Source organism: Electrona antarctica (assembly GCF_951216825.1).
Source record: "Electrona antarctica genome assembly, chromosome: 19".
In the NCBI taxonomy this organism is placed as follows: domain Eukaryota; kingdom Metazoa; phylum Chordata; class Actinopteri; order Myctophiformes; family Myctophidae; genus Electrona; species Electrona antarctica.
In genome coordinates, this window is record NC_136800.1 from 35,602,832 (window position 1) to 35,846,624 (window position 243,793).

At 42.0% G+C, this 243,793-nt stretch overlaps 11 protein-coding genes and 2 long non-coding RNA genes across 22 annotated transcripts in view; 6 read left to right on the forward strand and 7 right to left on the reverse strand.

Moving 5' to 3' along the window:
* LOC306943555 (epidermal growth factor receptor substrate 15-like 1) overlaps positions 1-33,323 on the reverse strand; it is a 35,014-nt gene extending 1,691 nt beyond the window's left edge. Inside the window, exons 1-23 of one of the 3 annotated variants that reach the window (XM_079529952.1) lie at positions 33,218-33,323; positions 31,081-31,122; positions 27,985-28,074; positions 27,841-27,888; positions 27,650-27,745; positions 26,682-26,753; positions 26,418-26,543; positions 26,270-26,329; positions 25,673-25,942; positions 23,525-23,688; positions 20,538-20,703; positions 18,696-18,758; positions 16,819-16,904; positions 14,937-15,009; positions 13,199-13,360; positions 11,698-11,895; positions 11,467-11,511; positions 10,551-10,715; positions 10,248-10,362; positions 9,764-9,903; positions 5,877-5,937; positions 3,420-3,502; positions 3,165-3,228 (exon numbers count right to left, since the gene is read on the reverse strand). In XM_079529952.1, coding sequence (XP_079386078.1) covers positions 3,165-3,228; positions 3,420-3,502; positions 5,877-5,937; positions 9,764-9,903; positions 10,248-10,362; positions 10,551-10,715; positions 11,467-11,511; positions 11,698-11,895; positions 13,199-13,360; positions 14,937-15,009; positions 16,819-16,904; positions 18,696-18,758; positions 20,538-20,703; positions 23,525-23,688; positions 25,673-25,942; positions 26,270-26,329; positions 26,418-26,543; positions 26,682-26,753; positions 27,650-27,745; positions 27,841-27,888; positions 27,985-28,074; positions 31,081-31,122; positions 33,218-33,244 — 2,416 coding nt within the window. In that variant the 5' untranslated portion in view covers positions 33,245-33,323. Of the gene's footprint in view, positions 1-3,164; positions 3,229-3,419; positions 3,503-5,876; positions 5,938-9,763; positions 9,904-10,247; positions 10,363-10,550; positions 10,716-11,466; positions 11,512-11,697; positions 11,896-13,198; positions 13,361-14,936; positions 15,010-16,818; positions 16,905-18,695; positions 18,759-20,537; positions 20,704-23,524; positions 23,689-25,672; positions 25,943-26,269; positions 26,330-26,417; positions 26,544-26,681; positions 26,754-27,649; positions 27,746-27,840; positions 27,889-27,984; positions 28,075-31,080; positions 31,123-31,575; positions 31,640-33,217 lie in introns of those variants that run through there. The other 2 variants (XM_079529954.1, XM_079529953.1) reach the window with 2 other exon arrangements.
* Positions 33,324-35,547: 2,224 nt separating this feature from the next.
* Positions 35,548-39,996, reverse strand: LOC306942942 (calreticulin-like). Its single transcript, XM_079529136.1, has 9 exons — positions 39,812-39,996; positions 39,198-39,299; positions 38,589-38,792; positions 38,216-38,310; positions 37,884-38,093; positions 37,517-37,630; positions 37,009-37,152; positions 36,816-36,908; positions 35,548-36,660 (listed from the first exon to the last, which is right to left on the reverse strand). Exons 1-9 carry the CDS (start codon positions 39,897-39,899, stop codon positions 36,436-36,438), a joined length of 1,275 nt encoding a protein of 424 aa, XP_079385262.1. The 5' UTR covers positions 39,900-39,996; the 3' UTR covers positions 35,548-36,435.
* A 4,838-nt stretch (positions 39,997-44,834) lies between these two features.
* Positions 44,835-54,481, reverse strand: LOC306943178 (retinal homeobox protein Rx2-like). The gene is made up of 4 exons (XM_079529384.1): positions 54,435-54,481; positions 53,359-53,831; positions 49,002-49,264; positions 44,835-47,763 (listed from the first exon to the last, which is right to left on the reverse strand). Exons 2-4 carry the CDS (start codon positions 53,630-53,632, stop codon positions 47,254-47,256), a joined length of 1,047 nt encoding a protein of 348 aa, XP_079385510.1. The 5' UTR covers positions 53,633-53,831; positions 54,435-54,481; the 3' UTR covers positions 44,835-47,253.
* A 9,721-nt stretch (positions 54,482-64,202) lies between these two features.
* Positions 64,203-72,806, reverse strand: cplx4c (complexin 4c). The gene is made up of 3 exons (XM_079529703.1): positions 72,441-72,806; positions 65,547-65,634; positions 64,203-64,915 (listed from the first exon to the last, which is right to left on the reverse strand). The coding sequence occupies exons 1-3, from the start codon at positions 72,599-72,601 to the stop codon at positions 64,661-64,663; spliced, it is 504 nt and encodes a 167-aa protein (XP_079385829.1). The 5' UTR covers positions 72,602-72,806; the 3' UTR covers positions 64,203-64,660.
* A 914-nt stretch (positions 72,807-73,720) lies between these two features.
* Positions 73,721-82,392, forward strand: LOC306943405. Of its 4 annotated transcripts, none has more exons than XR_013792396.1 (15): positions 73,721-73,779; positions 75,899-76,055; positions 76,205-76,352; positions 76,840-76,973; positions 77,322-77,431; positions 77,630-77,777; positions 78,264-78,396; positions 78,749-78,862; positions 79,064-79,203; positions 79,839-79,973; positions 80,685-80,817; positions 81,101-81,210; positions 81,478-81,552; positions 81,793-81,968; positions 82,189-82,391. It is a non-coding gene; the product is annotated as an uncharacterized lncRNA (long non-coding RNA). The 4 variants fall into 4 exon arrangements; XR_013792397.1 differs by having other exon boundaries at positions 75,899-76,009; positions 82,189-82,388; XR_013792398.1 differs by having other exon boundaries at positions 75,899-76,009; positions 76,840-76,916; positions 82,189-82,388.
* Positions 82,393-84,963: 2,571 nt separating this feature from the next.
* Positions 84,964-103,415, forward strand: LOC306943936 (caytaxin-like). Its single transcript, XM_079530491.1, has 13 exons — positions 84,964-85,776; positions 89,176-89,278; positions 94,602-94,657; positions 95,008-95,250; positions 95,862-96,020; positions 96,599-96,701; positions 97,268-97,399; positions 97,868-97,954; positions 99,800-99,898; positions 100,286-100,321; positions 100,573-100,614; positions 100,841-100,898; positions 102,236-103,415. The coding sequence occupies exons 2-12, from the start codon at positions 89,202-89,204 to the stop codon at positions 100,860-100,862; spliced, it is 1,056 nt and encodes a 351-aa protein (XP_079386617.1). The 5' UTR covers positions 84,964-85,776; positions 89,176-89,201; the 3' UTR covers positions 100,863-100,898; positions 102,236-103,415.
* Positions 95,108-114,620, reverse strand: LOC306943937. Its single transcript, XR_013792468.1, has 5 exons — positions 114,208-114,620; positions 97,905-98,047; positions 96,566-96,699; positions 95,797-95,998; positions 95,108-95,237 (listed from the first exon to the last, which is right to left on the reverse strand). It is a non-coding gene; the product is annotated as an uncharacterized lncRNA (long non-coding RNA).
* On the forward strand, positions 107,991-110,554 carry LOC306943601 (nicotinamide riboside kinase 2-like). Its single transcript, XM_079530029.1, has 8 exons — positions 107,991-108,156; positions 108,270-108,360; positions 109,050-109,098; positions 109,264-109,432; positions 109,614-109,685; positions 109,770-109,876; positions 109,988-110,070; positions 110,208-110,554. The coding sequence occupies exons 1-7, from the start codon at positions 108,125-108,127 to the stop codon at positions 110,068-110,070; spliced, it is 603 nt and encodes a 200-aa protein (XP_079386155.1). The 5' UTR covers positions 107,991-108,124; the 3' UTR covers positions 110,208-110,554.
* A 4,108-nt stretch (positions 114,621-118,728) lies between the features above and the next one.
* LOC306943638 (protein-lysine 6-oxidase-like) lies at positions 118,729-123,398 on the forward strand. The gene is made up of 7 exons (XM_079530072.1): positions 118,729-118,995; positions 119,486-119,594; positions 121,328-121,465; positions 121,785-121,941; positions 122,310-122,405; positions 122,533-122,648; positions 122,809-123,398. Exons 1-7 carry the CDS (start codon positions 118,839-118,841, stop codon positions 122,813-122,815), a joined length of 780 nt encoding a protein of 259 aa, XP_079386198.1. The 5' UTR covers positions 118,729-118,838; the 3' UTR covers positions 122,816-123,398.
* Positions 123,399-130,237: 6,839 nt separating this feature from the next.
* On the reverse strand, positions 130,238-142,881 carry LOC306943368 (uncharacterized protein). 2 transcript variants are annotated; one of them, XM_079529656.1, is made up of 3 exons: positions 141,475-142,881; positions 140,197-140,867; positions 130,238-131,473 (listed from the first exon to the last, which is right to left on the reverse strand). In XM_079529656.1, exons 1-2 carry the CDS (start codon positions 142,453-142,455, stop codon positions 140,298-140,300), a joined length of 1,551 nt encoding a protein of 516 aa, XP_079385782.1. In that variant the 5' UTR covers positions 142,456-142,881; the 3' UTR covers positions 130,238-131,473; positions 140,197-140,297. The 2 variants fall into 2 exon arrangements, with proteins under 2 accessions (XP_079385782.1, XP_079385781.1); XM_079529655.1 differs by having other exon boundaries at positions 130,238-131,476.
* Positions 136,421-137,326, reverse strand: LOC306943366 (mitochondrial ornithine transporter 1-like; the record flags this gene model as incomplete). The annotated part of the gene is made up of 1 exon (XM_079529653.1): positions 136,421-137,326. One exon carries the CDS (start codon positions 137,324-137,326, stop codon positions 136,421-136,423), a length of 906 nt encoding a protein of 301 aa, XP_079385779.1.
* Positions 142,882-164,286: 21,405 nt separating the features above from the next.
* On the forward strand, positions 164,287-204,798 carry LOC306943451 (myosin IXb). Of its 3 annotated transcripts, none has more exons than XM_079529807.1 (41): positions 164,287-164,812; positions 165,408-166,209; positions 175,065-175,159; positions 175,712-175,774; positions 176,924-177,023; positions 177,739-177,839; positions 178,852-178,975; positions 179,790-179,879; positions 180,001-180,117; positions 180,750-180,884; positions 181,663-181,784; positions 183,392-183,533; positions 185,244-185,433; positions 186,001-186,079; positions 187,341-187,433; positions 187,571-187,610; positions 187,830-187,940; positions 188,184-188,264; positions 188,443-188,553; positions 188,675-188,797; positions 188,936-189,085; positions 189,327-189,475; positions 191,526-191,792; positions 192,015-192,096; positions 193,817-193,917; positions 194,012-194,082; positions 194,757-194,941; positions 195,681-195,788; positions 196,073-196,117; positions 196,221-196,391; positions 196,966-197,007; positions 197,112-197,223; positions 197,435-197,508; positions 198,011-198,203; positions 199,247-199,375; positions 199,691-199,796; positions 200,365-200,496; positions 201,306-201,429; positions 202,060-202,169; positions 202,374-202,519; positions 203,659-203,796. In XM_079529807.1, the coding sequence occupies exons 2-40, from the start codon at positions 165,457-165,459 to the stop codon at positions 202,513-202,515; spliced, it is 5,163 nt and encodes a 1,720-aa protein (XP_079385933.1). In that variant the 5' UTR covers positions 164,287-164,812; positions 165,408-165,456; the 3' UTR covers positions 202,516-202,519; positions 203,659-203,796. The 3 variants fall into 3 exon arrangements, with proteins under 3 accessions (XP_079385933.1, XP_079385931.1, XP_079385932.1); XM_079529805.1 differs by having other exon boundaries at positions 164,294-164,812; positions 202,374-202,507; positions 203,659-204,798; XM_079529806.1 differs by lacking the exon at positions 196,073-196,117 and having other exon boundaries at positions 164,301-164,812; positions 202,374-202,507; positions 203,659-204,798.
* Positions 204,799-207,211: 2,413 nt separating this feature from the next.
* Positions 207,212-230,877, forward strand: mfsd14a2 (major facilitator superfamily domain containing 14A2). 2 transcript variants are annotated; one of them, XR_013788377.1, is made up of 13 exons: positions 207,212-207,439; positions 212,093-212,188; positions 215,430-215,492; positions 216,037-216,164; positions 217,686-217,800; positions 217,903-218,121; positions 218,719-218,832; positions 220,526-220,597; positions 222,746-222,858; positions 225,592-225,689; positions 227,222-227,379; positions 227,751-229,711; positions 229,750-230,877. XR_013788377.1 is itself a non-coding variant. In XM_079488627.1 (12 exons), the coding sequence occupies exons 1-12, from the start codon at positions 207,356-207,358 to the stop codon at positions 227,961-227,963; spliced, it is 1,473 nt and encodes a 490-aa protein (XP_079344753.1). In that variant the 5' UTR covers positions 207,212-207,355; the 3' UTR covers positions 227,964-230,877. The 2 variants fall into 2 exon arrangements, 1 of the variants encoding a protein (XP_079344753.1); XM_079488627.1 differs by having other exon boundaries at positions 227,751-230,877.
* Positions 230,878-243,793: the final 12,916 nt, after the last annotated feature.

Sequence of the window (243,793 nt, forward strand, 5' to 3'; positions counted from 1 at the left end):
GCAACTCTTCATATCCCTGTAGGCCAGGACCCCCACAAGCAACTCTTCATATCCCTGCAGGCCAAGACCCCCACAAGCAACTCTTCATATCCCTGCAGGCTAGGACCCCCACAAGCAACTCTTCATATCCCTGCAGGCCAAGACCCCCACAAGCAACTCTTCATATCCCTGTAGGCCAGGTCCCCCACAAGCAACTCTTCATATCCCTGCAGGCTAGGACCCCCACAAGCAACTCTTCATATCCCTGCAGGCTAGGACCCCCACAAGCAACTCTTCATATCCCTGTAGGCCAGGTCCCCCACAAGCAACTCTTCATATCCCTGCAGGCTAGGACCCCCACAAGCAACTCTTCATATCCCTGCAGGCTAGGACCCCCACAAGCAACTCTTCATATCCCTGTAGGCCAGGACCCCCACAAGCAACTCTTCATATCCCTGCAGGCTAGGACCCCCACAAGCAACTCTTCATATCCCTGCAGGCTAGGACCCCCACAAGCAACTCTTCATATCCCTGCAGGCCAAGACCCCCACAAGCAACTCTTCATATCCCTGTAGGCCAGGTCCCCCACAAGCAACTCTTCATATCCCTGCAGGCTAGGACCCCCACAAGCAACTCTTCATATCCCTGTAGGCCAAGACCCCCACAAGCAACTCTTCATATCCCTGCAGGCTAGGACCCCCACAAGCAACTCTTCATATCCCTGTAGGCCAAGACCCCCACAAGCAACTCTTCATATCCCTGCAGGCTAGGACCCCCACAAGCAACTCTTCATATCCCTGCAGGCCAAGACCCCCACAAGCAACTCTTCATATCCCTGCAGGCTAGGACCCCCACAAGCAACTCTTCATATCCCTGCAGGCTAGGACCCCCACAAGCAACTCTTCATATCCCTGCAGGCTAGGACCCCCACAAGCAACTCTTCATATCCCTGCAGGCCAAGACCCCCACAAGCAACTCTTCATATCCCTGCAGGCCAAGACCCCCACAAGCACTGGAAATTGGTTTTTATTTAGAATTCATTCAAGTCATTAGTTGCAGAAAATGCAACAGCGAGTAAACATTGCGATCCTGTGACTGTCATGTAAAATCTAGGTTACTGGCATGAAAGAAAGCTGATAGAACATGGCCCCAGAACAAACAAGCTGAAACCGGCAGTGAGCCTTGCTGTGGCATTCAGCACCATGAGATGACTCGAAGGAGGGGGCCGCTCAAGCAGTCAGCAAACGTAGGCTGAACACAAGAGTATAACTACACTTACTGAGCTGAAATCAGCGAAACCCACAGAAGAGTCCTTAGGCGCAACAAAGGAGTCTTTACAGATATCTGTGCTCCCAAACTCCTTTATATTCTGAGACGAATCAGTGTCCTGAATTGCCTCTCTTGGATTTTCCACTGCCCCCAAACCAAGTTTACCAATGGGAGAAGTTTTACCTGAAAGGTTTAGAGGACATCTTAACAGCATTTCAAATGCATGTCTCAAAGTCATCTGTTCTGAAGTATATCGACTTCAGAGACCGCTAGTAATCAGAGGCTTCACCACTGACCTCCACTGTCTAGTGTCACGGATATGGGACTAAATCAAATCAGTCAAGTATAATGCCTATTATGGAGAAGAATACTCTGTGAAAGTAACAGTAAAAAAAAGAAGGAAAAAAAAGGTGTTGACCGCATTGTTAGTGAAACTCACAAAAGCAGTTTGACTTTACAAACACACATATGTCCCTTTTTTCCCTCAATACTGACACACAAAAACAACAGCCCCACCCACGTGTCCTGTAAAGTTTTTATACAATTTCCATGACGGTGCCATAATTTAGCTTTAATGATCCGTCTCAACTGAACTGAACTCTGTACCTAAATGAGATATACAGTACACAGTATATATACACCCAGATTTCGCAGGGCCTCTGAAAGAGTTTAATTGTCTGTGTCCGACAATGTAATGGTAGCTATAGCAATCACCAATATATTGATATCCACTAGTCATTTACTCTATTTGGCCATGAACCATTTTTGGTTTGTATCAGTGGTGCTAGCTTCGTACAACTGTTTCACCAATAGGTGAAAACAACCAACAAACTTTCTCACACCATGTCTTCTATTGGAGGAAGGACCTGGGGAGATGGTAGATGCACACAAAATGGTCACGGGGAGGCGGTGGCTCAGGGGTAGAGTGGCCGCATGGTAGCCGCAAGGTTGCCAGTTAGAACCCGGGCTCCCCCAAAGTCGAAGTGTGCTTGAGCAAGACACTGAACCCCTAATTGCTCCTGATGTGCTGGTTGGTGCCTTGCATGGTTTCTGCCGCCATCGGTGTATGAATGTGTGTGTGTGAATGGGTGAATATAATGCACAATCTATGTAAAGCGCCTTGGATAAAGGGCAAAGGCGCTATATAAATGCACCATTTACCACGTGCACACAAAGAAATTCAAGCGTACATCAGATGAGGGGTAGAGGTGCACAAAGCGTCTTCTCTATGGCATGAACCCAAACTCCGCCTTGCCTATAACAACAGCCTTCCTGTTTAATTTCTCTTCAAAAAGAGAAATTAAAGTCTTACCCTAAACCCCCCACCCCCAGCACTAGCTGAGCACAGAAAACACAAGTTTAATAAGACAATATTCAACCACAAATGGGTACGCAGAAAGAAAATGCTGACACCACTGACTGGTTCATGACAATTCCCTGGTGTTTGCAACCATGCAAAAGTGCCATGGACCTCTAATAAATGACGTGCAATGTGTCTATAAATGTCAAGTCCACGTTCAAGTTTGACCATTCAACATTTGCCTCGAGCACTGGTTACGTTTTTTTCGGCTGGGTCCAAGACGAGCCGTTGCTATGAGCAACTTATTTTAATAGATATTTTGGGAGGTTTTCTGCCTTTATTGTAGCAAACAGGGAGGGAGAGACGAGGAGTGACACGCAGCAAAGGTTGTCGGGCTCTGGAATCGAACCTGCGACTCGCTGTCAGGATTAGATCTTATGTGTGGAATGTGCCTTAACCGCCAGGCCAGTGGCGCCCCCCTGAACCAGAAATCTTAACACACTGGGGTAATTTAGACCGTCTTGTTTCTATCAAAGCAAATCTCTGTACTTAATGAGCGAGCACAGTTCAAGCACACGCACACACACACAGACACACACACATCGCAAGGCCTTACCATAGGGAGGTGCAGGCCGGTTAGGCACATTCTTCTTCGGTGGTAGCACAGGATTGTCCGGCTTCTGTTCAAAAGCAGAAAAGCCCACTCATTCACGGTGACAACTTAGACAGGCATGCCAAGCAAAATATAGTCACTGGACTGACCCGCTATTCATATGTGATAGATTTGTTCAGTTAAGATGAGAGCTAAATTAAAACTGTAGCCTGTGGAAAAAAGTTTCATCAACTGACTGGATGAGTCCCTTGAGCTTACCTTTCCCATTTGACTAAAGTCCGCAAATCCACCCTTACTTCCAAACGAGTTGCTACCAAAGGGATCCATTGTTCCGAAGACATCTATGACAGGACACAGTTGAAATACAGTTGGAACATTTTAATACGTTTGTGGAAAAGGCCCACAAAGTATAATGAAGTTCAGCCCCGACCACAAAAAAATCATTTCTGCATCTAGCTTATTCTGAAAAGGGCCCTGCATGCTATTTTCAGAGCAAAAAGGGTATGTGCATGACTGTTTAATTTTCCATGACATTTTGCAAAAAACCTGAAAAGCAGAGGTTGTGTTTAACCTGACGTATGCATCAGATTAGCTAATTACAGGAGTAAGTTGGTCTACTGTTAACCAGCACTGTGGCTGGGTTGTTTTGAAACGTCCTGGTATGCCTTTTTCTTCTTAATGTATAAATTGCAAAGTGCAGAGGGGTTACAGCAGAAAAAACAAACCATTGTAATAGAATCTGTTTGTTGTGAGTGTGCGACCATAAAAGAGCGCATTCATGTGCGTTTTCTTTGACGTGAAATAACTGCTGGGGTCCACAGTCGGTCCTGTGTTCCTCTGAAGGTGTGTACCATGGTAGTGCGCAAGGCCAGCGGTTGCCCCCCAAACTTAAAACAACTTCCTTCGCTGAATGAGGCGCGGTGGTTCAATAGCAGTGGATACAGAGTAGAGACAGGCAGCAGTGGACTGGTTACAGAAGCGGTGGCTGTGTATTCTAGTAGAGCAAGGATCCACAGTCACAGAGTTTCTGTTATGCTTGGCCCCAGCACTGCCTCCTGTTTTTCCAGGGTAAGGGGGAGTATTTTTAGTTGGGCAGCAGTTAAATGCGTAGGTACTAGACTAAAAATAGACCTCAACTACAGGAAAATATGAAGCCACTGTGAGTAAAAATTGGTTGCCCTTAATGCCCTCAAAAATAAAATCTAAATGCAACACGTCACCCAAGGTGCCAAAGAATGACTGCTTTTGAGCAGTCTTGCACAACTTCGCTTTCTCACGCTCAGTTATTAGACCATAGGGTGGATGTTACACTCTCTGAAATGTACAACTACTGTTAAGTTTAAGGATGACATTGAATAGGATCTTTCACTTGAAAAAAGTGACTTGGAAAGAAGAAAAAAAAAAAACTATTTTTCTTTCATTCAAATTGTATTCATTATCGTTCACCGTGTTTTTATTGTTAACACGGATCCACTGGCAACAATCCTACCATAATTGTAGCTCTCCCCCCCTCCCCTCAGTCTATAATTACAACCCAGTATAAAGAATACACCTAACATAGAAAACATATTGTATGTCGGTCACTCCACTTTAGTTTGTATATATGTATCAAAGGAGTGGTTTTCAAACAGGGGGAAGATGAAAGCATACAACACGTCACTATGGGTAAGCTGATATTGGTGACGGACAGGTCAAGAACCAACACAGGGAAAAGTGTGCTAAAGTGGTTTTGAGCTTTGATACGGTAGAATATTTGGTTATAAAGGCCATGACATAAGCCCCAATATTTTCACTCATCTTTGTAGCGATTGATTTCTTTCTCCATTAACTCTCAAACAGGTCCCAAAACACTTACAGACAGACACACAAACACACAGAAATACAACCACAGCAGATTCTGACTATCTACCTACCTACCTACCAGTATGTACACTACAGTATACACCTATATATCGTTGCTGTCCGGCAGAAACCAGCCAACGCCATTTTGGGGGTTTTGTATTATTATTTTTGTATTATTATTATTTTCATAAATCAATAAATCAACCCTTTATGTCAGAGTTAAAAAATATTGAACCAATGAAAATAAAAAGTGCTTCTGACAAAACCAGCTAACACCAAGGGTCCCTCAAACTGTCTGCTAAAGCAGCTAACTCCATCCCCTCTCCCCCTCTCATGCAAGTATGTGACAATATAAATATATAAAGTCATAATGCCAACTTTGATGAGGCAGTATTGCTTTAAAAAAAATATATATATACACACACACACACACACCGGTGTATATATAGATTTCCATTTCCTGAAATATGAAAATTTTGGAGTTAGCTAGTTTCTGCCCAACAGCAGAGATATATAAGTTGATCTATTTCCCCTACTGGTAAATGTATGTCATCACTCGTGCTAAGCCTAGTCCGGCAGCCAATGATTCGCAAAGCAACAAGTTGCGACTGGCAATTAGTTGTAGGGGTCTGAATTGACCTGTTGCAGGTCGGTTGGGTAAAGTTGTGGCAGTTGCAACTTGTTGCGTTGGGAACTTGTGAATCATTGGAGTGGACACCCAGTTACACAGATGTTCATGACTAAAGTGGCATTAGAGATCTTGCTTAATATCGGTAAAATCAGCTATTTTCACCAGACTAACGATAGAAATCACAGTATATCATGACAGTATAGCTACTGTCTTGACAGTAGCTATAACTGATAATACAGTACCTGAATCTTTTGGTTTTGGGCTGTTCGATCTGAAGGGGTCAGTACTGCCAAATGCGCCAGGCTGAGGGAAAGAAAGAAGAGAAGCGCAATTAAGCCTAATTCAAGGCTGAAAATCAGATTTTCATGTGAAACACATTTCAGGCACATTTCACCTGTAAATCCTTTATTTTCAGAAAGTGAGATGGTCGTATGCCAAAGTATAAATTACGCTTCACAAAAAAAAACCCTTGGCTATGATCTAATATTACATAAGTGATGTACATGGCAGCTTTGCCACCAGAATTTTCTTTTTTACAGCACTGGCTTATTTTCCTCATGGTGTTTATCCTGTAAAAAGGTTCATTGTTGCATGTTCCTGGCAGCAAGGAGAGCTTGTTTTTAGCTCTCAGCGTCTTAAACTAATTTAGCAAAAAGAACACAGTGGTTAAAATGTCCCAGAGGAACATTACATTACATTACATTACAGTCATTTAGCAGACGCTTTTATCCAAAGCGACTTACAATAAGTGTATTCAACATAGGTAGGGAACAAAAACTACTAATCACCAGAAGTCTTTAGTGCATTTTCTGCAAAAACAAGCAACCAAGAGTATACCTAGCGCTAAGGTAAAAGTGCAATATATCAGCTACCTATTTCCTTAAACAGATGAGACAAAATAGCTAAATCAAATGAGCATGAGCTAAAACAATTAAGTGTATCGACTAAACAAGATCCAATAAACAATACAACAGTAGAAAACAAGCGTTCGTACAACTAGTTAACAACAAGTAGGTCAGGCAGAGAGGAAGGGTAGTGTTTCCTGAAGAGGTGGGTTTTCAACCTGCGGCGAAATATGGGCAGTGACTCTGCTGTCCTAACATCAGCAGATGCTGTGGCCAGTACTACTGTAGAGGTATTCGCAGGCACTGCTAACCAATAGCTAAAGAGGCATTTACAGGTACTGTCAATCAACAGCTAAAGAGGTGTAGGAAGGGCTTGCCCAAAATGGCATAGTCCCGGTCGCCATGTTTGTTGCCATTTACGACAGTTGTAAATAAGGAAGCATGGTGTCAGTAATATGATCAGAAAACCACCCTCCCGCAAGTGTAATATTGCAATTATACAACAGAATAAAACATAAAAATGTATTCATATTGCGGGACATTTCTATCTCAAAATAACAACCTCTCTGGGAGTGTCCTCTCTTCTCCTGAGGTCTGTCTGACAGAGGCAGATAAACAAACCAAGCCCGTTTACTCAGCCACCGTGAGCCATATTAGACAACATTTCTCAGACTGGACACAGAAACAAAACTTAACTTTTAGCTTAATCTCATTGTATTTATTCAATAGAAATTTGTGTTTCTTTAATGCCAGATTTAACTATTACTGCTGCAAACGTCCTGTGCAAAGTGCTCGTCTAATCAGTAGCCACTAGCCACTTAGCCAGGGCTCTGCTCCGATATATTTTTATTGTGTGCCGGTCATGCTCATTTGAGCACAGGTAGAGAGCCTACATGTTTGGGAATGTTGTTGAAGGTTATCTAGTCTTACAGCTGACACCCAAGCCATAAGATTTGTGTCAAGGATTAAAGCCCAAAGACGGAAAATGATTTTCAAACCATGACCCAATATCTGATTCGTGAAACGTTGTGAGAGGGGAAACCCCCATTTTCAGATTTTTATCAGCGTTTTTCCATACATTGATACTAATAGCATGGCACGCACAGCACACAATTAGTTTTGAGGTGTATTGGTAAAACTGTGTCTCCCTCTAAACTTATGATTGCACACAATCGTCATTGATTCACGTGCATCCTCGCTTGTTGTTGATGCACCGGTAGCACTGCAGGGTGTTGCAGAGCACCCGACATCCGAGCCTGTTCTTTCACTACCAACTACCATGATTATCGCTCGACTGCCTTGAAAACGCCGGTGAATTCCATTGTTTAAACCCCCATAATCATGGACGCGTTGGTAGTGAAAGAAGGCTCGGATGTGACTGCCATTGACAGCAGTCAAGAATAAATGGAGATTGGCTTGTTGGGACCAAACACCGCCCAAAGTATTGGCACGCCTGTATGGGTAACAGGCGTGCCAATACTAGCAAGTGTTCCGCTGTCAAACATAGCAAGTGTTCCGCTGTCTATTTTAATGCAAGAGAACCGAATGTAAGCACGTTTGTTAGTGACTGCTGCCTTCCCTGTCAACAAATAATTTGATCCTGTTGTGTGGTGTAATTCAATTTCGATATAGAACTCCAGTGACTTCCATTATTCCTTTGATTTCATCTTTTGGACACTCACTGCCATGAACCATACGGAGCTTGAGGTGCACTCTGAGCAGCTGATCGATGTAACATTTATTTGGCTGGGGATGGATGCTTGGTAGTTTGGAGAGGGATGGATGCTTGGTAGTTTGGAGAGATCACTTGACAAGCAAGTATATGCTGCGTTTTGACGACTTCATGTCAGTCACACCACGGCCATGGCTATGATACACCCCTCCTTATTTATTTTTTCGTGGATGTGCAGTGATATCATTCATAAATAGCCCATATGAAATCCTCAAGGCTGAAATCCGTCCCCACGACGTAGAACTTTAATCCATGACTAACTGCAACGTCTGAGCACTTGCTATTGCATCGGACAACAACACAGCAAGCAAGCAGTGGTGGTGGAAAAAGTACTCACATTTTGTACATGAGTGAAAGTATCAATACTGCAATATAGAAATGCTCTGTTAGAAGTAAAAGTCTGGAATTCAAAATTTAGTTGAGTAAAAGTACAAAAGTATTGGTATCAAAATGTACTTAAAGTACCAAAAGTAGAAAGTACTCTTTATGCAGAATGTCTCTTTTCAAGTTTTCAAATGTATAACAATCTTTTGAAAATCTACAAGCTCACAATGCGTGGCATCGTGATGCATTGTGAGCTTGAAGATTGGCTAATTTCGAATGGCCAAAATGTATATTGGGCTGAAGTGGGTAATGTATGTTTTGTGATAATTATCCAAATCTACAAAGTAACTACCGGTAGTAACTATAGCTGTCAAATAAATGTAGTGGAGTAAAAGTACAATATTTGGATCTGAGATGTAGTGAAGTAGTAAAAGTAATGAATATTGTAAATACTCAACTAAAGTACAAATACCTCAAATATGTACTTAAGTAAATGTACTTAGTTACTTTCCACCACTGCAGGAAAGTTAGAGATAGAAGAGAGATAATGTACACAGCCTACATACAGTACCACTGTCATGAGTAGTTGCTTGCTTGACAAGAACTATGGACAAGAATCATAGACCTATAGCTTGAGGTTTACTATGCTACTAGTACTAAGGAGTCAGCAAACATAATGGCGCTGAAAGCAGGCCGAGTAATCCCCCTGAATCCTTTTTTTTTTAATGTTTTTTGTGTGTGGCTTTCGCCTTTATTTTATATATTTTATGGAGGGACAGACAGTAGGCTGACAGGAAATGGGGAGAGAGATGGGGGGGAAGACATGCAGTAAAGGCCGTCGGGATCTGAAGTCGAACCCGCGGCACACTGCCAGACTGGATTGCCAGCCAAGGTGCCTGGACCACTGAGCCATGGCCCAGGCCAATCCCCCTGAATCTTAACTCAGTCTCTGACGTCACTGCGCTCGTTCCATATACTACCTAAACCTTTTAGCCCAAGACCCAAAAGAGAAATTAGATGTTTGCCCGGAACCCAAACTAGTTTTGAATTGATTAAAAGTTGTGATAATAGACGTTTTTTGTTTTGCTTTATGTAGAAAACACATAGAAATTGGTCCACAGACGGGTCCAGACTCCCGACCCACTGTTTGGGAAACAGTGTACTAATCAACAGCTAAAGAGTTATCACAGGTTCCAGAATACTGCACCTATCATGTGGACTACTGTACCTTGACTGGTGGAGGGGGTTTCTTACTAAAGGGGTCCGAGGAGCCAAACAGGTCAGACTTGTCTGTCTTTTTGAAGAAGTCATCAGAGGAGGTCCCTTTGAAGGGGTCGCTCTCTTTGAACGGATCTACTCCAAATGGATCTAGAAAAGGAGAAGGGAGTATTGCTCACAGAGTCATGCATCTGGCTTGGCAAGGTCTGAGGAGCAATCATTTGCTGTTCATCTTTATCGTAGCTTCATTATGAATCATCATTTGAATGGCAATGGTGAAATGCAGTAGGTAGTTTGGGCTGTTGCAATTAATTTGAAGAACTCCACTTTCAAGTAACCAGTCAAGCAATGTGGGTAATATTTTCTATTCTTAATAATAACTACATTGACCATTCAAACTGAAAAAAATGAGTTTCAGAAGACTGCCTTCACTGCCTGGTCAAAGCCGTAGCATCCAGAGATGTAATACAATGATAGAAACAAAGCCTTCAAACCTTTGAAGGGGTCTGATTTGAAGGGGTCTTCTGTCTGGAAGGGGTCTACTGAGTCTACGGGGGTCTCCTGAGGATTTCTGTTGAACATGGCTATCCTTGATTTGAAAGTATCATCCTGAAGAATATATGAATCGATTACAATTAATGAATCGGTGCATGTGTCTGAAACAACTTTTAGAAATGTTTATCATCATTGTGCACTCTTATATGAATGGAAAGAAATAAAAACGGCACTTCGCACAATATATTCACTATAATTGTCCCAACCCTGCTCACGTGAGCGTGTCTCTCCCATCTCCTCACCTTGCTTCTGTAGCCTCCATTCTCCCTCTCTGTGAAGCCTTCATTTATATCTGCCAGGTTGGTCAGGCTTCCTCCATTGGTGCCATTCAGAGCGGTGTTGTATTGCTCGATGGCCTTGGTCACCTCCTGTTGGCTGTCCTGGATTTGGGACAGCTTGCTACGAGCCTGAAAGAGCACAGTGTGCCGATATGAAATGATGTGGAATTGTCTACAAGTTCAGGTTTTAGTGAACTGAACTTGTGCATCATATTCTATATTAACACTTTTTTGCCGGGGAATTCATCAAAATAAAGGCAGATTTTATTCTGAAAAGCCCCTCCCTTCCGTTCAACAACAGAACATTGTCCCTTTGGTCAAAACCATGGTTACGAGCCATTCTTTTGGAGCCGTAAACATAGAAGTGAACGGCAGCGCGCATGCACAAAACACAAGGAGTATGGTGCAGAAGGAGAGGCCAACCCAAAAAAAAGGAAAAAAAGAAAATCCTTTATTTTATTATCAATAAAAAAGCCCTAAAAAACGTGTTGTTGTGGCTCTTTGTTGGTTCCAAATATTTCCACCTTAGCCAACAAACCCACTGATGCACCCAGAGACTTTGGATGTACGCAGAATAAAATAATCAATGTCCACAGTCGTTTTTGGTTGCATTTACTTCCATTAAAGTGCAGTGATAGTACATTACAAATAGCTCATTCTGGCATTGTATCTTCTGTGTTGTCTATCTGGTAAAAACCATTTGTCCACCAGGTGCATGCCGCTCCCCAATCACCCAGGCCTACTTATACCCCTCTGTCAAGCAATTAGGCCTGGGGAGGCGTGCCCCTGTTATCCAAACAATAATTCATTACAACCCATCAAACCAGTGCCCAATAATGCCAAATAGCTACAACATTGTGATAATAATAAATAGACATACAAAACAGTCAGGATGGCTTCTACACGTGTGTAAGTCCAAGGCCACCTGCGATTTGATTAGAAAGGACATGTATACACGTCCAAGGCTTAATTAGTTAGTGTTAAAACGGGCAGGTGGGCAGACCACATTGTCACGCTCATGTCAAAGGCCTTATTAAAATAAAATGTGTGTTTTCACACACACAATGGGACCCTAACTAAGTAATTTGTTATTTATCCGTGCTGTGCTGACCTGGTTGATCTCGTCCTGGGTGGCTTTTAGGGACTTGATGATGCTGTCCAGCTGGACCTGGCCAGCCAGCAGGCTTTGCTCCAGCTGGGACTCCTCTTCCTGCAGCCGGCCGAAGTCCAGCTTGGTCCGGGTTAGCTCGTCCTCTTGGCTCTGGAGGTCCGACTCCCTGGAGTGGATCTGGGTATGCAAGGACGAGATCTGTAGAGGGGGGGGGGATACCGAAACAGACATATACACATATGTACGTATTATATTATACAGTATATACATCGTGTATACATATCAAATCAGTGTGTTCAGGTTTCAGTACCCAGTATCCTATGGGGAGACACAGAGGCCCTCAGGTACCCCAAGGTACTAAGGGTGCCTGGTGGCATCTGGGGTAGATGCTCAAAACGAGAGTCCATAGCAACAGCAGAATAAACCGTTTGGCAATGGCAGAAATTTCACATTTTTCATGAGCACAAACCAGACACTCACACATTTAAATGAGAATCTTTTTAACGGTATAAAAGTGCCTGTTAAGAAGCAAGACCTTATATGTGCCACAAAGCAGTGGATAGGTAACAGGTAAGGAGCATTATTCAAACAGAACTAACTTACCAAAAACAAATTTCAGAACTTTGTGTTTAAGGTCCTTGTTGTTTATATAGACACTATGTAGTAGCTGTACTGTTACAACAATCTGTTATCATTATTATTGTTTTACAAGACATTATAAACCAGTGCAGAGGTGACTTGTGTGTGCAGGTTTTTTTCAGGTTTCATGGATTTAGTTGAATTATGAACATTATTAGTGGTGTTCAGAGCGAAAAACAGATCATTACCAATACAGTTACAGAAGTTATTTGAGTTTAGCTCAGAGGATGAGGACCATAGAAGAAGACATGATTTTAAACATCCGTTCGCTCGAACAACACTAAACAAAACCGGGAGTTGAAGAGCTGTACAACAGTGTTTCAGCTTAAGACAATGTTTAAAAAGGGAAAAAAGGGAAATTATGAATTAGGTTAGATTTCATTTTTCTTTCGTTCTCTCATCTTTGTTTTGTTCTCTTGTGCTCTGTTTTTTTTGTCTGTCTGTTTTCTCTCCTTTTTATTTGATATGTAATCATGGTGAAGTAAAATTAATGGTTGGTAGCAGCATCCATTTTTTTTAATGATAGATAGGGGCAGGTAACAATAAGATTTATCTTCTTCCTGCTCCTTTTCTTTTCTTTTATGGAATATGTAAAAAGAAAAAAGTACAAGGTAAAATGAATATAATCATATAATCATGAATGTGGGAAGTGAGGACGCTGGCGTCGACTGTTCACCGCTTCACCTCCCAATGTGTGAATGAATGAACCATTGTAAAGCGATTTGAGCACTTGGAAAAGCGCAATGCAATTCATTAAAAATGCAATTCATTAAAACCATAACTGAAATGAAATAAATAAATATGAAATGAAAAGGTTTCTATGATGCTGTAATGTAGGACTGTGACAGGCCAGGATTCTAACCATGTGGGACTCTTCTTGACACTTCTGCTTGACGTCGTTGAGCATGCCCTCCAGTTTGGAGCGCTGCTGGTCCATCTCCTCCAGCCGGTCTTGGGCATCCTGCTTCTGGGTCTCCAGGTCCTGCAGACTGCTGCTCTCCCTGTCCAACTCACTCTGCATGTCCTGTATGCCAAACATGGACAAACGCGCTTTACCTTTAACCCATTTTGGGCAGGAACCCCTTTTGATGTTAGCATTATGTTATGCTTTAGCTATTGAAAAATAGCAGACCTACAAGCTCATAGCGCGCCACCGAGTGGCGCGCTATGAGCTTGTAGGTCTGCTATTTTTGAAAAATTTAAGAACGACTGACATAGAAACATAGCTTTTTCAGAAAACTCAGGTCAAAATGGGTTAAGAGAATTAACAGTCCGCTCAATTTAAGTTAAATGTAGAGTATGGTGTATATAAAATTTAAAATCTTTCAAATTGAAAATAAATTATAAAAAAAATAATGTGTTGATGCTTTGATTTCTTTTAAATAAATAAAGCATTCATAGTTTTTTTCCCCCTCCTTCAGACAGTGGAAAAGCTGAGAGGGATGCTTAGTATGAGAGGCACATGGGAGAGGATTGTGAGGGGGTTTTATTCAAGATGATCAAAGTCAAGTGTGATTCTAGAAGCAGGCGTGTGTGTGTGTGTGTGTGTGTGTGTGTGTGTGTGTGTGTGAGCAGGTGTGTGTGTGTGTGTGTGTGAGCAGGTGTGTGTGTGTGTATGTGCGTGAGAGAAGGTCTAAATCGTTAAACAGTCATTGGACAAAGCCTGCATCTACATTACAGACACCATCATGATGTCAAGATGAGTGCAAACGCAGGTGCACATTCAATCTGGGAATGTATATTAATGTATAAAATGTACATTAATATAACACAACTATCACATCTGCAGTGGATGAATGTGGTCTCTCCACTTCCACTACTCTTGCATTGAGAAATTCTGACCATGGTGACAGGTAGAATACCCACTGGTTGACCATATAAATAGTTAATTTAAGGAGGAGGTGCACTGGATTGGACACTAGATGCACCGCCATTCATCATTGTGATTTGGACACTTGCAATTACCTTTCTTCATTCATTGGGAGAGAGAGAGCGACAACTGACATAAAACATACGTATTGTAGCTTTAATGATGCTGCCAGTCTGTCATTTTGTCTCATAGCATCACTCTTTCCTTTTCCATTGACAAGGAGTTGGGACAGAAATATGGAAAGGCTGACACGGCCAAATATCATAACAGGCAAACAAAAACGCTCAGAATAGAGTTAATAGTTCCTGTTTAGCCCGGCCCATCGGGGTCAAAATACAGGCAGCGACACCACCTTGATGGGATAAATGGTAAATGGTGCATTTATATAGGGCCTTTATCCAAGGCGCTTTACATAGATTGTGCATTACATTCACCCATTCACACACACATTCATACACCGATTACGGCGGAAGCCATGCAAGGTACCAACCAGCACATCGGGAGCAATTTGGGGTTCAGTGTCTTGCCCAAGGACACTTCGACATGTAGCCAGGAGGAGCCGGGATTCGAACCGCCGACCCATGGATCATTGGACGACCTGCTCTACCTCTTGAGCCACAGTCGCCCGGGATGAATCGATCGAGCGCGACCGTGCCCCCACACACACACACACACACTCACATCGCTGATCTGAAAAATAATAACGTGAAACTTATCATGACAGTCTCACCTGTACTTCACTGTTCTGCTGTCGGATGGCATCCTCTCTTTCCCTGATCTCCTGTTCCAGGATGAATTTCTCTCTATACGTCCATCACGTGGGAAGGAAGAAAAGAAGCAAGGGCAGCTGTATAACAAACCGTGGTGTTATTGCTCCCTAACCAAGCCATTGTCCACAAGAATAACATCTAACGCCTAAGCGGCTGCCCCATGTTTATCCCACTGTGGTGGTGCAACACGGTTTGTTGACAACAGTCAAAATGACATAGAACTAACATCAAAGACAGATCAACAAACAGGGGAACAGTTGTGTCGTGAGTGAAAGTGATGATGAGTTATCGTTGTCCCAACATTTCTTACAGCTGTTCGGGAGCAGTGCTACAGTATATTCCATTTCTCTGTATGTAAACAAAGAAGAAATATCTGTGGGAGACAAAAGTGGATGCGTTTGGCGAAATCAATGAGAATATATGTTTCATCCCACATACTTGTTCCAGGCAGCATGAGTTCAGTTTGGCAGAGAACTAAATTTGGACAATTAACCACATGAACTGGAACTGGAATGACATGAAAAGTCACATCTCATCTGCCCGGGCGTCTGGGCACCTAGGCAAGTAATCCATCCTGACAACGTGTCACGGGTTCGAGTCCCGACAACCGTTGCTGCGTGTTACCCCCCAATCTCTCTCTCCATTTCCTGTCAGTCTACTGTTCACCTATCAATAGAGCACCGAAGTCTGACGTCACTTTCAGTAGAGGGCGTCAGTCCCCAGGTTCATGTATTTTTGTATTTGCATTGTAATCTCCATAGGGGGATTTTAGGTCGCTTCATATAAGAACTGTGACCACCCCGGCCTTTCTGTCAGGGGAGTGGCTGTGCGTCGTTAATGATTTCCATTCATATTTGATACAGCCAGTTTCTGGAGAAAATTGAATTAATATGGCCGCAAAAGCCTTGAAACTACATATGAAGGCAATATCGCTGCTAATATACGTCATGCCCAGCTGTCAACACATTGCGTTCCTGAGATTCCTCGTTGACGTAAGCTCAGCTGGTGGTGACTCGACTCGTACTAACCACGAAACATTAAATATCAATAAAATTTAAATAAACGTAATTACCATTCAGTTTCTGTTGTGCGACAGGCAGATGCAGCCACCTACCTACCCGGAAATGTAGTCTCTGGGTTGTTTGGCTCGTTTCTAACGCTTATTTTGTTACTCTTTGGGTATATTTGTACATTTCCGTCATATCCATATGAGTGAAAAGGCCGGGGTGATCGGTTTATTTTTCAAACAGTTCTTATATGAGGCGATCTAAAATCCCCCTATGGAGATTACAATGCAAATAAAAAGTACACAAACCTGGGGACTGACGCCCTCTACTGACAGTGACGTCAGGACTTCGGTGCTCTATAAAGGCAGAAAAAAATAGATCTGCCCAGGCTCGGCCACTGATCCCGCTCCCACTGGCATCATACTGGACTTTTGATAAGGCGGTTTTTGACTTTGTGTCAACCTTTCATGTGATTTAAAACAAAATGTTTGTTTACTTTCACACAGTGTTGTGTGCTCTTTGGTCTACTAGTATTGTGTTTGCCACGTGCTTCTTTCTTGGCCAAGTCTCTCTGAGAGAAAAACCCCAAACTGATTTACAACCTCAATGGGAATACCTGGTTAAATGAAGGTTGAATTCATAGCTGAAATAACATAGCTGAGACTGCAAAAAGAAAAAGAAAAAAAGAAAGAAGGGGGGGCTTTGATCTGAACATCAATTCCAGTGCGCTCAACCTCCCCCCTTTCATTACACCACCCCCCCCCCCCCCCCCTCCTCCACCTCCCCTTCAGAGGAAGAGCAAACAAAGCTGTCCTCCTGCTAGTCTGGGGCTCACCTCTGCAGCTGAGCTATTTCCTGACTCAGGTCATCCAGCTCTTTGAAACCCGTCAGCTCTGCTGACCCCGTCGAGCTGCCGCTGTCCTGAAAGGAGGGACATACAGACACAGAGAGAAAGACCATGAGATACGCAGAGAGGAGAAGAATAGGGAGAGAGGGGGAAACGGAGAGGGGGTGAGGGAAATGATAAGTACACAATACACATACTGCATCATCGTGCTATGATAGAGAAGCCAACAGGCCAGAGGTGACAGACGTATGTGTGTTTATATTTGAGAAAGCAGGAGAAAGATATGAGCGATAAGGAAAGGAGGGGAAAGGGGGATAAGGTTGGAAAGACAGATGAAGAAGGAGGAAGGAGAAAGAAGGGAGGGAGGGAAGGTGAGATGGGGTGAAGGAGGAAGGATGAAGAGAGCAGATGGGATGCCAACCATTTTGGGGGTAGGGTGGAGTGGGGGGGGGGGTTCAGCGCCCCCGCTGCTAAATCTTCACAACATAACTCAGGAAGGAAGCACAGGAACAGTGCAAATGTATAGAAGTGGACACAATGAAGGAATGCACCTTCAAAATGACCAGGAGCTTGGTGTAAGGCTGTAAGCAACCCTTATGCTTTTGAACTAGGAATGAAACTAGAAAATGCCTACCGTTACGCCGATACCTGGATTTGGTATTGTTAGAAGAAAAGGTGGCCGAGTGAGTGATAAAGGTGATAGTACATGCACATCCACTCTAGCCCAGGTGCTGGACAAATGACAATACAGGAGGAAAGAATAGACTCCGCAACACTGGTAAAGATACTCAGCTCCACTGGTTTATTAACCTTGGTTGAGTGCGGGTGTACAAGCTCACAACTTGTAGATTGTCTATTTTCAGAGTGCAACACTGGCACACAATTAAGTATAAATTCGGCGTGAGTGAGTGCGCAAAGTCGTAAATGGGCTGTTACTGGCTTTCGTCAGCTGAGCTAGCAGGAATATTATAGCAGACCAAAATGATTGTCCCAACATACTTGCACTATATTGACGATACGCTATACTTTTATTTTCTACCCACATTTAGCCACCGCAACATAAGAACCAATGACTAGCAAATCAAAACATGCAGTTGTTTAACCCATTTTGGGCGGGAACCCCTTTTGGTGTTTTAAACATTATGTTATAATTTAGCTATTGAAAAATAGCAGATCTACAAGCTCATAGCGCGCCACCGAGTGGCACGCTACAAGCGGCGCGCTACAAGCTTGTAGGTCTGCTATTTTTGAAAAATCGTGAAAATATTTATTTCAGAAAACTGGAGGATTTAGAAGATTTTTTTTTAATTTTGAAGTCAGGCCTGAATTGTTTAATATTAATCGGTGCGACTTTGATGGTTCTGAATGTATAACTGCGGCTGTAAAGAAACAAACAGCTGTTGTTTTGTCAGTATTCACTGTTTAAAAGTTCAAACTAAACAAAAAAGCACCAGCAGGTGGCAGTGTTTGTTTAGTTCTTTAGACCAGGTGAGCTGAGGAGACTGGGAATAGGATTTAGTATTATAATTGATAGTTTAGCAGTATAGCACAAAAGACAAGTTATGAACCCAGAGATGGTTCAGATCCCCATCTGAACCTGCCTACTTAGCTTTCCTACCCACCTGTCTCAATATAATAAAAGGAACATGTACAGTACTTGCCGCTTACTTTTTAGGAAAAAAGTGAATATTCTTTGTTGCCCATTTCACAATAACGTTTCTTTTTTCATAATAAACAGCAGAAAAGAACAATAGAAGGATCATGTCTCCATAATCCATATACATGTGATGCAGCTACATACACATTATGAAAAACACAAGGTGGGGCAACAGCGCCACACACAGACAGACACGTGAACTACTCACTCTGCGCATACTGGTCAAATTAGCAAGTTCAGGTCCCACACCAGACATTAGACCTGCATAGCTCTGAGAGGCAGATAGAGAAAAGAGATAGAAAACAACACAATTCATTTTATAGATAGCTTGAAAGGCCAGAAAGCAGTTACAGTGATGTAAATAGGTTTTAAATGTAATGAGTCCCGGGATGCAGGGGTGGTCTTTTAGATGAGTCCCAGGGACATTTTATGAGTCCCACTTCAACAACATTAGGAGTCATATTTTGCCATTTTTACAAATTGCAGCATTTAACTCCCATTTCATTTTATATGGTTATAATGTAGTTATATTCATGTAGAAAACAGAAGAAGAAATTATTATTATAACTAAAGCTAGCAAAATAAACTAGAATAAAAAACAGTACAGTAGTACAGTAGTGCATCCCGTGGATGCAGAGGTCATTGTTTTATTGCGTCCCTTAACTATAAACTGCATTTGGGATGCAAAATGCACCCTATTTTAATCTCTGAGTTAAAACGGCATGTTTGGAAAAGTACCAAAAATGCATGTTTTACAGTAAATGTAGGAAACAGGAAATGTCTATATATATCCCGGCCCGGGCAGTGTAAACATCTAGATTTCCCAGCAGACCGGGAGAGGTGAAAAAAATGCATTAGTTGAAACGGTACATAAAGACCTTTGAACAATGGCTAACTGAAGGGCCTACCGCTGTTCCTCACTTATATTTAAGCCATATGTAGCCCATTCATGCTCACGCTGGGCAAGACCTACGCTGTAGTGTAGACCCTATCATTTGTTTTGGGCGGAAGTTGCAGGATTTTTGCGGAAGTTCCGCTCAAGGAAATTACTTTGATGCTTTACAAATGAGTTTACATTCTCCTTGAATGAAACAATTGTGATAGGTCGGAAAGATATCATATCCGGGGGAAATAAATCTGACGGATGTTCCGGACCGACACTTCCGCCGATAGAGTCTCTGCCTTAGGTTGTGACCAGGCTTTTCTCTTGGCAGATGAGTAAGGCTGGGACCGAGGCTAATTCATGCTATGACCTGACAAAGATCTATTGACATCGAAACATTTGCCTGCACCCTGTGAATAAAAAGGCTTTAAGTGTCTGAGTTTGCTCCAGTGCCTTCCTTCTACAGTACATGAAGACCTGTTGCTGCCGCTGCCACATCTGTCATCCACCTCACACGACACAGTACATACACACAACAGGCGTATAAGCTATCCCACTGTTAGGTCTACAAGGAATGGCCACTGTGTTTTCACTTTTGCCAAAAAGAGAAATGTCTAAATTCTCGTTCTTGTTTTGAATCCAGTTTAAATCAAAATTTCTAATTTTTTTTTTGTAGGGAAGAATCTGGTCGTAGAGGACAAATCCAATCCAGCACTAATCATCTCAGTGCATTCTGACTGGTGTCTCTGGTGGGTGTCAGTGTTTGACAGCAACAGGCCTTGATGTACTTGTTTCAACTGATGCGTGTTTCACACATTTCCAGGTCAACAGTTCCAGTTTTTACCTGGACAGAATTGTCCATTGGTCGTTTCATCTATTTGGTCTCTTCTTCATGTGACAGTATCGCTCACCAGAAATGATTCTCAAGCAAAAAAACGCAAATCAGCTATATTCGGCAAGTGACACTGTCGTACAAGGAAGAATGCATTATGCCAAAGGATGGTACACAGTAAAATGATATCCCTTGTTTAACTCTGAGAGTGTACAAATGGCCATATGGTTCCATTCCATTAACCCATTTGTATACTCTCAAGAGTTAAAGTCAACACCTTACAGTGTATGTTGCATTATGTTCCATTGACATTGTGGGCCAAATCCTGGACTTACTGGTCCTGCTGCGGAAGCTGCGGTCCTCTCTGAGGGGGGGATCATTTCTGGGAGGAGGGTCTGGGGGGGGTCGGTGCCCTTGGTGACTTTCTGCTGGATTATGTACATGGCCAGAGAGAACTGTTCCCTGGTCAGCTTGCCGACCTGTTTGGTGTCAGCCAGGCCCCTGAACAGAAGAGGAGATACTGTAACAACTGACTCACACATGCGCATCAGCTCCCACCGCTCACTTCCATTCTATGGGAGAAACGGGGAGCGTCCAGTTGCAGCGCGTTGTAGGAGCTGCAACGTGTGACGTCCGACACATGTATTGTAAAACATCGGATTCAACCACCAACCTATAAAGGGTATGTGCATGCATAAAGGGAATGGTAAATCAAGTGGCAAATTGAGTGGCAAAGTGAGTGGAACAGTGAGTTAAACATTGTTTAACGTCGTTTAATACTTTTCTGTTTGGATGTATGGGCTGTCAAGGCCAGAAAGTAGTTAATTTAACGCAAGTCAAATGAACTACACGCCAGGAAACAAGCAGCACTGCCCACAGCCCCTCAAGTCATCATGGAAATGCATGCGTCTAAAGTCTTGGCTTGCGTTGAGATGCGTGGTCTGAAGCGAATGTCTGTGTCTAGCCTTATTTGTAGTTGTGCACAGGTGCCGTGCACCGAAAATAGCTGATCTATAAGCTCACAACAAGTTGCAGCTTGGCACATTGGGAGCTTGTAGATCTGCTATTTTTGGTGCATGACACCAGCATGCAACAAAGTATAAATCAGGCTTGACTCTTGCTAAAGACCTCTTTAAAACACTAGCGCGTCGGAGCGGTCAGGCTGACCGATTTTGAAATTTTGAAGTGGATTTTCTTTGCCCATGAAGTCCTGAGAAAGTTCCCCTTGCATGACTTTTTCTAAATGTTCGATTCAAACCATCTCTGTTTTTTTTTTCATCTGAAACGTTTTGGAAATATGATTTTAGACATAATTCTACTAAAATGTCTGCTCTTTTGCGGTCCGTGGGACCGCTCTTAGAGCCCTCACCCTTTCTCCCCCACAAGCCGTGCTGTTCACACCTTCCTCCCGGCTGGAGACGGGCATTGTTCAAGCTAATGTGTCATTTGCATTCCAACCTACATGTGGAAGTCCACATGTAGGCAAACTTACATTACAAACTTACATAAACTAAATGTTGTTTTAGATGTTATATTTCTTATATGCGGTTTGCAGAAATAACGATGTCTGACTTTATTTCTCGAAACGGAAAAAGAAATATGTTGACTATACACACCATCTTTAGCATAATTATGTTGGAATAATAAAGTTTATAGCATTGTGACTATGTCGCGCATATTCATTTCATATATCAGCGCATCAAAAATATTTTTACTTTATTTTTCGGAGGGCACGCTAAACGAACAGTGTAAAAATGACATGAATCAATGACATGAATCATTCCAACGCGATAGACCTCCTTCCCTATAATGTATCCCCTCTATATAAAAATGAAAATATATAACGCTAATGTCGTATTTATTTTATTGTCTCAATACAAACTGAAATGAAAAAGAAAATAACTTTTCTGCACGCGACCAGTGGAACTGATTTCCACGCATCACGGCTCTCTTTTTTCTCTCTCCCTCCCTCTCTCGTGGAGAGGGAGAAAATATCCAAGTAACTGACGGTGAGGTATGCGGAAGTGCATTTTAGATAACGCTGTAGCACTATTTGTGGCGGTGATGCGTCACATGACTTGATCTATCCTATGGTGTATATATAAACCGTGCTGCTGCTACGGATTTCTCTGCTGGCACAATAAATCAAATATATATAAATGACATCGATCATAGGCGGCGGCTAGGCCAGGCTTAGCCTTCCCAACAATTATGCTGGGTATTTTTAAAATATATATAGGCTAATATGTGGCTAGCCGGCCGCTCCCAAACTCCCAACTCCTTTGTCTGTAGCCTAAACTTTTCTGATTTGCACGCACGCACGCACAGCTGTCGCGCATATTCATTTCATATATCAGCGCATCAAAAATATGGTGAAATATGGTGTGTTGACTGACTGGCGTATTGTTTCCACCTATCTATTGAGCATAGCTAAATAAATACATGTTGAAAAATAACTTTGAGTTGTCCTGTCGAGTTGAAACGCTGCCTTGAATTAGTTGGAATGTGACATTTAGAAGACAATGGCAAGTCGTCAACCCCCCGCCACGGGGGGAGAGGTGTGAAGAGATGCAGGGAGAGAGTGGCCAATGGAATTGCACGAAAAACACCGGTCAGCCTGACCGTTAGCCGTCATAGTAGTAGTGATTTTAATTCAGACATGCTAGTGTTAACTCCAGGATACTTTGTGTGTGTGTGTGTGTGTGTGTGTGTGTGTGTGTGTGTGTGTGTGTGTGTGTGTGTGTGTTTCAATGACCTGTATTTAACCACTATACTTCATCATACATAAAAATAGCTGATATACAAGTTCACAAAGCATCACGATGCAATCATGCAACACGTGAGCTTATCTGCTATTTTTGAAATATTTCACCAACAATGACATGCCCAAAATAGGAAGGCCAGGTTGAAAGTGGTTAATTATGTATTGGGTGACACAAAAGGAGAACAATGTAGCACAAATAATATTATGCTATTTTTCTGACCTGCGTGGTGCTACAAGCCATTTCATCATAATCAACAGTCAACACCAAACACACGTGTACATACGGGTGCTGGGTATCATGTGTGTGACTGGGTTCATACGGTTAGGCATTGTGTTCCGTTGTCTATCCTGTATTGTGCTTGTATAATTTTTATTATCATGTGTTCTATTATGGTTTCATGATTATTACTACTTTAACCATATTTGCCTACTTTTTCTTATTAGTTATTACTTTCACAGAATGTCAGAGAAGAGAAGTAAAATGCATGATTTGCGATGACAAAATAACAAGACGCATTCAGAAACCGTGTTAGGATTTAATTTGGGTCATGTTCTCACCATATCTGTGCCAGCATGGTCTGAGGGAGGCTAGACTGCATGAAGATCTCAATGACCTCCGACCCAGAGACAAGGCCGTCCATATCCGTGTCCGTCTTCATGAAGATGTCATCGTAGCGACCCCTGTCGGCCACAGGGACGACCCAGTTGGCAGGCAGCTGGCACTATAGACACAGGACAACATGGCCATATGAGAAGGGAATGCAATCCATCAGCACCTCTCAGTGTGCTTGAATAAAAGAAGAGGGAACCATGGAGAGAATTCACCGGTTCTTTAATGAGTGAACCATCAGCTCTATTTCAGGACACAACTGCTCCCCAGGTACTGTACTAATGGCACTGCTCCTAATAGTTTGGAAGGTCAGAGATGGTCAGAGCAGAGGACAAATTTGATTTGATTTTTGACTCAATTATGTGAATTGTATAGTGACAAATAATACCCCAAAAACTAAAGGGGACTACATTATTATTATCATCATTATCATAATTTCCGTTATTATCATTACTGGCATCCCAATTTTGGGCATATCATAATTGAATATTAAAATCCTAACATACGACAATTTCGATTGGCCATTTTCTGTAGGGAAAAACTTTCGCACACCTAGAAGTCAGGCGTCTGCACAGGTGCGTAGGCCAGTGGACATCAATGAAGGGAGTAGAATGCACCCGCACACTGTATATTTGCTCAGTACAAGAGTATTTTTCTTTTTAATGCAACGTTTCGGTCCCTCCGGACCTTCTTCATGCCTGAAGAAGGTCCGGAAGGACCGAAACGTTGCATTAAAAAGAAAAATACTCTTGTACTGAGCAAATATACAGTGATTGGCTATTTTCTAAATATTATTTTTTTGTGGGAAGTGAGGTTGTTTGCACAATGTTTGTATTTACACAAACACTCAAAGCTTTTTGATGTATGATAACCCCATCAAACATCATCTCATTCTGGCCAATCACAATTTCCATCCTCACTTTTGACTTCAATGTTTGGGTTTACACACTTTTGTCTTCAATGTTTGTGTTTACACAGACCCTCAAAGCTGGACATAGGATGGGCTAGCGCCCTTCAATAAAATATTTTGAAATAAAAAATTAAAAAAAGGGTTTCAGGCCTAGCTAATAGCTACTGTAAGTTAAAATGGGGTCGTGTGAGGAAAAAGGTGAAAGACTAAAGACAGACAAAAACAAAAAGGGAGAGGGAGGGGTAGAATAAAAGCAGAAAAGAAGATGTCATGGTATGGCAGCGAGGCCCAGAAATGATCCCACAGATCAGTTTGTCAATAGTAGTGTTCCTTTCCTTCCTATTCAAAAGAAACCTGTTTCCTTGAACACACAGATTCCCTGCAGCAATAAGGAAGAGAGTGGGCCATGGACAATGCTCACAATGTGGCAGAACAAGTACGGACATTATCAACAGAATAGGGGTGAAGTACGGGAAAAACTGGTTTGTAAAAACAATGTTTTACAAACATACCCTCATTGTACATCAATCTGCAATCACTCAGGAACATTGTACATTATACAGGAAGTGTATCAAATTCAAAGTAATGACTGTAAATTATAACCATTCATGAAGGAAGTGACCAAGGAAGGACCAAGAGGGCAGTAAGCGGTATCAGGGGTGACGCTTAGCTATGATTTGGCTATCTGACCAATCAGCTATCAACAAGTTAAAGTGCCAACGTGCGCTGAGCTGACACTACCTTGGCATATGTCTACAAACACCATTGATATGATTCTTATCTCTGGGACCGCAATCTATAGTGCAAAATCCTCAGTGCTCTGCCAGTGTGCGAATGGGTCCACTTGGTTCCATTTGTACACCCTCTGAGTTACATACATGTAAGGGGGCTGGGGACCACCTAGAACCGCCTCAAGGACCCCTGGGTGAAAACAATGCTGTAAGGTGTGGCTATAGATGCGCATACATAAAGTGAGTGGCAAATCGAGTGGCAAAGTGAGTTTAACGTTGTTTAATACAATCAGATAGGACTTGTGTTTGCATGTATGGGCTGTAAAGGCCAGAAAGTAGTTTTTCCCCCGCATAACTTCTGGGTATGATGACGATGTCATTCGCATTCCATTGGTACAAGTCAAAAGTACTGGCCTCCCATCATTCAAATGACACATGCTGAAATGCGGTCGTACCTGTGTGCTGGATTTGAAGGAGTGTTTGGGAGAGAGGCTCCCTGTGCCGGTGCCACCACTGAGGGAGGGAACACTGCTTAAGGAAAGAGTGGAGCGCAGGCTCTCTTTAAGTGGGGCAGAACCGAGACCAGACAGGGCAGGCAAGACAGCCACGGCACCTGGCAATGCCCCCGCAGACTTCTTCCTCCTCCTGGAAAGAGGAATGAGGTTGGCGGGCAACACAGTGGGGGTGGCCTCATTCTCCATGGCACGGTACACCAGATGCATAGCCTAGAGAGAGAGAAAATAATAAAAACAGGTCATCTTTTTTAGACCTTAGCATTACCATTTACTACTAAAAATAATTATTTCCCAGGAGAGCGCCATCTGTCATACGCAGGCAGGCGTAACGGTGCCACACAGCTTTATGCAACAGAGCAATAAAACCACAGCATCATTCTGGGTAAACTTTTGCTGAAAATAGCCAATCAACAAGCTCACAACGCACTGCGATGAGTATTTTCAGTGAAGATATGTAGAATTCTGAGGGACTCAGTTCAACCATGTAGCATGTATAGGGTTTAAGTGGTTAAGTGTAAAGGATAAATGCTGCCTTACCACACAGAACTCCTCTTTGTCCAAGTGTCCATCCTTGTCTATGTCACTAAGGTCCCAAATCTAAACAAACACATGAAAAAATTATGATCCTACAAGAAAGATTCAATAGCCCTGCATATTTAATCGAACTCTAGTGTGACACCGATACCTTTCCTAACACGTCCATGGGTAGCTTGGAGTTGATCAGCACCGGCTTCACTTTGTCACCAGAGAGGACACCATTGGCTGGTGTCATACTCTCAAAGATACCCTCAAATTTCCCTTTTTCATCAGGCTATAAAAGGAAACATAGAACCAGATTTCTGAAAACCACACTTAAACAAGTCATGCAACATACAATCATTCACACATAAATCAGTGGTATACTGTAGGTGAATAAAAGGATAATTATGGCAATACTCAGATTACTCACCCTTATAGCCCAGAGGGCTGGTGCTGGTGCTGGTGCTGCCAATACACCTAACGATGGGCTGCTTGTGTCTTTCTGCAATTTAAAGGTGAGCATAAACAGTATTTTGAGGTGGCTAACTTACTGTGTAGAGTAGACCAAGCAATTATAACAATCTGTATATATCAGCGCTTCTCAACCTCTATCTATGAATGCGCCAAGTCTCTGTATGTCTGTCTTTCACGTAAATCAAGAACCAGTCGCCCCGCCGACTTCAAATTCGACAGTGACACACGCATTCCACACAACCACAGTGCAGTGCCTGGTGTCGAGTCGGTCGGACCCACGGTGACCAGAACCAGCACAAACGCCTCTGCCCGGGCTCTGGACAGGGACCCTGCCCAGGCTCCATATATGGAGCTGGCCTGTTCCGACATCACAAATATGTTCCGACATCTGCATAGACTCCATATTTAAGCATGCCTGACAAAGAACTCCATATATGTGCATAAAAGGGACACTCTTCACAGACCAATCCGACACACGCGTTCAACACCACCGCAGGGAGTGCAGTGCCCGGTGTCGAGTCGGTCGGACCCAAGGTTGTCCAGAACCGCCACAAAAGGCCCCTGCCCAGGCTCTAGACAGGGCCCCTGACCAGGCTCCATATATGGAGCTGGCCTATTCTGACATCACAATGATGTACTTCTGACTACAGTCGCAAACTCCTCAGTGTTAATTTAATTCTGAAAGTGTACAAATGCGGTTCCATTTTTACACTCTCATTGGTTCCTAATGATCCATCATTTAGCTGGGGACCACCTGGAATGGATCCCACAATGAGAACCACTAGAAGATCTTTCTTTTTTGAGGGGCGCTACCCCCACCAATATTCAGCTATAGTGTTGATTTTCGTCTTACACAAACATTAGATTCCCCTTGACAATGTCTAAACATCCCATTTCAATTCACTGTAGGTGTGTGACACTCACAAACTTGGGTGGAGCCAAGGTCTGGCTGAGGTTGTTGAGGCTTATATCATTTCCACCCTGTGCTGAGGCCACCAATCTCAGAGCTACAAAGAAACCCTGAGGACGAGAAACATGGTAGAAACTATTCCTTTTTAAATGTTTACATCAACATTACAGGCAAACATCCAAGTTCGAAATAAATGTGACGTTACCCGCTTATCCAAATAGCCCTTGTGTTCTGAATCAGCCAAGTCCCAAATCTGAACATGGAAACAACAACAACAGTGAATGTGATGTAACATTCATGAGTACATACATATTTGTGTACACATTTCTGTTTGTGTGTTTTATCTCACCTTCCCCAACGTGCTGTCTGAGAGACCTGACTTCTTAAGGAATTGGGCAGCATCGCCAGCAGCAACTCTTCCAGTATTTACTGGATCCACCTACAGTGAAAAGACGACACGTCACGCTATGGGGAAGCGCAGCAGAACACTGAGAACATGAAATGGCTGGGATTAAAAATATAAATAACTAGAACTGCACTCTGTCGAGTGCCTACTTGCGTGTTGCACACAAGTAGGCCATACTAGTGCGCAAGCAGAGCAGTACTGTCAACCGCTACGAACTTTCAAATCTCTGGCTCGCAATGGTGACATAATAAAGATAGGTTTCAGATTACATACATACATGTATGTATATGTAAATTGTATATGTATATGTAATTTGTAAGTTGATTAGCAGTATACTGTGGTTACTTGGGTCGTTTGATGCGTATGTCCGTAGCTGCGTATGACGTAATGAAGATATGTACCAATGCCAGGGTATAACTGGCTCTCAATGGTGACGTAATAATGATATGTTTCAGTTTCGGGTGGATTAAAGGAAATGCCTCTATGTATATATGTATAATTTGTAAATTGATTAGCAGTATACTGTGGTGACTTGGGTCGTTTGATGTGTATGTCCGTAGCTGCGTATGACGTAATGAAGATATGTATCAATGCCAGCGTATAACTGGCTCTCGATGGTGACGTAATAATGATGTGTTTCAGTGTCGGGTGGATTCAAGGAAATGCCTCTATGTATATATAATTTGTAAGTTGATTAGCAGTATACTGTGGTGACTTGGGTCGTTTGATGCGTATGTCCCGTAGCAGCATATGACGTGATGAAGATATGTACCAATGCCAGGGTATAACTGGCTCTCGATGGTGACGTAATAATATGTTTCAGTGTCGGGTGGATTAAAGGTAATGCCCCTATGTATACATGTATGTAATCTGACACCAATGCCATATCAAGCACAAATTCATCATTACGTCATACGCTGCCACGGGACATACGCATCGGAGCACGGGACAAAAAACATTACTTGCACGCTCTGCTTGCGCAAGTAACTAGAACTGCACTCTGTCGAGTGCCTACTAGCTTGTGCAATGATGTAATTAATACGGGTGAGTGACGGGATATAACTGGCTCTCGATGGTGACGTAATAAAGATATGTTTCAGTGTCGGGTGGATTAAAGGTAATGCCTCTATGTATACATGTATGTAATCTGAAACCTACCTTTATTACATCACCATCAAGAGCCAGTTATACCCTGGCATTGGTACATATCTTCATTACGTCACTCTCAAATCATGCAGCCACGGCATACGAATCGGAGCACCGGACAAACAACTTTACTTTGCTTGCGCAAGTAATAAATAATCACACCCGTGTGAAGTGAGGGGCGCTCTTGTCGTCGTACGAATTTACGTCATATTTGGCGGACATTTGACCGAATTTCTCCTTTCATCGTCAATGGCAAATATGAGACTTGTGGGGACAAGATTTACATCATATTTGGCGGACATTTGACCCAATTTCGCCTTTCATTGTCAATGGCAAATATTGAGAAGTGTGGGGACAAGATTTACGTCATATTTGGCGGACATTTGACCCAATTTCTCCTTTCATTGTCAATGGCAAATATGAGACGTGTGGGGACAATTTACGTCATATTTGGCGGACATTTGACCCAATTTCTCATTTCATTGTCAATGGCAAATATGAGACGTGTGGGGACAATTTACGTCATATTTGGCGGACATTTGACCCAATTTCTCCTTTTATTGTCAATGGCAAATATGAGACGTGTGGGGACAATTTACGTCATATTTGGCGGACATTTGACCCAATTTCTCATTTCATTGTCAATGGCAAATATGAGACGTGTGGGGACAAAAGCTGTATAGAGGAGGGGCTAGCGCAGCGCCCCTCAAAAATAAATCACACCTGTGTAAAGTGAGGGGCGCTCTTATCATCGTACATCATCATACATCATCTCATTCCGGCCAATCAGAATTTGCGTCCTGACCTTCATCTTCAATGTTTGTGTTTACGCAAACACTCAAATATTCATTGTCAATGGCACTTAATGTTTGTGTTGGGACAATGACGTAAAACTGGCCATTCATTATCAAATGGCATTTAATGCTTGTGTTAAGACAATGTTTGTGTTTACACACACTCTCAAAGCTGGACATAGGAGGGCCTGGCGCCCATCAAAAAAGAAAAAAAAGGGGTCTACTATGAGAGCACCTTGGGCGATTTTCAAGCTTGCTGAGATCGCCCCTATAGACTCTTTTGGATTATGACATTTGGTAGGTGTTGTGCTAGTATATAAGTAAACTAAACAGACAACGTTGCATGTAACAATTGCAGAAGAATATATTATATTTTACCATCACTTATAGTACTAATCTAATATAATACATTATGCATGATATTTGGTAGCTTGGATTCCTTGCAAGCGCCTAGATGTCTCCACTAGGCCTGATAGTTATTGTTTTGGTACAACCTTCCTATCTTGTTATGGTTCAGCTTGTCCTTAAAGCAGCTAGTATAGCTATTGTCTGATCCCTGTACTTCTTGGCAGAACTACCGTACCATACTGAGTGTTATTGTACTTCTCCCCATGATATCATGTACACATTAAAGCATCACCACCTAGAATATTGTCTCGACTCCTATGGCCTCATCTATTGCCGATTGATCCAGAATTCCACGACACTCCCTATAATGGCCAAGCACTGCTTTTAGAGTAACAGTGGTAGAAATTAAATGTTATCCCTTCCTCCCATTGGAGGGGTGGGGACCACAACAACTATAATGGTCCCTGAGCACATAACTGTTAGACCAGCATGGTCCGTAGTATTGCTCATCAACTTGTTTCTTGTGACAACAGATGCTCTACACACACACACACACACACACACACACACACACACACACACACACACACACACACACACACACACACACACACACACACACACACACACACACACACACACACACACACACACACACACACACACACACACACACACACACACACACACACACACACACACACACACACACAGAGCAAAGCCTGGAGAGAAAGCATTAGGTAGACATTACCTGTCTGTAATAGTAGTCATAGGCTGGGTTTCCATTCGACAACTGAAAAATAGAGAGAAGATGAAAATGAGTTCAAGATTGCACTTGAAGTCCATTCTGGGTCTCCTGCAATTGTTTTTTCCTACCCAGATGGAATCCCTGCTTGGCCAGGGGAGATATTGTGCTCATGAGCTTCCGGCAGAATTACTTGATTGATTGATTGAAGAATTTATTAACAGTTTGCAGAATTACAGTACATTTCAAGCACAAACTCAATACAAAGGCTGTTAACTGTGAGTGGACGACCCAATTAAGCATTACACTTGTTTCCAATAGGGTCCACCAGTCGACCACTTGTCGACCAGTGGGTGTCCTTACTGTCCTATGAGACACCAGGGTCTAGCCGCAAGCAACTCAGAAATCATAATGCCATCTGGCATCTGAGTTGGCATACCAACCCTGTCTATTCATCATCCAAACAGAACTATCCGATTATATTACACGACGCTAACTCACCAAGACTGCAGCTGTATGGAAAGCTTGGGTTATCCTCTGTGTATCCACTATCCGTTTCATAAAAATCCACATGCTGTAGGCTACATTCTGTCAATACATTCTCTGCAGGTGATTATTGATTAAGTGTTGGGAGTTTAGAAGCACTTCTAGGAAATCACTCAGCGGTCCTGCATACCACCTGTTTTTGCACATAATGGAGGAAGCAGCAGGACGTTGTGTTATCTTGCCACACTAATTGAAAGCCGTGCGCCCGTTATACGTCCGCCTTTGTTCGCATTCTCCTACCAAACCACACCGTTTGCACACATCTCCCCATGCACAACACCGACAGCATGCCTGTCCAGACATAACGCACTACCTTGCATCCATGCAACTGTCATATTTACTGTACAGTTTGCATTTGCATGAAATACCATGTTATTGTGCAATATTTCATGGTGATGCAAATTACCACACACACACACACACACACACACACACACACACACACACACACACACACACTTTATGGATAGATGAATATAAACAAAGCAAATTCTGCCAATAACAAGTCCTGATAATGTTGTTTCACGCCAGTTTCAGTGGTGGCACTGGTACTGATATAGTGATATTGTTGACCTACAGTACACTGTACTGATTGTGGATAAGGCCAAGCTTGAGATTTGCACTGACTGACAACCAGACAAATTGAACGTGTCGTGTCAGTATGTGCTATTTTGTATGTTCAAGCCAAGGTTTCTTTATTATTATTATTCTCTGCAGCAGCCTCCTGCTGCACAGAATGTATTGAGAGAAAGAAGCTCATAACATGCCTACGGTCAGTCAAGTCAGGGAATATTATCTGAAGAAATTCCAATCTGTGAATAAAATCCTTACCAAGAAATGTCTTCAGCATTGTGTTTGTAAAGGTCTATAGTAATCAAAGACTGAAATTCAAATTTCCTAGGGGAATCTGTGACAGCTGCTGAAAGGTGGGGTATGCGATTGTATTGTAGCCTATTATACCTTATGCAATTGATTGATGTGGGCTGTCAGGTTTGGCAACTCAAATAAAATACCAGATACTGTAGCATTATAGCATAGCATTTCACAATGGAGGAGTAGGGAGACCACATCCAACCCCTACAGGTGTGCTGGTTATATTATATTAACATACGCCAACATACAGATGTTTTATTCATTCAAATAAATTCCGGATTGAAGCTTTAAGAGCAAGTCAACTTGCACAGCTGGGGCAAGTACATTAGCTACACGACACGGCTAATATAGACAAGGACAACACAATAAACTCAGCCATTGACAGCTTTTTCAAATAAAAGCAGTACTTACATAAGTCTAGCCCGGTAGCAAATAGATAATGTATTGTGATCTAACCTCATCTGCTTACATTACCGACACAACAATCTTCCACCACCCATCAACATGGATTTGATTCACTGGCTTCCTGCCTTTTAACATTGCTAACGCTATAAGCTAAGCAAGTAAATTGACAACAATGGTTCTCGAAACCACTCCAGAGTAATCGCACACGGGCTAAACAACACCCATGTGTTACCGGCATATACATAATGTCGCTGTCATTAAAATAAGTCAAAAGGACACGCCGACAGGAGACATTTAATAAAGTATTGGAAGTTCTTACCTGGCTGAGAGTCATGAGCGCCGCCATGTTTTCTGGCTGCTGTCGCGGGAGTGCGCACACCCCTAAGCGGTCACGCGCTTCGCTGCTGTCAAAAATGCCATTGTCGGTCGTGGTCATTTGACATTTAGTCATCATTATGCAATGCATATCTGATATAATTTGTATATTTAAATGAAGAATGTTCACTTTACTGTCAGCTAAAACATTATTATTTTCCCACGCAGAACACAGGCAGTCGAAGACGCAGTGCAATTACAGAAGGTCACCAAGTAGTGTTGTTGCCCATTTGTAAATGCATTTGTCGCCATCATGTGGACACAGGGGATATTTCCAATTCATTGTTTGATACTTTCAAATTGTATATGGCTCATGGCTGTCATGTGAATTAAGACTATTCTATATTAGAGCATAAATGTAGTAATAGCAATATACTGACATTATGTATTATGTTTGTCACATGGTTTTGTAGTATGTTTATGGTTGCCACCTTTGAGATCTTGAAATAAGGGACACTCTTTATGCCTGCCACGGCCTTGCGGCGCAGGCGTGTGCGGCAAGGCCGGCAATAGGTTGAAGCAATAAGTTGAAGCAATAGGTTGAAGCAATAAGTTGAAGCAATAAGTTGAAGCAATAAGTTGAAGCAATAAGTTGAAGCAATAGGTTGAAGCAATAAGTTGAAGCAATAGGTTGAAGCAATAGGTTGAAGCAATAGGTTGAAGCAATAAGTTGAAGCAATAAGTTGAAGCAATACGTTGAAGTTTCCCTTCAACTTATTGTTAATGCTATCCACAACTTTTGAAGTAGAATTTTGTTTTCCAAATGAGCATAACAACATAAAGAGTTCTGATTGTGAATCTTTAAATGGGCACAATATTTAATTATATTGATTTATATTTATATTAGACTCAACATTATTAAACAATCAACTATAATAGTCTACTGAAATAGCAGGCTAACCTATCCCCACATCAGCAGCCAAGATGCGGGCCATTGGGCAGGTATTAGAAATACTACTGACATGACATCTTGTAAAAACACGGATAAATAAGATGATAAATAATATAAGGTCCCATACCGATTCGATCTCAGGAGATGTTTGTCAAATGTCAAATGGATTTCGCCCTTACTGGATGTTTGGGTCATGAAGAACTGAAAATGAACTGAACATGAAGAACACGAAAAGATGAAATGACCTACCTAGATTCCATCATGGAGTCAAATCTTTCCGGTGATAAAATGGCCACCAACGCAATCAAAAAAGTCAACCAAAGAACAAGATTCCTATACAGGATCTCCTCACTGGTCAACAAAAACACCTTGAAGACCCTAACAGGAGCCCTCGTACAAGGTTTCCTCGACTATGCATGCACCTCCTGGACGGTACCACAGCACCTCAAAGGCCCTTAAAACAAGGCTCCAGTCTTCCCAAAACAAACTGGTCAGGCTACTACTTGGCCTCACTCCCCGAACCCACCTGGCTGGAATGGCTACAGGACTCTATACTAGGAGCCCGCGGACCCCCATTAGAAAATATATGCCAGCGACCCCCATAAGAGAGGATTTTTACGCAGTGATTCTCAACCCATTTAATTTCAAGTACCAGTTTGACATGCATTAGTCTACGGACCCCCATTTAATGGCATTTCTATCTCTGGGCCCCCAATTCATATTGTAAAATCAATGTTAATTTAACTCTGAGGGTCCATTTGGTTCCATTTGTACACTCAGAGTTACAGACCCATAAAGGTCCATTTGGTTCCAAACTATCATTTAGCTGGGGACCCCCTGGAACTCCCTCAAAGACCCCTGGGGGTCCCCGGACCCCACTTTGGGAACCACTGGTTTAGGCTACTGTGTGCCTCCTGCTAGAACAATTGTGCTGACTTTAATATTTCCTGTGTTTTGTTTTGTTCATTATTGTTAAATTCAGTGTTGACGTGTAGAGGCTATTTAGGAAAATAAGGAACAAACTGTGTTCCTTATTGGTTCAATAAGGGACGCATCATTTAATTCTCCAATAAGGGATGATTCTGTATTATAAGGGACAGGTGGCAACCCTAAGTATGTTTGGAATATGGGAATGTATTTTTATATTATTTATCAAGTCTGCACAAGACCCTTGAACTCAGTGTCACAATAGCATCAACTCTTCTTAAAACTCATTTTAAGAAGAGCTTTTGGGTGCATATTATCTGTTCAATTTCACACGTTTATTTCTTGACCCAGCACTCTTTAGGATTTGGATTTTATGATAGGATGTTTGTCATGCCAATTCAGTTCAAACTTCATGGAACAAAACAATATGACATCAAGTAAAACAATCACATGAGTTGGTTTTTTAGACCTTTTTAATAAAAACTTTGGTATCAATACATTCTGCTCATAACAAAATAAGCCAATATTGTGATAATGTGTCATGTACCACACTAGTAGGAACATTGTGAATTTATCCATTTTCTGAACAGCAACAATATTATTAACAAAGCACATGTTGAGTCCCACAAGACACTTTCATAGTATAATCAATTGTCATTTACACCTTGAGGGGGATTCAATTGCGCTAAAAACATTGCAACATCCATGTCATGAAACTCTTTTAAATGTAAGATCAGTCACAGACAGTAGGAAGAACCTACAGGAAAGCTTGTAGGGGAAATAAAATCAGTGCCAAAACATGATGATCAATGAGTTACAGTACATTAACAGTACGGTACCTAATCCACTTTATCAGTACATATTTCAATTCAAATTACTATTTTTTGCTACTTGTTTTTTAACAGTAGTGTTCTGCCAAACTACTCAATATCAAGTACAGGTCACATTGTGGCATATAGTAGTAACCTTATAAAACTATTCTCTCCCGAAATGTGCACGAGACTGGCACTGCAAGTAGTTTGAATTAAGAAAATATCAGATGCCAATGGTTACAGATTTATTGTCAGATCAAGATAATGCCAACAGGGAGCAAAACAAATGGATCAATGCAAGTAAACACTGATATCATTCAATTCAAACGTCACGGGGAGAAGTGTCATTGCTCAAACTGCTCTTGGAGGAATCACAAGTCTGCCCACTCACCCAACCCCCCTAATAAGTTTATCACCCAAGTCGGGCCATGTCCTGGTCTTAAGGAATGAATGCATAGCACTCACAATACTCCTTGGACAGTATAGGACAAGTGTTTGACGTGGACAGATACGCTTTCTGTCCAGGCTCCCTTATAGCTCAATTTTAAGGTTATGATTAGCAGCATCATCTTCTTCCCCCGTTTCTGCAGGCTCCTCCTCTTCATCTTCCTCCTCCTCATCTTCATCCTCTTCCTCCTCGCCCTCTTCAGCGTCGGCGTCGGTGTCTTGTTCCTCGTTTTTCTCTAGGTTGTTTTTCTCGTCCTCCTCTTTTCGCTTCAAGTCATCTTGTTCCTGCTTCATCTTCTTCTCTGGTTCCTGTATGGGAGACAGCAAGACGGCACATGAGACATGATATTTCCTCTTTGTGTCGTAAAGGTCAGCAAAGACGACACGTGATATATGATATTTCCTCTTTGTGTCGTAAAGGTCTGCAAATACGGTGTATATATATATATGTCAAAGAGACAAACCTTTGTGGCACCCCACGTCTCCTTTCCAAAGTCTTCAGCCTCCTTCACGTCATCTGTGATAATGAAGTTGTCGAAGATGGTGCCAGATTTTACCTGATAGGGCACAAGAATGTGATAAGCATCAAAGTCCTGCGCACCTCAACACGAAGACAAAAAAACAAACAAAAAAACAGGGCCTCAAAGGAATGCTCACCTGCCACAGATCCAGGCCCAACACACCGACGTTGTCAAATTTGTATATGGTTGAATCAGCACTGTATTCAGGATTGTCAATCTCAGGGTGAATCCAGGATCCTTTGTAGTTAGGGTTGTCAATCTGCTTGGGTTGCCATTCTCCCTGCAGCCAATTATTTTTAAAATATATATATATATATATATATATATATATATATATATATATATATATAATAAACACTAAATTAGTTTGTGCACATATTTGCAACATACAACTTGTCATTGGAACAAATGTGTCAGATGCGACAAACGTGTCAGTTGCAACCCACAATGTGTTTTTTGCAACACAATGGGTGAAGACACCTTCCTTTTGAGAAAAGCCACAATTAACCAGAGGCCAAAGGGTAGGCAGCCGATAATGTAATAACTGCAAATAATGTAATACTGGCAATAATGTAGCATTTATAATTAAATAATTCATTATGCATAATGCTGTAACACCAATTAGTCATCTCTAAAAGGCCTACCTTGTATTCAGGGTTTGGGATCATGGGTGGCTCCCACTCTCCATCCATATCCACATCCCAGTCATCAGGCTTCTTGGCATCGGGATCTGGAATGTTTTCTGGCTTGTCCCATTCCTGGAGAGGCAGAATCAACAAAATAGAATCTATTTTAGTGAGCAAGTACTACAAATAGTAAATGGTCTTAAGCTGGGCTCACACCACAAGATCAATCTGGGAGATTTGGGACCTTTAAACAATCGGGAAGAGCGTACCATCTTCTAATCATTGTATCAGCTTTTTGACCTGCTTCCTGCTAAAAACTTGTACGACTAGAAGGAGGAACACTAGTGAATGCAGTGACCACACCCATTACAATACAATGACTTACCTCTGGCTTTGTGTCATCAGCATCATCAATCCTAGCACGCTCATCCCAATCCGCTGGCTTCTTGGCCTCAGGATCCTTGATTGTCTTCGCGGGCAGAAGGTCCCAGTCATCCTCAAAGCTGCCGGACTCCACCTTCTCATTGTCTATCTTGACCTCATAGGTCTGATCAGGATTCACGATTAGTGTGTACAAGTGAGTCAGCTCATCATCCTGAAGGTAAAACATGAAAACGTTAGTTAGTGGCGGGGTTGAGTAGTTACCGTGCACATGTCTTTAGATAGGGCTGGTGTTTTATAGTTATGATTGACAAATTAAATTGGGCTCAAAATTACCTTGCACTTTATGTCTTTCTTGATGAGATGATTCTGACCCTTGTAGTTGAAGATGACATGGACCTTCTTGGTGCTGTAGCCACAGATATCAGGGCCTAAACAAGATTAAAAAAGAAATAAATCAGCATTACAAAAATTCATGCATGGCACACCATGCTACCATTTAGTGGCCGATTTGAGAAAGCTGATGGATCCCAAGCTTGTGGTGTGCAGGAGACATCCATGCTGGCACACAGTTAACATTATGTAACACTGCAAATTCATGATATTAGCTACCGCCAAATGTGTTGTACCCCATCAAATTGACCGCTGTAATGACCACATAACGATAATATAATGATCATCGCTGCCATGAGTATTCATATTCACTTACCAAACATGATATAGTACTGGGAGTCTCCATGCATATCAGTCTGGTCCTGGTCAGCAGGGAAGACCTTCACATAGCCACCTCCACAGTCGATCTTTTGCTCGTGTTTAACTGTAAACTGGACGACCAAAGTCTTTCCCTCGTTGCTGAAGGGCTCAAATCGGGCAGAGCTGGCATAAAATCGGGCATCCTGGCTTGTCTGCAGACCTGTGGTGTGAATGCACGTTTTAGTGATCAAATGAGGAAACACTTTTCTAGGAATCACGTTAAACTCCTTTTAGAAAAAAAGGTTGCATCATGGGCAACTGACTACACAGATATTCACTGAAGCAACGGGCTTGTGGTGCACCACCTGAACAAAGCCTGTGTGGGTTGCAAAATGTAGGCTGTGTGCTTCAACAATTGACTGTCTTATATGCAAACAGTGGTATTATCTTTAATCATTCTCAAGATTGACTTAGACGTTGTTATAATCTTAGAGCAACTGATTTGCCGCAATTTAAAACAAACTGAAATGATCACATATTTGTTAAAACACTACTGGCCATTTACCCTAAAGCACAAAGCTCAATTTTCTCTAGACTCTACATGAGTGTGATTAACAAAACAAACCTTTGTCTTTCTCCTCATCTCCATAGAAGCTGCCGGCCGTCAGTTTCCACTGGCCGTAGTCAGAATTGTGTTTGGAAGCCACCCAGCGAGTGTTCCATTCATCTGAACACAGAACACAAAACAAAGTTTAAGACAAGACTTGCCTTAAGAAAAACTGCTTCCTCAAAGTCAATGACACTGGTCAATAGTACAGGGTTGTTAAAGCTAGTATTTAGGTTAAGTAATTTTAGTATTAGACTGTCAGTGCTATAGTTAGGACACATCACATCATAGTCAGATCAAGCTGTCAGTTGCTCGGGTATAAAAACAGGTTACACTTTTCTTAATGGCAAATGTCTATGGCCAGTTGCTTGGCCTCTTGGGCATCGTCAAAGTTAGCCACTACCAGTCAATTATCAAACCAACAGGCAAGCAATATAAATTATAAATCATCCATGTACAGAGCTGTATTTAAGGGTTTATGGAGTTTGATGATGCATTTTGCTAGTGTTAAGTGCGAACCACTTGAATTTGACTGGGAAGGTCGGTATGGTAAGTTAACCTAGCATGGAATGAATTACGCGTGTGTGAAGACAGGGCAGTCTAGGGTAGACTTAAAAATGAAGATTCCTTACCCCCATCGAGGAACTGTTCTTGAAAGTGCACGGTTGCACGGACACAGTACGCTGTGAAAAGCAGCACAAACACCCCCAGGGCTCTCATCTCTGCTGCTCAGAAGCTGTCCTGTTTAGCAGAGAGATAGACAGTGTTGTTGATTTTGTCCTTGCTCACGGGGAGAGAGAAGGAAGAAGCAGGAAGTGAGCAGGACTTTTGGAGTTGCTTGAGCGAACAGATGTCTAACGGTGATTGGACGAGAGCACGTTCGCCCCTAGGCCAATCACAGTGGACCACGAAACACATCACCCTTCTAGACTACTGATCCTGGATCAGAATGTTATGTGTCCGAACATGTAAAACCATAAATGTCCAGTAGAGGGAGCAAAATTACACGGCTTGCATTGGTGGCCTACTCTGATATTTAAACTAGATTTTCAAATCTACGTTCTATATTGTGCTGAGAGGCTGGCTGAGAGCAATGGTTACAGGCTCAGCGTTATGGCCATTTCAAGAGGTAAACACTGCTGTAATAGTAACACTGCACCTGTGTGGCCCATGTTTGATTAATTGTCAAACATTTCGATGAGTTGAGTAAGTATGGGACCCTAATGCAAACAAGCCATAGGCTTTTGGGGTTTTCTTCCCCCCCAAAAAACAGTTAATTGAGTAGCCTATTCAATCAATCAATCAATCACTCAATCAATCAATCAATCAAGTCATCATTCATGCATGGCAGAGCCTTGAACATTGAGCCAAATTTTGAACGGATTAATTCGAGCAACAGTGCAGTCTGCCATGAGAATGGTCACACACCAGGCAGAGGTCACAGCTGTGACCCCTGGTGCGTGACCACCCTCCTGGCAGACCCCCCCCCCTCCCCGCGGGCAGACCCCTGAACAGTGGTTGTGCCAAATTGCCAATACAAGTTTGGTCTCACACACGTCGCCTTGTGATGATGTGAGTGACTGCATGTCCATCGGTGCCCAGGACCATAATGGTCGACCGACTCACCAGGTAGGCCTACTCACGGTAATTTTAATATTGTTAAGTGTTGTGCGGATCCGATTGGAGGATGCTGAGCAACGCAACCAACGGTGCACATATAGGCGCAAGTATGCATCTCTTTATTCTTCCGACGTGTCCGTTGCGCAACCGATAACGACGTATTGTGTCGACACGTGAATGTCGACATGCAACATGTCACTTTGAAACCAACGACGATGCGTTTTGCAACACAGTGAACACACTGTGAAGACATCTTCCTTTCTTTTGAGAAAAGACACAATTAACCAAGGCTGGGTTGTAGCAGCTGTAATAACCGCAAATTGTGTAATAACTGGCGTCTGGCAATGTATATCGTATATGTATATGTTTCTTTTCCCTTTTTACCTCCATTATGATGAATTCCTGTTCTGTTCTTTGTCTATATAGAAGTGTCTATTTGTACGTCTCTAAATGTTTTGATGAATTGAACATGGTGGACCCTATTGTAAACAAGTGTAATGCTTAATTGGGTCGTCCACTCACAGTTAACAGCCTTTGTATTGAGTTTGTCCTTGAAATGTACTGTAATTCTGCAAACTGTTAATAAATATTTCAATCAATCAAAAAAAAAACCTACCTAGGTTCCATCCTGGAGGCTAATCTTTCCGGTGATAAAATGGCCACCAACGTAATCAAAAAAGTCAACCAAAGAACAAGATTCCTTTACAGGATCTCCTCACTGGTCAACAAAAACACCTTGAAGACCTTAACAGGAGCCCTCATACAAGGCTTCTTTGACTATGCATGCACCTCCTGGTACCACAGCACCTCAAAGGCCCTTAAAACTAGGCTCCAGACTTCCCAAAACAAACTGGTCAGGCTCCTACTTGGCCTCACCCCCCGAACCCACCTCACCCCTGCCCACTTTGACAGACTGGAATGGCTTAGGGTCGACGACAGAGTATAGCATCTTGCAATGGGTCTGGTCCACAAGATTCGATACTCCACCAAGATACCCATGTACCTGTCTAGATACTTCCTTAATGTTAACGAAGTCCACACCCACAACACCAGAGGGAGTGCAACGAACCATGTACAACCCAGATTCGGCACAAACAAGGGACTAAATTATTTTCGCTCCTATGCCACCAAAATGTGGAACGCCCTACCAACAGTCATTAAGACATGCGAATCCCTTGACTCCTTCAAAACCGCTCTCAAAGGGCACCTACGGACGGCTGCAATTCGAAACTGGCCCCCGTAAAAATCTGAATTATGTGATTGTTCCGAAATGAGCAATATGCTGTGACACAGTAGTGGCTAAAGGTGTATCAGGGTTTGGGTGGGTCCCACTCTCATCCATATTTTCATTCCAATCATCAGGCTTCTTGGCATGGCTTATTATGACCCACCAATTTGAATATCAAAGTAGCAATTCTAATTACTCTGTTACAAGTATAAGAGTCCTGAGAATGGCCATCATTTTATTGGCAGCTGCACAGGTGGGGCTAATCTTATTAAGCCTGTTGCAGCCAACCTATAATAGCCTATAATATATCATAATTGATCCGTTAACGTAGGCTTTTTGTATTTTTTTTTAAACCTTTCTGCCTTTATTGATAGTATCAAGTGAAGAGAGACAGGAAAGCGAGAAGGGGAGAGACATGCAGCAAAGGTCGTCATGAACGGGTCTCGAACACACGACACGCTGTCAGGCCAAAGCCTATATGTGGCATACGCCTGGACCACTTGGCCAGCGGGCGCCCTGGCTTTTTTTATTATTAATGTCTAAATCTAAATCTGCATAATTAACTAAGCTGTCAAATAATTGTAGTGGAGTAAAAAGTAAAATGTTGCCTCAAGTATAAGTAGCCTATAGGCGGGTGTATAGGTGCTGTGTGTGTGTGTGTGTGTGTGTGTGTGTGTGTGTGTGTGTGTGTGTGTGTGTGTGTGTGTGTGTGTGTGTGTGTGTGTGTGTGTGTGTGTGTGTGTGTGTGTGTGTGTGTGTGTGTGTGTGTGTGTGTGTGTGTGTGTGTGTGCGTGTGTGTGTGTGTGTGTGTGTGTGACGTGTGTGACATACATTCTTTTGCATTCATTGTGGTGTGTCTTGTGTGCACCATGGTGGTGAACATGACATTGTGTTCATGTACCGAATGATGTACCAGTATTTATTTAACTGTTATTTTTGTCCAGTCAACGGGTGTGAGTAAGTGGTGCATGGTGGGGGGTCTGTGTGACTGACATGTCCTTTTTCTGCTAGTGAATATTGGAGAAGAAGACAAGCAACCGGCGCCAGCCATCAAACCACCCCACCCCCACTAATCCCCAATTATGTCAAGAGGGGCAAACAGTGTCCCTTTGAAAAGTGTTCTTAATCAAACCCAATCAATTCCGCTCCTTTCCCTTATTATTTCCACCATGGACTACGTCCCGCTAGTCAGCCTGTTAACTGGAGCCTGGGCCCCAATGAGGCCATGCTTGACCAAGCAAAATAACAGATAACGTATAGTACCAAAAGTGTTTCCTTTCCAATTTCTGTGTAGTCAGCTACTCTGTATGCCATAGTGCTTCTGACACAGCAGTCAGTGAGGAGGAAATTTGCTTTTGTTTTCCAGTGTTTGGAAATTTCTATACCAGAATGAATTATTATTATGGCAATAAAAATATCTTTTTAAACAGTTCTTAAGGGATTAGTGGTCATTATCACTGCCATAGACTACAACCATAATCCACTGGGGGGGGTGTGAGTGTGTGTGTGTGTGTGTGTGTGTGTGTGTGTGTGTGTGTGTGTGTGACTGTGTGTGTGTGTGTGTGTGTGTGTGTGTGTGTGTGTGTGTGTGTGTGTGTGCGTGCGTGCGTGCGTGCGTGCGTGCGTGCGTGCGTGCGTGCGTGCGTGCGTGCGTGCGTGCGTGCGTGCGTGCGTGCGTGCACTCTTTTGTGCTTTAGTCAGGGGCTTCCATGCTTGTGAGTTCCTGTTCCGCTTGAGTCTGGTGCAACCGCATATAAACAATTAGGCCTAAATTAAATATAATGTAAAAACTGTGACGCTTCTCTATTTTGTTATTGACAGAACATTACAAATACTTCCATTTAAAAGGTGCATGGCATCACCAGTTTTAATCCCACTTACCAATATCAATATATTTCCCAAATACAAGTATCAAAGCAATTAACTTATCTGTGATGATGATGATGATGATGATGATGATGATGATGATGATGATGATTTGAATATGAGAACATCTTATGTAAACATATGCACATGAGCAACCATGTGCTAAATCATTCCTGCACAGGAATCAAATAATGCACAACATGCTTATACGTCTTCTTGACATACAATACATATTAATAAATACATAAATAGATAAATAAACAGATAAAGTGGAGCAGCCAGGCCATTATTTCCCAAACACTGAGTCGGAAACCATTATTGGGTCACAGACACAGTCAAAATTGTGTAGGTTTCCTACAAATTTAAATTAATTAGAAAAAGAAAATAAAAACGTACGTTTTCAAAACAATTACAAAAACAAAAAACGTTATAGTTATATTTTCACTATTTTGAAATAGGGCCTAAGGTGTTCTTTCATAATGTACTTTTGTACGTTTGGGCCCCGGGAAGACACCAAATGTATCTTTAGGGTCTTGAGCTGAAAAGTTTGGAAACCCCTATAAGCTACCAGAGGGCAACAAGAGTGTCAGCCCACTGACACCCCCGGTGAGGCCTGATGGAGTGGATCATCATCTGCCTAACGGCCTGACAAGGCTCCACAAGGCCTGGAGGAACACAACAGGTCTCCCCCACGCCGACTCCCTCTGTCACAGCCTACATTGGCCTATTGTACATCAGCACTCATTAAAGCATGATTTATACTTCATCGTATGACGGAGTCCTCTGTCGAAAATAGCCGATCTGCAAAATCTCAATGCGTCACGATGCAACACGTTGTGATCAGCTATTTTCTGTGTGCGACACAGTATTAAGTCATCGTGGCTCACTAGTGAATGTGGTGGGGGGGAAAGAATGCCAGAATCTGCAGTATTCACCTTATTTCTACTGTATTTGTTTTTTATTGTGTTATATTTCAAACTTGCACATGGAGCATGAAAGTCAGACATGTAGAGATTAATGTGAGGTGAAGTGGAAAAATGTTGAACATAATTATAATAAACATAATACACAACATTTATCATGTTTCTAAATGTGTCTTCTAGTCAAAAATATTATTTTTTAGTTTCTTTGGCTTTTTTTGGTCCACTGTAACCAACAGGGATTCTGATAACAAACCAAACAAATAAAATCTATTAAAAACAACACGGTATGGATGCTGCATTGGAACAGGATATAGTCAACGTTTAGAGGCAATGTAGAATGGGCAATTATAATCATAATCTTGTTCTTTATAGTGTAAATGTATCGAATTTCCCAAATCTGAACTGCTGGTGAGGGAAATTTGCCCATTTCGACTGCCTTAAAGAATTGCCAGTGTAGTGTAGCCTACTACGCCTATAGTTGGCTTAAGACTGTCTGTCTCAGTTAAATAATATGATCATATTTTTGATGATGCGTAAATGTTAAAGGAGTTGTATAAACATACATCACTTCAAACATACCATAAACATGGTATTTCAATTATACAATTAAGTCCACTTAATCATCGGTCATCTCTGACCTTAAAAAGACGTTGATGTTTTCCGCCTCTAAGCATGCTTGTCTAACAAGAACTAGACAAAGAGAGCGGAATCGTGCTGAACAATGCGTATCCCTGTAGCCAGTGCATCATCCACACGGGCACCTACAGCACACACACACACACACACACACACACACACACACACACACACACACACACACACACACACACACACACACACACACACACACACACACACACACACACACACTCTGATCCCAACCGTATGTCTGAACAGTCAGTGCAAAAATAATCCCCTTCTTAACAGTGTTCATCTGGTACTATAGTTTTAGCAACCAGTGCTACTTCATATAGAGGCAGGGAGGTTACCAGCACCTGTTTACTCTCCCACATTATATCCACCTGACGCATGTCAACATTTTGTCAGCAATGCAGCAAGGAGCACCTTTTGCTTATAAGGACATTGCATGATATGCAATGATTCATGTTGTCTGGTCTAGCGTCTATACAACAGAAATAACCTATAATCTCCCCTTCCAACCTTGTGAGTTGGAGGGGAGGGGCACAGTTTGTCAGATCTTGAATAGGGTTTTAGGGGCATCCGAGGGCATTCTGTCTATCGTTGAGAACCTTGGGTTAATCGCTTTAAAGGCAGTAATTAGGTGTTAAGAGGTATGCTTGTCTGCCCATATTAGCCTCTGGGACAGATTAGACCCCCAAACTTCCTCCTCGATCCTCCAAACTCAGGTTATTGGGACTCTTAAAAGGTAATTTTTTAAAGATCAAATAATTGAAATATCAGACACATAGTGTCGTTTGCATTGCCTTCAAGCATATACCCAAATGAAAATAAGACCGCGGTTAAAAGGACAATCAAGTGGTTCTAAAAACACTCATGAGTGTGTCCACTGAGAATTACAAACCAGCTGGAGTTTTTCTTTTAATGACACCCACCCTGGGTCCTTAATTAATACTGTCCAAAACGATAGTTCAAAAGGAAACCCAATATACAAGAAACATACAATAACATACAAGAACAACAACAAATCACATGGAAAGTTTCTCTTGCTAGGGTGCATGGTGGCACAGCTAGTTATGGATCACATACACATTGTGAATCACAATGACCAGAGTTTGAAACAAACTCCTGTCATGTCTCATGCATGTCTCTCTTCTCTTTGGCCTCTGTTTTCTAACTTTCTACACTATATCCAATAAAGTGATTATTTTCTCAAAAAAGAAAAAGAAAAATCTATTATTGAATCAGCTGCAAGGGGGGGCCTAAATAAATTCTTCTTATCTGTGCATTATTCCCATTATAACTAACACAGGATTAGGGTTAGGTTGAGAATTCAAGGGTTCCGCCCACAAAATAATCATCAAATGTCTTCAAATACATAGGCATTTTTGGACAAGTTTGCCTCAACTCAATACACAGTAAAAAACACGTAACCACAATAAACTGTTACTTTTAGACGACATTGAAGTCTACAATATAATTCAGCCACCTTTAGATATTCTAAATAATCTTCAGCTTGAGATTCCAGACATTTCTATCAAAACAAGATCAGAGAGGACTTATTGATCAAAAATATAGCAAAATGTTTGTCATATGAAAAAATTTACAAAAAACGAAATCAAATATCTTCCCATCAAGGTATTCATTCAAAATGCAATACCATTTTAAAGTGAAAAACAAAAACAAAAAAACATTGTTCATTAGAAGTTCATTTTGAGAATTGCTCAAATGCAACCACAATGGAAAAAACATCTTTGTAAACATTCACTAGAGTGCGTGAAAAAACCTCTTCACTGACTCACATGTGTTGCCAGGTTTTATCCATAGACTGAATGTGCTCTTTGGCTTTCATCCGCAGTGCAGCAATGCTGGAACTCCTCTCATCCTCCATAGGATACTTGTCACTGAAGCTAGGTGGGCACTGGTAGGGTGGGGGGGGCATGGACTGCATGGACTGCATGGACTGCATGGACTGCATGGACTGCATCGACTGCATGGACTGCATGGACTGCATCGACTGCATGCCTTGAACCATGCCAGGTGGGGTGTTGAGGAAGCTGTGGCTAGGATAAGCAGACTGTAGGCCTTGCGGTGACCCCATAAACCCAGGGATGGTGTGCATGGGAGTGGCACTGGCCATGGGCGAGGTGAGCCAAGGATCCAGGGGCATGGGGTTGGACATTGGACCCACGCTGGAGGGCATAGAGGGACGGTTGAAGGACAGCATGGGAGAATCATGGAGCTTCATGCTGTTAGTGTCTAACTTCTCTTGGCGTCTCCACTTGGCCCTGCGGTTCTGAAACCACACCTACAACCAGACACCAAAAAGATGCATTGAGACGTTGGAAGTGAAACAATGTCATTTTTGTCACAGTTATCACACAAATTAATGTAAAGCAACAGTGCATTTTAGGGATGTCCCGATCCGATTCCGATCATTTGATTTTGAGACATACCGATCTTTCCCGATCCAATCTTTATATTTATACTCATGCCATATACTATGTCTTTCACGCCTCTGAGTGTAACTAGTCTTTGTTTGATGATCTCTGGGACCAGAAGGAAAACAACTAGCATAAACACAACAGTTTTTACAAAATCTCATTGCTTATACATCTTTCTTTGAGATTTACATTAGATAATTACAAATCCGACCTTTTCTCCCGATTCTGATCTTTTGAAAATCGTGAGATCGGAGCCGATTTCCGATCACCCGATCCGACCTGGACAACCCTAGTGCATTTATATAGCGCCTTTATCCAAGGGGCTTTCCATAGAACTGTGCATTACATTCACCCATTCACCCATTCACACACCGATGTCTTGCTCAAGGACACTTCGACACTAACTCTGGGGGAGCCCGGGTTCGAACTGGGAACCTTGCAATTCCCATCGTGCCACTCTTCCCCTGAGCTACTGCCGCCCCACATCTCTAAATCCTACAGATCATAGATGTGATTATCGAAACTGGTTGGCGTCGAGTGGCATTTTATTGTTGTAAATGTAATAGCCCTGTCATTCAATGTATTTATGGCTTTTTAAATGTATCCTTACTCAGAGTGTGCTTAAAGCCTGCCATGGTGTTCAGAATGTAAAAGTGAGTAGTCACATGAAATCACAAATGTCAGCGTTAATGTATATTTTCTGGGTGCAATAATTAAATAAGGTGTATTAGAAAATAAACAACTGGCAAGTAAATACATTAGAATGTAGCCTAGAGTACTACATCAAAGGTATTGGTGACCTACAAAGTGTTCAGAGTTTGGAACTGTTTTGAAGACGTTATTGGTATTAGATTTTGGACAATAGAAATTAAATATCATACATCATGGTATCATCTTCTATCTATCTATCTGTCTGTCTGTGTGTACGGCTATAATGCACGTAACTCGAGAACCGCACACGCCACTGACTACAAATTCGACACACGCGTTCCACACCCCCGGCATTTGATAGACCACATAATTATTTAACTGATGCATAAAATGTGTTTCACAGTTCACAAAAAATTCCTGCTACCCTAGTACTCAGTGAGGATGTTCATACCTGCACGCGGACCTCTGGTAGGTTCACCTTCATGGCCAGCTCTTCCCGGCTGTACACGTCCGGGTAGTGGGACTTCTCGAAGGCCCGCTCCAGCTCATGGAGCTGATATGTGGTGAAGGTGGTGCGGTTCCTCCTGTGCTTCTTCTTGGGATGGTCATGGTCTTCCTCTTTAGCTGGATCTGGAGAACCCTCAGGACTCTCGATGCCTTTCTGGAGGTTGCTTATCTCCTCCTCACACTTGTCGCTGGAGAAAAGTCCGGAATCTAGAGAAAATTAATTAATCAGATGTTTTAGTTGACAATGAACTGAAATACTTGGCTCTATTTTGTCAAAATGACTAAAAAGAAAATTCTCACACAGACACAATCTTTCACAAAATTACTGTTACAAACCCTCCACCTTTGAGGGTTTGTGTAAACACAAACATTGTGTTAACACAAACATTGAAGCCATTGACAATGAATGGCCAGCTTTGAGTACAAACAAACATTGAATGCCATTGACAATGAATGGCCAGCTTTGAGTGTTTGTGTAAACACAAACAAACATTGAATGCCATTGACAATGAATTGCAGGCCTGATTGAATTGATTGATTGAAAATTGTATTCACAGTTTGTACAGTTCAATGAAAGTACAGGTCAATACAAAATCTGCTACCAGGATAAAACCAGAAAAGGTACTAAGACTAGTTTACATCAGGGTCCTACGGAGCCCATGAGTGGTCCGTAGAGTCCTCCAAGTAATTTTTCTTCATCTGATCAGAGGTTGAAGAGTAGCAACGCTAAACTGTATATCATTAGTAATATGGTGAATGCACTCTCTGTGGAATATTCTGTCTCATTATTCTTTTTATGGGCCGTTTTTCTTTATTTAGACGGGTGATTATAGACAGAATGGAAACTGAGGGCACTCAGGACGGAGAGGGTGAACAAATGCCACGCAGGTCTACAGCTGGAATTGAGCTAAGGTATGGACATGCATGCCCTACCTTATAGGCTATTGGTAAAACATGCATACTGGCATGTCTTTCTTGGTCTTGACGTGGGTTAAGTAAAGCCACTTACAGTAAGGGGAGGAGCTAAGGCTACTCTGGTCTGGGTCATGTCAGGTCTTTACCCCATGTAGGAAGCAGTCATGGTGAGATTAACCCACATAATACTTAAAGTATCATATTTGTGTTTACCATTATACATATCCAGACAATTCCCTAAGCCATTATGATTCATTCTGTACCTATCCCCCGTAACTATGTAACTGAGGTATTATTATTACCAGTCTACTCAGGAACGATGAAAGTTTGGAACAATTTCAAGTTGGGAATGCATGTAATACCCAGTTATGCAATACCTGTTGTACTCGTATGTCTGTTATATGTAGATCTATGATCTCTGTATCTGTTTATCTGTCTTTATCTGCCTGTGTCTTATATACCCATATATGGAGATCCCGGTGTCATCAGTATATGCCCATATATGGAGATCCCAGTGTCAACATGGTCCTGGACAACTGGATCTCCATATACATATACATATGTATGCCTATATATATGGGCATATAACGGTCAGATTGGCGGTATGTTTTTAACTTTTTGAGGGGGCGCTAGCCCCTCCTATGTCCAGCTTTGAGGGTTTGTGTAAACACAAACATTGTGTTAACACAAACATTGAAGCCATTGACAATGAATTGCCAGCTTTGAGTGTTTTCGTAAACACAAACATTGTGTAAACACAAAGATTGCTTGTGGTGGACATTTTTGTCTACATTTAATTTTTGCCACAGAAATACAAAATGAGCATACAACAATATTACCAGAAACACAAATAATAGAATAGAATAGTCCCCACTCCTTTGGGGTGTTTTTTTGTCACATTATACATAAATTCATCCTCTGCGTTTTACCCATCCTATAACAACTATAGGAGCAGTGAGCAGCCATTGGATTCTATGGCGCCCGGGGAGAAATGTGGGGTTAAGAGACTTGCTCAGAGACTCACATCATGCTGGAATGACCAGGCGGGCTCACTAACCACTCAGCTATGGCCACGCTGAATGACCATAACAGGTTTGTGACTATGTGCCATAGTGTTGTATAAAATCAGTGTCATACATATCCTGAAGAAATTGGCTATTTCAACTATTTTAAAAGGTTTTCTAAAATAGGGTTAAGGGGTGGTGCAAGATATAGCCCATGACATTCAGTAATTGGGTAATATGATCAAAATAAGAACATTATAATGGTGTGTAAAACTGAAAATCTAGAATTCGCCACGGACAAGGCCAAGGCCAAAGACACATTTGTCCATGTACGGACATTATTGATGGCCCCTGCATGCCGCTGTACAGAGAGAGCAGGTACAGTTGGAGGCCATCGATATTGTCCTTTTCTTTTTGCTGAGGTTTGCGTGATCTGCGCAAAAGGACAGTTAACCCATTTTGGGCGGGAACCCCTTTTGGTGTTCAATCATGTTATAATTTAGCTATTGAAAAATAGCAGATCTACAAGCTCATAGCGCGCCACCGAGTGGCGCGCTACGAGCTTGTAGGTCTGCTATTTTTGAAAAATCGTGAAAATATTTATTTCAGAAAACTGGAGGATTTAGAAGGATTTTTTAAAATTTTGAGGTCAGGCCTAAATGGGTCAAATGATAAGGGACAATATCGGTGGCACCCAACTGTACATGCAGCAGGTAGGTTACTTTACATGACTTCCGGTTCAAAAGGTCTGGTGGCAGTATCAGTCACCAGACCTTTTTGGGGGGGAAAATAAAAATCATCAGGGAAAGGATAAGGCTCCATAAAATATTAAAAATCACATCCGTGTGAAGTGAGGGGCGCTCTTATCATTGCACATCATCATGACGTAAAATATACAGTCTATTTGCTCAGACACTATGATGTAAAATTGTCCATTCATTGTCAATGGGAATTTAATGTTTGTGTAGGACAAAGTTTGTGCCAATGTGCCCCTCAAAAACAAATGAAAACAGTATGGGTGTTTTAGATGAATCTAAAAACACCCATAAAATGGAGGTTAAAATGAATATCAAATATCTAAATACTGCAAGAAACTTAAAAACTGGGTGTTCACATCAGCCTGAGTATAGACGATGAAATGACCACAACTTTTTTTGAAAGTGAAATATCTCTTTAAATAAATAAGCAAATATTTCTCAATTAAATCATTGTTAGTGTGATTCTCCACATTAAACTTGTTAACATTAGAAGTCTTGTAGCATGCACCATGAAGATCGAACTTGAAATCAAATGTAAGCCTGTTAGATTACAACACAATTAAGGTGGATGTCCCTGGGTTATTCACTATTGGAAGTCAAAAGCTAATAATTGCACGTGCATGCCTATAAATCAGCATACTAGTAGTGCTAGTACACATTACACACGCACACACGCACATGCACACACACACAATAAACAAACATGAATCCAGCTACTACGCGGGTATGTATGGTGTATTGCATATGGTTTGTTAATGTATTTATCACTGCAGAAAGAACTTCAAAAGATTTACATGGACAATATTTAAATTTCTCCATATTTCAACCAAGATATCAGTGTGATGTTTAAAGCTTTTCTTGTTATCCATAGTATTAGTGTGTAAAGTGTAAAACAAATGGCCCTGTCTTCATACTTTCAAAGTTAAATGAAATGTGTACCATACACATGACCAGAAAATGTCAAGGAATATGCTGTACTGTATTGCAGACAGTCAGTTTTCACAGTGAGTGAAAGATCATAAAGGTGTGCTGATACTGGTCATTGACTCATTGCATGTACTCCTGTCAGCAGTGAGTTTTGGGCAGAAGGAGTAGGATGATAGCCTAGGTCCTCCCGGTGGGGGCTCCTCACTGTCAGTGTCAGGTGAGTCAGTAGGATACAACAGCAGTGACACAGAAATGTGTGTGGGGAGGAATTAATTAGAAAAATGAATAAATTGGGGAGAAAGGGGGGGGTAAACATGAATTTACATGAACCCAAGCAAAAATTGCAGATCTACAAGCTCATAATTCATCATGTTGCAGCGTGTTGTGAGCTTGTAGATAGGCTATTCTCTGCAAAGATATTTGGTGGGAAGGGGAAAAAGGAGTAGACAAAGTAGACAAAGTATTGAGCCCTATAGTTGACTAACTATATAGCCTACTATAGGTTTGAGACACAAAGTGCGGCAAAACCTGCTGATTTGAGTCAACACAGCACTTGTTCTAAACTGGAACCTAGAGTTAAAGATTAGGGTCCCACAGATAACAACTTGTATCAAATGGGGATATAAGGCCTAATGCATATAAAACTGGGGGTCCTTGAAATTGAAAAGGTTGAGAACCACTCTACTACAGGACTCACCATGGTATCCAGAGTGTGATGTGGTGTCTCCCAGAGCTGGAAGGTGTTCGTAGGGGTCTTGAGGAACGTGCTTATCCGAGTTCTCATCATTGGACTTGTGCGTCTCAACTTCCCCTACAGACTGGAGCAATGGGTCCTGGTCTTTGCTGAATCCCAGTATGACATCAATGCTGTGGACCCTGCCTCCGCCACTCGACCCGGCACCTTTTGCCATATCATAGTTGTCTAAGCAACCATCGTCCCCTATTCCCAAGGTATCCATTGACAAATGCATCCGAGCCCCCTGTGAGATGCACTCTCTTCCTCAACAGATAAACAAAACAAAAAAAGTGCTACAAGATAGAGCAGCTGTCCAACCAGACTTTTCAAGTACAAGAGAAGAGCTTATGCCTGGTGAAGGGGCTTTATTCTTCCAGTAGGGTCCAGTGTAATTGTTTCCATGAAACAAAGCGAGAAAACTCTCATGATATTGTCTGCGAAAGAGAAAAAGTAAGGACAACTCTTATGTGAAGTTTTTCCACATGCAATACTGTTTAATAACATTCCTACATTCCTACAAAAACAATACTATTTCACAATTTCCACTCTATGTTTAGTAGATAAACAATATTAAAGTATTGTATATATGCAGGCAGCTATACTATGGCTAAAGTAAAACAACTTTTGAGAATTATTTGTATGGAAAAAAATAAAGTTGAGAGAATAGTAGGCTATACAGTATTTAATGATTTAATGAATTTCTGCATTGCATACTGATGCTATATTTGATTTGTACTACAAGAATCTTTTCACCTTTTTGCAAAATACATTTATGGTCAATGCTAAATCAATTGATTCAGCATTTGTAATTTGGTTGATATTAGGACATTTAATTCAAATGTTTGCTTTTGTGTCCCAAAGAATATGCCTTTGTGTTGCTTTTACTAATACTTTGTTGTAAAATCCAGCTGATATAATAATACCAAAAACATTAAAAGCAGAATGTTAAATCATATTAAATCACATTTAAAACAAATAGCAATATCTCAGATAATTAACAAACAGTGAATTACGGTATGTAAACGAACTCATCTTACCTCTCTTTAGGTTTCCAACAAGTGCCGAGACTCAGCACATGTTAGCTCTCTGGCCAGGAAGAACAGCAATGACAGCAAAGACACTACCGACAGCTACTCACTGCTAAGTCCTTGAAATCCTCTATACACAAATGAGCAAAGCGACCACTGTGTAACAAGCACATGGAATTTCTTTCTTTCTTGATAAACCTCTCTTAACCAGACAGGACACCAAAGCATGTAGGGAAATGGAAGTAAAACCAAAGGGTTTAAGAGGTTTATTAATTGGAATCCTTCCCCTTTAAGAATGATTGACAGTTGTTTTCTGGTCAAGTAATTGCTCCAAATGTGCCCTGCATTCAGACCACAGAGGGAGGCCATTGCTAATGAAGCCTTGACAAAACTTTCTTTCAAAAAATCTATTGTCTAAAAGATAATGGCATGTACTGAGAGTTTTCACTAATCCCTTCATTATGGACAAATGTACGAGAGAAAAGACACAGAGATGGGCTTTACAGAGAATGACTGCACACAATAAAGATGTATAGTGTTCATGAAAACAGCTACTTTCAAACAGGTCCTTGTCTTTGAAGACCTTCAGTTTAGACTGGGAAACATTTATTGTGTACCATGCTCTTGTTTACTCTGGTTTGTGTGAAAAAGAATAGCCTACCCAATAGTTTTATTGATTTCCTGGACAGATATAATCTGTAACTGGTTTAAGAATTGTTGTTTAGACTGCCACATTTTTAGGAAACTAGTATTGTTTCATCATCTCTACACTCAACATGCTGCAGCAACTAAAAGAACAGAGGTCTTTAATGGCTAATTAAACTGAATCCAGGCAATTAGTTGGCCAGACTGTGTAATCCGTTCTTTAAACTGATATGTTCAGTAATTTAATCTGCACACAAAGTAGCTCCCATTAAAAGGGCAAGGTTTCTAGCAATACAGGCTCTTCCTCAGACTTCTGGTATTTATGAATAGAAAGTCTCCATCTTCCATACCCATAGACCCCACTACTAAATTAAAACACCTGCACCATGTGCAACAAAAACTACACATATCATTTAACATCATAAACCATAAATAATATTGTATGGACTGGACAGGGTAAATGTCCTGTAGTAATATAATCACTATAGACTACAGCAGTCCAGGTTTATGCCCTGGCACAGGTACAGGTCACTGAAATGTGTATTTTTGCCCTCCCCTAAGGGAGGGTTTGCGATGGTTTTTGAAAACCTTATAGCCATACCTACCACCATGCCAAAAATCAAAAACTTGTCACCAAGTGCACGATCTTGTTGATTTCGGACGAATTGGGTCCCAGCTAAGATATATTCTTAAAGAGGGGAAACCTATTCCCCTCTACCAGCTGGTACATCAAAAGCTCTGCCAAGTAGGTGTCACAGAGATCAACCCTAACCTTAATGAGCCTAAGGACTTAACTAGAGATTTCCTCTGACCTCACCTCATCCATCTAAAGATAAATGTAGTGGACCCTCCTTTTTCAAACACAAAATGCATTAATGCAGTGTCTGATTAATTATGCATTTACATTTTTCAAGTATCTCTTTTGATCAATATGAATATGTCACACATTGGTGAATGAATACACTGTTTTAGCTAGCATTAAAATGCATTTGGCCGTGGACCCCTATCTGAAAATATTTTGCGCCGGGGACATCCATACAAGATTTGTGTTGTTGCAACGTTTAAAAAATATTCAACATTTTCCAAAAAAAAATGAAATAGCCGATCAACGAGCTCACACATGTAGATCAGCTATTTTCAAATATTCTATTATGTATTTTGGGTTTAATGTGGTAAATCAGATTTTGATGCTATATTAATTTATTTAGCTTGGGCCCCCCTGAAAACCCCTCAAGGACCCCATTTCAATGATGTACTAAAGAGCTACGGTATGCCATTCATGGATCTTAAACTGCAGCATTCTGAATAATCTGGAGTTTATTTTAACACATGCTTTTGTCAGTCTGGCAAAAAGGGCAGTATAAGTAATCAACAGTCCCATTAAGAAGGTGCAAAACCGATGTGGTATTACAGAATTTGCTCAAACCGTGGCCTCGCTCTGTTATGGAAGCCGTGCTGAACGCACGCACATAAGACATACCACCACGTTCCTGTTAGCATTGGGGGAGTGTCCATATGTTAATTATATTCGCTTTGCGCAATTTGCTATTAGGCCCCTTGACCTAAAAACACTCCGCATATTCATTGCAAACGGACCACTAGGGGGCGAGCCCAACTCCTTTGCAATGGTTTTTGAAAACCTTATGCCCATATCTAACACCATGCCAAAAATAAAAAACTTGTCACCAAGTGCATAATTGTTATGATTTTACATGTATTAAATCCCAGTTTATAGGCATTTTAAGCTTGCGGCAGCCATCGTGGACGCCATCTTGAAAATTATGCCTTTCCCAAAGTTATTTTCCCCCAATCTTTTAGTATGTTATTTAGCATACCCAATACTAATAGAATCCATTGGAAAATCTCTTTTATAAATTATATTTTGGATTTTAACCATATACTTTAATTTTAGATTCATTGCAAACAGACCACTAGGGGCGAGCCCAACTCGTTTGCGATGGTTTTTGAAAACCTTATAAACCATACCTACCACCATGCCAAAAATCAAAAACGTGTCACCAAGTGCACGATCTTGTTGATTTCGGACGAATTGGGACCCAGCTAAGATATATTCTTAAAATGATAAAAGGCATGATGAATTCCTGTACTGTTCCTTGTCTATATAGAAGTGTCTATTTGTACGTCTCTAAATGTTTTGATGATTTGAACATGGTGGACCCTGTTGTAAACAAGTGTAATGCTTAATTGGGTCGTCCACTCACAGTTAACAGCCTTTGTATTGAGTTTGTGCTTGAAATATACTGTAATTCTGCAAACTGTTAATACAATTTTCAATCAATCAATCAATCAATCAATTATAGGAGATATAACATTATATAGGCTTTTGGAAGTTAACATCAGCATCCAAAAGTGTTTTGGTGTGTTCACAAGGTATGCTTGATTAGATCTACACCTTCTCTTGGTAACTGCTAACAAGTTTAAAGACAACTACAACAACAATGAGCTCCATTGCCATTACCACTAAATGGCTTGAACTCTTCAGGCTGAGTGACTTGGATTGAAAACCTTTTCTTGGTCCTATCTTGTCCTAAGAAAGCAGTGAAGCACAGACAGCAAAGTACATTACACTTGGTTACGGGTGATACGCTTTGTGGCAGAATAAACGACTTAAGGGGGACAGCTTTAGGAGGACTTTACCATAAAGTATGGACCGTACAGACATATGGTGACCTTATTGAAAGTCAACATGCCGAAAGCTGTGTGCAGCCACCTTTTTCTCTTTGTAGATAATGCTGAATTATTCATAATTATATAGTCTTCATTTTGTAATCCTTAAACAAACAAGAAAAAAGAGTCAAAGAGTCAAAGAGTCAAAAAGCTCTGCTACACCCAACCAGACCAGCATTATAAAGTTCTTGTAAAACGCCTATAATCGTCCTAAGATTGTCAGGATGTATACTCGGACGATGCTAGTCGGTAACAAGCCTCTCTTCTTCGTCCTGCCCTATGCGGGAGCTAACTATTTCCGTAGACAACGCCCTGGTAACGTCTGTCCCAACAGCCAGGAACCTTGGTGTTGTCCTAGTCAGCTCTCGTTCAAAACTCACATCACAGCTGTCACTCGATCCTGTAGGTTCACACTCTATAACATACGACGAATTAGACCGTTCCTCACCCAGGAATCAGCCCAGCTCCTAATCCAGACAACAGTCTTGTCAAAACTTGACTATTGTAACTCCCTCCTTACTGGCCTACCGGCATGCGCACTTAAGCCTCTCCAACTGATCCAAAATGCTGCAGCTCACTTGGTCTTCAACCAGCCAAAATTCTCACATGTCTCCCCCCTGCTCCGCTCCCTGCACTGGCTCCCGGTCGCTGCCCGCACAGAATACAAAACTCTGATGCTGGCATTCAAAGCAACCAAAGGTATGGCTCCCCCATATCTTGCAAGCATGATTGAACCCTACAAACCCTCCCGCGCACTCAGATCAGCCAACGCAGGAAAGCTGGAAGTACCCTCACTAAAAACGCCGGGACAACGCTACACACGTCCCAAACTCTTCTCCCTTCTGGCCCCAAAACTGTGGAATGCACTTCCCGTTGCAATCAGAACTGCAGAATCACTCCCAATCTTCCGCCGTAGTCTGAAAACCCACCTTTTCAGACTCCATCATGGCCCATAGCACTGATATAGCATTTGAAACAGACTTATAGCATGTCATGTAGACAGCACAATAATTGCATTGTATGTAGTCATAGCACTTCATAGGACATATGTATAGCATAGTATAGTATATGTATAGTTTATATGTATAGTGTCATTATATAGATATGTTCTAGTTACGTTCTTAGCTTATGCATGTTTCATGATAAATGCCTTTTTATATATGTGATGTATTCCCATGCTTTTTTGTTCTTGCTTAATGTAAATCGCTCTGGATTAAGAGCGTCTGCTAAATGCCTAAATTGTAAATTGTAATGATGTATATTGGCAGGATAACCGCCTATTCAACCAAATTGACACTTGGCACCGCACTCCCTTGTGTCCTTGGCAATCAGTTCGGGGCCAATTACTAACTAGAAAGATTGTGGTTACCTCTGGAATATTGTCCAATATGAGGGCAATTCACCATTTGTCAGCCTTCTGATTGGTCACTATCTGACAGGCTCTTTCTGCCTTGTTTTGCCCTGCATGGTTCCGCCTTGTTTATGTTGCTAAAACATCATTTTCGGAAAAAACTAAAAACAAACATGATATGCCCAGTCACCATGCTGAACCTGTGATATTCCTTTTTACTGACACCAAGTTTAAAATAAGAATTGAATGCACAGAATATCAATATGAAGCAACTGAAAAACAGCTATTTCAATGGTAGTGGATGCAGAGAGGATTTTTGTCCAACCACGAAACGGCAACCAATGGGTGCGAAGGGGGCACAACCACGGGCGGGACTTGACAAAGGGTGAATTATAGGCATGGGCGTGTAATCGTCATCCAATCAGAGGAGAGAAGAAAAAGACCAATAACAATAGTCTGTTTGCCTATTGGTATTTCTTTTACGTTTGAAAACAAAACGACTGCGGTTTCAGAGTCTAGCCTATTGACCATATTCAGACCGCGGCCATCTTGCCAGCAAGGTGCTAACTAGTTGCAACTTCCCATTGGCAGCCCATTCATCCACACAGAAAAGTCTAATTGTATTAAATAACGTCAAACTCACCAACATTGCAGCTGTACGGAAAGCTTCAATTATCCTCTTTCAGGAACTGTAAAGTTTTTGTTTCATAAAAATACATCGTAGACATGTTATGAGCTACCTCCTGTCAAGAAATTCTGTGCAGGTTATTTTTTCTTAAGTGTCAGAGTTTGGGAGTGCTCGCTGGATATCACTCAACAGACCTGCGTACCACCTGTTTTGAATTTGCACATAATGCAGGAGGCAGCAGGAGGTTGCTTTACTAAAAACGAGTGCTTCCTAACTCCAATACTCAACTGCAAGGAAGTAGCTCATAGTCATAACAAGTCTACAGTGGATTTTTACATTTAACACTTTGCAGATAGAAAGAGGATAATTCAAGCTTTTTGCACAGCTGTAATGTTGGTGAGTTTGACGTTGTTTAATACAATCCGATAGGACCTTTATGTTGAATGGGTGAATGGGCTGGCAATGGGAAGTTGCACCTAGTTAGCACCTTGCTTGCAAGATGGCTGCGGTCTGAATATCGTGGTAACCTGCACGCTAACTAGAAAGATGCAACCCTGGGGAATTGCGAGTGTGGTTGCCCAATCAAAGGAGAGAAAAAAATACATTCCGGCATTCTGTGAGCCGTTCTGTGCTATCGTTTTCCGAGAAATTCAGCAATATGGTTAGGTAGAGGGTCGTGGGAATCGCTCAAGAACTGAAGTTCAGTCATTCGTCAAAGGGCCTATGACATTTAGATCTCCCAATGAATTAATTATATGATCTGCTCTATCCCCTTTATGACATAAAAAAGCGACGCCAAAGAGCCTGGTTAACGAGTCCCCCTTGAAATCACATTTCCATTAATTTGTGTGGTCTCGACCCTGCTAATTAATGCATGGTTGGCTGCGGGAGTACAGCGTTGACAGACACCTTCAGCCAATCAGCGTAACAAAAAAAGTGACGTCATCTCCAGTCTCCAACCAGTGGACAGTTAGACACTGTGAATAATTTTTATCCCACGATTTTGTAACCCATTTTTCACCCCTCATGTGTCAATTATCTAATGGGCTCTACACACCCTCCGCCAACCTGGGGAGAGCAACGGACTTGAACTCATGCTTCCTTCATGCATGAGTGTCCAAGTTGCTCCTTTACACCTGACAGGGGGGAGTTTCCCTGGTTGGACATAGCGCATGGAAGGAACACGTTATTCCAACCAGTTCCTTTCCCCTCCATCAGGTGCCCCGGCTGCCCAGGGGGAGGCAGTTTGGAGAGGTGCTTTTATGGCTTGACCCCATCTTATCGCTGCATGCTTGCAGCTATATTATTGACTTCATATCGTCACATCAAATCATACATTTTGAAAACCTGCCCTATCAGACAAGTAAGCATGCTCTTTCTTTTCAAAATCTTTTTATTTCCGTTTTATAACAGTCACAGGTTCATAGTCACAGGTTCATAGAAAAAATAAAAATAAAATATCAGATTTAGTATCAGTGACTGAGGTAAATAAACGTAGCCTACTGTATGAATCAAAGAGATCGTGGGCAGACATAATGAAAAGACTTATTGTGCAAAACATGCCCCTTCAAGAAAAAATAAAAACATTTTCTCCCCAACATCGTCCCAATTTAGTATAGCCAATTCCCAATTCCCCAGCCTCTCTACAAGTACTCCATCTCTGCTAACCCCCACAATCAGTCATTGGGAGGGTGAAGAAAGCCTCGGGTCTCCTCCGATACCCGGGCCATCAAGCCAACATCTTTTTTACACCAGACAGTGAAAGGTCTCACTAGGGGGGCGTAACGCATGTGGAGGTACACGCTATCCCCCCCACCTCCTCCCTCCCCTGAACAGGCAAGCATGCTCTTTAATATACTTTTAGATTTAGATTTAACAATGCAATGGCCTGTATGTACAGAAGGGTGGCAAATTAAATGAAAAACCTGAATACATAAGAGGGAAATAAATGTGAATGCTTCCAATGCAGGTGTATAGCATGAATAAAGCAATAACTATCCCATCAGGCTGTGGCCCTTGATTTTGGATAAAGATTATGAAAAATGATCGCCATTATTGGGACATGGATGGCAGGAGCTTCACATATACTGTTCTACAGAGATGTGAAAGTTCTTCATCATATTCTTCATAAGTGAATGAGGGGATGTGTGGTGTACACAAAAAAAAGATATATCTACCATATAGGCATTTTAGCTGCCGTTCCAAATATGGTTGGTACAAAATGTAAAGCATTCCGATACTGATGGGAGTGTTCTCTTCCAGTGGTGGCCCAACACCTTACCGACTGTAAATAGTTGTCTCCACCAGGCCGAAGGCATGGGGAGAGAGTATGTTTTGCACTCCGTCCGTCCGTCCGTCCGTCCGTCCGTGTGTCCATGTGTCCGTCCGTCCGTGTGTCCGTCCGTCTGTGAACAGCTAATCTCTGGCACCGTTGGCTTGATCGCAGCCATACTCTGCACACACACTCCCTGGATGCCAGAGCTGAACCTCTGCTCCAAAGTTTTCACATTGGCCTGTTATAGCGCCACCAGGAGGTTGCTTTGTGCAAAACAAATGTTTTGACAGTACACCTACAGATTTTGTCCAAACATTACGCAAATTGGTACCCAGTCTCTCTAGAGCCATTCAACGAAACGGGTCTTTCAGATTTTTCAGACTCCATCCTGATTGGCTACGATTGGCTTCCAAAGTTCGCAGGAGTGCTCCGTTTCAAACAAAATGCTGCAAATCATGAACACATCGTGTGATTTCCGTGAAACTTTGCACGCACATTCCCACTAGGCAGAGGAAGAAATGCCACTTGAATATTTTCAACTCAGCCTCATGGTGGCGCTATAACTGGCCGATTTGTGTTTTTACCTATAACTGCACCGATCTGTGTAAAACCATGTATGCACACTCCCTAGAGGTCAAGGAAAAACCTTTGCCTGGAATTTTTCACATCTGCTTTTTATAGCGCCACCAGGAGACCGACATATGTAAAACACATTTTCTAATATTACTCCTTCAGATTTTATCCAAATTTCACGCAAATCGGTACACATGCTCTCCATAGTCATGTGATCATGTGATTTGTTTGATTTCTCATAATTATCCATCCTGATTGGCTACGATTGGCTTCTAAAGTTTTCAGGAGTAGTCCGTTTTGTACAAATCGCCACAACTCCTCAACGCAGCATCCGATTGCGGTGAAACTGTGCATGCCTATTCCCACTACTAGGCTGAGGAAGAAATGCCACTTGACAGTTTTCAAATCAGCCTCATGGTGGCGCTACAACAGGCCAAGTTGCGTGACACACACACACACACACACACACACACACACACACACACACACACACACACACACACACACACACACACACACACACACACACACACACACACACACACACACACTCTCTCCTATCCTCCTGGTGGAGACCTGTGCCCAGAAGGGCACTTTTTCTAGTTTATCTGTGTTCTGGCAGCCTGGGAAATAGATAGGCCTTTATTGAGCCCTGTAGAGACATTCAGTTGAAATCACACAAAGCATAAAAAAGGAGAGCTTGCAGGTAAGAATGGAGAGTGGATGAAAGGTACCTTAATTGTGTCTTACTCCCTAATAGATCCTGATATCTCTCAAGCGTTTAACAAAGTAGCATGACAACTTAAGTGAAGGGAGTTAATAATCATTTTATCACGTTAATATATTAAGGCTACCCCTCTTTGCTTGTTTCCCTATTATCCTAATTGAGCACAAATTGATTAAGAGGTGCAGTGTAGCTATCAAGCAGCTTAGTTTTATCAGATGACAATTTAAGCCCCCATGATCCTATTAAAAGGAAAGCAGCTAACGTTTCAAGGAGCTGTGTCAGCTTACAGGGAGGGAAGGGGGAGGGGTCTGCGTTGAAGGAAAGGGAGGGTGAAAAGGCTGAGAGATGTGTCCAACCTGAGCTGACGTTTCAGAAAATAGCCTTCTCTATTACAGTTTGTACTTATTGATATCTGTTCAAATCCTCTTCCTGTCTTTGAATGTTCTTTGTGACCCACTTCCTGAGATAATCTACCTAAGGTGTCTCTGACGGTATCACCCGTGTTTATTTATTTCCTTGACGTATTCTAGTTAACTGGAGATAAGGTGGTGACCTGTTGGTGGTGATGGAAATGCAGAAGGTCCCCATCTTTGAAGACCCTATTACTGTCTATAACAAGTCCCTAATTTGTTTGATTACCTTTTAATCTCACGTTTTCAGGCTGAGCTTTTAATCTTTTCATTTGTCACAACAATCATCAAATAGTTAACTCTTATCCACTTTGCCTAGATTTGATCCATGCTTGTACAAAATGGTCTCGCCTGACCTACGGTTCATGGTTCCTTCATTAACAGTCTAATTCAATTACTTAAATGTGGCAATAGCTGTCAGACCAGTTAATTGCTAACCTTTTACCTTGTAAACAAAGCTGATTCTCCACACAAAAAGAATGGTTTGTAATCAAAGATAGTCTTTTTACTATTTGTAACAGACTGAAATACATTACCATATTCACATACAAATTCTTTGACTTTTCACAATGGGTTTCTTATTTCTTTCTGGATAAATGGATTGTATCAAATGACCAATGGCCCTTACTATATTAACTCATAATGGTAAACCTAACACAAGCATGATGGAAATCTTTAGCAGTTACAATTGATGAATAATCATTGCCTAAGGTTTCAGTCATACAGCAAATGTAAATTCCTCCTACACACCCTTCCCAGAGGGGTCTGGACCTCAAGAGGAACTGACATTAAACTTGGGGGGGGAATGGGGGAAATGTAATTATGTGCAGATGTAGACAGGTGCACCACAAATAGCAGATCCATAAGCTCGCTACAAGCATTGTGAGCTCATAGGCTATTTTCACCATGTGACAAAGTATAAATCAAACTTTAGGTGTTCACATAATGGAACACTTCTCCTCAGCAGTCGTCTTCACCCCCGTCATCGTGGTTTGAGCCTTGCTTTTCATATCCTCCACATCCAGGTTCGTTATCTTGGATTTAATTGCATCCACATCCATGTTTTGTATGTTGACAAAAAGGGACTCATTTTTCACTTCGTCTTGAATATCATCATCCACCATCTTTAAAAGATCCTCTGGGACATCAAGGTCATCCCCAGCCATATTAACCGTTGCTTCATCATCAGCATTCTGTGTGAGAAGAGAAAATTGCAGCATAAATGACAAACAGTTGCATAAATGACAAACATATCGAATGAGTGATAAGTGCTTGTGAATTGATAATTCAACAATGAAGAAAAAATCACAACTGAATTTATGTGATTTGTTAGCCGATTTCCTTCTGTCTACATATGTTTTACATAAAATTTCCCTTAATTGTCAATGGCATTTAATGTTTGTGTTGCCACAAATTTACGTCACATTTGAGGCACATATGACCTAATTTCTCCTTTCATTGTCAATGGAAAATATGAGACGTGTGGGAACAAAAGCTGTATATAGGAGGGGCTAGCGTTCCTCAAAAATAAAATTCAAATGGATAATCACAAAAAAGCCAATTGTGGTGCATAAACATTCAAACTAGACAAACAACGGTACAATGAACAACGATACAAAAACTACATCACAATTTGTAGTCTAAACAATTCATGATGATAACTTAAAAAGGGGATGGGGGACCAGGGATGCGAACACATGGAGGATGCCATGACAAGAGACGTTGTGAAGGTCACTATATAGATGAGTGAGTTGTTTCTGTTTGTAACCCTGGGTGGAATATTATTGTTGATAGCAGTGATGGCTTGAATGAGCTGTTCCTTACCTCTGGTAGTCTGTATTTGTCTCTGAGTATCACCCTTAGATTGGCTCTTTCAGCCTTCTTTAGGCCAAACTCCTTGTCACGTTCAATCCTACAGGAGACACATACTGTACATCAACAGCAGCATAACAAAGTTGTAAGTTAAATTAAAGGACCATTTCACCCATTTTCAACTTATTGTAATATGGTAGAATGTGTCTACTTGTTGGTCTTTGTCTCAGAGGAGTGCTGTGGACTGTGGAGAGTTCAGAAACCCACCTACCGGCCTGGGCTGGCCTAGCGGTCCTGGCACATAGACTGGTAACAGTGTGTCGCGGGTTCGAGTCCCAATCCCTACGACCTTTAATTGCTGCGTGTCTTCCCCCCATCTCTCTCCCTGTTTCCTGTCAACCTACTGTGATCTATCAATAAAGGCAAAAAACCCAAAAGAATATCGTAAAAAAATAAAAATAAATAAACTAGTGATCATCAATGGGGGAATCCAAGCTAATAGAAACTACAGGCTTTTTATTCCTGGAAAGTTAGCAATAGCATGCTATAGAGCGTCGCAGTCCCGCCCCCTTTCATGGCGACGAGCGGCCCGGAAGAGAATTTCCCATTAATTTTTCCCATAGACGATTCAGAAAGTATTTATTTAAAGACCTTTTAAGCCTCGGACAAAGACAGCTCTGATCGTGACAACTCTTGACAATAAACACCGAACAAATACAACAAAAGTGTTGTTGTTACCCTGCCCTTTTTCTTCTTATAAAATACTAAATTTGAAATCTTCTTTGACCTATCGATTACAGTATGTCACTGGTAGGCGGGTTTCTGAATTGTCCACACATCCCTACCTCTGAGACATAGACCAAGTGGACAGAAATTGTACCATATTATAATGAGCATCAGTTAGTACCAATAATATGAAGATAGGTTAAACATTTGTGAAGTGGTCCTTTAACACAATCAGTGAATGTGTTTCTGTATGAACTGTTTGAACCTGTTGCTTGAAAGCAGTAACAGGTTTGCATTATGTTCATATATCCCTACTTAGGGATCACTGCTTCTTGGACGTAAACCCTGATAACAGGGTCCTGGCAGAAGGAGAATGCATTAAAGGGCTAAAGGTCAGACAAGGAAGCAGGTGGCCATGTGTAAAGGCTTTCATTGACGGTTGGTATTGTCACAGTACCGTAATGTTATTAACAAGGTAAAACATTTGACACATTGGGGGAACAAAGTCACACCTCTCCTTTCAACTAAACAATCTCAACTTTGGTACAACTGGCTGTAAAGCTGGTCATAAGTCAAAATATTATCATATTTCTGTTGCTTTTGTACTTTGTGATCAAGGAACCGGCATTAGAAATGTATTCACTCTCATGGTATGGTGAAGCAAACACTTTTAGCACAGTAAAATGCACTGAACAAGTTCTTTCCTTTTATGTATTGAGCAAGTGAAAATGCTGTTCTGACAGGTTTGGTAGCAGGGGCCAGAAAACAGCAGGATTCTAAGAGATTTCCAGAAGCATACAGTAGTGCTGTTTGCCATGATGTGGTAGTGAAATGGCATAAAAACCAAAAGTATTGCTATTTGCTACAGAGATAACTGCCGTAGATGAGAGCAGATGTACTTTCTGGACAGAGACTCCCCTCTGTGGAGGGGTTGGCTGATTTATGCTGTGTGCAGCCGACAACAGATGTGTGTGCAGTCACACCGAGCTCCAAATCAGCTCTGACTCAGGCTCAGCAGATGTGACTGCTTAAATCAGCCAACCACAGTTGTATTCATGTTATGCTACAGAAGTTATGTACAATAAAAATCAATAGGTCAACAATATCACTATATCAGTACCAGTGCCACCACTGAAACTGGCGTGAAACAACATTATCAGGACTTTATTATTATTGGCAGAATTTGCTTTGTTTATATTCATCTATCCATAAATGCACCAAGTCTCTGTATGTGTGTGTGTGTGTGTGTGTGTGTGTGTGTGTGTGTGTGTGTGTGTGTGTGTGTGTGTGTGTGTGTGTGTGTGTGTGTGTGTGTGTGTGTGTGCGCGTGTGCGTGTGCGTGTGCGTGTGCGCGCGTGTGTGTGTGGCATGCGTGTACGTCTGTAATCCACGTAACTCGAGAACCGTTCGCCCCGCCGACTTCAAATTCGACACACGTGTTCCACACCACCACAGGGAGTGCAGTGCCCAGTGTCGAATCGGTGGAATACACCGTTGTCCAGAACCAGCACAAAAGCCTCTGCCCAGGCAGGCTCTGGACAGGGCCCCTGCCCAGGCTCTGGACAGGGCCCAAATTAGCCAATTGATATCACAGCTGATCACCCCTAGATCTCTGGATATGGAGCTGGCCTGTTCTGACATCATAATGACACAATTACATGACACATGACAATGATGTTCTGACATCTGCATAAACTCCATATTTGGGCATGCCTGACAAAGAACTCCATATATGGGCATAAAAGGGACACAGACATAACTAGAAATGCAACTAGTTTCGACCAACGTTTCGGCCTATGCGGCCTTCATCAGGCTAACCTTTTTTAACATAAAGTTAGCCTGATGAAGGCCGCATAGGCCAAAACGCTGCTGTTTCCCTATTAAAGTTTCTTCACTGCATTTGAAGACAGTGTGCAGGTGTTTGTTCTTTTTCATTGTCGGGCACCTGTCGCCTGTAGGTGTGCAAAAGCCTTGCTTTTTATTTTTTTACCCACCCAACATTGAAACATCTTTATTACGTCACCATCAACAGCCAGTTATTTATTTATTTATTTTTGAGTGGTGTAAACCACTCCTACAACTGGCTTTGTTAGTTTACGTGTCTGTTCGTACCAAAAAATGAGCATGGTTTTTATGGTCACCCAGTTCTCACGGGTGTGATTTCATTACGTCAGACATTACGTCAGACCACAGTTGATCAGTCTATATAAGACCTTACACCACTCAGTTCACACAGGTGTGATTTTTTGTAACCCATTTTTCACCCCTGTGTCACTTATCTAATGTGATCCTGGGCTCTACACAGTACACACCCTCCGCCAACGTAGTCCCCATATATGGGGGACATGGGGAGAGCAACGGACTTGAACTCATGCTTCCTTCATGCCTGAGTGTCCATGTTGCTCCTTTACACCTGACAGGGGGGAGTTTCCCCGGTTGGACGTAGCGCGTGGAAGGAACACTTTATTCCAACCAGTTCCTTTCCCCTCCATCAGGCGCCCCGGCTGGCCAGGGGGAGGCAGTTTAGAGACCAGGATTACTGCATGTTTTTTGTGAGGGTACCTACCCTAGGGGACACGGGGAGAACATGCAAACTCCACACAGAAAGGCCCTTTCGCCAACCCCGCCTCGGGTATGGGCACTGATGACGCGGAGGAGGAAACATGCCGCCAGCAGCCCAGCACCCACAGCGCCCCGAGCGGGAATCGAACTCAGGACCTTCTAGCTGTGAGGCGACAGCACTACCAACTGTGCCACCGTGCCCCCAACAGCCCGTTATAACCACGCATACCATGCATACCACTTTTGATCCAGTCGACCACAGGCAAGTAATAACTGGGTGGGGCATGCATTTCCAACTTGCATCGTTCCAAGTAGGCCATAGTGCCCGGGCACTGTTCTCAGAGCACAGGAACAACACTTTGGATGTACGACTTGTACGTATATCATGGCCAGGCAGTTACAAACAAAAGGTTATGCCAAAGTTGAACATCGATCGCTTTAAACTCAGATCTAGCCAGTGTAGCAATGCATTATTTACTTAGGTTACTTTAGGAATACCAGTGTGTGTGTGTGTGTACGGTTGTAATGCACGTAACTCGAGAACCGTTTTCCCCACCGACTTCACATTCGACACACGCGTTCCACACCCCCGGAGTGCAGTGACCAGTACAGATACCATATATTAATCTGACCCCCCATGCCAAAGCGCCAGCGCTTGCCCTACCCTTAGATCTCCATATATGGAGCAGACCTGTTCTGACATTCCATATGTTGATCTGACCACATCAAACCCTGTACACTCAAGACACACTCCATATATGGCCAGTACAGAATTAATTCCATATGTTGATCTGACCCCCCATGCCAAAGCGCCAGCGCTCGCCCAGTAGTCTTCTGTCACCCAGGCGTATATGTTGATCTGACCCCCATTCCAAAGCACCAGCGCTCGCCCAGCAGTCTGCTGTCACCCAAGCGGATGTGTGCATCGAGACTTCGCCCTCAGGCGTCTTACTGGTCTGTATTTATGTGTGTGTGCGTGTGTGCGTGCGTGCGTGCGTGCATGTGAAAGGGTCCTAAGGGATAAAGTAAGGCAGAGGCTGGAAATTGCACAGGTGAGGGGATTTAGGCTGATTAGGCCCACTGGCAGAGCCTGACCAGAGCCTTTTGTGGTGGTTCTGGAGAACCGGGGGTCCGACTGACTCGATACCGGGCACTGCACTCCCTGCGGGGGTGTGGAACGTGCGTGTCGAATGTGAAGTCGGTGGGTCAAACGGTTCTCGAGTTACCTGCATTACAACCATACACACACACACACACACGCAGAGACGTGGCGCATTTATAGTAGGACTAGACCTGTAGTCTAGGCCTACTTGGGAATATGCAACTTGGGAACCTAATGATATACGTTGTCATAGCACCCGTTTTAACTGTCAGCCGGTGTCCCACATGGAGATCTGTGTATGTGCCTGTGTGCCTGTGTGTGAAGACCGCAAACTGAAAAGTGTACTTGGCAATCAATTCGGCCCACTGGCAGAGCCTGATTGGTTGAGCCTCAATTGGCTGAGGCAGAGGCTGGAAATTGCACAGGTGAAAGGAGTTGGCCTCATTAGGCCCACTGGCAGAGCCTGACCAGAGCCTTTTGTGGTGGTTCTGGAGAACCGTGGGTCTGACCGACTCGATACCTGGCACTGCACTCCCTGTGGGGGTGTGGAACGCGTGTGTCGAATGTGAAGTCGGTGGGTCAAACGGTTCTCGAGTTACGTGCATTACAACCGTACACACACGTACGCATGCACGCACGCACGCACACACGTACGCAGAGACGTGGCGCATTTATAGTAGGATAAAGCCTAATTAACCTATCCCATTTTTAGGCAAACATTTGGCAAAAAATTGTTGTGAGCTTGTAGACATGTAGTGTAGAGGGGAAAACAGAGCAGCCTTAGTGGTCAATTCTACCTTTCCTAGTTATGGCAGACCATATTTGGAAATACATTCCTGAAACTTCAGCATAATGTTTTATGCAGATTTAAGGTTTTTACAGTAACATAATATCAACCCTCTACTATACTCATCCACTCCACTTGTTTTGACCCCAGGCCAGTTTTGTGACAAATATGTGTTAGTTTTTAAATGTTCCAGGCCAGCCAGTTGCAGTAAAGCCATTTCATATGTTTTGTCAGAAGATTTGCTGAAATAATTAGTTTTATAGTGCACTGTCTGAGAGAACAGTACAGTGGCACTAAGTAAGAGAGCCCTGAATAGTTTTAGGATGCACAGACATAATAATCTGCTCAGGCTATTTTCAGAGCCAGAGACAATAAACCTCTCCCTAAAGCTAGCAGCTAAGCCATACTACCTTCCTCTGACGTTTCAGAAACACGTCAGAGGAAGCCAAACATTAGTACTGTATAGTATTGCTAACCTACTAACTTACTTTACTTATTGCTTGCCTACAGCAGTTGGCTACACGTACTCTTTTGAGAAGAATGTCTATTTATTCCCACAAATGCGACACTGACCTGATATTGAATAATGTAATAGGCCAATACATTGGAATACCTTGGCATATACTGAATGGTTGGTCTTTGCACAATACTGTACAATTAAAGTGAATTCTCCCCACCTAATGTTTCATCGTGATCTTTGAGTCCCCCATGTAGTTCAGGCAATATAGGCAATAGTTCAGGCTTGTACTATAATATAGTACAAGCAATATATATAATATCAATATTATGGGACCCAGCTTAGCTAAACTAAAAAATCCCACCCGTGTGAACTGAGTGGTGTAAGGTATTATATAGCCTGATCAGCTATGGTCTGATGTAATGTCTGACGTAATGAAATCACACCCGTGTGAACTGGGTGACCATAGCAACCATGCTCATTTTTTGGTACGAACAGACACGTAAACTAACAAAGCTGAAATCACACCCGTGTGAACTGGGTGACCATAGCAACCATGCTCATTTTTTGGTACGAACAGACACGTAAACTAACAAAGCCAGTTGTAGGAGTGGTTTACACCACTCAAAAAGTCAAGTTAAGACAAGGTAAGAAAATAAAGAGAATACGTTGTTAAAAAGGTAGGTCTTTAGTCCATTCTTAAAAGGTGCAAAGGGGGGAGTTCCACAGACATGGGGCTGTGTAGCAGAAGGCCCGGTCGCCCATGGTACATATGAATGGAGCTGATTAATGTTTCAATATAGTGCACTTGTTCTGTCCTGTATTCTTGGCCTCTGTGATGATGGTCAAGGCTTGCTGTGCTGTGGGATATGTGCTGCAGAGCTACTTGTCCTGGGAGCCTTAGAGGCTTATTTCACCCACTAATCTCTTATTGTTGTGGGTCTGTCATATCACTTCTCTATATAAGTTACAGTACACTTTTATGAAATGCTAGAGCATTATGTTCGAGTCTGTAAGTGACTTAACACCATGGTGTTTATATGCCACAGTATTTAATTGTTTATTGTAGGTTCAGTATTTCCATTCCAGGCTTTAGGTCTGTGAGTCCCAAGTACAGTAAGTCTGTGATTTTAAGTACAGATATATATTTTTTCCAACAGTTGGACCTCCAGTCAAGTTTTGACTCGATTTACATCCGTCACAACAATTTCATATTCCTGGGCTGGGACTGTTCCCAGTCCTAACGTCTAAGGAAATATGAGATTTACTCACTTCTCCTCCATCTGTTGTTTTTGGTACTCGTCAAACTCTTCCCTGGACATGCCTTTAGACGCAGCGGCGCTCTCACCACCACCAGGAGCCTCCTCGGACGCTCCTCCACCCGTCATGTTCTTCAACTTATCGCCCATCATTTGCTTCACAAGGAATGCCATGGTTATAGTTCTCTTGGATGTGAATCAGTCCAAGGGGGTGGCAGTGCAAGGCCACTAGAAAGGAACCCACAAAGGAAAACCTTGATCAAGTTTAAATGAAGCTAAAGTAATATCAGCACATGAATAAGAGCTGCCGTCTTTGGTGACTTTCTAAATCGAAACCTCTGGCTACTGCGTGATAATGGGATATGAGTATCAATGTGTTATGACTGGGCTCAAGAGCTTAGCTCATAATGGCCAGCCTACTAACAATGCTCTTCGCCTTGGCACACAAGGTCCCGCTGGACAGACCCCAGACTTGTAAGCTATATTGAATACCCAAAGTTAACAAATTGCTTCTGGCATCTAGCTATATTATGTGGGATTCAATGATGAAAATCCCCAGGTTTGGGATTAATCTAAATTGTAATATAATACTCTTTCTGTTTGTATATACTACACTACAGTATGTAATCAGTATGTAAACAACGACTACATCCAAGGATTAGTGAAATTCTGGCATGCCAAGGCTACCACTTTGGACCCGACCCGACACCTTGGTGGTCGGGTCTGGTTGGTTCTTCTTCTTCTTTCCGCAGATGGGTTCCCACTTCCCAGCCAGATTGGGTGGACACACACACTCAGTGGTGGAAAGTAACTAAGTACATTTACTTAAGTACTGTACTTAAGTACAATTTTGAGGTAATTGTAGGCTACTTTACTTGAGTCTTTCTCATTTCCAGTACTTTTACTTCTACTCCACTACATCTCAGAGGCAAATATTGTAGCCTACTTTTACTCCACTAGTCTACATTTATTTGAAAACTTTACTAGTTACTTTGTAGACTGTGATTATTATTACAAATCATCACATACATTTCGGCCATTTGAAAATAGCCGATTTTCGAAATGGATATTCATTCTGCAGAATGAATATCCTACTTTTACTTTTACACGCACACACACACGCACACACACACACACACACACACACACACACACACACTACAGACTGGACACTGTCTGACTGCTGTGTGAGAAGCTACCACAATCCAGTAGATGGCGGTAATGCAACGATTATGGATGACAAACCACAATAAAACTCGAATATAAAAGAAGAAAAGTTCCCTTCAAACTTCCCATTGACCCTTGCTGTTCCAGCCGTGGTGCCTCTTTCTACTACCGCTGCGCTGAGAATGGTACGTTTTTAGTTTAGCAGCAGTATGACTTTCACTTTAGCCATGATCCCATCATTATCATACTCATCATGTGTTAATGTTTACAAATACATGAATCATCATAGTTGTCAATGTATAGATTTTCTTTGTAAGAAATAGTTGATGCTAAAAACTGCTTCATTTGATGACTTCGTCTTTTATTTGCCTGTATATTTGTATAACAAATGTTGAGCACTATGCTGTATGGAAGTGATCTCGCTGTGAGTCGTAATGTCAGCTACCTAGTTCCCCTAGATTGCCTAGAAGATATCAGACATTGAGAGAATACAATCGCAACAGCAGCAGTGACTAGCTTGCAGGTCCAGCTATGCTATGGCTAACTGTAGCATCACGTTGGTTAGACGCCACGTGTGCCCACTGTGCAAACTTTCTCATGACATGGACCCCCAAATGTATTTGGTTGTGGACCCCATCTAAAAATACTGTTAGCCAGGGAAGGACCCCATACAAGATTTGTTGTGTTTTTTTTATCCACATTTTCAATAAAATAGATTATTAATTAAGATTATTTGTTAAATGTCATCTTTAGACTCGTTGTGATCTTAATTGTTCAAGTATCCGATGTTTGTTTAAAGTGGTTATTTGAATGTTAAATCGTTTTGCTGGGGAACCCCCTCGAGGACCACTCCTTTGAGAAGCACCGTACATGATTAATGCTTGATTGACATGATGAATTAAACGAAATCCGATATAAATATGTGGATAACACCTTGGAGAACTGATTGCTCAAGCATACATGTGAGCTGTTGATACAGCTGTCATTAAGGGCATTTTCCTTAATTTTAAAACTAGTATTCCTTTGTCCTGTGATTATGACTGTACTCATACCTGAACTATGGTGTTGACTATTTTAAATATGAGGACACCCGACAGAATCTGCACCTGGCTCGCTGATAACAAACTATCTTTACACCTGGGAAAAACTGAATCCATTCTCTTTGGCTCTAATAGTAATCTCAGCAAGGCAAATGGCTTCTTGGTTAAAGTGGGTGACAATGTTATCACACGTAAAGATGAAATTACCTACCTAGGTTCCATCCTGGAGGCTAATCTTTCCGGTGATAAAATGGCCACCAACGTAATCAAAAAGGTCAACCATAGAACAAGATTCCTTTACAGGATCGCCTCACTGGTCAACAAAAACACCTTGAAGACCTTAACAGGAGCCCTTGTACAGGGTTTCTTTGACTATGCATGCACCTCCTGGTACCACAGCACCTCAAAGGCCCTTAAAACCAGGCTCCAGACTTCCCAAAACAAACTGGTCAGGCTCCTACTTGACCTAGCCCCCCGAACCCACCTCACCCCTGCCCACTTCGACAGGCTGGAATGGCTTAGGGTCGACGACAGAGTACAGCATCTTGCAATGGGTCTGGTCCACAAGATTCGATACACCACCAAGATACCCATGTACCTGTCTAGATACTTCCTTAATGTTAACGAAGTCCACACCCACAACACCAGAGGGAGTGCAACGAACCATGTACAACCCAGATTCGGCACAAACAAGGGACTAAATTCTTTTCGCTCCTATGCCACCAAAATGTGGAACGCCCTACCAACTGTCATTAAGACATGCAAATCCCTTGACTCTTTCAAAACCGCTCTCAAAGAGCACCTACGGACGGCTTCAATTCGAAACTGGCCCCTGTAAAATCGGAATCCCTCAAACACGAACGCAAGGACAACACTAGAGACGGTCGCGGCCACACAGCCAACTCAAGGTATGGCCACTGAGCCAACTTGGGGACCCAACGCAGCTCCTCCAAGGAAAACAAACAAATTAACGGAGCTGAACGTGAATCCCCCCCACCGCCCACCCCTTTTTTTTCCCCTCACTGTATATGTTTCTTTTCCCTTTTTACCTCCTTTATGATGAATTCCTGTTCTGTCTATAGAAGTGTCTATTTGTACGTCTCTAAATGTTTTGATGATTTGAACATGGTGGACCCTATTGGAAACAAGTGTAATGCTTAATTGGGTCGTCCACTCACAGTTAACAGCCTTTGTATTGAGTTTGTGCTTGAAATGTACTGTAATTCTGCAAACTGTTAATAAATTCTTCCATCAATCCATGCAGGTATTACTTACCGAGGGACAACATGGCATCAATCTCGGTTTATCCAAGTCACAAAATGATGGTTCGAGATGGAAGTAGCATGACCTGATGTTGGCAACTTGCTGCAGTTGTGTAAGTTTTTCAGTATCTCATCATGAAGTCTATATACAAATTTGAGGCATTTCTTTCTGTGATGATAACTTTGTCCAGTTCTGCTACTGATTGCAAGTGATGACAATTGTGACTCTGAGATAGAACAGTCCTGTAATTGCATTGTTAAATGTATCCTGATTTTTGCTTTTCTGACAATGTATCATTTGTCCACAGGCTGCACACCAAAACCAGGATCACTGATGTGGTCTCCGCAACACCTAACAATGAACTGGTGAGAACCCAGCTCTGATCTGATTCAGGGTGTAGAATTCACAAACCCTGGACCAAGAGCTAGGACTTGGGTGCCCTCCTTCATACAAAGGTGAGCAAAAACGGTTGTTAAAATGAACCTCAATTTGATGATTTAAAAAAATATATGTATAATTTAATAAAAGCTACCAAGGAAGTGGAAATGCCAGCACTACAAATATGCTAGTCAACCTACAAGATGTTAATGATATGGGAGTAATGTGTTAATTCCAGTTTGATTGGCTGAAGTGGAAAATGTCGCATTACATCTGTCAGCAAAAACTATGCAAACATTTCGCTATAACCAAGCAATATGTAACTTGCACAATGCTAGTAAATACCTCATTGACAAATTAAATGCTTTTCCTACAATGGCGATTTTAGTGTAGGAGCTTTATTTCACTGCAGATGATGTATTCTCACGATGGTCTTCCAAGCCCACAAGGCTTTGACGATACTGCCAAATGGCAACACTGATGCAGCTTTCTCTGTTTAAGAACATGCATGATCAATATATAACACATTTTGGCCTAAAATTGCTTGTGTGTCTCATTCCACAGACCGAGGGGGCTTACCAGAAGCAGCCCACTGTCTTCCAGTGCAAAAAAATGTGTTCTGGCCACTGAAGGAGGCTAAGGTAAAGCTCCCTTGCTACCATATCAATGTTGTGCTTGGCTTCAAGACCCCGAGAGAGGTATTAAGTTATGAAATAAAATAATGGCGGTATTGATTAGATGTGGTTGGATTATTTTGTAGCATGTAGTTCAAACCTGCAAATGATATGGGATGTTTGTTTAAAGTGGTTATTTGAATGTTAAATCGGTTTGCTGGGGAACCCCCTCGAGGACCACTCTTTTGAGAAGCACTGGTGTTGTACATGATTAATGCTTGATTGACATGATGAATTAAACGGAATCCGATGTAAATATGCGGATAACACCTTGGAGAACTGATTGCTCAAGCATACATGTGAGCTGTTGATACAGCTGTCATTAAGGACATTTCCTTAATTTTAAAACTAGTATTGCTTTGTCCCATGCAGGTATTACTTACCGAGGGACAACATGGCATCAATCTCGGTTTATCCAAGTCACAAATGATGGTTCGAGGTGGAAGTAGCATGACCTGATGTTGGCAACTTGCTGCAGTTGTGTAAGTTTTTCAGTATCTCATCATGAAGTCTATATACAAATTTGAGGTATTTCTTTCTGTGATGATAACTTTGTCCAGTTCTGCTACTGATTGCAAGTGATGACATTTGAGACTCTGAGATAGAACAGTCCTGTAATTGCATTGTTAAATGTATCCTGATTTTTGCTTTTCTGACAATGTTGTATCATTTGTCCACAGGCTGCACACCAAAACCAGGATCACTGATGTGGTCTTCGCAACACCTAACAATGTACTGGTGAGAACCCAGCTCTGATCTGGTTCAGGGTGTAGCATTCACAAACCCTGGACCAAGAGCTAGGACTTGGGTGCCCTCCTTCATACAAAGGTGAGCAAAAACGGATGTTAAAATGAACCTCAATTTGACGATTTAAAAAAAATATATGTATAATTTAATAAAAGCTACCAAGGAAGTGGAAATGCCAGCACTACAAATATGCTAGTCAACCTACAAGATGTTAATGATATGGGAGTAATGTGTTAATTCCAGTTTGATTGGCTGAAGTGGAAAATGTCGCATTACATCAGTCAGCAAAAACTATGCAAACATTTCGCTATAACCAAGCAATATGTAACTTGCACAATGCTAGTAAATACCTCATTGACAAATTAAATGCTTTTCCTACAATGGCCATTTTAGTGTAGGAGCTTTATTTCACTGCAGATGATGTATTCTCACGATGGTCTTCCAAGCCCACAAGGCTTTGACGATACTGCCAAATGGCAACGCTGATGCAGCTTTCTCTGTTTAAGAACATGCATGATCAATATATAATCAATTGGCCTAAAAGTGCTCGTGTGTCTCATTCCACAGACCGAGGGGGCTTACCAGAAGCAGCCCACTGTCTTCCAGTTCAAAAAATGTGTTCTGGCCACTGACTGAGGCTAAGGAAAAGCTCCCTTGCTACCATATCAATGTTGTGCTTGGCTTCAAGACCCCCAGAGAGGTATTATCAAGTTATGAAATAAAATAATGGCGGTATTGATTGCATGTGGTTGGATTATTTTGTAGCATGTAGTTCAAACCTGCAAATGATATGGGATGTTTGTTTAAAGTGGTTATTTGAATGTTAAATCGTTTTGCTGGGGAACCCCCTCGAGGACCACTCTTTTGAGAAGCACTGGTGTTGTACATGATGATTGCTTGATTGACATGATGAATTAAACGGAATCCGATATAAATATGCGGATAACACCTTGGAGAACTGATTGCTCAAGCATACATGTGAGCTGTTGATACAGCTGTCATTAAGGACATTTTCCTTAATTTTAAAACTAGTATTCCTTTGTCCCATGCAGGTATTACTTACCGAGGGACAACATGGCATCAATCTTGGTTTATCCATACAAGTCACAAATGATGGTTCGAGGTGGAAGTAGCATAACCTGATGTTGGCAACTTGCTGCAGTTGTGTAAGTTTTTCAGTATCACATCATGAAGTCTATATACAAATTTGAGGTATTTCTTTCTGTGAGGATAACTTTGTCCAGTTCTGCTACTGATTGCAAGTGATGACAATTGTGACTCTGAGATAGAACAGTCCTGTAATTGCATTGTTAAATGTATCCTGATTTTTGCTTTTCTGACAACCATGTTGTATCATTTGTCCACAGGCTGCACACCAAAACCAGGATCACTGATGTGGTCTCCGCAACACCTAACAATGAACTGGTCAGAACCCAGCTCTGATCTGGTTCAGGGTGTAGAATTCACTAACCCTGGACCAAGAACTAGGACCCTCCTTCATACAAAGGTGAGCAAAAACAGATGTTAAAATGAACCTCAATTTGATGATTTAAAAAAAATATATGTATAATTTAATAAAAGCTACCAAGGAAGTGGAAAGGCCAGCACTACAAAGATGCTAGTCAACCTACAATATGTTAATGATATGGGAGTAATGTGGAGATGGTGGAAGTCAGGCTAGGAGGCTCAAAGTAAGTCGTTATTATTGGAAGTGCCACAGATTCTTCTTTATTATGGATTCTGAGATGGATGTCCCCTCCATTTCTTGGACATACATGTGGTCACTCAGTACTCATGTGTGTAATGTACGGAGGTAGATCAAAGCCAATGCTATGTCTTCGGTACCGGTGTGTGTTATCGTCTGCCGGTCCTATCCTCAATCGCTGGCACATCCTCAACCTGATTCCTACTTGGGACGGCAATGTATGCACGTGTGGGGGGGATAGTTCTCAAGTATTGAGAAACTAATGGAACCATATTTAAATAAAGCCCAACATATGATTCGACATTTATTTTTCAAATTAACAATGGATGGATATGATTCACTCAACCATCGATTGCAGAGTTATACCACTGACCCAAATACTGCAAATGCATGTTGGCTTTATTCTAATGCCTTTGTTTTTGTCTTGTTTTTGACAGACTGTTTGGCTATGTTGAATTCTCATCGGAAGAGTACCTGGAGAAAGCCCTGGAGCTGAACGGCAAGAAAGTGTTGGGAATGGAGATGAAGCTCGACAAGGCAAAGAGTAAAGAGAACTCGGCAGCAAAAATCAGGTACAACATGGTCCCGTTTCATGGATAGCTTTCTGTACAGAGAACTACTGATTTTAGAATGGGCAAAAAAACAACTTGGTAGCAGCACTGCCACCGTGTGAACTAAAGAACATCATGTTTAATTTCCACATTGCATCGTGGCAACTAGGCTGTGGAATAAATTTACAAGAACTTGGACATGATCACACTCATATCGTTTGGACAGAACATGTGCCAGCGATTGAGGTTAGGACCGGCAGACAGGAACACACCGGTACCGAAGACAGGAACACACCGGTACCGAAGACAGGAACACACCGGTACCGAAGACATAGCATTGGCTTTGATCTGCCTCTGTACATTACACACACGAGTACCGAGTGACCACATGCATGTTCTTAATTCCAGTTTGATTGGCTGAAGTGGAAAATGTTGCAGAAATTACATCTGTCAGAAAAAACTATGCAAACATTTCGCTACAAACAACATGTAACTTACACAATGCTAGTAAATACCTCATTGACAAATTAAATGCTTTTCCTACAATGGCGATTTTATTGTAGCAGCTTTATTTCACTGCAGATGATGTATTCTCACGATGGTCTTCCAAGCCCACAAGGCTTTGACGATACTGCCAAATGGCAACACTGATGCAGCTTTCTCTGTTTAAGAACATGCATGATCAATATATAATCAATTGGCCTAAAAGTGCTCGTGTGTCTCATTCCACAGACCGAGGGGGCTTACCAGAAGCAGCCCACTGTCTTCCAGTGCAAAAAATGTGTTCTGGCCACTGAAGGAGGCTAAGGAAAAGCTCCCTTGCTACCATAAGAATGTTGTGCTTGGCTTCAAGACCCCAAGAGAGGTATTATCAAGTTGTGAAATAAAATTATGGCGGTATTGATTAGATGTGGTTGGATTATTTTGTAGCTTGTAGTTCAAACCTGCAAATGATGTTTATCTCACGATGGTCTTCCTAGCCTGTCTGGTTTTGACGACACTGCCTATTGGCATAGCTGATGCAGTTATGAGAGACATTGATCCATGTTGGATTAATACACTTTTTTTTTTTGAAAGTCCCTTTAATATCTGCATGGCTTCAGCATCTGCAGTTGTATTAACATTCTATTTTCTGTCTTATCTGTTAGGCGTGGTGACCAAGATGCAGAGGACCAGTGTGATTACCTGCACTATTTGCAAATGCAACCGCTTTGAGAAGAGGCACAAGGATGTCTGTCCACTTGTCACCCGTCTTCAGGTACAAGGAATCTCCTACACTATCTTATTAAAAGTTCCTGCAATAAATCTGAGCATGAATGTGACATGTGGGTGATGAAAATATGACCTTAGAGGTAGGTCCACTAGGTTGATGTTTGACCGTTTTGGTTTAATGTTTTTGATCTACCGATGTTTTGATTTGTCATAGTTACTCTGACACGTTAACACATGTGCTGTTAACCCATGAACCATTGAGCAGACCACTTGTTTGACTGCATGCTGATCTTGGGAACCTCTTTTCTCCTAGGTTGGACCTGGCCTCATCCTTACAGTGAGGGTTCAAGCACGGTCCTGAGATGTTGGAAACTTCTTGAAGCTCAATGTATGTTTTTCAGTATCATAATGATATATATATATATATATATATATATATATATATATATACTGAATATTTGAAAATTGCAGATGTCTTTCTGTGAGGATAACTTTGTCCAGTTCTGCTACTGAGTGCAAGTGATGACAATTGAGACTCTGAGATGGAACTCCTGCAAATGATTGCATTAAATGTATTCTATATTTTTATTGCCATTTTATGCTAATAAACTGCTACATTTGTCCACAGGCTGCATGCCAAGACCCAGATCATTGAAGTGGTTTTTCAACACCAACAATGAGTTGGTGAGAACCAAGACTGTAGAACTGAATTATCCCATATGTTGACAGCCTGGACCTTGCAGTATCTATACAGTGAGGGTTTGCAGTGGAAGTACCGTGCTTTGATGTTGGGAACTTTTCATGGTGAGTGTACGTTTTCAGTGTTGCATCGTGAAGTGTATTTCAAAGATGCAGGAGTACATGTCTTTCTGTGAGGATAACTTTGTCCAGTTCTGCTACTGAGTGCAAGTGATGACGATTGAGACTCTGAGATGGAACAGGCCTGCAAATGATTGCATTATTAAATGTATTCTGTATTTCTATTGCCATTTTTAGGCTAATAAGCTGGTTCATTTGTCCACAGGCTGCATGTCAAGACTGGGATCATTGATGTGGATTTTCAACACCAACAATGAGTTTGAGAACCAAGACTGAAGAACTGCATCATCCTTATGTTGACAGCCTGCACACACCTAATTAAAGTAATGATGGAGGAAAAGCAATAAAAGCAAGCATTTCATATGTCATCATGGTGAATGTAGTCATTTGTTTAATTAAAAAATAAAGGTATATATTTTGACATGGCAAATGACTGGTACACATTTAATTCTAAGAAACTACTTTTCTTAATAGAGTCTACCTTGTATAATTAGCTTTTTTTTTTTTGGGCATCTGTCTTCAAGTTAAGAGTCTGATAAATCTACCAATTCATATAGACGGGAAGAAAGGTTAATGTCCATACTTAGCCTCTTTAAACATATATGTTGCAATACTACATTTAAAATAAAGCGGCCTTGCAGCATCCACAAATTGTTCCTGGTAAACTGCATGGCATGCCATAATATCTTGTCATTTAACCCAGTGCCAGTCTTTAAGGTATCCAATCAGTCTTTTGAATGTAATTCCATTAGTTAATAGTCGGTGTGCAGGTTGAGAACATCAGTCCTCTGTGTTACGATTTGTATTTGTTACATCCTATAAAGCCCTACAGCCTGTATAGGCAGTGACAGTGTATATAGCCTACTGGTATAAATGTACATTTATTTGCTTTCGGCTTTTCGTAGTACATTGTTGAGGTGCCTTGTCTATTGAAACTCCAATAAAGGTATAGTGGTCCTAGCAGTACATCCAAGTGGTAGAAAAGAGCTCATGCGTGTTCTCTACTACCATCTAGTGTAAGGTAAGTTGCAGTGCGCGAGTGACCTAATTATGGATAAGGACCAGGGAGCTCCAGAAAGCGAGGGATAGTTTTTATGGGGAAAGGGCCGGGCCGGGGACAATTCTATAATATACCTCGCAGAGTGATAAACATCCACTTTACATGTTTGTAATGGACATTTATTTTCCTTTCATGAAGCAAACTTTTAGTGATTTCATCTGTAGGTGCCACTGGTAGCCTACTCCATAAGACGAGTGGTAGGCTATCTGTCCTCCTGGCACCTGATTACACTAGGGGTTTTCAAAACGAGACTGATATGAAATTGTGTCTTGGTTAAAACTACATGATCTGAAATGAATAATTGTGCATGAGTATATTTAAAGCATAGCCTATATTCTTTGTATTCTAAGTTAGATGCCCTGATGTATCGGCCACATATTGGTAACGTCCGATATTTGCGGTCTATTTGTTGTAACAGCAAATAAAATTGACATTAACCATGGCAGTAGACCATATTTATCTGTTGATAAGCTGGCTAAATTGGTGTGTTGGTTATCTGCAGCCTACCAAGCTGTAGATTATGAACATTTATTTCTTGTATTGAAGATGTATTTGTTTCCCTGGTACAAAAGGGGGAAATAAAAACAACAAAAACTATATAAACATTGATCTGTTGTCAGTATTGGCTAAATTGTTATTTTAAACATCGGTATCGGCCAAGAATTTCGATCCATATCAGTGTGCATCCCAGTTAATTGAATTCAATTGGCTGGGAACCCCCTGGAGCCTGTTCAAGGACGCCTGGGGGTCTCTGGACACTACTTTGCAAAACACTGTGCCCCAAAGTTAGCCGTTGCGATACTAATAAGTGGCATCTGCCAGGTGTCACTGGCAGCCCACAGGCCAAGAGTTACATTTACAAGTAGTTCTCCTTTGGGAACTATAGAACTTGAATGTACTCACTCATCTTGTAACTAATTGTAGATAATTTATAAGCAAGGTCTTGTTGATCTGATGCATGCAAATTACAAGAAGTCTTCAGCAGCATCTGTCATGAAATGGAATATGCTACAGTACCAGCCTTAAAGGACCACTTCACCACTTTTCAACATCTCTTCCTATAATTGGTTCTCACTAATGTTCATGATAAAACACCACAATTTTTTCCTACTCAGTCTGTGTCTCATAGGAGGGCTTTGGGCAGTTCGGACACCCGTCCACCAGTGACATCATCATTAGGCAGATTAGACAAGATTTGTTTTAAAATATATTTAGATTTTTATTATCGTGAGAACGATGGCTTCAACTTTTGCATTGCAACTTTTCATGAAAAGAAAGCCTGCCGTTTCTATTAGCTTGGATTCACCATTGATGATGTCACTGGTGGACGGGTTTCTGAACTGCCCACAGCCTTCCTATGGGACACAGACTGAGTAGGACAAAATGGTGGTATTTTATCATGAACATTAGTTAGGACCAATTATAGGAAGAGAAGTTGAAAAGTGGTGAAGTGGTCCTTTAAAGATTCACAGTAAAACAAATGTTTTTTTTCTCGCAACCATGAATGAGTCTGGGCCTGTTGAGGCATATCAGAGTGTTCAAAGTAGTGCTATAAATAGAGCACTGTAAGCACACCTTAAGAAGCAATTCAGCCAAGCAGCCAATAGTGAGAGGGGAGCAGACAGACTGCCTCTCTGGGGGAGGACAGTGCCTGAGGGATGCTTCTCTGTATTTACTGACACAGGCCAGGGCTTAGTACAGCTGTGTGTGTGCGTGCGTCCGTGCATGCGTGTGTGTGTGTGAGAGAGAGAGAGAGAGAGAGAGGGGAGGGGAGGGGGGATGGGGACCAACAGTGGGATGAAAGCATTACAGTCACAAAGTAAGAGAAGGGAGGGATTTATTCAGAGGAGGAGTTTATCAAGAGCCAGAGTGCTTAAAAGAGATGGGGGAGGAAATATGAGAGAGAGAGAGAGAGAGAGAGACAGGGTAAGCGTAATAGAGTAAGAGAGGAGGGAGAGAGAGAGATGCTGTTGCCAGGGAACAGCGGTGCAATAGAGTGTCCATCTTTGACAGCTTGTGAGGGATAAACACAATATTACACTGTGACTCCGCTTTCGAAATGGACCTCGAGACAGGAAAACAGCTGATCTGGACATGAGGGCTCATGCGATTCGTTGCATTTTTTTCACTCAGCTGAAAAGATAGAGAGAGAGAGAAATACACAGAGACGGTAGGCAGGTGTTTGCATTACATAAGCGCCATAACACAGCTTCCATCATAATGACGTCACCACAGCAGGATTAGAGCCCGGGGGCATTAGAATTGGTGAACAGCGAAGAGTTGGAGAAGGAGAGGGGACGTGGATTCACAGAGCTACTAGCAGAGAAGCAAAACAGGTGATTTTAAATGTGTGTGGCCGAGGATGACCTTTTATCCCCAAAACAGCATGAAACTCAACTGACTGACTGAGGACCACAGAGGTACATGTAAGGATGGGAGCAGGATGGTGGAGCGTGATGTTGTGTGACTATCCAAGCTCTCTCACCCGTTCTCTGCCTCAGACTCCCTCTCAGTCTCTGTCAACAGCAACATCACCAGCATTCTCTCAGCAAGCAGCTGAATGAACCTCCCCCCCAGCGCTGATTCCCACGCGCCTGCCTCACCTGCACATGTCACCAAGGATGGCCCTTTCTCCTAGACACCTCTAGAGAAGAGGTCCAAAGAAAAGAGAAAAATAGGAGACAACACAAAGAAAAGAGAAACATTTGGCAAAAGGAGAAGACTTCTTTGAAGGTGAGCGTCTTGCTGTAACTTTTATTTTCTAACATTTTGTTGGGTTCTTAGGAAGTCCTCTCTCTGCTATGCTCCAGGGCAGACTCTCTCTCTGGGTTCTTAGGAAGTCCTTTCTCTGCTATGCTCCAGGGCAGACTGACTAGACTGTTGGGTTCTTAGGAAGTCCTTTCTCTGCTATGCTCCAGGGCAGACTGACTAGACGGACTACATGCACCCAGCAGAGCACTGCTTCAATTGACTACTCAATGACATTAAATGCTCCATTTAATTCTGCTAATGCGATTCAAGATTTGCCAACACAATGTCTTTCTCCATCCATCAAATATTGAATGGACGGTCTTTGTGTTATATGAGGTGTTACACACTCTCTCCCTCCCTCTCACGCACAGGCACATGCACATGCACGCATACACACACACACACACACACACACACACACACACACACCCACACTCACAAATGAACACGCGCCCACGCACGCACGCACGCACGCACGCACGCACGCACGCACACACACACGCACACACACACAAATACTTTAGGGATGACAATAATATTTGTTTCACCTGCTCAAGGAATGTCTCAATAAATCTTATCAATGGAAACCTATGCTAATAACAAGTGAAGCACCTCCCTTCCATCCATCCATCCATCCACCCATCTTCAATCGCTTATCTGTAGTCGGGTCACAGGGGCAACAGCTCCACCAAAGTGTTCCAGACATCCCCCTCCAGAGCAACATTAGTGACTTCCTCCTGGGGCATCCCGAGACGTTCCAAGGCTAGTGAGTTGATGTGTTTCCTCCTCCAACTGCACCTTGGTCTGTCCCGGGGTCTCCTCCCAGTGGGACACCTCCCTTGTCCTTAAAAATAGTTTGATCATTGTCAGTATGAGTGTGGTGATTGCACCCTTTTCACTCAGTAGCTGGTATTAGTTAGGGGAGGACAGGTACATATACCGATCATTGTTTTTCCTGCACACTTCGCTGAAGTCACTGACTATAGAGTAAAAGTAGCATTTCATTTATCCACATTTTGCATCCCTATTCTGGGCATGTCACAACAGGTAAACATTCGGCCAATATAGGTATTGTGTTTCTGAAAATGGCAGATCTACAATATCCCAACATGCCACAACCCCTGCGTGACCCCGGTCAATGAAGTATATAGGGAGTGGTAATAATAATAAAATAAAAACTTAGATCAGTTTTATTAACCACTTACAGTAAACCCACATTGTGAGCTTGTAGATCAGCTCTGTTCAGCCAAGATATTTAATCTACAGCGAAAACAGAAAAGTATAGTATAGTCCTGAGGGACTCCAGTCAAATAAGAAAACAAAACATCACCCTACGCCCCCCATATCTGAAATAAAATGTTTTACTCTAAGTTACAGAGTTGGGGGGATAGAGTGAAGGATGCGTTTAGAAGAACCGGCCTGCCATCTGGACATAAATCCCAGGCAAACGTTGCTTCTGTGTCCATCAGTCAGTAATTCACTGTATGAGCAGCTGGCGCTCTGGCAAATGACATCTGTGCTGATAACAAAGCATACACGCGCTAATCTTGTGTTTCTGTGTGAATTCTCTAGTTTGTTCTCAGCCAGTCACACGATTAGCGGGGGTAATGAAGTTTACGGTATCATGAGCTTAGAATTATACGCTTCCCTCTGTGCATGTTGATTAGATTTGAGATGCTTATGGTCATGTATTTGCGTCCCATACAGCAAAATGTATCTCAAGTTTTTTTCTTAACTAGAATATTTTAAAGTTCAATTTCTTCAACACTTTATGGACCGGACCCACATAGACAATTACTGTAGGTGCAAAACAAGCTGGGATGATTGGAGAACACTTTAACACACCACTTTACACAAATGTAATAATACAGTAATGATAAAAGAAAAAGACAACAAATGGTGTCACAACCACTGCAGCTGTAAGTAGCCTCTTTGTAGACTTGTAGAGCTACATTATTCTGCATGACTGGATGTCTCTTTAACCCCACATAAGATGGAATCTTATAATTACAAGGTCATAACTTTGAAAACAGTGAGTCTTTTGATGCCGGCTGGACATGATATAGCTCAAGCAATTATCCTCATTCTCTAGTCTATATACAGTACATCCCTCTCTTGCTCCATATTTATCAGTAAAAGCATTTAAAACCTATAGCTTATAACTTGAACAGAGGAGATGAGAATTCCCCTTGATGGATCTTATCATGACATGACATGTTCTATTTCATGATATTGCTCTTTTTAAAGCCTTGTGAATTAGCAGAACAATCGCTTAGCGTACACACATTGAACATTTTAGCCACAGTCACCCTCACCGACCCACCATGTGACCCCTGCTGCAAGTGGCCTGTTAGGCCCCATTTGCTGAATGTCCTGGAAAAATGTGTCTGGCAATATGAAACATCAGTACCATGTCAGTGGGCAAATAGACAATGGAAAGATCTGATGTACTGTATGGCTGGGCTGTGTGTGTGTGTGTGTGTGTGTGTGTGTGTGTGTGTGTGTGTGTGTGTGTGTGTGTGTGTGTGTGTGTGTGTGTGTGTGTGTGTGTGTGTGTGTGTGTGTGTGTGTGTGTGTGTGTGTGTGTGTGTGTGTGTGTGTGTGTGTGTGTGCGTGCGTGTGTGCGCACGGGGGTCCCTAATAGTCTTTCACATACGTGAGATGCATGACTGCTCCTCGTGCCTCGGTGGCCAGCAACACAGAACTGACCACGTGACATAATGTATTGTATATTGTATAAATGGACTGGCAACAATAAGCAGAGATTTCTCTTATTTCTGATTCAGCGTTTGGTTATATAATACTGAAGGCGCACGTGATCAGAACGCTACGGCCTTATGGAAGGTGCACAGTAATATCATCAGTGTTCATTTATCTATTTGTAACTGAGAGTGTTACATTTAAATTTAAGGGTGATTGTATTGTGTAAACGCACCTTTTTATGATCAGAGTCCTTGCCCATAGCAAAGCATATGCTGGAACATGTTTGTGTAATGCACACAAAAAAGGTTTATTTGTTATTTATTTATTATCATTTTGTTGTTTGACGAATGTTGTTTTGTGCTGATCCTATTATTTACCTGTAAAAGATTGTGGTTGTGTTGTGTTCTGCTGTCAGGTGTCTAACGGTTTAGACTTATTTATTTGTATGAAATTATGAATTACTAAGCAAATATAGGGTAGGCCTACCTGACAGGGTTCATAATTATTATACAGTTTAAATTGACAATTATTGCTTTGCTCTGTGCATCCTCAGCACGTGCTGTGAATAATGAACCAAATCTTAAAGAAGTGAGTGCACGCGTGCATGCGTGTGTGCGTGCGTGCGTGTGCATGCGTGTGTGCGTACGTTGATAATGATCTGTCATGTGTCCTTCACAGTGAGCTGAAGCCTGTCCTGGCAGAGGATGGGTACAGCAGAGGTCACACTACGCATGGACAACATGGAGGTGAAAGACGAATGGCAGGACGAGGACTTTCCCAGGTATCCTGTGTGTGTGTGTGTGTGTGTGTGTGTGTGTGTGTGTGTGTGTGTGTGTGTGTGTGTGTGTGTGTGTGTGTGTGTGTGTGTGTGTGTGTGTGCACGTATGTGTGCGCATGACGTGTCTGTATGCAATATGCATTAAACTCCTAATACCACTTAAGCAAACAATCCAACAATGTTAATCTACAATAGTTTACTCAATTCAGGCGAATGGTGAAATCAAAAGGCAGCAGACTTAACATAACATCACCATCAGGGTGTACCATGTCAACTGTGGGGCGGCAGAGACTCAGGAGGTAGAGCGACTCGGTTCTATCCCCTCCTGGCTTCATGTCTTTGCTGTGAATCGGTGAATGTAACACTCATTGGAAAGTGCTTTGGATAAAGGCGCTTTCAACTTAAATCAAAGGAAAGATGTAACTCAAGCATTCTGTACATAGGGCTGAGAATGTCAGCACATGAAACGATGGAAATTATCCCGACATCACATGCAACACAGCCAGAACATGTCACGTGGCATACGTTATACGCCATGTCCATGCCTGCCCTCGTTCTATTCATAAGTGATCTTGACTTGCTCCTAACTGTGGATGTGTGTTTGTGTGTGTGTGTGTGTGTGTGTGTGTGTGTGTGTGTGTGTGCGTGTGCGTGTGTGGGCATGAATGATTATGTGGTTCAGTAGGAATACTACCTTCCTTCATAATGATCTATAACTGTTACTAGACAGTAGTAAATACGGCATATAAACCAGCGTATTGTTGGTTCTCTCTGTAGTGCTGCTACTTAATATACTTCTTTGTCCTTCCTTTCCTCTGTTTACTTTGGCAAGGAAGAATGAAGCATAATAACAGCAATTACCAGACATGAAATTAACCAGCCCGTACTTGACATACAGTATGTGTGTGTGTGTGTGTGTGTGTGTGTGTGTGTGTGTGTGTGTGTGTGTGTGTGTGTGTGTGTGTGTGCGTGCGTGCGTCTGTGCGCGTACGTGCATGTAACTAACTACTACTCGTCTGCTGCTATCTCGCCTTCATGTCCCTCAGCACCAAGAGTTCAGCCGTGTCATTATAACGTCACATGAGACTAGGTGGCAATTACTGCTGTCACTTTCCCCAAAGACAGCCATTGTCTCTATAAGGCTTCTCTCTAGCTAAATCACAACAAGGACTTTTATTAAATACAAGACTGGTAATGAAAGTGCTAAGACAGATAACACAGTTCATAGTTTATTTCAGCCTCGTTTTCTTTGTTTTGTTTTTAAACATTCCAAACATTACATTTGACAATTTGCATGAGGAAAACGATGAATAACTTCTCAGTATGAAAAAGACTTTGTATCACATCATTCTCTGTCTATAGTGCGGCGGATAACCAAACCAATTGTGCATTTTATGACTAAAGCATGAAACTTTCAGCATATCATCTACACACCCCAAGGTTTGATTTCAGACGTGGAACCACTTTCTGACTGACCTCTGGTGACCTTGAGGGGTCATTGACCTCAGAATTGCATTTTTGCACGTTTTGCTCCATTATTTTCCACTATAATAATTTATTATGTTTGTTAAATGGAAGTTTTGTTCTAATGAATGACAACTTAAACCCCAATAGTCTACAGAAATGGTGAATCATGTCAACTTTTATGATATAAATGTTATGACATTGTTATAACATTAAAAACATCTAGGAGAGAGATTGTGCGGAGAGAGATAGAGTGCGGCGGTTAAGCTCATATATGGAAGGTATTGTGCATGTTATGACTAAAGCATGACACTTTCTACAGTGTTTCTATATACCATGAAGTTTGTTTTTAGATGTGGAAACACTTCTGAATTTACATCTGGAACTTGTCAGAGGCTGTACACATTTCGGGCTGTCAAACCATGTTGTAAACCGCCATAGGGCCCATGTTAAACCCAGAAATGTTGTTTCCTTTAAACTTTTATAAAAATGTCATCTATAGGCTAGCAGATGAGACTAAGATTGTTTGCTAAAAGTTATATGTTGGACAATTTGAGGAATTAGCATAATGAGCAAATCAATTGCTTAATGAGCAACTTAACTGGATATGGCTATCATTTTGCATCCAGTTAACTTCGAAAGGTGACTTAGAGTCAAAGTCTATGTTTGTGATATCCAGAAATGAATCTGCTGTTATGGTGAAGTCATGCACACTCCTCATTAGCATAATTGGCATAAATTATAACAAATTAGGAATTAGCTATACAGTATTATTGCTTTTAGTCAACATATCAAGGTTGTTTTAGAGTCTACATCTATATTATGTTGATACATAAATTAATCTCTTGCCATAACTAAATTATGAAATTGTTCCTCATTTGCATAATTTGCATAAAGTATATAATAATTCGTCCCAAACCAGGAAATAGTAATATTTTAACTTAATAATTTAGAAAGGTGCTTTTAGAGACTATGGGCTGTATTTTGCGTGTCTTAAGTACCAGGTCTATTACATAACTTAAGACCTGGAGGCGTGATCAATGCCATTTGGCTATTCTGAGTGGCCAAAGAGCATTGACCACGCCTCCAGGTCTTAAGGTAAGTAATAAGACCTGGTACTTAAGACACGCAAAATACAGCCCTATAAGTATAAACCATTAAAAAGTAAATTGTCTGGATCGGTGTCCATTTATCGATTGATTTTGTCCACCTTCTCACCTGATCCCATGCTCACCTAAGAAATCACTAAAGAGCTTTTCCATGAAGTATGCACACCACACTGGACCTCAAGCTCTAGGCCTATTTTATGACATGTTTAATACTGTGGAGTGACGGAGCAGCAGTGGCTCATGAGGTAGATCGGACATCTTGGAATCTGAAAGTACGGCATGATGCACACTCTGATGGCATTCATTGGCTGCATTGGAACATTGATGAACATGTCTGAGATAAAAATAGGCATCGAGTGTTATCAGATGCTTGTGCTTGTCCTCCTTCCTGTTGTATGTGAATGTGATACTGTCTGCTTACTCTCCTACCCCGTGAGAAAGTACCATGCCTAGTCTCAATACAGTTCCTGTTGGAACTTCTACATCCCATTCACAAGAAGGATGGCCATAGCTGAATGGAACACCTGGGAAATTCCAGGCCCCGGCAATGTGTCGAGGTATACATAGCAAGACCCTTAATCCCCAACTACCCCCTGACCTCAAAGGTCTGATGGCCTTGAGCAGCAATAACCTAATTGAAGCAGAAAACTGAATTTTCCAATATGATTAATATAAGGTCTAATACACAAAGATGAAGACAAAGAAGATGCAGAGGCTGAAGGGAATGAGGAGAGAGATGATGGAGATAGTGGAAAAATACCATTGAGTCTGTGAGGTTGTGGTTCACTAATGCTCATTATGATACATTTGTTGTCCACTCAGTCTGTGTCTCAGAGTAGGGCTGTGGACAGTTCAGAGACTTGCCTACCGGTGACATTGTCGGTAGGCAGGTTTGTTCATTTCGAACATTTAAATGTTTTAATTTGATTTTGTATTAATGTGAGAACAATGACTTCTATAATAGCTAACTTTCCAAAAATATAAAGTCTTCAGTTTATATTAGCTTGGATTCTCCATCGATATCACTGGTAGCAAGTGTTATGACAGAAATGGTACCATATTATCTCCCAACATCTCCTTAAACTCCTGCCACCTGGTAGGAGGTTTAAGAGTATCCAACAGTTACTTCCCCCAAAACATATGAACCCTGAACGCTCGCCATATACTGCCCCAAAACCAAAATCATGAGATGAATAGGGCATACAATATAGCAGTGGCAGCCATTTGCGGGTTCGTTTCAGACCACATTGTTTTTTTCCCATGAAGATTTCTACAAATATTTATATAAAAAAATAATAAGCCTATAGAATCAAGCCATCCAGGACCCTACTGAATCATGACGATAAAACATTTGATTATGTGATGTATATCCTTTGTTTTGAGGTTTTTACATTTTTTTTTCACAGAATCAAATGTGTTCTGGTCATTAATTACCAGGATCCTGGATGGCTTGATTACATAGGCTTAGAATAATTGATTGTTTGTAAATCTCTATATGTGAAAAATGAATGGGGTCTGGATGGATGGAACCAGAAAATGGCCACCACTGCTATGCCCTATAGCACCTTTGAATATACTGTAAGGATATTGGATATAAAAACCAAACAAACTCATCAATCAAGTCTTTCTGTATTTTGTTCTTCCCTAACTTCATTAAAAAAAATGAAGACCAATACAATAATGTTAAAATAACGACAACTTATCTCTTCTGTGGTTCTTGTCATGTTTTACTCTTCGCTGCCACAAGCTCCTGTGCAGCTTTCTTGGCTTTGACCATCTCCTTATACCTCTTCATACAGTCCTTTTTGTAGCTAGCACTGTAGAAAGTGTCATGCTTTAGTCATAACATGCACAATACCTTCCATATATGAGCTTAAAGATGGAGTGCCACAATCTTTGCATTTCTTCCAGTTTTTCATGTGTCTATGAGGTGACAGTACTTCATTAGACACCCTGGAGTCGTTTTTATGTGCAATGTTGTATTAACTTTGTATTTAGGGTTTCTTCCTGGAGGCTGAACCCTTGACAGTCAAAAGGGCCAATGAAATAAACAGTATCAGCCCCTCCCCTAACCCCTCCCCCTTTATCATACAACTACAGCTGTGGGTGCGGCTTCAGTTCAGGTGGATCACCACCCATCACCACCCACCAGGCAAACCAGGCATACTTAATGAACTGGTGGGCGTGTCCACATAATAGCATGATGAACAAATACTGTACACTTTTTGGAGAAAGTTCTTCCTCCTAATATTATAATAATACCTGATGATCATGTTTTAGGGTGGAAAGAAATCGTGACACTCCATCTTTAACCGCCGCACTCTCTCTCTCCGCACAATCTCTCTCCTAGATGTTTTTAATGTTATAACAATGTCATAACATTTATATCATAAAAGTTAACATGATTCACCATTTCTGTAGACTATTGGGGTTTAAGTTGTCATTCAGAACAAAACTTCCATTTAACAAACATAATAAATGATTATAGTGGAAAATAATGGAGCAAAAAAAATGCAATTCTGATGTCAATGACCCCTCAAGGTCACCAGAGGTCAGTCTGAAAGTGGTTCCACGTCTGAAATCAAACCTTGGGGTGTGTAGATGATATGCTGAAAGTTTCATGCTTTAGTCATAAAATGCACAATACCTTCCATATATGAGCTTAACCGCCGCACTACTATGTTGTTTTCTTAATATGATCTTCATATTTTCCTTTTGTGTGTCCATGCGTGTACGTGTACGTGTATCTCCAGGCCCCTGCCAGAGGATGGGGACATTGAGTCATGTGGCCTTACTGACAACAGAACTAGTAAGTATATATATACCTGTGTGTGTGTGTGTGTGTGTGTGTGTGTGTGTGTGTGTGTGTGTGTGTGTGTGTGTGTGTGTGTGTGTGTGTGTGTGTGTGTGTGTGTGTGTGTGTGTGTGTGTGTGTGTGCGTGCGTGCATGCGTGTATATATATATATAGTATAGTCAACTATTACCATTGAGTGAGGCACTTCAATAGTGTGAAACTGCAAAATACCAGCAATAATATTATTAATAATATGTGTAATGAATGTGTTTACAAGAAAAATCATCAAAACACATGTTCTGCATTAGTTACCTTTAATGCATTTCAATTGAGGCTGAACATAGTTTTCCAACATCCCCTCTAGACCCACCCACCAGTCTGAATGTGGGAGAGATCCTGACCCAACCGCGTACGCGGCGTACGCTGGTTGCCCCGGAGATGAACCTGTCCCTGGACCATAGCGAGGGCTCGGTGCTCTCCGACGACTTCCTGGAGTTGGAGACGCCCGACGAGACGTTGTTGGACATCAGCGTGGACGAAATCGAAACGCCAGACGAGACCGACTCGCTGGACTTCATCACCAACGGCAACGAGCTGGAGTGGGAAGGTCAGGCACAGAGGAGTCCTACAGTCAGTCAGCGAATGTAGACATTGAATATTTGTTAGTAACAAGTTGTCTGTAGTTTAACTCACATATCGTTGCTGTCGGAAGGAAACCACCTAAATCAATTATTTAGGTTTTTGATTTTTTTCTTTTTTGCATAAATCAGTGCTATTGAACACCCTTTTCGTCTGTGTGTTGTTTCGAAAATATTGAACCAATGCAAAGTAGTAAAAAGCGCTTTGGACAAAACATCTTAACTCCATTGGACCCTCAAACTGTCTGCTAACTAAAGCAACTAACTCCACCACCTCTCTCCCTCTCATGGAAGTCATTGACAATATATAAAGTCACAAAACCAACTTTGATGAGACAGTATTGCTTTGTTTTCAAAATATAACGTGGTTTCTTCCCGACAGCAGAGATTTGTTAGTAACAAGTTGTCTGTAGTTTAACTCAAATATACATATTATTTTAATATTACTGTATGAATAACCTAGAGGTACTGTATAGAGAAGAACCCTTTGAGATTTTGTGAAATGAGCCAAAAACCTTTTTAGAGGTTGAAGTGAAGAACATGTGAAGAACCGGTCTCTTTTGGGCTGTGTTGCTTCCAGATGACACTCCCGTAGCCACGGCTAAACGTCTGCCAGGCGACAGCGAGGATGAGAGAGACTCGTCAGGTCGTCTGTGGCGGACGGTGATCATCGGGGACCAGGAGCAGAGGATAGACATGCAGGTCATCAGACCTTACCTGAGGGTGGTCACGCATGGAGGTCAGTGGCAGCTGTGTGAAATCCGTGACGTGTGTGTGTGTGTGTGTGTGTGTGTGTGTGTGTGTGTGTGTGTGTGTGTGTGTGTGTGTGTGTGTGTGTGTGTGTGTGTGTGTGTGTGTGTGTGTGTGTGTGTGTGCGTGTGTGTGTGTGTGGGGGGTGTACTGTATTACTATACTTGAGAGTGAAAAATGAGTAGAATTTGAGAAACATAAATTATGAGGGCAATTTTCCTGGCCCTCATCAGAGAAATGGTTGTTATATGGTTAAAAGATGAAACAAAATTGGCTTCAGGGTTAGGGTTAAAAATTGCAAAAGATTATATTGTTGTCCTAAAATGCTGATGTCCTCACAAGTATAGTAATACAAACGTGTGTGCGTGTGTGTGTGTGTGTGTGTGTGTGTGTGTGTGTGTGTGTGTGTGTGTGTGTGTGTGTGTGTGTGTGTGTGTGTGTGTGTGTGTGTGTGTGTGTGTGTGTGTGTGTGTGTGTGTGCATGTGTCTCTGGGCTGTATTATATGTAACTCTCCTGCAGAGGCATCAACTGACCAGTGGATTGTGGAATATTGTCCCTCCTCTCAGGTTATTACGGGGAAGGCCTCAGTGCCATCATAGTGTTTGCAGCCTGTCATCTCCCAGACAGCAGCACTGAAGACTACTCCTACATCATGGAAAACGTCTTCCTGTAAGATACATGTTTGTCTCTCAGTGGTCAGTTATTTAAGTGCAGGCTTTATATACAGTCTTTGTGCAAAGACACTTGGGAACTCATTTTAATTAGCGTTTCCATTCCAGAGCATTTGATTTATCATAATGCCGCTGTCAAAACCGTTATTTTTGTTCCAATGTATCCAATATAGTTATGTATTAGTCACAAGTCCTTGCCTTTTTATTGGTTCAATATAATATAATATAATATAATATAATTATAAACCCACAGACATACTTAACTACTTCAACACAAACTTTGTGCTTGATAACCATTCATGATCAACTCAATTTCCAGTATTTTATAGTCCTGAAGCCTAATTTATACGACCGAGAATAGCAGACCGACAAGCTTGCGTTATGACTCGAGTTGGCTATTCTCGGTGCGCAATATTGGAGTTAAAGTATGAATGGGCTTAATAGAACATGAACTGATCAAATGAGCGGTGTGTGTGTGTGTGTGTGTGTGTGTGTGTGTGTGTGTGTGTGTGTGTGTGTGTGTGTGTGTGTGTGTGTGTGTGTGTGTGTGTGTGTTGTCCTCAGATATGTTATCAGCAGTCTGGAGCTGCTAGTGGCTGAGGACTACATGATCATCTATCTGAACGGAGCCACGCCCCGCAGGAAGATGCCTGGCCTCAGCTGGATGAAGAGATGCTACCAAATGATTGACAGGAGGTAACTTGCATCACATCATTAAGGAGAAAAATCCATGGGAATATGAATGTTGATCTATGTGAGTGAGTGACTAGTGAGTGAGTGAGTGAGTGAGTGAGTGAGTGAGTGAGTGAGTGAGTGAGTGAGTGAGTGAGTGAGTGAGTGAGTGAGTGAATATTGGGTTGGCCATAGCTGAATGGGTATAGAGGCTGCATGGGAAACAGAAGGTCAGGTTTGATTCTTGGCCACGGCAATGTGCTGAGGTGTCCCTGAGCAACACACCTAACCCCTAACTGCTCCCCCTTGCGCCAAAGTCTCACCACTTGGGCAGCATTCACCTAGGGGAAGGAAGGCATTTCCACTGTAAGATAAAATAGGTCTAATTGTTATTTTACGAATTAATGAATACATTAATTGATTGTGATTAAGATGATTAAGATAGTGATGGACTGGTGTTGAAAATGATGATTTGCCTGGATGTCCTTGTAGGTTAAAGAAGAACTTGAGGTGTATGATCATAGCTCACCCCTCGTGGTTCATTCGCACAGTTCTGGCCATCTCCAGACCTTTCATCAGGTGAGCACCTGGATAGATCCTACTGTGTGCGTGGTGTTGTGTGGTCAGCTGGTCTTTTGACATGATTTTGGGGGCACTACTCTGATGACTTTCCTGAAACAAGTAAACAACAAACAATGAAAAAACAAATTAATTCCAAAGTCCACTAAGTGTTTGAAGGAGCCTGATAACAGGCTGTCACATTGCACAGGGACTTAGCACTAACACAGTCATCACAAACTTTTGAATAAAATATAAAGAAAACTACAAACCACTATGTCTTGATAATGCTGGAGCAGACACAATTCATTTACAGATACTGTACATTTCATGCCAATAATTAGTGATGGAATTGTGTTGACCTTAAATACTGTACATGCAGTATGTTTCAACTTCTTCAGCTATGCCAATACATTTGGATGAAGACATAGAAGCATTGTTTCATAAGGATATTTTAGGCAGTTTTGTTGTTGTTGTGCTTCAAGAAAGATAGGAGATTATAGAGATATGGAATGACAAGCATGTATGCCTCCAGTTGGAGTCAACCCAGGACACAGAATTATGTGAACCACAGATCTTAAACTTCATCCAGAAATGAAAATAATTTGGATTATCCAAGCCATTGAAACACTGGTTTGTCTACATACAATGATGCAAGGATGTTGCCAATCCATAGCAGATACACCAAAATAACCAAAGTCGCAGTGTCACAGTGATCAGTTCTTTAGAGTTCCATAAAGAGGTAAAACATTACCAAAATATTTCTCCATACAGTGACTAATGGGAAGCTGCAGACAAGCAAGGCACTGGAGCATGGGCCTGTCAACACAAGTCAGCATGTCGACACCAGTACTGTAGGCGGGTTGTCAACGACTCCATGAGGAAACTAACCATCTGTAATTTAAAGACAGATTATAACTGATTCCCACCCTATCAGCCATCGCACAGCTCATGGCCGCTACTATTGATGCCCGCTTGCTTTGGATTGACTATAGTTACAGCTTGGTGTCAACCTTCCCAGCTTGATCCCGTCTACTTGTGTTTACATGCCTATTTGTGTCGACGCCCCAGTGCCATGTTTGACTGAGGCTACCTATACTTACATTCTTTAGCTACATTCACGTCACACCCACGTCAATGTGAGTGTGTTGGAGGTGCAAACAAAGGTGCCGCTTGTGTTGATTTGGCTCCTTTTTGTGGCTCGTTTTAGACATTTGGATGTCTTCATTTGAGGACGGTGGTTGCTGCAGGTCCCTGCAATACAATACATTAAGAAGAAAAAATATCCCTGTACACTATCCGTGTCACAAACTCAATGCTGATACACGTGTTTGCACCTCCAAGACAATGGCGGATTTGTAAAATTCACGATGACAACCGCTGGCGGTCAACAATGGCTGTAGTAAAGATTTGCACTAAATAATGTAATAGTGTGATTGTGAATATACCTGTAGTTCTTTTCCACTCACGTTGCAGTCATTTGGTTTGAGGAGAAGAAAAAAAACACGGGCCCCTCACCTCACGGACAATATCAGTCACCAATTAATATCAAATATCTAAATACTGAATCAAGCAACTTAAAAACAGTTTGATGTGTTCACATATGCCTGAGTAGAATACAATGACCAAAGGTTTTTTGAAAGTGAAATATCCATTTAAACCCTATATACTTTGTTGACTGACGTGGTGACGCAGGGGCCTGTGCTTTTTGTTGCCTCATTTTTCACCCTACACCAAATCATTTTGCAGAATGTTGGCCTATTCTTGCCGAATGTTCACATATGACATGAAGCAGCAGAAATGATTCATGTCCTCCAGTTTCCTCCTTTCGTTAATGGTGGTGATTGTGTAAATCTGTTATTGCAGTGTGAAGTTCATGGAGAAGATCAGCTATGTTCACACCCTGGAGGAACTAAGCCAGATCATCCCAATGGAACATGTGCAGATCCCAGAGTGTGTGCTGCAGTAAGTACTCTCAGCCCCCAGGGGTCACTGTTGGGTCACTAAGCCATTCACAGTCACACCATCTAGTGTGGTGTGGTCTGCTTGATGATCTTGATCTCAGAAGCTGATTACATTGTAGAACACAAAAAAAGGTCCCCGAAAGCAGAATCAGACCAAATATCTTGCTGTGTGTAGTAGCCCTTATACACACTGCAAGAGTGTTAAGAGCAGCCACGGGACAAACAATAAACCAATTGTAAATAAGTTCCTTTTCTTTTTTCACATGTGAGTGAGTCTTGTATTCAGTTCACTGTTTAATGTGTAGTACAAAAGGTTCTTCTTCTTCTTCTTCTTCTTATTATTATTATTATGAATGCACCTTATAAACCTTTATTCTATTTATTCAAGGTGTGAGCATGAGAAGATAAGAGCACAGAAGTTAAGGTAATGACAAATTTATATACCATTGCAATTGCTAATGCACAATGACATCTATTGTAAGACTGTTGTTCTGAATTGTTCTGAATGTGTGAATTCAAATGTGGTTAAATGTTCTCTTTTCATCAAACCTTTCACTGATCATTCTTTCTTTCTGTGTGTGTGTGTGTCTCTCTTTCTCTCTCTCTCTCTCTCTCTCTCTCTCTCTCTCTCTCTCTCTCTCTCTCTCTCTCTCTCTCTCTCTCTCTGACCTACAGACTTGAGCAACAGCAGACCAACTCAACACCACCTAAAGAAAGGTGATCTCATTACTCAATATTCGCTGCAGTGTCTGCATAAACCCAATGTGCCACAGCTATGTGCAAGAAGCTGCAGAACAAATCAATCCCAGTATCACTTCTCTGTGAATCTATCACATCTCTTCAATGTGTGAATTGGTGCTTTTTTGCATCCATGTGATTATATTAAACCAACAGAACGCAGAGCTTATGGCTAAGTAAACCTGCAACCATTTTTCACTCCCAGGCCAAAACCAATGATGGCGTAGGTCGTAGGAAGTCGAATGCAGCAACAGACATTAAAGGTAAGGGTTCCCGTCGACTTCACATCAGCAGCTTCTTTATCAACTCAAACTCAACTGATTTATTTGTAATGTCAAACGAACTTACGTAGCTGTGACATACAAGGAAGTGTTCCCTTTTGCAAAGACAGGGGTGTATGTACAGTGCATATGTCAAAGGTTGGGCCATGCCACCCCATGCTTGGGTCACGTGCCTTTTGTCCAGGCCAAGGGTGACATCCCAGAGGCAGAGGCTCAAGTCTCCGGTGGATCCCCTAGTTTCTAATGTGCCATTAAAAGACAAGCGGAACCACACACAGTCTATCATGAGAGAAATGCAAATATACTAATGATACTAACTCTATCACGTATCTTCACTGAATAGCATCTTACAAAGCAACAGAGAATTAAGAAAGAGTTACTGAAATGTTTAGAGATATTCTGTCAATCATCCTGTCACCATTCAAACGAAGTCTCTAGTTTCAGGATTCAGGAATGAGTGTCAAGTCCAAGTAATTTTGTTCTCTGCCAAGACATGTTTAATTTGTGCAAATTTACGACTCAACGAGGGTTGAGCCTCGAATTATGATACACGTCTCTGTACGCATTAGCCTACTTTATAGACCTACAAGCTGTGTTACATAACCCCACATCTGCTCAGCTCTTTAAACACTGTCCGTACACAGCCAATCGATACTATTTTTAACAGGAATGTACTACTGAGGGACATTAAGTACAGACCTGGCAAAGCCAATTCGCACAGCCTGTGTGGAAATCTGAATATTACGATTTTTATAGCAAAATTGTATATTTGGAATGGCCTCATTGTGCTGTAGTGGCTGTATCGCCCACAATATATTATTAGCATAGTTCTGCCACAGCTTCCATTTTAGTTTGATACTGAAAGTCCCTAGCAGGGGGTTTGGCTGACATCCCAGGAATGGCCCAGGGAATGATCTCTTAACCTTTTACTGAGAAAAAATAAGCTGAAACAAAATAATTGGAAAAATATGATATGTGTCTGGATGGATTTCCATGAGGGACCACCCACTGACACACTAACACTCCACTTCTAAAACGGATTTGGATAATTTAATAACAATGAGTATTGTTCGATAATTACAATTAGCAGAATTCTGACAATCAAATTAAGTATTACATACAATAGGCTACATACAATGTTTATATAAGAATAAAGTGTGCCAACTGATAAACTGATGTTATTCTACTAATGGTGATTTTGCTCTATTGATCAGATCAAGATCACTCTCCGAAAAGAACAATTACTGCCAAATTGCAAAACTGTTGAGAAGTATAGTAGTGCACAGATGGAACTAACCTACATCTATGTTAAATTCCAGAATCTCCGGAGAAGAACTGAGTATCCAATAAAATGGGCTTCCACCAGCAATGCACACAGACAGACATACTTCTCCTGTGCATCCGTAGAGCCGTGTTCATCAGAAATATCCTTATACAGTATCACCTACATGTGTTTTTCTTCTTCTTACACACTACACAAACACAATCATATATGGCACAAGCAGGTATAAGACGTTACAGTAGTATCCTGAACAGAAGAAACAACTGTTACTGCAGAAGTCCTTCGTCCCAGCATGTTTCATTCTGATTTCATTTACTGTACCTGCTAAATTTCTCTTCAGCATGATTTGGAGACAGAACTATTTGACACCACATCAACTACACATTAAGAACTAGATGGACACAAAAGCTGATTCCAATCATGCTGGGTACTCATTTTCAAAGTGTAAATACTGTATTTTTGAGAAAGAATTTTTTTGACAATTATTGTTTGATATAAAAAGCATGGGTGTTAATTTTGTGGAAGAAGCAAAAATTATTATATGCAATGATTGCAATCGTTATGTTGTTCTCCTTAGGGCAAACGAAAAATTACGGCAGCAGAATTTCGTTCTTTATTGTATTACAATTTAAACGCCCAAAGTTCTATTTGCAAGTGGCATGCTTGTTTCTCCTTCTCTAAGTTTCATGCTGTCTATGTTTTTAGTCCGTTGACATCTTTTAATGAGATACTTTTACGAGACTGCAGGCATACATTGTAATTTGTTACAAATGACAAGATATATATTTGGAGAATCAAATGAATAGCTTAAAGTGTTATTTATGAACATGTGCCATTTATTGTTTGTAAGAAAAAATAATTATAAAAAAACACAACACAAAAGGTTGTCCTATGATTATTATTCCATTCTACACTATATCATTGACATGAAGACAAAATGACAAGCAAAGTTCATCCTTATAAATAACCTGTGGTTGGGTCAAGGTTTTTCTCACAAATATGTTTTATGCTTCCAAGTGAGCTATTAACGTTGATGTTATGAAGACTGTGTATCTATATTTATTTCACATACAGACCATGAGACAAAGAAGGTTAATGTTACTTGTTATAACCAGTGCTGTGGTTCCCACTGAAGAGACTGGCACCGTTGTGTGATCAATGTCACCTGTGTAAATTGTAAACAGTACTGAGGTACCCACTGGCATGAGGTCACGTGCCTCTATTTATGGGGGTTGTCAAAAGGCTCATGGAGAGGCACCGACACCAAATCAATCCAATCAAGCCTGATTGAATGGCAGGTTGTTCCCTGGCCACTCACAGGTGTGGGAGGCTATATAAGTGGCCTAGCTGCACTCATTTCCTCAAGTCCAGATCACCAAACCACTGCTGCCTGTCTCCCAAACCTAAACCTCCACCTGTATCTTTTCTTTTTTTAATAATATTTATTTTATTTGGAAAAAGCAGTACAACAGCATTTCTATGTATACATAGGACACAAGTGCAGTTCCCAGGATTTCTTTTCACCCCTCTTCCCTCCCTCCCCCCTCCAAGTGACTCCATCTCCAGTGTCTCTGTAACATCCTTGCTTTCTTCAGGACTACATACTGTATGGCATCAAGTCAACACTTAACAGGGGCAAAGGGCAATATCACTTCAGACTTCAGAGTGTACATTTCAGAAGGAGAAAAAGAAGAGAGAGTGGGCAGACAAAAAGACAAAAAAACAACAACCAAGAAACGAAAGTATTTACAATATTGCTGAGGGGAACAAAAACAAAACGGCTTTGGACTTCGACCATGAGAAGAGGAAGGGTGTCTTAAACATTTTCTACCAAGATCATAAAGCAGGTTATTAGGACCAGTGAGATCACACAAAGTCAGCTCTCAGAGGGGCAATGTGTACTATCCAGTTGTTCCAAATTTGGTAGAAATTGTCTAGTCTAGTTCTTAGGATGTATGTTAATTTTTCCATTTTGAAAATATCCAGGACTATTCCGTGCCAATCGTCCATTGTGGGTGTGATTGGGGTTAGCCATATATGTATAATTTATCATGCATCATCAGTCTTTGAAAAAGAAATACCCTGCATTTTCATTTGAAAGATTTTCAAATCAAATCTAAATTGAATTAGATCAGGTTTCGTCTCTCAGTGTATACACAAGCGTATGGGAGAGAAGCAGAAATTAAATAGTGCTCTGCAGGGGTCACATGGTTCCGCATTATGTTTAGATGCCGTAAGTTACGACTGTGACACAGTGTCCTATGTGGCATAAGGTCAATTATTTTATCAACAGGAGGTGTATTGTTAAAAAATGTCACATTGTTACTATATCAAGACAGTGACTTTGGCTTTGTACTATTATTATCATCACGTGCTGTCACAACCACTTTTCCATTGAGGTGTTGTAGGCGTGAAACATGGCACTCTTCACATGAGACAACACTTATCTATAGGACTTAAAGTTCAAATAATAAGACATGCTGTAGAGTGTAGAATGTTCACAGTAGTGGACAATAACAAAGTACATTTACTTGTGTCCTGTAGTATTTGTATTTTTTTCTCCACCAGGCCGAAGGCATGGGGAGAGAGTATACATATATATATATATATTACACACACTTTGCGGGCACTGCACTACATTTCAAAGACAACATTTTTGAGGGGCGCTACCCCTCCTATACACAGGTTTAATGTTTTGTCTTTAGTTCAATGTCTGTCCATTTACGTCATATTGTCTCTTTATTGTTAATGGCGTTTAATGTTTGTGTTTGCACCGTTTGTTTTGCATCACCATTACATCACCTAATCAACATGAGTTAGACTTTAATATATTAGCGCCCCTCACTTCACACGGGTGTGATTCTTACTTTTGACTCCACTACACGTCTAGGAAGGGACAACATAGAAAATACATTATGAATGAACAACTTCACTGTATCAACCTTTAGTCCAGCACCAGCGAGGAACTGGATGTGCACAACCATCTTGTTTTTAAATGTCAATATATGACCATATTGTGACAGTATCATGATAACCAGTGTGGTTGCCGCAACGCAAGTCACACTTGCAAATTAACCAAGTTGGTACAACACATGGATCTCCATATGTGGAGCTGAATATCATCACCTGGATCTCCATATATGAAGATCACGACACTGACCTCATCAAACCCTGGATAGCCATACATGGTTTGACATACTAGATCTGCATATACCGGCCAGCATCTGACCTCACTGACACCAGATTAATAGTTAAACTCCTGCTTCTCAACTGTGCCGTATTTAGAAGCTCTGTTGTTTGACCTCGCCCTTTTGGGCCCTTTAGGGCGAGGTCGCTTCTCGCCCCTATACGCAGAATGAAACACTAGCTGAATACATCCTGAGGAGAACTTCCTGGCTATTATTGTCTCCACCAGGCCGAAGGCATGGGGAGAGAGTATGTTTTGCACTCCGTCCGTGTGTGTGTGTGTCCTTCCTTCCTTCCTTCCTTCCTTCCGTCCTTCCGTCCGTCCGTTATCAGCTAATCTCCGGTACCGTCGGTCGGTGGCCCGATCCATGCCAAACTTTGCACACACACTCCATGGATGCCAACGATGAACCTCTGCCCTAAATATTCCTCAACTGCCCGTTATAGCGCCACCATGAGGCCGATTTAGGCAAAACACATTTCTGTAAATTACTCGTACACATTTCTTCCATACATCACACAATTCGGTATACACTATCTCCATAGTCATGTGATCAAAACAGATCTGCACAATTTCCCATGTTCCATCCTGATTGGCTAATATTGGCTTCCAAAGCTCACATGATTGGTCCGTTTCGAACAAAATGCCACAAATCACAAACAGTGTGCAATTTCCGTGAAATTATACACGCACATTTCCACTAGGCCGAGGACGACATGCCACTCATTCTTTTCCGAATCAGCCTCATGGTGGTGCTATAACAGGCCAATTCCTGTTTTTAGCTTCATCAATCTGTATACAACTTATGTATGCTTACTCCCTAGAGGCCATGGAAAAACATTGTCTCTGCATCCCTCCACATCTGCCGGTTATAGCGCCACCATGAGGCCGATTTCTGCTAAACACATTGCTTATGTTAGTCGCACAGATTTCATCCAAATCTCAAGCAAATCGATACACATGATCTCTGTAGTCATGTGATCAAGACGAGTCTGTTGGATTTATCAGATTCTACACTGATTGGCTAACATTGCCTTCTAAAGTTTTCAGGAGTGGCCCGTTTCGTTCAAAATGCTGCACATGTCCTGCTCATCCACAATTCTATCCTCAGAGATTCTATGAGTGATCTGGCTCTGCATTTCCTCAACAAAATGAAGAAAATTGTTGCAAAAAACAAAACAAACAAAAAAACATGTTTATATTACTCAGAAGGCCCAGAAGGGCACTTTTTCTAGTTTATAATGAGATACCAAGTAAGCAGCTACATTATACAGATAGCAGCACTACAGAGAAGAAAAGAAAAAGGATTTACAATCACAACACAGAGATACGCACTTCCCAGCAAACATCTTCAAGATACCAATATTATGTTCAAACACATATTTTACAAGTCATACTAATGTGTAGCAGAGTAAACGTGAGTAAACAGAGTAAATGTGGCCTCGTCACTTGGCTAGGGGCCATGTATTTCAGCTGGTTGCATAAGAAATACTGTAAGCTGTGTGATGCAGCAGTCCCCCCCCCCCCCCCAAACACACACACCAGCCAAACTAAATATAGTGATGCTTCCTTTCACCCACCCAAAGCTGTCTGAGCATGAAAGATTTCCGCTCAAGAACTGAATATAGGATTTGTTCAGCACTGTCATATAAAGGACCAGAGCTTTATCATGGGCTTTATCATGTGCAGTCATGTTACTCAGTGATTGCGCATTGAAAAGCCAAAGGCCCCCTCCACACCCTGTCTGAGACACGTTTTACAACCATTTTTAAAGTACCTTATTGATATGTACTGTACTATACTGTTTGTCATATAGTATAGTATGTATAGTTTACATAGATACTCCACTGTTACGTTCTTAGTTTACGCATGATTCATGATAACTACTTTTTATATATGTGATGTATGCCATGCTTTTGTTATTGTAAATCGCTCTGGATTAAGAGCGTCTGCTAAACTAAACTAAAACTAAACTAAAACTGGAAGGCAAGCTACAATTAAGCTACCAAACACATACTTCTCTTTGCTACATACAGTATACTCTTGGAAGCTACGCTGTGCTTCTTTTTGTAGAATAATATAATTCCATGCGCTATATGAATAAAGTGACACTGTGACACTACAATTTACAAAATGAGTGAAGGGAGATGGGTAACTTTTAGTTTTACAATAATTACAGCCTCTACAAAAGATCTAAATATCCTGATAATGTTCCACTACAGTTCCTTGTTCTATTGAGCTAATGTTCTGTCTTTGACAGGCTCTCTAAACATTCACAGAGAATTAACATTGTGATTCACAGCTTAGGTCCACATATTTTTTTTATTTTCTTCTAGGTACCCTGCAACCTGGCTACAATCATGGGGAATTTCCTAAGCCTGTCAGTTTAAACTGCCCCCTGTGGACAGAGAATGGGCAGCAGGTGGAAGGTCGGATATCCCCTTTCATTCAAAATCTCCCCTGACTGGTCAGGTCCAGTGTACAGTAGTGCTATTGGCTACAGTAAAAGGGAGGGATTATTGGTAGTGGACAGTAACACCTTATTGGCTAGAGTTTAGTGACACACAAAGTGATGCTGTGGTTAAACCCTATATATACCCCGGTAGAGTGATCTTCTATCAATGAAGTAGTAAAAGGAAGGGAACATTCTGGCTGGGAAAAAAGAAAGATAAGACCAAAGTGTGCGTTTAGGTTCCCTTTCTTGTACTTACTGAATTCTAGACAAGACCAAAATCCCGAATGAAAATGAAGTTCATCATAGGAATTGGCGGGTAAGTCTCAATGAATCAATTTTACATTTTGTCTTTTCATAGTATTTTAAGAAGACATTTTTTTGGAAAAAATAAATAACTGAGATAACATTCTTTCTCATTTCTAATTTCAGCGTGACCAACGGTGGAAAGACAACCTTAACCAACAGACTAATAAAGACAATGCCAAACTGTTGTGTGGTGCATCAGGATGACTTTTACAAGGTAAGATGCGCAAAAAAAATCACTGCCAAGTTATAAGTAAACCAAAGTAAATGGCTCAAGTAGATGCTAAATTAATGCAGATATACCATTCACTGTTTCTTTGATGTATTTATAGGCTATGTTATATTAGACTTGTCCTTGGCTTGAGCTCTCTAGCACATTGGTTATTTGCAGATGACATGTGCAGTAAACCAATCTCACCTGCACTTGTCATTTTTCCATATTACAAATGAACACACACTGTCCTCCCATTAATTACAAGAGGTCAGTTAAGGTACATGTACCTTCTCAGAATAGCATCACAGTATGCCCTTGCTGCAATGACGGTGCAGGGGTATCGTAGTGGTGCAGGCTAGGGCTGCATCATAAACCAAGAAACAAATTGAAATCGCATTCAACTACTGCAATTTCAGGCTGCAGTTGTTTTCTCTTACAACATACATGCAGTTCCAAGCTAGCATCAACTTCCTACTCATGTCACACAAAAACAGTAAAACACACCAACACAGACAGTACTCGGATCGCAATGGCAATATTGAGCAAAAATGAACTGCAACACGAGTTTTGGCAATATTGTGCAGCCCTAGCAGGCCAACTTTGGTGGAGACGAGTCCTTGACTTGTCATGTCCAGGTGTGATCAGCTCTGACTGGTTATTAGGTTGCAGCAATGTTTTGTTGGTTATTTCAGAAACCCGATCAGATAGAAGTCGGGGAGGACGGCTTTAGACAGTGGGATGGTAAGATGGATTTCATGCGGGAAAACCATGCAGTAATGTACTTTTTCTTCTGCACATTTTTTCATTGCTTTTGCAAGTCTGTGACTAATGAAAGCACATTGGTGTGCAACATCGATTTCATGTGTAGTGAAGCGTGTTGTTCTCTGTGTGCTTGTTCTACAACAGTTATCACTGCCTTGGACATGGAAGCTATGGTCAGCACTATAAGAGGCTGGCAAGAGAATCCAGTCAAGTTTGCCCGCTCCCACGGTGTCAGCCTGTCACCTGAAGCTGAGGAATCTGACACAGGGATTCATATTCTCATTGTGGAGGGCTTCCTCCTTTACAACTACAAGTGGGTAATTTGCATGCACCAAAGCTTAACCCATGACATTTTACTACTCGTGTACTGCAACATGTCCAGGATACATTACATAGCCACCCGCCCTCCAGGGATCAGTAAAGTTGATCTTACACAAAGCTTGTTCTGTCAACTAAAGCCTTTCACTGAACTGAACATTTCTGTCTCCCTGCAGGCCTCTTCTTGACATATATGACAAGTGCTATTACATTTCCATCCCGTATGAGGAGTGCAAAAAGAGGAGGAGGTAAAGAGCTCTTGACGTGATTCACAGGTGTTCTAACATTGCACTTAAAGCAGTGTTAACGTGGTCCATTCTGTTCCCCTACAGTACAAGGACATACACACTCCCTGATCCACCTGGTTTGTTTGACGGCCATGTCTGGCCCATGTACTTAAAACACAGGAAGGAGATGGATAACAACTGCAATTCCATAGGTAGGTCATGTCAGGTTCATCCCTCTTCACTTGAGGATTTAATAGCTTGTGCACATTCAAAGTTATCTTTAATGTCTGTGAAGTTGACCATTTCTGCACTGTCATATACAGAGTACCTTGACGGCATGAAAACAAAGGACGACATCTACAACCAGGCGTACGAGAGCATTCACTCTCTGTTGAACAGCCTATAGGTAAATAGAAAGCATTTATGATTCTGCAATTTCTGCTATGTTCTTTCTGACCGAGAAGTCATTCTTGATTTATGGAATATTAATTCAGCTTCTACTGTATTCTCTCTCTCTCTCTCTCTCTCTCTCTCTCTCCACAGCAAGAGGTGAATGAGAGGAGACTTGTGTATAGACTTGTAAATAATGTGTCATTGTCATTTTGAGTCATGTGTAACAACGGAACCATACTTCTTGACTATGTTTTTTTCTTTGATCTGTAAATAGTTAACCATTATGTAACTTATTAAGAACTGATGGCAAAAGCATTGTATTTTGTATAATACTATGTAACATATTTTTCTAAATGATGAACCCTCTGGACGGCCCAGTGCTGACAAGCAGAACAGGTCTCACCACGACCTTGTTTCTGATAGTGATGTATCCCACACTGGGAGGAATACTATGTCACATAACAACATAACATAACATAAGAAACTTCTTTAATCCACTTCATGTGTCCTGTTATCATTGCTACAGTACATTTGTATAATACACTGACATACTGAAATACCAACTCATACCAGAATCGAGCCTGACCGCCAGACACCCACTCACTGAGTCGACTGCCTCTTCAGTCTGATAATCAGGCTAGCAAAACTCTGTACAGTATGTTGCCAACTGTTGGCATGCACAAACCTCAATAGCCAAATGTTAGCTCTTAGTATTTGTTGGACAATATACTGCAGGTTATTTATTGATAAGCGTTAATAATGGGTTTCTTCTATGATAGATAAGCTTAGCTCCCAGTGAGAAAAGGGACTGATAAACTGTGATCTACTGTACTGTATTTGAATTGCCTCCAATAAGACTATTTGAAGAGTTTAACTAGTTTAAAAAGCAGGTAACTTGCGCACATCCAGTTCCTCACTGGTGCTGGACAAAAGGTAGATACATACAGAGAAGGAGAAGTCCGCACACAACAGTGTTTATTTTTGTTAAAACACTATTATTCAGCCTAGGACACAACGTTTTGGCCGTGAGCAGCCTTCATCAGGTCACCGCCATGAACGGGACTCAGACCAAAGCCTATATTTGGCATGCGCCTGGACCACTTGGCCAGCGGGCGCCCATTAGTTCTAAGTTCTTACCATTGCAACAACTACATAAAGTATACAAAATGTTACTGTTAACTTTTGAGATTTGACAAATTCAGCTTAGACTCCATTTCTTTGCCTTGTTAGAAGCTTCTTTGACCGTTTCCTGAAATTAGTTTTGTTTGCGATTATGTTATGGCAAATTATTTCACAGAATAATGGCCCTTATATTTCATTTCTTCTCTTTGTTGTAGAATAGCTATTTTCCCGTTGTCATGTGACAGTAGTTGTGTGAAATCGAATTGTGAAGACTAAGAGAAACGAGACATAACTATATAATATACAGTATAGTCTATAATTCAATGGTCATGTTCTATTGCCCTATTACTTTGAATGGTCTCAGTGCCCTATAGAAGAGCATTGAGACAAATACAACTAGGCTACCACAGTTATGTTAGTTACCGGTATATTGTATAGGGTAACATATTCTACCATACATATTGGTTTTAAAAACAAAATCTATTCACAAGTTACAGGGTGTACTGTAGCTTCAAGACCTATTTTCAAACATTTTCAAATTATTTCTAAACATGTTAAAAACAATATTATTTTTTTAAAACTGTGTTTTGCCCATAATGAAACATTAGGGATGCCGGGGTTAAAGTGTAAAATGAATCCCTCTTCCTCCTTTTACCAGGACAGTCTGGCTGGCATACATTATACTAGTTACATAAGACAATCGAGAAAGGCAACAGCAGTTGGAACAAAAAGCAACAGTAGTTTGGAACTATTTTCAAATACAGTCAGTGACAAATCCTTATGCCTTTCAACTCAGTCTTCTCTCATCTAAATTTGTGGTCTAGCTGTGCCAATGAGGAGAAAACAAAACCACTGTGCAGAATGATTCCGCTTTTATTCAATGGATGTCTGGCATCGGATCAATCAAGGAATGAAATGAGATATAACCTGCCAAGACATGCTGTCTTTATAAGTTAATGAGTCTCCAAGGGCCCAATGCCCTTTTAAAAGCCAGACAGACAACACGATGTGCTACTATGTGAGGCACGAGGAGAGGCATGCAGAACCACATTTCACTTTTATTCATGTCAATGTAAAAAAAAGAAAATATATCCAATGTACTGTAGGTCAAAAGAGGCGCATATCTATTTTCCATTTAAAGGCAGGTGCTGAACTTCAAAACCAAAACCCAATATCACAATATTTTGACCAAATACTTTGATACTGATGTTGTGACAATATTGTGGGGATAACTATTCAGGTGCCTTCACAAAAGTAAAGTACATAATAACAGCTGAGTTCAGTAAATTACATCACCTTACTCATATGCAGCCTTTATAACCAGGAAAAGACAACACTTATGTCATTTCCTGATATTACAAGGTCCCAAATCCCAGATACTATTGAGTCTCATATGACATGTATGATATCAATATGATATTGATAATATATTGCTCAGTGCTACCACAGAGATTTATCCTTTGACAGTTAACCTTGAAAACTGTCTCATCTCATTATGTAGCCTATATCGTACAAACCATAAAACTGTCTGGCAAGCAATGATGAATCTAAATATTATTATGTGTAGTGTCCTCTTGCCATGGGGTCAAAGACAAAACTTTAAAAAAATAGTTTCATAATATTCTTCATATTTCATTTCCATATCTATGTCTATCAATATTTGTTTTTAAGTGATCCCTGTGTAGAATGCAATGACCACTTGTCTTAGACGTATGCATTCTAACCTCAGATGTCCTGTGCATTATTCTAAGAAAAGACCTCCTGGCGACAGTGAGAAGGTAGGAGGAACAGGATCTTGTGATACGTTTCTGGGAGTCTTCGCATGCCATCAGATGGCCTGCCATCGAGGGTGTGTGTTTATAGTGTATATGCCAAGTGCTTCGAGTGTCAGGGGAATATATTTAGTCATAAGATAGACAAGCCCTTACTGATCTCTACACACCCACTCAACACCCCGTGGGCTGAGTCCAGGACAGGTCATAGAGACCAACAGGGGGGTGTGGGGGGACCTTTGGGGTGGCATGTGCTCCAACGTCACATGGTGTCATAGGAACCCATGACTTCCCATATTTGGGCATAGAGGCCAGGACATGGTAGATGAGCAGCTGTCACATGCCAGGGACCCTCTATGCAAGTTATAAGTACCTCCTCAGGCATGTGAACGAACAGCTGCCATTATGCCAGCATATGACTTGAATATTTATGGCCACGTGCTGCGTCTGATGTGGATACCAGTAAAACAAATAGGGTTTTTTGCAATAGGCCTACATTAACACTTTGGGCTTGATGAAAGTTGCTATGGGACATGAGCATTCGTCACACAATGTCATTGGTAGAAACTCCACACACTTAAACAAATGACACCCAGTACAGGACCGACTTCATACAGTGTTAATTCATTGTGATACTATGGGTTTCACACGCTGAACCAGAGAGGAAAGAAAGATGCTGTCAAAGCAATAGTTTGGAATATGATGCTTGTGACACTTGGTCAATAGCCTTTGATTAATGATGCTGTCATTCAACTGACTTACTATATTAAATTACTATATTACAGTAGCCTATTTGCTTTAAATAATAGGCTATTATGTTATTATATTTGTGCATCATTGTCAGATTATGAAGAGCATGATATCTGTATCACATAGCAGTTTTAAATATGATGTAGCCTAGTCTCAATTCCAATCTGTAACTCCTGATATGCACCTTGATTTTGGTGATTTTGGTTAAATAATACGGCACAAAAAAACGTCATTGTTGCAGCCTTTTTCCCCCCTCTGTGTTGACCAAAATATTGAATAAAAAAATAAAAGAGTAAAGAAACAGTAATTGGGGTTAGAAATGGCAACACTCAACACGCATTCAAAACCAGTTCTGAACCACGACGCGATTAGATTCCAAGCGAGAAGCACCCGACAAGACAAATTGGGGAAGATTACGCACAACACAGTGAAAGAGGTGAAAGTGCGGATGAACCAATGCGCACTGGTTATGACCTTCTTCACACTGTTTCAGTACAGTATCTCACCTGTATTGTCTCCCCATGATCTGTAGTATATCATCTGGCTCTAGCATTTAGTTGTATACTCCTCAGAATGGAAGTGTGAGGCCCCGGGGAGAGATAACAGGTATATTCCTTGGGGTTTCTTGAAGAAAACACCCCTTTTAGATCATCATCTTCGTTAAATCTCACAAGAAGCAATTCTGAGCAGCCCATGGAAACCTAGATTTATGGAATCAGATATATTCAAAAGCGTAAAAGAATTAGTCTCACTGGTCGGCTCGTACCACATGGGGATGTTTTAGGCATAGCCTACCATGAAAACAACCAGATGAAGCAGAATGAGATTTTATTTCCAAACACTCTTAATTTATAACAAGATTAGTTCAACTTTTGTGGCAACATTTGTTGTGATTTGTTTACTTATTTTTTTCACTTCAGACACACAAGTAACTAAAGACTCAGTTTAGCGTAAATACTTACTGGCTAAATTTTGTATGTCCTAGCTGCTTGAGAAGTCTGTGCCAAACATGTGCCGAGGATTCTCTCCTCTTATAAGCCTCGGTAGTCGGTGGGTGTGCCTGGGCTCTGGAGAGTCTGGACTAGACTTTGGATTGGGTCTCGGGGTTCATTCTAAGAATAGCCACCATACGCACGCACGGTTGGAATCGTGGGGTTGCCCTTTTTGGGCGACTGAGGAAACGCACACCGATCACGAGCAGTTGAGCACATTACTTGACCCACATTAACTGCCAACTTGGCAACAACCTGCCCACATGTCTAACGCACAGCTCATAATTGTTTCACATAGCCTATACATCAGATCAGTCTGACACACTCTGACTTTATCTTAAGCAAATGTTTAAGTTTATAGCTAGCCTACTTACTTGCACTTCACTTATTTATTCTACTACGTATTCAAAGTTCAAACAACATTTCTTCGGCTATCTACTCTTATCTCTACATCGGCACATGGACGTCGCAAAAAATTGTAAAGTTGTGAAAATACACTTCAAAGACAGTTCTCGTGTGGTGAGCTTTTGGGGTTTCACTTTTCAGAATCAACTAGCTGACTTCAACTGTATCATCATCAATAGCCTACAATCAATGCATCCTACAGTCGATCCATTAATTGATAATGATTGATTGATTGAAAATGTTATTTCACAGTAGCCATTTGTAGAATGGGTACATTTCAAAGTCAAACGAAAGCACAAGTTTGATTGATTGAAGTGTTTATTAACAGTTTGCAGAATTACAGTACATTTAAGCATAACTCAATACAAAAACTGTTAACTGTGAGTGGACGACCCAATAAAGCACTTGTTTACAAGAGGGTCCACCTTGTTCAATTCATCAAAACATTTAGAGACGTACAAATAAGTCAATACAAAAACTGCATGCTACTTTGAGGACGAAACCATGAAAGCATACGTGCTTACATCAGGGTCCTCCATTTTCAATTCATCAGAACATTTAACACGTCACAGAAAATCACCACAAAAAGAAAGTTTTCAAACGGAAAAACATAGGCCTACAGTAGGCTATGCTGGGAAAAAAGGGGTAGGGGGGACTTGTTTTAAGGGCCTTTGATGAGCTACCAGGGCGACAGGTGCATCATGGTTTTGTTGACTGACTTTTTGAGTGGTGCAACCACTCCAAGGAACAGCAATGTCCGTCCGTCCCTTAGAGTATGTCCTCACCTATGTGACTAGGTGTGACTATGAGTAGCAGTAGGGGCAAAAGTGGCGCTGTTGTGCCAGAAACAGAGAGCGAGATAGTGTTGCACTGTTGCCTGCTAATTACACAGAGAGAGAGAGAGAGAGAGAGAGAGAGAGAGGCAGGGGGAGAGGGGAGTTGCACCACTCAGTTCACACGGGTGTGATTTTTCTTTTACAGGGCGCAGTTTCGAATTGCATCCGTCAAAAAACTTTGATGCCAAAAAAACTCAAAAATTCACATTTCTTAATGGCTGTTGGTAGGGTGTTCCACATTTGGGTGGCATATAGGAGCGAAATGAATTTAATCCCTTGTTTGAGCCGAAGCTGGGTTGAACGTGGTTTGTTGAACTCCCTCTGGTGTTGTGAGTATGTGGACTATTGGTGGTGTAGCGAATCTTGTAGACCAGGCCCATTGCAACCACTAGAGGGCAATGCAATTTAGGGCACCAATAAGGGCACACACATGCAGTGAGTCAATCACATAAAGTCAATAAATAATGAAATAGTCCCACTTATTTTCCTTTAAGTCCCTGTTCACCATGGCAAGTTGGCAACAGGCGATTAATATAACCTATATGGTCCTAGTAGCCAATAGGCCTACAGCAAAGTTGATAAAATCATTATTTTGCCATAAACCTTTAAAAAATCAACTCTTACTCGAAGGTATGTAACCTTATCATAGCAACAATGGTACATGCCTATAGACCTAATATATTTGTATAGCTGTGCCTGTAACATCTCTGTCATAAAACATCAAAACGACAAGATGTTACTGGATTTCGCCTTATTTTGGGCATCTCTTTTTATTGTCTGCTCTGCACCAAAGAAAGGTTAAAACCCGAGCCATGCTACAGTTCCTTATAGTTCCTACTGTTGGATTAAAATACAATTAGTTTTAAAGGTTAAATGCAAGACCTGGCTCCAGGACCAGATATTGTTAGTAAAATGTTAGTCGTTTTGTTCACTGATGCTTTTTGCTCAAAGTTCTCAATTTTGAGTTGAATAATGAGAAAACAATTTCAATTGATTAGGATGTCATATTGACATGGATACAGCACAAGTTGCACAACTACCTGGACAGTTAAACAATTCCAAGTCGTGAACTGTCCTCAACAGTATGGCTAGTCTGTAGATGAATGCTGCCGCCCAGTGGTTGAAGCCTATCTATGCATCTGGTTTTGTTTTTGGTTGCGAGTTTTCAGTTTTGTTTTACTTTTTGCCTCACAGAAGTGTATTTATTTCTATTTCGATATTGATTCAATAATGAAATTGACTGTAATGGTATAATCAGGAGCAAACTCAGCACTTTACCAATTTGTTTTTAATGTGGCAGGCACGCTTATAGATAGGAGTGAAGTAGAGTTAATTCAATTAGGGCTGTACGTTTTTGCTGAATTTGCCGAGTGAATTCGTCATATTTTGTTCGAGCCGAGGCTATATTATTTACGTTAGTCTGGTTTAAAAAATAACCCATGGGCCAGAAATCAGTCAGTGCAATGCCCGCCCATATAAGATTGTTGAGAAATTAATATTCGCTTTTCCGCTGAATAACATTTATTTGGGCTTAATTGTGTACAAGGGCAAATTACTCACAATAAATACCACAATTAGCAATGAAACTAATTGGTAATACTTGCAGATAAGGTTCATGAAATAATGATTAACTAATGATTAACTAATAAATTAGTTAAGCATTAGTTAATCATGAATGCCATGAATCATGATTAACTAACTACAGTTAATTCATGATGAATTCATCATGAATTAATGATGAATTGTGATGAAATAATGCTTAACTAATGCTTAACTAATGTATTAGTTAATCATTATTTCATGAACCTTATCTGCAAGTTACCAACAAATTTTACCCCAGTTCACACCCGCGCGTAAAGTTAGCTCAGTAGGCTTGCCCTTTAATGTGTACGTGAATTGAACACGGGGAGGAATGGGTTAAGTCCTCTCATCCTGTGCATGCGTAAGTAAACGGCCCCAATTTGATAAATGACCAGGAGAATCCAACCCCTCTCTCCTATCCAAAGTGTCAGCCCTCCAGAGAGAACTGACATGCTCTGCCGCGCACAAACTGGAACCGAGAGCGCACGCTTGCTTTGCACTGATCCAGTCCATCTCCACACAGCATCCTCTCCGTGCAACACGTGATAAAAAGAAAGAAAGAAAAGGAACTGGATAATCTGTGACTTCGGGAGACTTTTAAGCAGTTTGGCAACCATGGCGAAGTGGTCAATAATGCTATACCTCCTCCAGGGACTGGTCCAGCTCATCAGCGGGCAGCAAGCTCCGCGCTCTGGCCCGTGGCGGCAGCGGATCCAGTGGCAGAACAACGGTCAGGTGTACAGTTTAATGAGCACCGGGTCGGAGTACCACGCGCCGACGCGCTCGAGAACGAGCCAGTCCAGGGTGTACGTGAGCGGTACTACCAGGAGAGATGGCACCAGAGCGCACGGTGGCACGGAACTGAGAAGAACCGCACAACCGGAATCTAGGCCTTTCCAACAGACAAACCCGGGATTTATACCACTTGGACACAATGGCAGACAGTATGTACCTGCTAGCAGCCACGCGCCAGGGCCCAGGCAGCCACCCGAGGGCCCTTACCGACAGGTTGTTGCCGGTGTTGCCGCTGTCCCAGAATATAGGCCTACCCACGGAACCAACGCCTCCGCGCAGGGGATTCTGACTGATATCACAAGCAGCGGAGTAACGAGGAGCGGAGGCGTTTTAACTCGGGATGCGACTGCACAGTACCGGAGTTATGAGCCTGCAGGCGCGGAGCACCATCCGTTACCAGATGCACTGGCACTGTCGCTCTCCAGGCAATCCGCGCGCACAGAGCATCCAAACCCGGAATACCATGATTCTGCTGCCCCGGCTCCCTTTCCCGTGCACGGCGAGGGTGCATCAAACGAAGCAGCCGTTATGAACGGCGAGGACATGGCTAATGACGACCCCCGGAACCCGTTGCAAAACCACAGGAATTCTGTTCTGTACAACGTGTATCCCTCCCGAGGGAGGCCAGCAGCTCGCACCCGCCGTCCACCTGGCACTGGATATGGAACTAGATATTTCCAGAACGGTGAGAACTTTACCTTTATCCACTTGGAATGTGTTGGAACCGTTAAGCGGAGATGGCAATAGATACTGGTGGTGTCAGACGAACATGATTGTTCTGTGTTCTGTGCCTGGATGTCTCAACTGGAAAAACAACCTCTGAGTCTAGTTCTATTTTACAAAAATCAGACAGTCCAGTATGTCTGTCTGCAAAGCTGACGTTTTAAATCAACAAGCTTTAAAAGATATTCTAAAGCCAAGCATTATTGGGAACACTGAGAGGAAAAAAATAGGGCTCATTTTGGGATGTGGATGCCAGGATGACAGTCCAAGAATGTAAAAGATTTAGAATTTTGCCAACAGACACAAACACTAGTCTAGTTACAGCCGCTCCTTTATTTTCAGATCATTTGTTCTAATGTGGTGCATTTTGAGTGTGTCTGACCATAACAACTCTGACTTTTGACCAACAGTAGACATCAAAGATGGTTTTTTTTATTCTTCTTTTCCTCCAGGATTGCCAGACCTTGTCCCTGACCCCTACGCCATCCAAGCAGGTGCTTACATCCAGCGCATGCAAATGTATGCGCTACGCTGTGCTGCCGAGGAGAATTGTCTTTCTAGGTAATAATATGAGTCACTCAGCCGATAGTCAGCCAATAGTAATGGGGGTCCTGTGAGTTGGGGGTCATCTGCCAGGTGTGTGAATATTTTCTTTTTTTTAAAGATGTGTTTTTGGCTTTTGTGCCTTTATTGATAGTTACAGTGAAGACGAACAGGAAAGAGGAAGGGAGAGAGGGGGAGAGACATGCAGCAAAGGTTGTCATGAACGGGACTTGAACACGCAACACGCTGTCAGGCCAGAGCCTATATGTGGCATGCGGATCATTAGGCCAGCAGGCGCCCCGTGTGATTATTTTCTTTGCGGAAATTGTCAGCCCTTGCGGAACATCCACCCAGATGGAAGCATCTGGACCTGATCAACATGTAAAGGATGTTGAGATGACCCTCACGTCATAGGTGCTTCTGATGGTTGTTAAGTGTAACACAAGTAATCTTAAGTAAGCTTGACATTAATTTCCATTTTGTTCCTATTTTTATATACAGCTTTAATGTTTGTTTTTCAACAATGCTATGCAAAACGCCATAGACAATAAAGAGAAATGTAATGTTTGTGTTGAAGACTAAAACAAACATTAGCACCCTTTGCTTAAACGAACGAATTATGTTGTAATTAAGAGCGCCCCTCACTTCACATGGGTGTGATTTTTAAGTACTAGACCAGTGCCCGACTGTAGAGCACCGAGTTACAATGGAAGTTGGTGATCCATGCCCCACCCGGCTATGCAATACCCGTTGTACCTGTGTCAGAGTAACCGTTCCACCCATCTGTCTGTCCCTTTTATGCCCATTGCCGAGTGTTGTGATGTCAGAACAGGCCAGCTCCATATATGGAGCATGGGCAGGGGCCCTGTCCAGAGCCCGGGCAGAGGCTTTTTGTGGTGGTTCTGGACAACTGTGGGTCTGACTGACTCGACACCGGGCACTGTGGGTCAGTGGAACGTGTGTGTCTAATTTGCAGTCGGTGGGGCGAACGGTTCCCAAGTTACATGGATTATAACCGTACACACATACAGACATACAGAGACACAGTGTATTTATAGATAGATGCCAAAGAATCAAACATTTTCATCATTGTCATGTCCATAATTGTCCTTAAGAAAATACATACATACATACATACATACATACATACATACATACATACATACATACATACATACATACATACATACATACATACATACATACATACATACATACATACATACATACATACATACATACATACATACATACATACATACATACATACATACATACATACATACATACATACATACATACATACATACATAAGCCAATTCAGCATCATGCTTCTCAGGACAAAATGCTCAGAGATGCCTGAAGATTTATTAATTTATAACATTGTACAACGGTGCAGAAAATACGAGATTTTCAAGCTAACATCACTCTTCCTATAGGGTTCAGTTTGATGCTGAACTGGGCTCTACTCTGTAGAGACAACAGTCAACATTTATATATTTTGATTGGGTTAGGATGACTTTTGATTGTGTTAGGATAAAGTCTGACCTAGTGACTCATGACAATTCGGCATGATGTTCCGCCAAAACATAAACGCACTGGATTAGGGTTTTCCCCCAAAGTGTTTTAGCACAATGGAACAAAACTCTGTGCTCAACATGTTGCTTTAGAGAAACCCAGGCCGAGGAGTTAAGCCAACAGCAACTTTCCAACACATCTTCTGCCCATTTCCCCCTGTGATCCCCTCCAAGGTCCGCATACAGACCCACTGTACGAGACATCGACTACAGAGTCCTCCTGCGGTTCCCACAGAAAGTAAAGAACCAAGGCACGACAGACTTCCTCCCCCTCAAGCCAAGACATCAGTGGGAATGGCACAGCTGTCACCAGTGAGTATGCATCCTACAGTATATGACAAAGAAACATCATGAAACAATGAAAAAAGAAGAAGAAAAAAAGAGATTGTTATGATTTAATAAACCTCTCATCTCTGTTAATGATGCCATAACAAGGCACAGCGCTGAAAAGTAATTTCTCACTAAGATCCTGGCAAGGATTCAAGGACATTCTTGGCCCCCGAAACCATGCCACAAGAAAGAATTGATTCTTTTCTATCGCTTGTATTTGGATGTTTGCCAACAACGAACCATGATGCCAGAAATCCTTATCCTCTCACCAACCCCCCACCCTACAATCACCCACACACAGGCATTACCACAGCATGGACACCTTCAGTAACTATGACCTCCTGGATGTTACTACGGGCCGTAAGGTAGCAGAGGGTCACAAAGCCAGCTTCTGCCTTGAGGACACGGGCTGTGATCCTGGTTTCAGGCGACGCTATGCTTGCACAGCACATACACAGGTAAATTACTATGATAATAATAGGTAAACATCTTTAAGCTGACCCAGCAAGGGCATTTTAGGTGACAACGCAAGTTGTTGTGCAACACTGTAGAAAATAAACTAACATTTTGCCGCTTACCAGCATGACAATATAACAGTGTAGAGAGGTTAAGGGTGAAAGTAACAGCTCCCATGGGGACCGCACGTAATTCCGACGGAGCATTAGTCCGACATGCCTCCCGCATGTCGCTGCTCCCGTGCGGTTGCGGTTATAGTTAGGTTAGGGTTTGAGGTAGGTTGCCGTTTGTCGGACCAATGAGTAGTCTGAAAAATGTCATTAGTTTCCATGATAATATACCATGTGTTTTGTGTTTCATTATTGTACAGGGGTTAAGCCCAGGGTGCCATGACACCTATGCTGCTAACATTGACTGTCAGTGGATTGATATCACTGATGTACCTGCAGGAAATTACATCTTGAAGGTATTTGTCACTCATATTTGTTTTATTAAAATAGACAAATAGTTATTTGTTTGACCAATTTGACATGGAACACTGTTTTATCAAACTGTCTGCATTGCTGATCAGGTTATTTTTATGTCTGTTTTAGGTGACTGTCAATCCCAATGCCCTCGTCCAAGAGTCAGACTTCAACAACAATGTAGTAAGGTGTGACATCATGTACACAGGAAGCTATGTTCAGACACGCAACTGCAGAGTAACAAGGTACAATCATTTCTGGTGCTGTCTTTGAGTATCTTAAATGCAGTAGTAGTAGCAGCAGTTATTGATATACAGAGCAACTTTTAAAGAATATCATTATGCATTCAGTACTGTATATATTTAATACAGGCTGCTCTTTATTCATCACTCTTTCTGCTTACAGGGGCTGAATCCTTCAATAGAATTTCCTGTCATTTCCGGAGGTACTTTTCACAAAGCAGCTCTTCAGGTGCATACAGCGAGTCTTACAGATATTGGAGTCACTTAACATATGTTACAACATATTTGTAATTGTGTGCCACATTGAAAAAGCTATAGCGTCACATGCATTGCTCTGAGTATATATGTAAATTCTGTTAATAAATTAAATCATATAATTCTACATAGACGCACACGTCAGATTAACTCAATTAACTTTTACTGATAGTAGTACTGTTTTAGTGATCAATGTTTTTCTTTGTTTGGATGTTTTGCGTTTCAGATTTATTTTTATGTTGATGTTATAGGCACGTCATTCATTTGTGGCAATTTGGTCATTTTAGTCCATTTAGACATTTTACCTCGACGCATCTGCATCAAATGGCAAATTTATGAATGTCAATGTCTTCCACTGAATCTGTACTTGTTATGTCTGTTAAATTCTCAGTATGTGTGTGTGTGTGTGTGCGTGCGTGTGTGTGAGAGAGAGAGAATCTCCTGGAGTGAATGCAAAAGATTGATCTAAAACAGTCATGTAAAATTGTTTATAATTAAAGCCTCGACAAAATAAAAGAAAGTTTAACAGAACTCAATCGCTAATGGTCTCTTCATTTTTATTGAGGAAAAAAAGGCTGGAACAGAAAGTCCATTTCAAACTCTGAACGGGCATCTCTCTCCCCAAACTTTTGAATAGGGCATTGCTCATAGTAGTGTATATTGTCTCTGTCGGTGTCCGACATTGTTACTTTTCAGGATTCAAACCTAATATACGGTACAGTAGCAGGTCAAAGGTCAAAACACGTCACACTTGTACATCTGCTATTTTTGTTACTTTTGTGTAATGCTGTAGAATGGTCAAGTAGGACATTCATTCACGAAAAAAACACGTGAAAATATGGAGATGAGGTTTCTTTCCGACAGTGACGTATAGATGTATAGACTGTGCCTCGTGTCAGCTCCCGGCCTTGGAGGCAAACAGGCCTTTGAGGCAGACAGCTAGTGTCATGTTTGCTGACAGGCCTCTGTGAAGACACAGCCTGACAGATCTTATGCTGTCATGTCATATCTACTAAAACAGCCAGTGTAGGAATGAATGGGGCACTTTTCTGCCTATATGCTTGTAAAGAGTATAGTGGAAGTAAATGCAGTGTCTCTCCATCGCTAGTATAAGACTAACTTCCTGTCCCAGATTTCATTGCATCACCGGTTCAATAGTAACCACTGGGGATTGTCTTGTGTCAGGTGGAAGAGATTGGTGTTTGCATCAAGCACTACTCGAGTCTTGTCTAGTGACGACTCCCAAGATAGTTTCAAGTGTGTTTTGGGGTGAAAGAGTGACTTGAAAAATATCCAAGCTTTGTCTACAGTTTATGCATATCCAAAAAAGATGAGAGAATTACAGGCCTATGTTGTTGTAAAAATAATGAATTGAAAAACAGAGCCAAGCTGGAAACGATGTCTGCACTGTGGACATTATACGTAGATGTTGGGCATACAAGATTCTGGGAAGATTAAGAGTAATCAAAATGGTTTACCCTGGACCGTGTCAATGTACATCCATGCCAGAATAGATTGTCAATGTTATTTAAAGTGTCTGGAATATCACATCATACCACACCACACACACACACACACACCTTTAGTCAACTCCATTCCAGTCAGTCTAGGAATGTCGGACCCAATATTTGCAGACGGGGGACAATCTCAGCAAAGAGCTGCTGTGCTGTAGGAGTAGGACCCCCTATAGACAAGGGTGATGTAGTCAAGAACTACTTCACTCAACCTGGGCCAGTTAATTAAATGAGGGAGAAAATCAAACATTTACCTTTAATCTGCTCTGACAAGCCAATTACAGAAGTCGGAAAGCCCTTCTAACCGAACTGTTCCTTTTCAGACTGGCATGTCATTTCAAACATGTCATGCTGGAGAGAAGACGATGTCTGTTTGCTCAGCTGTGGGCAATGCATGCACTGCAGACATCTGGACTGGTATAGCCGCAACACAAGCACAGTGTGGTACTGCACTCTGGTACCATTCTTTTGGCCATGCCAAAGAAAACGTCACGCCTCTCCACATACACTACAGCAGGTATGATTATGGTGAGGAATTCAGACAGGGAGGTTAAGCTGTTGTTAATGACGCCTCAGGCTCTGCCAAGCTTCCTGTGGCCAACATCATCCTAATAACACTGTGGCAAACGATTTTCCGGATGCATCTGCATATACAGTAGGTGGGCAGTGTTTGGATTAGGTGCACGTGAGATGATAGGATGCATCGGAGGACCGGCCAGGGGACCATAGATCTTGACAGGTTGGTTTAGGCACAGAGCAGAGAAATTCCTCAGCAGTTCTGTCATCTCATTGACTCAAAGAAAAAATAAATAGTGCTTTAATACTACAGCTTTAATACACAGCGAGAACATAGCGTATAGGCGGGCCTGATACTATACAGGCAACTGTAGAGGTCCCATTTGCTCGCATGGTTCACTTAACTGGTAGACATCTCCACCAACATGCAATGCAAACCAAAGACAGTCCCAAGTTAGAGACTGCCGTGCAGACTACATCATGCAATTGCCTGATGAGGAATCTGCTTAATTCCCTTTCAAACTGGGAGGTATTGTGACTTGGGTGGTATGAGAAGTGAAGGATAAATGCACACTGCTGTGTGAATGTTGATTTCTATTTTTTTGCTATATGATATCCAACTTCAAACAAAATATTCATTGACAGTATTTCTTTTTTTTAGACTTTCATCTGTCAAACAAATGACACAGAATCTCATTTCATTGCATCAAACACCAAGCCACATGTGTTTTGTTTTGTTTTGTTTGATTGCCTCAGAAATGTATTTTTGATTTCATGCCTTGACAATTAATTGCAACAGATCAAAAACTGAATACTACTTCAAGGTTCAGCTCACATAATGCAAGTCAGTTAATTTACCTTCATCTCCAATGTGTTTGATGCATGGTTGTTAAACAGGGTCAACAAAGTGTATCAAATTGTAATGAATAATACTGTCATCCATACATTGATGTTGTTTATAGATTAATTTACTAAACAAGAGCAGAGTCAAACACTCCTTTATTCCATCTTCAAGAGCATCACCATGACTGAAGAATCTTTCAAGTAAGCTATTCACTTTTTTCCTAGGCTGTGTGTGCTCCACTTCCTGTCGATTTCATTGGACATCATTGGTCATCTGACCAGTTTCATTGGATTTCATTGGATCAAATCGACAGGAAGTGGAGCACACACAGCCTAGGAAAAAGGTGAATAGAGATTATGTAAAATATGTATACTCCTCTTAAACCCTGTTGTCAAAGATTGTTACGGACGCCAGGTAAGTAAACTTGCTTGTCCTTCAAACACCTCAGAGTAAAAGGAAAAGCTCAACAGAATGTATCCAAATGTAAATCCAGCATACGACAGATGTGGCCAGTCGCCACTCGCCGGCCACTCTAGCCCATATGTTCTGGCACTGCACAAAACTAACATATTGGCAAAGTATATTTAAATCACTGTCAGACATTGTTGAAAAACCTTTTGACCCGAATCCACTGACTGATTGGGGGTCAAAAGGCCTGGGGTCAAACTGTCTAGTTTTCAATATAGCATGGTAAAAATGTGTGACTATACTGCCTCGCAGACTGATACTATTGAATTGGAAGCAAGCACAGGTTCCGACTCACACTACACTTGTGAAAAATGTTATGCACTATTTGCAATTAGAAAAGATAAAGTTTGAATTGAGAGGGAGTGAAGACACATTTTACAAGACTTGGCAACCCTTCATTGACCATTTCAATAAGTGCACGCTAACCCCTCCTACACAATAGATTACATAACCAAAAATAGAAAAAGGAAAAAGGAACCGAGTGTTTTTCTTTACTTTTTATTATTTCAAAAGAATTATGTTTCTGTATGTCTGTAATTCATTTGATATATCCCTCCCTGATATATCCCCTTTATGATCATTTATGTGTAGTGCAATGTATCCACCTAAATGTACGATTTGACTTTGTCTGTCCTTATGAAGGTCTAATCGACCGAAACGTCGACCTAATAAAGAGCAACAGTGTCTGACAGTGTGCGAGACCTTTTCTTTGTTTTTCAAAGATACCCTTTTTACTTCTATTTTTTTTTTTAAATACTTTTGTACTTCAATCTGCCATTATGTGTTATTTTTAATGAAACAGAGGAATTAAGAGAATAGGGCACAATTTGTGCTGGGAGAGTTTGAGAGCAAGAGTTTCTGTCCTGTTGTCTTTGTTTTGTTTGGTTGTTGCTATCTGTAACTGTTTACCTGTTTTTCGCATTTATATACCTTTTTTATTTGTATTCATCTGGAACATTTACATCATTTATCTGTCACTGTACATTTTTCCCGTTTTATACTGTTAATCTTACAGTATTCTGAAGTAATTTTCAAAATACAAAATGCCTATACAAACAGTATTTAAAATAAAATAAAAACACCTTGGAGTAAACCAACAAATAGTTTATTCATTTATAAATGTAACTGCAATCTGATTACTTTTGGGAGATTTGCTTGTAACTTCAATAGATTACAGTTGGCCATAAGTGTGTAAACCACTCTAGTTCACTTGGCAATCCATCAACCACCCAGCCAACCCAACCCTATACGTTTCCACGGTTGACCCCGTTTTTTACGAGGCCTGGGTGTACCTATTAGCACCCAAATGTTGCTCAGGTCCAGGCCCTGCCCACTCAAACAAAGACCCCAGCTGTTTCAGACCCCCCCCCCCAACCTGGCCAGACCAGGACAGGACCGGATAACTTGCTGGAACAAGCTGTAGGCTTAAACACCTATGGGTATTAAGCACAAAAGCACATCCTAGTCATGTAGTGTTATGTTTGGGCTGGTGAAGTGGATAAACAAACGCAAGCTGTCTGTGCCTAGGGCAAAGTCACATTTATACATTGTCGTACAACCATGTTGCTCAGAAAAAATCACACATTTTCAAGTGAACAAACGCGATGCATTTGTAACATGGTCATACGACCAAGTATAAATTGGTATACTTAAGTGTTGTTCTTGGTCTGAGACTCCGACATACCGGAGTCATTCCTCTGTTTACAAAAAGAGACACAGCAGCCAGAATCTCAGCGAGTGTGCATTCTGTCTGACAGGATGAATAGACAGTGTATGCCGAGAGGCAGACAGCCTTGTACAGCGGGTCACAGTCGTGCTAAAAGCCTCTTCAGAGACGTTACGTGCCTCAGACATTATTGGCCAGCCAGGGCAATGGAATCTCAAGTGACTACTTTGATGATGGACCGTTATATATCAAGCTGCTCCTTGGCCTTTTTGCTCAGCAGTCTGCAAAATCCTTATCGCAACAGATGTTGGGATTAAGAGATAGAAATTATGTGAGGAGAATAGGGGAATTGGGGGGGGGGTTCTTTTCAACATATCTCTTTTATCATGCTGCCAAAACAGGCCTCTCCTATGAATAGCAAGTGAGACAATGTTGCATCTGGAATATGTAAGTTATTCTAACATAGTTTGAGACGGAGTCATGAGAAATATTCATTGCTTTCTACTTTGCTTATGCAACAGAACACTTACCTCAGCGGAACATGATTACATTGGCACATATTTACTATATGTGCCAATTTAATCATACACTTACACTCACTGGCAAATTCACCAGTGGTGGAAGAAGTACTCAGATTTTACCACAATGTAGCACCACTTAAGTTAAGTAAAAGTACTGCATTCAAAATGTTACCAGTAAAAGCAGCAAAATATACTTAAAGCACCAAAAGTGGTTATTTCAAAATGTATGAAATCTGTAGAATTAGAGGTTTTGTATTAATAACAAACATTTGCCAAGTGACCAGTTCTAAAGTTCTCAAATAGTAGTGTATGTAAACTACACTGTGTCTGAGATGTAGTGATGTAGAAGTATAAAGTATCAAGAAACAGAAATACTTGAGTAAGGTAAAAGTACTTTGAAACTGTACCTTTAGTACAGTAATTGTTTTTGTAACTGTGTTGTGACAATAGTTGATTGATTGATACTTCCCAACAAAATCAATCATAATTGAAAAAAAAAACATGTTTTCTTTCCATGGGTGGTCTGGACAAGAAACAATAGCTGTCAGTTTATGACCTTGAACTCCTCATGGCTAATAGTCCACTCACAAGCTTACCAACATTTCTCTTTCATGTTTGGGCCACACTGCAGACACAGATAGTGAGAGGAGAGAGAGAGAAGAATAGCAAGAGAGAGACAGAGGGGGGGGGATGCTTTGTTTCACGGGACCGGCGTAATCTGCAGTGGGAAACAGACACAAAAACACAGAGAGAGGACAGACTGCATGTGCACCACCACCCACTGCACACAAACTGAGGTGGAAACAGAGCTGAGCTGCACTTTCTAACTACCTGACAACTGTACCAAGACATCAGAGACACATACTGCACAGATTACAAACTCCCCAAAAGATTTGGAAAACTAATAAAAAACGTCCATATCTGCACACAGCAGCAAGATTTGTGAGCTGTGACAGGAAAAAGACGTCTAATGGAATACAACCACTGTAAAGACTATTCCTGCAGTATCTGCAGTGTGCCAATCTCTGTAAATACAGTACACCTGCTGTAGGCCTAGATACAAACACAGATACCTTTAAATAAATGTTAACATCTAATTTGTAAAAGTATTTTTGTCTTTGAGTATATCTGATTGCAATGTTACACCGCCCTGTTTACACATTTATTTTCTTTATTCTAGTCTTTAATTGTATTTTTTTTTAAATCACACCCGTGTGAAGTAAGGGGCGCTCTTGTCATCATACATCATCATACAGCATCACCAATTGCCGTCCTCACTTCTCAGCGGCCAATCACAATTGACTTCCTCACTTTTCTGTCCTCACTTTTTATCCTCAATACGTACATTGCTCAGCCAATCAAATCATTGCTATGGGGTGCTCAGCCAATGAAATCATCGCTATGGGCTACACACAAACACACAAAGCTGGGCATAGGAGGGGCTAGTGCCCCTCACAAAACTCACACTTGCTTTGGCTTTGAAAATGTATGTTTCCCATGCCAATAAATCACTTTTGAATTGAAATGTATGAATTGAGACAGAGCCAGAGAGAGGAGGGGGGAGACAGAGACAAAGAGACAGAGAGAGAGAAGACTGAGCGACAACAGGGAAATGTACAGCGATAACAGCAGTGAGGGCAGAGTGGTGAAATCTCAGACATGATTTAAACAAACAGAAACTCTGTCTCTGCCCCAAATTGGTCTTGAAAGAATAGTCCTAAAATGGAGAGAGTGAAGGAGAGAGGGAGAGAGAGAGAGAGAGAGAGAGAGAGAGAGAGAGCACCACATTCAGACCAACAATAAACCATTTGAGAACCCCGCTCAGGAGTTTATTAGTGCTGTAAAAAACAAGATCATGCATGAGTCATTTCTCCAGATTAGGACACTTAGTTTATTCTTTGTATACCGTAAATGTAGGACATCCAACTGGCAAAATTTAGAGAATCAGATAACTTAGACATTTAATGTGGAAAAATAGCCTGTATTAGAAAAAAAACTGCAGAACATTCCCACCGCATTGCAATGTTGTTCCTACAGTAAGTTATCTATTATTCCGGGCACGTCCCTGTATACCCATTTCTTCTGGATTCTCTTTGGCGTTGTGACAAGCGTGGATGCAGTGGAGGATGGAGGGTGTGAACCTAAACTTAGACTTTACCAAGTTCCCTGATTTGTTGGGGATACACAAATGGATTTCCGGTGGTGCTGAGGGATTTCCATTTCCTCCTCACACTCCAAAGTTTACATTCCCCAAGGAAACACCAAGGTGTGAAAATCAAACCAAAAAGGGGACATTATAATATGGAACTATCTGTGGCAGTACTCCAGGGGTGCCCAAAAGGTAGATTGCGATCTACCAGTAGATCACAAAGGCTGTGCAGGTAGATCACATGATATGTCCCTAGAGAATATTTATGTTTTCAAGTGTACAAACGTCGGTAGCATTACAAATTAAATACAAAAAAACAAAGAAACTCCCCCCACCCCCCTATTTCCCATTCCAAGTGCATTTGTCTTATAATGTAACGCCAGTGCCGCTATTCCAAAGCCCCCTCAGGTACATAAACTATTTTCAGCCATGGTATAATAATGTTTTTGGTGGGTAGATCTTTTAAAGTAGTTCTCAAGTCAAAAAAGCGGGGGCACCCCAGCAGTACTCCATTAATCAAACTTTTAAAACTCATCAAATGTATTTCCTGTTGACATTTTTTGATTGACTAATCAGAGTAGAACAGTATTACTGGTAGCACAGCATCACAGATTTAAAACAAAATAGAAAATAAATACTGTTGAAAAATATACATCATACATTTTCTTTACATTGGTGAATGGTCAGTGTGAGTTCAGACATACGTAAATCTCCCAGGAAGGATTGGAGAGGGAGAGGTTTCTGAAGTTCCCTCAAAGGTTCTGCACACATCAAATGCTTGCATAATGGAGTTGGCTTGAGTTGGAACACTGTTTTTTTCCCTTGGAAATACCCCCACCTTCAGGCCGCGCTCTGCTTCCACCTCTTTGACAGCTTGTCTCAATGGCATCAGCTCCTGCTGGAAACAAAAGGAAAAATATAATTTAAATTAAAAAATTCAGCTCCCTCCAGTGAATCCCATGCAGCTGAGCTCCCTGTTGAAAAGACATGTCATTCACTCTTCCTCGAGGCTGTTTCTATACATTGTCCATTGGTGCAGTTGTAGAGAGAGAGGGGGGGGGGGGCTGCCACTGCACCCCCTGCCCCACCCGGAGGTTATGCCAGCACACCACAGGCAGGCCCACCCCCCCTTCTTGCCCACCACATACTACACATACCCACCACCATCCATACACATGAAAGCACCACCAACCACACCCCGATACACCTACGGTCCTACGCCCAAGCTCTGAAAACAGCAACTCTCAGCCCCACACATGGAAGAATCACACCCTATGAGCACAACATGAACAGTGAGCTTCACACCTGGATCCAGTCCAAAACTATTGGAATATAATTCCAAAATGCATTACAAACCTTTTAACTTGATATAGACTCAGTGAACACAGTCTTGCGATCCGCCATAGGCAGACCTGGCTCCCAAGAGAAGACAGACTACTGCCCACATTACCAAGACATCAGTGACGTATACTTCCCACGGATTACAATCACCCAAATTAAATTGAAAATCCCACAAATGTTTATATCCAAATGAATGCAAAAACATTGAAATACTGCTTTCAACTTTCAAAAGTATGTCTCCTATGGATGTATAGCTATCTCTGACAGAAAATCTTCTTATAGTTTCACAAGATAGTATTACTCAAAGTGTTATGTAACACAGCTCTGTTTACACTACAGTACACGTTTATTTTATTGTTTTATTTGTTCCACTTTTGCTTTGGCAATGAAACTGGTGCGCATGCGTCGCATGCGTCGTCAAAATGTTTTCTGCGCGGTAGATCAAAGGATGCAAGGCGCATTTGCGCACCAAGAGCTGCGAGTTATATGTAGAGAATCTGACTGGTATTCAAAAGGAACTCAAATATGATGTTATGTCCTGTAAGTAGACTTAGAAATAAAACTAGTGTTGACTAACTACATGTGACTCTTATTTTGAAGAGGAAGTCAGAGCACAGGAAGTCTGTTTCAGTTGTAAACATTGAACAAGCTACTATGACACTTTACCAAAGTTTACGGTGCTCCTGTCATAGTGCTAGTCGCTAAACCACGCGACCATATTTGTGAAAACCATGCATCTGTCACTTACACAATACTGGAATTACTTTATTTAAACATGGAACCTGCAGCAGTAGGTGAGTAATTAATTTGATCTGTGTAGGACGTTTCAGTGCTGCTAACAAACCTCCTGCTGCTTAACGACCACACTGTTTGTGAGTTGTGACTGTAGTTTAGCATCTTTGTATCTTTTGCATCTGGCTGTGTGGGCAGCATAACATTGTGGCAGTGTAGAGACGTCCGTCCGTCCGTCGACACCCCCCCCCCTGTGCGCACCAACTTGCATGTCCAGGTGCTCCTTTGAGAACTAGCCCAAAATAATTATGTGCAGCCCTGCAAATAAAGCTCCTTTGAATTGAATTGAAATTGAATTGAGAGAGAGTGCTGCGGCAGTGGCTCAGGAGGTAGAGGGCCGCTTGGGAAACAGAAGGTTCCCAGTTAGATACCGGGCTCCCCCAGAGTTAGTGTTGAAGTGTCCTTGAGCTTGAGCAAGACTCTGAACCCCTAATTGCTCCCAATGTACAGGTTGGTCAGGGCTGGACTGGGACAAAAATTCGGCCCGGGCATTTTCGCGTGAATTTGGCCCAGACCGGCCCACCACAACCAGCGCGCAGATAGCAGAAACTCTACCACCCACTCCGTCGAGGCACACACACACAAACAAGCCCTAATACCACCACTTTTACAGAACAACATAAATGATACAAACAGTGCCGGTTCTAGGCGTTTAGTGGCCCTAAGCAACATAATATTATGTGGCCCCCCCCCTGCACTGCACCGCCGGGGGGGGGGGGGGGGGGGGGTCAGGGGGGGCGCTACCCCCCCCCCCCCCCCCCCCCCCGGGTCCAGAAAAATCTGTAAATTTGCCATGAAAATGCTTCAATCTGGTGCACTTTGAGATCAAAATTAAGAGGTTAGATCAGGCCGCCAGTTGATATTAACCTGCGGGCCGCATTAGGTGAAGGTGGGGGCCACATGTGGCCCTCAGGCCGCCAGTTGATATTAACCTGCGGGTCGCATTAGGTGAAGGTGGGGGCCACATGTGGGGGCCCAGTGTGGAGGGATGGTATGACAGACTGACTGGTATAAACAGTGCCCCCAGTGGGGAGGGATGGTATGACAGACTGACTGGTATAAACAGTGCCCCCAGTGGGGAGGGATGGTATGACAGAGAGACTGGTATAAACAGCGTCCCCAGTGGGGAGGGATGGTATAAACAGCACCCCCAGTGTAGAGGGATGGTATAAACAGTGCCACCAGTGGGGAGGGATGGTATGACAGACTGACTGGTATAAACAGCGCCCCCAGTGGGGAGGGATGGTATGACAGAGAGACTGGTATAAACAGCGCCCCCAGTGGGGATGGATGGTATGACAGACTGACTGGTATAAACAGTGCCCCCCAGTGGGGAGGGATGGTATGAAAGAGAGACTGGTATAAACAGCGCCCCCAGTGGGGATGGATGGTATGACAGACTGACTGGTATAAACAGTGCCCCCCAGTGGGGAGGGATGGTATGACAGAGAGACTGGTATAAACAGCGTCCCCAGTGGGGAGGGATGGTATGACAGACTGACTGGTATAAACAGCGCCCCCAGTGGGGATGGATGGTATGACAGACTGACTGGTATAAACAGTGCCCCCCAGTGGGGAGGGATGGTATGACAGAGAGACTGGTATAAACAGCGTCCCCAGTGGGGATGGATGGTATGACAGACTGACTGGTATAAACAGTGCCCCCCAGTGGGGAGGGATGGTATGACAGAGAGACTGGTATAAACAGCGTCCCCAGTGGGGAGGGATGGTATGACAGACTGACTGGTATAAACAGCGTCCCCAGTGGGCAGGGATGGTATGACAGACTGACTGGTATAAACAGCGTCCCCAGTGGGGAGGGATGGTATAAACAGCACCCCCAGTGTAGAGGGATGGTATAAACAGCGCCCCCAGTGTAGCGGGATGGTATAAACAGCGCCCCCAGTGTAGAGGGATGGTATAAACATCCCTCAACTGTAGACTGGGGGCCACATGTGGCCCCCAGCCTACAGTTGATATTAACCTGCGGGCTGCATTAAGTGAAGGTGGGGGCCACATGTGGCCCTCAGGCCGCGTATGGGATAGGGGATACATTCAAAAAATATATATATATCTTCTCCCTGTGATGTGGCCCCCTCAGTGGTTGTGGCCCTAAGCGACCGCTTATACCGCTTATGCCTAGAACCGGCCCTGGATACAAACCAACAGACAACTACACAACCCTTTGTAGAGGGTTTATTTGTCACTCACTGATACAGGTACAGTGAAATTATCATGATAGTACTGGCAGAATGGCAGCACGCCCGGACCTTTCCTGGTGGCCTGCCGCCTATTGGCCTGCCTGCCTGTCAAAAAAAAAGAAAAAGAAAAAAGAAAAGTTTTTTTTTTTTTTTTTAATCATGGCGGCCCCCTAGGGTCGCGGCCCACCGGGAAAATGCCCGGTATGCCCTGTGGCCAGTCCAGCCCTGGGTTGGTGCCTTGCATGGTTTCCCCCGCCATCGGTGTATTAATGTGTGTGTGAATAGGTGAATGTAATGCACAATCTATATGTAAAGCGCCATGGATAAAGATACTATATAAATGCACCATCTACCATTTAGAGTGAGGCGGAACGATTGCGTCTGTGTGTGTGTGTGTGTGTGTGTGACTGTGTGTGTGTGAGAGAGAGAGAGAGAGAGGGGCCCAAGAGAGAAAAGTGTCCCCTACTGTAGTAGTGAGGTATGCTGTGCTGTGATGTGTCCTTGTGAGTCACTGTTCCTTGTTGCAGCTGAATGGGCACTGGTTTCAAGATGCTATGACAAGGTGAGTGGAATGAGGTGGGGGTGTTTGTGAAAAGACAGAGACAAAAAGAAAGAGACAGAATGAGAGAGAGAGAGAGAGTCGACGTGAGCCATGACACACGTTTTGTGGATTCAGCCGTGTTGCCCGTTTACGTGGAGCACCCCTCACTTCATACAAGTGTGATGTTTTTTAACTTGAGAACTACCATTCTGTATGGAAGTGAGGTTTCCGGGTTCTTTGTCTCACACATTTTTGAGGGGCCCTATGCCCAGCTTTGTGTGTTTGTACTGTGGAAATGATTTGATTGGCTGAGCACGGAATATGATGTATGCTGATATCTGATATCTCACGTCACACGGGTGTGATTTTTAATATAACGTTGTTATGCAACTAATGTTTGACCACAACATTATTGAAAACATTGTGGGGGTTTGCCTAAGCTGGCCCTTTATATTTTAATATATTTTTAGGACCATGTCATGACATTTGGTGTACCTGCATAGACTTTGTGATATACTGGTAGATCCCCATCTACCTTTTGGCCCAAAAGGTCCAGAGTGTTGATTTAACCCACTGAGCAAAAGACGGCTATTAGACGTGCGTCTAAAAATGCGATAAAAAAACGGCTAAAAATGAAAGTTTATTAGACGTCTATCCTTAGATTAGACGTTGATTAGCGGTTGTTTAAACGTCTATATATAGACCGTCTATATATAGACGTTTAAACAACCACTAATCAACGTCTAATCTAAGAATAAACGTCTAAAAAACTTTAATTTTAGCCGTGTTTTATCGCATTTTTAGACGGCCCTTTAGACGAATATTAGACGTCTATTAGACCAAAAAATGCTCAGTGGGAACCTTGTGCGGAAGCGGGGATTGAACCCGGGGCTCCCACTCACCAGACCAACTCGCAACCTGTGACGGCCACCCCTGCTCTAGAGACCGTTGCAGTATAAACGTGGCCTTAGTCAAAGTGTTTCATCATGAGCTTCCGGCTGGCCTCGTAACCCAGGAACAACGCTCCGTTGGCTGGGAAGGTGCGGACCATGGTGGGGGTGAGGCCAGAGTAAAGTGCCCTCACACCTTCAGTACGTGCGACGGCCACAAATGTTTTGAGGAATCCCGCCTGTTTGCCCATCATGGACATCACTTGTATCCGAGACTTGACCGAGTCCACGGGGTAGACCACCAGCTCAATACCTGCCCCCGCCAAACCCCCGCTGAACACGGTTGGCGCCACGCCTATGTCGTCCTTGGGGAGTTTCAAGTGTTCTGCAAACGCGGAGCGACAGAGTTCGTAGGTGATGAAGAAGCAGAAGTAACCGGGAACGTCTCTGGCTAGGGTGGTGGTCAGGCCCTGGAAGAAGCCCAGCGGTCCATCGTTCCTCATCACCGCCTTCACCACCGACCGCACCGTTCTTTGGCCATTGGTGATCTTGCCCGACGCCTCCATTTCTTCCATGGCTTGGAGACGGCACTTCACAAGCTCAGTGGGGCACAACACGAGAGCGGAGAAAATGGACGCCACTGAACCGGCGCAGGCTTTCTGCAAGTCGCTGAGGACTGCGTCGTTGCTTAGACCGGCGCTGTAACAACCGAGCCGCTGGCAGCAGCCGTAGCTCATGAAGAGCACAGAGTTCTCTGTGACGTTGGCCAATAGAGCTGGGGCGGTGCCTCGGTAGAGTCCGCGTAGACCCGCGTTTCTGTAGGTAGATCTAAGACAGTGGACGAAGCCTCGATACAGTGTAGGAAATGTCTGCATTTTCACTTTGGCGGTGTCCAGTGGTTGCCCGCTCAGGACACATGCTGCGCCTCCTACCGCTCCTGCAGAAAGGTCAATCATGGCCTGGACCACTGGATGCGGGGTCATGGTGTCTGAGAAGTTGACAACGTAATGGCTCTTATTGGATCAGCTAGCTAAAGCTCCTTTTTAGAAGATCAAAGATGAACTTTGTAGTGTCAAACTTCAAGGGTTGACTTTGACAACGCAGATGATGACACATGTCCCCGGAGATTTTCATGCTGGATACATCCAATCTGTGTCTAACAATGGAGGTTGGCGCGTGACGTTCCACCTAACAATCTAAAAAGACTCAACACTCAACATCTGCTGACTGCTGACAGCCCTCGCATTTATACGTCACACTGCAGATCTGATTGATATGCCCATATATGGACAATTGGGCATATACCCAAAGACGTGTCTGTGTCTGGCTTTCACTTGTGACGTCATGTGGCAGCTAAATCTAATAAAACGTGTGTGTGTGAGAGAGAGAGAGAGCGAGAGAGAGAGAAATAGACACATTGGAATTAACTATGGGTACTGAATGCGTTGAATTGTACCACACAAAACCTGTTATCCAGTTTCCATTTAACATCCAGACTGAGACTCAATCAGGTAACGCAAGGCTGTAATATCGCAACCGTTACTTTCAAATACAAAGAAAGACAGACAGACAGGCAGGAGAAGGTGAGGAGAATGCAGTGACTGCACCAGCCCTTCCAAACATTATAACTCTTCATTTCAAGGACTATGATTATGTTTCAATGACTGAAGCATACATAGAAGCCTAACACAAACCCATGTATGCAATGCAGACTTTTTTTCTCTAAAGCATAAGGTCGCAATCCCATTCCAGTTAATTGTGAGTCTCTCTCTCTCTCTCTCTCTCTCTGCAACACAATGTGGAGAGCTGTGTAGCGGGTGAGTCAAATGCTGCGTACTGTATAAGTACCCACGTTTATATGGCCATTGCAATATATAACGAGGGTTTGCCTCATTCCATTCTGGCATGTGGCCAAAGGTTTTATGATTAAAACCAGATTGTGCTTGCCCAACTCAGACAGGTCAGAAAAATAGATTGCAGTTGCGCATACTCTGCACAAGAGGGAAGTGTCCACAGAGGAACATTTATGCACCTCTTTTCCCCATTTTGTAATGGTGGGACATTTTGGAAACAGTGATTTCTGTCGTCGTTTGACTCATCTTATACACATAAACGCCCAGAGACACTCGATTAATCTCAATCAAGTGTTAATGTTACATCATTATCCTGATAATGTCTCTAGTATGACTATCACAATAACACAAGGCAGGGTGAGTTCTTTGTTAAAACTCAGCACAGTAAATGATACCAGTTGTGAGTCACAGCTGTTATCATGTTGTAAATATAACGACGCCTCTTTTGTGTCTAATAATTCACAAAAAAGAACTGGGGGGCATTCTTTTTGCCAGAAACAACTGAACTCCTGCCAACTCCCACTTCTCTTAGTCATGATGATCGACTTACACTGCAAGAAGTGTCTTATCTCCCATGCACAATCCCCCTCACTCGCCCCCTCACTCTCTTTGGTCAGCTCCCCTTTTCTCTATCAATAGTCATATTTTATGAAGTCTTCAGTTGTATAATTAGTGAAAAATCCAATTGAGCAAGATCATACAGGTATGACCTTTTTTTTTTTTACAAGACAAGAAAAGACAATTAGACAACATGCTGATTTATCAAACTTCCCCCAGTTTATATGGGATTGATTTTAAAGTGCTTCTGAGCAAGAGCAGTTTACGGGATCTTGCTATCTTGTTGTTTTAAAAGTGAATATGTGTGATATTGAACGATTTCCTCAAATGATATACTGTGCATATACTATAAGAGGGGGGAAGAAACTCAAAACTAAATGAAAAAGTTTAACTAGGCAGACATTTCTTGCAGTGTAAGAAGACCGGGAAATCATGTGACATCAACAAAAGCAGACATACTACGCCCCCCACCCACACAACCACACACAACCACACACAGTCTCTCTCTCTCTCTCTCTCTCACTCACTCTCACACATGCACACACGCGCGCGCGCGCGCACACACACGTAAATACTCCCCTTGTGTAACAGTGGGGAACACTGAGATTCATTTACTGACTAAGTCATAACCCAACGCAGCCAGTAAACATGCCCAACGTCATCGGGCACACTCAGGCATTATGGACGAACAGAAACATCAACATAGTAAAATAAGAAACTAAATAAGTGGAATGTTCTGTGTGAAGCACTTTGAATTGCCTAGTTGTGCTAAACAAATAAACTTGCATTTCGTTGCCTCGATTGTTCAAAGTACAATCGGTAATTTAACTTTTACTAAATGTAACCACTTAAGCTGTGTTTTTAAAACTTTAACGCATCGTGACACGCTGTGTTTGTAGATCTGCTATTTACAAGACAAGAAAATAGGGACACCAGGTTCAAAGTTATAAATGAACAGTGTAAGGCAGGTAGTAAGGGAGTGTACCTACAATATGTACATACAATATCAGCCCTATGTATGATATGGTGCATTGTGTCTATATGCAATATTATGAACCTGAATATGTCAATATATAAGAGCTATGATTCCTATAATATATAAATATAGCTCTAATATATTGACAATTGACATTATGTCCTTTATCTACATGTACACATATATGGCCCTGAATGTGGCATATATGCCACTATAAGAGCCATATATGTTGCATATATGTCCTACCTATCTACATATGAGCATAATATGTGCATATATGTAGATAGGACATTAGGACATATTCAGGTTCTTATATTATAAGAACCTGAATACGACCTATATGTTCTGTTGCATATATGTGACATAAACTAACACCAACCCTAACCCTAATTGAGGGGCTGAGGGAACACAGGCATGATGACCCTGGTAGACGGTAGTAAAGCATGTAAGACAACTGGAAACTTACCATGAGTTTGCCCCCCTGCTTGGTCCCCGACCTCCACTCAATGTTGCAGGGTCTCATGTTTCAGCCCCCCATTGCATTGGGACAGCCTCCTCCTCCCTCCGTTACACCATGCTGGTACTCTGTCGGCCTCTCCTGGGGTGTGGCGGGTTCATCTTCAGGGGTATAGGGGGCTGACAGGGGGGGCCCTTCCCGCATCTCCCGTTCTGGGGGTAAGGTGGAGGCTTCTGGGTCTTGGAGCTAGCGGTGCTTCTCCCAATAACAACCGTAGGGTCCAGGTTCTGGTGGGGAGGATGGGGGGGTCCTGGGTGGACGGGGGGGGCCACGTGGTTGGAGTCTCTGGGGGGATACAGGTGAGGAGGGTGGCCGTTCGCGCGCGGCCGCTCGTGTTTGGGGTCTTTGCCGTGGCCAGGCTGCTGTGCGATACGATTGGTCTTGACCACGGACGCCATGTGGACGGGAGAGGGAGAGTTAGTTCTGAGGATGACGTGGTCCACGTGTCTGTGCTGCTGGGATGCCTGCATCGAAGCTGGATCGTGATTGGCTACGAGGGCCATGTTGAGGTGTCCCGGGTGAGAGGTGCCGTGGACCATGCCGGAGCCCCCCTGGGTGACGCTGGCTACTTCTTCGCTCAAGTCCATGTTCACTGTCAGACGATCAATCTGTTCCACCACCTGATTGACAAGAAGGTCGATACATAACAAATCAATATTCATAGGATGTTATTCTCAGTGGTTTTCCTACGTGACCGAACCAGAAAAAAAGGCTTCTATAGAATCAGCCAGAATAAATGAAGGTCACTTTAAGTAGATGTCCATATAATAGAGGCATTCCAAAATAGATACTGTATAATTTATCTACAGTCTTGAGCCAAGCTTTTTAGTGCTGTGAGGAAGGCAACCGAATTTCCTTGCCTTCTGCAAGAGGTCAGTGCAAATCACTTTTAATCAATGTTCCTAGAAGATGAGTCAAAAACGATAGTCAATACAGATACACACCCACATGTGCCACACACACACACACACACACACACACACACACACACACACACACACACACACACACACACACACACACACACACACAATAACATGAACGTGCACTGTAGCCGTTTTATCCACTTTGTCATGTCATGTCATGTAAATGACTTTAGATGTCACCACAATCATGTCTACATCGAAGATTGAGAGGTCTGAACACAAACCTGGGTCTTTGTGTAAACACACCTGCTGTAAACACAAAACTTTAATTATATACACACGTCTATTAGAGACCTCCTACCTCTTTCATCTCCACGTGAACCTGCTTCAACCCCCCCAGCACATCCTCCAAATCTGTGACCACTTGTCGGATCTGATCCCGGACAGAGTCCTGTTTCCCCCTCTGTCCCACCAGATCTGTATCCTGGTGCTGTTGGGAGTTGAGGCAGCAGTCGCCATCACCAGTGGGCTGTTTCAGGGGTTCATGATTTGCATTCTCAGGGGGGGGAGGAACATATATCCCTTTCCGTCTGCTCCGGTTCATGTGTATCTGGGGGACTTCTGTGGAGAAGAATCCCTTGTGAGGGCCCCCGCGTCCATTACAGCACTCCTCTGATCCACCCTTCCATCTGCTCCAGTCCTGATGGCTATCACTCTCCCAGCCAGCATAGTACGCCGGCCTCAGCCCATAGTGGCCGTTGGGCACGGCGGCGTGAACCCGATCGGTGGCGCGCGTGAGCTGCTCCAGGCGACAACATTCACCGTCGCGTCCCTGGCCTTCATCCTCCTCCTCCTCCACCTCCTCCTCCTCAAACCGGGACACATACTTGACGATCCGCCGGCGTCTGTGACCTTTGAACTGTGGAGGTGGGAGTGGCTGTTGCGGCGGTGGCCTGGTGTCAAACGGGCGTGCCACCCCATGAGGAACATCACCACGCACCACACAGCTGCACTGTTCCCTCACAGACGGGTAGTGTCTGAAGCCAGCAGGCTCCGGCGGGCACCGCCACTGGGCAGGGTTCGTGTCCCAGGAGGGGTAACCGTGGCTCCTGTCGCCCGGCGCCGGCTGGCCCGCGAACACAGGCCTCCTCTGTGGGTTGCGATGGCGGCCACTCTCAGAACCGACCGGGGCAGCTCTCCCTCCCTCTGTGTCTTTGAGGGAAGGAGACCATATGTCTCTCCCAAGGTCCAGCGATGGGGTGGTCCCCTCGCGCCGGTGTGGGGTAGCATCCTGGCCCGCCGCCACCATAGTATTGCTGGTGGTGAGGGAGCCACAGCTCATGCCAGTCACAGGGGTGGTGGTGGTGGTCCCACTGGCAGGGGGCGTCACGCAGCGGATGTCGCCGGTGTCCTGGGGGTCCGCGCGGCGTCTGTGTACATGTCCAGAGAGAGCCTAGTGGCTCGTGTGGAGAAACGCCTCAGAAACGACTAGCTTCCTGCCGTCACCGCGGACTCACTGTACACTCATTCACTCACTCTGTTTTCCTCATCTGCGTCTTTCCTTCCCACAAGAAAACTTTTCCTCAGCTCTCTCTCTCTCTAACTCTCTCTCTCTCTCTAACTCTCTCTCTCTCTCTCTCTTTTCCTCTCTATCTCTCTCCTCTCTGTTGTTTTTTTGTCATACCCAAGACTGCCCCCCCCTTTCCTTCCTGCCCCTCCACCTCTTATGTTGCTCTTTTCTCTCCTGAAGTTGTTTCTTTTCGGGGGTCTTTGCTTCTTTTCCCGGAACACCCCAACCACCCCCCCCACCCCCGAACCCCAGCCCCACACCCACAACCCCAGTTCTCCTGGATCGTCTTGGAACTTTCTTCCCTGCTCCTGCTTCTCTCACTGCCGTAGAACCTCTTTCTCCTGCAGGGGCCCCCTCGCTCCCTCCGTCTGTCTCTACCTCTCCCGCCTAGTCGTTCAGTCTCATTTGCTGCTGCAGGCTTTCCGTCTCTCTCTCTCTCTCTCTCTCTCCCTCTCTGTCTCTTTCTCTCTTGCTCTCTCTCTCTCTCTTTCTCTCCTCTCTCCCACACTTGGCTGTGCATTTCCCGTTTCCTCCCTCCCCTCCCCTTCCCTCCCTTCCCCTGCGCTCTGCTCTCCTCTGTTTCTCCACCTCTTACTCTCTTGCCTCTCTCCCTGTCTCTGTCTCTCTCTCTCGCGCGCGCGTGCACACACGCACACGCACACGCGCACACACGCACACACGCACACACGCGCACACACGCACACACGCGCACACACACACACACACACACACACACACACACACACACACACACACACACACACACACACACACACACACACACACACACACACACACACCGACTGTACCTGAAAATGTCTGAAAATCAAATCTTCTCCACTTAAAATCCAAATGCCTTGTGTGTCCGCTTCGGCTCTATAGTTGCCAGCTTGTGGTTTCTGTGTGTGTGTGCGTGTGCGTGTGTGTGTGTGTGTGTGTGCGTGTGTGTGTGTGAGAGAGATAGAGAGAGAGAGAAAGAAAGATAGAAAAGAGAGAGAGACAGAGAGAGAGAGAGAGAGAGAGAGTGTGAGTGTGAGTGAGTCTCAGCTCCAGTGCTGAGCTCATTAGACGCAACTAAAGCCCTTGCACTCTACAATTAAACGCTGCCTGGGATTCCTCAGCCATAGACGGAGAGGGGAGGGAGGGAGGAGAGGAGGTGGGGAGGGAGAGGGAGAGGGGAGGGAGGGAGGAGAGGAGGTGGGGTTTCTAACATATACAGACCAAGGAGCAGATGGCACACACAGGAAGACAGAGTTTGTACAGAGCAACACTTTTCTCAGTAGGTCTCTCTTTCTCCTTTCTTTTGCTCGTCCTCTTGCTCCACCGCTTCCCTTCCTCTTTTCTCCTTCCCCCATTCTCTCTGTATTCACTCTCCTTCTTGCCGTCCCCCCGTCCCCCTCTCTCTCTCTTTCATTCTTTCTCTCTCCGTTTCATCCTTTGCAGTGAGTTATCCTCACTCTATCACTGTCTGCTGAAGTGATCGCAGTTCAACAGTTCAGTCATAACTATCCCCCTGTTGAGGCATGCACAGACAGCTACTCTGCGTAGGAAAGTATGCATTTAACTTCTCCGTACCATACGAACTCCTATCTGTTTCAGCTGCAGTCATACAGGGAACTGATGTCTGAAGGGCAAATGTGCTGCTCCAGCTACACAGTAGAATTCATGGTATTCTCAACAGCTACCTCCTTCTCACAGAGAGTTCACCTACACTGTAGGTGAACTCTCTGTATATAATACTATACTGTAGGTCCTACAGTATAGTATTATATACGCAGTGAATGATCATTATAGTCCATTGCAAGTATAGTTGAACTTTGAACCTGGTGTAGCCATGGACCCAGCTTCCTTTCAAGCACAATTGGTCTGCATACCTTCACATAAAGAGAGAGGGGGAGAGAGAGAGAGAGAGAGAGAGAGAGAGAGAGAGAGAGAGAGAGAGAGAGAGAGAGAGAGAGAGAGAGAGAGAGAGAGAGAGAGAGAGAGAGAGAGAGAGAGAGAGAGAGAGAGAGAGAGAGAGAGAGAGAGAGAGAGAGAGAGAGAGAGAGAAGAGAGCAGGGAGGCAATATCTGGCATCCTCTGCTAACAGAAATAGCTGAGGCAAGTCTGCACTCTGGCTCTTTGTCCACAATGGCTGCGTCCAGGCGTTTATTTTCAAAGAGAATAACTGGAGCTTTGAAGACAATGGGTTGTAAAAAAGATGGCTAACAGACTGAGGCTGACAGGCTCTCGTCTGCGCCATGGTGTTATTGTGAGCTTCATGTGATTCTTTTAGGAATCGTTCCCAAGGGAACAGGAATAGACACTAAGGGAACAGGTGTGTTTCCCAACAGAGAGGAACCAAACATTTTAGACTATATTTGGAAGCCAAGGGAAAAGCTTGCGTACACATGAGGCACACAACAATGCACGCACACACAGACACACATGCACATACGAGATGTTGTTTTTTATCCCTCTTACCCTCACAAGCACACATACACACACGTGACACATTCACTTGTAGGATGTTTAATACATGCAGTCGCTGCCTCTCTCTTTCTGTCTCTGTCTTGCACGCACGCACGGTCGCACACACACACACACACACACACACACACACACACACACACACACACACACACACACACACACACACACACACACACACACACACATACACACACTGTGACACACTGTGACACACACACACACACGCACGCACGCACATCCCATGAGAATCAGGTACTGAGGAGTGTATATAGGAAGGTGTGTGTGTGTGTGTGTGTGTGTGTGTGTGTGTGTGTGTGTGTGTGTGTGTGTGTGTGTGTGTGTGTGTGTGTGTGTGTGTGTGTGTGTGTGTGTGTGTGTGTGTGTGTGTGTGTGTGTGTGTGTGTGTGTGTGTGTGTGTGTGTGTGTGTGTGTGTGTGTGTGTGTGAGAATTCTGCAGTGAATTCAAAGGCAAAACATTGATCAAAAACAGTCAGGCAAATGTGTTGCTAATGCTAAAGCCTTGACATAATGAGCAAAATCATCCAATAATAAATGTCTTATTGGTCAAATGTACTGCAAATAATGCTCTGTATATATAATATATCAGATGTTTGACCAACACTCCAGTATCTGTACTAAACCACATTGATTAATTATAGCAGCTGCGTAAGCACATAGACAATAGATATGGCTGTGGTGCAGGTTAAAGCCTATTTGTACGGTATGTCCATGTACGGAATTGCATGCAGTGTGTGAAAAAACATGCGTATTATATTGTGCATGTGTGTCTAGAGGTCTGTGCTGTGTTGTGTTGCATCATACTGCATTGTGTCCGTCTACAAGGCCTCCCGCTTCAATGCACTGCTGAAGGCCATCGGTGAGTTGGACAATGGCGGCTCAACCACTTAAGCCCTATATTTTATACTTTTCGAAAATAGTTGATCTACATACAAGCTCGCAATGCTCACAATGCAACACATTCCTATTGCTGGAATAGGAATGCCAGGGTTAGCTCAGAGAGCTACCACTGCCAGTGCCAGGGTTAGCTCAGAGAGCTACCACTGCCAGGGTTAGCTCAGCGAGCTACCACTGCCAGGGTTAGCTCAGAGAGCTACCACTGCCAGGGTTAGCTCAGAGAGTTACCACTGCCAGGGTTAGCTCAGAGAGCTACTACTGCCAGGGTTAGCTCAGAGAGTTACCACTGCCAGGGTTAGCTCAGAGAGCTACCACTGCCAGGGTTAGCTCAGAGAGCTACCACTGCCAGGGTTAGCTCAGAGAGTTACTACTGCCAGGGTTAGCTCAGAGAGCTACTACTGCCAGGGTTAGCTCAGAGAGTTACTAGTGCCAGGGTTAGCTCAGAGAGCTACTACTGCCAGGGTTAGCTCAGAGAGCTACCACTGCCAGGGTTAGCTCAGAGAGCTACCACTGCCAGGGTTAGCTCAGAGAGCTACTACTGCCAGGGTTAGCTCAGAGAGCTACCACTGCCAGGGTTAGCTCAGAGAGCTACTACTGCCAGGGTTAGCTCAGAGAGCTACTACTGCCAGGGTTAGCTCAGAGAGTTACTACTGCCAGGGTTAGCTCAGAGAGTTACTACTGCCAGGGTTAGCTCAGAGAGTTACTACTGCCAGGGTTAGCTCAGAGAGTTACTACTGCCAGGGTTAGCTCAGAGAGTTACTACTGCCAGGGTTAGCTCAGAGAGTTACTACTGCCAGGGTTAGCTCAGAGAGCTACTACTGCCAGGGTTAGCTCAGAGAGTTACTACTGCCAGGGTTAGCTCAGAGAGTTACTACTGCCAGGGTTAGCTCAGAGAGTTACTACTGCCAGGGTTAGCTCAGAGAGTTACTACTGCCAGGGTTAGCTCAGAGAGCTACTACTGCCAGGGTTAGCTCAGAGAGTTACTACTGCCAGGGTTAGCTCAGAGAGCTACTACTGCCAGGGTTAGCTCAGAGAGCTACTACTGCCAGGGTTAGCTCAGAGAGTTACTACTGCCAGGGTTAGCTCAGAGAGTTACTACTGCCAGGGTTAGCTCAGAGAGCTACTACTGCCAGGGTTAGCTCAGAGAGCAACTACTGCAATTACACCAAGTTATATGGATACTAATAACCCTGAGAATTTCACTGTGTGGGATCAAGGATGACCTCATAAAAAAGAAAAGAAAGGATGACCTCATAAGAACATGTATACTTTACTTTAGTTGACTTTAATTAAGCTCTCAATATGGTGTTTGTTTACACTGTTTGTCCTACTTACGGCACATTACGTGCTTAGGGCCAGGCCCAGATAATTATTAGACCACATAGCCTAATAATGGCCCTAGAATCGACCTACACAGAATCACAGACTATAATACACCACATATCACCAAGGTGGTGCAGCATAGCGGAGCAATACGTTTAGTCACAAATGATCTGAGAGCCATACTGTTTGGAAGCACGGGCACTTGGGCATCATATTTATAAATATCGCAGAGTAGATTCACATGGTTTTTGTTATTTGCAGTGGCATTTACAGTGGCATTTGACAAGATGTTTTCAAGCCATTTGAAACGGCTCCATAGTGTACTCTATAATTATAACTGTACATAATGGAGCTGGATAAGAGAAAGAAGAAAATAAACTTGAGTCAAGTAGGCATCAAGTGTACCCCAGTACATCATCACACTCTCAAATTACTCTCTATGGTAAATGGTGAGAATGTATCGCGGCTTTCACAAAGCAGCAAAGTTAAACTTCTGTTAAACGTAAAGTTTGAATTGAGAGTGTAAAACTGACTCTGCATTTACATTTATATCCAAACAAAATCTGACGTTAGAGGTAAAAATGTCAGTGTTTTCCAATTCCCACCAAAAGTTATAGTAACTTTGAGACTCTTTGAGACAAGAAAAATCTACCTGCAAAAAACTTTAAATCATGCTGTCTCTTCTATTTCTCTATCTCTTATTTGCTTTTCTAAAGCAGTGTGTTGCGTCAGTCTCAGACCTATTTTTACTGACAAGTCGATCACCTAATACCCGATGGGGTCATTGCTCATTTCAGAGCCTAGTACAGTACTGTATTGACTGTATTTAGGAATACAATGGATGTTTTGTTCCAAAGAGGATTCTCACTTTCAGGCCAAAGAACACGCATCATGACTAATTTGTTCCAAACATGCTGCTTCAATAAAATCACAGTTCGAAGGCTTTCTTATATGCTGTACATTAAAGACATTAAAGTTTAAAATGGTCACGCTGTTAAAATGTGTGTGAGAGCACAATCTGCTCTCCCAAAATAACACTTGGGAGGCTTAAAGTTTGTTTAAATGCATACATTGAAGTGTTGGGAGAAACCAATGTTTTAGTTAGGAAAGCCCAGTCCACAGTCCACAGTGCCTACGGCTTGGCCAGGCGCTCCACCAAACACAGGTGGGAACTTCTGGGAAGCCAGCAATGGAGGGAGTTCTGTAGCTGCACTAGCGACTCTACAGGTTGGTCGGTGTGCCTGTTAAGCAGGCCGGGAGTGGAACTGGGAGGGATAGTGTGTTCCTCTGCACGTTCTCACCTGAGCCTACTTGTGTAGGCTCAGGTGAGAAGAAGTGCCTGGTGACTCCATGTGTATCGGAGGAGACATGATTTTCTACAATAGGGGTTTGGCAGTGACAGGGACTATTCGCACTTAATTGCCACAGTGAATTTGCACACATACTGTATAGAGGTATGATATCATCCATGCAAGAGCCTATGGCAGCTGTGAAAATCTCTTGGCTCTTAAATCCACATGAAAATGGAAGAGAGCACTATTAGATGACATAACGTCAGGTCATAGCGAACGTTGACTTGACAAGCTGAGCTCCGGGTACTCGCAGGAAGCCCAGAATGGTTGACTAAGAAAATAGGTGTGAAATGATTCATTCTCCCCTGTTGGTCTGAGATTGCACTCACAGGGGAAGGCGGGAAGATTGGTAGCATTAAGAGGAGACGTTGATTTATCAGCTCTAGACTGCGGCACTGTGCGGCAGATTACACTGAATGGATGCAAGATAATATGACAACTAAAATAGGCAGTTATAATGCCTTCTTCAGGGAATGGGGAATCATGCAGTAAGGCACGAGTGAACACATTGTTCTGGGACAGCATTGCCTGCCCAGCAGTCCTCTTCTCCCAGACCAGGACTATGACAGGAACTGTAAGAGCTCTTTTCACTATGAGCTGACCTGCAGCTGTACCAAACAATGAGCCAGTATTCTAATTGGTTCAATTAGTGTTAAAAGCATATACCGGTATACTGTATATATATAAAAAGATTACACCTCTGTGAAGTGAGGGGCGCTCTTATCATCTTACAACATCGAGGAGGGAATTCATTATTAAGGGCACATTATGGTATCGTCTTTTTTCCAGACAATACAACGACTCAAACTTAATACATACAGGTATGTTTTACATGTAACCTCTATTAATCTAACTCTAATATATTAAAGTCTAACTCATGTTGCTATGATTAGGTGATGTAATGATGATGTAAAAACAAACATTATATTCTCTTTATTGTTAATGGGATTTAATGTTTGTGTTAGGGACAAAACAAACATTAATTTCTCTTCATTGTCAATGGCGTTTTTAAAACAAACATAGAACTAAAAACAAACATTAAACCTGTATATAGGAGGGGCTAGCGCCCCTCAAATATATGGAATTATTAGTCAATCTTCTATCCAGACAGATGGATAAAGAAAATAGTTACGAGAATGAGAAATACATTTGAAACCATTTGAAAAATTGAGTCACCTAATGTGATGAAGAATTGAAGTCCCAGCTAATCTCACGAATGGGCACGGGTCCTACTGTAGGACGAGGAAGACACTGAGCATTACTGCAGACTTACTGTCTGTCCAGAGTATCAACACGCAGTGTTAGCTTGTAGATCTATTTTTGGGCCATGAGACCCTTTTCCCTTTGGAGACTGATAATACTGAATCTGTGATCAGCATTGCTTGCTTCATACTACCCAGTGCTTGCTGTTATAATGTACTACTGACATAATCAGGTAAACGCAAAGTTTCGTCCACGTTTTTTAAGTAACTAGATATGAAGCAATATGTATGCCTAGACTGTGCAGATTGTGAATTGACCTGGATATGAAGCATCCGTAGCGCAAAAATAATATGACGTTAGTTTTTAAATAGATACGAGAGACAGAGCCCTCGTAATAAAATAATAATAATACAATTTAAAAATACATTTAAAAGTTGAAATGAAAATAACTTCAGCAGAGGCGGTCATATTTCAGCAGCAGTGCCACTGCTAAAAGCATATAGGGGACACACTGAAAGTGAAGGTGAACTACAGCTGCACGTGCCAGGGGGTTTACACCTCTGTCTGCCGCCTACTAAAATAGAGTGTCCTGCTATAGACGCCCATTCCAACAAGAAATACAAGTTCAAGCACTCAGTCAAGTCAGTGCCTAAGGACACAGTTAATTTACAAGATTTCACTACCTTTGCCTACAAAGTACAAACTTTTTTATATTTTTCAAGATAATTATTTCTCATAATATGAGAAATAATTATCTTGAAAAATATAAAAATTATAGGCTATCTAGTTTTTGGGTGAAAACCCTTCATTTCTGCTATGTTGGATGTTAGGTACTGAAAGTCTCTATGCTCTATGCCTCTATTCAAGAGGCATCCAGTTGTTTCTTCCAAACTGATCATGTAGGCATACGTTAACAGGCAATGTCCAATGAACTCAGATTTGTTCATTATTTCATGAAGTTGACATATAAATATTGCAAAACTAAATATCAAGGAGATAACCACCTTCTTATTTTATTACTTTGTTCTAGCTTGATTCCAACCAGCCATGGGGGCAGAGGGAAACACCTGTTCTGCAGTAAGGCCTCACTCAGACCTTTACTGCATTGCTGTATGCTTGTTGGATGAATGTTGTGTAGTGTCATGGCCGCCCCAATGCATTTCCAATGGGAGTCACATGGTTTGACACAACATTTGTGTTGTATGAGGGGGAGGGGCGCAGTCGGAACACAGCCGAAAGCCATACAACAGCTTGTAGTCCAAAATGTGGACTACAAACCATGTGACTTCCATTGGAAATGCATTGGGGCGGCCATGACACTACACAACATTCATCCAACAAGCATACAGCAATGCAGTAAAGGTCTGAGTGAGGCCTAACACCCTGTGCTTTGACTTGAATTCTGAGTTTGATTCCCATCGGAACGGGCAGAAGTGTTTCTTTATCTTTTAACCACTAGCAACGGCTGAATCATTAATTCGGCAACATTCAATTGACCTTGGCTTGGTAGTGTGCAGTGGTGGAAAAAGTACTCACATTTTTAAGTGTATCAAAAGAATCAATACTGCACTATAGAAATACTCAGTTACAACTAAAAGTCCGGAATTATTGAGTAAAAGTACAAAGGTATTGGCATGTATTTTAAGTAGGCTACCAAAAGTAAAATAAGTCAGAATGTCCCATTTCAATGTTTTCAACGTAGGCTACTGTATAACAATGTCTTGAAAATAGCAGATCACAATGCGACGCATTGTGAGCTTGTAGGCATTGTGAGCTTGTAGGCATTGTGAGCTTGTAGGCATTGTGAGCTTGTAGGCATTGTGAGCTTGTAGGCATTGTGAGCTTGTAGGCATTGTGAGCTTGTATAGGCATTGTGAGCTTGTAGGCATTGTGAGCTTGTAGGCATTGTGAGCTTGTAGGCATTGTGAGCTTGTATAGGCATTGTGAGCTTGTAGGCATTGTGAGCTTGTAGGCATTGTGAGCTTGTAGGCATTGTGAGCTTGTAGATCGGCTATTTTCAAATGGTCGAAATGTAATAGGGGTTAATGTATGTTTTGTAATAATAATCAAAATCTACAAAGTAACTACTAACTAAAGTTTTCAAATAATTGTAGTGGAGTAAAAGTACAATATTCTCCTCTGAGATTTAGTGGAGTAGAAGTATTGAAAATTGGAAATACTCAAGTAAAGTACAAATACCTCAAAATTGTACTTAAGTACATTACTTAAGTAAATGTACTTAGTTACTTTCCACCACTGGTAGTGTGGTTTTGAAAGAATACAGATGGCGGAATAAGAACGGTGGAACTTACACTTATACTCTCCGAGTTTGAGAGATAAATAGAAAAAGACGAATGGCACGAAAGTTAAACATGCACTACGAGGAGAAATCATAGCTGTATCCTTCTACCATTGTGCATGATTCTAGTGCTGCATATTCTGTATATAGTTAGTTAGTTTATTTAGTTAGTTAGTTTATTTATCTCAGTCATGTTTAAACAATGCAGTTGAACATACAGAATGAGGGTTACAAAGTTACAGTTTGACTGAAAAGGTTTGGGCTGAAGCCGAAGCTTATTATGCCCACCTTATTGATATTACTGTCTCGTGAGTCGTGACGCTCGTCAGTTTTAAATGATGCTGACAATGACTAATAGTAAGATTTGTGTGTATTTTCTTCCTAAAGTGCTCTGCAGTGAAGTTCTCATGTGAACACAAACACAGTTGCTTGTAAGTCATAATGCAGGCTTTCTTCTTTATCCACATGCACCCTAGCATCACTATTCTGGGGTGAATGTATTGTGATGCATTATTTAAATTTTCTGTAAAGACATTTTGTGTAGAAGGGACAAAAGGAAGAGGCCTAGTGTAAACCCCTGGGAGAGTCCGGTTAAATAAGTATATTAGGGTTAAGTGGTTTTTGAGCACATCACTCGGTTCACAACTGTTCCGAGGGGAGAGGAAGTGCCAAATGCTATTAAACATTACAAAAAGAGCCTCACCTGGGCCTATCAGAACTATAGGCTATTAATGCTCACATGCAGTGTTGAGTGCCCTTAGTTTTATGCTGAGTAAACAGACATTTAAAAGAGATGGGCAGCTACGGTATGCATGACCTTAGTTGCACTTCGTCCAGGAACTGCTTGAGCATGGGAGCGTGGTTTAACACTGTGCTGACACAACATCTGCAAGCCTTGGCTGAGTTATTGGCTCCAACCATACAACCTCTCTCTTATTTTCCAAAGTGGCAGTGTTTTATATAGTACTGACGCTGCTGACATAGTGTAGCACTGACTGCGTGTATACGATGTCTCGCAGTTTGTTTGTAAGGCTCGGGTTTCAAAGTTTATTGTGGATGATCCCGGTCAGCTCGTGGAGATACTGTATGTATATTGCGCAACTTGCAGCATCAAGCAGCCTTTGCGTGTGTGTGTGTGTGCGTGTGTGCGTGCGTGCGTGCGTGCGTGCGTGCGTGCGTGCGTGCGTGCGTGCGTGTGCATATGCTCTGTGTGGTTACAGAGTCAAACCCGGAGTGTTAATTTAGCTCTGACTGGAACCCATAAACCGTAGGAAGAGAGAAAAGTACAAAACAAACATCTCCCCTCTGTACTTTCAACAATAAACAAAAGCCTAGGGAATGCACATGAAAAGCAGAATGGGCTATGCTCTCTTTGTTGAAAGAATCCTAAAAAGGAACGCTGATTCCACTGACACACTGTTTTTGTTATCGGGACCAGATAAGAGGAATTACATTTTCTCCCACTCTGTTGCTAATAGAAGTATTTCTAATGCTAGTCGTCATCCATCCAGTGTCATTCACCACCATTCTGTTCCTAAAAGATTATTTTAGGCCAGGAACATCTTGCTTGTCTGCTCAAGGCCAATGAAGTATTCAGATAAAAGCAGCTATTGGTTAAAAGCAGCTGTGCTCTGCTACAGTGTGAATGAACAATGGCTGAAGAATCAGAATCTTCTCTGATAAACAGATTATGACTCAGAGCTGTTGGTCACAGTAAAATCCTCACGTTAATTTTACACTGTTGGACAATAAAATGTCCTGTTACGGTATCACATTTGCAGTCTTATAGTACGTTTTCAGCTGTTGACACCATACTTTAGTGCAAGAGTGGGTAAGCACCTCTTTTTAAACTATCAGGAGATCAGATAGGGTTTTGAGGTCTTAGTTTATCATTACATTTTTGACAAATTATATACATGCATTATTCAAATTAGCAGCCTAATATAAGAAGATTGAAAAGCATTGGTGTTTTCACATTATGTCAGCTGGTGGACTTTTACAGTAATCTTCCAGTGTCCTTGGATTGTGAATAGGCTTTTCAAAACCTCTGAATAGAATATAGCCTCACATCACGCATCCCACAAAATGAAGCAAAATAGTATTTTTTTCTCTTTCTCTATGTACTGTATTCATACACAGCATGTGAGATAAACACTTATTTATTACTATTGGTTTATTTTCTATAAAACAATTTGGAATAAAAGCTCTCTTTCCCACAGTCCCAATAGATTTCACATTTGTAGGCCTACCACAGAAGCCATGAGAGTGATATACCCGACAGCTTGGAATGCACCAGTGACTCCCACAAACCACTAAGCTGGTCAAGGGTCACTGACTCATTTTCACAGTTGCCGTTTTGCTGTTCAAAAGGCAACTGGATATCTACTGGTCCCACTGGGAGAGCTGGACTTCGACTAGCTGAACAAGACAGTGTCCCCATCTAACTTTCATGGTTGAGAGGAGACATGATAGGAGTGAATATTCTTACTGTGACCACGGGGTGGTGCTAAAGAACCTAACATAAGTCAGTGACACTACTGTCTGCTAATTAGAAAGTAATTCTGACAATAACTTAACTTTACATAAATGAAATAACTAGCAAACAATGTGTCAAAGTTGTGGCCCATCAAACTGATTATTTCAACTGTCTGCAGCTTTTGTTTTTGCTACTCTCGATCTCACCTATATATATATTCTTCAGTAAGAAAACCAAACTGTATTTAGGATTTTGTTTGTTCCACTGTAATTGTTCTTTATATTTATTTATGTATTACCACACTCTGTTGTTCATTAGTGTATTGCTGAATTTATTTATTCTGTTATAGTTTGCTAAAAAGCCAACATTACTTTGCAAAGTCTCTAAAGTAACTAGCATTGACAAATTATGTTTTGGGTTTATGAGTTTGATTTATGCAGAATAACTGTACGTGTGTACATCTGTAATGCATGTAACTCGAGAACTGTTCGCCTCACCGATTTCAAATTTCGACACACGCATTCCACACCCCCGCAGGGAGTGCAGTGCCCGGTGTTGAGTCGGTCGGACCCACGGTTGCCCAGAACCCCCACAAAAGGCCTCTGCCCGGGATCTGGACAGGGCCACTGCCCAACAGTGCTCCATATATGGAGCTGGCCTGTCCTGGTATCACAACACTCCATATTTGGGTATGCCTGACATCACAACACTCCATATTTGGGCATGCCTGACACAAAACTCCATATATAGTAATAAAGGGACACAGAGAGACAGATACAGAAATCTCCATATATGGGCATAAAAGGGACACAGACAGATGGGTGGAACGGGTACTATGACATGGGTACAACCAACGGGTATTGCGTACCCGGGTGGGGCATGGATCTCCAACTTCCATCGTTACCGACTCAATGCTCTACAGCCGTCAGCCGGGCACCGGTCTAGTTATCATAATGATCAGAAGCTGTATGACTTGACTTACTGTGAAAATTGACTGTTTTCACCTGAAGAACATTGGCATTTCATTGATCCATGTGGGCCGTGGGGATATTTGTCCTCTACATTTGACCCATACTATTGCGAGGAGTTACTAGACTGCTAGACTGTTGCTGTTCTGCAACATCTTTCTTCTTCTGCAGCAAACTAAAAGCCTTGAGCTACACATATTGCTATCGTTATTAGTTTATTTGTTCTCGTTGTTGTTGTCATTATTATGAAAGCACGCTGCACTAATCAAATAATAGGTTATACGTAAGTACCTCAGGCACTTCAAATGGCCCAGGGCGATCAGGGCGACCAGGGCGATCAGGCCTTCATGCGTAGAAGCCTCCCTTTAGACTGTTCCAGACGTAGCCACAGATAATGGACAGCAAGGTCTTCTGGAGCCAGCTAGCCCATTAGCTCAGGCTAATGCATCCAACACACCCCACCGGGCAGTGCCCATCACTCTAGACAGGATCCAGTTTCACACAGAAGAGTACCATCTCTTCTTGCCGCACTCGGCATCTTATGGCCCTAAGAAACTGGACAAATCAAATCCTCAAGCAACATGAGATTTGATGGGTTTTCATCACTATAGGGGATGTAAGTAAGGGTTTATGATGGTGGATTAAAAATACTAGAAATACTGTAGTGTAAGATATGAGAAAAGGCTAAAGAAATCAGTATTTGTCAAAGGTTGTATGACCAGGAAGCACTTGTGTTGTTGATGTTATAAAAAACAACAACCACACATAGCAGCTGTCTAATACAAATGTACAGTAACCCCATATCACATTTCTGTTTCGCCTCAAAATGTAAAGTGGCTATCCAAGGGTGAAATTGTTTTTGACCATGCCTGTGATCTTGGGTTTCACAGCTCTGCCTTGCTAAATGGACCGGGTGCATTAGGGTCGAGAGAGGAGCACACAGCAGAGTGCTCTTAAAAGGCAAAGGGAAAACGCACGAGACAGCCTCCCTTTTGTCAGCTCGTTGCCCTGGAATAGAGGGACAGTGACACGTACCAGCCATGTATGGAAGTGTTGGAGATCTGGTTACGGACGAAAATCAAAACAACCGTCCTGACCGACTGAGAGAAGGGGCTCAGATTTGGAGGGTGCAGTGACTGACATGAAGGCACTCGGCAGATGTAGGACTAGGGAGCAAGCCGTGTCATGCTAAATCTAAACCTACCTATAGTGAAATAGTGTTTTACAAATAGCATTTTACATACATTTTGGGCTTGCTTTTCTATGCAGCACAAGAACTTAGATAAAGAGATGAAAAAATCAACTTAGTATCACTTTTCGCCTCGATGCTGTAAACCCCACCCAGCTGGATCTCGCAGCTTGATGCAGGAGTGATTACAATAATGATGGATACTCCTGAAAACTTGCATCGCTCTTAGCCTGCCCCCCCCCCCCCCCCCCCCCCCTTCTCACACACGCAAGTCCACACTTTCTCTCAAATCTTGCTGTGGTGGACGAGTGAGTCATCTTACCGAAGCAAAGATGTCAAGAAGAGTGTGTACCACCAGCAGGGTGTGTAAATTCCACACCTGTCTCATCATCCTTACCCCCCTTCCACTTCTTCCCTCAACTCTCCCCTCCCCTTTGTGGCTTCCCTTGTATTTCTTTCACACTATAGTCTCACTCTCTCACCCACGGCTCACACCGAACAGCTTGCATGAGGAGCAGGGAACGCTGTAATGCAAACAGCAGAAAGAGGAGGCACGTGTGAAGTTTTCAGCAATGTGCGTGTTGAGCAGTAGTTCTCTGCGTATGACATCGCCCACTGTCCCTTCCCTACGAGCTGGTGAGTTGTTTCTTTTCGTACGCATGTTCCGATCCACGTCTATCTATTTTCGTTCAGGAAATCGTAGTAGTTTGTAATAATGCACATTAATATCGTTGACCTTTAATACCAAATGTGTACATGTGCATCTTTGTGTGCAGCAGCTGTTTCAGGAGTTCTCCACAGTATATCTCGCACAACGCTGAGATGTCGTATTACTCATTACTTGTGATTCTATTGTATTATGATTTACACTCGTATGTTTTTTCTGTAGATGAATGGTGACACCTGCATAAAGGTCAAATGTATACAGAGTGCAGTGATGGTAGTACCTTTCAGGTGCTGTAGTGCTAACATAGTACACTATGTTATAACAACAGGCTGTGTAGGTGCTGATGTGTTCAGGTGAAGACCTGGGGTCTTTGTCCTGTTTGTTTATTCAATCCCAGGATGGATCTTCATGCTTCTTCTCCACCAGAGACGAGGCAGCGGGGTGACAAAGGGAGAAGCAGCTGCCTTTTCTTCTCCTGAAGGATGGTAAAAAATGACATAATGACAGACAGTCTCAGGTGACTACACTCCGACACTGATAGCCTTGAAATAGTCCAGCTCCTGGCTCATGTTTACAAAGTTTTTGCCACTGAAATCACTGTGAAATCCAACTCATTTTCGAGACAGTATAGCTATTCTGAAATCTCTTTTGAATGTTATTTGGGGAGAGACAACACAAGCGAAGTGATGCAATTACAATTTAGGCATTTACCTGATTAACCTGATGCGTAAAACAACAAAATACAGCAAGCCCCGTTATCCTTGTGTCTCCATGTCTAAACCCACTACCCTTGTCAGTTCTGTCAGATTTTACCTAATGACTTCAAACTGCACTAAATAAGTATACAAAAGTGGACTAAAATACACCAATGTAATGAAACTTTCCCGTGGACAGTCAAATCAAAGTTGGCATACATTTGTGTGTGTATCTCGCATGCATGAGTGTGCTTGTGCATTTGTGTGTGTGCATGTGTATGCGTGTGGGCGTGTGTGCATGCATGCATGTGTGTGCCACAACCTGTATAATGCATGTGAACTTTCACTGGTGTGTGCGTGACAAGCTTGCCGGTACGCCTCAGACTCTAAAGGTTTCTGAACATGAGACTAAGTTTGTTTTCCACTGAGCAGTGATGTCATGACACCTCTGCTTGGGCGGACTATAACACTTTACGCTGAAAACTGAGCCCATGTCCTGGGGCTCCTGCAAACTATCTGAGTTCAAACGGTGAGTCGGGAGAGAAGAGTCTCTCCCGACAGCCAGAGGGGGCCAAGAGAAAAGCGTAAGATGAGAGCAACTAATGTGTAGAATTCATAAAACAACTTTCTAGTAAGAGGGATGCCCAAAGTGGGTCCCCGCTGAGCCAAAGCTGGCGTTGTACACACAGTAAACTCCCTACGGGTCCATTTGGGTCATTTTTTTACACACTGATTTACAGTTTTTGGTTTGCTTGTTTTTAACATTCTGGCCCTCCCTCTCAAATATGTTGTGCTATGATCATATATTCTACTTGTTACAGACTGCTTTGATAAGTTGCTTTGTAGAAGCTTACAATAGCTTACAATATGGAACTCATTTTAATGAATAAAACTGTTAATTTGTCTCCAGAGTCAAATACAGCAGGATTGTCATTTGAGGTTCCCACTGAATTACAGAGTCGAGGGTGTAAGAAGATATTCAAATGAAATCATCACAGTGTATGAGTGATGTTTGGGCATGATGACTAATTAATTTAAGTTATTTCTGTTGATATTAAGCATTTTACAGTACCAATTATCAAGAAAGGGGTATCTTTAAAGTGTACCAACATGTCACTGTGTGCAAATTTCATATTTCAGCTCGACTACAGTAGCTGGATGCTATACTGATCTAAGTGCTGCTGAATTGACTTTTCTGAAGATGCAGGACTTAGCTCATTAGTGAGCATTGAACCAAAAAGGAAATTGTTCACAGTGGCTAAGTTCAGTGTCTGTTATGAAAGAATGAGTTCTTGCGTACCAGGACATCCAGCTGCTCCCCGTCAGCGGCAAGGGAAGAAGATGGAAGAGGAGGAAAAAGCCAGGCCACCTGTAAAAGTTAAACAGGAATGTTGTAAAATTCATACATGTTCAGACACACTGTATAATATTCCACTGCTCCAAGTTCCTAAAATGTGACTGATGTTTTGTTTGGCAGCGAGAAGAAGAAGAAGGCATTTGTTCAAAGCATTCACTTAAATGCTGAGAATTACGAATTCTGGAAAAGATTGACCATCATTTATTGTAATCTTATGCCATGACTCATCGTGCTGTCAATCATTTGTTACTTTGACAAATACCACCACTTCTTTTTTTGGTGGTGGTGGATTGTGTATAAAAAAGGTAATTTTGTAAATAATGTACGGAAAAGGTGCAAGTTGATAAACTGGGGCTTAATGACGTGGAACTTGGGGTTGTTTACTCCTGTGCCTACTGAACTGGATTCAGTGTGTCTTTAAACAACTGGCTCAGTCCAGCAGGAACAGGAGTGATACCTATTGTGAGGTCATCCATGTGTGATTAGCATTATCATCGTCGACTATGCAAACATATCCATAAACCATGTTAACTTACAATAATGTGTTATGGTGATCATCAGCATCCCAAAGCAAGAATAAATCATGAACATTTCATCATCATGCGTTCAATAATTTCAACCCTAGCTTATGCTGAGAAAGTGTGTGTGTGTGTGTGTGTGTGTGTGTGTGTGTGTGTGTGTGTGTGTGTGTGTGTGTGTGTGTGTGTGTGTGTGTGTGTGTGTGTGTGTGTGTGTGTGTGTGTGTGTGTGTGTGTGTGTGTGTGTGTGTGTGTGTGTGTGTGTGTGTGTGTGTGTGTGTGTGTGTGCGTGCGCGCGCTTTGTTTAATTTGAATTGATTTGTTTGCAGAATTTTAGAAGCATGCATAAATTAAAATACTCAAGGATGACCCAATAAAGTCAGCGACTTGTTTCCTCATGGTGTTCAGAACTGGTTAACTAACTTGCAATCCTAGACACTGTGTGTGTGTGTGTGTGTGTGTGTGTGTGTGTGTGTGTGTGTGTGTGTGTGTGTGTGTGTGTGTGTGTGTGTGTGTGTGTGTGTGTGTGTGTGTGTGTGTGTGTTTGTGACTGTGTGTGTGTGTGCGTGTGCGTGTGCGTGTGCGTGTGTGTGTGTGTGTGTGTTTACTTGCATAAATGAGTGTATGGGCCCCAATTTGTTGGCCTGTCTTCTGTCTACGTGAGAACCTGCATGTCTCTGTACTTGTTATAAAGTGTGCCTGGTTTGTGCTGAGTAACAGTTTACAGTGAATCCCTTCATTCCTCACAGTATAATAAGCTGTCACTGTGTGTCTACAGTATATAGCTTACCACTAAATTCGGACACAGCGCTCGGTCATCATCATCTACACCCACATGCACAGGCGCAGGTTTCACTTGTACAGTTGGAGGCCATCGATATTGTCCTTTTCTTTTTGCTGAGGTTTGTGTGATCTGCGCAAAAGGACAGTTAACCCATTTTGGGCGGGAACCCCTTTGTGTTTTAAACATTATGTTATAATTTAGCTATTGCTAAATTATAGCTCAAGCTCATAGCGCGCCACCGAGTGGCGCGCTACGAGCTTTGTAGGTCTGCTATTTTTGAAAAATCGTGAAAATATTTATTTCAGAAAACTGGAAGATTTAGAAGGATTTTTTAAAATGTTGAGGTCAGGCCTAAATGGGTCAAATAATAAGGGACAATATCGGTGGCACCCAACTGTATAGCTTACCACTAAATTCGGACACAGCGCTCGGTCATCATCATCTACAGGCGCAGGTTTCACGTGTACATTATTGATATATAAAACTTGACACACCATTGATTCTGAATGGCCTTAGTTGTCAGGTTTCCATGATCACAATTATTTTTCACCTTGGGCCGTGTTCCCCAGGAATGATGTGCTAAGAATTCTGCAGGCGTGTGCAAGAGGCAATTAGGAGTTTATGCACTCAAAGTTATTGATTTTCTTTTTCTTTTTTTATACATATCTTTAAACTGTACATACACATCTAACAAAATACACTATCTTAAATTGCAACATTGGCTTTTTTTTATTCAGGAATATGGATTATTGATATTTTAGGGGTAAAAAGCATACCAGGTTATTTTTCAATGATCAGACTCTGTTTCTATGATCAGTATCTTTGTTTGAACATTAGGTATGATATGTTGCTTTTTGTTGTTGCTGACTGTATAGCTCATTTGAATGACATACCTCTTTTATTCTCTAGTTACAGCACCTTTCAACCATTTTCATGTTGGCCTATAATTCCTTCAGAGGTTACCTGGATCCAATTGTAAAAGCTATTCATTGTTCATTGATATGATATGAGGCCACATATGTGGAATATATAAGATTCCCTGGGGAAAGAGTATGATGAATAAATCAACAAACCAGAAACACAAATACTGAATACAGTAATTGTACTGTAAATCAGCAAAATAGGAAACGTCCAAAATCTAAAGGAAAAAACCTATATAGGCCTATAACTTTGAATGTGAGGACTATCAAATATCTCTTTACTTGGACCGCTTCAACAGAGCAGGATGTGAACACAAGGAAGTGTGGAATCTAACATGGGATATAAACTCACTAGGCTACAGTGGAGTCATGGCTGCTGTATGAGGCAGAGACATGCATGGACTGATGGACCCTCACAGCTGTGGGGTTGAGACATGGACAATCACAGTGGAGTCACTGTGATTGTCCATGTCTCAACCCCACAGCAGCCCTGACTCCACTGTGATTGTCCATGTCTCAGCCCCACAGCAGCCCTGACTCCACTGTGATTGTCCATGTCTCAGCCCCACAGCAGCCCTGACTCCACTGTGATTGTCCATGTCTCAGCCCCACAGCAGCCCTGACTCCACTGTGATTGTCAGTGTCAGTGGAGTCAGGGCTGCTGTATGGGGCTGAGACATGGACAATCACAGTGGAGTCAGGGCTGCTGTATGGGGCTGAGACATGGACAATCACAGTGGAGTCAGGGCTGCTGTATGGGGCTGAGACATGGACAATCACAGTGGAGTCAGGGCTGCTGTATGGGGCTGAGACATGGAAGCTCAAAGCACAGCAGGAAAAGGTCCTGGACGGCGTCTACACAAGAATGCTACAAAATTACAAATGGCATGTGGTATCACATGGGCAGACCACATAAAAAACAGATACGGTCAGAGAGATTAGGATGAGGCTGGCTGGGCATTGTGTCAAACCCCCGGAACTGGTGGCAAACACACTGACACTGTGGGAACCAACACAAGGCAGCTAAGAAGGGAAAGAGGCGCACCAAAATGAAATGAAATTATTACTATATTTACCCAGGGTATCTGGGCTAAGCTCAAGAACTTGTTTCCAGCCAGGCCCTGCTCATAGAACACATTTCATCGTAGTGGTTCAATGCCTTGTTCAAGGGCACTTCAGCGGTTGTAATTTTAACGTGTCGGACCGCTGATTCGAACTGGTGACCTTCCGGTATCAAGACCGCTCCGCTATCCGTTCGGCCACCGCTGCCACCACCTATGCAGAAAGCAGAGCTAACGACACTGCAGAGCTCAAGCCTGATTATGAGACTGACGTTTATCTGCTTGACCCATGCAGTACATACATGTTGACACTCATATGTGTAAGCACATACTGATACCCTTGATAATAACATGACCATCGACTTTATTATCACTTGCAGTGATACGAGATGCATGTTCTATTCCTATTATTTCTGTTCTTTTCCTTGTCTCATATCTTGTGGTCACGTCATATTTGTGTCCAATAATGTACACTACATTCTCTATGTGTGTAATACATTTCAGAACCTGGTGTGTGATACTGCCTGGTGTCATCTTGTTCTCTGAGCTAGTCAGTCGAGTCAAATGAACCATCACTCACCACCCTTGGTTAGACGGATACCCTTAGGACCACATGGATCATGGGCAACTAAATTCACAACAGTGATAACACTGATTTCTATGAAAGTAGAGAGAGTGATAAAAAAAACTATTATAGCTTAGGATAGGTAGATGTAAAAGTTTCTGCAGACTTACATTTAGGCCCTGCATTGTATGAAGTAATTGCGTAGTGTAGTGTAGATAATCCTGTCTACTATAAGTTACATGAAACTTTACATTACATCACATGTTATCAATGCATTTTCCTGGGTTTGTAGATATAAAACATAGCTGGCTGTGTCATCATTGCCATAATTTTAAAAGTGTTCAGTAGCTGAACATTCTGATATTCTGAGTGCAATCATTGTCCAAGAACTATACTAGAGAATAAGGTCTGGGGAGTCGGGGACCCCCTGGAACCCTTCAAGGACCCTGAAAGTTAAAAGGCCTATAGCTTCACAATCAGTTTAAGTTAACCCTATTTTATACTTTGGCTCTAAATTTAACCGATCTACAATCAGATTGACAATTTCGAAAAATCTTGAGGAAAAATAAAATAATAAATTAAGACACATCTTATCTTATGGGGGTCCCTGGAAAAACTATTTTCAGATGGTGTCAGCTACCAAATACATAGATGGTGGTCCTTAATTGTCATGAAAATGTTTCAGAAAGTAGGCTACTGACAACAAAAAGGCCCTAAATGAGGAGTGTGGTAATATCTCAAAACCCCACAAGGGGTCGGTCAAAGCTCACTAGATCCTCATTCAAATAAAGTGTCAAATAGTTCACTCGTTGAATTAAAATCAAAACGCTAAGTATACAGACTATATATATATATTTTTTTTTTAAGCCCTGTGAAAGGGAAAGAGTTTGTTCTCCACGCTAGAGAGTAATCTCCCTCCATTATAAAGTGCGTTTAAGGTGTTAGCTCAGCAGTTCTAGGGCTCATCATCTGTGTGATCAGTGAAGGGTCACATTATCCACCTCGTCAGTCGACGGGTGCGTGAGCGTGTGGAGAGAAATCTAGGAAGTAAAACCATTCGACCAGGACCCGAGGAAATCTCATTAAGGAACTTCTTACTGTGATTTATTATATAATACCGGTAACACAGGATATAGACAATCCGCTGGCGAATTGCGTTTTACGCATTTTACATGAGGAATATAAACTTACAGTCTGCTCACGCTCACCTTTTCGGGAAGCACCAGCGCACAGGTGAACTTGTTTTCCAAGTTGTATCCTACTGCATGAACACAGCGAGGTGTAGCCTACATACAACAATAAGTCTTCCTTGTTGTGAAGAAAGTTTTAATGTTGTGAAGTGAAATGAATTCTCTACGTTGGAAGGTGAGTAACGTTATTACTTTGGCTGTCTTGTCCTGTTTGTTAAGTTATGTCATACGATGTCTCGTGGGAAATTATTGGGAAATGTGGGAAAATTGCGGAAAGGCAACCTACGGTATGGTATGTATGGTTATTGGTTATGTATTAGTGCCAATCACCCAAAATAGAAGTTAAACGTTTATTTAGCTTAATTTTGTATTTGTTCCTCCTTTTCTTTTCCCTTTTCTGGTAAAGTAGCTTTTTGTTTCACTTTAATAGTAGGCCTACATACTTTTCATGACTCGCCCTTATTTTAAAAGTAGGCTACTGTTGGCGATATCATAGCATGTAGCCTATATCTAGTCTACTGTATTCCATATGGAAATGCCATGCAATCTATGCAATACATGCAGTCTATGGAATATCAGCCATTATGCGGCTAGTAAGGAATTAAAGTATATCAGCTGCTTCATCTTTGATTAGGCTGTCTGTATTTTAATTAATCAATTAATTAATTCATATCAAAGTAAATATTGATTTACTTCAACCTTTTTTTTTTCTTCTTAAGAAAGTTGAAATTATTTCTAATACAAGTCACTCTCTCCTTATTGTTGCCTAGTGGACACATGGGCAATGAGGTATGCTGAGGCCTTTCTGTGCATGTCAGGATGAGCGCTACAGATGGGGGACAGAATGGACAGCATGTTCTACAGATCTACTTCGGGCTGTCCCAGGACTGCACCATACAGGCCACCACTGGGGACACTGCATCCAGTGTCATCCAGAATGCAGGAGCCGCCCTGGGTGTGGATATGAGCCAGACTTACAGCTTGCTGGAGCTCAGGGAGAGTGGAGTGCAGGCAGTGGTGCTGGAGGATGGGGACCGCCCCGTGGAGAAAGTCCTCCTGTGGCCCACAGAGGCCCAGAAACCACACCCGCAGGACCAGGGGTACTATTTCATCCTCCAGAGACAGGTCTGTGATGGAGGCACCCAGGTACAAAACAGTGGAGAGGAGGAATACGACGACCTCTGCACCCTCCCCACCTTGACCGATGACAGTATCGTAGAAGCCTTGCGCCAGCGTTTCTACAAACACAAGATCTACACGTACGCCGGTGGCATCCTCATCGCAGTCAACCCTTACAAGTGCCTGCCCGGCTACTACAACCCCAAATACGTCAAGATGTATGAGAAGCAACCGCTAGGCAAACTGAGTCCTCATATATTTGCCATAGCGGACGCTGCCTACCATACCATGCTACACAAGCATGTCAGCCAGTGTATTGTCATAACAGGGGAGAGTGGCTCAGGCAAGACCGAAAGCTCCAGCTATCTGATCCACTGCCTGACTGCCCTCAGCCAACAGCGCTACTGTAGTGGGGTGGAACGGACCATTCTGGGTGCAGGCCCGGTACTAGAGGTAGGTTACTGACACAGAACCGGCTACTTGTAAGTGCACTGTTAAACGATTTTCTGTACTAGGACAGCAGTGGCTCCAAAGGAGCCGAAGTGGCCAATTGGGAGCTGGAAAGTTCTTGTTTGGATCCCTGGTTCCTCCTGGCTTTATGTCAAAGTGTCTTTGAGCAAGCCACTTAGCCCCTAACTGCTCCCGATGAGGGCGGTTCCTTGCATAGTTGCCTCAGCCATTGGTGGTTTGTGTCAGTGAATGTACACACTTTGGATAAAGATGCTATCCAATCCAATCCACTTTATTTATATACACATTTCACAAGTGCTGTACAGAAAGTTAAAAGCTAGCTAAAACAAAAGACACCAACAAACCACACAGTAGAAAAGGACACACAACAACAAAGCCACAGAAAAGCACAGAACTCTCAAACGGAATTAAAAGCCAAGGTGTACACACTGTACAGGTGGGTCTTAGGGCGAGATTTAAAAGTCTCGATGGTGGGGTGCTATAGATAGAGTTGTAGGCCATATTTTGCCATGCTGATATTTGGTGGTGAAATGTTGTCTTCTTGTCTACAGGCAAGCATTCGTATTTGCAACATAGTCTACTATGGCCTTTAGGTAAGGTCTTTAGTGAAATAAGAGGGTCTAAAGCTAAGACTTTACTGTACATACTGTATACTCCAGCCACCACATGGCACACATTGTTTTCCTTAAAAATAGCGCATGGGTGGCTGTGCATAGCAGTGTCTGCTAACAATAATGAAAAGGTCATGTCTGCAAACTTGGTTTGATGACTGGGTGGTCTTAACCACAGACAAAAAACAGGAAGGGAGAGGGACTACATGCTAAAACACTGAACCATTGTGTGACCAACCATGTCAGTTAGTTTATAGCAGTCCCATATCTGTGACTGTGCCGCGATGATAAGAAATTGAAGGTCACATCTCTTATTTGTGGGCCTTTCTTAGTTTAGAGATTGGTTAAATGTTTTGCTGTTCATGTGTTTAGAGATTGGTTAAATGTTTGCTGTTCATGTGTCTGTCAGACACGTGAGTTTTACAAAATGTGCGGGCTACATTTATGTCTCAAGGAAGTGCTTATTATTCTAAATCTTTATCAACATCTTCCATTTGTGTCTGAAGTGGATTTACAACATACAAGGGATCAACAAGGGATCATAACTCACAAGAATTCACCGGTTCAATATGTTTTATGGAAAGAACAGCGTAGTTGTTTTGTGCTCTGTGTAGTCATTTAGTGTAGTGAACAAAGCCAGTCATCTATGTGATATTACAGTATTTAAGTATGTACATTATATTATAGGCCTACTGTACGGTAGGCTCAGGCTGTAGGAGTTTTCAGAGTCACTCAAATCAAAAAGCTGACATCCAATACACAGATGTTGTGTTTTGGCACTAGCTGGCTTGGCTAGTATGATCTATGCAAGGCTTATGGGGGAGAATGTGATATCTAACGGTGGGGTAGGCTGCATTAATGAAATCCCTTTATATTCTGATGATATTGTTTTTTTCAAATGTTTGTGTTTGTTATGTAGAACAACACATGACTGATGCAGTGGCAACCGCCCACAGCCCCACACATCAGCGTTACTGTCCACACATCAGCAAAAAAAAACCTATATCTACATAATCCATAAAGACTGCACAGTCAGAGACAAGTACAGCAAACAATGCATGTGTTTCCACTTCCAGTGTATTTGGGGTTTTAAATAAATGGTCATAATATAAGAAATTATTTTAGAAGGTCTCTATTTTTTCAAATTGAATAGACAATAAATCAGGCAAGCGAAGCAACAAAGTACGGAAGCGGAATGCACCTTGCATCTGTTCAGTATGCTGAGGCAGCTGAGCACTAGAAGATCAGCCAATAGTAGTGAATAGATACTGAATGATTGATGAGAGAGGGGGAGGGGGGGGGGGGGGGCTGCAGTGCAGTGGCTCAGGAGGTAGAGCTGCCGCTTGGGATTGGAATCAGAAGGTTCATGGTTTGATCCCCTCACCCTATGTTGGTGTCGAAGTGTCCTTGAGCAAGACACGTAACCACTAAAGTGCTCCTCCTGATGAGCAAGTTGGCACAGTGTAAAGCACTTTGGATAATGCAAGGCGCTAATATGCTGCGTAATATGCGTTGTGTTTGTCCTGACACTTAACACTGCTTTTTTTTTTCCAGTTTCACACAGTCTGTCAGCAGACTGTCTTGTTATCACTTGTGTTAAAACTGTCAATGACTAACTGGGTTAACCACACGAAGGTCTTTTCTGCGTTTTGTATTCAGGAATCTGATTCAAATATCATTGTGTTTGAATGTTATGGACGAAAATATAGGCCAACACATTTCTCAGAAAAATGCCAGCACGCTCTGTTCTTGAGAAAATTACAGTGTTTTTGGTTACACACCCCCTTTGCCATAGTGCCTTGTTGTTGCTGGGGCCACTTTTTAGGTCACGGGATCTGATAAAGACCTAGTAAAGGGTATGTACATATAGGGCTGGGCAATGAATAGAAAATATACCGAAACTGACATTTCGAACGAATAACTGATTCTTGTTCATGTACTTTAATTGAAAAACGGAGAAGCAGTGTGTTTGTATATGTGTGTGTGTGTGTGTATATATATATATATATATATATATATATATATAAAAAAATATATAGATTTATTTTGTATAATTGCCTAAATTGATGAGACTGATTAACCACTTAACCCTGTATTATACTTCATTGTACTTTGTGTACAAAATATCCTATCTACAATGTGAGGTGTGGAGGTGGTATGCATGGTTTAGCATCAACCAAACGATACACAGTAAAACACGGACTGTGTGTGAACTTAACTCTGGGGGTGTAAAAATAGAAACTCACCAGAGTGAAAGTAACACTACAGATTTGCTGCGAGCCTAAATCATTAGGCTGGTATTCAAATGTACACAGCACTACCACTACATATATTTCATGGAACAGAGCAGGATTCCGACAGCCTATCTGTCTTTCTAACCTTTTACACACAAAGTACTTTGTGGCCCCACTGATCACACGCCCCTTTCTGATGGTCTCGCCTGCTTCAGAGAGAGAGAGACGTGCTTTGGACGCTTTCTATCGGCGTGAACAAGTCTGACTGGTTTGTCTGAATAACCATCAGCTATCGCACCACCGACCGGTCTCACTGGCTCCTTGTTTTAGCTCCTCCCCCCAGTCAGCGTGGAAAGGATTGAAGATTAGCATAGCTGGAGGAGATGGATGGGCTTATTGTCTTGGGTTATTTATTAAATGAATAGGAAATGGGGAGCATTGAAGATAAGTGGTCCGTGTGGCACGGCAATTAGCCTCAAGTGTAGCCAGCAGGACCGTTCAATAATGGAAACTCTGCTGAAGAGGCAGCAGGATGTCGATATTGGATGGGGGTTGAAGGACTGTTGTCAGACAAAGGATCTGTTGATGCCCCTTTTGTGTGTTTTAGCTATTTTACTGTACTTCTGCTGTCCTCATTTCTCACCATGAGTCATATCAGAACATGATCCTTTTAAAAAAAAATCTTAAATAACAATGGTGAGGCATTTTCCTTAATTGGGAATTCAAGTGATATCTCATCAGGAACCCAGGATTTGTAATTTGGTATGGTATGCAACGGACTTCATCGTAAAAGTTGTGGGGTTTACAAAAGCATCTAAACCCCAAAATAAATGGGAAATAAACCAAAAAACTTTGTCAATTTGTATAACAGAGTTTAAGCAGTCACAGAACAAGTTTTGTAATGCGACTAGTAATGGGAATGAAAGAAATAACAAATGTGTGAATGATGCATGATGTGAAATTACATGCACTGAAAAATGGCCACTGGAAAATCCTAACTGGAACCATTTGAGTCCAAGACATTAGACATGTGACCGTTGCCACATGTCTAAACTCAGAGCACTGTGTAATGAATCAGTACACTAATTTAAGACATGTGGCAATCACTGCAGCAAGTGTCTTGTTTATGCTGTCATTGTGAAAAACCAGGAAAAGAAAACAATAGCTGGGCGTCATCTTAGTCCGGTGGCTATGGGCTCTGGTTGGCTGGTTCCTGTACGAGGGGACGAGTTAGGCTGGGGGATGAGTTAGGCAGGGGGAAGCTAAACGGGGAGCTCCACAGGCGGGAATGTGGCAGCAGGGCGTTGGCTAGGAGGGAACCACCACCACCTCCACACAAGAGTAGAGAAACAGTAGATAGCAGAGAAACGGCAACATGTCAGAACAGGTTCAGTACAGTCACTTGGCAATCCTACAGAATCACCTGCAAATCAAGTCCTTTCTACAATCTGTCTTTCTTTCTATTTTTTTCTCATGTTCGTCTCTCTTTGCCTCTAACTACCGCCCTCTCCATCTTGTTCTCTCTACTTCTGCTTTGCCTCCTGTGTCCCTCTCACAAACTGACACTTTCTGTTCCCCCTTTCTGACTATTTCCCCATCACCTCTCTTTCTCTAGTCCTTCTCCTTAAGTAGCCTTGCCGAGCCATGAGGCCCATAGGGCAGGAGCCTATCTCCTGTTTCTGTAGCGTGAGGCAGCTTGATGTACAAGTACACCCCCTGGACATGACGCTAGTATGTCGCAGCAGTATGTCCTTCTCCTTCCTCCCCCGTTATCCTCACTGTGCCCCATTCTGCTTCACTTCTCACAATTTCTGATGCACATGGTGGAAAATGGAAACCAGGCTTGCTTACGACAGTGGCCCAGTGGGAGGAACATTCCAATACCTGCCAGACAGTGATAGGATCAGCATGCTGACGGGTTCTCTTGACTGTGTAACATGCGTATGCATAGTCTTGGCCTGTTAGGACAGGACCCCGAGAGCACAGCCCACACTGCATGGAATGGTAGAAAACAGATGCTGCTGACGTGGGCTTATTTTGGGAAGATGTACATTTCTCTCAGCAGGAATGTCTTCAAATCCCCCTGCCCCCTCCACCCCAAGGAGTGAATCCTACAATATGCTCCGCCCTGCTCAAAAAATGGATTGTGGGTGGAGTGTTTTGTTGTCAGGTTGCCATTGTTTACAACTCAAACTATGACTAGTGCACAACACTGCATGTTGTTAGGGGAATGTCTGGGTCTCACCTTTCTCTCTCAGCGGCTGGTGTTGATTTCCCGTATTGACAATGAATTCCAACAATTTCAGTACATGGCCAGTGGAACAAGAATGTGCATACCTGTTAAATATATCTCCTGGCTTCAGTGGCTTGATTTCATTGCCAATGCCTATCTCACTGTGTAGTGTGTAATCATCCAAATGATACGATTCCGTTTTACAGGCATAAAACTACTAAGCACTCACTCCATTGTGGGTTATCCAATAGATATTGACAGTAATGATTGCCTGGAGCAATCATTAGTGTATTTTACTCTTTTTTTTCATAATATGCTTTTTGGTTGCCCAAATAAGCAAGTGGGTTATTAGGGTTTTCCCCTCCTTTTCTTCCTGTTTTTAGAGACTGGGAAGCAACCATCTTTTGTTTACTATTCACACAACATGAACATATCTGTCCATAAACACATCCTTGTGCTTTGCTTAAATCTGCTGCATTCAGCTCTCCTTACTTGCCTGTCTCTCACTAGACAATAGCTACCTAGCATGATTTGGTATAACCTTTGTTCGGAAAAGCCAGAAAACACCACATGGGAAGTTTGGAATTGGAAATGCATCACATTTGATGCTTTTTTTTTGTTTTTGTTATCAAATCTTTTTGATAACAGACAAAATAGCACAATAAAACATGTTAACACCAAGAATGAATAAAGAAAACAAAACAAGTAACACGTACAACAGCAAAAGAAAGGAACACAAAAACAAACAATCCCACCCACCCCTCCCCCCGGGACCAAAGATGCCACAAAATGTACACCTGCGTCAAGACGCAATGGGAGAAAATACATTAATAATAATAATAATAAGACTAAATCATGTCCTTGACCAAATCTGCAATACCAGACCAAATATTAATGTTTTCCTCCTTCGCTCTGTGTAATCTTGCGGTTGACATTTCCAGATAAATGATATCAAGAAAGGTCAAAGACCATTGGCGAAACGTCAGTGTATGGGGCGGTTTCCAGTGTGAAGCAACCATCTTCTTTGCGGCCGTTACGCCAGCAAAGAAGACACGGATACGGGTATTATTGAATGGGATACATCGTTTAATATGAATAGAGATGGGGAGGGTGTAATGTTAATTTGTAAAATAATCGAAAGATTAGCAGCAACCAAATTCCAAAACGTGAGAACACTCGGACACTCCCAAACCATATGAAAGAATGTACCTATGGTGTTCGAAGTGCAGAAATTTGGGATTATTTAAAATCCTCATAGCACACAATCTACGGGGGTCAAATACGTCCGATGAACAAAATTTAGATGAATTTGTTGATGATCAGGATTCCTAGAAGACAGCATAACATTAGACCACAGTCCATACTGTATCCCAGCTCCAATCTGGATCTAGATTTGGTATGTCATTCCTCCATACAGTGTCAACAGGCAAGGTCCCATAACTAGATTCTAATAAAGAAGCATACAATATGGAAACAAAACCTCTTGATCTAACGTCACAGATAAGTCTATGCAAAGGGTGCGTCTGCCATGGAACCCCATAAATCTAATTTGTAAATAGAAAAAAAGAGCTACCAGGCAAGTTAAAAATATCACATAAATTCTGAAAAGAACGTAAACCATTGTCATCAAATAAATCACCCAAAGTATGAATCCCCTTGGAACTCCATCTGGGAAAACGAATAGGACGTTCATCCAAAAGCAAACCATCATTGTTGAACACTGGGGAAAACAAATTCCATTTCAAATCAATCTTGCCCAATCTTTCAGCCGCTCTCCACACTGTTACTAACTGAGAAACGATTGGTCCAAAGCGAACTTTGCATTGATTATTCGATATATTTGAGTAGATCAGATCTCTCAATTCAATAGGATGAACCAAACTCTCCTCAAGCTCTCGCCAACAGACCTTTATAGTTGAGTCGAAATATCTTAAAAGGGGGCGAAGGGTGAAAGCCCAATAGTATAATTTGAAGTTAGGCAACGAGAGACCACCATCAGCTCTGGCCCGCTGTAACAAGGAAAGTTTGAGACGTGGGCGTTTCCCATTCCACACAAATTTAGATATAGCAGAATGAATCTTAGTCCAATACTGTGATGGCGGTGGCAGTGGGAGCATAGAACTCACAAAATTAACCCTAGGGAGGACATTCATCTTTATGATTGATACTCGAGCTTGAAGAGAGTTGGGCAATGACGACCATCTGCCTAAATCGAGACCAATTTTATTCAAAGTGTCACCATAATTGTTTTTAACAGTAGCTTGAAGAGATGGGAACACATCTATGCCAAGATATTTGTTCACTACTGGGATTATGGGTGGCAGAACAGCAGATCTCATCTCCTCATTTAGCGGCAAAAGGGCCGATTTTGTCCAATTAATTTTGTAGCCTGAGATGGCACTCACATTTGATGCTTTTTAAAATCTTTTTTTAAATCTCCCCTGAAATGTACACAATTTCAACCCATCACTAAGTTGAAAAATCTTTTTAGATCACACAAGGCAGAGCACATGAAATATGTGGCAAATCCAATCGCATGTGAATGATGTCTTTCCATTAAAAAAACAGCCATTTAAGTAATGATGTTAACATGAACAGTGGCTGAGTTCTCTGCTTGGTTGGTCATTCAGAATGGGGAAACAAATAAACCCACTGTCCTGGTTTGACTCTGTGACTCACTGACTAAGAGCGCATACCACATAAATAAGGCTATGGATATTTTTTGCAGCTGACCTTGGTTCGAATCTGACCTGGTGCGCTTTACTTCTTGTCTGAAGTAAAGCAAGAAGTCAAAATACTTTGCAACCACTACATGCAATTGCTAGTTGACAATTTGTCGATTGTCATTTTTTAGTACACTTTAGGTTTGCCTGCCAGTATGATCATTTCTATTTGGAGAAGTGAGTATGTTTCCAGATGCAACTGATTACGGACGTACTGCATGTTTGTGTGTGTGAAATGTGTTGTTAGAGACTCTGGCTTCTGGCTTGAAGAAACTTAAATGCTGTGGCATTAATGTTTTCCTGCCACATGGATCGCTATTCAAAACGAAGGTCATTCATTGCTTAGCTTTTCTCACCTTATGTTCCAGCCAGTTATTCATCATCATTAGTGATAATGAAACATATATATATATTTTTTTACATTTGATTACTATTGTTGTTGTAAAACAACTGTGAGAACAGCTGGTCATGCTATAAAGTTTCAGACTCAGTAAAGTAACATTTAAATAATTGCTAGAGATCAATTGATAGGTGTACACTGTAGTAGTTTCACTAGTTTGCGATATTAGCAGCAGGCAGGCAGGCAACAGTGACACAGAATACCTTTGGCCTGGCAGAGATAATAAGTGTGCTAATAAATCACATGTTAAAACAGCCAGTTTTAGGTTCAAACCAAGTGCTTTTGCGACCAAGAAGCAGTGATACGTGTCTACAGTGTACAAGGCTGTCCTGTTCCAACACCTGGCCATGATTATGGCTGGTTATGGCAGCATCATCCATATCATATGAATGTAACTTTGCAAATGCAAATTGGTTCACAGTTTGACTAACTGATCCTCACAGCACATGTCACCCGTCTTAGATTTCTCGGCATGCAAAGCCCATAACCATCCACCACTAGAAATAGTTTATTTAATCCATCTCTGAAGCAGATATTTTACGATGTTTAGTTCAGTCTGCCAGGAATTTAAGGAACCTGCTTGAAAATGTGACTGCTTATTCTGCTGTGAAATAATGTTCCTTATGTTATAAACAGGCCTTTGGCAATGCCAGGACTGCAAAGAACGACAACTCAAGCCGCTTTGGGAAGTTCATCCAAATCAACTATCTTGAGAGTGGTGTTGTAAGAGGGTGAGGCACTGTTTATTATTTTTCTTTCCAAAGCAAACCCATAGAGACGCATGCCTTTGGAAATAACAACAATTTCTCTCCCCCTAAATTTACATTTGTATTTTTGTTGATTCTGTTGAATCTCACTTTACCAGAGATTAAAATAGGGTGCATTTTGCATCCCAAAACGTTAGTTACGTTAGTTTATAGTTAAGGGACGCAATGAAACAACGACCTCTGCATCCACGGGATGCACTACTGTACTGTTTTTTTTATCCTAGTTTATTTTGCTAGCTTTAGTTATAATAATCATTTCTTCTTCTGTTTTCTACATGAATATAACCAATATAACCATATAAAATGAAATGGGAGTTAAATGCTGCAATTTGTAAAAATGGCAAAATATGACTCCTAACGTTGTTGAAGTGGGACTCATCTAAAAGACCCTGCATCCCGGGACTCATTACATTGAAAACCTATTTACATTCACTGCTTTACCAAAAAACAGATGAGGGTTTTATCAATTATTGACATTGTTTATCTTGTCTTCCTCCTGTTTGTGTTCTTTCACAGGGCAGTGATTGAGAAGTATCTGCTGGAAAAGTGTCGCCTGGTCTGCAGAATTCAGAATAAGAGGTATGAACAAGGACAACTAACCCATAAACCTATCTGCTGATTAAAAAATCACACCTGTGTGAAGTAAGTGGTGCAACTCCGTGTGGGGGTCCCCGGAACTTCCAGACCCCCAGGAATTTGGGGAAGTTCCAGACCCACAGGAACGCACCCGAAACGGTAGAGAAATGACAGTTACCGTGTGGGGGTCCCTCTACTGTACCCTGTACTGTACTGTCACTGTACTGTACTGGCACACCCGAAATCACCAGTTAATATGTGCGTGTGTTTGTGTATGTGTTAGGTTGCGCACAGGTGGTGAAAAACAACCATGCTGTTTTCGTGCTCAGACGCACCCACCCAGCCAGCCACCCACCCACATAGTCACTTAAGGAAGTGGTTGCACCACTTAAAAAAAGAAAAAATAATAATTACATAAACTTTCCAGAATCAAAGCACTCACTGTGGCAATTAATTATGTTCATGCTTCCTTCACTCTTATGAACTTGAACTAGTATAATGAGCTCGTCCTGCATGGAAAGCAGTGGTTCCACAGTCATATTTCATATCACGATTATCACGCTATCCAGAAATATAAGTTGATCACATGATCTCCTCATCTCAGTAAGATTATTGGATGACATTTCTTTTTTTCTTTTTATGATCAGTACTTTATTTGGATTTCTTTACAAATACAGAAAACAGAAAAAACGAACCACAACAGAATACGTGCATGGACATTATGCATGAACACAGAAACATAATATAAAACAAGGATAGACAAGATAAACAAATAAAAAATACAAATAAATCAAATTAATAATAATAAAAGTTTAAATTAGTTTACACGACCAAACACGCAGCATCATCAACCGTATCATATGTATACTAATACAGTAAACAATCAAAAGGGCATTGCCTGACCATGGATCACATCAAGGACCTGCAACATGACTGAGGAACACGTTCCACTTCGAATCATATTTATCCAAATGATTATTCATTTAAAGGATAACCTCTCCAAAGCAGCCACAGTACCAAGCTGAGTGAACCATACATGTGCTGGAGGCAAAACCTCAGACTTCCATTCCTTAACAATGATTTTATTGGATGACATTTCTGACATCTAAGCCCTGATTGATGACCATTTGTCCCCCTCTGTGACATATGTAGCAACTTCCATGTGTTCTACTATATGCTGGCGGGTGCATCCAAAGAGGAGCGCAAGGAGCTTCAGCTTCTACAGCCACAAGACTACTTCTACCTCAAGGAGGTACACTTGATCCTCACAAGTTATTTTCCCCATCTACTGTAATCATCCCTTCTAATGGTTTCTGGCATTCCAGGACAGACCCTTCTGTACCATCACTGAACGTATTTTCTGTTTATTACTACTGAATAAACATGCTATACTATATTGTAGAAATAATTTATATCAGAATAGAGTGCTAACCTTTTAACAAAATGTTTTGTTTTAACCAAAAAATATCACTTATCCTACCTTTTTTTTAATAAAGCATCAAAATCAGTTTAACCACTAACCCCTTTTTATACTTTGACTACGCATTGTGAGCTTGTTGATCTGATATTTTCGAAACATTTAGAAAAATCTTGAATGATTTTAACAACACAAATCTTCTCTCTCTCTGGAGGCTCTTCTGAAAACCTTTTCAGATGGGGGTCTGTAGCCAAATCCATTTCAATGTATGGGTGCTTGACTTGAAAACTATACTATCTCAACATCTTTTACCATCTGTTTTAAAAGTATGAATTGCATCCATGAATCTATCTCTGCGTCTGATAATGTAATAGTAATTTGACTAAATCGTTGAAAATAATTTGAAAACGTTTCTATACTGTTGCTTTCAGTGAAATGCACCAAGCTCACAGACACATTCCTTGTATGTGCAAACATTCTTGCCAATAAAAATACTTCTGATATGTCTCCACCCTCTTCAACTCTTGTCTGCTATGTCCTCATCTCACAGGAGAACTTCCACTTGGAAAATGAGGAGAAACTCAAACATGCCTACAAGAAGCTCCATCAAGCTATGGAGATGGTTGGCTTCCTGGCCTCCACCAAGAAACAGTGCGTACAGGTTTTGATGTGAAAAGGAATTGATCTGGATGAAACCTCCTTATTGCCTTTAGAAACAAGGCTACAAGAGATTGTGTGAAATGTTCATGAACTGTATACATTGTATCAGATAAACAATATCTGTAAATACGTGTTATAACCACTTAATACCTCTATACTTAGTTGGTTATATTCTTTCTTTCGTCTACTCTAAGACCAAATCTCTCTTTTGGAGGGAAAATTAATTAATAAATTAATATTTTCAAGTTTTTAAAACATACAACCACACAAAACACACCTAATGTTTTTTAGCCCATAGCTCACAACGCGTCGCAACACAAGGCGGTGTAGTTCAGCTATTGTGATTGGCCATGTTTGGCTGATGTTCCCCCCCCAGAATATGGATGCTGGGATTGAAGTGGTTAAATAAGTATCGAGTATCATCATTATGTCACAGTTAAAATGTTTGCAAGTCAGTTTAATTCAATGTTTGGTGAGTGACAGCTGCTTGCTACCCAAACTGTCATGATGCAGTAAACACCCTCCTTAACTGGTTGTCCAAGAATGTTAAAACAATGTAATGAATGTTTGCATGTCCCGCTTGTTGCAGTTCTAATACAATGCACATGACCCCCAAACAATCCTTGCGGTTCATCTGTCGGACATTGTTTACGAGCACGTTGCACACGGGTGCCAATTCCTACGAGCTGTGCTTAATCAACCCTGCAAAACGTAGCAGAACGATGTACTGTATTAAAATGTACCTGCTCACTGAAGTGCTCTTCCTACCCTCTCTGTTGGTGGCAGCAGCAGGTCAGGGCTTGTCAAGTCAAACAGGAGAAATATGCAGCAAGCATATCAGTGAGCCTGACTGCCTCAGGCCATGGTGTGTGTATTAGGGAATGCAGCGCATTGTTCCCTACTGTAGTTCTCCCCCCTAATTGAGGAGCAGTGTTGAAGCCATTAGAATATTGTACACCTTGACCTTGGAATGGTGTGTGGTGTGTGTGTGTGTGTGTTGCAGGATATTCTCTGTCCTAGCTGCCATTCTGTACATCGGTAATGTAACGTACACGTCCGCAGAGGATGGTCACGTCCTGGCGGTTGGACCTGATGATGTTCTGTCCAAGCTCTCGGACCTGCTGCAGGTACTTTCACGAAAAGAAAATCGCCACACTTACATCCTATGTTACTGATCAAAAGTATACTAATAATTAAACTATTGCATATTGCATGATTTTGTATCATCTAGTTCAGGGATTCCCAACCTTTCTATTACCACGGACCGGCTGACAGTTCATAAAATGTTTGCGGACCGGCATGGCTGGGGGGTGGGGGGCAGCGGTGCGTTACAGTCGCGCATCATCGTACCAAAACACGGAAGACGGTTGTCTGACCTCAAGTAACCTACCCGCTGCTATATTATTATATCACATAATGTTATATCATTGATCCTGGTGACGCACGGTTATAGAAAACTTGGGATTCCCTTCCCGCGCACCAGTGGGACATGTCCCACGTACCAGCACAGGTACACGTACCAGCACAGGTACACGTACTAGTGGTTGGGAACCTCTGATCTAGTTGGTCTACAGATTCATATGATGTGCAGTTGTGCACAGTACTGTGTGTACTATTCAATGATGGGAAGCACTTTCACTGCTTGTAGTTAACCCAGGGGTTTCAGTAGCAGGTTGCTGGTAGTTCTTCAAAATCCCAATGTGTCATTAGTTACTCAGTTCCTTTAATTAATTACAGGAACTTCATTGAACTCCATTTTCTCAACTACATTAATTAGTACATCAAACTATGGTTTATTTCCCTCTAGGGTAGCTTTGCTTTTGATGAACCTCTTTTTTTATGTGTGAAGTAAATGGTACTGTAGCATATGGAACTATGCTTTCCCCAACACTATATTTTTCTCTACTGTAGGATTCTTTAGACTGTGTCTCTGTATTGTAGGTCAAAAAGGAAATGCTGGTGAAAGCTTTGACCAAGACGAGAGTGAGCTCTTCTGATGAAACGCTAGCTATGCCGTACACACAAAACCAGGTACCTGAACTGAAACTTATCACTGATGGAATGAATTTGCTCCTCTTGGGCAGTGCTGGATCAGACCAGAGTTTATATTCATAGCACTTTGAAATGTGATTTGTTGTTGTGTTACCCACAGATCACTGCAGCGCGAGACTCCTTGGCCAAGTCTTTGTACAGCGCTCTGTTTGATTGGATCGTCCTGCACATTAATCACGCCCTGCTTAATAGACGAGACATGGAGGAGTCTGTCTCTGTAAGTAACATTCTAATCTAAAGCATAAGAATGCACAAGTTCACTATCAACTGCTGCGATTTCCACCTTTGAAGATCTTGCGTTTTCTTTTCTAAGGAAGATGGCCTCTTGAATTAACTTTTTAAAATTAGTGGCTGTGCGCAATTGCTGGCTGGCTTACAAATTAAGCTGCAATCATTTGCAGGATTTTCTCAAATCCTAAATCATTAGCACCCTAAAGCTTCAAAGTACCAGTATTGGCATTTTCATTTGTTTTACCTGCCAACTGTGTGTGATGTTTTGTGTGCTGAGAGAGACAATTAGACATTGAAATGAAATCATAATTTCCTTAACCACAAACGGTTATTATGGAATTTGCTTCCAAAACGTAATAAGTACATTTACATTGACATGAATATCTTCATCTTTCAGACATACTGCCCTGATTATAGAGAACGATTTACACATGCCCATCAAATATTTGACTGGTAGAAAAGTGTATGGAATAGAAATGTTACCATACACCAGCATTGCCGCTTTTCCCATCAACTAAGCCCACATATCTTTCCAACAACTGATCATGTCTAATTTGTCGGGAGCGTTGGTGGTCACTAATATGGTTGGTGATAGGATTTGATTCTGTTTTGTTCCAGTGTTTGTCAGTGGGCATCCTGGATATCTTTGGATTCGAGAACTTTGAGGAAAACATCTTTGAGCAGTTCTGCATCAACTATGCCAACGATAAACTACAGTATTACTTTAACCAGCATGTCTTCAGACTTGAGCAGGTGAGTTGACTTTCTGACCTATCTCATTAAAAGGACTTTCCACTCTAGTGTGGAAAGCCCTCGGCACTTCTGAACTATTTAGCCCCAGCACGTTGGATAGCTAAATCATTCAGATCTTTTTCTGAAAGGTTAGTTTGAAGATGAAACGAGTAGCTGTCCATTATAGAGATGGGTTATAAACTGAAAGTAGTCATTGCTACCCCATAGATGGGTTGGTGGAGGTCTGGCAACCCACAGCGATAATGTACCATTTCTTTGTTTGCCAAAGACGAAGGACGAGAGAGTTTCGAGACATCTATAATGTATGCACCAGTGTCAGCTAGAGCAGGGGTTCTCAACGTTTTTGGCCGGGGACCCCCGAAAATGCTTTGGCAACGTCTCGAGTCGGGACCCCCGCCCCGCCCCCGATATAAATTGACTGCTACAATAACCTTAATAATAGAGACAATACACCATAAATAAATACTGAAACCAGATAATCATTAGGGAAGGTGTGTGCATGTACTATGTGTACTATATGTAAACTCTTAATTTCCATTTTCAGTTGCATAAAAAAAAGGAAAAAAAAGTTTCTTTTCCTTTTTTGTTTTTGGTGAAAATTATTTGGGGACCCCCCCAAATAATTTGGCGACCCCCCCGAGGGGTAGCGACCCACGGGTTGAGAATCCCTGAGCTAGAGAAACTCCTCCATTACAGTTTATCTGATGAATACATTTTAGCTGATGAATTAAGTGAATCTGGATTCTGATGAAGAGTCTGTCTGCGTTCTTCATCGTAGGAGGAGTACCAGGCAGAGGGCCTCGCCTGGCATAATGTAAACTACACTGACAACCTGGGCTGTATTGAGCTGATCAGCAAGACACCAACTGGACTGTTCCACCTGCTGGATGAGGAGAGCAAGTATGTGTAGTTGAGTGATGCCTCCACTGGCTGCAGTGAATCTCTTCTGCCCCCTTCCTTTACTTAACATTTATGTAACATGTGGAAGGACCACACCCACACAAGACACTTTGTAGATCACCCAGTCTTCCCTGCAGTCGTGAATATTTAAATGGAATAGAATGATTTGCATGCATAGTGTTGTACCTTTTGTAGCTGCGACCAAGCTGCTAGTAAAAGCCACTCTTGGTCGGTCCAAAACCTTCAAGCGCTGCCACAATACAAAATTATTGAGGGATATTTCGGTGTTCCGATTGGTCAAGACAGCATGGAACATGTCATGTTTTAAACCCTAGATCTAAATGTATATTAAAACACTTATTTATTACACATTGCAGTGATGTTAGTGGAGGATATTGCTTGCAATCTCACGATAGATATGTATCACGATACAGAGACCACAAAACAATATATCGAATCGATATATCTCGATTAAACATTTATTCAAAATAATGACCATGATGCACAAATGCAATGAAGCACTTTCAGGCCCACAGAGATATTTAAATTAAAATAAATGTCTAAACATCCTAACAAACACTACAGTCTGGGAAGGGAGTGCATTGCAACTTGCAAGGGGGGCTTTGATAACGTTAAACAGAGGTACGTTTGGCAACACTGCGTCACCCAGATAATTCATGCCGTTTATTGCTGTATCGATACAGCAGCCTCTCGATCGATTCACCTATCGTCTGGATTTTCGATCGATATATTGCCATATCAATGAATTGAATGCACCACTAAGTGATGTAAATGTGTTTTCAATGTAATGGGTCCCAGGACCCAACAGTGGTCTTTTAGTCATTTTATGAGTCCTACTTCAACGACAGTAAAGTACATTATTGCATCCCAGGACCCCCGGAGGATGACATGATTGCATCCTTTCTCAATTTAGTGAGTCTAAGGATGCAGGCTATTTGCATCACTGCATTGCATGTTATACAGTCTGTACATCCTATCTCCCACAAAACTAGTATAGCTGCTGGTGGTTTCAGTTTATCACAAATTGCGTGCTTGTTCCAAAAGCACTTTACCCTCTATGTGTTACTTTAAGACACACACCTATGCTTGAGTCAGCCGCCTGCTCTTCTGCAGCAGTTAGCTGTTCAGTGTGTTGCTCAAGGACACTTAGGACATGATGCCAGGGGGAGCGGTGATCGAACCAGGAACCTTCCAATTCCCAGACCACCAGCAACCACTCTACCTCCTGAGCCTCCCATATGTAGCATAATCCTCCCTCTCTCTGCGTTCTATTATGATATTCATTACACTGTTGAGTGAGAGCAATCAGTGGAAACACAATTTCTGTTGTAATTCCAAAAGGAAATAGGATAGGATATTTAAATAAGTGATTGTCAGAAAATTATAAAACAAGCTCTGAGGAGGCCTACAGCAACAATCAGCATCTATATTGTATGAGACGCATTTCTCAACCTGTTGCACTGTCTATATAGTGTATATACTTAAGACTCTAGAAGTGTATTATTGATCCAAGCTACAGAAGACTTTGTATACTATACAAAATATGGTGAAAGTGATATTGTGGTTCTCTTTTCTCCTTTCCTTAGCCGTCCTCAGGCTGAAGATGGCACCCTGTTGGACAGGTTTAAACAGCAGCATCAAGACACCCCCTTCTTTGTGTCAACCACAAAGATGGAGCCTGCCTTTGTCATCCAGCACTTTGCCGGGAAGGTCAAATATCAGATCAAGGTGGGGCTATTGGTGAACACTGGAGACATTTCTAATGAAGGACGTGGTGGCAGATTAATCTGCTATAATTATGTTACGTACCAGCCTTCAGCTTTGGTATTTGCTCTCTGGACGACAACCAGAATCTACAGATTCTGCTATAAACTGTATAATAATGATACAATTACAGCTTGTACAGAATTTGAAAGGTTGCAGCTTTGAACACCCAAGACAGACACGTCAAAGTATGTGTGGCAGTTGACCCCCAATTTCTCTAGTGGTGCTGCCTAGTGACCAACATCACCCAGTTCCATCACCCAATTGTGAATACTGTATGTGTAATTGATTGAATTTAAGCATGACTTGACACTATTTGACCGCTTACCCTGTTGGTGGCTGGCTATACTTCATGCTGCTTATTCTGCCGATCTCACACCTTTTGTAAGTGTCATAGCCGACTCACCCAGTGCATATAATATTATTATGCTCAATACATACTTGTTGTCTAGGCTTTTAGTTACTGCACTCGACTGTGAACATGTCAGAACTTCATTTAGCTTACAGGCATAATATCTTATGCGGGAAAATACCTGTTTTTTTACAGCATCAGTTGTAGCATCGGCCCAACTTGGCCAGCCCCGGTCTGTGGCTCTGACACATTTTGGCTTTCAATATATTGGTGAACAGTTAAGACAAACTCAAAACAAATTTTAATAAACCTGCTTTGTTATGACCATAGCACAACCTGATAACCAGTTTTACTCCACTACTAGGCTCTACTGTGTTTCACTATTCTCTTTGCTAAATCATCTGTGAATGCAGTCAAGTGGAATACAGAGTTGACACCACAACTATAACATAGTTACAATGGTGAACTATATAGTTATTGTTATAGTGCTCACTGCTCAGTGTGGACCCTAACCCTAACTCATGACATCACAGGTAGCCCACATGACCCCCCTCGATAATCCAGCGAAATGGAAATTTGATTCACCCGTTGCATCATTTTCAATAGTGATCAGTCAACATAGAATCACATTCAGCTTTATTGTCAAATCACAGGTTCACAGGTGTAAATAAAAGGGTGAAATAAAAATAATTGTGTGCATATAGAACATGAACATGAACAAGAACATAGAGGGTAGAAAAAAAACAAGAATGACCTGTGTATCATTAACTGCCAGGTGAAACGAGCACTCTCCGTTGTGCATCCCCCCCCCCCCCCCCCTTATTATTTTTGCGGCTGTTTGCGTTAGTTTCTGACGTGCTTTTGTTGGTTCAATCACTGTTTTGTTCTGTAGCTCCAGTTGGCTCATAACATTAGCCACTGTAGAGTTATACTGCACGCCGTTGCCATAGGCGTTGCAGAGTCTGGGTTAACACTTCAGCGTTGCAGCCTTTCAGGGCTTAGGAGGTACTCCCATTGGCTTAGGTGGCATTTCAGAGTATGGGTTCAGACTCGGGGCAGCCAATCAAGACTAGGTCCTCAAAGCCAACCCGAGCGAAAATAGGCCAGGCTTCACCTGGCAAAAGAACTTGAAGTGAACAGTGAGTTCAGATCTGCTGGTAACAAATCACTCTGGATAAGCATGTCTGCTATGTGGCAAAATTGTATACTTGAAAATAGAGCATTATCTAAGCAAGCTTTCCCTGGATAATGTATGATTTAAAAACAATACATATACATGGAACATGTTATGCAAACTCAAAGTCAAGTCTTCTCTCTTATAGGATTTCCGTGAGAAGAACACAGACCACATGCGTCCTGACATGGTGGTGCTGTTGCGAAGCAGCAAGCGGGCGTTCATCCGTCAGCTGGTTGGCTCCAGTCCGGTAGCGGCATTCCGCTGGGGCATCCTCAGAGCCACTATCCACATCATAGCCATCTTCAAGGAGCTCGGTCGTCTGAGGGCAGAGTCAAGTAGGAGCCTCATGTTCATGATTCTTCCTCCTTGTCTATTTACCTGGAATTCTGCTTTGTATTGTTCTTGGATGCTCTCTAGACCAGGGGTTCTCAACCCGTGGGTCGCGACCCCTCGGGGGGTCGCCAAATTATTTTTTTTAAATTTCTATTTTCACGATTTTTCAAAAATAGCAGACCTACAAGCTCGTAGCACGCCACTCGGTGGCGCGCTATGAGCTTGTAGATCTGCTATTTTTCAATAGCTAAATTATAACATAATGCTTAAAACACCAAAAGGGGTTCCCGCCCAAAATGGGTTAAGGTTATTGTAGCAGTCAATTTATATTGGGGGTCGGGAGGGGGCGGGGCGGGGGTCCCGAGACATTGCCAAAGCATTTCCAGGGGTCCCCGGCCAAAAACAGTGAGAACCCCTGCACTAGACTAGGAGACTAAAATTAACAACGTAAATGTGTTTACTTTGTTGTGTGCTTCCCTTCATCATTACTCGTTTTTCCTTTCTCGTACTCCTCGCTGGTCTGTGTTCTTGAATTCTTAGGCATGCTTTGATGTCCAATGTCTCAACAGATGCAAGCAAACGCCGCAGCAGCCGAAAGCCCCTGGGTTCCATAAGGAAGAGCAGCATTGCAGTGGACAGGTTATCAAGGTACAATCAATACACCTTTTGCCTAAGGCTAAGCTGAGCCACCCAATATAATAGTTAAATTATACAATCATGCATGCACATTCACAACTCCTTGCCTTTCGTCCCATTCATGATCTTAACCCATTCAGGCCTGACGTCGAGAAAAAAAAAAAAAGGTTTTCTAAATCATGATTTGAGGCACATTTTAACGATTTTTCAAAAATAGCAGACCTACAAGCTCGTAGCGCGCCACTCGGTGGCGCGCTATGAGCTTGTAGATCTGCTATTTTTCAATAGCTAAATTATAACATAATGTATGTAACCACCAAAAGGGGTTCCCGCTCAAAATGAGTAGTTAATACATACAATTTATATAGCGCTTTTCAAGGTACTCAAAGTCGCTTTTCAGAACAGAAAAATACAAACTATTTTATTAGAAAAATAAACTAGTTCGTTTTATAACAGTATGGGTGTCAAGTCACATGTTCATAGAAAAAATAAAAATAAAATCAGATTTTAGTATCAGTGACTGAGGTAAACAAATGTACTGTATGAATCACAGAGATCGTGGGCAGACATAATGAAAAGACTTATTATTGTGCAAAACATGCCCCTTCAAGACAAAAGAAAAACATTTCCTCCCCTTCAAGTCCCAATTTAGAAAAGCCAATTCCCAATTCCCCAGCCTCTCTACAAGTACTCCACCTCCCCCCACAATCAGTCATTGGGAGGGTGAAGAAAGCCTCGAGAAAAATAAACTAGTTAAAAGGTTAAAGTTCAACTAGAAACCAAAAGGTAGACAAACAAGGTGTGTGGTGAGGGAGGGGGATTTATGTAGGGAACGCAAGTCTGAAAGGGTGGGTTTTGAGTGCTTTTGAACGTTTCAAGGTGAAGGCAGCTCTGATGTGAGTTGGGAGTGAGTTCCACAGTGAAGGGGTGGCCACCGCAAAGGCCCTGTCCCCAAGTTCACCCAAAAATTTATTATTTTCTATCAATTACACGCCCCATGAAGCCTTAAATTCATTCTTGACGCATTCCTAAGCCAATAATTTGATGACCGGCGGAGACTCAATGGAGACTCTGCAAGTCTCAGCCGGATGCACCACAGTGGATTCGAACCCACAACCTCTTGTGGTGTTTGGCAGGGACTTACCACTGCGCCACCAGAGTACAATTTATTTTTAATTATTTGATTGTTTTTGTTTGTTTGCTCTACCAAGGTGAAATAGTGTTTCAAAGAAACCATAATCAGCTCATCAAGGTGTCTCTCTGATATTCACAGCACCAGCCTGACACTGGATTTCTCCTTTGATCGCTCTGATGAACATCCTCTTGATGTTTTTGAAGACATCTTTGCCAGCTATGAGAAGAAGAAGTATGTGGAACATATGCTCCTGATATTCAGCTGTTGAAAACATTAATTTAGTGAATTTGATTTAGATGACATGCCACATCTGTCTTTAGCCGCATCATTCCAACATTTCCACTCATTGTGCATTTGTTCCCCCATAGGAAGAGCAGAGGCAGCCGACAGAAACAGCTCATCCCAAAGGTATGATATTTTGATAATATGCCCTATTACGACAGGCTGTCGCCAACAGCTGTTTGCTATTTTTATTGCCTTAGATATTCTTGTCCCAAAGTGCCATCAGCGTGAAAGAGACCTTGTTTATTCATCTTGCATACATTTTATGACATTGGAAGTCAATGTTTATGACCTTTGGACTGGAGTCATAAAGCTTAGAGCTGCTATCATGTTGTTTCTCCACAGAATCTCATGGACGTGCGCTCTGTCAAATATGTCATGGGTCTCACACAGCATGTGTCCCTCCTCTGTCCCCGCCAGTGCAACAAGCCCCCAAGTATTAGTGCACAGTTTGAGGTTTGTCTTCCTCTCTACATTGACAGTGGAAAGCCTGTACCTTATTGGTATATGCGGACAATGCGGTATAGAATGTTGCATAAGAAAAGGATTGGAGTCAGTACACCATTCAGTTCACCTAATTAAGACTATAAATTGAAAGAAAAGATTGCAACTATTTATTCATTGGATGTGGTCTTGTAATGTTAAAAGATGATGAAGCAAACTGTCAAGAAGCCACTATGAGCTGTATGTGTCTTACAGGCTTCACTCAATGTGCTGCTAGAGACTGTTGGAAAAGCTGAGCCGTTCTTCATTGTCTGCATACGCTCCAATGCAGAAAAGGTAAACTGTTAGTGACTTCACTGAAGTCACTAACCTGAGCTACTTACAAACTTGTTACATTTTAGTGGATTTAATGTACTGTAGTGTAATGTGTTTCATCATATTTAGGAGTTGACTAAATGGACAAGTAGTGTTTTGGAATGGAACCCTTCAGAGTCTAGACTATGTTTTCTTGCAGAAGGACATGCATTTTGATGATGAGTTGGTGTTGGAGCAAGTGAAGTACACGGGCATGCTGGAAACCATTCGCATCCGCAAGTCTGGCTACAGTGCCAAGTACACGTTTAAGGTGGGCCATGACTAATGTATTGTAATGGTAAAATAAAAACACTACAATGGGCTTAACCACCTAGTCCACATGTGATTGTCCTTAAGGAATAATTGGAATCCGTTTTTTTTTGCTGACAAAGGAATTTGTTGCGAGGTTCCGAATGTTGCTACCAAGAGGCGCTGCTGCAACACAAGAGGAAATAAGTAACTTGCTTCTGAAAATGGAACTGGATCCAACCACCTACCAAATTGGGAAAACCAAGGTAATGAACTGTGGCCAAACCAGTTGTAATTATGAGTAAAAAGTACTGTTTTCCTGTATAGCTCTATGGGCAGAGCATAGTAATAACACTGAAAGATGGGGCTCACCTACGCTAAAAGTCTATTGTTCATCTTTGCAGGTTTTCCTCAAGGAAAGGGAGAGACAGCGACTCCAAGAAATGCACAATAAGGAAGTGATGCGTAACATCATCATCCTGCAGCGCTGGTTCAGAGACTGTTTGATTAACATGCACTTCATGCAAAAGAAAGATGCCGCCATGCTCATCCAGGTGATACTGAGATAAGATCACAGCATGCTAATCCTAATTGATTATGGATAAAATCATATTCCAAATATTTTTTTGCGAGATATTGTCAGCCCAAGGTTAATCATGAATATTATCATCAATCATGACCCTATGACCTATATGCATTTGCTACAAAAAGTGACACATGAATAATATCACGATATAAGAGGAACAACAGCCCTGCAAAGGCCCAGAGTTGACAGATAAACGTTGTGAGTTTCAGAGATGCTGGCGTCAGTTCGCTGTAGAGAATAAGAGCCGAGCTGCCACAGTGATCCAGTCTGCGTGGCGGACTTCACTGAAGAGGAAAGAGTATATTGGTTCACTGGATGATGACAAGGGGATGCCTACAAATCGCCCTGGGCGACAGAGGTACATCATAAGCTTCTGTCACCAGAAGAGTAGTCTTGCGTAGCCAGACAACAATTCCACAATCTCCGAATGCTATATAGAGTCTGGAACTACACCTCCCGAAATCTGAGTAATCTGTTTGTCATTTCTGTATAGAGTCTGGAACTACACCTCCCGAAATCTGTTTGTCATTTCTGTTCAAAATATATTTTAAAATATCTTTAGAGCTTATTTTTTATTTCCATTTCTGCTAAGCAGCAAGCTATATACAGTACTTCCGCTTTATATTTTACTCATGATAGAGCTTCCATTGCTCCAGACAGTATGACCGAAGCATTTGAAAATTGTGAGAGGCAACAGTCTGGCAACACGAGATTACCAGAACAGCCAATTCAATATGTGACACAATATGTGAAGAACTGGAATGTATAGAATTATGAACTAGTGATTCCCACACCTGGAAAAGTATGGACATTTTTTTAAAAGCATGGAGAAAGTATGGAATACCGAAAAGGTTTATGAAGCCCAATAGTAGAAAAAAATAAACTCTTTGAGATGAGTTTTGTTTTCATTTCGAATAGACTGAATCTCAGTACAGATAACTATCACTGGTCAGAATTTATTGAGATGATAGCCCCTTGAGATGCAGAATCTCTTTTTCCTGTCTGGGTGCTCCATGTTGACCCTTTGCCTTAATCATTCAGCTAACATTCTGATTTGATCTGATCACAGACCGGGAGGTTGTGTAGAAAACGAACTGACCATCTTTTCAAAGGGTAAACTGTACTGTAGTGAGCCACGTCATTTATTAGATTTGCTTGGTTACAGGTTAGCTATACTAATGGTTGAAAATAGGGCAGCCTACTATGTTATTAAAACACTGATTTGTCGACAAAAAGGTCGACAAATCAGAATTGTTCTACTAAAAGTGTGAATAGACTAGGGCAAGAACACTCTGACTAACATCAGTCACTCTACAGTTCACTGTAGTAGAAGAGGTGTGGGTTTACCCCGCAGCTATGTCGGCTCCGCCTACAGGAAATACGTAAGCTGCGACCATGAGACCCGTTTCTGAATTTGTTTAGTTATACTGTATATATGCTGTATCTTTTTTAATTAATTATGTGTATCAGAACACATGAACTAGGCCTACCCAACCTGAATCTAAAGTGTGAATCTAAATTTGAACCCTTGTCATTACATTGGAGTATAAAGTATAAATCACCCACCCTAGAAGGTTAGGAGGGATGATGTAGCAGAGCAGAGTGGTACAGTAGATGTTTAGTTTACCCATGCTGGAGATCCACAATCTAATCCAAGTACACATGGCAACGATATTCTTATTGTAAGTCATAGGTGACATCCCATGTGGTTTGTATGCATGGTTACAGTCTGTTTAGCTTGATCACACACATTGCATGATGTTTTTCTTAAGGTATTGCTCAAGTTCTCTTATCGGCCTTAACACCCCCAAAAATATTTTTGCCATTGTTAGGCAACTGGATGTCCAGATGACATGGTCTTGGCCAGGACTATTACAGTCTTACAATTCCTTATTATTTATCGTTTTAGTGCAAAGCATTTTTCATGTCTAGTTTCTTCACCCCATAGGTCTTCCCTTCCAACTGACAAACTCTAGATATTTCAGTCTGTAATGTTCTCATAAATAAAACATAATTAAAAAGTTAAAGGACAAAAAGTTATTAATCGAATCCAAAAAAACATATCCAGGTGTCCTCATATATGGGGTTTGCCGATTTCCGCTGATGTTAGGTAGGTGATGGTAGTAGTTCATAGGTGTCCACATTTGGGCTGATCAGCTTGCCCGTCGTTGCTGGGGTTATTGCGTTGACCACGCATTGTGCGCCCGCCACAGATGCGCAAACGTGGCACAAATTGCCCCATTATCTGTGCGGCGTGAGCCCGGCCAAAACTTGTAACTCTACATATTGTGTCTGTGTATGTATACCCTATGTGTGTACAGTTTCCAATTGAATATTTATTTTAGGCAGTCCTACACAGTAGACACTGTTACTGCAATCTCCATAACTGGTTCTCTGACCGCACACAGCGTGGAGAGGAAAGAGCTGAAGAGACAGCCAGGAGTAGAGCAGCACAGCCCCAGCAGGAGGGAGTCCCGGCAGGCCAGTGGATCCCCGATTCGGCTCCACAGACCTATGTCTGTGCCACTGGACTGCCTAGCTGGCAGTGGTCACACCGGCTCCACTAGCCCCACGTCGCCCCAAAGCGGCTCCATCCAGCAGAGGAGGAGCGAGGGAGATCGCACTCCAAGTCCAGAGAGACGGCCACGGAGGGATAAGCGGTTGGAGTCGTTAAAGTAAGTTATATTACTCACTGATTCTGCCCCCGTCTCTGCTTCATAAAGTGTCACACTTTTCTGATCTGAGCTTATCTTGATGAAGAAAAAGGAACGTCCCTCGTCCTTATCTCATATCACTGTTATTTATTTGTCGGGGACTTGTATCTCTACGATTGGCAATAATTGTTCTTGTGCTTGTTTGAATTCATTACCTCAACCTTATTTCACTTTGTGACACAGGAACAAAGGGAAGTCGATGTCTGTTGACGAACTGTCCAAGATCAGCTCTTCAAGCTCTGATAGCGCCCCGTCTGCATCGGAGGTACCCCCCGTTTATCTAGTTATCGTTTATATGGTGTTGTATCAGCAAAGAATCAATTCTAACTACATTCACTTTAGCTTACGCTAGGGCTTTTTACTACTTGACTAGTTGCCTAGTTTGCTAGTCGACTAGTTGTTTAACTAGGCCTACCGATTATGTAAAAAATAAAATAATAAAACATTTCTATTTATTTTTAATAATAGTTGTACATTTAAAAACTGTACATTGGTGACTATAACTATAATCTAGCTAATCTTGAGGCCTACAAAAACCTTAACTAGTCAACTAGTACCAACAAAGTCGACTAGTGGATTTACTAGTCGACTAGTCGACTAGTTGCTTAAAGCCCTAGCTTACGCTATTTCTAGAGTTATAACATTTAACATTGAAGTGGTAAAACGGTGATATTAAATACTGTGATAAAAATGATGTTACAACTTTTGTATTAAAAATTGTGTGTTTTGTCATTGGAATGGAACTTTTCAGTGTTGTCTGACATATGAAGTATTATTTGTTATAAACTGTAAGCTTACATCCTGCCATTGACAAGTATGAATAGAGCGTCCACAGACCTCAAACAATGCAGGTCTTCCAATCTGTGGCTTATGACCTTTCCTGGCCCAAATAGGACGCGGTGCGCCTCCGCACGAAGCCCAGACGCAAGCGGCGATTAGCTTACGCCCGCAGCGGGCTGATGCTTAACTTTAGTAAATCCAAGGAATCCACTGGATACTGGAGTTTTCCTCTGCCTCCCATCAGCCCTGATGGTGATGGGACTTGCATGAAGACCTCGGCCAGTGCTGTGGACATCCGAGTCCCCAAGCCTCGGGTCAAGGTACTACTGACCTGAGGCACGAACTCTTGAATAACTGAAGCTGTGCTCTGCATGCACGCCTCGCATGTGCATTGGCCTTGTACCGTATGGCCCGAATGGATAACTCTGTGATGTGCTGGGTATTCCAGCTTCTGCTGTGCAACCCAGGATTCTGAGAAATGTTGCTGTTTTTTGCTGACATGCAAAAAATGAAACGAGAATGCAAGGACGCGAGCGGTCTTTTCCACAGCTTGTTTCAGACAGTTGACATGTAACGATCATCACAACTGATAACAAAGACCATTGGTTTTATGAATGTACCTTTGGTCACCTCAAACCAAACGAGAAGGGTATTTGTTCCTTGTGGCTAAAATCCTTTTAGACTATTACTAATACTGTACATCCTGTATGAGGAGCAAATCTCAGTTTTGAAATGGGGAAAACGGTGGTGGCGTGATTAAAACGACTTGCCTAACAGAATTACTAACACGAGCATCCTTATTTTGGATAATGCTAGCCCATATTCAGAGCAGGACATAGTTAATGTGAAAACATTTTGAAGTAATTAATTAATTAATTACAGCCAAATAAAAGTCGAAATGTAAGTGGTGGTGGGATAAAGTACTGTGTGCAAGATTCAGTCTGGTACAAATGGTGAAGTGGCTCACATCTATTCATCTAATCATTCTAATGCAAAGCCGCTACTGCCTGTTACTGGTTTAACATGGTGGCGGGAGAGACTGGGATTCATGGGTGTGTGGTCATTGCAAGGGACTCTGGTGCAGAATGTGGACACCATATATGGAACCATATAGTATCAACAGTGTGCTTTGCTTCATCTGTAACTTAACTCACTGGATAAGAAATATTGATATTTTGTCTTGACGTGAATTTTGCGTCACACAGTTTCGCATACGGGATGAAACGGAGGGAAATAGGATCAGTCTACCAGCCTATCCGTCTAAGCCCATTAATGAGCAAGGCTCTTCTCCTTCAATACCTGAGAGGTAAACCCCCTCTAGCCAATCGCTTATTATTAAAATAATGTTATACATGTTTTTTGCATGGGATTCATCAAGGTCATTTCTTTGTTCTCTACAGGGCTTGGTTCCTCAATAAAATTCTGAAGAAAAGAATGCCCAGATTGTCTCCAACAAGTGAGGAAAGAGGAGGTAGACCAAACATTTCCTAAATTATGAAGCTGTAAAACTTCTCTGTCAAGCCCTGCTGTGTTAAAAAAGGAAAAGCATCCACACTACTGCCATCTAGTGGCTAAGAGCTTATCAAACCTTTGAGAGGCTTTCATAGTGTTTTTTTGTGTGATTCAAAGTGCTTTAGAGTCTCTGCTCATTAATAATAAAAAATAATCATAATACACCAAACTTCTAGAGTTATTTAAACATATTGAATAACAACTTAATTAAAGCAATAGATATATTAAAATCATAATCAGAGCTGGTAGCTGACCAACTCAGATGATATAATTGCAATGTGCCTGGTTTGAATCAGGCTATACTGTAGAGCTATGCTTCCTGTTCTTCGCCTCTCTCTGCCCTCAGTTTCATAGCTCTCTCTACTATCTACATTCGAGGGCAGGGTAGAGAGGCTGCTTGGGGAACAGAAGGTCTCAGGTTCGATTCCCCGCCTGGCTATGTATCAATTTGACCACCTGAGCAGCCATCAGCTGAGTGAAGATGAAACTGAATCCCCCCCACAGGATTAATAATAGTAACACGCCTACAAATATTAAAAGGGAAAAACGACAATAATTTCAGACCCACCTGTTGTGAGTGCAATTAATCCTGACCATGTTAAAACTAATACTCTCTCACATGGTTGCATGCAGGCACATTACCCAATTATAAACCACATCCCTACCGCAAGTCAACGGCACAGGACAGCGGACGGCGTCGGAACCCCACCATTCGAATCAGTCGGGCCACTCGCGTTGAGCTGTGGAACTCCTCTCTGGAGAGGGAGATCACGGACACCAAGGAGCTCCGCGACCTAGATGAGTTCCTGGGCGTTCAAGTGAGCTCTTTACCTCAGGTCAAATGGAACAGTGCTTCACAAACTTTTTAGCCTGTGACCCAAAAGAGAAATTAGACGTTTGCCCGGGACCCAAACTACTGAAAATAGCCGATCTACAAGCTCACAACGCGACGCGGCGTGAGCTCGTAGATCGGCTATTTTCACTACTTCCTAAACATTTGTTTTCTAATTTATGGAATTTCTTAGATTTCTTTTTGTTGGTTTCTTCATGAAATTACTGAAGAAATTTTAATTCATTTTTGGGATTTCTTTCTTTTTTTTCATTTTTTTTTTCCAACATTTTTTGAAATAATAATAATTTAAAACAAAATGTAGGAAACAAAAAAATAAAGGGACCCATAAAAATGTGTCCACGACCCACAAATGGGTCCCTGACCCAGTGTTTGGGAAACAGTGAAATAGACCAGACATGTAGTACAGATGAGCTCATTTACTATTTACAGTTAGTTTAGAGTGCAAGGGAAAAGTAGCTTTCCAAAATGAAACGGTGATGCCTCTTTTTTGTAAAGCACTGAACATTGAAATGCAAATTACCTACGTACTTAATTACATAACACCTTCTAAAGACATGATCCTCTGTATTTTTGAGTGATCATCCACAACCCTCCTAGTTATAATTTGGAAGTAAGCTCTTCAGGCACTTTGTACAGGAAGACACGTAGATTTCTGTTTTATCGGGTCATTGTGTTCCTTATCATGTCTTCATCTGTGCTCCAAGGTGATTGAGCTTCGTAGCAGATCCAACGAGCTGTCGGCAACGGAGAACATCTTCCTTACAGCCACCATGCAGTTCAGGGATACCATTAAAAGCATGTACTCTCTCTCGGTTAGTTCAGCCTTTCTCTCTCCATACTAGCATGTTTTCTTTCATTAGTAAGAACTTCATGAATCAGGAGCTACATTAAATGTCTTAAATGTTTCTCTTTATTGGGATACTTGCATTTAGTGGATGTACAGTACCTACAGTCCTTCAGGACAAAATTAATGGTAAATCAGTCAGCACCACATTGACCTTGTCTATGAATATTTCTCCCTACATTTACAGTACCAACTAGTACAAAATGACCAACTTAGACACGGATGATATTAATTCTTTCTGTGCCTTACCAGGAGCAAAGAAATGACAAAGTAATGAAGGTGAAGAGTGGAGGCAAGGTGGGGCAGCTAATAAGAGGATGACTTATTAAGGGGAGTCGGGAACAAGCAAAGTGTTCCACCAAACTGACATATTTCTCTGCTCATGCGAACTGGCACACAGAAGCCCCAAATTGCCTACAAGGACCTCATGAAGGGATACCAGAACAGAGTGAGCAGTCTGTCTGGGCCCAAGCAGAAGACGGATGTCCAGCTGGTGGTCAACCTGTTCCAGTCTGTGCTGGATGGCTTCATCAGGGGGCAGCTCAAATTAGCTGAGGCTGAACCAGTCAAGGTAGAGGGAGAAAATTCCTGTGACTTCTATGAAGTTACATCTACATTTTTGTAGGAAATGCAACAAGCAACACAAGTCTAATATATTTTATATTCACTGATGCATGGAACGGTCTCCAAAGTTCTATATTCGAGATATCTTGTGTGCAAAGTTGACAAGTTTGGCCTGATGATGGCACTAGAGACTACATCATGCAGGCCCCCAAACCGCAATGGTTAGGATTCAAGTTTCATGCCAATCGTCTCATACATTTTGAGATATCTTGTATAGAAGTGGAAAATATGGCTTTATTACAGAGTTACTAAAATGTAAAAGAATTATGCATGAAACCATGCTTAATTCTTGTAATACATAGAGGCGTTTTTGGAGGTGGTTTCACTTTTCTCCAAAAGGTGTGTGTGCCTTGAATATAATGGCGTTTTAAATATTACAAAACATTTGTAAAAGTATATTTTTTCTTCTTGAAACTCCATATTGCAACTGCATTGTAATCATTTAACTTAACTAACTTAACATTCTTTTTCATGAAGTGTGTGTGTTTAAATTGAGATTCTCCCCTCCAACTTTGTTTTAGTCCACCAAGAAAACAAAGAAGAGGAGGCAAACATTAAAATGTGTAAGTTGAGATTAATCATTTCCCCTATGTAACCATTACCTTAGTTCTCTTAGAATGGTGGCAGGTAAATGATTAATTTTGTCTGATCCCTGTTGCCCCTACAGCCAGACAACCCTCTGGACCACATGTTCAGCTCGTACCAGGTGAACATCATGCAGTCGTGTGACTTGTGTGGCTCCTACATCTGGGGCATGGAGAAGGCCTACATGTGTAGTGGTGAGTTCAAGTCCCGCATAGCCCCACACTCCCCACTAATCTGTACTCTGTCGTACAATGGTGTTGTGAGCCGGAAATGGATTGTACAATCTACAAGCTCATAATGTGTGACTCGTTATGAGCTCCCGTTATGAGCTTGTAATGTAGACCCTAGAATGGCTTTTGGTTCTTTTTCATCATGCCGTTCTCTTTGTTTATGTCCTTTTTGCAGCGTGCAAGTTAATATGCCACAAGAAATGCCTCTCCAAAATCATCACCGATTGCTCAACACGTTGTGCCAGGAAGGTAGGACGTGGCACTTGCCCTAGCCTCGACGACCTTACAGTCTTATGCAAAACCTAGGGAATTTAGACTCATTAGTTTCATTGTACAGATATTCTAATGTTAGACAGATGTTAGTTCTTAGCTTACTTAAGATTCCTGATGACTTTCTTATGTATTTGATGTATTACCATGTGTTGTTCTTGCTTACTGTAAATTTCTCTGGATTAAGAGCGGCTGCTAAATGCCTAAATTGTAACTGTAAATATTGATGACATCGGTGTACTGGGGATTTTCTGTTTAAAGAGCTGGAAAGACGTGGAGACCCCTGTTACTGAACAAACACTGTATAGCAATGACTACTACAGTATATGAATTTAGAGCTATTTAACGCTTTACAAAATATTGCTTACATGACCGTTAAAACATGCATAAATACGAGAGTAATCTGCAGTAGAGGAAATTAAGAATAATGGCTTCTTCTTGCATTGTGTCTCTGTTTGTGCGTCTCACGTATGTGCTACAGGATGACAGCGTGCCCGGCTCTCTTCACTTCGGAGTGCACGTGTGTGTCCTCACCAGCAGTATCAACCCTGTGCCCATGGTGGTGGAGATGATGCTCATGCACGTGGAGATGAATGGCCTCTATATGGAGGGCATCTATCGCAAGTCTGGCTCCGCCTCTCGGGCCAGGGAACTGCACCAGATCCTGGAGACGGGTAAGACCAGCCTTTACTATCAGAATATTGAGCTATTTAAAGCCCTAACCACACCAATGGGTCGAGACGGTTTTAGCGTTGTCCCTGCGATGTGATATGTCCTGTTGCACGTTGACGCGCATCGTCCCTAGTGATTCTACGCATGGAATTCAATGGCGCAAACCACACCAAAGGGTCGAGGCGGTTTTAGCGCTAACTCCTTGCAACCGTTTGGACCCAAGGAGTTGCACGGTGACCCTTTGGTGTGGTTAGGGCTAACACTTATTTGAACCAAAAGCCTACTTTTCATTGCCATCATAGCCAGTGTCCATGTTGTGACATGTCTCAAATGATAAGTCTCAACTTCGATAGGAGTTTTTCTAAATAGATTTTGGAGAGATTGTGTCGCTCTTATTAACATTATATAACGAGAATTCAACAAATGATAACCTACCTACAAAATGTGTAGTAAACCTGAAGGATGTGTTCAGCAGTCACAACAACGTGACTTCTCCTGATGTGACCCACCGAGTGTTTGTTTGATTGATTGATTGAATTATTAACAGTTTGCAGAATTACAGTACAACTCAATACAAAAACTGTTAACTGTGAGTGGACGACACCATAAAGCATTACACTTGTTTACAATAGGGCCCACCATTTTCAATTCATCAAAACATTTAGAGTACGAATATACACAACAATATAGTCAAAACAGGAAATCATCATAGGAGGTAAAAAGGGAAAAGAAACATATACAGTGAGGGGGAACAGGGGTGGGTGGGGGATTCAGATTTTACGGGAGCCAGTTTCAAATTGCAGCCGTCCGTAGGTGCCCTTTGAGAGCAGTTTTGAAGGAGTCATGGGATTTGCATGTCTTAATGACTGTTGGTAGGGCGTTCCACATTTTGGTGGCATAGGAGCTAAATTAATTTAGTCCCTTGTTTGTGCCGAATCTGGGTTGCACATGGTTTGTTGAACTCCCTCTGGTGTTGTGGGTGGGTGCTGCACTACAGCTTATAGAATTGGTACACGTTATAATGAGTCTGATTTATTGTTCTCAGATCCTGAGGAAATAAATCTAGAGAACTACCCGATCCACACCATTGCAGGCCTGGTTAAACGTTGGCTTCGAGAGCTGCCAGACCCCCTTATGACCTTCAACCTCTACGATGACTTCCTGCATGCTGTGGGCAAGTAAAAATATTTTTTTTTTAATGGGGCCAGCCCCATTGCTGACAATGCACACGTTTTTCACCAGCTATGTCACATTAAAATTACAAGTTAGTTCTTTATCTTGAAGTGCCTTGTTTAATGGCATTAGCCATTGAGGAAAAGTGCTGCTTTCACTTTCCCGACCCAGACACTCCTACTCTACCCATCAAAGAGTTGAAGCTACAGACATCTTGTACCCTACTCACTTCTTCAAGCTTAAATGTAACATTCTAAGTACTGAATTAGCAATTTTGACTGTCTTTTTGACTGTATTTATATTTGTTTGTACACAGAGCTGCCAGAGAAGTCTGAGCAACTGCGAGCCGTCTATCAAAAGCTTGATGAACTTCCCTCTGCTAACTTCAACACATTGGAACGGCTCATTTTTCACCTTGTCAAGTATGGAATGTCTACTCTCACTTGTGCACATTCATTGGCCCAGTTTTTCTTGTTGCCAAAAACAAAATGCTTCCGCCATGTTGTGCAATGAATAACCCGTCTGAAAATGTTTTGTGCCAGGGACCACTGGAAGAGATGCTTTGTGTAAAGAATTACTTACTACATTATTATATTATATTTATATTGAACTCATTGCTGAATTTTTTAATTTTTGTTTTGCTGGTGAAAGTAGATGGTAAGCCCCCCTCCCGACTAACTGACACTCTTAAAGAGACAGACAGGCAGAATGGCTCTGCGAGTACAAAGCCATTGGCGGTCACATTATTATTGCGCCATCAATATGATATAAGAGTAACTATTTTAATGGATTAAATGTCCTGCTATAACATGTTTCTTTTGCTTAATGTTTTATGTAAAGCACATTGAATTGCCTTGTTGAAATGTGCTATAAAATAAACACGCATGTCTTTGCCTAAGGACTCCTGCAGCGCTAGCGTATCAGTTTATTGTGGCTTCTGCCAAAGTTATTCTAATCATGCGAGATCCTCACGGGAGTCTTTCTTCCCAGAGTGGCCAAGGAAGAGGAGCACAACAGGATGTCTTCAAATTCTCTGGCTATTGTGTTTGCCCCCTGCATCCTGCGCACCCCTGACACCGACGACCCCTTTCTCGGCATGAAGGATGTGGGCAAGACCACAAAGTGAGTCCTACTTCACCCACCTTTATCTCCAGTATTCTTTATGGCGAGGCCCTATAGCCTAGTAGCCAAAAAGTGAACCCGGACATGTTGAGTACACCAACGTTTTATGTTAGAAATGTTTAGTATGGGTCCCCAGCATGTAGAAACTGCCGGATGCTAACTTGCATATGTTGAGCAATTTTCATAATTGGCATAATATGTGACCATACCATTAACAACCTATAGAAGGCAAAATATTCAAAATGTCATTATGCTTTATCTAGCATGTGATGTGTAAAACTAGGGGGTTTTCATGATGCTGAATCCATTCCAAGCATTAGTTTTGAAAAAAAACACTCATTGGGCTTAAAACGGCCATGCCCACTTGCCCAAATGTGCTGACATCAATTTGTGATGACAGCATTGGCCGTTTTTAGCCCAATGAGTGTTTTTTCTGGTTCACAATGGGGCTCTATGGGCTGGCTACTAGACTACTATGCCATCTAGAACAGTGCTTCTCAACCTGTGGGCTTTTTATGACCTGGGGAAAAAAGAAAGAAAAGGGGGCCAAAACAAATATTATTATTGTGGGGGGTTAAAATATGAGTATTTTTGGGGGTCCACAGTTCAAACATGATTATTCTGGGGGGGGGGGGGGTGTTTCCGATTTGATCACTGATCAAATCGGAAACATCTCTGGCCATGAAAGCCTAAAATTCCTGGTGAAGTAAAAGTGGAAATTGGGTAGTAGTTTGGTTGACATCGTAATAATGTGCACAAGGGACTCAACGTTGTATTTAGAATCAAGCCTTGCCCCTTGTTGTCTACAGGTGTGTGGAAATCCTGATCACTGAGCAGTTCAGACGCTACACAGAAAAGATGCAGAATATTCAGCAACTGGAATATGCAGAGGCCCTGGCTATCAATCAGCTCAAATTGAGGAGACAGAACACGGTGAGAAAACACAAGTCCCCGCAGTAGTAGTACTTGTATATACTTTTAACATTACAGTTCATGGCACACATTCCATTGTTTCTGTCATGAAACAGATTAATCTGACGCTATGAGACATTTAAAACAAATGATAAGAGTTATTTACAAATGCACTTGATGAGAGACCTGTATTACAAAGCATGATTTGGGGTTCAGATTTAACCCTGGGTTTTCAACGTTAACGGTTGTCCACATCAACTCGTGCCATAATGGGACAACGATATTATATTAAGCAGCTTGCAGAAGAGCCTGTGTTGATCAAAGCGTACATTACATTACTGCTCTAAATGGGAGCTATTTGGGGTGCAGATCTTTAGGGTATTTTCAGTGTTCTAGCACCTTTTTGTGTTTGGGCATTATGCTGCAGTGCAAACACTTTCACGTGAATGCAGTAGATTAGGAAATCCTGGGTTGAAATATTGAATTGATAACCATTGTTGTGAGAATGGTTAGTGTGTTTGTGGATGTTAGGGTTAGTTAAGCCAGAAAAGATATCCCGGCTGTGTTGAACATTTCATATCATAGCAAACGTCAGATTAATTTAGTAATAACAGTTAACACAGCTGGCACTGACAAGTCTGTTCTGTGTAGATCGTTGAGAAACCTTCAAAGCTGGATGTTCTGGATGTTCCCCGGCACATGGACTCTGATAATGAGACGGAGACTCTCATCCAGAGGATCAAGTCCATCAAGCAGGAGAAGTGAGTTGAATTATGTTACTTTTTATTAAAACATTTTGGTACTGTCCAAATATTTACAGTTGATCAAAGAAAAATATCTACAATATGTTTTTGAGAATAAAGAGCTAAAACATTGTTTTACATTTCATTGTTATTTACGTTTATTGCATCGTGCAAGTTTTTCTGCTGAATACTAGAATGTTACCTTGTGCGTCTTACTTCTAGGGACGACTTGGCGTTCCGGTTGCCTGAGCTGGAACAGGATCAGTCTGATAACGACAACTTGGACCTGGACTCTGCTTCATCCATGAGCTCAGAGAGCCTCCTAGACGACCGCATGGGGAGCCTCGATTCGGAAGGTCAGTAGAGAGGTATGATACTTTCACCTTGCTCTCGCTTTGAAGAAAGTTCTACATTTGTTTGTTTAAAAGAAACCAGATGGACAAAGGCATAATGACCAAAGATGTGGTGGAAGTGGTAGAGGAGTTGAGTTTCATACAGAGGATCAGTACTAAGATATCTTCAATGACGTTGCGTTTCAGCGTTCTGTGCCCATGCCACAGTCAGAGGTCAAGGTTATTGTTACTTTAACTCTATCTTTTAACTTTTTTTTTTACATTTTTATCCTACAAATCCTCATTTTCACCCGGTGCTAATGCCTAAACTGTAATCCTGGGTGCTATTCTCCCTCTGCCAACCTGTGGAGAGACCCGAACTGAGCTCATGCTTCGTTCAATGCATGAGGAGTGAGCAGGCCGCTTCTTATCACCTGACGGGGAGGGGGGGTTTCCCGGTAGGACGTAGTGCGTGGAAGGAACACGTTATTCCAACCAGTTCCTTTCCCCTCCATCAGGTTCCCCAGCTGACCAGGGAGAGGCAGTGTAGATTACTGCATGTTTTTGTGAGGGTACCTATCCTAGGGGGCATGGGGAGAACATGCAAACTCCACACAAAGGCCCTTTCGCCAACCCCACCTAGGGTATGGGCGCTGATAGCGGATGCAAATGTTATCACCCATAATCACCAGTATGTTCTTATCAAGACCAGTATGGACATTTCCTACATATTGACGTTGTTGTCAGCCATTGTCCGACGGCGCGTTTTCCGACTACTAACCCTAAATCTAACCCTAAATCAAATCCTAACCTCAGTCTTAACCACATAAGTAAACTTAAGCGAAGTTGTTGTATAGCGCACTAGTACAATGTTTTCGCTTCGGTGGCAGTCATTTCACTTCTGCGTTTCCTAGTCACCTAGCGGTAGGTAGTATGTAGGAAATGTCCATACTGGCTCCATTGCATGGTCTTGATAAGAACATACTTGTGATTATGCGTTGATAACATTAGAATCGCGTGGTTCTGATTACGCTGAGGAGAGAACACACCCCCAGCACCCACAGCGTCCCCAGCGGGAATTGAACCCTTTTAGCTGTGAAGTGACAGTGTTGGTACATGTGTTGTGGCCGGGGCATATGAATGTACTTAATTGCTTCTTTTTTTTTTTACACCAGGAAGGGTCAATGTTCGATTGAAAACACAGAAGCCTGACTGCCCCACTAAACCCCCTGACTTGGCAGAGAGAGTTACAAATCGCATGAGCCAGCTTGATGCGAAGAGGGCATGGACAACCAGCGAGATGTCATTAGATGTGACCCAATCACCAAGGATCAACACTGACCAAGACAGTCCCTCAAGTGCCTTCACCCATTCCTCCCCCAATCCACAGCTTACTAGCAAGAGCTTTGTTGGAAGTTATGATGACCTAGACATTCCTTTCATTGACGATGATGTCTAATGTGAGGGCAGAACACTACAGAGTGTATAAAATAGCAATTGCCAAAACTGGAATGGTGATTAGACGAACTGTGTTATGGCGACAGGAACTGTGCACTTTCACTTCTCCAATGTCATGATCAAAGCTGCTGTGGAAAAAACGTGTCTGTAGGAGTTATAGTAATTTGATGCAAGATTAAATAGACTGTGACTCTTCCTTCTGTGTTTATCTATACATACAGTAATGTGGTGAAACACAAATAGTCAAGACTTCTCGGTCCCTTACACACAACACGAGTATAGTGTCTACATACACCCCAGATATACATAAATTATAAAGGTAAGTATTCCTGGATAACGTTTTTGTCTCATGATCAGTCATTTATGTTTTATGTGACATTTGAACAGACTTGTTTTTGATTCCTTTCTAATGGACAGGTTTAACACCACTATTGCTACTAATGGAAGGGGTGAGGATTTGGTCATGTCTGTCATGTCCAAGCTTTGCACAGAAACAGTTATATTTTAACAGTAAATATTTTGTCCTATCATAGGGTGTGTCTTAGGGATTTATATTGTATATTTGCCTTCATCTATTGTCCTGTGATATACAGTATATGATGATTATGTTGATGATGAATGGACTATTGCTTTAGTAGACCTATAAAGGAAGTGATGGTCTCGTGCAGCCTTTTTGACTGAAAAGATGTTTCCCATCATCACATGACTAGTTTTAGCAAGTAAACTTGTCTATGCATGCATTTTTGGATTTTTAAGCATGCACATTTTATAAGGGGTAAGACTTTTGTATAATTGTGTTTAACATCGTCAGAGTTTGACATTTTGTGTCAAACTTAAATAAATATATTATAATCACTTCTTGCTCATGCAATAGTAATGTTATACAATGAGTTGAACAATTCAAAAATGTGACCAGAGCACCAACTAACAGACAGCAATTAGTTTATTTCAAAGAAAAATCAACAGACTACAACATACCGGTAGTTTTATAGATGATGATGATGATGATAGGATGAAGAATGGGGCAGACATTAGCAGCTGGAAGAAGCCCAGCAACCACAGGCATAGCAGGTTAATCCCCTGTAGGACCAACGCAAGATAGCCTACTGCCTCGCTCTTGATCTGATCTAGATCTGCTATTTTCAGCAAATGTTTGCCGATATTATAATATGCCTGATAAGGATGCTAGGGTTCATGTGATTAAGATTACCTTTGCAGAGTGGAACCCACAAACACATCTCTGCAGGCCCCCAAACAGAGTTCTCTGTCCCCTCTTCTGAACTGGACACTTAAAGGGATAGTTCAGATTAATTTAAGCTGTATGAAATACTTTAATATAGTGATTGCAACTGTATTAATTGATTGCCCGAGTCCCCTGGTGGGAGTTCTGCTCTGGTTTTGGTGAAATATGAAGTCTGAAGCTTATGTCACCCCTGTGACATAAGCTCCCATGCCCTTGTGTTTATTTATTGATGGGCGCTAGCCCCTCCTACAGTCAGCTATTAGTGTCAATTTTACACGAGGCGAGGTTGCGTGCACGCATCTGCCTGCGTGACGGCAGACTGCGGGTCGAGCACTGGCGCTTTGGCATGGGGGTCAGATCAACATATGGAATGAATTCTGTACTGGCCATATATTGAGCGTGTCTTGAGTGTATAGGGTTTGATGAGGTCATGCAGGAATGGAATATGGAATGTCAGAACAGGCAGAAGAAATGAAATGAAATCTATATTTACCCAGGGTATCTGGGCTAAGCTCAAGAACTTGTTTCCAGCCAGGCCCTGCTCATAGAACACATTTCATCGTAGTGGTTGATGCCTTGTTCAAGGGCATTTCAGCGGTGGTAATTTTAACGTGTCGGACGGCTGGTTCGAACTGGGAACCTTCCGGTATCTAGACCGCGCCGCTATCCGTTCGGCCACCGCTGCCACAACGAACAGGCAGAACAGGTCAACTCTATATATGGCGATCTAAGGGTGGCAGCAGGGGCAGTGTCTTTACTGTCTTGAGTGTACAGGGTTTGATGAGGTCAGATAAACCTATGGAATGAATTCTGTATTGGCCATATATGGAGCATGTCACGAGGCGTGACTGACGGACGGACTGACAGGTTTTGCAGGTTTTCTTTTTTTTAAACATCTGTTTATTATGAATTTTTGGTATACAGGCATTTCAGTAATATTTAAGCAACAAGTTACAGATTGGTCAAAAAAATAGCAGAAACATACAAACAAAACAAGACTTACAATAAAAAGAGACAAAACATAACCGTCAAAGAAAAAGACAAAAACAATAAAATAATGGTTTTGCAGGTTTTCATAGTAAACTGCGACCTACTGTCGCAATTAAACAAAGTTAAACTAAACGAAAGGTACACAGATACCCTGACCAAACAGGTGCTGATTTCCAATGTTTACAGACATTCAGAATAACGAAAAACAGGCCTGTGTTCTGTTGTTTCATTTTAGGTTTAAAAATAAAAACGGGAAAACAATTATGTTAGTATCCGGACCTATTGTGGGTGTGGACTTCGTTGACATTAAGGAAGTATTTAGACTCTTGTGGACCAGACCCATTGCAAGATGCTGTACTCTGTCGTCAACCCTAAGCCATTCATTGAATATTGTATTTCCCCTGACTTATCATTATTGCCATACGTTTCTGATATATTTGTGAAATTCTGTTATTCGTTTACATAAAGTTATCATGACCATTTTGCAAACAGTTTACAATACCATGAGGTTTGCATTACAATATCAAGACCAGCAGGCAGAAGGTAACTGTGCATTTACTGTAAACACAGCTGTGTGCTCCATACAAGGAGCTTCCTCTTTGTTCCACCGAACCCGCGATGATGGCCACCAATAACATTAGGGCATCACTAATACAAACATTGTGCTATGCCAATCACACCCACCGTTTCTACTTCCGCCTACTCGTACTGTCCAATCACTGCACTTCCACCTTGCGTGGTCTCTATTTGCAACTGCCGCTCTGATCCGGTGTAGATCCCACCTGTGTCCGGTCATTTGCACGTACACGAAGCAACATCCTATGGCTCTGACCATAGATATGTCTATGGCTCTGACGAACATGTTAGACTACTTTAGACACAGTTTCCGTATCCGCTCTAGACCCAGACCGGATCTGCAACCTGCAAAGCAAATGGACCCCAGTCTAGCAGGGGGCGGGTTTAGCACGCGCTGTTCAGGAAGATGGGTCACAGAGTGGGGTGGGATGGATGGGGGTAGATCTGTGATCATCATTGCTAGTAGTACTAGCTCGACTCGCTGCTAGGCTAGCTGGACCTGAATAACGAGGTGGCGACACACACACAACCCGAAGACAACAACAACATATTCTGGGCGAACACAACGATGCCCCTGTGACACCAAGCATGGACATAAGTTAACAATGACGGGGGAGAAGAAGAAGAAGAAGAGGCTGAACCGCAGCATTCTTCTTGCAAAGAAAATTATCATAAAAGATGGAGCCAGTGTGAGTTAAATATTTATTTATCTTCGCTAGCATTGCCAGTACACTCCGTTGTTTGGCTTTGTGTTTGACACAGTTGACGTGCTTTGTTTTCCGAACGTCTGCCCAGTGTCTTGACACTTGCCCGCCGTTTGTTTTCCAGAACGGATCGTATTGACTTGTTAGCTGGGTGGTTCAGTGACCACATAGCTGGAGCTAAATAAGCTAGCTTTAGCCTACAAAGATTCCAAGGTTGCGTCAGTGATGTCACATCTAGCGGAAGTGCTTCCTACTCCTTTTTAAAAAAAAATATATTATTAGTAGTAGTATATGTTCGTGGGGCTGTTGCATTGTGTGCCGCCAGCCACTTTATACGTAGTCGCGTCACGCGTGACCCATTTAATCGTTATTCGTTAACGATTGAATTATAAATGAACTATTTTCGCCCGAAGGAAAGGGCAATTCAACAGATGATAGTGAAAATAGCAGATTTACAAGCTGAGACATGTGAGCTTGCCTTGTAGTAGATGCTGTGCTGATTGATATCTGCTATTTTCTAAATGTTTAGAAGAGTAGAAGTTGTAACGAACGGATTACAACATACAGTGCACAATAAAATTCAAATGGCTTTATTGGCATGAGAAAACAGACGTGTACATTGACATAGCAAAAGTGGAACAATGCAATCAAAACAAAATGTATGTACAATAATTGAAAGTCAGGATATCAAATAAATCAATTTCTATGCACTGATGTGACTCGATGTAGAGAGAGTGCAGGGTGATCAATTAGTAGTCTTGAAGGTGGTCGTGTTCCAGGTTCAACACACTTCCTATTTTGTCACTACCGTATCCTTTGTGTCCTCGTCCTAGGCTGTAGCCATCGTTAGCGGCCTATCCGTTTACACGTCAGCTCAGTTCAGGTAACGTTAGCGAGCTCATATGAACATAAAAACAATTTCCTGGAAGACAATGCAAATAACCTAACGTTGGATAATAACAAGCACTACTACTCCCTTTATCTTATCCGTTGGTGTTCAACAACACTTCAAATGTGTTTATTGAAATGTTTTGTTTTATCCATCTAGCAAATTAGGACTGCCGCCGCGTCCACATACAACTAATATATCTAATCATTATGTAAATAGTAGATTGATCATCTCACGTTGACTATCCTAGTATGTAAAAGTTGTCATTCGTGGCTTGTTGTAAGTGAAATAGTTTAAAAGTTGGACGCGTCAAGTCAACACGCCATGTAAATAACGTTGAATAAATCAACAAATGCTCTACCTCAGTTTGCTGGTCTAGTGTTCAGATTTAATTGCATCCGTCATGATGTTCTCTCAAAATCACATCGGAAAGTAGTTCCAACTCTTCAGGAAATGATTAGGGGATATATAGAAGGCCTATTGTTAGCAGTTAGGTCTATCACTGGTGAAGCATGCTTACTATGACCGCAATTGTGCTAGTTATGTAAGGCGCTGGTAGTCAAGTTATGTCAAATATGTTGTGAATTCATGCACTGGAAATCTGACAAAAAATGAATATGACCATATTTGTAACCAAATGTGCCCAATTGACTCGAAAGGTGTTGTACATGGAAATACAAACACTGATGACAGTCTTTGTGCCTGTAAATATAATTAAACTGTAAACACCTGCTGATGTGATCATTTCAGACAAGGCCTCTATTTAACATCGGTGTTGTTGCTTTCCTGTGGTCAGATATAATCCCTGAGTTAGGGAAGCCAAATACCAGTCCTACCTAAACTAGTTTGAATGAGATAGCCCTGCTACCAGATAGAAGTTTGATCGAGATCCAGGCAGAGAGTATCCTTGCTAGATAGTAGATACCAGTTTGGGGAACCAGAGAGACTTAAGTTAGCCTTTAATTCATTTAAGTCATTTTCAGACAGCAGTTGAGTTCAGTTAGCATACTCTAAAACAAATCAATTAATTCATATTTCCCTATAAAGGAAATTGCAACACGTGTTGGTTGGTTGCCCTGTAACGGAACCAAAACACGCACGTGGGACATAATCGCTGACATAATTATAGATGTAAAGGAATATAGCGCTGAAGAAGTCCTGACGTCACTCGCTCATCCCCTGGTTCCAAGGGGTTTGCAGAAGAACATGGGGTCATCTTAAAATTGTCTCATATAAGAATTGTGGTCCAAAAATAAACAAACTGTCTCGGCAATATTGTCGGGGAGGTGTCTCTGTATCGTTGACTGACAGTGAGTCAGTTATTGATACAGTCTGTTTCTAGCGAAAATGTAACTAATTCGGCAGCAGTAACATTATCGTTTTCTCGCAGTCAGTTGATTCTTCATATCCATATGAGTGAAACCGTTGGGATGATTTGTTTATTTTTCAAACACAGTTCTTATATGAGGCGATCTAAGATCCCCAGTATGGGGATTTCAATGCAAATAAAAAAGTACACAAACCCGTGGACTTAGTGTCCTCTTGCGATATTGACGTCAGACTTCGGTGTTCTATAGATGGGTCATCATAAGCAGCCTACTTCCGTGTTCTCAGTCACTGGTTTTGCTGGAGGACACAATGATGCTTATTGCTAGATTTGCTACCATAACAATGCATCTTCATAGCAAAACAAAGGCATCATGGAGAGGCCCCTGTGGATTGATTATTTCCTCTTCCTTGTTCATCTTGGAAGCACAGTGTTGCTATAAGGAAGGCCCGATGTGATTTGCTATGGGGAACTCCATTGGTAGCTGTTTCCCATCCGTCACACTCACACACTGATACATTTGAAACACACCAAATAGGGAAGTGACAAACCACACAACCCACGCCTAACTGTCAGTGTCTGAGGTGGGACTCTGGCCTGTTTTACACTCAAGTTCAAGTTTATTTGAAAACATCATTGCATAACAGTATGAATTATGATGTTTCTTACAAGAGGGACAAGAGACACAATCCATTTTTCACCTTGCATTGGCTTCTGCCAAGGCTTTGCTCGTCACCCCCAATCACACTATCCTATCTATCATCTTACCTTTATAGATTTGTATTGACCTGTATGGATTTTATTGTGCAGAAAGAAGTGAGTGAATTGACTATCTATCTTGGGGGACTGGGTCACTGTTCATAATTAAAGTGAGATGGGGAGAAAAACTAATTGACCCTCTCTCAAGTCCCACCCGTGGTCACGCCCATTGGTTGCTGTTGCTTGGCTTGACAAAAATCCTGTCCACTGCGATTTCTAAAACGCGTGTTCTTCTGTTGCCTTGTATTGATGTTTTATTTATTCAATTCTTATTTTAAACTCGGTCTCAGTGAAAAGGAACAATTTGGGTGCAGCATGGTCTGCGCATAGATATTTTTCTACTTTCTATTTTTAGCAAACTTAACATAAGCAACAGAAAGAAGGCGGAACCAGGGCAGAACAAGGCGAGGAAAGCCTGCTGTTTAGTCAATCAGGGACCAATCAGAAAGCTGGCAAAGGGTTGATTGTGTTGTAGTCATTATAATAGGTTTAAGCCTATATAGGTGGAATAGTTACTAAGCTGTTGTAAAGTATCTATCTATAGACAGACACCAAAGCCCAGACAACATAACTATTTTAAAACGGGTATTTCCCAATAACATACATTTTTGATTGGCATACTGTCCAAGTACAGCATGTTGCTGAGCCCGACAAGACTTGTTGAATATAACCCTATTTTCTTGTGACATGTCAGCTTGAATTGTGATTATTTTCTGCCAGTGTATAGGCTGTCAGACTCAGTGCATTTAGCTATCTGAACTTGTGTGAACAAATATGAAGTTGTAGTTGAATTATAATAAATTATTGGTCACAGTTTGGATCATTGTCTTGTTAAGATTAAAATGAAATACTTGGCTCGGACGGTTAGCTCAACCGTCTGGGCACCTAAACCATACCAGCTGGACGGCGTGCCGCGGGTTCGACTCCCGAGCCCGACGGCCTTTGCCGCGTGTCAGTCCCATAGAGTATATAAAGGATAGAGACCGAACTGGAGCACTAGCCCCGCCCCCAAGCTATTCATTTCTATGAAGTTGCTCAGTGGCGTTTTGAAGCACCCGGAAGACTGCCGGAAGTACCTCCTCCGGACCTCAAATTTGAGGTCCGGGGTGACGTATGCAACCGAGCGCTCAATGTTAAAGCCCAGCTGCACGGGGTTTCCCGGTCATGAATCCACGGGTCCGCCTGTAGTCCCTCCTCCTACCACTAGGGCCCAGACCTTCAACGTTGAATAGCCTCACTGGCCCCTTGGTCAGTCCCCATCTCTCTCCCCATTTCCTGTCTGACTACTGTTCCCTATCAATTAAAGGCATACAAAGCCCCAAAAAACAAATCTTAAAAATAAAAACTTTTTTGCTGGGTCTGCAACATTGACTGCAATTCAACCTGAATAAGTTAATAAAAACACTAAACATCCATCACACTACAGTACAAAAGTTCTGAGATTTAGTCTTTGTATCTTAATTTTCTTTGTCTCTAATTTAGACAGCAGACCATGATGTTGGGATGGCTATTGTAATGTAAATGTAATTAGATGCATGCTGTTTGAAATTGATTCTAGTTCACCATGTGATCGAATGTCATCTCCATAGTCTCTCAGCTAACCATTCTCTTTGTGTCTCTTTCTTCTCTCTCTCTCTCTCTACTCTTTCTCTTGTCCCTTCAGCCTCAGGGAATCGGTGAGCCCAGCGTTTACCATGCTGTGGTGGTTATTTTCCTGGAGTTCTTTGCGTGGGGTCTCCTCACCACCCCCATGCTCGCGGTAAGCCAAGTCAAACACAAACACAATTCCTGGCACCTGACCCCTATAATGTCATTATAGACCAAAAGTTTACAAAAATAGTGAAAATAGCAGATCTACATGTTCAAAGTGTGTCAAGTTGCGAAACGTTAGCTTGTAGATTAGCTATTTTCACCATACTACATTGTATAAAATTGGGCGTCAGTGGTTTACTAGTAGTTAGCGACATCACATTTATTCTGTATTCAGGCACCCACTCACCTGTTCTTTACTGTGAGCTTGCCCAGAGAGTGGCATTTCCCAAACTTTCCATTGACTGGAATCACACGAAAAAGGCCCACCACCCTCCATGAATAATTGAATCACTAATCAAATGGCATAGGGCCTGCATGACACACACGTGTTTTGTTTGTGAATTATTGTATGTGTGTGTGTGTGTGTGTGTGTGTGTGTGTGTGTGTGTGTGTGTGTGTGTGTTTATAGTGGCAGACCTTTTCCCCAACAATAATGGACTAAGAAATATGAAAGGGCATCAAACGGCACATTGTCTGAGCACTGGCTCTTTGTTGAGAGGCTTATCGGGTAGAGAGAAAGAGGGAGGTCAGTCGTTTGTTGGTCAGACCACGGCACAGATGTATGCTAGGCAACGACTGAACACACTCACCTCACAGCAGTTATTGTTTTGGGCAAATGGTTGACACAGATGTGTGTATTTACTGGGTTGCTGTTTTTCTCCCCTTAGTATTACTAATATGAGATAAGAGAAAGGGGAGTGCACTCACATCCAAGTGCCCAGGTAAAGGGACAAACATCAATACATGAAATGAAATAAAAATAAGGTCCACTGTTAATGGCTAGTTTATAACCTTCAATAAACAGTGGAGCTTATTTTGCCAATTTGCAGACCTTACTTTAATATTTTTATTTCATAAGATAAGACCTTTATTCATCACATTGGGGAAATTCAGGCACCAAAGACGTAATGTGATGTTAATCTCAAGTATACTAACACTGTTACTTTGGATGGAGCTCTTTATCATAAGCAAATTAACATCTGTGAGCCACATCACATTGTGCAGCCTATTTATAAATTAGTAGTGGTGTATGTGTGCAGTGGTTTTGTGTTAATTGCTAAGGCTTGCTGCCTTTTTAAATCCAAGGGCGACGAAGGCGGGATTTGCATTTCGGGCTAATCAGAGAGCGACGGAGTAGCCTTGTGTAGTCGATACTAATATCACTGCGTAGGATATTAGTCTCGTCCCTCTCTGTTTTTTTCTGCAATGTCCCGCCCTATATTTGCATACTGGGCCCTTGTTGGTTATAGCCTGGTTCTAGATGAATCTGGTTAGCTCGTCACCACTTCGGTCGTGAAGTCCTCCCACAATTGAGGGGCCAGAATTAATCTGCCTGGGGCAATGTATTGCAAAGGCAGATGAAGGCTGGCTACAGGAGGCTAGCAGTGCTTCACTGCTTCCAATAAGTCAGACACTTCATTAGTATCCAGCACAATATCCTACCACATTCGCAATCTGAACAGTGGGTATCAGAATCCCACGACACAGAGGAGTCACTAGCCAGTTTATTCCACAAACCCAAAACAACCCAGATTGTTTAACATTTAGATTTTAGGGCATTTGTTGACTCGTTTCACTTCACCCAGTGTGATTTGAAATGAGTGTCCTGCGTAAGGACCCATGCAGAGCCTGCTCATACCCTCCCCTAAACTTAACCGCAAGCATGTCGCAGTGCGGTCCTAATAGTAACGCATGTTCGCCAACCTTAATCCTGTCGTTTTGTTTTCTCCAGTCGGCAGAGCATGTCCATACTCGTCGAAAACAATCATACTGATCCTAAGTGATCACTGCGGTCTTGTCTATTGATAACAGTCGAAACGGGTGGATTTCCTCTGTGTAGTGTTATGAAAGCCGCCGTACCACCTGTTTGTGGTTCAAATGCGGTTGATGGGTTATAGCATATATTGAGCAAGAGGTTTATATTCCTACACCGGTGTCAATGACATCTCTGCGCGCTCATACCTCAGACTTTGAACTGTACAGCAAATTGATTTATGCATATGAATGTCCTGCGTTCTGAACTTCAAAACAACCAACCTTTCATTTGTTCCATTTGACTGGACAGCAACATTTTAGACTAAACGGCCTACAAGTTGGTTATCTGTCCCAGTGGCTGATGGGGAAAGACAAACATTTATCCGCATTGGCTGCTGTTGGTAATTTTCCACTCTTGAGTGCAATCAGCTGCCTGTGAGTGATTATGAAAGGTCATGAGTGTGAAGGATGTTCTCCACCGTGGCTTTCATAGAAGCTATCGGGGAGGGAAATGAGCAGGTCACAGAGAGAGACTGAACAGACAACATCCTAAAAGACCACAGGATGGTGGATATCTTTCACGTCAAACTTCCAATGCTATTTTAATGTGTATTGTTGTTGTTCTTCATTGAGCTGCTGACCCAGCACTGGGTCAGCAGCTCAATGAAGAACAACAACAATACACTCCATGACACACCCCTGGTAGTGGCATAACTGTCTGGGCAGAGTCCCAGCAGATGTGGTATATAGAAACGGCTTCATTGTAACCATCTATAGCAGAACAGGGCACGGAGAGGATAAAGGAGTACCAGTGATTGATTTTGTACATTTCTTTAACAAATTGATGACGTGGCCTCAGTGGCCTGGCAACTGAGGGGGAAGGGTGGGCTGTTTGACATGCTTATGTGTGTCTGTCTTTAAGAGGTCTGTATGTGTGCCTGAGTGTGACGGTATTTACCATGATAGTGAAGGAAGACTGAAGCCTCACCCACTCGCACCCTCAAATTTTAACACTGACATTGACCTTCGCACTCAAGTCCTGCCAATGAACCAATTAAAAAAACGTGGTTACACGTATAGTGTAGAATATAAAGCCACATAGAGAACTGCAGAATAGTATCAATACAGACAATACAGTAATATGATCTGTTCTCAGAAAGTAAGTTCTCTGAAATATGTAGTGTGTAAACCATATTTATATATTGTTTTGCAAAATTGCTGTAAGATTTAATCTCAGCTGCAACACGGGTAGATTTGTGTACATTGTGGTCAGACTTGGCAGGCTGTCCGGCTGTGGCCGTCCGGCTGCCTTTATCAACGTTGCAGAGTGAAATGATCCTGCTGTAGGTCATTGTGGGACAGGTGTTGTGGCCTGTGTAAGGACACAAATGCCTTCATGATGTGGCGTTAACTGGTGTTTTTTTGTTCCCCAGACTTTGCACCAAACGTTCCCCCAGCACACATTCCTGATGAATGGGCTCATTCACGGAGTCAAGGTAAGCGATAACGCTGTAACACACAACCCATGCGGTCTCCTATGTTGGATGGTTGTGAACTTGGAACTCAGATCTTGTGGTGTGACATCCTCCTCTCCTCAGTTAGTTTTCCCTGAGTTTCACAACTGTAATTTAGCTAGGGTGTGGAAACCATTTCTCAGTGAGTCGACATAAGTTAGCCTATTAGGTTTACAGCCCGGTGAATCTATACATACCGTATGTAGTTAATTAACTCAAGTTATCTATTTACAGTGCTCAGTCCACTTCTTCCTTTTGAAGAACTGAAGCTAACGACACATCAGTGCATCACATTGTTAGCTTGTTAGCATTGTTATTTTCTGTGAGCGAAACCATCATGTGACAAAGTATAAATTCGGTTTAGCTGCCTTTCTCCATGGTCTTCTCTTTGTCTCTCACACACATTCCGTATTCTCTCTCCCACTCTTTCCATGTGACTATAATTGTTTCCCTCTAAAACACTTTGTGGTGCTCACTCTGCCTCTCCCTCTGTCTCTCTCTCTCTCTCTCTCATGCCCTCCCTCAGGGCCTATTATCATTTCTCAGTGCTCCTCTGATTGGAGCATTGTCAGATGTATGGGGACGCAAGTCCTTCCTGCTGCTAACGGTGTTCTTCACATGCGCACCCATCCCACTGATGAAGATCAGCCCATGGTGAGCCCCCCCACAAACACGCACACAAAACACCATTCACCACATCAGCTGCACTCAACTAAAGCCACACATGGAGGGATTAAGCTCCTCTATGGTTAGGTTCAGTGTGGTCCTTTTCTGTGGTTCTATCATCTCTAGACCATAACTCCTTCACTCAAGGAACATTTAAGGCATACCGGTAGTTATTCAACTGGTGGCACGCAGGACCTTTCTTGTAGACCCTGAAGGACATTATATAATTCCAATGTGTTTATTTTAAAAAAAGGATGGTTTGTTTTATATAATTACATGTTGCACCCATATTACTTTTAGCAAAAGGCCGATGCACACCTCAAGGCTATTGACAGGTGCGTAGGGCAATAAAGTATACTTAAAAGGGTATCTTTGAAAAACAAAGAAGGGTCCCGCACACTGTCAGAAAACTTGCCAGAAATGTTGCTCTTTATTCAACGTTTTGGTCTATTCGACCTTCATCAGGACAGACAATCTTCCCACCCATATTACTGTCATTGAACATGGTTTTTAACAAGAAATCTAAGCAAATACATGCCAATGAAGTTTTAACAAGGGTGATTTGAGGGGCCGGTCACACTAATTTGCGCAGTGCTGCTGGTCACCTGCAGCTGCTGTGTGCCAATTCACAGTGTAAGCTACAGCCTGTCAGTGAAAATAAAATAATAAAAGCAAGGTTTGTGGGTACTAGAAAGGTTGTAACACCTCTATAAACCAGGTTACTGTATATCGTAGGGCCCAGTGCCCACCCGTTCTGTAAATCGGCCATTTGAAGAAATCATCCAGCGTTTGAGGTCTGTGAGAACATGGAGAATGCAAAGTCAACTGTTTGGCTGAACATCCATTGCTACATGTCATTTTGTGGTTGAATGGAAGTGGTCCGGATGTGTTCAGTTGCGACGTGTGCTGAAGGAGTGACACGCGTGCAATTGAAGTGATTTGACCTACTTTTGTGCACTGGCTTGAAGCAGCTGTCTAGATTCCATAAAATTTGACCAAATGTCGGTAAATGTAATCCTTGATGAGTAATTCATGGAGAATATCCTCCACTCTGTCTGGTATAGGTTTACTACTGTAGATCTGGGTCATCAAAGTACATATTTTTTGATTCATGCAAAAATATTAATTCAGATCATAGATTTATTGCAAAATATGGTGTTATTCTGTGAAGATGTTTTGAAATGAAACTCCCACAGCATTCAGCTAACCATTTAACCAGTAGAGTACAGTTTAGGTTAACCATGAACATTTTGTAAAAGTTTTGTTGATAGTCCTTTGGCCCCCGGCCTCAATATACATTTTTACAATTGGCTCATTTAGTTGAATACCCCTGATTTAAGAAGAGAGAGAATTCAATTAGCAGTTGCTATAAAAGCACAGTAGTCATACTATACTGCAGCTAGGGCTGTTTGTACAAGATCCTGTATCGCTACTCTGATTAGGTCACGTAGTGTTTCCTTTGCTAGCAGTGTTACTGTCGTGATATCTGACTTTCCTTTTGTCCTCCAGGTGGTACTTTGCAGTCATCTCCATGTCCGGTGTCTTCGCCGTCACCTTCTCTGTGATCTTTGCCTACGTGGCAGACATCACACAGGAACATGAGAGGAGCACAGCGTATGGTCTGGTAAGAACAAGCTGCCATCAGAGATATGGCTGTCATCGTCTCCAGCTGAATGTTGGACAGAACATTTCCATCGTTTGTTTTTGTTTGTCCCGGTGCATCCAGGTGTCTGCTACCTTCGCGGCTAGTCTGGTGACCAGCCCGGCCATCGGCGCCTACCTGTCGGCAACGTACGGCGACACCCTGGTGGTGATCCTGGCCACAATCATCGCCCTGCTGGACATCTGCTTCATCCTGGTCGCTGTGCCGGAGTCGCTCCCCGAGAAGATGAGGCCCGCCTCCTGGGGAGCGCCCATCTCCTGGGAGCAGGCTGACCCCTTCGCTGTGAGCAGCTATTCTACAATACATTTAGAATGTCTGAAAATCACTTACTAATCACTAGTACTAGAAGGTCTTGGTATAAATTAAACATTGATGACCCATGTTAGAATGTAATTTATATGCAAATCACTTATTTATGAAAATCACTTGCAGAGGACAGGACAGAAAATGTCTTGATATAAAAGAATGATGGCTATGCAAACCACTTATGCAAACCACTTCATTTGACAGCATAATAAATCAATAGAAATTTGACATTGTTCAAATGTAGACTTTATGATGTCGCTTTTAATTACTTTTACTACTTTTACTTTAAAGCATATTTGGCTCCATATAGTTAGATATATGTGAGGCCAGTGTTGTTTGTGCCATTACCAAATTGCGCAGCACCATCAGCTGTCCACCTCTAATATCTCTAGGATACTCTGTCTAGCTGGAGGGATTTTATGACGTTTCTTTGTGAGGCAATCAATAATGGCCTCTTTTACATTTGCGCTACTTTAGCATGCCAAAGTAATTAATGCTGTTAACAATGAAAGACATCAACCAGTGGCTAAAGTGGTGTCTGTCCTGTCCTGTGTCTGTCTGTTTGTGTTTCAGTCTCTGCGTAAGGTGGGGCAGGACTCTACTGTGCTCCTCATCTGTATCACGGTGTTCCTCTCCTACCTCCCGGAGGCAGGCCAGTACTCCAGCTTCTTCCTCTATCTCAGACAGGTAACATTGCCTTCCTCCTTGCCGCCCACACGCAGTCTCTTCACCCTCCATCACAAAGGCTACAGTATGTGACTGCTGTTGACAATAAAGGGCAAACTCTTGAGTCAGACGCAGTTTTTGTTGCATGGCCTGCCTTCATATCTCATCTACCGTTTTATTATTTTTTTACTTGGGTTGTGTTAAAGGAGCATTCAGTGATTTGGGTGATTTGGAAAAAAAACCCGGTCCACCCTGTAACAAGATGTGCACATGCACACGCTCTACAGTGGGGGAAGTACAACAGACCAACATCACGTGCACCAATGCCCGCCCCACTCGATCATGATTGGAGGAAGGCCCCTCTCATCCTGATTGGATGAAGGCTTTGCCACCCAAAGCCCAAACCGAAGCTAGGGTTTTTTGACCCCAGGGGCTCACTGGGGACAGGGAGGAACTCCTTATATGGTCAGCACACTTTATAGTAGGGAGTATTATCCCAAAAATAAGAAAAAATAAGTGATATTTGAATTAAGTGAAATCACTGAATATACCTTTAAGACCGTTTCTATATATTTGTTTTGTGGCTCCATACTTGGCTATCGCTGTACTTATCTCTTTCGGAAAGACCCATTTTGCCGTTGACTGTATACCGAATGGATTGTTTGTCAACAGCAACAATACGTGTTTTCAGTCACCACATGCCATACCTGCTGCTACTACGATACCAGAACGATTCTTATGTTTCTGGATGCTGTGCTGAATTTCTAAGAATAATAATCACGAGGGATTGATAGGTGTATAGCTTGACGTGATAGGCCCTGGGCTCTGCCATCTTTGTTTGCAGAAATAGCTGCTGGAAAAAACAGATTTCTGTACACCACCAGGCACGTAAAGTTGCCGACCACACACTTTTCCCCCGTACCCGTGCTATTACGAGATTGGATCAGCAGGTCTTGTATTTCAGAACGTGAATAAGTAGAACAATTTAAATAGGTGGATCAGCAAAAAAAATTATAATAATACACATTTTCACAGCAGGAAAAAGCCAAATGCATTTCAAATTGCAGCGTCCGGAAAATAACCCGCTTCAGATGCTAATCCCCGGTTTTCTGTCGTCTAGAGGGAGGTGGCTGCCTCAGAATAAACTGACATACTCTGTCTCCTCCTTGTCCAAACTGCCTGGATGTTCAGGCTTGTTGCATTTGTGTAAACACGGCCTTTTCCATGTGTAACTATGTCAAAACTAGTCGGACAGGTCTGACACACAAACGCCTGACACACAAACACAGCCACATAATTCCCTGCTGCATCATCTTGTAGAATTGTCACTTATGGAGCATTGGGGATAGCATTTCCTACCACGCCCACCTGCTCTCTTTATCCCAAGTACTTTGTTGTCTATCCCTCGCTCCTCATTTGTTGTCATGAATAAACTCGCTTCACAACACCTTGCCCTACTACCGTATGAAAGCAGATAAAGGGAGGAAGTGGGTGTACTTGACCTGGATACATGTTTTTTTGTTTTTCTTCAAGGATGTTGTAATAAAGCAGAGGGTTACAAACACTCAAACGACACCAATGACACACCTCTCGTGTTTTTAGGAATGTGCTTGCATTATGGGAGATTATATTCTGTTTGAGATATGTGCCTGTTTCTGTTGCAAGGTGGCCGTGTCCTAACCTGTGGTATGAATGTGGTTTCTCTCACCTTCAGGTCATACACTTCACATCGGAGACGGTGGCTGCATTTATCGCAGTGGTGGGACTGCTCTCCATAGTGGCACAGGTATGAGAACAGACCACTTCCTTTCCCTCTCACCAGCAATGTGTTCTGTAGACTGCTGAGAAAAAATATACCACACAATGGCTTTGCACACATTACCGTATAGTAGTGTTTTCCATCATGTACGTGACACCACCCCATCATACACCCTATACACTCACAGGAGAGCGTGTGCTAGGGCTGAACGATATCATTATCAGCCCACTCAACCCCTCTTTCCTTGCATAGAAGGGCTGCCACAAAGGCAGCATAGCAAACGGAAGGTCCCAGGTTCAATAGAGGGTATGCGCATGCATGAAGTGAATAGCAAATTGAATAGAGGGTATGCACATGCATGAAGTGAATAGCAAATTGAGTGGCAAAGTGAGTTTAATGTTGTTTAACATGGTTTAATGCAGTCAGAAATGACTTTTCTGTTTGGATGTATGGGCTGTCGAGGCCAGAAAGTAGTTTTTTGCCACTCTAGGCGTTCCCGCATATAACTTCCGGGTATGATGATGATGTCACACGCATACCCTCTATTCCCAGCCGCAGATATAATAATGTGTTGAGGTGTCCATGAGCATTCTATAGGATTGACTAAGCAGCCATCACCTGGGTGAAGCTGAAGCTGCATTTCCCCGGGGATTAAAAAGGTCTATATAGAGCATATTTCCGTGACCAAGGGGTAGAGGGAGTGACGTCGGTACTAAGACAAAGTTTAACTCTAGGCGGGCGTGTGCACTGTGCATGAGACCAGCACGACAGGCGGGACCACTCACTCCTCGTCGTCTCTCTGATTGAAAATGAATATCTGGCGGTGTTTGAAAAACTGAACTGAGTGGTGCAACTCCCCCTCCTCCCCTCCTCTCCCTCTCACTCTCAATTCAATTCAAAGGAGCTTTATTGGCATGAGAAAACGTACATTTACATTGCCAAAGCAGAAGTGGAACAAGACAATCAAAACAGAACAATGTATTTACAAATAAATATTGGATATTCTCTCTCTATATATATCTCTATATCCCTCTCTCTCTCTCTCTCTCTCTCTCTCTCTCTCTCTCTCTCTCTCTCATTAGCAGGGAACAGTGCAGCACTATCTCTCTCTCTCTCTGTTTCTGGCACAACAGCGAGTCACACACAAACATAGGTTAACACTGACATACATAGTCACACACATAGGTTAACACGGACATTGCTGTTCCTTGGAGTGGTTGCACCACTCAAAAAAAACATAATGCAGCCATTCCTGTGCTTCTGAAGTGTCAGCAAAAAGGGATATTATAGTGTGGCTCAAGTACTTATTATATGCTGAAACCATGCATCATTCTTGACTGCTTGGAGCTGTAATTGTTTTGCTATAAATCCCCTCAAAGAAATATTTATGGAGTTAACATTTTATGTCCAATAGCCAGCGTGTGAAATGTAAATCATTGACTATTTACTGTAGATGCGTAGTAGCCTATATTCTGGTTGTAACAAAACAATTCTTAAGTAAATAAATTATGAGATCCAAGATTAGGTCCAGTCATAGACAGACAGAGAGAACCTTCTATCTAGATGGCTCACCGTTAAGAAGCCATTGTTGTTGTGACATTGTAATAGCGTGGTGCTAAGAGCTGTCTAGAAGAGTGTTCGTCTCATCTGACTGTACTGTATGTCTGTTCATCCCACTGTTTCTGGTCTCTAAAGCCAGGAAGCGTTTTAAAATTGTGTGAGTCAACAGTCTGGCGCCAGTGGCTCGAGAGACCACTCCGCATCTAACATTTTGTGACTCACATTTTGAAATCAAATTTTGTGATTTCATAATCTCACATCCATCGTCCTGCTGAACTTCATCTGGGCAAGACCCACGTCATCAATATAACATCATTAACATTAACCCCATCTTGTACTTTTCTTGCTGATCACAAAGCGAATGAAAGTGAAAGTCATAGGAGAATGTACGTTTTTAATGATCTATGCATGCAGAATCTCTTTTTACGGCATATAGTCAGTTTGCTTCTATCACTGCTGTTGAAACCAACCTAAGCTCTCAATGCTGCCAGGGAACGTGCATTAACACATTGCTTCTAGCGCTTGTGAACAGAGATTTCCCTCTGCAATGCTGGCTTCTTACTATTTGAAGAAAACCCAAGTGGTAACCATGGAAATTGTGTTTTGTTCTTTCAGACGGTTGTTCTGGGGATCTTGATGCGTTCCATAGGGAATAAGAACACTATCCTACTTGGCCTTGGCTTCCAGATCCTTCAGCTGGCCTGGTATGGGTTTGGCTCCCAGCCCTGGTCAGTAACAAACGCTGTTTCTTATTCTTACATATACACATACCTTCCTCTACAGTCATTAATGGTCATTCACTGCTGCACAATTGCCCTCAGTACTAGAGTAAATATTCTGCATTTCCAGTAACACTTCTCACAACAATGGACTTATGCCACTGGATAAACCTGTGTATTGAAAGCAACACTCAATAGAAACGTTCCCTGTATCGTTTGGAATTGGATTGTTACACCCTTGTAAGTACAATATATATTGAGGAGATTGTGCTGCATTTACAGAGATTTATTTAGCGTTGACTGAGTGAGTGCAACCATTTATTTGATACACAGAAATAAGGGTAAAGTGAAAATGTATTCATCCAGTGGTGTCTCACAGACAGTGTTGGGCAAGTTATTCAGGAAGATTAATACATTTCTCCTTTAAAAATAATTACCGGTATATTACATTATGTGGTATCAAGAATAATAAGTGATGTTACAAGTCCAATCCCCACTGAAAAAGTGATGTACAATTATTGTACATACATTCTGTTTTGCCGGCTCCTTTAGAACTGAATCCACTTTATTGGAACGATAATTGGAAGTCACAAATCAGCGTGTCAGCAAGTGCATAACTGTACACATTAATATAGGCTATATAAAAATCAACAACCGCCTCCTGTTTATTAGTCCTCTCTAGTAGGACTATAGTCCTACTAGACTATAGTCCTATACTATAGTCCTACTAGACCCCAGGAAATTACATCTGGCCACAAGATCACAGGATCTACTGAATGTGAAGGGGGGTACTATTGGGGTCAGTTTTAGATCCTGATTTGATAATTTTTCGGAGTTTGGAAGTGCTTGTTTTCAATAACACAACATTGTGCTGCCTCCTGCATTATGTGACATTTAGAAACAGGTGGTATGCAGGACGCTTGAGTGATTTCCAACGAGCGCTTCCAAACTCCAACACTCCATTCTGCTCAATGTTTTGCCACTCAGTCTAGATGAGGGGGGCGTGTCCTGATGGGAAAATCATGCATGTGCATACTCTATACAAATACAACACAACAGTATAAGAATATAATTTGGAAACAATTACTGGGTCCAGCACTGAAATCATCCTCCACTTCTTTTTAAGGAGAACTTTAAACGTGCACAAGAGATCGACCGATTATCGGCAACGGCTGATTATCTGCTTTGATATTCATAATCTTTATTAATATCGGTATAGGTGCAAACAAATAATAATCGGAAAAAAAACTTTTTTTTTTTTTCTCATTGAAAAATGTGTGTGTGACTGTGGAAGGAAGGAAAGGTGTGTGTGTCAGCCAACTGAATGTTTTCTAAAAAGACAACTTTTTTTTATTGAATTATATTATTGAATTTTGGCTAACCAATCGGTAGCATTGTCAGTATTTGTCTTAGTTTCTAATTCATATTTAGTTGCCAATAATTTAACTGTAAGCCAGTGTTTTGAGACACATTGCCTTTTATTGCTATAAAATACAAATTCTACATGCATTAAAACAGTGGCCAGTGGTTACAATGGTGGGGCCAGTGATCTTGAAAGTGGTAAATATCAGTGGTGGAGTAAAAACAACAAGGTCACATGGCTTTGGGGAGTTTGAGGAGATCTACAAGCTCTCAACATGTTATGCTGCAATGCGTTGTGGGCTTGTAGATCACCTATTTTGATAAATATTGAAAAAATAAACAGTCTTTTCCCAGATTCTTTTTTAAATGTTGGAATCCCGTGCCATCGAACGAAGCTTTGAATATTCGATTTTTTGGTGGTCAACCCTACTGTAAACACAGCCTGCACTTCATACTGTACCATGTTGCATATGCTGCTACAGTACATGTTTGCTCATAATATCGGCTATCGGGCTCTTTTGATCTCCACAGTCTCTACTAATCGGTAATCGGCCTAAAGACCATATCGGTAGATCACTAGCACACACACAACCTCTCTCTCGCCCTCAATACCTCATCAAATTGTTAATGTACTGCCCTAACTAACCACCAGAGGGCAGAAAATCCAAATGAAAAGCACTGCCAAATGACAAATGTAAAGTCTATATGAAAACAATTATCAACTACAGTGTTACAATGCTAATGTTGCAATGTAATTTTCTTGGGGAAAATTGCAATCAGTTACAGTCTTGATTTAAATGCCTTGAAATTTCAGAACATTCTTTGGTAAAACATCAGCTATAGCCTGCGGGAATTAATCAACCCAGCTGCCCAATTCAAACTTAGTTTCAGTATCATGTCTCAGGAAGCGTTCAAACTTAGTTTCAGTATCATGTCTCGGGAAGCGTTCATTTGTCAGCCTTTGTCAGTGGCAGGTGTTAGTCAGTCAACAGGTGTTTTCACTTGAGAGAAAGCAGCTCTTAATTTTGGGTGGGAACCCCTTTTGGTGTTATAAGCATTATGTAATGCTTTAGCTATTGAAAAATAGCAGATCTACAAGCTCATAGCACGTCACCGAATTGTGAACCATGATATTGGAGTTCTGTTCGGACTTGTTCAATAATCAGGATAGAAGCCTACATTGAGCTTCTATGACTGTGTTATTTTGAGACGAGTTTCTTTATGGTGCTTGATATGGAAAAACGCCAATAACCTCATTTCTGCTGGGGCGCCTTGTTAATGCTTTGCTTGATGGGACTACCTCAGTAAGCATGCTGCTATTGTTTTACATCTGTATGCAAAGCTTTTACTGTATGTTCTGACTGAGTATTGTTTGTACAGGATGATATGGGCGGCCGGATCAGTAGCGGCCATGTCCAGCATCACCTTCCCAGCCATCAGCGCCATCGTGTCCCGCAATGCTGACCCAGACCAGCAGGGTGAGCTCCTCAGCCACGTGTATCTCAGCCCTGGATTGAAAAGACAAACACCTTCGGGTGTCTGACTAGAGCCTTAGACACAGGGTTTCCATGGTCATTTCCTGGAAATGTTTTGAAATGAGAAATAACTGGAAATTGGGTTACATATCCTGGAAAGGTTTTGAAATTGAATTGGAAATAATGTGTGGGTACCCTGTAGAGTGTAGACACACTCACCCATCAGTAGTACCATCACACTCGCCAATCTCATTCTCTATAAAGCCTCATTTAATGTGGTGTTTTTAACCTGAACTAAAATCTGAATAACCATACAGAAATCTTTGTCTGTGGGTCTTTGTGTGTGTAATATGGGGTTTTAGATATTTTAGATTTTATCAGTGAGCCCAGTGTCTCTGATGTCATGGACACTGGGCTCACTTACTTTCAAGGACTATTTAAAGAGGACGGGAAGCGAAGACCGCACGGTGGACTCCATGTTGTTCCCTGGAAGGAAAGAAACATGCGCAGTTGAGACCAAGGACATGTTTCTTTCCTTCCATGGAGCCCCATGGAGCAACATGGCGTCGCCTGTACGGTCTTCGCGTCTCTTCCTCTTTAGACAGTCCTTGGTTGAGACCAAGGATAGTCTAAGAAGGATGAGACGCGAAGACCGTACGGGCGACGCCATGTTGCTTTGGAAGGAAAGAAACATGCGCAATGGGCTATATGCAGCCAACACTTCCGCGTTCAGCTTCCTTGGTCTCAACTGCGCATGTTTCTTTCCTTCCAAAGCAACATGGCGTCGCCCGTACGGTCTTCGCGTCTTATCCTTCTTAGACTATCCTTGGTTGAGACCAGGAAGTTGTACATGACAAATCATAGATATGGCACAAATGGCCCAGCAGATGGCGTCATGCCACTGAAAGGAGATATGCTTGTATATTATATCGTGTCACGTCATTGCATTTTACCTTTTTTATATTAACGTTTTAACAGCAAGTGGATAAGTAAGTCCCAGCATGGATCATCACACAGACAGTAATGTTGGTCGGATGTGACATATGTACAAGCATCTCTCCTTTCAGTGGCATCACGGTGATCACGCTGTCTGCTGGGCCATTTGTGCCATATCTATGATTTGTCATGTACAACTTCCTGGTCTCAACTGCGCATGTTTCTTTCCTTTCAGGGAGCAACATGAAGTCCACTGTACGGTCTTCGCTTCCTGTCCTCTTTAAATAGTCCTTGGACTACATTGTCCAGTCTCAGTAAGACCGCCCTCCCCCTAGGAGGAGCAGTGCACCAAAGCATTGTGGGAATTGTAGTCCAGGAAGTAAGTGAGCCCAGTGTCCATGACATCAGAGACACTGGGCTCACTGCTAAAATCTAAAATATCTAAAACCACAAATTACACACATAAAGACCCCCAGGAAAGTGTTCTAAATCTTCTAAACGTCATTAAAAAAAGAATTAGCAAAAAGGGTGAAATGTCCCTTTAATATCCAGCAGCACATGTGCTCTGACAAGGTTGTTTGCATATCTTCTCTCTGCAGGTGTGGTTCAGGGCATGATAACAGGGATCCGGGGGCTGTGTAACGGCTTGGGTCCGGCGCTGTACGGCTTCGTCTTCTACCTGTTCCATGTCGAGCTGACTGACGACGACGCCTCCGAAAAAGGTGGCAAAGCCAACATGGCCAACCCCACCGACGAGGTGAGCACCGAGAAAACTATGATTCTTCACCGATGTCATTTATAGAACTGGTGCTGATATTGTATGTGTAGTTCTCTTTCATTAGATTCAGTAATCATTAATCACGCGCACACTCTATTAGTGACAACACTAAGCAACAAGAAATTATATTATATATGCAAGTGACATTTTTGGGAATTATTGTCTTTTCTAATCTTGACATATCAACATTATAATACACACATATCCTTACTGAGAGTTTCCTAATTCACCTCGCTTCCCGTTCTAAGTAAAGTTGCATTCTTCCAGAAACCCTTTACTGTACTCTGACTGAACCGAATAGACATACAGTACTACCATGACACCACTATGAACTTTTCATCCACTTCCAGAGTTCCATCATTCCTGGCCCCCCCTTTCTGTTCGGAGCGTGCTCAGTGCTGCTGTCCCTGCTGGTGGCCCTGTTCATCCCAGAGCACACAGGGCCCGGCGCACGGCCTGGAGCCTACAAGAAGCACAGTAACGGAGCTCAGACCCACTCCCACAGTCCTCAAGGCAGCGGGGCCGAAGGCAAGGAGCCACTACTGGAGGACAGCAGTGTATAACCCCAGCCTCGGTGGGGGGGCGGGCCACCCACTCACCTCACACACACCTCAGAGCATTGGACAGATGCACACATAATACCACATATGCACACTCATGCCTCAGGCACACCGCGTGGCCCCTGTGTGGATGTGAGATGTCCGCAGCACAACATGTTGGCCGTCTTTTCCTTGTGCAGCCCAATTTTAAAGCAGGGTGGTGTGAGAACTTTGTAATGGCCCTATGGGGAGGAGGGGGCTAGTTTGACGAGTTTATTGGGGACTGCTGTGGGAAGGGGGTGTGTGTGTGTGTGTGTGTGTGTGTGTGTGTGTGTGTGTGTGTGTGTGTGTGTGTGTGTGTGTGTGTGTGTGTGTGTGTGTGTGTGTGTGTGTGTGTGTGTGTGTGTGTGTGTGTGTGTGTGTGTGTGTGTGTGTGTGTGTGTGTGTGTGTGTGTGTGTGTGTGTGTGTAGTTACTTTGACTGTGCTGGACTCTCACCCTCCGTTTCTATGAGGCGGCAACAGGGTGGAGCATTAAACAGCTTCTCGGCTCCTGTGCAGAAACACACAACAACAATGAAGCACACCGATAAAAGTGACTTGCTAGAGTGTGTGGGTGATATCATAATTGTTACTAAAATCCCTGTGTGAGTCTTCTTACTCCTCCGTAGCCCGTTAAGTGACGATCATGTCCTTGTTTGTCCAACGAGAGTGTAGCCAACAGTCGAGCATGTGTCTAATGGCCCATTCCTCAAGCTAACTTCTGTTGTGATGCTTGTCGTTGTGACTAAGGCTTTCTATGAAGCCTCACTTATACTCTGTCGTGCTGCACCGGCACTCTCTTGAATAACCTGCTTTTCAAGCGACATGCCACGAGTATAAATTAGGCTTAAATGTTCGAGATGGGGAACCGCAGGTCTTCGCTTGCAGCGTACCAACGGAGGGGGAAAAACAACTGTATGCCTAAAAGAACGGCCTCCTCAAGTCCGTGTTGGAGAGGCTCTTCTATATCTAGAATTGGTTTAGTTGAGCCAGTTCTGAAACAAAGACCTCCTTTTCTTTTTTTTAATGGAGGGACTTTAGTCTACTTGAACAATTCTAAAGACCACAGATTTTGACAGATAACGCACTTCCAACGGACCGAGAAGTGTGCCAGAGAGAGAGAGAGAGAGACCACTTTATTAGCCGCGACCGTTTTCAATGTTTACCTGCCATTCTTAAGGTTAGCAGTACAGTTTGGGTTGTATATTTTCCTCTGTTCAGACTGAAGGCTAGTTGTGATTCAAATTTGTATTCGAAAAACAAATGTTGCCTTGAAGTGACTTCAAATATATATTGATTGATATATATATTGATATTGATATATATATATATATTGATATTATGCAACCTGTATGAAGACTGAGGTCTGAGTGGGCCATGTAATCCTTTGCTATTGCTCCCATCGGAGCATCAACATACATTTGATTTAATTACCCCCTTCATATTAGTCTGTTTTTTATGACATTTCTAAGTTTAAACAAAGGCTGGCAGAATCATACTGTAGTTTTTGTTTCTTGTTAAAGTTTCTGGAAAACCTTAAGATATAGTTTATAAATGTTGGCACTGACTTTGAATACAGTGTCTTTGGAAAAAATATCATTCGATATCGTGTGCTGCTTCAGTACAAAATCTAAACGGTAATAAACGTGATGTGGTATGATTAAAACAAACGCTGCACATGGTATTTGGGCCGACAGTAAAAATGGATTTCCCTGAATCCCTTGACATTTAGGCAAGTAAGTGATTACTATTGGTCAGCTTGACATTTAGGCTCCCTTGTAAGTGATTACTATTGGTCAGCTTGACATTTCTGACGCAATGTCAATCCGTGATAGCAGAACATTTTAAAATACTGTATTAGCTACCGGAATATTTTTGCTGTTGTAATTTTGAGTGATTGATTTTTTTGTAAATGCCTCAAGTGCATTGAAATAACCAAATCACACCCTGGCGTGAATTAGCTAATAGTGGGTTTCATGCTGTATAATGTCTATCTAAACTGCAATGTATTTTTCACTCATTATTTTGTGCCAAATTTTCTTTTGGTTTGCTTTTTCATACATTTGTTTTTGTGAGTGTTGGTGCTTGTGAAGCTGCTTTGGATTTATTTTTGTTTCTTTGGTCAGTTTCTCCTGTCTTAATTACTTTGAAGTTTGAACACATTTATTTCTTTTCTTTTTTTTTTAAAATAGCTTTTTAACTTCCATTCATTTGTAGGATTATTTTCAACATTGTGGCTATTTCTGGGGGATTATCAAATGTCCAATCTTTTGTTTCCAGTAATTTACACAGGCATTTCAGTGTGTTATAATTTCATGACGTTTTCCTTTTCATAATAGGTATCATTGAATGTTTCAAGCTGTACATGCTGACATATGTATGAAACATACAATGCTATAAGCCGCACAATGCCTGCCATAGCATTTTTATCATTTTGGAGGGATTGACATTAGATGATGAGGCCAACATTGACTTTGACTTGTTTTCTCAGTCTTTTTGTATTTACGCATATATTGGACCAACACATAAGCAAACCCATGCATTCAGATAAACAAATTGGTAAGATTCTGCACCAGCCCTGTGTGCACACACAGGTTCCCAAGCAGATGACTGTAAATGTACAAAATCACCTGTACATTCAGAAAATGTATATATGTATTGCTCAAGGAGATGGCCACTTATAGGTCTGTTTGGTTGTATGGTGCAATTAAATATTTCTCAAGACTTAACCTGCTAGCCACTCCTATTTTTAGTACAATGTGGTTTGTGGCCTGAGCCCCTCTCTGTGTGCCTAAAATTAGCCAAGAAGTGAATATGGCAACATGAGTAAATGGTGGATATTATGTAAATATGGGAAACTAATGACAAACTATTTATTAAAGGTTTATTGTACATTGAGCTGTTTGAATTTGTGTCTGTGGTTTTGGGTGTGGGCGCCACATGTTTCTTCATTTCTCTCTCTCGCGCTCTCTTTAATGTTTGTTCCAAGACCAAGGGTGTGTCTCAGGAAAACAAACTCGGCAAGTAACCAACAAAAATGTAGATCCAGAAAAACTTCTGAAGTAATGTTAGCTTTTTGTTCCCATGAGTAGAGCTCATTGGTTTTATGCAGTGGGAAATTCCAAACAACCTATAATAGCCACATGGAGGCAGTAGTAATGTTTGGTTGAAATCCCCAACAAGTTCTTTACTATACAGTACTCTTAAAGCATGTCACAGTACATTAAGATGGCCTGACGTGTACTCAATATCAAGAAGGATCCGATAAATTGATACTAAACTCTAGACAGAGCACATGTGAGTTACTTATTACCTGCATTCTATATGTTTGAATCACTTCATTTTTATTTGGTTAACTGATTGAAGTGTTTAACTGTTTGGATAATTACAGCACATTTTAAGCACAACGCAATACAAAAACAGTTAACTGTGGGCGACACCATAATCATAAAGCATTACATTTGTTTACATTAGGGTCCACCCTTTTGAATTCATCAGAACATGTAGAGACATACAAATATTCACTTCTATATAACCAAAAACAGGAAATCATCATAAAAGGAGGTAAAAAGGGAAAAAACATATACAGTGAGGGGAAAAGGGGTGGTGGCGGGGTTCATATTTTATGGGGGTGGAGTCAAGGGATTTGCATGTCTTTATGACTGTTGGTAGGGCGTTCCACATTTTTGTGGCATAGAAGCGGAATGAATTTAGTCCCTTGTTTGTGCCGAATCTGTATTGTACATGGTTTGTTGAACTCCCTGGTGTTAACTTGTGGGTGTGGACTTTGTTGACATTAAGGAAGTATTTAGACACATACATGGGTATCTTGGTCGTCAACCCTAAGCCATTCCAGCCTGTCAAAGTGGGCAGGGGTGAGGTGGGTTCGGGGAGTGAGGCCAAGTAGTAGCCTGACCAGTTTGTTTTGGTTTGGGAAGTCTGGAGCCTTGTTTTAAGGGCATTTGAGGTGCTGTGGTACCAAGAGTCGAAAAAACCTTGTACGAGGGCTCCTGTTAGTGTCTTCAAGGTGTTTTCGTTGACCAGTGAGGAGATCCTGTATAGGAATCTTGTTCTTTGGTTGACTTTTTTGATTACGTTGGTGGTAATTTTATCACCAGAAAGATTTGCCTCCAGGATGGAACCTAGGTAGGTAATTACATCTTTTCGTGTGATAATATTGTCACCCACTCTAACCAAGAAGCCATCTGCCTTGCTGAGATTACTATTTGATCCAAAGAGAATGGATTCAGTTTTTCCCAGGTATAAAGATAGTTTGTTATCAGCAAGCCAGGTGCAGATTCTACATACGCGTTCCACCCATCTGTCTGTGTCTCTTTTATGCCCATATATGGAGATTTCTGTATCTGCCTCGCTGTGTCTCTTTATTCGTATATGGAGTTCTGTGTCAGGCCTGCCCAAATATGGAGTGTTGTGATGTCAGAGCAGGCCAGCTCCATATATGGAGCCTGGGCAGGGGCCCTGTCCAGAGCCCGGGCATTTGAAGTCGGTGGGGCGAAGGTCATGACATGTGGGTCATGACCGAAAGAATAAGGTCGTGAATACAAGCGGCCAAAATGAGTTTTCTTCGACGGGTGGCTGGCATCTCCCTTAGAGATAGGGTGAGAAGTTCAGTCACACGAGAGAGACCCGGAGTAGAGTCGCTGCTTCTTCGACTGGAAAGGAGCCAGCTTAGGTGGTTCGGGGCTTCTGGTTAGGATGCCTCTCGGGCATCTCCCTAGGGAGGTCCTTGAGGCACGTCCAACCCGGAGGAGACCCCAGGGCAGACGAAGGCGCAGTTGGAGGAAACACATCGACTCACTGGCCTTGGAACGTCTCGGGATCCCCCAGGAGGAAGTCACTAATGTTGCTCTGGAGAGGGAAGTCTGGAACACTCTGGTGGAGCTGTTGCCCCCACGACCCGACTACGGATAAGCGGTTGAAGATGGATGGATGGATTGAGCTCCTCATCAGAATCTAGTACATTTTCTGGTTTATACGCAGTCAATTCATTTATCTTTATACCCACCTTTATCGTTATCCTTGCGCAACTTGCTACAAAAACACTGAATGATTTTGCTGTTAACAATAGAAGAACTGATTGTGTCCAGTTAGCTCGGTAGGTAGAGCTCTTGCCACAAGGTAATGGGTTCAAATCCAGGCACCGCCAACTCAGTGTCTTCAAGAACCCTGCCCCCCACAATAAAAAAACAACCCTGTCACAATTACATGGTCTTTTGTTCACAAGTTCAGTCTTCCATGTATCTATGGCTTATTGTGCATATTATTCGTATTGCTTATTGCCTTCCTGCTTGGTTCTGCCTTATCGCTGCTTGCAGCGATTTATTTTCTAGTTATTCTTGCTGTTAACCAGTTCCCTTTGCTACTTAAACCCAACCTTTTCATTTACCCAGTGTGATTTGAGCAACATTTCAACTGGCCAAGCTTGGCAGCTTGTGGCTTTTGTCACCAGTAGTGTGAAATTGTGAATGCAGCATAAGTTACTTGATGAATTTTCCAGTTTTCACTTTTTTGTAAACTCAATGGCATGCTTGATGCTTTAATGCTCAATTAGCATTTGGCTTCCAGGTTCTATTGACCTTATGATTCCCATTTGTCCAACATTAGGAGGATGAACTTGGCAAATCATTGTTAGGCTACTGTCAATCAAAGCTCCTGTAAATCAAAGTACCAGTAAGCACTCTTCAATTAGAGCAGCAGGTCTTGTGTGGGTTTAAAGAGGGACCAAAGGATAGTAGACCTTAATCCATGTCCATTGTTTTCTAACCAGCTTTGCTGAATATGTCTTGAGAGAAGTTATGATAGACTCATCGTCAGCAAAACGGGGTCTCTTATAAGCAATAGATAATCACTGACGCAATGCCTCCTGCTATGGTGTGTGCAGGTGTTCTTCAGGGAGAAGTTTTGTTTTCCGTTTACTCTTGAGTGAGATAATATTTTAGCTTATGGCTGTCGATGCCCATTTCTGCACAACAAATTAAGAAAATAATGCACAGTTTCCAGCTTTTCATGAATATGGGCACACACACTGAGATGAGTTTGATGGTTCCCTGGCAGTGAAAGGATGGGCCTGTTTTAACAGGTTCTACACAGCTTGGGGCTGTAGAGAAAGTGGGAGCTCAGATCAGTGAAGTGAGGTCAAAGAGAACCCCCCACCCCCCGACACACATGCGCGCGCGCGCACACACACACACACACACACACACACACACACACACACACACACACACACACACACACACACACACACACAATGTTGTCTTTTTGCCTGTACTCGTGTCAACGATGAAAAAGGCCATGTGACTCTCTAGAGACCGAAATGGAATGTAGTGCGATGCAGAGAGAGCTTTTTGTAGCATTTGCTTCATTAGGGTCATAGATACAGTAGGTACACAAGTCTGGAATAATTGTTACATGCTCTGAAAATGGGCTTCCTCAACATACTATTAAGTTCATTAACCCATGAGAGCCATCCAATCAAGCCCTGCCTCTTTATCCAAAACTCTGTTGGGTGCGCTGGTTATAGCAGGAAGGTATCTTTCATCGGGACAGATACCTGGGGCCCACGCGCACTCTGGGAAGAGGAAGTCAGTCGAGTGGTGGAACGTCACACTCCGGCTCCAACAGACCCCTTTTCCTGCCATGGTGGCACGGAGCGTCGGAGCACAGTGGCGCCTTGGAAGAGCCCCGAGATGAATCACAGGGCGAACCTTATTGTTCTCCCTGTCAAACAGGCGTGTGTGAAAGGAGCATGGTCACTAACCTCTGCCACACTGCCTACTTTCCCATGTTCTATATGTAAACCACCCATGATGAACACACGGTTGACCATTAACCCGTGGGATGGGTGTGGACCTGTGAGTACTGCCTGTTTGACCCAAGACCACCACCACCACCACCCCAAGGGTTGGACACATATCCCAGGCGGCAGCAGTATGAGCAGTTGAGCAAACAGCCAAATACTCATAACACCTTTTATTTTGAATCCCCTGCCTCCACTGGCCCTCTCAGATATCTCTGAAAGTCAATCACTTTACAGCACAGTGTAGTGACAAAACTAACCAAAACGAACTATACAGTATGTACGGTAATAAGGTAGTTAGTCAGCACTCTGCTAGAGCTTTATCAGCCTGAACCCTGACCCTGTTGTTTTACTTGTCATGCTCAAACCGGGTGCTACCTACATACGTACATGTAGGAATAATAAGGTGAGGGTCACATGGCTATGCGTGTGATTGTAGTACTGCCAAACACCGATCTACAAGCTCACAGTGTGTGTCACGTCACAAAACCTTTGAAGATTTTTTTGAGTGGTGTAAACCACTCCTACAACTGGCTTTTGTGTGCAGAAAAAAATGAGCATGGTTGCTATGTTCAAAATAATTTCTGACGTAATTAAATCACACCCGGGTGAACTGGATGACCGTAGCAACCATGCTCATTTTTTCTGCACAAAAAAAGCCAGTTGTGAAATCACATCCGGGTGTGATTTCATTACGTCAGATCAGAGCTGATCAGGCTATATAATACCTTACCTTATATAATACCTCACATCGGACAAAAACTCCAGCTGAATCAACTTCATGGTCACAAATCATCACATCAGAAGACGACCCTACCTAGCCAAAGATCTTTAAATTACGTCAGACATTACGTCAGACCACAGCTGATCATGCTATATAAAACCTTACACCACTCAGTTCACACGGGTGTGATTTTTTTTGAGAAGTCTTGAGAAAGTCTTTGAGAAAATGTTTTTGAAAACCTTTGCCTATATAATGACATACCAAAATAGGGATGATAGGGTTAATGTGGTTAAGAAGGCCCTAGTCTCACATAGCCATGCTGATCAGAGATCTCCACCTACAGCATACATGGGCAACTGGCGGCCCATGAAGGTGAGGGCTGCATGTGCCCCCCCCCCCCCCCCCGATGAAGGCCGCACAGGCCGAAACGTTGCTGTTTCGGCCTGTGCGGGGGGGGGTAGGCTTTGTTAGGCTTTGTTTTGTGATGTTTGTAGTTCTTCCATTTCCTTTTTTATTTCTCCTTTATTTTTATTACTGAATACTTAGGTCTAAACAAAAAAACAAAAACAAAAAAAAAACGTTATTTATTTAAAAGATAGAGAGCCCATCTTTTTTCAAATAACTTTTCCTTTCCATTGATTTTATAGGTCACCTTCTCCATCACATACATGTCTTCCACTTGGTCCAGCCATTTATCCATCCTGGGTAGTTCCACACTTTTCTGGTTATTTGTTTTAGAGCTGTCATTCTGAGAATCCAAAACAGTATAGATCCTCACTTTGTAAATATATGTAAGTATATTATGTTTTTCTAAGTTCACAGCTCTCCCAAATATTTGTTCTATTTTTTGTGAAACTTTGGTCCACTGCATGGTCCAGAAGGTTTGTATTTTGGGACATGTAAGGAAAATATGGGTGTGATCCGCATTATTCACTGCATTTGAAGACAGTGTGCGGGTGTTTGTTCCTTTTTCATTGTCGGGCACCGTACCCCCTCCTACGTACCTGTCGCCTGTAGGTGTGCAAAAGCTTTGCTTTTTAGCTGTTATAAATCCAAACATGCAAACATAACCGGCTTTAATTACTTCAGTCTAAATTAGTAGCTTAATGAGTATTAAAACGTTATTGTCTTTTTTTTTATGTCCAATGGATTTGTATTTAGTTCATAAAGTTAGCATAACTATAATTCAATTAAAAAAATACTTTTCAGGATTGCAATTAAGAAATAGCAAAAAATAATTTAGGATTTAAATTCAAATATAGCAAAAATAGCTGATCTACAAGCTCAAAACGCATCGTAGTGTCATGCGTTTTGAGCTTGTAGATCGGCATATTTTTGCTACAACACTAATGTGCAATGTGGCCCTCTGGAGTGAATGTGGAAATATAGTGGCCCACTCCATCCTCAAAGTTGCCCAATCCTGACTTACTGATATGTCTGCTGTTATCTAAATCCAATGAATAGGCTAAAACTGTGTGGAAACCATTCTTGACCTTTTTTTTTTTTAATAACAGCATCACACACAGAACCAATGCAAATACTTTAAGCGGTACTTCATTTTGGTATGGTATATCAGGACTGGTTTACAAAGCAGTGAGTTGCTTGCAACATACAGTTGGTTTGTTAGTGCTGATCATTTCTTCTGCCATTCAAGCCTACATGTGTTGAATTTTGATTTCCCCAGGCGTGCGTATCAGTATGTGACGTCACGTGTAGGTGGAGATATCTGATTGTCTGGCTATGGGACCCCTCCCCCCTGATAGATGATCATTCTCAAAGGCTTTTGAAGTTCACAGATACAGAAATCCATATCTCTTTTGTATACTCCTTCGTTCCGTGTACACATGTACATTAGTACCCCTGCAGAGTAGACTCTGGGTGAAAAGTGTATGTGTTGTAATATGCCCGTGGCTTGGCTGGCCCACATCCCAGTATCTGGATTTATACTCTTAAGCTGTGTAAGCATAGAGATATGATTCTGTAGATACTGCATGTGTAATCATATTGATGTATATTTCTGACACTTGTGTTCTTCCTCTATCAAGATACTGCACGCCCAATTCTACAGGACGTTACAGTTTAAGTAGGCTACAACTGTTATCTGCTTTGTTGGTTACTTCTGCATCAGTTATCTGATGTGTGAGAAGATGGTAGAAGAAGATTGAGGCCTCATTCACACGTACCAAACACCAAACAAGCAAATGTTTGGTTGTTTTTTTGGGCCACCACAATACTTTTCCAATGGGAGTTACATGGTTTGACCTGACTCCGCCAGATGGGGCAGCAGAGAGTACACAATCAAACACAAATGTTTGATCAAACCATGTGACTCCCATTGGAAAAGCATTGTGGTGGCCCAAAAAAACAAAAAAACAACCAAACATTTGCTTGTTTGGTGTTTGGTACGTGTGAGGCTTCGTACGCACATATCAGACGAACATGCTCTGTGGCTGCTGTCCGTGTTTCATGGCCGCCTCAATGCTTTTCCAATGGAAGTCACGTGGTTTGACCAAACAGTTGTGTGTGATGGGGGGAGGGGGGCAATCAAACACAAGTGTTTGGTCAAACCACGTGACTTCCATTGGAAAAGCATTGGGGCGGCCATGAAACACAGGCAGAGCACAGCACAGTTGTTCTTTATGTGTGTACGAAGCCTGAGGCTGTAACTGCCACTGGGACAAGTTTGCTGGCTCCTTAGGCATCAATTAGGGATGGGCAATTAACAAAAAAAATGATATTTAGAACCAATAATCTAAATCTTGCTTAATCTTACTTAATCATCTTGCTCATGTAGGTTAATCAAGAAGCTTTATCATTTGTTTTATTTCAAAATATTCTAAAAAATATTTTATAATATAATGGACTAATTCAATTGCTTTGATTAACAACTTAACGCTGTATTATACTTCGCTGTACAATCGTGCCCAAAAATAGCTGAATATCTACATGCTAAGAATGCATCACATCACGTGTTGAGTTTGTAGATCTGCTATTTTCACGTATTTATATTATTGTTAAGTAATCGTAATTAAGGTAAAGGTTTGAAATAATCATGATATTGATTTGAAGTCATATCGCCACATCAATCACAAGGGTGTCCCAAACGTACCTACTGTATGTATACGTAGGCTTACTAAAGAAAGATGGTGAGATCGAGGATGAGGATTGAGATGACTGGAGATGCCGCTGGAGGGCTCGTCAAAGATGGCCTAGACTTAGTAGAGAGATGTGTTTAATCAACTTCAGAAGAACATGATGTATGAACCTGCCTTCAACTTGTTGAAGGCATTGCTTCAAGTCTAGCTAATAATGCTAGATTTGATCAGTGTCAAGTCAGCTAGGACATATTATTTAAAATGAGTGTAACAGGCGGGTGAGGCACTGTAATCTCAAACATCTCAGAGTGGTTAGAAACAACCATCTGGCCACTGGAGAGCATTCCCAGAACATTACGTAGATAGTAGGCTTCCAACAACCTTCATATAAACATTACGTAGATAGTAGGCTTCCAACAACCTTCATATAAACATTACGTAGATAGTAGGCTTCCAACAACCTTCATATAAACATTACGTAGATAGTAGGCTTCCAACAACCTTCATATAAACATTACGTAGATAGTAGGCTTCCAACAACCTTCATATAACACAGAGTGGAAATGGGATCAGGAATCATTTTTATTTCTTTCTTTCTTTTGGTAATGTACATTTTATTGAAGGTATAGTCACAGTGATAAAACAAACAGGGATTGCTTTTTTTAATCAGACCACCATCAACTGAACACAGATGACTACACAGACACTTTCTTCAGAGATAATAAGCACAGCATTCCATTGTAAGCACTGTATTATCAAGTCGACCACTTAATTATGACACTTAAGTTTGTCACTCTCATAATATGCTTGTTGTAACCCATTCTTTCTGATGGGGCAGGCTGTTGTAAGAGCTCAAATAATCCATGTATTTTCAAAGGACGTGAAATGATAGTACTGGAGCTCAGTGGTTGAGCCCAAGATAAACCGTTTTGCAGCAATTTGGAAGTTCATGGTTTAGGACTTCGAAACATAATCTTCTGATATTATCCCACCAGTCTTTGAGCGTTGGACATGTCCAAAGTATAATGTAATATGGTGGCACCATACTGGTATTAAGTTCCATTTATATAGTTAGTGTTATGGTGTCCAATGTCTTTTGTGTATTATTGTCTCCACCAGGCCGAAGGCATGGGGAGAGAGTATGTTTCGGCCTGGTGGAGACAGTATGTTTTGCACTCCGTCCGTCCGTCCGTGTGTCCGTGTGTCCGTGTGTCCGTCCGTCCGTCTGTGATCAGCTAATCTCCGGCACCGTTAACCCGGTCGATGCCAAATTTTGCACACACACACTCCCTGGATGCCAACGATGAACCTCTGCCCCAAATTCCAGAACGGCCTGTTATAGCGCCACCAGGAGGCTGCTTTGTGCAAAACAAGTTTTTGGATAGTACACCTACAGATTTTGTCCAAACATCACGCAAATTGGTACACAGTCTCTCTAGAGCCATTCAACGAAACGAGTCTTTCAGATTTCTCAGACTCCATCCTGATTGGCTAAGATTGGCCTCCAAAGTTCGCAGGAGTGCTCAGTTTCAAACAAAATGCTGCAAATCATGAACACATCGTGTCATTTCCATGAAATTGTGCAGGCACATTCCCACTAGGCCGAGGAAGAAATGCCACATGAACATTTTCAACTGAGCCTCATGGTGGCGCTATAACTGGCCGAAAAATGTTTTTACCTCTAACTGCACGGATTTGTGGATAACTTTGTATGCCAACTCCCTAGAGGCCAAGGAAAAACCTTTGACTGGAATTTTTCACATCTGCTCTTTATAGCGCCACCAGGAGGCCGACATATGTAAAACACATTTTCTAATATTACTCCTTCAGATTTTATCCAAATTTCACGCACATCGGTACACATGCTCTCCATAGTCATGTGATCAACACGGGTTTGTTTGATTAATCATAATCCACCCTCATTGGCTACGATTGGCTTCTAAACTTTTCAGGAGTAGCCCGCTTTGTACAAATCGCCACAACTACTAAATGCAGTGTCCGATTGTGGTGAAACCGTGCATGCATATTCCCACTAGGCTTTGGAAGAAATGCCACTTGACAGTTTTCAAATCAGCCTCATGGTGGCGCTACAACAGGCCAAGCCGCATCACACACACACACACACACACACACACACACACACACGTTTATATTGCTCCTAAACATTTTGCCAAACATCACACACACACTCCTATCCTCCTGGTGGAGACCTGTGCCCAGAAGGGCACTTTTTCTAGTTTTAAATGTAATAAACATATTATTAAAGATGGAGTGAAAAAAATAAATGTATAGCGGTAACCCTTTCTAGTATGTTATTATCAATCTGGATATTGGGGAGGGTACTTATAACTGGGTGATTATGGGGCAAAAACATCATGTAAGAGCTTTTCTTTACATTCAGAGATAACTTATTTGCCTTGAACCAGGTGTCGATCTTGCTCAACTCCTGGTTCATTTCCAGTATTAGGCTCTATCTTTTCCAGATAAGAAAATGTTGGAGTCATCCGCAAATAAAATAAAAAAAGCTTTGGGAGAAGTCAAATATAGGTTGTTTATATAAATGAGAAATAATAGGGGACCAAGTATTGACCCCTGGGGCACACCACAGAAGATCAATTTGTTGGATGAGGAGATGTTATTCCACATTACAAACTGATTTCTTGCTGACAAGTGACTCCGGAACCAAGACAAGAATATTCCATTTAAACCATAAACTATTTCCTTAACATTGTATTAATGTTATTCAAACATGACTTCCAATCATCAGGAGATATGTCCTCTGCCATGTCTCCTCCTCAATGCTTCTTAACCTTTGGTGTCACATAGAAGCTGACAAAAAAGCAATAGAATGACAGAACTTTTTCATAGAAATCCTTTAATCAGTCTTTGTACTGTGCTCAGACCCCCTGGCCTAAGGGGTAGCACTGAAGCCCCCTGGCCTAAGGGGTAGCACTGAAGCAACACACAGACCCCCTGGCCTAAGGGGTAGCACTGAAGCAACACACAGACCCCTGGCCTAAGGGGTAGCACTGAAGCATTTGGATCATGTGTTTGTAAGTATTCTCGTTTTACTTCATCATAGCATCAATAGCAATATTGCTGTGTAACAATGACCCTAATCTGGTTGGAAGAGTTGAGAAAATATATTGACCATGGTTTCATTTCAAAGGAATAACAAGCTTTTGAAAGTACAAATTCATAGAAATGTGGTTGTTATTTTGCAAAATAAATCATACATTTCCCCATAGTCTCTTGACCCCCCCTGACACCCCCCCACCCCCCCGCCCTATTGTTATGACTTTATTTTTACAGTACGCTGTCAAGTCAGCTCTCATAGGAACAGTGGAAATAGCCTTATGACGCACGCACGCACGTCGCACGCATGCACGCACGCACGCACGCACGCACGCACGCACGCACGCACGCACGCACGCACGCACGCACGCACGCACGCACGCACGCACGCACAACACACACACACACACACACACACACACACACACACACACACACACACACACACACACACTCTCTCTCTCTCTCTCTCTCTCTCTTACTTGAAATTTCTTCCCTGCAGGTTACAGAGGTATAACTAGTAACTACAGTATATGATGCAGCCAGAGGAAAAATATACAGAAGAGTTTACAGAACAGACTGCAGTTACAGCTTTCTATGCAGGGAAGACCTGGGTTTGAATCCAGGTGGTTACACATACCGTACACTCATGGCTGCAGACTCAATATAGGATTATATAGTAGGCCTATACTATATTTTAGTTTAAAGCTAGTCCTTGCGCTCAAAGTTTATGGCCATTTGAAGTGTTAAACACTGCAGTTGTGTAATTTAATCTGTGTGTGTGTTCTGCGGTCTGCGGTGTCCGGATGTTACGCTTGTGACGTCCACCATCATCCACCGTTGACCCACCATTAGGCCATTTTAATTTAGGATATAGGATATAGGTGACAACCATCAACAGGAGAGTATAACTATTTTCTTTTGTCTGGTGGTTTTTAGCACCACTGAAGCCATCAAGTTTTATGTTAGCGTGCCAGCTTTTGGAAAACAAAAATAAAACGTAACCCTGTGATATCATAGAAGGCTGTGTCTCATCTCAGAAAATATATCTGATCCACAGTTACAGCATTTAAGGAAAAGGCAAATGAAGAGATTGTGACATAAAACGTGTTTTGTAAAAATAGGTTTTCTGAGCTCAATTGCACCCAAAGAAATCTGAACTTTTAACATTCAGTAGATTTTCTGTGGTCTGTGGTTTTCTGGCTCAAACAAGTACTCTGATTTTCCTGCTGTTTGTGATGTCACAGCCTGCAAATCCCATATATGTCAATGGGATTTGCCAGCAGATGTCACTGTTTTCACTGTTTTGCCTGTTTTCATTGCAGCTCAAAAGGCTCCCAACCCCCAGAGAAAATCCACTGAATGTTCAAAGTTCAGGTTTTTTGGGTGTAATTGAGGTCATAAAACCTAAAAGAAAAACGTTTAAACCAATGACTAGATAAACTGAGAAAAGGAGGAGACAATTATCTGCTATAGTACTGTAGATCTCTGCATAAACAGTCTAAAGTACGATTATACGATAGCCTACAATGTAGTACAATAGCTGTGTGCATTTCAGTTCTACGCCATTCAGTCAGTCAGTCAGTGAGTTTTTAGGCCTATGTTATACACTTCCCTTCTTCACAAAAACTTGTGATTGACAATAAACGTGGTCATTATTAAAAACCAAAGTGTGTAGTTAGTGGCCAGTTTATCAAATAGAACTTGATATTATAGCCTATAATAACAAATTAAATAATGAATGCCCATGTGGTACTATTTTTAGTTGGATTGTTTATTATACGTAAAAAAACTATATACACCTCAAATGTGCTTTAGCATAATATTGTATATTTGTCGCATAGTATTGTATATTTGTCTTAATTGTCTATCATTAAATGTTTCAATGAATTGAGTACAAAAGGACCCCAATGGAAACAAGCCATAAGCTTCCCTGTGCTTGCATGCAAACTGTTAATAAAGTATTAAATAAATCAAAATAGTAGATATTTTTCACTGCTTTCTTTTACTTAATTACTTATACTGTAATGTGAAAATAAACAAACTAAACTATTTAAAATGCTGATTGAGTGCGGTTTAAAGGCTCAGTTGTGCAATCTT

What these genes read in the sequence shown, in the direction of transcription:
- LOC306942942 (XM_079529136.1), bottom strand. Translation starts at nt 39,899, where the DNA reads ATGAGAGCCCTGGGGGTGTTTGTGCTGCTTTTCACAGCGTACTGTGTC. An exon ending in CCAGTACTATATCATGTTTG is followed by an intron (nt 38,311 to 38,588) that starts GTAAGTGAATAT and finishes AATCTTGTTTAG; the next exon opens with GCCCTGATATCTGTGGCTAC. An exon ending in AGAAAGACATAAAGTGCAAG is followed by an intron (nt 38,094 to 38,215) that starts GTAATTTTGAGC and finishes TTTTACCTTCAG; the next exon opens with GATGATGAGCTGACTCACTT.
- LOC306943178 (XM_079529384.1), bottom strand. Translation starts at nt 53,632, where the DNA reads ATGCATTTGTCAATGGATACCTTGGGAATAGGGGACGATGGTTGCTTA. An exon ending in ATCACACTCTGGATACCATG is followed by an intron (nt 49,265 to 53,358) that starts GTGAGTCCTGTA and finishes AATTTTCTCTAG; the next exon opens with ATTCCGGACTTTTCTCCAGC. An exon ending in TACCAGAGGTCCGCGTGCAG is followed by an intron (nt 47,764 to 49,001) that starts GTATGAACATCC and finishes GTCTGGTTGTAG; the next exon opens with GTGTGGTTTCAGAACCGCAG.
- cplx4c (XM_079529703.1), bottom strand. Translation starts at nt 72,601, where the DNA reads ATGGCATTCCTTGTGAAGCAAATGATGGGCGATAAGTTGAAGAACATG. An exon ending in AAACAACAGATGGAGGAGAA is followed by an intron (nt 65,635 to 72,440) that starts GTGAGTAAATCT and finishes TGTCTCCTGTAG; the next exon opens with GATTGAACGTGACAAGGAGT. An exon ending in ACAAATACAGACTACCAGAG is followed by an intron (nt 64,916 to 65,546) that starts GTAAGGAACAGC and finishes CTTCTCACACAG; the next exon opens with AATGCTGATGATGAAGCAAC.
- LOC306943936 (XM_079530491.1), top strand. Translation starts at nt 89,202, where the DNA reads ATGGGTACAGCAGAGGTCACACTACGCATGGACAACATGGAGGTGAAA. An exon ending in CCTTACTGACAACAGAACTA is followed by an intron (nt 94,658 to 95,007) that starts GTAAGTATATAT and finishes CATCCCCTCTAG; the next exon opens with ACCCACCCACCAGTCTGAAT. An exon ending in TACCAAATGATTGACAGGAG is followed by an intron (nt 97,400 to 97,867) that starts GTAACTTGCATC and finishes ATGTCCTTGTAG; the next exon opens with GTTAAAGAAGAACTTGAGGT.
- LOC306943601 (XM_079530029.1), top strand. Translation starts at nt 108,125, where the DNA reads ATGAAAATGAAGTTCATCATAGGAATTGGCGG. An exon ending in TTCATCATAGGAATTGGCGG is followed by an intron (nt 108,157 to 108,269) that starts GTAAGTCTCAAT and finishes TTCTAATTTCAG; the next exon opens with CGTGACCAACGGTGGAAAGA. An exon ending in CGGCTTTAGACAGTGGGATG is followed by an intron (nt 109,099 to 109,263) that starts GTAAGATGGATT and finishes GTTCTACAACAG; the next exon opens with TTATCACTGCCTTGGACATG.
- LOC306943638 (XM_079530072.1), top strand. Translation starts at nt 118,839, where the DNA reads ATGAACGGCGAGGACATGGCTAATGACGACCCCCGGAACCCGTTGCAA. An exon ending in CTTGCACAGCACATACACAG is followed by an intron (nt 121,942 to 122,309) that starts GTAAATTACTAT and finishes ATTATTGTACAG; the next exon opens with GGGTTAAGCCCAGGGTGCCA. An exon ending in CAGGAAATTACATCTTGAAG is followed by an intron (nt 122,406 to 122,532) that starts GTATTTGTCACT and finishes TGTCTGTTTTAG; the next exon opens with GTGACTGTCAATCCCAATGC.
- LOC306943368 (XM_079529656.1), bottom strand. Translation starts at nt 142,455, where the DNA reads ATGAGCTGTGGCTCCCTCACCACCAGCAATACTATGGTGGCGGCGGGC. An exon ending in TTCACGTGGAGATGAAAGAG is followed by an intron (nt 140,868 to 141,474) that starts GTAGGAGGTCTC and finishes CTTGTCAATCAG; the next exon opens with GTGGTGGAACAGATTGATCG.
- LOC306943451 (XM_079529805.1), top strand. Translation starts at nt 165,457, where the DNA reads ATGAGCGCTACAGATGGGGGACAGAATGGACAGCATGTTCTACAGATC. An exon ending in CTGCTGGATGAGGAGAGCAA is followed by an intron (nt 181,785 to 183,391) that starts GTATGTGTAGTT and finishes TCCTTTCCTTAG; the next exon opens with CCGTCCTCAGGCTGAAGATG. An exon ending in GGGGAGCCTCGATTCGGAAG is followed by an intron (nt 202,508 to 203,658) that starts GTCAGTAGAGAG and finishes TTTTTACACCAG; the next exon opens with GAAGGGTCAATGTTCGATTG.
- mfsd14a2 (XM_079488627.1), top strand. Translation starts at nt 207,356, where the DNA reads ATGACGGGGGAGAAGAAGAAGAAGAAGAGGCTGAACCGCAGCATTCTT. An exon ending in GGCTCATTCACGGAGTCAAG is followed by an intron (nt 215,493 to 216,036) that starts GTAAGCGATAAC and finishes GCCCTCCCTCAG; the next exon opens with GGCCTATTATCATTTCTCAG. An exon ending in TCTTCCTCTATCTCAGACAG is followed by an intron (nt 218,833 to 220,525) that starts GTAACATTGCCT and finishes TCTCACCTTCAG; the next exon opens with GTCATACACTTCACATCGGA.